Below are 236,494 nucleotides of genomic sequence, written 5' to 3' on the forward strand. Positions count from 1 at the left end.
GATCGATCTACCCAGTCCCTGCTGAAGAAAACCAACCCCAGAGAATGATGCTACCACCACCATGTTTTGCAGTAGGATTGGCGTTTTCAGTGTTAATCTTAGCCAAATGTAATGCTTTGAATATAGCCCAAATAGTCCAATTTTGGTCTCATCTGACCAGAGAACCTTGTTCCACTTGTTTTTTTGTGTCTATAGTGTGGCTTCTTGCAAACACCCAACAGGCCTTTTTATGGTATTCTTTCAGAAAGGGTTATCTTCTTGCCACACTCACATAAATGGCATATTTATGCAGAATACAAGTAACAGTCCCACCTCAGCTGTTTATGCCTGCAGGTCAATGTGATCAAGCGCCTCTTGGTTGCTTATCTGATTGATTTTATCCTAGTTTTGGTCAAAAATTCAGAGACGGCCAGGTCATGGTACGATTGCAGTGGTTTTATTCACTGTATACTTTTATATTATTGCTCGCACAGGGCTCTGGGAGATGTGTAAATGTTGCCAAATTCCCATTCCTTTTCGACAGCTTTATCCCGGACCTACCTGGTGTGTTCTTCGGTCTTAATTATGCTTCATAATGCTGTATGTTCAAATGCTTTTAAACTGACACTTAATGACACACAGGTGCACTCTGTTTTGTCATTGTTAGTCAATTAGTTTGACATTCAGAACTCATTACGGAACATCTTCAGTCACTTGGTTAAGCGGAAAGAATAGGGGGACAATATTTTTGCAAGACCTCCTTTTAACTTTTTTTTTGTAACTATACTGTAAAATTTGGATCATAAAGCGCAAATATTCATAGGCCGTGTCTAGTAGATTTTTAACAAAAAAAACCTTTTGTACATACATAAGCCGCACCTGACTATAGGCCGCATGTGTCCTATAGTCCCTCCCCTTTTGACTGACACGCGCGACGTTACATAAAACTTGCGTCTTCCTGGACACATATATTCCACGTATGTCACTCTAACTTTCACTTCTCTGGCGCCCCCTGGCAGCCATAAAAAAAATGCATGAATTAGCCGCATCGTTGCATAAGCCGCAGGGTTGAAAGCTTGGGGAAAAAGTCGCGGTGTATAGTCCGAATTTTACAGTAATATAAATTGTGTCTCACATGTTGTTAATTCTTAGAAAATATTTTTCATGTTTTTACCTGTGTGCCTTGCAACTGGCTGGGAACCAGTTCAGGGTGTCCCCTGTCCACTGCCTGAGGATAGCTGGGATGGGCTCCAGCACCCCCGTGACCCTACTGAGGATAAGCGGTGCAGATAATTGATGGATAGCAGCCTGAAAAGTGGCAACATGACTTAAAGTTGCTAGGCACTGTATATATCCGGGGGTTGGGTGGAGATCCAAACAGCATGCTTTGTTTTGTTATTCTTTGCCAATTCGAAGTCTGGTTGTGGAGATGCGAATCGACTGCAGAGGGTTGATGTGCGCTTAAAGGTTGCTATGGCGACCACTCATTCCCCAGCAAATAAAATGAGGGTGCACTTAATGAACTGTTGCCATTTGATTGCGTGGCGCAAAGGTCTCTTCGAGCTCGGGGTGGAGACACAAATTTTCATGTCTGGTGGTCAAAGTGCAAGATGGATTATTAAGGAACAATACAAATCGCTGTTGACTTGTTAACAGCTAGCATCCACTGTTATGCATACGGAAAAATCTTTATGTCAAGAAAAATGGCGGTGTTAAACATGTGGGTGCAATTTTTACAAATGATCCACTGATGGAACAATGTCTAATATTTACCACTTGATGGCGCTGTAATGTGAAGCGAATCCAAAAATAAGTGTGTCAAATCGCAAGGAAGAATAAAACCTACGAGTGGTCTTTTGTCTCAACATACCAGGATCTTTCCATGTCTTGTGATCTCAATAAAACACAGAGGCAGACGGGGGATGATTGAGATCGAGATTGAGTAAGAGAGTATGGAAAGATCTAATCTCCCCCGTTGCAACTCGTTTAAAAACTTAGGTCTTTGCCTGGTGCATTTTCTTCTACGGTTAGCGAATATTTTTTTTAGTTCTCCCACACTTCAGTGGTCGTTTTAGACCCAACAGTATGCTGTATTATTACATTGTAACAATGCATTCCCAATTTTATCCACTGAATTTTCCAATGTATAAGGCAAACCTGATTGTAAAACACACGTTCAGATTTCTGTCGAACATAAGGTTTTTTTAGGTGCACTCTGTAGCCCAGAAAATACAGTATTAGTTTTAAGTCGAGATGATTTTCTGTTGTAGTCCAAGTCAACACATAAAACTGTAGTTTTGCTGACTATGCAAGAGTCACCCTCACCACTTTTAGGTTACAATCTTCTCTGTGTTGGAATGCATTCACAGATCCCCCCCACAATGGAGGTTCCCCCACAATTTAGCGCTAACTGATGCTGCATTCATGCTGACTGGAGAGAAGGGCGAGAAAGAGAGGGCGGGGAAAATGATGATCCTGCTCTCTCTCACTCTCTCTCACACATCCAAGACTAGAGGAAAACAAACAGCCACCAATTTCCCCCCTCCCCAGACATGAAGAGTGGGATGCAGCAGCGCTGCAGCCTCTTACTCAATATTTATATGAGAAATACACAAGCTTGCCTGATCCTATAGAGACACCGCTGGATTGTCCCCTCCCTTTCTCCTTCACTCTCGTGGTGTATTTCTATAAGAACTCACTCTGGCTCCAGCACATATTGGATCGACCCCCTGCAGTCCGTCATGTACGACATTTAGAACAGGATTGCACAGGCTTGCTTGACAGCTCGCCGGATCAATAAAAAGCTCCATTGGATCCGTCACTGGATCTTCTCTCATTTTTGTCGATAAAAAAAGCAAAAAGACGTCTGCTCCCACAGGTCACGGAGATGTTGATACATTCGATCCATCCCACTCAGGTCAGGTCAAGTCATGTTTATTTGTATAGCCCTTAATCACAAAGAGTCTCAAAGGGCTGCACAGATCAAAGACTATTGCACAGACTACAGACTATTATGACACCATCCCCTGATCTAAAACCTACATGAGGGCAAATAATACACAGATATTGTCACCATGTGAGACAGTTTCATGCACACTCTTCTTTAGAGAGCGTTCTCCATTCGGGCCCCGGTGCTGTGGAATGCTCTGCCCTCTGAGATTCGATCTGCAACCTCAGTGGAACTGTTTAAATCTAGGCTTCAAACACACTTCTATTCTATAGCTTATGAATGACCTATATTTCTTGTTGACAATGTCAGTGTATTGCAATATCCATTGCAGCCTGGTCATCCTGGAGGCAGGATTACGTCATGTGAATAGAATAGAATAGAATATACCTTTATTGTCATTGTTACAACATGGGATATATTGTGACAACGAAATTGGAAATGGCACTCCAGTTCCACATTTTACAGTGAGGATAAGGAAAACACACGGATAAAGGAACAAAGAAGATGTTTGTACTGTCCTTGTTGCATAGGCTTTGTTTTCCTTTGGAGGGGGGGTGTATGAGGGGGTGAGGGACAGACAGAGATGGGCGGATCCAACTAGATGTTTGATCTTACTGTACACACAATGCAGTCCCTTCTCAAGGTTTCTTCATTTCCTCATGCTGAGGTTTTGAGATTGAGGTTTTGAGATTTTCCATGCCCTCATGTATGTTTTAGATCAGGGGATGGTCTAACAATAGTTTGTAGTTTGCAATAGTCTGTGCAGCCTTTTGAGACTCTTAATGATTAAGGGCGTCACAAATAAACATGACTTGACTCTTGACCAAGTACTTATTGGATCATTTAAATGGTCTCCATTTATATAGGGCTTTTCAAGTCAATGAAGACCTCCCAAAGCGCTTTACAATGTCCTTCACACTTACCCATTCACACACACACTCACACACCAATAGCCGCCATGCAGCCATGCAAGGCGCCTACCTGCTTATTGGGGGCATTAGGGATTCAGTGCCTGCCCAAGGACACTTCGACATATAACACAGAGGAGCCCCCATTTGACCATTGGATTGACGTTGGATCATTCACCAGATCCACAACTTGTTTTTTTTAACATGACAATTAATTCAGGAAAACTCACCCTCATCTCAACCTTTGGATTATTCACTGGATCCTTAAATTGATCTCTTACCCCTTTTACTAATAATTATTATAAAAAAGAAAAAAGAAACCATACCTGTAGCATAGTGTTGGTGTCAACGTGGGGCTGCTGCTAGGACACGTTTACTTCCGGGTTGTTTAATTTTTGTACACAGTTTTTTTTATTCCAAACAGTCAGGTTTATTTATTTTACTTATTTATTTTTGGGTGTGAGTATTTTGGATATCGTACATTTTATGTTGATTTAGTGAGGTGCTTTAATTTTATTTACTTGAGTTGTATTAAAGTACCGGTACATAAAAAAACATCTACTTCCTGGTTGTGTTGCCTTCAAGATGAATCAGGTAGCATAGACAGAATCTCACTTGAGCTAATTCAGAAATACACACACACACACAGTGGATTAATCACCATCTGTCGGACCGTTTACAAGATCCACACACCTTTCTTACAAGTGACATCTAATTGAGAATTATTAATTCTCGTCTTGGAACATTTACTCAGTGAACCATCCACTGGAATCGAGCACTTCCTCATTTTGTAGCTCCTTTGCCAGATATGCACAATCCACTTGTCACCTGAAAGCTAGTTCTGAAATAATATCTCTCTCTTCTTTGCTCCTACTTGATCATTCACAGAATCAACCTTTGCATGATTCACTGAATTACTGAAGAGCTAATTCAAAAAAACATAAGCTTTTCTGAGTTCACAGTGGGTTATTCACAAGATCTACCATTGAATCATCTGTTTGATGCTTCCCTTAAACTTCTTTTTCAAACGATATCTAATTAAAAAAAGATTCCCTCTTGTCCTGGGATCGACTATAGACTGTTAACTCGGTGGATGATCCACAGGAACGACTAACCACTCATCTCATCACAACTTTTATTCATCACTACGAGCTCTTTTCTCTCTGCACTTATTTGATCATTCACAAGATAAGCTATTGGTTCATTCACTGGATTTGTCACAATATCCCTTTCTTCTTTTTTTTTTAATCATGAGCTAATTTGGGAATACACACTCAGTGGATTATAAAACCAGACACTCCTCACAAAATGGACAATCCACTGGATTCATAGTTGGATTACAACTGAAACAGTCCAAATTGAAATGCTCTTCAAACCCAGCAGTGACCACTGGATCACAGTCAAGTATTTTCTTTGTTCAATACCTATATACAAATTACCCACTCTGGTCTTAAAATAGAATTAATCCCCAACTGGATCACCCACTAGATCTGAGCTTGACATTGATCCTTACAGACAGAACCCCTTGTTTCAGCAGCATGGGGCCACTGATTGAGTCTAATGGAGCATGATTCAGTTGGATCCCCAGCTAGACCACCCACGGGATCTGAGCTTGACATTGGTTACAACATACAGACCCTCTTGTCCCAGACTCATAGGACCACAGATTGAATAATGCGGAGAACCATTAAACTGGAACCCCAACTGGTTCACCCTCTGGGTTTGTACAATACATTGATCATAACATACAGACCTTCTTGTCCCAGCTCATGGGACCACTGATTGAATCTAGTGGGGCACCATTTGACTGGATCCCCAACTAGATCACCTACTGGATCTGAGTTTGACAGGAATCATAAGACAGTATTCAGACTCTCATGTCACCGCCCCATGGGACCACTGATTGAATCTTGTGGAGCACTATTCGACGTCATTTGAGCTGGACTGTGACAATAACATACAAATTCTCTTGTTCCAGCCCTATGAGGCAACTGATTGAATCTAGTGGAGCACATTCAACTAGATAACCCGCTCGATCTGAGCTTGACATTTATAACAGCATACAAAACCTCATGTCCCAGCCCCACAGGACCACTGATTTAATATAGTAGAACACGATTTGACTGGATCCCGGACTGGATCATCCATTGGTCTGAGCTTGACATTAATCATGACATATCCACGGAACTACCGAATGAATCTAATGTATAGCCATTAAATAAAAAAAAACTGATTTTATCTTCACATTTTACTTCCACATCCTCTCACATTTAGTAACACATAGTTTGCGAGACCTTTCAGTCTCCCGCCCCCTTTTTTTGCCTTGCTGTCTCTTAGGGAGTAGAGATAGAGAGGAGAGGATCCCCAGTCCTCTCGCTCCCTCCACTATAGTTGCCTCTTACGACACGCAGCGGACCACGGTGGGAGAATTCTCTTACCTCTCACGAGGAGAGGCCCCCCACCCCATCACAAGGAAGTTTTGTGATGAGCAACAAGAGTATGAGTATGGATGTTAAGAGGGGCCTGTATGAGAGTGTGATTGTGCCGACTGTGTTGTATGTTGCAGAGACTTGGAGCCTGAACGCAGATTTAAGAAGGAAATTAAATGTTTTTGAGATGAAGTATTTAAGGAGTATATTAGGAGTGACAAGATTGGATAGATTTAGAAATGAAATTGTGAGAGCCAGAACTGGAGTAGTCGTGGAACTGAGCAAGCTTGTTGATAAGAGAGTACTCGGTTGGTTTGGACACATGGAGAGGATGGATGAGGAGCGAATGTTGAAGAGGAGGTCTGTATCTTATGATGAATGTATTGTACAGACCCAGTGGGTGAAGGAGGGCGGCAGATCGAAGTTCGAATCCCGGCTCCTCCCTGTTACATGTCGAAGCAGGTTAGCGCCTTACATGGCTGCACGACCGCTATTGGGAAATGTGAAGCACATTGTAAAGCGCTTTGGGAAGTCATTGACTTGAAAAGCGCTATTTAAATGCAGATAATTTCATTTTCATTTCATTTCATTTCATTTCAGCAGAAGGCCGCGATTGACGTGGATGGATTGTGTTATAAGTGCACTGCAGGAAAGAGGTCTAAATATAGTGGAAGGTAGAGCTCTTGTTGGTGATAGGAATGAGTGGAGAGGTGTTGTGAAAGGATAGTGGGATGTTTAGACGTGTTCTAAGGGATGGCCAGGGCACCTGTATGATGCGGCGGGGGTAAACCAGTGAAAGCTGTCGGGCCCTGCTGTTGAACAGAAGTGTGTTGTGTCGCCCTGAACCGAGTGACATGGCCGCTTTCTTGTCTCCCGGTTCATCTGGAGAGTCGAAAACATGACCAAATTGGGTGCCGAGCTGATTAATTTGTTTGGGTGTTTGGGCATTTGAGTTGGTCATGGTCAATTTTTTTGTGTTTTCTGCTACTTTTTCCTTTTTTAAATTTTCTTTGTTTTGTGTATGTGTTTGTCTTGCTGTCGGTCACCCCTCTTGAGAGATATGACCAAGGTAGATAGATAGATTGAAGATTCTATCTCATTTTTAGATAAAATGCTCAAATTATGTCCACATGACTCTCATCTTCACCCGGATCTCCTTCTTATATCAAGTGTATACTCTACTGGATCACTAACACCTATCGTCTATCTCATTAAAAGACAATACCCAGTACCCAACATAGCATTACTGATTTTTCCAATTGAAAAAAAACACACCTTTCTCAGCAATCCTCGACCTTATCAGCACCGCCTCTTCTTCCACGCACTCAATACAAACACTCCTGCCTTAGCGCACCCACCGGATCCCCCAGTGGATCACCGCCGCCTCCTCCTCTCCACACTCTCAATGACAAGTCACTCATCCTCGTCCGCTCGCTGGAGGTTCCGACGGATCTCCTGAAGGTGGGCTCGTTTTGGAACGGGATCAACATCTCGGACTTTGAGCAGGTGAGCAATGGTATGCTGACCTCCTCCCCTCATTTTGTTGAAGCATGTGCGTCGCAGTGCGTGTATGTGTGCGAAGGCGCTCTGCATCTCCTGACGGACGCAGTGCACTAAAGCACAAGTACAAGCGTGAGGATGCGGTTTACGAGCATCGGAATTACAAGATATGTCGATAAGAAGCAGTGAGTATGCACTGTGAGCGACACTTTGATAAATGACGCCGTTTGCATGCATGCGTCGGGAACACTTGCTGACGTTGAACTGCACACGAGCAGCCGAGGCGCCGACGTAACGATGTACGAGCTCAGTGGCTCACTTGTATGTCGTTTGACCTCACAAGAGCTGCAGCAAGTGATGAATCTGTCCGGCGTAGATGCTGATCTCATTAGTAAACCGGCGGGCTGCCTGCGCCCTCATCATAGCAACAGCTCCGTCTCATGATGCCAGCGGACATGGCCCTGAATACACAAACAAAACAAAACAAAACAGATTCTTTTCCATGGACCTGTTGCGTGAAGAGCGAGATACCCCACCCGGAGACCCACCTGTACTTGCTGGTACCTTAATTCGACACAATTTAATTTATATTAGACCAAATCACCAAGAGGTTGTTTTGTTATACAAAGAAAACCTGCCTTGCATGGCATGACTCTGCTATTGGTGTGTGTGTGAGTGAATGGGTAAAGTGTGAAGTGCATTGTAAAGTGCTTTGGAGGTCAGGTCCTCTTTGACTGGTTAAAGCGCTATATAATTGTACAGTGTTCTCGTTTACCTAGACGCATTATTTTTGCTGGGGACGCATCGTGTCAAATCAACGTGCGTCCCTGGGACGCAACTTTTTTGACACGAAATTGTCATTATCATTTTTTAACAAAGATTTACCGCACTCCAAACTTTTCATGAGGCAGATCCGCCATTGTTGTTTTGGTCTCGCGGTTCGAGTTTTTGTCTGAACGCCGATCTCCGGTTCGAGTTGTGTAGTGAAAGTCCGTTTCTTTTTAGAGAACCGGCTTTTCCGGCTCAACTCATTAAAGAGAGCCGGCTCTCAAACGGCTCACTTGCTTAGATTATTATATTACGAATTATTATGTTGTATAAAGAAGTTAAGAAAAAAAGGAAGTATAAAAGGAGAAAATGAAAAAAGACAGGTTTGTGGTGATCCCTTTTAATCAGTATATTACCAACAATAATTTAATGCAGAAAATGAATTAATAATTTGAATAAGAATACTTAATTATATTTGCATGTATTTTTTCCTTCTACAGTGAACGTCCAAGCGACTTCATTTTTGAACTTTTTTTTATAATAAACCTCATTCATGTAGAGCAACTCAGTGTCTCACAACAAAATGTTCATTAACAATATATATGATATAAGGAAACACATGTACAATATAACTTGTTAAACTACATAAATAAACATGTTTTTTTGGTATTTTGTAAGGGAAAATACGACAGTTTGTAAGGGCATGGAGCACACTACATTTTGGCGACCCATAGATCTCTGTTGGGACCCATAGATTTTTGAGCATGCGAGTCCCCAGGACCCATCACTTTTCAGAGGTAAAATGAACACTGATTGTAGTCCATTTACTATTTCCATTTACCATTCAAGTCAGTCATTTTAAAGCAAAAGAGCCGAATAAGCAGATGCTACACTTGGGATCCCAACACTGTTTTTTAGTACTTACGTCTTGATGAAAAATGATAGATATTAGTAGAACTGAAGCAAATGATCTGTTAATTGATGACTAATCAACTCAAATGAATGGATTCAAGTGCAAAAACAAAGGGTGCACGTCATGAACTGAAAGTCAGTCATGTTCACCACACAATGATTCCAAAATATGGTGGATGTTAACAATCATGAAAACTTCTACTTTTTAATAATACTATTAAAATCTGGGGGGAGTAACTAGGAAGCTAGAGTGGTCGTCTTGGAACCAAATAGGTCATTGGTTCGATTTCTGGGTCCTTTGAGTTGAATGACTTTCTTGTCTTAGTTAAAAGCCTCGCTGCAGCATTTTGTACCAGCTGAAGGCTCTTGATTTTGGACTTCGGGATACCGGAGAGTAGTGCATTACAATAGATAGATAGATAGATAGATAGATAGATACTTTATTCATCCCCGTAGGGAAATTCACACTTCCAGCAGTCTACCCCGTTGTTTATTAACAGATGAACATGATGCCCTAGGGGTGCTTGTAGCGGAGTGGATGACGTCACGCCGGTCCAAAAGTTCGACATCCCTGCGGCAGATGGAAAACTTTTCTTTGTGAAAATCCAGGGATACACCACCTCGTGTTAGCAAGTCCGCCTCCTCTCCGATTCCCCCCGGCTTTCGTGTCTCTGTTTAGCGGCGTTGAAGCCGGATTGCTCCGGGTAGTTCCGGGTGGCTACACGTTAGCGTCCGGAATGCTAAACGTGAGCCACGTTTCCGCAAAACACAGCAACTGCGCTCCCTGTGGGCTTCGATGTTTTCCACCAGCACTCGATGATCTTATTTGGTCGTGAGTTCGCATTTACCATGATTACGGATGGTACCGAAGACTTATAACGCCGCTAGCCGCTTCGCTAGCTCCGGTTCTTCTTCCACGATAGGCCCCTTCATCACGCCGGCACGAGAATTCTTCAGGGCAAGGAGTTGAAATTCCTTGAATACATGCATTTTTTGTGCGCTAAAACCCATGTCCATAGGATAGAAGTAATCCATAGTGTAGTTGTCAAAACGGGAAGAAAAAACACCGAAGATAGGAGCAGACAATAAAACAATAGGGCAGCTGCTGGAAAAGGCAGCCGCTCGTGGCAGCGCCGCTTTGATGAAAGCAATAATCGAGACAGGAGGTAAAAAACGTGTGAATTATTCGCATCCGACTGCATAGGGCGAATTTTAGCAATGTTGCGAAGATGGAAAAAACTGTTTTAGTAATATTCTTCACGTGTGTTTGACAGGACAGATCAAGGTCAAATATGACACCTAAATTTTTCACTGAGTCACTCTGGGTGATATTACATTTGTCAATGTTCAGAGCAGTTTTTGAGAACAAGTCACATAATTTAGATGGACCAATAACTAGCATTTCGTTTTTTTTCAGAGTCAAGGCGCAAGAAGTTGAGTGACATCCATTCTTTTATCTCAATGAGGCAGGCCTCCAAATTTCCACAGTTTACTGTGGCAGATTCCTCCATCGGAAGATATAGTTAAGTGTCATCTGCGTCGCAATGAAAACTGATATTATACTGCGAATAATATCACCTATTGGAAGCATGTAAATGCTGAAAAGAAGGGGGGCAAGCACTGAACCCTGCGGAACACCACAGGTAACACTAAAGGGCTCAGATGTCATTTCACCATATTTAACACAGTGCGTCCTTTGTGAGAGGTAGGATCTGAACCATAAGACGACGGTTCCCGAGAGACCAATCCATTTTTCCAACCGTTCTAGTAAGATTTTATGGTCCACACTGTCAAAGGCAGCCCTAAAGTCCAGCAGCAGCAAGAGTGATGAAGCGCCAGACTCCATTGCCAGTAGAAGATCATTGGTTACCTTCATCAGGGCTGTCTCAGTAGAGTGGTTAGCCCTGAATCCTGATTGCATAGATTCAAAAAGATTGTTCTCGGATAGAAAATCATTCAGCTGCTATTATAGATGAATTTCATATCCATTTATAAGCCACTGATATCGATTTTATCCAACAAAGTTAAATCTCGAGGATCTTTCTAGTATAAAAATAAGAAAAGAAAGATCTCAAGGAACCTTGCCTTAAACCTAAAATAAATCTCCTATTATTTACACTTTTCAATATGTTAAGTCAATTTTTGCTGCACAACAACAAGTAAAACATCAATTATATGGAGATTCTTCTTCTTCTTCTAATTTTCCTTTTCCTGTCCCAACAGCCTTGTGTTTTTTTGGATTAATCGTAACGAAAATGCTGCCGGGTAAGGCCTGAGCACCATGACAAGTGGCCAGGACCCTTGGGTCACGTTGACCCCCGCAGAATTTGCCCTCTTGCAAGAATATACGCAGTGTAAGTATTTGATATGTTTTTTTTTTTTGTGCATATTATTTTGAAATTGTTTGATTTAGTCGTATTTTCTACTAAAACAGTACGATCGTATTCAGATAAATCATTCAACTTTCCTGTAGCGTAATACACTGTTGTCTACCCTGCTTTTAAACATGCTGTGCCTTTAAAAAAAATGTAATGATGTCACTGTGTTTCCTTTTGTTGGAATTTAAAGTATAAAAATGTACCGTTTACCAAATTGTTCGAATTAGTTATCTGACCCCATTAACCAAACACGATCTAAATTCATCCAACAATTATGCACGCTCGTTTTGAGAGAGAAAATGACCAGCCAATTCCATATGGGGGCGGGTTGTTAATTATTCCTAACAGCAGATCTAAGTGTATCCCACAGGAGACGACCCCCATCTGAGTTGTCCCGGATCATTTATACATTTCAACAAACAAATCAAAGACATCCTACTATTCCCCTATTGGCCATGTGTCATCTTCAGCTAACTTTCGCTTTCTCTTATTGGTTCTCTTCTCCCTGCATGATGCCGTGTCGACTCCTCCCATGGGCGTGCCAATGCAGTTGTTTTGTACCCAAATATCTCTAATCGTCCTGCGTCAGCACACCCAGGCATCCTGTTATCAGAAGTGTCCTAGACAAAACATCTGCCATTTATGCATTCCACACAGCCTGCCCTGAACTTTTATTGTACATTGAATTAAAGCACAGTCAGTAAATATCTTTATTACATTAAACTAAATACATGTAACTTGTAGTCAATCGTATAAAATCCTCTATAGTCAAATGTATGAAATCCTTTACTTTTCACTGTTCTTGTCATGTTCAATTTTGCGTAAGTTGTGACAAGAGTGCTACAGGATGTCAAGGACTCTGCTTCAACTCTTTTGTCGTACAGAATGAAATGTATAAGTACGCTATCTCATCTATGTGATTTATTTTCTAGGAAAAAAGAAGTTCTGCCTCGGCGACATTTAAGATATGTTAGTATTGTCATGAACTAGAACAGGATCAGGACCCAAACGAGTGACGTTCCCACACAAGCCTTTTCTTTTATGGGAAATGGGGAGTCATGCCTGTTAGGCAGCAGTCTGGCGTGAAATGATAGGAAGCCAGAGGCCGACGAGATCGATACCAATTGCCCGAGTAGATATCGGACAAATGGGGTTGATACCGGACAGGACGGACAGACAGGAGTGATAATGAAACAGGATATCGAAAATAAACAGGACAAAAATAGAAGGGAACGAAAACTGAGGAGAGAATAATAAACAGGACAAAAATAAACGGGAACAACACCGGACTGAAAATACCAACAGGAAAACAGGACCGAGTCAGAACCCACGTCTTGCGGGGCAAAGGTTCGTTTACGGACTGACAAAGGAAAAATAAGAGCACTGAGCTTAAATAGACGGAAAGCCAATCCGTCAATGAGCTGCAGCTGGCGCCACTCGGGCCGGGCCTATTGGGCGCCATGGCAACCGTGACAAGTATTCAGTGTACCCTTTTGGATTTTCTGTCTAAAATGTCCTTGGAGATATCATGTGGCCTATTTAAGGGGCCGGCAACTCAGAATTTAAAGCGCAAAACCCCCCACAAAAAACAAAATCAAATAGGTCTGGAGCTACAAAGAAATAAAATTTTAATTTGGAAAAAATTCATAAAAGAAATGGTGATTCGTATGTAAAAGTTAGTCATTTAATATTAAATACATGCACATTTCCCTTCCCCATAATTTCCCATTTTTAAACATATCTAAAAAATATTTAAGAAATACTAGGGTAGCACTAAAGAGCTCCAGGGGCCGCAGATTGCCGACTCCCGGCCTAGTTGATTTAAAGGTATGACCTACATTTCCACATACCGGTATATTTAAAGGGCCATTGTGTATCATTTATTGCTTTCTATAGGTGAAAAAAATGTAATTGATTAAAAAAACTATTCATTTGAATTACAGTACGTAAAAATGTTCAAAACTACCATACAAATAGGAGAGCAAAAACGTGGTCGGGGTCAGAAACGGGTCGTAAGCCGGAACGGGAGAGCAACACGGTCGGAATCAAAAACGGGTCGTGAGTCGGGACGGGAGAGCAGACGTGGTCGGGATTAAGACAGGTCGTAGCCGGAGACAAACGGGAGCAAAAACGGGACAGGCGAGAGTCAGGGTCAAAAAAGGCTTGCCTTGTATCAACAGAGGTTTGCAGACGGACTGACAACAGGAAAGTGACAGGTCTGGGTTTAAATAGTGACAGGGAGCCAATCAGATAGCCCGCACTGGTGGGCACAGGTGATTCCCATCGGTAATCATGACACAGTGTCCCTTCAAATTAAAAAAAAAATACATATCTATATTATATATTCACATATCCATATGTTAAGTTCTAGGGGTAGATAGTGGATTTATTTATTTTGCAAGGTTTAGTTACTCATTGTTGACAGTTATGTATTTGAATAGCTTACGGAGGAGCAAAGGTGCATGACCAGAATATACAAAGTTCTAGTTCAAAAAAGTTTTCATTACTTGCTTTAAGAGTCTTCAGAATGTATTTTTCTCTCATAAAACTCTTTTGTTTTTGTTTCAATTATAATCGATAGAAAAGCACAACAAACAGAGCTCAATTGAATTTCAGGGCTCCCCTGTCACGTTTTCTGTGTTTTCTAATTTCCTCCTGTAATAACGTGCACCGCGATGCTGATGATTTTGGCACTGAGTTGGAAACGGTGAAGCATTTAAAGGGACAGTGTGTAATATTTTGTGGCTCCGAGTGGTACCAAAAACTTTCATTCAGGTAAATAAAAATACATTGATTTGAATTCTCGGGAAAAATACATAAACTATCATACTACTGTTTTACATCCATCCATTATCTGCACCACTTATCCTCAGTAGGGTCGCGGGGGTCCTGGAGCCCATCCCAGCTATCTTTGGGAAGTGGGCAGGGGACACCCTGAACTGGTTGCCAGCCAATCACAGGGCACACAGACACTGACAACCAATCACTCGCTCATTCACACCTAGGGACAATTTGGACCGGCCAATTAACCTGACGTGCATGTTTTTGGAATGTGGGAAGAAACTGGACTGCCTGAAGGGAACCCACGTAGGCACAGGGAGAACATGCAAACTCCACACAGGAAGGTTCAATCTCATGACTGTGTCACACACGCGCTAACCACTGCGCCATACTACTGTTATTTTTTATGTATATATATATATATATATATATATATATATATATATATATATATATATTAAAAAAAAACACAGGTAAAGAATTTTAGGATTCTTTTGCAAAGTGGAATCCCTACCTAGAATTTGCTGCCATGTTTGTTTAGCATCTTGCTGCTACGCTGTGCTCCGCGGCACTGTTTTTTTTGTACGCCTTAGACGAGCTATGTCCAATGTCCGGCCCTGGGGCAAGTTACGGCCTAGGATAAAAATTGGACTGGCACGCGGCCTCTGTCAAAAAATTTATAATATGTGGCCCGCCAGTAATGTTAATTTCAGTATAGAATAATTAAAAAGAAATACAATTTTTTTTTTTGGTTTAAATCACCATTTCACCAAATGATGGCAGTAGCCCTTTGGACACCTTGCTCTTGGCTTTCTGTGTTAAACTTTCCCCTATCCCATTTCCGACATGGCAACTGTAAATAAAAAAGGAAAGCCGACTGTGAGGGCCTCCGCTTCCAGGACAAGTGGAATCCCAAACAACTGCGTCTGCCTAATTTGCCAAGAAACTGTGACTGTTTTCAAAGAATATAACATCAAGAGGCACTACCAGACAGAACATGGCTTACAACTCGCTTCTGACCCTGACCACAATTTTGCTCTCCTGTCCCGGCTACTGACCCGTTTTTCCGTTGCCGACACCGCCATCGCTCGACACGGAAAATCCACTTCCGCGTTCAGAGCTACCTGCTTCCCGCGTCCAGCAATCACCGGATCGTGGGCGCAACCCTTTCTCTTTCTTCCAATAAAACTTGTGAGAAACGCAACGCAAGTGGGTCCTGTCTCCAGTCTGGTCCTGACAAAAAAGGAACATTTTATTTTGAAAAATTATCATTTTTTGTACTTTACTATATATATATATATATATATATATATATATATATATATTTCTCAATTTGGTAACTGGAATTTTTAAGCTGAAGGCATTTAGTAAAGAGAAGAATTATACTATTGAAATAGGCAAACATTTTTGCTTCCAGAAAAAAAAAAGTAATATGTCTGTTTCTACTGTATTTTTATCAATTTTCGAAAAATAATTTTTGTGGTAAAAATATTTCCCACGGGATTGCGTACAACTCCCGATGTAGTGCTCAGGTGCATGCGGTATTCAAATATTTATCATTTCAAAGACCTCACGGCAAGATTAAAAGCAAGACCTAACAACACAAATGTCTGTCTTGTGCTCCAACAGCTGCAGTAGTTTCTAGAATATTCTTCACTTCCTGAGTGTGCGCGTTCACAACACACCATCATTCCTCCCAACAATGACTTAATGTGGCTTAAGTGCTGCTTTACTGCAACACAATCGGATCTGCAGAATGCGACATAAGCACGCTCCTCCATTACGGACTGTGTTGCCATGGCGCCCAGGAATGATGACAAGCTCTCCGGTGTGCTGCAATGAACATCTTGCATGGGATGTTGCCAGGGTTGGGTAGGGTTACTTTAACTTGATTACTTTCAATTACTTTTGGATTACTCCAATACCAAATATGCTAATAAAAGACAAAAGAAACTAAATATGAATAAAATTATGACTCACAATGTATGGTAAGCTTTCTCTCCTGGCTTTGATCTCTTTGATCTCTGGCAAAACAAACATAAAATGCGACAGAAACAAAATGAAAATGCCGTTCCATGTATTCCGTTACTCCCCAAGCCTGCACAAAATTTAGAAATGTTATTCATATTTAGTTTCTTTTGTCTTTTATTAGCATATTTGGTATTGGAGTCATCTAAAAGTAATTGAAAGTAATCAAGTTAAAGTAACCCTACCCAACCCTGGATGTTGCATTCAAGCGTCGGGCGCACTAATGCAGGGATCGGGAATCTATGGCTTGCGTCAAGTCACATTTATTTCTAAAGCCCTTGATCAGAAAATGTCTCAAAGGACTGCACAGGCCACAATGACCCCATCCCCTGATCTAAAACCAACATGCGGGCAAGGAAAACCTCAACATGAGGAAAATACACCTTGATGAGGTACTTCACAAGTAGTAATCCCCCTTCCAGGCTGCAATAGATGTTGCAACTGGGTAACCAGTACACACACATAGTGAACACCAATAACAAAAACAGGTAATATGTAAAACTGTCCAAAAAGTCCATGACATCAACAATCAGTTTCCTACCTACGTATCTATTTACCTACCTACCTACCCTGGTCATATCCCTCAAGTGGGGTGACCGCCAGCAAGACAAACACATACAAAAACAAAGAAAATAAACAGGATGGATAAATGGATGCAGACGTTAACATGCTACAGGTCCAGGCGCTGGTCCGCTAACTTATCTCGATACGTCTTTCTCCCTTATTTCACCACCAACCAGGCAGCCAAAAATGAATAGTATGAGGTGGGCATCAATCAAGCTGTAGAATAGAAGTCTTTCTTAAGTATACAATAAAAAACTTCCTTTGAGGTTGCAGATCTTATCTACGGAGGCAGAGCCTTCCACAGCACCAGGGCCTGAATGTAGAACGCTCTTGAGCCTAATTTCTTCTTGGCTCTTGGAGTCACCAGAAAACCAGCATTTTATGAGCAGGGGTTCCGTGCAGGGACGTAGGGGAAAATGAAATCAGAGAGATAGGAGTGGGCAAGTCCATGCAAACATTTGTATGTTAGTAAGAGAATCTTAAGGGAACCACGTTTATGGTTCAGAAACAAAACGGAACATGAGATGCTTCTGAAGCGTTCCAATTCCGATTCGCTCAAAGCCGAGCTTGCTGCGTGCATAGACAAAGCAGCGTACGTAATATAAGATGTTCAGTCCAGTCAGAGTGTCAAACCAACAGGCCCTGCTAAAGAATCTTTTATATATAATCTCATTAAATAATGTTTGTTTACTCTTGAGACACTTTATGATAAAAACTCACGGAACAAACTGCAAGCATCCAAAAACGCTAGTCAAGAACACAGAATAGTATGATTGGGTAAGCGGTGGAGGTGGGCCGAGCTATGCACACACAGCACGCTCCCCTCTCTCTCACGCACGCTTACTGTGCTAAAGGGAAATACATCCATAAATGTTTTGTTTGCAGTTTTTTGTGACAAAAAAACTCTGCTAGCACCTTGTTTTAAAACCATTATTTACAACAACCAAATCAAGGTCGAAATCAGCTTCAGGCAACTGTAGGAGGGAGACAAGTCTTAAGTGTTTTTTTATGTTTTATATGGCTCCTTAGGTCAAAAAGGTTTATGCTTTATCATGTACCGGTGTGTCTTTGATTTGCCGATAGACTCCAGCAAGAAGCTCAAAGACGTGTTGCAGGAGTTCCATGGCGATGGCGTGCTGGCCAAATACAATCCAGAGGAGGTGGGTGCTGTAAAAACATTAAAATGTGTCACTGCATACAGTGCCGTGAAAAGGTTTATGCCCCATTTTTTAAGCATAAATTCCAACCTGTCAGTAAAAGAGAATCACAGCAAGGCCCGAACCCCAATGTAATGATTGACATTTTAGGATTTTAGAATTCCCGGCTGGGTTTGGGCTCTACCCTAGGATATTACCTGTAGGCAAAATAACCAACAATATTACATCCTAAACAGAATAACATTCTTTATTGTAAGCATGCAGAATTAAAACAAATCCAGACAAACATTAAATAATTCGTTCTCACTTTTCCTAATCCTTCAAATTGTACATTTGACACAATGAGTAAGCTATAACCACTATGTCTCCTTTCCCCCCCACAGAAACAGGAAATCCTTACCCAGGTAAGGCTACAAAAATATGGATTGACTACGTTAAAATTGTTTGTTTTTTATCCATTGCATGTTTTGTTTGTGTTCAATCAGGAGATTGACTTTGAGGGCTTCAAGGTGTTCATGCAGACCTTCCTGGAGAGCGAGCTGCCACAAGAGTTCTGCCAGCATCTCTTCATGTCCTTCAGCAACAAGGACCATGCCAGCACGTCATTTGACAATAACCGGGTCTCTGGTAGCGTTGAAAATAGAGGTGGGCGGATTGACCCCAATATCGACATTATTGATAATGAGCGAGTTCTTGGATTGGATCGATACTATTGTCTTGGGATCGATACTTCATTCCTCCACCAATAATTTAAGTGTCTTGTTGACATTGCTATACAGCAGGGTCAGGAAAATCTGGTCCTCGTAGGCCACATGTCCTGCATGTTTTTCCAAGTTTTCCAATCACCAGGATTATTATTGTACAACTTGTTTTTGAGCTGATGAATTGAATAAGCTGAGTTGGAGAAGAGAAACCACCAAAATCATGCTGGACATGCGGCCCTCAAAGACCGGGTTACCAACCTCTGATTACACTTATTTGTATATTCCTTGCATTGCTGCTTTTGTCTCTGATGTTCTCTTGAATTTTGTTGTGAAACAGTTGCAATAGGAGTATTTCTATTTAGACTAGGACCAAGCTGAGGAAAGAGAGTGTTTGAGTTGTGAGGAGGGAGAGGTGTATTTGGAGGGTAATCAGGACAAGTGACACCAGGTGGGGCCTGGAAAATGGAACCAGGATTTGAGTGGCCTGGTAGCAGGGGTGGCCAACCTGGTCCTTAAGAGCTGCATGTCCTGCACATTTTTGGAGTTTCTCTGCTCCAATACGGGAAATTCCAATTACCTGGTTCATTATTAAGATCCTACACAGCTTGAAGAGAAACCTCCAAAACATGCAGGACATGCGGCTTTCGAGGACCGGGTTGGCCACCCCTTTACAAAGGCAAAGACAAGTGAGAGGTAGAGAGAAACCAAACCTGAGTGCAGGACTGTGACATTCACTATCAAAATATTATCCACATTCGAATCTATAGTCAGATGCTATAGTCACTTCACCAATGTCAAGCCTCCCCACCGACATGAAAGGCGTCCCAGTCGCAGGTTTGACTTTATGTACCCCGTGGTGGTCTCTGCAGGGCTCAAGCTGATCAAAAGCAACTCCACGCCCCTGAGGACGAGCGCCCCGAGCGCCCCGCCTGTCCCACCAGGCCCGCCCAGCACAGTACGGCTCAAAGACATCGTGTGCTACCTGTCGCTGCTGGAAGGGGGACGGCCCGAGGACAAGCTGGAGTGTGAGTGGGGACATTTTAGCATTCAGATACAAGGTTTTCATTTGCTTTGACCTAAAATACTATGAGGTTTATGTGGGCATATGTTCAGAAAATTAAAACCCAAATATAACCGTAGTCAAGCTAAATCATGGGTCACCAAACTGGTGCCTGCGGTCACCAGGTAGCCCCTAAAAAGCTCCCGGTTTGGTTCTGAGAATAGCTCAATACTGATGGGTCATGGCAATTCTGGAACTAGAACTTTGTATATTCTGGTCATGCACCTTTGCTCCTCCGTAACCTATTACGTCAGAAGTATTACAACAGAAATACTTCAAAAATACAACAGCAAGTTTTAAAATTCTACTATTGAAATGCAACAAAAGTACTAAAAAGGAAATCTACAGTAATACTGTTCTAAAAAATACAACAAAAATACCACAGAAATACCATAAAATATTTCTAAAGTAATACTACATAAATACGAAAATCATAAATGCACTGTAAGAACATACTAGCATGGAATTACTAAAAAAACTGCAGAAAAACTACCAAAATACAAGGAAAATAACCCTACTGTAATACTAACCAAAAACTATAGAACTTCAACAAAAATCCGACCCAAGAAATACTAAAAAAATACAACTAAAACAATATTGTACTTCAAAATTAAATATCAAATGAAGTGCTTAGAACATTGCTTTTATTGTATTGTAATGATCTATTTCAAACAAAATACAACATGTAAATATCTGTATGTATATATATTCATAAAGTTGCTTAAAGCCCCATAAAGACTTAAATTGACCCTGACTGCAACACATTATAAGGATTATTGAAGCTGTTGTGGACGTTTGCAGATTGTATAAGTATATGGCGCCCTCTTCTGGTCAAATAATGAGGAACTACAATTAGTTTATTCTGTTGCCTGCTATCAAGCAGTTAAATCATGTTTTTAAATTTATATTCTAACACATGTTTATATTTTTACACTAACAAGTCATAGTGTTATTTCCACAGTCTGCTTATTTCTATTTTATCGTGATTATTTAAAATACGGCTTTATCAGAACTGTCGTAAAAGCTGATGACGTTTGCAAATTTCTAGTTAACATTATTAACGTATTTCTAAAACTTTGAGGTGAGTAAATTATTTCTTCGAATATATATATTTTTTCGTTTGAATCGATGTTCGTGCGAAATATGAAACAAATTGATTAATGTACATGTATTTGAGGCTCCCTTGTGATGTGAACGATTAGGTGCCTTCATGGTGGATATTTTCAACCACTTCTAGTTTTATTTCGGATTTTCTTGGGATATGTGTTTTTTAAAATAAATAATGTATTTCAAGTTATATTACTTCACTAAAGGAAGGTTTAAAAACACATTTTCTTTATATTCTTTATAAAGAGACATCGAGTATTATTTAGCGCCTACTACTAGTAGTAAAAACACAACATCCATTTAATGAATATTGATTTTCAATAATAAGCACCAAATCATGAACTATCATATAAATACTCATTTAAAAAAATATTTGTCCAATAAATTAGTATTTTTTTGACATAACACGGGGCTCACCTAAAGGATGAATATCCACCATCTTGCTGCCAAGAGTACCCCCAAAACCTTGTGTTTTAAATATCGTTAATTTTAAAGGGACAGTGTGTATTATTTGACCAAGAGTTCAGCAATTACATTTAGTGTAGTGCAACTGAAACCATTGCTAAACATCACAAGGAAAGAATACAAACTATATAGACTCAAAGTGGCCAACCTGCGCAATTTTATTATTTCATAGAAGCAAGATGGCGGACAGTTATGTTAGCTCCCTCTGAGTGAGTCTTATTATTATGTAAAATGTAATAAATTAAACACATTCAAAGATAGTTCATTTATTTTGTTTATTATTTAAATCAATGTTGTTTATCTTTAATGGATTACCTTTATGAATTCTGGAAGGCGCTTAATAATATATACTGTCCCTTTAAGTTATGTATTCAGTGTTTTCCATGCGTTGTGATTCATACAATGACATATTAGCATTTTCCTAGAGGATAAAACTATCCATCCATCCATTATCTGCACCGCTTATCCTCTGTAGGGTCACGGGGGTGCTGGAGCCCATCCCAGCTATCTTCTGGCAGTGGGCAGGGGACACCCTGTACTGGTTGCCAGCCAAACGCAGGGCACACAGGGACAGACAACTCGCTCGCTCATTCACACTTAGGGACAATTTGGATCGGAGTATAAAACTAAGCGCCTCATAAACTTTTAAATTATAATATTGAATAGAAATGGTCCAGTTGGAATTCCTGACCATGAAGTGTCACTTAAACCAGGGGTCAGCAATACGAGGCTGTGGAGCCAAATGTGGCTCTTCGGTGCTCTGAAATGGCTATATGACACTTTTTCCCAAAAATGCTTGATAATGGGAAAATATATAGTTCCTGTAGGAGGACAAACCCTCTTAAAATATACTTAATATATATATGCAGTATGTGTGGCATTCCTTATAAATTTCATATAAAGCTTTTAATTTTTTGCTTTTTCAACTTTTTGGGTTGCCAACTCCTGTTTTAAACCGTAAAAATGCTGTGTTTTAGCGCCCAGTTCCCATATCAGGTATTAAGTAATGAGAGTAAATTTCAATATTGTCCTGATTACTGATGTGACTCAGCTGTGCCCGCTCATTTGGCGCCAACTGCCGCGGGTTCTGTCAGTATTTGAACTCAGTCCTGTCAATCGCCTGTTGTCAGTCCGTCTGCAAACATCAGTGTATACTAGGCAAACCTTTTTCCGACCCTGACTCCCACTTGTCCCGTTTTTGCTCCCGTCTGTCTCCGGCTACGACCCTTTTTGATCCCGACCACGTCTGCTCTCCCGTCCCGACTTACGACCCGTTTTTGATCCCGACCACGTCTGCTCTCCCGTCCCGGCTTACGACCCGTGCCTGACCCCGACCACATTTTTGCTCTCCTGTCCTGGCTGTCGACCTGTTTTTCGGTCCTTGACACCGCTATAGCTCGCTACGGAAGATCCACTTCCGTGTTGGGATCACAATCTGAGTGACTTGCTTACCACGCCTAGCGAACACCGGATCGTGGGCGCAGCCCTTCCTCTTTCCTTTAATAAAACTTGTGGTAAACGTCACGCAAGTGGGTCCTGTTTCTGTTCTGGTCCTGACAAATATAATTCAATTTTTTTCCCTCAGAAAATACACAACTTAAAAACCTAACATTTTTAATTTATTCAAAAGCTTTAATTGTTTTTTTAATGCGAGCTGTCACGAGGTGTCAGACAGACCAAAATGCAGGACGCAAGCAGAGGTAAAACAGGGATGTGATCAACTCCAACAGGGAAGGCGTTTATATAACTAACAAAAAGTGTGAGTGTAGGACTGGAACTGGTGAAGAGGGAGTCTTGAGAGGGAGACTTAATTGGTCTTGGGATGGCGAAAATCTTGAAAGGGAAATTTGGGAGTTGCTTTTAAAAGAATGCTGGAGTGGTAGATCTTGGGACGAGGAGGGAACAGAAGAAAATGGTCTTGGAGGGGAGGCTTAAAAGTTTGGAATGTTAGATTTGGGAGTAGCTTTTAAAAGATGGCTGGAGTGGTAGATCTTAGGACGAGAAGGGAACTGAAGAAGATGGTCTGGGAGGGGAAGATATACATGTTAAAAGGTAGATTTAGGAGTAGTTTTTGAAAGATGGCTGGAGTGGTAGATCTTGGGACGAGAAGGGAACTGAACAAGATGGTATGGGAGGGGAAGCTTGTAATTTTGAAAAAGAGATTTGGGAGTAGCTTTTAAAAGATGGCTGGAGTGGTAGTTCTTGAGATGAGGAGGGAACTGAAGAAAGTGTTCTAGGAGGGGAAGCTAGACATTTTGAAAGGGAGATTTGGGAGTAGCTTTTAAAAGATGGCTGGAGTTGTAGATCTTGGGACAAGGAGAGAACCGAAGAATATGGTCTGGGAGGGGAAGTTTATAATTTTGAAAAGGGAGATTCAGGAGTAGCTTTTAAAAAATGGCTGGAGTGGTAGATCTTGGGACTAGGAGGGAACTGAAGAAAGTGGTCTAGGAGGGGAAGCTAGAAAATTTGAAAGGGAGATTTGGGAGTAGCTTTAAAAAGACTGCTTGGGGTGGAAGATCCTGGGACAAGGAGGAAACTGAAGAATAAGAAGGTTTAGCTGAAGATCTTGTTGTCTTGGGGAGTGAATGTCTTCAGGTATCAAACGATTCAACAACGTGTTGTGGGAGGCTAGAGTATTTATGGTAGAGATGGCCAATTTTCTGATTGGAACCACCTTGGGATCACATTGGGGGACTTGAAATGGGTTAATACTGCCATCTATGGACAAGGAGAGCGACTGCAAGCGCCAAACAATGACCCTGCTACTTTTAAGGCCAAATGTGTATGCCTACAATGACTTTCTTGTATGAGACGTCAGTTCGTATTTCCTCGGAGGTCGGACTAAGAAAGCGACTATTATATGTGGATGTTATGGGGCCTCCCACGATGACGCATACCAAATCCGCCATGAGGCTCATGTTGTTATTTCTGTCGCCTTCCTCTAAGGTGACGACCGCATTAATAATTGCAAGTATCTTGTGTAACGTTTATGGCGCTACAATTTCATTTTTCCTCTTCTCCACACAGTTATGTTTCGCCTGTACGACACCGATGGAAACGGCTCTTTGGACAGCTCGGTAAAATATTTTTATATCATTTTTGTTTTTGTTATCTGTTGTTACGAATGTAACATGCTTTTGCATTTGCAGCTAGCAAATCAAGCTAGCTTGCGGTTGTCTGAATGAGTAGAGTATTTATGCATCGGCGTCCTGTGATTTGTATTTCTCCTAAAATGGAATTTGATTTATAGTACCGTAGACTCTTTCTATTTGTATTCATTATCTGCTCGATTGCATTATTATTCATTTTGCATATTTTTATTTTTCAGTAACACAGGAAAAATTATGAAAAATAATGAATAAAATTATGTATATAATATATATATGTAAATCTCATTATTTTATTCTTTTTTTAATTGAAATGGGCAAATTCTTACTTTGTATGTAATATGGAAGAAAATAAGAATCATCAATATGAGAAAAAAAAGACTTGCACCCCCCCCCCAAAAAAAAAATGCAGTATTTGTTTACTATTTATGTATTTTATTAATCGTTAATTGCATTTTTCTTATTCCGGTTGTCTTTAGTATTGGGTTTGAAAAAGGATTTTTCTTAAAAAAAAAACATACATTTGGCATCAAATTGTTATTTTTTATTAATTATCTGCCCAACTGCATTACTTTTAATTTTAAATATTTGTATTGGTCACTAACACAGAAAAAATAATGAATCAAATTTTATAAAAATATGTATACATACATACTGATCATTATTTTATTCTTTAATCAAATGGGAAAAGTCTTATTTTGTATGTAATATGGCAGATTATAGGAATCCTCAATATGAGATAAAAAGACTTGCCCCCCAAAATAAGTGCTGTATTTATTTACTATGTATTTTATTAATTGTTCATCGTATTTCTCTAAATCTGGTTGTCTTTAATATTGCATTTAAAGAAGTATTTTCATTTAATAACTCGCAATTGTGGCATCACATTGTTAATTTTCATTATCTTTCCAATTGCATTAATAATGATGATTATTTTGTTTTATTTTCAGTGCTGTTGAAAATAATGGATTAAATTTCATTATCATTATTCAATTTTTTATTCAAATAGGGAAAAATATATTTTAGTGCGCGATGTGGCAGATTATTATACTTAAAGAATTTGCTATTCTTATTTTACTGAAAAATAATAAAATACAAATAAGGAGTAAATAATCTTTAAATTGAGAAAAAATTGCATCAAGTGCAGTATTTACTGTATTTGTCTTTGTTTTCAAGATTATTTGTATTTGTGTGTCTCTGAGTTATGTTTTCTTTAATATTGGATTTAAATGTGACAAAAAACAAAACAATTGCGGCATCATATTGCTATTTTTTTAAAGTAATTGCTCTATTTGTGAATTATGCTCATATACTTTATACACAGTTTATTTTAATTATAAAAAAATGTACATAAAGTCATTCTAAATTCCAACAACAATTATGCAAATTATGTACAGAGTTTTTGAAGGGAGGTTTTTTTTTACCCACTGTTAAAAGCTTTCACGGATAGATTTTGTCATTTCAAGATGAAGGCTCTTTGTTTATGTCCATAGTTTGAATGAATGAATGAAAACTTTTATATATTATAAAATAAAAACAGGACAAAAACAATGACTCAACAACGAAAATAATGTTAACATGTTTTCGAAAAGGGGTAGTAAGAAGCAGACGCTTATTATCCCTACCCCTTCATCTTCCCTATTAATTACATTTTACAGATAGCTCCTCTTTTGTCTAATGTTTCAGAATATTATAATATTACATAGGTCGGATATCAATAATTATAGTGATAACAAAAGTCACATATTTTATACACTAATCATCGTAGTACCCATCTATTAACGTTATAATGCTACGTGTCACTAATTATCATTGTGACACCAATAGTAACAATAACAACAAAGTTAACTATAGTTGTAAACACAGTATTTCCAGTCTCTCGTAATACTCATACCCCATTTTCTTCGTCTCTGTATTCTGCCAGTAATGTTTTTTTGTATTTATATTGGAACACGTTAATAGTTGGACATTGTTTGATCTCGTCTTGTAAATTGTTCCGAAGTTTGACTCCACACACAGACACACACATACCGTAAATTCCGGACTATAAGCCGCTACTTTTTCCCCAAATTTTCAACCCTGCGGCCTATTCAGAGATGCAGCTAATTTATGTAATTTTTTCAACGGTCGCCAGCGGCGCTCGAGTATAAAAGGTAAGATTTAGACCGGTGGAATATACAGTGCATCCGGAAAGTATTCACAGCGCTTCAATTTTTCCACATTTTGTTATGTTACAGCCTCATTCCAAATTGTATTAATTTAATCTCTTATCTCAAAATTCTACACAAAATACTCCATTATGACAATGTGAAAACGTTTTTTTTTTTTTACTTTTTTTGAATTTATTAAAAATAGAAAACTAAGAAATCACATTGACATAAGTATTCACAGCCTTTGCCATGAAGCTCAAAATTGAGCTCAGGTGCATCTTTTTTCCACTGATCATCCTTGAGAGCTTTCTACAGCTTAATTGGAGTCCACCTGCAGTAAATTCAGTTGATTGGACATGATTTGGAAAGGCACACACCTGTCTATATAAGGTCCCACAGTTGAGTGTGCATGTCAGAGCACAAACACCAAGCATGAAGTCAAAAGAACGGTCTGTAGACCTGCGAGACAGGATTGTCTTGAGGCACAAATCTGGGGAAGGATACAGAAAAATTTCTGCTGCTTTGAAGGTCCCAATGACACAGTGGCCTCCATTATTCGTAAATGGAAGACATTTGGAACCACCAGGACTCTTCCTATAGCTGGCCGGCCTTCTAAACTGAGCGATCGGGCAAGAAGGGCCTTATCAGGGAGGTGACCAAGAACCCGATGGTCACTCTGTCAGACCTCCAGCGTTCCTCTGTGGAGAGAGGAGAGCCTTCCAGAAGGACAACCATATCTGCAGCAATCCACCAATCAGGCCTGTATGGTAGAGTGGCCAGACGAAAGCCACTTCTTAGTAAAAGGAACATGGAAGCCCGTCTGGAATTTGCCAAAAAGCACCTGAATGACTCTCAGACTATGAGAAACAAAATTCTCTGGTCTGATGAGACTAAGATTGAACTCTTTGGTGTGAATGCCAGGCGCCATGTTTGGAGGAAACCAGGCACCGCTCATCACCAGGCCAATACCATCGCTACAGTGAAGCATGGTGGTGGCAGCATCATGCTGTGGGGATGTTTTTCAGCAGCAGGAACTGGCAGACTAGTCAGGATAGAAGGAAAAATGAATGCAGCAATATATAGAGATATCGTGGATGAAAACCTGCTCCAGAGCGCTCTTGACCTCAGGCTGAGGCGAAGGTCCATTTTTCAGCAGGACAACGACCCAAAGCACTCAGCCAAGATCTCAAAAGATTGGCTTCAGAACCACTCCGTGAATGTCCTGGAGTGGCCCAGCCAGAGTCCAGACTTGAATCCGATCGAACATTTCTGGAGAGATCTGAAAATGGCTGTGCACAAACGTCTCCCATCCAACCTGATTGAGCTTGAGACTTATTGCAAAGAAGAATGGGCAAAACTGCTTAAAGATAGGTGTGCTAAACTTGTGGGATCATATTCAAAAAGACTTGAGGCTGTATTTGCTGCCAAAGGTGGATCAACAAAGTATTAAGCAAAGGCTGTGAATACTTATGTAAATGTGATTTCTTAATTTTCTATTTTTTAATAAATTAAAAAAAAAAGTAAAAAAAAAAATTTTTCACATTGTCATAATGGAGTATTTTGTGTAGAATTTTGAGATAAGAGATTAAATTAATACAATTTGGAATGAGGCTGTAACATAACAAAATGTGGAAAAAGTGAAGCGCTGTGAATACTTTCCGGATGCACTGTATGCGCCGAGGAAGATCACAACTTCTGAGCATAAACCTACCTTCATCGTGCAAATTGCGCAAAAAAAGGCTCATAACGCAGCTTCCAGCTAAAGAACAAACGGGCATGTTGCTGGGATGTATTAAGTAAGGGAGCGTGGGACGACGTCATCATGATTAAGTTTCTTTCCGATATTGAGAGAACCAACTTAGATGTTATTAATAGGGAGGAAGGAGCGGATGGTCTGCCGTAATTCTAACGAATACGGCATTTATTTCCTTATCAGACTAATTTGATGGCGTGCGAGCGTGTTCTTAGTAGCGTGAGGCTACCTCCCAAAGGCACGGTTTAGGATGAAAGTTATACTATTATTATTAAAGCTTTGAAAACTCTCTCGATGTACCGTCTTTCTTTGTAAATATGTGTAATATGTATTTGCAACTGTATATTTTTGTAATGTATTTATTTGTATTTGTTTGAGACACTTATTCTGCACAAGCAAATTAAAAAAAGAGGGGCGGAGCAAACGCGGGCTGATGGGAAAGTGGGGACCGGCAAAGGTGAGTTTTTGTGGACACGGCGGACAATAATGGATATATATTTTTCCCACCCTTACCTTTGGAAATATACACTTTTTTTCCTTGGATACCTATCAACGGGCACCTAGAATCTTCAGGTCTGCAACAAATTTTAAGTACCCACATCATTTTGCGTTCATTTTGGCGGCTGTGATATTTGGACTGTGTGCTTCAATGAAGGACATTTAGTTTCAATCGTGGTACTTGAAATTTGGTTTGGATTGATTTGGTGTTTTTTTGATGTGTGTGCATGCGGCTTATATACAGATGCGGCTTGTGTATGGACAAAATCGATTATCCCCTTAAAATGTGCGGCTTATAATCAGGTGCGCTCTATAATCCGGAATTTACGGTACTTTTGCTGGTAGTTCTCACCTTTGGGATTTTGAATTTACTACAGCCACTTAAGTTATAACCCCCCCTCTTTCCGAGTGAATCATTTTTGGATGTTTTCTGGCAGTGTGTTTTTGTTGACCTTAAATAACAGTTGTGAAGTGAAAAGTTTTATTAAATCATCTAATTTTGGACTGCATGAACAAAATATTAGTATGATCCCGATATCCTATCCTGTGTATGGTTCTAATTGCACGTTTTTGGAGGATAAAAAGGGTCCGAGTAAACTTTTGTAATTATTGCCCCAGACTTCTGCACAATATGTTAAGTATGGCAGAACTAGAGAACAATATAATAAATACAATGCATTATAGTGTAAGTAATGAATTTGGCTTTATTAATTATTGAAATGCTTTTAGATACCTTAGTTTGTATCTGTCTGATGTGTGTTTTCCAGCTTAATTTATTGTCTATTATGACCCCTGAAAATAGACATTCACTAAAAGGAGAGCGGATAACAATTAATTTTGAACTTGCAAGGAGAACAGAAGCGGACAAAAAAAATATAGGACAGAAAATATTTTTGGAGGTCTTATAACCCGGTGCGCAGGGTTGGGTAGTTACTTTAACTGGATTACTTTCAATTATTTTTGGATTACTCCAATACCAAATATGCTAATAAAAGAGAAAAAAAACTAAATAGGGGCAGCACGGCGGCTCAGTGGTTAGCGCATGTGCGAAACAGTTCATGTCTTGGGAACCTCCTGCGTGGGTTCAAATCCAGCTCCTGACTTCCTGTGCGGAGTTTGTATGTTCTCCCCGTGCTTGCGTGGGTTTCCTTCAGGCACTCCGGTTTCCTCCCACATTCCAAAAACATGCATGTCAGGTTAATTGGCTGGTCCAAATTGTCCCTAGGTGTGAATGAGCGAGCGAGTGAGTTGTCTGTCCCCGTGTGCCCTGCGATTGGCTGGCAACCAGTTCAGGGTGTCCCCTGCCCACTGCCCGATGATTGCTGGGATGGGCTCCAGCACCCCCGTGACCCTACTGAGGATAAGCGGTGTAGCTAATGAGATGAGATGAGAAACTAAAAATGAATAAAATGACTAAATTTTGAGCAGGCTTGGGGAGTAGCGGAACACATGGAACGGCAAAAATGATGTTGGCAAGCTGTTTGGATTTATTTTCATTTTGTTTCTGTCGCATTTGATGTTCGTTTTGCCGGAGATCAAAGAGATCAAAGCCAGGAGAAAGAGCTTACCACGTGTTGTGAGTCATCATTTTATTCATATTTAGTTTCTTTTGTCTTTTATTAGCATATTTGGTATTGGAGTAATCCAAAAGTCATTGAAAGTAACCCAGTTAAAGTAACCCTACCCAACCCTGCCGGTGCGCCTTATAGTGCAGGAAATCCGGTACTTATCAGATGTTATGAAGCACTTCAGCATGATCCCAGAGGAACCTGGATTGAACTTTGTAACAATGCCAGTTCTCCAAAGGAAATCAATGCAAAACAAACACTGTAATTAAACCACTGAGCTCCTCAGACCGCTTCCACTGACATTTCTAACCTGTTATTATGCACGCCCTGTCAGCCCGTTTACAACAGCAGCTTACAAGGCTGGATAAATACTGTCTTTAAGTACAACGTATATAAGTATTTATATGTGTGTGCAGGAACTGGAGCACATCATCTCGCAGATGATGCACGTGGCCGAGTACCTGGAATGGGACGTGACAGAGCTCAAACCTGTAAGACACAATTCAGGCACAGCGTCTATCCAGAAATGTTTAAACGTTAATTTGTAGCACCGGTTTCATATTTTTTTAAGGGACAGTGTGTATATTTGGTGGATGACGCAGTATTGTGTAGTGCAACCAAAAAAAAAAACGAATAGACCCGTGCACCTGTTCTGAAAATGCCCACGTCATTGTGATTAGGACAATTATTATTATAGTGGTTTAACCCCTACTTCTTACTTATCACTCTTCTTTTCCTCCTTTCTTTTTTTTCTTTCTATCTTTCCATCTTTCTATCTTTCTTTCGGTCTTTCTGTCTTTTGGTCTTTCCGTCTTTCTTTCATTCTGTCTTTCTTTCTTTATATCTTTCCTTGTGATTAAGAGCTATACAAATAAACATGACTTGACTTGACTTCCTTCCATCTTTCCTTCTTTGTTTCCTTCTTTGTTTCCTTCTATCATTCCTTCTACCTTTCTTTCTTTTCACTTGTTTTCTTTTTTTCTTTTCTTTTCTTTTTTATCTATTAGGGTGGTCCTTATTTTTCGACTTTTAAAATTTCATGCTCTGACCCCTTGAATATGTTCCAATATATACAAAACGTAATTAGGCAAAGTTTCATCAAAATCAAAGGATATTTAGAGGTCGCTCAAGGCCTCTGAAATTTTGGTATGAAAAATAAGGATTTTTCGCACATTATATCAGACCTAGTGTACAAAGTTACTTGTAACTTTTCTTGTGTTACAATTATAAGCAATGGACTGAAATTGGATGTTCTAAAACGCCATACACATAGGGTTAAGATTTCCGTTTTTTCTCGAAAATTGCCAACATTTTACCATTTTTGGGAAATTTCAAAGTCGTTGAGCTACCTCTAAATATTATCCAAATTGTTCAAAATTGCACACAGGTGTTTTTATCGATATAAGAACATATGCGGGGGGTCAGAGCCCAATATTTCAAAAAAAAAAATTTCGACCCCCATTAAGGACCACCCTATTATCTATCTTTCTCTCTATCTTTCTATCTTTTATTTCTTTTCTCTCTCTCTCAATTTTTTCTTTCTCTTTCTCCCTTTGTTTCTCTCTAATTTTCTGTCTTTGTTTCTTTCTTTCTATTGTTCTATCTTTCTGTCTGTCTGTCTTTCTTTCTTTCTATCTTTCTTTATATCTTTCCTTGTGATTAAGGGCTATACAAATAAACATGACTTGACTTGACTTCCTTCTATCTTTCCTTCTCTCTTTCCTACTTTCTTTCCTTTTATCATTCCTTCTATCTTTCTTTTTTTTCTTTTCTTTTTTTCTATCTTTCTCTCTATATTTCTGTCTTTTTATCTTTTATCTCTTTTCTCTTTCTTTCTCTCTACTTTTTCTTTCTCTTTCTCCCTTTGTTTCTCTCTATTTTCCCTCTTTCTTTTACCTCTTTTATTTCTTTCGCTTTCTTTTTTCTTTTATTTCTTTTGTTCTCTGTCTTTCTCTTTTTTCTTTCTCTTTCTTACTCTGTCTCTCTTTCTGTGCCCTTTGCTCTCATAAGTAGCAAAAAGTAGCTTGACGCTTAAAAAGGTTGCATACCCCTGGTATAGACCCTTTCATTTTACATATCCGGTGGGCAGGGCTTCGCCTGGAGGCTAAAAAATACTGAAGTCAGATAAAAAGACAGCTGGATTCCTTCATGTTGTGTGTGTATATGTGCCACTAGGAGGTGCTCAATAATACACAAACTCTCTTTAAATATTTAATTTTCACAATGTCCAAACTGACTATATGAAGTTTATCTTTTATTATTTTGTAGTCTCTGGAAGAAAAGGTATTACAGGTTCGAAGTAGAATTGTCTTAAAGGGACAGTGTCTATTTTTTATGTCCCTTAATGGTAAAAAAATCTAAATCATGTAATTTGTGTTCTTCTTTACGCTTTGTAGCACTTGTTTTCGGTCGCACGATACATCAGGCAGTCAAATTATAGGCACTGACTCTTCAAATGATTATTTTTACGTCGCCTAAATTGACAGTATAAGGTTTTTCTTATTATTTGTGGTCACCGTGGCTCAGGAAGTAATACAGACTTATTCATACTCCTTTAATTTTTAATTTTACTCTTTGTCACTGTTTTTTTCAAGTTTTCTTTAGTTTTAGCTTATTTTCTTTCTTACAAAAATAACACATATAATACATCAAATTATCTGCCAGTGAAACCATTCTTTTTTAAACTTCAATTTTACTACTTTTTTTCAGGATTTTTTACTTAAAACAAGAAAATCTTGATTAAAAATCAGCAAAATAATATGCAAGATTTAACTCCCTTTGATGTATTCTATTTTTTGCAGCACAGTCTTCAACAGCTTCATCAAACAAAATAAGCAATTACACAGTTCTGAAGCCATGAGATCGAACCTCCTGTGTGGAGTTTGCATGTTTTCCCCATGCTTGCGTGGGTTTCCTGCAGGCACTCTGGTTTCTTCCCACATTCCAAAAACATGTATGTCAGGTTAATTGGCCAGTTCAAATTGTCTGTACCTGTGTGCCCTGCGACTGGCTGGCAACCAGTTCACGGTGTCCCCTGCCCACTGCCCGAGGATGGCTGGGATGGGCTCCAGCAGTCCCGTGACCATACTGAGGATAAGTGGTGCGAATAATGGATGGCTGGATGGATATGTATTTCCTAGTACTACCTCTTCAGTAGATACATAGCATAGAAAAAGAAGTAAAAGATTAAAATGCTAGCACTTATTGATATGAATGAATACTAAAGTTACTTGACTGATCCATAGAATTAAGTAAAAATACTCATCAATCGGCATACTTTTTTTTGCAAAGATAGAAATCTGGTTAATTTCCTGTGGCACTCGAAAAAATTCTCATAGCACACTCGTTGAAAAAAAGCTGTCATATAACAAACACCAACATGAAGTAATAAAAAGATAAAAATCAATAAACAATAGTAGAATGATTTCCTGTCTATAGATCCTTCAGGAGATGATGCAGGAGATCGATTACGACCGAGACGGTACCGTGTCTCTAGAAGAGTGGATCCAAGGAGGGATGACCACCATCCCGCTCCTGGTTCTGTTGGGTCTGGAGACCGTGAGTACATAAACTCAAATTGCACTGTTCCAGAACTATTAAAAAATGTACTTTTTATAGAACTATGAAGCAGAATTGGGATGTTTGGACGCGTTCTAAGGGATGGGCAGGGCACTTGTATGATGCGGCAGGGGTAAACCAGTGAAAGCTGTTGGGCTCTGCTGTTGAATAGAAGAGTGTGTTGTGTCACCCTGACCCGAGTGACATGGCCGCTTTCTTGTGTCCCGTTTCATCTGGAGGGACAAAAGCATGACCAACTTAGGTGCCGAGGTGCCGAACTTGTTTGGGTTTTTGGCCATTTGGGTCGGCCATGGTGCAAAAATGTTTGTGTGTGTTTTGTTATTTTTTTTCCCTTTTTTATTTTCTTTGTTATTGTATGTGTTTGTCTTGCTGTCTGTCACCCCTCTTGAGGGATATGACCAAGGCAGATAGATGACTAGAAGAAGCAGAAATACTGTGACGCATTTAGCCAATGCCTGCAGTTCTATCAATGTCCACTAAGCGGCAGCATTGACAAAATGATGTCCTACTGTTTATGATACTGCATTGGTACTTTCCTAGCAATTACATGATTTTTTTATTTAATTACAAATTTCTGAAGCACACATTTTTAGCGTTTCCCAAAGTGCAGTGGCATTGTTTATTCTCTGCTGTGAATTTTCAGCACCGATGAACTTAATTGCATCGTAAACCTCAAATAAACTCAAACATGATTCTGCAGCCACTTGAGTAAACTCCGCTAATGGCGTGTTTGTGTTTGTTTTTTGCGTAGAACGTGAAAGATGACGGTCAACACGTGTGGCGTCTGAAACATTTCAACAAGCCGGCTTACTGTAACCTTTGCCTCAACATGCTCATCGGCCTCGGCAAGCAGGGTCTCTGCTGCTCATGTGAGTTTTTTTTTTTTTTTTTCAAGATTGTCTTTCTTGTCATTAAGATACAAATTCCCATTATATTTTCCTGGCAACCCCAATTTCGAATGTTGATGGAAGACGTTTAAAAGGAGGATACAAGAAAAAAAGAAGTCAAATATGTATATACGAAATGGAAAAGATTATGTACCGTATTTTCCGCACTATAAGGGGCACCGGGTTATAGGGTGCAACCCCCCAAAAACAGTTTTTGGTCCTATATTTTCCATACATAAGGCGTACCGGATTATAAGGCGCTACAATGGGAACGTCGACAAAACAGTCAGATAGTTCAGTCAAACTTATTACCCCCTTAACATTCCGAAAGCTTGCAAAGAAGTAAATACGTGTCTCAGACATGTACGGAAACAGTGTCCGTACGATGTCACCAATCACTCAAATGCATCGTTCCAAATATCATTCGGAAGGTTAAAGTTTCGGGATTCAAGAAATGCCAAACATTTCTTAGTTTCCATTTTATTTTTTGCTGGCAACTGTGTGGACAGCAAAGTAAGATTTTTTTTGTGCAGCGAAACGTGGTTCTTTACTGTGCATATGACAATAAACACTTTGAATTGAATTTAGTTTAAAAATAGACTCATCACAGAAACATCAAGATCGTTCTAAAACAAGATACCGGGAAAATATAAAGCCGCATAGCTCACCTAAGTTCTCTTGCAGCCATCATGTACAATAATGATACGTAACCATGGTCTTCTTACAACCGTGAGTGTAGTAAATCCAGGAGAGTAAAATATTTACAAATACAGAATACTAAAACATGTTTTCTCTATGCCGTAGTGCAACCCAAAGTGTGATTCCCATTCATCTTTTTCGGCCAATTGCAGGCTTTGTTTCGCCCCTTTAGCCTATGCGAGCCTGTAAATGATAAAAAGGATCCGCCCCCTTTACCTCCGAATAACTTTAGCCAATAGTGACTGATTCAAATGATGATTGACACATTGGTTAGGAAATGAAATGCCGGTATATAAATCCCAGCATACACCGCGGACTACAAGGCGTTCGGGGGAAAATCTAGTCGGCGGCTTCTTGCCTTAGTTGCAAGACTTTGCGACTTAATATTGATCCATATATAAGGCGCACTGTATTATAAGGCACATGGTCAACTTTTGAAAAAAATAAACGCTTTTAGGTGCGCCTTATAGTGCAGAAAATACGGTACATATTGTGTGTGTTGTACATGTACAACAAGGTGCGGCACTGTAGTGTCTGTATGAAGGACCATGACTGCAGAGGACGTGATATTGAAGCTTTAAAATACTTCTTCGGATGGTGAAAACTGCAAAATACAATACAATGCAATGAGATCGCAGGCCAATATGTTTGTGAAATTAAAGAGCATAAAATTGACATCTGTCCGATCTTGTCACGAACAGCACACAGGTTAGACCCGATCGCGTAACGTTTTCTCACAATTTTATCGAAGGAAAGAGGAAGGGATCCGATGCTCACTGGACGCAGGAATCGAGTCGCTCTCGTACTCGGATTGTGATCCGAATACGGAAGTGGATCTTCCGTAGCGAGCGACGACGATGTCAGGGACAGAAAAACTGGTCGGTAGCCGGGACTGGGAGAGCAAGGCGTGGTCGGGGTCGGAAACGAGCCGTAAGCCAGAACGGGAGAGTAGACGTAGTCGGGGACAAAAAAGGTCGTAATCCAGGATGTGAGAGCAGACTTGGTCAGGATCAAAACAGGTCGTAGCCAGAGACAGACGGGAGCAAAAACGGACAGGTGGGAGTCAGTGTCGAAAAAGGCTTTCCGACTATACACTGAGGTTTGCAGACAGACTGACCACAGGGGACAGACAGGACTGGGTTCAAATAGTGACAGGGAGCCAATCAGAACCCGCGGCGGTTGGCGCCAAATGAACGGGCACAGGTGATTCAAATCTGTAATCATGACAAATCCATTACAAGATATAGTTTTTTGAACATCGCATAAACATTTTTAGAAACTTATGTCATTGCCTTGTTAATCCTTCAACATGAACGGAGATGGATTGGGCATGCAACCGTCATGTAGGCCATTGTGTGAGTCTTTGCTTACTTCGTGGAATGTAGTAGTAGTAGTAGTAGTAGTAGTAGTATTTTGTTATATGAATCTATAATTGTTGAAAATGTGTGAGGGCCTATTTAGCTTTGCATTCTTTGAACATTTTCAAATAAATTCCCCCTCCATGAAAGGTTTGCAGTGCTTGGCGATCAGCATCACGACTTCGTACTTCGCCTTTGTAGCATTTTCATTTAACTCGCAGGATCTTGTGAAAAAGCGCTGCGGTGCCATCAAAACAGCTTCCGGTTGCTTTACTTTTTTTTTTTACAGTTTTCGTTTCCAGTTACTTAGTCAGTATGTTTTGTCTGAGAGTGCCTTTAGATATTCTGTTTTTTGAAAACGGCCACATTCTCTCTGCAGATCAGGCGCAGTTGTTTCAGATTTCGGTGAAAAAATAATCAAATATCCACTTGTCCTGGAAGCGGTGGCCCTCACAGTCAACTTTCCTTCTTTGATTTACATTCGCCTTGGCGGAAATGGGGTGGGCTACGTGGCCAAAAGGCTGCTGCCATCATCTGGTGAAATTGTGGATTTTTTTTTTCGTACACATCGTGTCAGAAAACGGACCGGGAAGCAGGAAGTCGGAACTCATATGCGTAGACGATCTGTCACTTCAATTAGGAAATAAATGTTGTCCAACACACAAACGGACCAAAAACAAAACAGGTTTAAAGGCAATCAAAATTACAAACTAGGCATTACTCAGATCAAACAGGCATGAACAGGTCTTCAACAAGGTAACGCAATGGTCTGGCAACGGGCAGTCCCGAAAGGAGCGTTTAAGTACTCCAAAAGCAATCAGTCCAATGCGTCTCAGCCGGTGTCGAGGGGCGGGGCCAGCTGGGCGCCATGACAACCGTGCAGGACATGACACATTGATTTTATTACTGGCGGGCCACATAGTATTTATTTTATGATGGAAGCCGCGGGCTGGTAAAAATTTGATCATGGCCGTTACTGGCTGGACTTTGGAAATGCCTACATTAGAAAATACAGTGCCATCTAGTGGTCAAATATTACACACACGGGCTTTAAGGGTAGGGTGCGTCATTTGCGCTGCTTTTAGAAAGTTAAAAGTAGTTTCTCTATTAAGTAGTTACAACGAGTTACAATGTTGAACTGAGTTCAAAGAGCCTTGATATATTTTTCTCCCACTGTACCTATCTTTTTTTTTTCACAACACATTAGGAAGCGGTAAAGGGGGGCTGGTAGGTTGGTTAAAGTAAGAAAAGGATTGTTTTAAATACAGTCCAAACTTACACCCAACCTTTAAAAACATGAGAAAAGAAACGTTTATTTGATGAATGAGCCGCGAGCATGACTTCAAGCCAGGAGATGGCGGCAGAGAGTGTTAAATTGCGTACAGCACCTTAAAGGGCAACACACTCCCGGCTGGCCTCCTCGTAGGCCACTGTAACTAAACTCTGCAAGAAGTTGTTGGCAGAAAAAGTAATCGGGTGAGTGGTCTCATACAAGTCTCTAGACCACCTTTAAATGACAGTTGCAGGTTTTTGAATGACCTGCTTTATCTATTTTACTTACTGGTGTCGGCATGCACTGTACCGTAACAACCGCCACTTTTCCATAACTAAATAATGAGCCTATGGAAAACAAGAGCTTTTGTATACACACCTGCTTTGCGGCAAGGCGACCGCAGACAAACAAAGGAATAGGATGACTATTTTGTTTTTTTCAGAAGTTCAACATGAATGCATTTAGAGTTTGATGGAGAAGCTAGAAAATTGTGTGCAGATATTAATTTGACCTCTTATTATGATTATTTTTCCTTTTTTCCTCTTTCTTTTGTACTTTTTTTTCCTTTTTCAAAGTAAGCTACCACAGTGAAGGATATATGGGATAAAACAGAAACAATAAATAAATGATTAATTGCTTTAAAAGTATGACTTCAATAGCGCTCACTCAACTAAATTAATGGAATAATTTTGTAAAGATTTAACCTAAATAAAATCTAAATAATGCAAGTCATTTACCTACAAAATCATTACAATTAACAGTTGGAACTTAATTTATCTAGGGCACATAATGCATGTGTCTCATCTCATCTCATTAGCTGCACCGCTTATCCTACGTAGGGTCGCAGGGGTGCTGGAGCCCATCCCAGCAATCATCGGGCAGTGGGCAGGGGACACCCTGAACTGGTTGCCAGCCAATCGCTGGGCACACGGGGACAGACAACTCACTCGCTCATTCTCACCTAGGGACAATTTGGACCGGCCAATTCACCTGAAATGCATGTTTTTGGAATGTGGGAGGAAACCGGAGTGCCCGGAGGAAACCCACGCACGGGGAGAACATACAAACTCCGCACAGGAAGTCTGGAGCTGGATTTGAACCCACGCAGGTGGTTCCCATGACTTGAACTGTGCCGCACATGCGCTAACCACTGCGCCGCCGTGCTATAATGCATGTGTAAAAATAGTAAATGCCTAAATAAATTGCTTAATTGATAGGTAGGTAAATAGGTTAGGCTAGTTTAGATTAAGTAAGTAAATAAGTAGGTTAGGTAAGGTAAAGTACTGTATGTCGGTAGGTTCGGCTCCGTAAGTTTAAGTAGGCAAGGTTAGGTAGTTAAGTAATTGGGTTAGGGTAGGTAGTTATATAAGTAAGTAGGTAGGTAATTATAATTTAGTAGGTCAGTAGAGAGGTTTGGTTAAGTAGGTAGTTAGGTTAGGGTAGTTTAGGTTCAGTAAGGCTAGGTAGATTAGATTTGGTAAGGGTAGGTAGGTAATTAGGTTGGATCCGTTAGGTAGGTTAGGGTAGGTGAGTAGGTGAGAACGGAATGCAGGTAGGTAGGTATACGCGTAGGTATGGTTAAGTACGTCGGTAGGTAGGTTGTGTTAAGTGGGTAGTTAGGTTATTGTTGGTGGGGAGATTAGGTTATGTAAGGGTAGGGAGGTAGGTTAGGTCTGATAAGGGTAGGTAGGTAAAGAGGTTATGTAGGTAGATAGGTAAGTGGGAACATAGGGAGGTAGGTATAAGTATGGGTTGAGGTAAGTAGGTCGGTAGTTTGTTTAGGGTTGGTTGGAAGTTAGGTTATGGTAAGTAGGTATGTTTGGTTCGGTAAGAGTAGGTAGGGGCTAGGTAGGTATATAAGTAGAGGTTAGGTTAATTTAGGTTAGGTTCGGTAAGTAGGTAGGTACAAGTTTAGGTATAGGTAATAACGTCAGTAGGTAGGTTGGGTTAATAGGGAGTTAGGTTAGAGTTGGCAGGTAACTTTGGTAAGACTAGGTAGGTGAAGTTAGGTAAGTAGGTAGGTTTGTAGATGGGTAGTTTGTACAGTCAGTAGGCAAGGCACAGGTATAGGTAAGCATATCACTAGGTAGGTTTTGTTAAGTAGGTAGTTAGTATTAAGGAGGTCTTGCACTCTTCAGGTTGATGCCGATCCTTTTGCATCCCGCTGGCCGGCCCCAATAGAGTTGACGGTGTTTTGGTTTTCTCTCCCCAGTCTGCAAGTACACGGTCCACGAACGCTGCGTGGCCCGAGCCCCGCCCTCCTGCATCAAAACCTACGTCAAGTCCAAGAAAAACACCGAGGTGCGTCCAATTGGAGTGCGGCGCACTCTTGCGCACGCACCTTCTTCGCTGCACACTTATTGCCTACTTAGCATTGCAAATTGGAAGCAGTAAGCAGGTCATCCACAAACCTGTTTGTTGTGTTTGCTTCTTTCTTAATTGTTCTCACACTTGTTGTACTTTTTTCCCAGCAGAAGAGGTAACAACACATACTTATTTTGTTCACCTAAATTTCTTTGTCCCCCCCGTTCATTTGTATCCATTTTTTAAATACAATAGGCACAAGTGTTTTCATCCTTATTCTTTCTAAATGTTCTGATCTTAGTCTAAATCTAATATTGCAAGGTTTTCTGTCAAGGGACCACCAATAAATACCAACAAAATCAAATGCCCCATGGCAGACCCACTCCAAGCAGTCAAATCCAATCTTCTATTTGGCCATTTTGCTTGTCTTACTCTAAATACAAGCGAATGAATTGTTGATGAATATGGAGTTATTTTTTTATCTGCTTCAATTGAAACGATTAATTTATCAAACATTATGACTTGCAATCTTTCAAGCTTCATAACATTTGACATGGGCTGGGTTTAAAACATATTTTGATCCTCTATTGATTCACAAAACCATGGATTCCTTTTTAATGTTTTTTTTATCAATGCATTTTTAAAATATTTCATTTAAAAGACCTTTTTTTCTATTATTTTTTTATTTGTTACATTATTAAAAGATTCTATTGTCACGGTTGCCATGGCGCCCAATTGGCCCCGCCCATTTGTCGCCAGCTGCAGCTCATTAACAGATTGGCTTTCCGTCTTTTTAAGCTCAGTTCGCTCTCTCTTACTTTGTCAGTCTGTCAACGAACCTCTGCCCCGCAAGACGTGCGTTCTGACTCAGTCCTGTTTTCCTGTTGGTATTTCCTGTCCGGTATTGTTCCCGTTTATTTTTATCCTGTTTAATATCTGTTTCCAGTTTTGTTCCCATCTATTTTTGTCCTGTTTTTTTTCGATATCCTGTTTCATTATCTATCCTTTCTGTCTGTCCCGTCCTGTCCGGTATCGACCCCATCCGTCCGATATCAACTCGGGCAATTGGAATCGATCTCGTCGGTCTCTGGCTTCCTGTCTTTCCACGCCAGACCGCTGTCTAACGTGCATGACTCCCCATTTATCGTAAAATAAAAGGCTTGTGTGAGAACGTCACGCGTTTGGGTCCTGATCCTGTTCTGGTTCCTGACATCTATATCTTTTTTTTAATTTGTGTCTTACCAATTTTAAGTACCATTTAAAAAGGCTAAACTAAATAATTTCACTCCCTCCGCTTTAATTTACTATGATATTTGATAACTGTTTTTCAAGTCCTACATATTAGAAAGAAATGTTTTTTTTTTATAATTATATTAATAAGAATTCGGAATGGAGAAGTAGTGATACCAGGTATCAGTGCCAATAGCAGCTTTACAGTATCGGCTTATGTCTAACGGCTGTTTTACCCTCAGGAACTACAATTTACAAAAATGATATTTTCAGAATTAATTTGTTGTGATAACAATATTTTTTTGAACACTTTTTTTGTGAAGGGAATTGTATTCACTAGCTGTATCAATATCTAGCGTTCGTATCGATGACCACTCAAGAGATGTTTATCTGTATCAGCCTTAAAACAAATGATCAAAAAACTATAGTATTGTTATTTTAATAAAATTGACTACTCGTAAAATCAAAATGGAGTTAGGGCTGCTACACAACACTATAGGAAAAGTGTCCGTTTTATGCAGAAGTACCGTAAATTCCGGACTATAGAGCGCACCTGATTATAAGCCTCACCCACCACATTTTAAGAGGAAAACCGATTTTGTACACACACAAGCCGCACCTGTATATAAGCCGCATGTGCCCACATTTAAACATGTAACACAAAATTAACCCAAACCCGACTTCAAGTCCCGCGATTGAAACTTAATGTCCTTCATTAAAGTCCACAGTCCAATAATCACAGCCGGCAAAATAAACGGAAAATGATACCGGTACTTAAAGTTTGATGCAGACCTGCAGAGTCCGGGTCCCGTTGAAGGTAATCCAAGGAAAAAAGTGTATATTTCCAAAGGTAAGGGTGGGAAAAATATATCAGATGAACACATTTACTCACGCAACTCCTTTTTCTTTAACCAACTTTTTACCCCCTCTTCTTTCCTTGTCTGTCCCTCACTTTTAGCGGTCCCCACTTAAACTCGGCACCCCGCGTTTGTTCCGCCCCTCATTTTTCGTTCACCCGTGCAAAACATATCAGAATAAGTGTCTAAAATAAATACATTACAAAAATATACGGTTGCAAATACATATTATGAGTTTTCAAAGCTTTAATAATGATAATATAGCTTTCATCCCAAACAGTGACTGTGACAGGGCAGTTAATGGTAGCAACACTAAAAAAATTACATAAATTGGCCGCTTCACTGAATAAGCCGCAGGGTTGAAAAATAGGGAAAAAGGTAGCGGCTTATAGTCCGGAATTTACGGTATCTGCTTTTTGACGTGATTTTAACTCTAGGAGAACCCAAGACATGTGGAAAAACATGTTTCATGGCTTCTACAGGGTTAACGTGGGAGTTCTGTACCTTTACCACCTGTTTAAGACCCAACCCACCATTGTGTCACACCTCTGCAGGTCATGCACCACTTCTGGGTGGAAGGAAACTGCCCCAGCAAGTGCGACAAGTGCCACAAAACCATTAAGTGTTACCAAGGCCTGACCGGGCTCCATTGCGTGTGGTGTCAAATCACGGTGAGGACATGGCTGGGGGTCAAGAATTCTTTTCATTTTCATTTATTTATTTATTTACAAATCCTTCGCCGATTTACATCCACACAAGCATTTGAGGGTGACACTATGCAAACAAGAAGTGAAATGTGGGACTTGCATTCAAGCATTCATCCCAATGCAGCAGTTTGAATGTGAAATCTGAACCCCAAATGCAAATTGGATCCTTAATTTTTTTTAGGACTTCCCTGGGTGGGCAAGCAAATATTATTTTTCTTCATCAATGTTATATCAAAGTAATATTTGTGTTTCGGCTATGTGTTTTATTTTTCTGTCCCGACATGGTGTCCTGCAGCTCCATAACAAGTGTGCCTCCCATGTGAAGCCTGAATGTGACTGCGGACCTCTGAAGGATCATATCCTGCCACCTAGCTCCATCTTTCCTGTCGTCTTGGTGAGCACCCCTGTTTACTTAGTTACTTTACTTAACTAACTCGGTTGCTGCTGGAGCTCGGGTCTCGGTGAGGTTGGGCCGAATTGTGTTTTCCACAAGAAAAGCTGTGTTAAAAAACATTCTAATATTCACAAATATGTATTTGTTTTTGGAATCTGTACACAAAATAAGATTTAAAAATTAAAAAATATTGTTGGATTTTGTTTCTTTTTTTCTTTTCAATCATGGTGCAACAAAGATATAGCACGGCGGCGCAGTGGTTAGTGCGTGTGCGGCACAGTTCTGAGGTCATGCGATCGAACCTCCTGTGTGGAGTTTGCATGTTTTCCCCGTCCTTGCGTGGGTTTCCTTTGGGTACTCCGGTTTCCTCCCACATTCCAAAAACATACATGTTAGGTTAATTGTCCGGTCCAAATTATCCCTAGGTGTGAATGAGCGAGCAAATTGTCTGTCCCTGTGTGCCCTGCGACTGGCTGGCAACCAGTTCAGGGTGTCCCCTGCCCAATGCCCGATGATTGCTGGGATGGACTCCAGCACCCCCGCGACCCTACTGAGGATAAGCGGTGCAGATAATGGATGGATGGATGCAACAAACATCACATCACAGAATGAACAAATCACCTGGAAAGAAAAGAGGAATGACAGGTTAAAGCCAAATTATAATATATATATATATATATATATATATAATTATAAGAGATGCTTTTTCAAACGATCATTTAATTTCTAACATCATTATATAATTCGTTAATCCATTAAGAAATACCCACATTATTAACTCACGATATACACAGTATTTTACCTGTTTTTGAGAAATTATTCTTACATTCTCCTCAAGTCAAGTCAAATTTATTTATATAGCCCTTATTCACAAAAATGTTTCAAAGTACTGCACAGGATTACAATTACACAATTACCTGATCTTAAACCAACATGCGGGCAAGGAACAACTCAAAACCTCAGCGTGAGGAAAAAGAGAAACCTTGAGAAGGGACCTCACAAGTGGTATCCCCCTTTCAGGATGACCAGGGTGAATTACATTTAGCATTACAGTTCACAAACATAATATACACTAGGTAACTTGTTAAAAAAAATTCCGGAAAGTGCATGACAGCACTACACGTTTGGGACTAATTTCTGGATTTTGTCGTTGTTCATTTGTAGGAGAGGCAGTCGACACTGAGAAAGGATTCCCGGTGCAGCCAGTCGAGCCGAGGGAAGGTTCAGAGAGCCAACTCGGTCACGGTGGACGGTCAAGGCCTGCAGGTAATGTACATATGTGTACACAAAGACCCAAACAAAAAATCCACATTCAAGTCATAATTATTTCTTAATATAAACCATTCTACTTTTTTAGAATGTGCAACACACAAAAACTCTGTTCTTTCATTTTTTATATTCCATTATTTTGACAATTTAATATTGAACCAGATACAAAAACAGTCTTTTTATTTCAGCATCGGAAAACACAAAATTATTTCATAATAACATTGTAGAAAAGTAAAATTTATCCTAATTTAGTTACTGGGTTTTAGAGATGCTTCAAGTTCTGTTGATCACATGTTAGGATCATGTGACCATTCTTCATCAATTATGTAGCCTATTTTGCCAATCTTACAGCTTTAAAAGGCAACTGGTTAGTTTATCTCAAATGCTTACTAGAAATAAGAACCAGAAGACCCCATGTTCTTGTTATACTATTTACTGGATGCTCAAAAGATTGAATACACAGCTGTGGAGCATTTTTCCGTCCTATCTAAGATAGTGCCTAGTCTTGGATATGATAGTAAATTCATAATCCCAAAGGAGAGAACCACCAGGAAAAGTATGTGTGTGTCTGTGTGTGGAGTCATACTTTGGAACAATTTACAAGACGAGATCAAATGATGTCCAAATATTCACTTGTTCAAATTTAAATACAAAAAAACATTACTGGCGGAATACAGAGATGAAGAAAATTGGGTATGAGTGATTCGAGAGATTGGGAATAGTGTCTCTAGAACTATGGTTAACTTTGTTGTTATTGTTGCTATTGTTATATCATAACTGTTATTATTAATATTATTACTATTGTTGTTATTATCATTGGGGTATTTAATAGGGAAGATGAAGGGGTAGGGAATATAAGCATCTTCTTACTACCCTTTTTCGAACATATTATGTAACATTATTTTGTTGTTGAGTTATTGTTTTTGTTCCGTTTTTATTTTAATGTTTAATTTTTTCATTCATTTATTCATTCATACTGTGTTCCCAGCTCACCCTCCTAGGGGTGTGACTCAGAGTCTCATCTTTGTACCAATGTGAGACTCAATGGTCTTAACTAGTTCAGACTAGATATTGTGTGCAAGAGTGCTTTTAGATAGGAAGGCGCCTAACAACAAAGGTCAAAAAACCTAGCAAGTTAGCTCTAACTTCATAGGCAGCCTTTCCAGCAGCTCTGTGTTATTTCACTCTTTTTGTGATTTATTGTTTTTATTGTCTGCCTCCATCTTCGGTGTTTTTCGTCCCGTTTAACAACTACACTTTGGATTACTTTCTATCCTATCGTTATGGGTTCTAATGCACAAAAATAAATTTATTCGAGGAAACAACTCCTTGCTCTGAAGAATTCTCGTGCCGGCGTGATGAGGGTGCCCTATCGTGGCTGCAGAGCCGGAGCTAAGATGAAGGCTAAGTGACTAGCGTCGATATAAGCCTTCGGTACCGTCCGTAATCATGGGAAACGTGAACTCTCTACCAAATAAGACAGACGAACTGGTTGTGCTGGTGAAAAACATCAAAGCGTACAAGGAGTGCAGTTTGCTGTGTTTTACGGAAACGTGGCTCACGTCTAGCATCCCGGATGCTAACGTGGAGCTACCCGGCTTCAGCGCTGTTAGGGCAGACAGGGACACAAAAACCTGCGGGAAGCGGATGGGAGGCGGCCTCGCTATCTACGTGAACACGAGGTGGTGTAACACTGGGCACAAAGATTTCCATCTGCTGCAGGGACGTCGAACTTTTGGACTAGCGTCCGACGTCATCCACTCCGCTGTTGCTAAACTACAACAGAGCACCCAAGGCCATCCTGTTAATCTGTTAATAATAGACACAAGGATACTCCTCGAAGTGTGAATTTCCCTATGGGGATGAACAAAGTATCTATCTATCTAGCTATCTCTATCTATCAGTTTTAACATGTTAAAAACTGCAAGCTTCTCTTTTATCCCGGCGCGTCCCGTCCACTTAGCTCCCTTGCGATATCTGTCAGCCATTACAGCGTCCTTGGCGACTACCCGTCTAGCAACAGCGATGATGAACGGCATCGGGGGCCACATCCGTCTCTGCCCCTTGCCGGCTAACCAGCGTAATAATCAGGATTATTATTTATAATTACAGGAAGTAATGGATCACTCCGGGGCTGGACGGGGAACTCGTTAATTCCCCCCTCGGCCTACTGGGATTGCAGACGAGGGAGAGTTAAGCGCTTCGTCTGTGTCAAGAGAGTGGAGAGGGAGAAATGAAGGGGGAGGGGGAGAGGAGAGGAGAGGGATCCGGCGGTGGCGAGGGCCCCGTTCAAACAGGGGCCGGCGGATTAGAGCTTGTTTGGGTTGGCGCTTTGCGAGCTTCGGCCCGCGGCGCTCGAACAGACTTGGAAGTGATTCTCTAACGTCACAGCGCACCAAGCGGCTGCCAATTAATGCGGGCTGGCTAACGAGGTTTGCGATTTTGGGCGGAATCAGCCCGGATATTGAGGACATCCGTACCTACCGACCAGGGTTGGGTAGGGTTACTTTAACTGGATTACTTTCAAATTACTCCAATACCAAATATGCTAATAAAAGACAAAAGAAACTAAAAATGAATAAAATGATGAATCACAACACGTGGTAAGCTTTCTCTCCTGGCTTTGATCTCTTTGATCTCCGGCAAAACGAACATAAAATGCGACAGAAACAAAATGAAAATAAATCCAAACAGCTTGCCAACATCATTTTTGCCGTTTCATGTATTCCGTTACTCCCCAAGCCTGCACAAAATGTAGTCATTCTATTTATATTTAGTTTATTTTGTCTTTTAGTAGCATATTTGGTATTGGAGTAATCCAAAAGTAATTGAAAGTAATCCAGTTAAAGTAACCCTACCCAACCCTGCTACCGACACTACCTTTTTATGCTTTATTCCGGGGCTGTCCTAAATTTTTAGAAAGCAGGCAAAGGTGTGAGCGTCGACTATTCACCCTGGCATTCTTTGGCACGGTTGGGTGAAAAAGCGTTGCTGTGCCGTTAAAACAGCTTCCAGTTGCTGCACCTTTTCACAGCGGTCGTTTCCAGATAGCTTTTTTGTAGTCGGCAGTGCCTCTTGATATTATATTCTTTGAAAACAGCCACAGTCTCTGTAAGGCAGACACAGTGTTTCTGATTACAGTGAAAAAATACTTGTCTTGGAAGCCATGACCCTCACAGTCACCTTTCTTTTTCTATTTACTGTTTCCGTGACCTAATCGGGGTGGGCTAAAATTCTCACCCAAAAAAAAACAAGTGCACTACCATCATCTGTTCAAATGTTGATTTATTTATTTTATTTTGCGATCAGTATTAAAGGCAGGCCACATATTTTTAATTTTATGACAGAGTGAATAGAATGAGAATCTATTAGTGTATTAAAAACAGTTATTTATTCATCTATTTATTGATTTTATTTTACAGGAAATACAACAAACTAAATTCAAATTTATGTTTTTATTTTAAAGCAAATGAGCAAAAAATGTGCAGTTTGTCAGCTAGCTAGCTATCTAGCTAGCTTTTTAGCCTTGTAGCTAACTATCATTTTAGCTAGCTTTTTACATTTTTTTGCATGCTATCTAGCGAACATTTTAACTGTTTTGCCAGTTATCAAGCTACATTTTGTCCTCCTTTCTAGCTATATATCAAGCTTTTTTTGCTTTATATCCAGCTATTTAGTCAGCGTTTTACTCTTTTAGCTATTTATCTAGCTTTCTTCAATGTTTTTACCTTTCCAGCTAACTATGCAGCTACTTTTTTGCTATTTAGAAAGTCGTCTACAAACGCTAGCTTCTGCGACGTTATCTGCTAAAACGATGGGCCACGTTTTCAAAGCCAGATTGGGGAAAATACTGGCATGTGCCGTAATAGAGGCCTTTGAAACGTTGAACAAACATGCTACACCTAGAATGTCAGAGACCAGTAATGGAGACAGGTCCCACTTGCGTTCGTTTTACTCAGCTTTATTCAAAAGGAGGAAAAGGCTTGCAATGTTCCCTGTAATTTTCCATGGGTCTGAGCGTTCACACAAAGTCGGTGAGCAGCGCTTGAAACAACAGTGAGCAACCATAATCCCAAGTGTGGCAAGATAATTCATTATCAAACATGTCCAAAACTTGACATCAAGTTACATTTTGCTGAGTTTCCGGCAATGCAAAATTATTTTCCTCTTTTGAATGAATTGACTCATGTACTACTGCAAAGGTTGTACGGCCTACAAACGTTGTTTGTTCTTACAATTCTTTCACAAGATATCCATTTCTTTTTATTTCCTGATATATTTTGTCGCATAATATTAACATTTTTGGGGGCTTATTTAGTCGGTTGTAAGATACAAAACTGTACTTAACCACATTTTTTAGTGGAAGTACAATGTTGGCAACAAGATTCACTTGATATAATTGGAAATTATTTGAAACTTTTTTTTCTTTTTTTCGTGTTTTTTTCTACTTTTTTTAAATTCCTTTAAAAAAAATCTCATTGTGTTTACTTTTTCCGAGCTGTTACGTTTTTCTTTTTGTTCTCTATTTACTTTTTTCCTACATTTATTTCTTTTCTTTTTTTCTGGCTTTTCTCTAAATTTTTCTTCCTTTTGTTTCTTTTTTTTCTCAGCTTTTCACTACTTTTTCATTTTGGTATTTTTTTCTTTTTTGTTCGATTCCCTCCTTCCTTTAAGTCATTTTGTGCGTAATTTTACATAATATTTGGTCATGTTGGGATTAAAGTAGCAAAAACAACCCGAAGAGCCGTTTAGGACCCGAAAGAGCCGGTTCCCATTTAGTGAGCCGAGCCGAAAAAGCCGGTTCGCCGACAAACTCTAACTTTACTCAACTTCGCTCTCCTTCGACTCGACTTCAAAATACCGCATTTAGGACACAACGTCAGGGGAACCCGTGTATTTTTACCTTCATGCACTGTAACTTTGACGTGAGTCGCTTCTTAATTAGTAATTTTGAGCCCTCATTTTTGTCGCGCGCAGCTTAGAGGGAACACTAGGTATGAGTGATACTAGAGATTGGAAATACTGAGTTTACAACTATGGTTAACTTTGTTTTGTTACTATTATTATAACATAACTGTTATTATTGCTATTGTTGTTATTATCATTGGTGTCACAATGATATTCAGTGACTAGTAGCCTTATAACGTTAATAGATGGCTACTACGATGATTAGTGTATAAAATATGTGACTATTGTTATTATTATAATTATTGATATCCTACCTATGTAATATGTATATCTGTGAGATTGTGTTATATTTAGACACAAAATAGGAGCTATCTGTAAAACGTAATTAATAGGTGGGGAAAATAAGCGTCTGCTTCTTACTCCCACAGACAGATCTACCGGTTATGTGACATTATTTTGTTGTTGACTCATTGTTTTTGTCCTGTTTTTATTTTAATGTTCGAAATAAAGTTTTCATTCATACATTCATTCATTCAAAATGTAAAGGAATTGAAGCACTATACCAACCTAGACGAGTTTTCCGGCGAGCCTCGCCGCACGCTAGCTCCCTCAAAGGTTTAGAGGGGATGCGTCTTGAAAGCGAGTTCCCGGGGCCGCATCCTGCAGTCTCCAAACACCGACGCTTTGTTTTGACATCTCCCGTTCAGATCACGACAATAGAGGGCACTCATCCGCTGCTGGTCTTTGTCAATCCGAAGAGCGGTGGCAAACAGGGAGAGAGGTGAGTGCGCCGTTTGTTGCTACAGAAAAAAAAAAAACACAAACACACACAAAAAAAAAACTGTTCCGGAAGAGCATTGGAAGACCTCAGTTGAGATATCAAAGATTTTGTCTGTCAATCTGAATTAATTTCGTCTAAACACCTCCACAAATAGTCTCATTTGTTGGTAGCGTATTTTCCGGATTATAATAAAACCCAAATTGGCTTGTCAAGAACCAGAACAGGATCAGGACCCAAACGCGTGAGGTTCTCACACAAGCCTTTTATTTTACGGGAAATGGGGAGTCATGCACGTTAGGCAGCGGTCTGGCGTGGAAAGACAGGAAGCCAGAGACCGACGAGATCGATTCCAATTGCCCGAGTTGATATCGGACAGATGGGGTCGATACCGGGGAGGACGGGACAGACAGGATAGATAATGAATCGGGATATCGAAAATAAACAGGAGAAACTAGACGGGAACGAAAACTGGAGAAAATAATAAGCAGGACAAAAATAGACGGAAACTAAACTGAAAACCGATACTAGACAGGACAAAAATAGACGGACACTAAACTGAAAACCGATACTAAACAGGACAAAATGAATGGGAACAATACCGTACTGGAAAATACCAACAGGGACAGGACCGAGTCGAAACCCACGTCTTGCGAGGCAGAAGTTCGTTGACGGGCTGACAAAGGAAGCGTGAGAGTGCTGAGCTTCAAACAGACAGCAAGCCAATCTGTCAATAAGCCGCAGCTGGCGCCACTCGGGCGGGGCCAATTGGGCGCCATGGCAACCGTGACAAATTTGAAAATATGCCTTATGCTCAAGTTGAGTATCAGGACAGGAGAGAGTCAGGGTCGAAAGGCTTGCCTAGCGTGAGCTGAGGTTCGCAGACGGACTGACAACGGGTGACAGGAAGACAGGGGTGAACCCGTCAGTTTAAAAAGAGACAAGCAGCCAGTCAGTGTTCGAGGCAGTTGGCGCCAAAGGAACAGGCACAGGTGCCTCGCATCAGTCATGACATCATGACATCAGGTCAGGTTGATTTTCGGGCCTGATCTTACCTCTAGGTGCTTGAATTGTAATGTTTTTAGTTCTTGAATTGTAATGTTGTATAACCAAGGATTGAAAAGTGCTTGATTTTTGAGTGAAGTGGTTGTACATGCTTGAAAGTGTTGCCATGTTAAAAAGTACACTGACACTGCTCTCTGGTTGCGTCGCTTTGCCATTGCATTTCTCCTTCCCTCGTGATTAACGGCAACTCACAGTAGTTTATATGATATTGTCGCCTCCAAGAGGACAGGTGCATGCTACACTTAATAGGGAACTCTGAAATATATATTAGTGCAAGGATTATGTATTATTTATGGACGCAAAAAATAGAGGTAGCGTTTCCCAGTGGTACTGTAAATTGTAACGGGAAGAACTTCCTGCAACTGAAATTGTAAGCTACATATTCATATCATTTACTCAATCACGTGTTAATAAATGCACACACAAGATTTAAAAATCACAAATGTAAATTGCAGTTATATTTGTGGCTCTGCTAAATATATAATACACACCGGATTTTTTATATTAATGATTTTGGAGAAATTCAAAAATTGGGTTTGAAAGTCTTTGAAAAGTGCTTGAATTTGGCCTTTTAAAGAGGGTTTGCAAGCCTTTGTAACTACTCTTTTTCACCTATCTCGGTGCAAGCTATCCCATCCTCGCCCTTGTCGTAACTCCGGGCTAATTGGGTTATTACTGAAACATCATCGCTCGCTCCTTATTACCCCCCTTTGCTCCCCATTTGTTTAAATTATGAGATCAAAATATGACTTGAGCCAGTTGACATAATGAAATTGGAATTAAAATGAATTAGTCTTTCTAATGGGACTCGGGGTATGTCCCGCCCCGCCGCCGGCAAGTCCGTTTCGCCGCGTCACGTTTACGGGATCCGCCCGCCTCCGGGGCCATTTTGACAAAAACGCTTAATTGCAGTGTGGCCTTTTTTGGTCATTTGATCCGTTTGTAGGATCTACAGGAAGTTCCAGTACCTCCTGAACCCGAGACAGGTGTATAACTTGGCGAAGAATGGACCCATGCCGGGGTGAGTAGCCAAATGTCAAATATGTAAACGACTTCTTGAAAAAAACTGACATATATAAACATATATAGAGAGAGAGAGAGATGCAGAGGCAGAGGCAGAGGCAGAGAGAGAGAGAGAGAGAGAGAGAGAGAGAGAGAGAGAGAGAGAGAGACAGAGAGAATTCAGTAAATAGATTGTTTTGTATAGCCCTTGATCACAAAGAGTCTCAAAGGGCTGCACAGACCACAGATTATTGCAAACCACAGACTATTATGACACCATACGATGATCTAAAACCTACATGAGGGTAAATAATACACATATATTGTCAACATAAAATATAGGTTATTCATATGCTATAAAGTAAAAGTGTGTTTTAAGCTTAGATTTAAACATTTCCACTGAGGTTGCAGATCGAATCTCAGGGGGAAGAGCATTCCACAGCTCCGAGGCCCAAATGGAGAACACTCTCAAATTTCCGGATTTCTTCTTGGCTCTTGGGATCACTAGTAGACCAGCATTTTCAGAGTGAAGGCTCCGGACCGGAACATAGGGGGAAATTAAATCTGAAAGATATGAGATAGCAAGTCCATGCATGATTTTGTATACTACCAACAGAACCTTAAAATCACATTTTAAGCTAACAGGGAGACAATGCAGGTTAGCGAAAATCGGGGTCATGTGATCAAACTTTCTTGTCTTAGTTAAAAGCCTCGCTGCAGCATTTTGTACCAGCCGAAGAATCTTGATTTTGGACTTCGGGAGACCGGAGAGTAGTGCATTACAGTCATCGAGACGGGAGTAGAGATTTTTATATTATTGTTTAAGTCATTCCAAGTGCATTGCTCTCGCTTTACTTGAGCTTGGAATTCATGATTCCCAAATTTGATTTTAATCACAACAGAATATTTTTAACACTGTAAAAAACAATTCTCACCTGGTTTTGCTTTCATTTTTGTATTTCTTTTTATGTCATCACTCGATATTTTGTTTTTCGGAGTGAATAAATTAACAAATTGATATTATCTCCCAAGTGGTAGGTCAAGGGTGTCAGACTCATTTTAGTTCTGTGTCAGGTACCAGAACAGGAATTAGAACCCACTCGCGTAACATTACACACAGTTTATTGGGGAGAAGAGAAAGGAGCGCAGACTCGATCCGGAGATCGTTGGTCGCGGGGAGTAGATTGCTCAGAACGCGGGAGTGGTGTGTCCGTGGCAAGCGTAGGCCGAGTCGAGAGCGGGGAAAAACCGATCGATGGCCAAGAGGAAAACAAGAACAAAAACACAGGACAGACGAAAACAGGGCTTGACGTGTCAAAACGGAGCTTCGCAGACGCTCCGACAAAAGGCGACTCACAGGACAGCGTATAAGTAGTGACAGCTTCAGCTGGTGTCCATGGGTGGGGCCAATTGGGCGCCCTGGCAACTGTGACCGAAGCTGGCGCCACATGGCGGGGGCCAATTCAGCGCCATGGCAACCGTGACATTCTGGGGCCACATGGTTGAAAAAACATTCTCCCGGGGGCCAGACTAGTAAATTACTGGCATAAAAAGTGTGCATCAGCTGTAGGGCTGAGGGTCTTTTAGGAGGCTCACAATTAAATAACAATTCAGGGGTGTTATATTTGATCGTGAAACGATTATTGGTGGGTTTTTTTGATTAACAAGATATTATCTCTTGTCGTGTTTATTAACTGTGTATTTGTAATAGAAGGCAGAACGGCAGTTGAATCAATTTTCACTACAATTTATTTATCTCAGGGAACCTCATGCAAACTGTAAAGTGACAAGCACAAATTTTAGGGCTAATGATTTCAAAGTCGGCAGCACGGCGGCGCAGTGGTTAGCGCTTGTGCGGCACAGTTCATGTCATGGGAACCTCCTGCGTGGGTTCAAATCCAGCTCCAGACTTCCTGTGCGGAGTTTGTATGTTCTCCCCGTGCTTGCGTGGGTTTCCTCCGGGCACTCCGGTTTCCTCCCACGTTCCAAAAACATGCATTTCAGGTGAATTGGCCAGTCCAAATTGTCCCTAGGTGTGAATGAGCGAATGAGTTGTCTGTCCCTGTGTGCCCTGCGATTGGCTGGCAACCAGTTCAGGGTGTCCCCTGCCCACTGCCCGGAGATGGCTGGGATGGGCTCCAGCCCCCCGCGACCCTAATGAGGACAAGCGGTACGGCTAATGAGATGAGATGAGAGATTTCAAAGTCTTTTTCTGCTTTTTATTTTTTTGAAAATGTTTACCTGGATATGGGATGTTCGCTGTTAAGTTTCTTGTCTCTTATAGAAAGGAGCTAAAGTTTTCCATACACTTCTGCAAAGACACCGAGTTGCAATATTTTGAAATTTGTATTATTTCCACTAAAATAACATCGGGATGGGGTTCCTCGATGTTCTCTGGTTGATTAACGGTTGTCAGCAAATACAGCTAAAGTTTTATGCGAGTGGCACCTGGCTTTGGTGACATCCAGTGGATATATTTAAAACGGCAAGTCATTGTTTGACTCATTGTTCTGTTTTGCTTTTCTCAGCTTTGTGTCACAGGCCACAAAAAATTATGTGGCGGCCCACATTTGGCTCGCAGGCCAAAAGTTTGAGACAGGTGTGGTAGATGATAGTGGTCATTTAACAAACATTTCTTTTTACCAACATTGGAAAAAAAAACTAATGTATATACCATTTTTTTCCTTTTTTAATTATACATGTACTCATCTAATTAAAAAGAAGGTAAGTGTCAGGACCAGAACGGAAACAGGACCCAATTGCGTAGCGTACCACAAGTTTTATCGAAGGAAAGAGGAAGGGCTGCACCCACGATCCGGTTTTGCTGGATGCGGGAAGCAAGTCACTTTCGTACTCGGATTGTGATCTGAACACGGAAGTGGATCTTCCGTAGCGAGCGATGGCGGTGTCAGGGACGGAAAATTTGGTTCGGTAGCCGGGACTTGGAGAGCAAGGCGTGGTCGGGGTCGGAAACGAGTCGTAAGCCGGGACGGGAGAGCAGACGTGCTCAGGATCAAAACAGCTCGTAGCCAGAGACAGACAGGAACAAAAACGGGACAGTCGGGAGTCAGGGTCGAAAAAAGGCTTGCCTAGTATACTCTGAAGTTCGCAGACGGACTGACAACAGGGGACTGACAGGACTGGGTTCAAATAGTGACAGGGAGCCAATCAGAACCCGCCGCAGTTGGCGCCAAATGAGCGGGCACAGGTGAGTCACATCAGTAATCATGACAGTAAGTATTCATAATAAACTATAATTTCATTGGCTTATCTTAAGTTGTTTTTTTCTTATTTTACCTGGTACAAAGGTTAAAAAAGAAAAGAAAAATTGCACTCTAAAGGTTAAAAAATAATTTAAAAAATGGTAAATTGTATTTTATGGATAATAATTAAAGGAAAATTGTGTATTACTTCACACTCGAAGGTCAAGATACTTTACATAACATGAGGATCACCTAGAGCACAGGTGTCAAACAGGCGGCCCGCTAAGGGATTGAATCCGGCCCGCAAGACAACACTCAGAGAAGCGCAAGAGAAAAACAAGCTGCAGGTTGAAATATGTCAACTTGATGTTGCCAAAGCCAGTTGCCTTGAACAAAGACACTGTACTTGTGTTTCTTTCTCTCTCTCTCTCTCTCTCTCTCTCTCTCTCTCTCTCTCTCTCTCTCTCTCTCTTTTCCACTCCTTTTCTCCCACTCTAAGTCTCTGTCTCTTTCACTCTCTGTGTCTCTCTTTTTCTCTTCCTTGTTGCTCTTTGTATCTTTCTCTCTCTGTGTCTTTTTAACTTCTTTTGCTCTAACTTCCTTTTTTCCTCTTCTCTCTTCTTTTTCTCTCTTCCTACCCTTTGCGCTTTCTTTTCTCTTTTCTCTCCTTCTGTCTTTCTATTTCTCTTGGGATTTCTTTCTTCCTCTCCCTTTCTTTTCCCCCTCTCTCATGACTTTTTATCTCTTTTTATCTTTTTTGTTCTCTCTTTTTCTTTCTTTGTCCCGCCCTCTTTCCTTTTCCCTCCCTCTTGCTCTTCTTTCTTTATCTCTCTTTTTCCTTCTCTTTAATCTACTAGTCCGGCCCCCGACAGAATGTATGTTCTATCGTGTGGCCCGCGAGTTAAAATGAGTTTGACACCCCTGACCTAGAGGGAGCTGAAATTATTTTCAGACATCTTGCTGCTTTGGGTACCACCAAAAACCCAAAACCTTATAGAAGGCTTGGCAAAAAACATAGATATAAATGGTGCAGCTTGGTCACTTTGAGTCTCTGTATTTGCTTTGTAGCACTCCTTTTTGGGTTGCATTACACCATGCAGTGACATGTTTTGGTCTATTATTACACAGTGTCCCTTTAAAAGAATAGGTGTTAATAATATTTTGCTTAATTTACCATGTAATAAACAAATGAAACAGTATACTCTGTTGAAGTTATAAAAGTAATAAAAAATGTCTGAAAATAAAACAGGTAAGTTCTTTTTACTCAGCTTTTTAACGTTAATAAAGGATTTTACCGCTATTTCACCACTAAAATTCGTAAAAATTCAGGAAGGACACACCTCAAACCTGGTCATCTTATTACTGCTTGTTTATACATGAAGTGGGTTTTTTGCATCATTCCCACGTAATCACCCGCATCGTATGCGAGAGAGGCCTTGCGGTTCTTTTGCGCGTCTCGACGGCGACATGTGATCCCGCATAAGTAAGTGTTGCCGCTATGACGTTTCCAGACAGCGACTGTCCGCTATTAAGATTGTGAATGTTTGATTTCCACGCATCGGATTTTCCCTTTTGGCCCCCGCGTCTGGTGTCGTGCCGCAGCGTTGTTTAGCTATGATTAGCCGAGTTTCGGCGTCTTTATGAGGAATAAAAGCAGAGCGGGATGCTGTGAGAGGCCGTTTGAGAAGTAAATCATACCTAAACTCACATGCAACATTATACTCTCACACATGCACAACTATAGTTTCTTACAGAAAGTCATACCCATGCATAAACTTCTACTCTACGCTGCCATACACATTACAATATTCTCTCACACATAATCAACTATACTCTCCTACAGGTACAGTCATACCCATGCACTACTATACTCTCTCATACACATTACTATACGCTTTCACACTGAACATTTTACTCTCATACCCTTTGATACCCTAGCTTTATCAGGAATAAGAGCAGAGCAGGATACTGTGAGAGGCCGTTTGAGAAGTGAATCATACTTCCTCTCACATGCAACATACTCTCACACATGCACAACTACACTTTTTTACAAACACAGACATAAGGATGCACAAACACTGCTACTCTACGCTCTAATACACACCACAATACTCACTCACACATACTATTATACTCTCATACCCGTTGTTTGGTTTTGATTAGCCGAGCGTCGGCGTCATTATCAGGAATAAAAGCAGAGCGGGATGTTATGATAGGCCGTTTGAGAAGTAAATTATACTTGCTCTCACATGCATGCTACTCTCACACATGCACAACTATACTTTCTTATATTCAGAGTCATAAGCATGGACACACACTACTACTCTACGCTGCCATACACACGACAATATTCTCTTACACATACTCAACTATACTTTCCTACAGATACAGTCATACCTATGCACTAACACTACTATACTCTCTCATACACACTACTATACTCTCTCGTACACACTACTATACTCTCATACCCGTTGTTTGGCTTTGATTAGCCGAGCTTCGTCGTCTTTATCAGGAATAAAAGCAGAGTGTGATGCTATGAGAGGCCGTTTGAGAAGTAAATTATACTTGCTCTTACATGCAATATACTCTTACAGATGCACAACTATATTTTCTTACATTCAGAGTCATAACCATGGACACTATTACTCTACGCTGCCATACATACGACAATATACTCTCACACATACTCAACTATACTCTCATACAGATACTGTCATACCCATGCACAAACACTACTATAGTCTCATACACACTACTATACGCTCTTACACATACAATTATACTCTCATACCCGTTGTTGGCTTTGATTAGCCGAGCTTCTGCGCCTTTATCAGGAATAAGAGCGGTGCAGGATGCTATGAGAGGCCGTTTGAGAAGTAAATTATACTTGCTCTCACATGCAACATACTCTCATACATACTCAACTATACTCTCATACAGAAACAGTCATACCCATGCGCAAACACTCCTATACTGTCATACACACTACTATAGGCTCTTACACATACTATTATACTCTCATACCCGTTGTTTGGCTTTGATTAGCCGAGCTTCGGCGTCTTATTCAGGAATAAAAGCAGAGCGGGATGCTATGAGAGGCTGTTTTAGAAGTAAATCATACCTAAGCTCACATGCAACATTATACTCTCACACATGCACAACTATATTTTCTTAGTCATATCCAAGCATAAGCACTACTACTCTACGCTGCCATACACTCTACAATATTCTCTCACACGTACACAACTATACTCTCCTACAGATACAGTCATACCCATGCACTAACACTACTATACTCTCTAATTCACACTACTATACTCTCTCGTAGACACTACTGTACGCTCTCACACATACTATTATACTCTCATACCTGTTGTTTGGCTTTGATTAGCTGAGGTTCTGCGCCTTTATCAGAAATAAAAGAGGGGAGCAGGATGCTATGAGAGGCCGTTTGAGAAGTAAATTATACTTGCTCTCACATGCAACATACTCTCATACATACTCAACTATACTCTCATACAGATACAGTCATACCCATGCACAAACACTCCTATACTGTCATACACACTACTATAGGCTCTTACACATACTATTATACTCTCATATGTATCCCTGCCGGTGGTGAGAGGACGCTGGCGTGTATGTCGCCGCTTCTCACTCCCAAAAACTTTTTCGAAGTCTACTTTTTCACTGGCCTCTCTCCCTCGTCATGGCGTGCCAAAACATCGCCGCTTTTGGACTATTCCCGATTCCTGAACGTCAGGAGTCGTTCTGCCACCATCCAGTGACAGGATTGCTCCAGTATTCCATCGCGGATCTTCTCCGGATCCGGTGGATTGCACTGGGGCCCCCGCCACCGGAGCTGCTCCACCATCCTGACATCGCTCGCCTGCCTCGACGCCGCTACATTCACCGCGGATCGCGCAGGCACGTCGAGTATAGAAACCCCGGCTCAATCACCTCAACCTGGTCCACTTCTCGACGCCCTCCCTTAAACTGCAGCCGTAGGGCTAACTGCCATGCATTAGCCCGCCTAGCTAGGTCGGCTAACAGCACTGCCGCCGTCAAACATGACACATCCGCCGTAAACTTTGGATTGCTGAACGTCCGCTCACTCACGAACAAGGGCCACCTAATCCAAGACGTCCTTGCCGAACGAAAACTCGACTTCCTCGTTTTAACAGAAACTTGGCAACAAACAAATGACTTCGCTGCTCTAAATGACTCCACCCCCCCCAGCTTTGTTTACATCTGCCGTCCCCGTGGCAACGGCCGTGGAGGAGGTCTCGCGGTAATTCACCGTGAGAAGTGGAAAGTCTTGCCTGTACCTGTCACTGCATTGACTTCCTTTGAGTGTCTGGTGATTAAGCTCCCAGGACCCACGCCAACCATCATTGCTTCAATTTATCGCCCCCCAAAGCCACATAGTGATTTTATCAATGAATTCTCCAGCTTAATTTCACATTTATCCACTCTCTCGCCTAATTTAATTTTATTGGGAGATTTCAATATTCACATGGACAATCCCAACCTGCCACTCACCAGAGACTTCACATCCTGCCTGGAGAGTCTCGGGATACACAGCCTTATTGATTTCCCCACCCACATTAAAGGCCACACATTGGACCTGGTCTGCTGCTCCGGCCTCTCTACTTCCAAGCCCACTTCCAACGTCTTTCCTGAATCTGATCATGTCCTCCTCACTTTTAACACCGTACTCTGTCTCTCTACTGTCAAAACCTCCCGTCTCATTTCTTTTCGTAATACCAAAAATATCAACATTGACACCCTCTGCTCCATTATTGACCGCTCCCCACCCCCAGAAGCTCTTTCAAGCCCGGATGAGCTCACCTCTCACTACAATACCTGCCTCACAAATATTCTAAATTCTATTGCCCCCCTGAAAACCAGGACTGCCTCATTCTCCACATCTGCCCCCTGGTTTACACCCGCTCTTCGGTCATTGAAATCAAAGAACCGCCAACTTGAGCGACTTTATAAGAAAACCGGCCTCACCATCCATAAGGACATGTACACTACCCATACTGCTAAATACAAGGACCAAATTACACAAACCAAATCCAGCTACTATTCCGGCCTCATCCTTTCCAACGAAGGAAATTCAAGAACTCTCTTCTCTGTCATGAACAAAATCCTCCAGCCACCAAATTCTCTCCCCCTCCACCTGTACTCCACAGCAACCTGCAACTCCATAATGGAGTACTTCAATCACAAAATCCTTAAGATTCACCACCAACTCCATCAAAACCTGTCTGCTCCCTCCCCATCTGAATTTCCTTCTGCTTGTCACTTCTTCTCCAGTTTTGCTCCACCCACGACTGCTGAATTATCCAACCTCATACTCAAATCCAAGCCCACCACTTGCCAGCTTGATCCCCTCCCTTCATCCCTTGTTAAATCCTGCCTCCCTTCTCTGCTTCCTCTCATATCTGCCATTATCCACTCCTCACTCTCTTCTGGTATCGTCCCATCACTTTTCAAAACCGCTGCTGTTACCCCTACGCTGAAAAAACATGGTGCCGACCCCAACAACTTTGACAACCTTCGCCCCATCTCCAACCTTCCATTTATTTCAAAAATCCTTGAAAAAACTGTTGCTGCTCAACTCCACTCGCACCTGTCCCTCCACTCTCTCTATGAGCCCTTTCAGTCTGGTTTCCGCCCCCGCCACAGCACAGAGACTGCCCTAATCCGTATTGTAAATGATCTCCTCATAGCATCTGACTCCGGTTTGGTCTCCATCCTCATCCTCCTAGACTTGAGCGCCGCCTTCGACACAATCTCTCACCCTATCCTCCTCAATAGACTCTCCTCCATTGGTCTCACTCATACGCCCCTCAGCTGGTTCCATTCCTATCTCACTGGCCGCACTCAGTTTGTCCAGCTGAAATCTTTCACCTCAAAGCCCTCCCTAGTCACCACAGGTGTACCCCAGGGATCTGTCTTAGGTCCTCTTCTCTTCATCATCTACCTCTTGCCTCTTGGTCATATCCTCCGCAAATTTAATATCCAATTTCACTGCTTTGCTGATGACACCCAACTCTACCTCTCCTGCAAACCAAACTCCATACTCCCACCTCCCTCCCTCACCTCTTGCCTTTCCGAACTCAAAACATGGTTCACAACAAACTTTCTTAAATTAAATGCCAATAAAACTGAATTCCTCCTTCTTGGCACCAAATCCACTTTATCCAAAGTAAACAACTTCTCTCTCAACATCGACAGCTCCTTAGTGTCCCCCTCCCCCCAGGTCAAGAGTCTGGGTGTCATCCTGGATAGCATGCTTACCTTCCACTCACATATCAACACCATCACCCGCACTGCTTACTTCCACCTCCGCAATATTACCAGACTCCGCCCTTCCCTCACCCCCCGCACCACTGCTATTCTCGTCCACAGTCTTGTCACATCCCGCCTTGACTACTGCAATGCTCTCCTCTTCGGCCTTCCTCAAAAGTCCCTCCATAAAATTCAGCTGGTTCAAAACGCCTCTGCTCGCATCATCACAAAAACATCTTCCCAGCAGCACATCACCCCCGTTCTCCAACAGCTACACTGGCTTCCTGTTCAGCATCGCATCAGCTACAAACTCATCCTATATACATATATGGCCATCCACAACCTGGCTCCTCCTTACCTGTCCGACCTTCTCCAGGTGCACGTCCCCACTCGCTCCCTCAGATCCTCGTCCTCCCTCCGACTGTCAGTGCCCCCTGCCCACCTGAGCACCATGGGAGCCAGAGCCTTCAGTTGCGCTGCTCCCAAGCTTTGGAATAATCTACCTCCGGACCTCCAATACTGCACATCTCTCTCCACTTTTAAGTCCCGTCTAAAAACACACCTGTTCAGGACTGCCTACAACACATAGCTTCTCCATTTCCTTTGTTTTTATGATTTTATGTCCTGTTTTTATTTATTATTTCGTTTACAACTTTTTAAATTGTATTTTTTCATTGTTTGTACAGTGTCCTTGGGTGGCCTGAAAGGCGCTTTTAAATAAAATGCATTATTATTATTATTATTATCATACCCATTGTTTGGCTTTGATTAGCCGAGCTTCGTCGTCTTTATCAGGAATAAAAGCAGAGTGTGATGCTATGAGAGGCCGTTTGAGAAGTAAATTATACTTGCTCTTACATACAATATACTCTTACAGATGCACAACTATATTTTCTTACATTCAGAGTCATAACCATGGACACTATTACTCTACGCTGCCATACATACGACAATATACTCTCACACATACTCAACTATACTCTCATACAGATACTGTCATACCCATGCACAAACACTACTATAGTCTCATACACACTACTATACGCTCTTACACATACAATTATACTCTCATACCCGTTGTTGGCTTTGATTAGCCGAGCTTCTGCGCCTTTATCAGGAATAAGAGCGGTGCAGGATGCTATGAGAGGCCGTTTGAGAAGTAAATTATACTTGCTCTTACATACAATATACTCTTACAAATGCACAACTATATTTTCTTACATTCAGAGTCATAACCATGGACACTATTACTCTACGCTGCCATACATACGACAATATACTCTCACACATACTCAACTATACTCTCATACAGATACTGTCATACCCATGCACAAACACTACTATAGTCTCATACACACTACTATACGCTCTTACACATACAATTATACTCTCATACCCGTTGTTGGCTTTGATTAGCCGAGCTTCTGCGCCTTTATCAGGAATAAGAGCGGTGCAGGATGCTATGAGAGGCCGTTTGAGAAGTAAATTATACTTGCTCTCACATGCAACATACTCTCATACATACTCAACTATACTCTCATACAGATACAGTCATACCCATGCACAAACACTCCTATACTGTCATACACACTACTATAGGCTCTTACACATACTATTATACTCTCATACCCATTGTTTGGCTTTGATTAGCCGAGCTTCTGCGTCTTTATCAGGAATAAAAGCAGAGTGGGATGCTATGAGAGGCCGTTTGAGAAGTAAATTATACTTGCTCTCACGTACATCATACTCTCACACATGCTCAACTATACTTTCTTACAGAAAGTCATAACCATGCACAAACACTACTCCTCTACGCTATAATACACACCACAATACTCAACACTAAAATGGCTTCACGACCAGTGTTCCCTCTAAGCTGCACGCGTGCGCGATTGCGCACTGCTCGCACATTCTCAGCGCACAAGAAAATCTAGCCAGCGGACAAAAATGAGGGCTCAAAATGACTAATTAAGAAGCGACTTAAGTCAAAGTTACAGTGCATGAAGGTAAAAATACACGGGTTCCCCTGACGTTGTGTCCTAAATGCGGTATTTTGAAGTCAATGTCGAATGAAGTTGAAAAGTAAAGTTAGTAGAGTTTTTCGAGAACCGGCTTCTTCGGCTCGGCTCACTAAAAGGAACCGGCTCTTTCGGGTCCTAAACGGCTCTTCAGGTTGTTTTTGCTTCTTTAATCCCAACATGACCAAATATTATGTAAAACTATGTACAAAATGACTTAAAAGAAGGGGGGAATAGAACAAAAAAGAAAAAAATACCAAAATGAAAAAGTAGTGAAAAGCTGCGAAAAAAAAGAAACAAAAGGAAGAGAAAAAAAGAAGGAAAAATTTAGAAAAAAAGCCAGAAAAATAGAAAAGAAAGAAACGTAGGAAAAAAGTAAATGGAGAACAAAAAGAAAAAAGTAACAGCTCGGAAAAAATAAACACAATGAGACTTTTTTTAAAGGAATTTAAAAAGAAGTAAAAAAAAAAACACGGAAAAAAGAAGAAAAAGTTTGAGTTGCATTGAAATAATTTCCAATTGTATCAAGTGAATCTTGTTGCCAACATTGTACTTCCACTAAAAAATGTGACTAAGTATAGTTCTGTATCTTGCAACCGACTAAATAAGCCCACAAAAATGTTAATATTATGCGACAAAATATATCAGGCCGTACAACCTTTGCAATAGTACATGAGTCAATTCCTTCAAAAGAGAAAAATCATTTTGCATTGCCGGAAACTAAGCAAAATGTAACTTGGTGTCAAGTTTTGGAAATGTTTGATCATTGATTATCTTGCCACACTTGGGATTATGGTTGCTCACTGTTGTTTCAAGCGTTACTCACCGACTTTGTGTGAACGCTCAGACCCGTGGAAAATTAGAGGGAACATTGTTCACGACTCAACGCTGGTGACGCTCTACTGCAGCAAAACCATTCTAGTTTACCTCTCATACAGCCTGTCATAGGATGCCGCTTTATCGCTTTCGTTTTTTTTTTGGCTTCACTTCCCGTTGACCATACGTGGCCACATCCTGTTTGAATATTTTCTCCGCCGCATTAGCAGAATGGACGCTGCACACCCCGCTGCTGTCAATTAGCTGTCCGGCTAACGCAATAAGCGCAAATGAAGTGTTTGCTTCTTGCTCTTTAACCGGGCCCAAAGTTGCCTTTCATGTGGACGGCCGTCTGTTTGCCTCCTTAATGCGGTTTGCCCGTCCCGACCCGGGTGTAATTGAGCGAGTCATTTAGCCGCCATGCGGACTTTCATTCAGTTAGCGCTTTGTTATTGTGAAGGAACGGAAGACGTCCGACTGAACATCGGCCGCCCTGATCCGATTAGGTCTGCACCAGGCTGCAGATGAGTGATTGGCAATTTTATTATTATTATTAGAAGGGGTGTGGTAAGGACTCTTAAGGGCTTCTGATACATGGACAAATTATGCCCATCACTCACTGTGAATCCCCTTTAATCTGCTTGTAAAATTTCGTAAATAGTAATGTTGTGACTTGATACAAAAATATACTAGGCTCGTTGAAGCAGGAATCTTCAACTGTCACGACAGGACCCACTTGCGTTGCGTCTTATTGGAAGAAAGAGAAAGGGTTGCGCCCAGTGTTCCCTCTAAGCTGCGCACGGGCGCAATTGCGCACTGCTCGCACATTCTCTGCGCACAAGAAAATCTAGCCGGCGCACAAAAATGAGGGCTCAAAATGACTATTTAAGAAGCGACTTAAGTCAAAGTTACAGTGCATGAAGGTAAAAATACACGGGTTCCCCTGACGTTGTGTCCTAAATGCGGTATTTTGAAGTCGAGTCAGAGTAGAACGAAGTTGAGTAAAGTTAGTAGAGATGGTTGAGAACCGGCTTCTTCAGCTCGGCTCGCTAAAAGGAACCGGCTCTTTCAGGTCCTAAAAGGCTCTTCAGGTTGTTTTTGCTTCTTTAATCCCGACATGACCAAATATAATGTAAAACTATGCACAAAATGACTTAAAAGAAGGGGGGAATAGAACAAAAAAGAAAAAAATACCTAAATGGAAAAGTAGTGAAAAGCTGAGAAAAAAGAAACAGAAGGAAGAGAAAAAAAGAAGGAAAAATTTAGAAAAAAGCTAGAGAAAAAAAAGGAAAGAAATGTAGAAAATGTAGGAAAAAAGTAAACAGAGAACAAAAAGAAAAAAAAAACACAATGAGATTTTTTTTAAAGGAATTTAAAAAAAAGTAGAAAAAAAACGGAAAAAAGAAGAAAAACTTTGTGTTGCATTCAAATAATTTCCAATGATATCAAGTGAATCTTGTTGCCAACATTGTACTTCCACTAAAATGTGATTAAGTACAGTTCTGTATCTTACAACCGACTAAATAAGCCCCCAAAAATGTTAATATAATGCGACAAAATATATCAGGAAATCAAAAGAAATGGATATCTTGTGAAAGAATTGTAAGAACAAACGACGTTTGTAGGCTCTACAACCTTTGCAATAGTACATGAGTCAATTCATTCAAAAGAGAAAAATAATTTTGCATTGCCGGAAACTAGCAAAATGTAACTTGATGTCAAGTTTTGGACATGTTTGATAGTTAATTATCTTGCCACACTTGGGATTATGGTTTCTCACTGTTGTTTCAAGCGTTGCTCACCGACTTTGTGTGAACGCTCAGACCCCTGGAAAATTAGAGGGAACATTGGTTGCGCCCACGATCCGGTGATTGAAGGACGCGGAAACCAGGTCGCTCTAATACTCGGATTTTGCTCCGAACGTGGAAGTGGATCTTCCGTGGCGAGCGATGGCGGTGTCAGGGACGGAAAAACGGGTCAGTAGCCGGGACAGGAGAGCAAAAACGTGGTCGGGGTCGTAAGCGAGTCGTAAGCCAGAATAGGAACAAAAACAGATTGAAAGCCGGGACGGGAGAGTAGACATGGTCGGGATCAAAAACGGGTCGGAGCCAGGGGACAGGCGGGAGCAAAAAGCCGGGTTAGAAATTTCAGGGTTTTCAGGGTCGAAAAATGCTTGCCTAGTGTTAACTGAGGTTCGCAGATGGACCGACAAAAGGGGACAGACAGGACTGAGTACAAATACTGATCGGGAGCCAATCAGAGCCTGCAGCAGTTGGTGCCAAAGGAGCGGGCACAGCTGAGTCATATCAGTAATCATGACATCAACCTTTTTCAAGCTAAGAGCTACTTTTTGTTACTTATTAGCGCAAAGGGCACCCATTTTAGTATGCATTTGTATAATAACAACTTATCACGTTAAAATTATATTGTTATTATCTTATTATCTGGTTATTCATTGGAAATAGACTCAGTCAACCACTAAAAAGAATAATTTTACCAAAATATCATAATGACCACGCACTGGTTACATATTTTCAGAACACCAGGTTGGAGATCTCTGCTTTAAAGGGACAGTGTGTATTATTTTACTAATTGTACCCTGCCCCTAAAAACATGTTAAAAAGCACAAGAAAGAATACAAACTATAGAGACTCAAATCTACCATACTGCACCATTCTTCTAATAATTATTTTACCCGGCCTTTTGAGAGGTGTTTTGTTTTTGAGTAATGGATATTTTGCCATTTTTTTGGGCAAGGTGGTCAGTGCTAAGTGATTTTTATGGGTTGGCATTTGGTCAGCCTAATTTTTTTTTTCTAATCAGGAACTTGTTGACTTGTTTGTGGGGAATCCAAACTGCGGCATATTTTTGCCTTCAAGAACCTGAAATTCCCCCTTTTTTCATGAACCGGAACAGGATTAGGACCCAAATGCGTGACGTTTCTCACACAAGCTTTTATTTTACGGGAAATGGGAAGTCATGCACGTTAGGCAGCCGGTCTGGCGTGGAAAGACAGGAAGCCAGAGACCGACAAGATCGATTCCAATTGCCCGATTAGATATCGGACGGATGGGGTTGATACCAGACACGACGGGACAGGCAGGATTGAAATTGAAACAGGATATTGAAATTAAACAGGACAAACTAGATGGGAACGAAAACTGGAGATAATAATTAACAGGACAAAAATAGACGGGAACGAAAACTGGAAACCGATATTAAACCGGACAAAATAAACGGAAACAATACCGGACAGGAAATACCAATAGAAAACAGGACCGAATCAGAACCCAGAGGTTCGTTGACGGACTGACAAAGGGAGAGTGAGAGCACTGAGCTTAAATAGACGGAAAGCCTATCTGTCAACGACCCGCAGCTGGCGCCACATGGGCGGGGCCAATTGGGCGCCATGGCAACCGTGACATCTTTGGCTCGAATGGAACAGATTTTTAAAAATATTTGATCAATCTTATGCTGATTTTAAAGGGGACACTGTGTAATATTTGACCACTAAATTTCGTTTTATACTGCAACCGAAAACGAGTACTACAAAGCACAGGGAAGAATACAAACTATGGAAACTCAAAAGTGACTAAACTGCATATATATTCCCTCTCGTAAAACATAAACTATACACTCCGCTCTTTCTCCACAGGTTAAATTTCTTCAGAGAAGTTCCAGATTTTCGAGTGCTAGCCTGCGGAGGGGACGGCACGGTGGGCTGGATCCTGGACTTTATCGGTACCGCACCCGTTCACCGCTCCCACTGATTTTATAGCCCGCCTTTTACACCGTGTTTGCACCTCTCTTCATAAAATACACAAGCCTAAACTGGCTTTTTATTTTTAGGAGACTAGAAGTAGAAACACAGCACGTAAACACTTTCATTACGTGAAGCGTACGTGTTCATGTATTTAAGAAAAACAAAGTGATGGAACAACATTCGTCATCATTGGAGAGAAAATATAGAAAGAAGGTCGAAAAATCGCCTGCTTGCCTTTATTTACACCCGACAACATCTTGACTTGTATTGCTAGGGTAAAAATGAAATTGCCTCCATTTTTCATCAATCAAAATAAGGTAATAGGAGGAGACGGCTGTTGGACAAAACGTGCCTCTGGAAATAGACCACCATGTTGTGCACGATAACTAGCGCCGAAGCGGTACTCAAAATTGATATTTTTTTTTCCTGGGTGCTTTTTCTCACTTTACTCTGATTGGTTGCTAAACGTATTTCTCTTTTTCTAGACAAGGCCAACTTTGACCGGAACCCGCCTGTGTGCGTTCTTCCGCTCGGCACTGGAAATGACCTGGCCAGATGTTTGCGTTGGGGAGGAGGTATTAAAGAAACATGCAAAGCTTATATCGGGGGTGTAAAAGTTGCAACCTGTGGGCCAATTGCTGCCCGGGGAATGATAGAAACATTTTTTCATGTCTTGGGAACCTCCTGCGTGGGTTCAAATCCAGCTCCAGACTTCCTGTGCGGAGTTTGTATGTTCTCCCCGTGCTTGCGATGGTTTCCTCCGGGCATTCCGGTTTCCTCCCACATTCCAAAAACATGCATTTCAGGTGAATTGGCCGGTCCAAATTGTCCCTAGGTGTGAATGAGCGGGTGAGTTGTCTGTCCCTGTGTGCCCTGCGGTTGGCTGGCAACCAGTTCAGGGTGTCCCCTGCCCACTGCCCGATGATTGCTGGGATGGGCTCCAGCACCCCCGCGACCTTACTGAGGATAAGCGGTGCAGCTAATGAGAGATGAAAGACTACCCATATGTCTTATACTTGTAAATTATTGGATAACATCCATTATCTGCTCCGCTTATCCTCAGTAGGGTCGCGGGGTTGCTGGACCCCATCCCAACTATCTTCGGGCAGTGGGCAGGGGACACCCTGAACTGGTTGCCAGCCAGTCGCAGGGCACACACGGACAGACAATTTGAACTGGTCGATTAACCTGACATGCATGTTTTTGGAATGTGGGAAGAAACCAGAGTGCCCGCAGGAAACCCACGCAAGCATGGGGAAAACATGCAAACTCCACACAGGAGGTTCGATCTCATGAGCTTAGAACTGTGTAATTGCTTATTTTGTTTGATGAAGCTGTTGAACATTGTGCTGCAAATAATAGAATATATCAAAGGGAGTTAAATCTTGCATATCATTTTGCTGATTTTTAATCAAGATTTTCTTGTTTTACGAGAAAAAAACCCTGAAAAAAGTAGTAAAATCGAAGTTTAAAAATGAATGTTTCACTGGCAGATAATTTGATGTATTATATGTGTTATTTTTGTAGAAAAGAAAATAAAACTAAAGGAAAACTTGAAAAAAACAGTAGTGTAAAATAAATAGTGTAAAATTCAAAATTAAATAAATATTATTAAGCCCAAATTACTTCCTGAGCCACGGTGACCACAAATAGTAAGAAAAACCTTGTATTGTCAATTTAGGCTTGTTCATTCACACCTTGGGACAATTTGGACTGGCAAAATAACCTGAAATTCATGTTTTGGGAATTTGGGAGGAAATATGGCAGATTTGAACCAATTTGGCAAAGAAGAGTGGGCCAAAATTCCTCCACAGCATTGTGAAAGACTCATGATCAATTATCGTAAACGTTTGATTCCTGCTATCACTGCCAAAGGTGGCCCAACTGGATATTAGGTTCAGGGGGCAATTACTTCTCTCATAGAGCCAGATCGATTTTTTTGTGCCCTAATAAACGGCGGTGCAGTGGTTAGCGCGTGTGCGGCACAGTTCTGAGGTCATGAGATCGAACCTCCTGTGTGGAGTTTGCATGTTCTCCCCGTGCTTGTGTGGGTTTCCTCCAGGCACTCCGGTTTCCTCCCACTTTCCAAAAACATGCTTGCCAGGTTAACTGGCTGCTCCAAATTGTCCCTAGGTGTGAATGAACGAGTGTCTCTGTGTGCAACCTGCATCTGGTTGGCAACCAGTTCAGGGTGTCCCCTTCCCACTGCACGAAGATAGCTGGGATGGGCTCCATCACCCCCGCGACCCTACTGAGGATAAGCGGTGCAGATAATGGATGGACGGGATTCTCCATTTCCTTAGGTTTTCTTCTGTGTGATATCAACATTTTTTTCGATGATCTGAAACCTTTTTGAGTGATAAACATGCAAAAGAAAACACAGACACTCGACTTTATATTAATTCTGACATTCGCTCCCTCCTTTCTAAAGGCTACGAGGGCGAAAGTCTTCTCAAGATTCTGCGTGATGTGGAAAACAGCAGCGAGGTGTTACTGGACCGCTGGAAGATCGACGTTACGCCCACCGACAAGGACGAGTGGGGAGACCCCGTTCCGTACAGCATCATAAACAACTACTTCTCTATCGGAGTGGTGAGTTTGTAGATCCCAAAGGATATTTGGGTTTCTTGTTGTGAAAGGAGGAAATCTCACACACTGCATAATTCACCATAACACAAATACTCTATGTACATAACGACTTTGATATCAGTCATTACGGATAAATGTCAGGGAGGAAATCTAGCCATTGACATTTGCAGAACGCAGCGTAATACGGATGTACGCGATAAGTAGCCACATAAAAAGTCTCAAGAAGCCATCGGCTAGTTATTGTCTGGACCAGAACGGAAACAGGACCCACTTGCGTGACGTTTTCCTCAAGTTTTATTGAAAGAGAGAGGAAGGGCTGTGCCCACGATCCAGTGTTCGCTGGGAGCTGGAAGCAAATCGCTCTCGTACTCGGGTTGTGATCCGCACACGGAATTGGATCTTCCGTAGCGAGCTATGGCGGTGTCAGGGATGGAAAACTGGTCGGTAGCCGGGACTGGGAGAGCAAAACGTGGTTGGGGTCGGAAACGAGTCTTAAGCCAGAATGGGAGAGTAGACGTAGTCGGGAACAAAAAGGGGTCGTAAGCCGAGACGGAAGAGCAGACGCGGTCAAGATCAAAACGGGTCGTAGTCGGAGACAGACGGGAGCAAAAACTGGACAGGTGGGAGTCCGGGTCGAAAAAGGCTTGCCTAGTATACACGGAGATTCGCAGACGGACTGACCACAGTGGATTGACAGTACTGGGTTCAGGGAGCCAATCAGAACCCGCGGCGGTTGGCACCAAATGAGCGGGCACAGGTGAATCACATCAGTAATCATGACAGTAATGTACTATTTTCAGGTCCCTTAGGGTCACAAACTTCCCAAAAGTCTTACCCATCGTTATAAAAATCAGTTAAAGTGGCTATATTAAATCTTAATGTTTTGAAACAACACAGAACCGTCTCCCCCTAAAAGTAAAGGGGTAGAAACAAACTGTAAAATGTATTTTGTGATAAATTAAATGTATTATAAGGATTACGGTAAAGTGCAGACAGTGCTGCATTCAAGTGAATCATGGAAAACTGTTTACCCTTCGACCCACGGACAGCTCCGGAACCAAAACCCGGCCCCATTTAATTTCATGTGAACTGATTCTCACTAATAACGGCCCAAGTTGGTCTAACTCCTAAAAGTACAGTTTGTGTTTTTTTTGTTGTTGTAGTTTTTTAATAGTTTCATAATTCACAGCATTTTATTCAAAGAAGGTTGTCCTAAAGATAGAGGCTGTGTTGGTACAGCTAGCATTAGTAACCGAAATGCTAATGCTAGGTACTGCCCTTTTTATGCTATTAGCAGTAGTGACTTGGGTACTAATAATAGCAGCTATGTTTGAAATGATACCCAATAGCATTAGCAACGGGCAGCACGGCGGCGCAGTGGTTAGCGCTTGTGCGGCACAGTTCATGTCATGGGAACCTGTCGTGGGTTCAAATCCAGCTCCAGACTTTCTGTGCGGAGTTTGTATGTTCTCCCCGTGCTTGCGTGGGTTTCCTCCGGGCACTCCGGTTTCCTCCCACATTCCAAAAACATGCATTTCAGGTGAATTGGCCGGTCCAAATTGCCCATAGGTGTGAATGAGCGAATGAGTCGTCTGTCCCCGTGTGCCCTGCGATTGGCTGGCAACCAGTTCAGGGTGTTCCCTGCCCACTGCCCGAAGATGGCTGGAATGGGCTCCAGCCCCCCCGCGACCCTAATGAGGATAAGCGGTACGGCTAATGAGATGAGATGAGCATTAGCAACTACTAGACCGCTATTAATTATGGCTATGTTAGCCGTTAGCAACCAGTATTGACATTAGCATTGATTGGCAACAGACGCTGTCTATGATAAAGTCTGCAGTCATTGCATTTTTAACAGTAGTAAGCACTTCTAGAAGAAATACTCTGTAATGCTACATCCATTGTAACCTAGTCATCCTTTTTCATCTCATCTCATCTCATCAGCTACACCGCTCATCCTCAGTAGGGTCGCGGGGGTGCTGGAGCCCATCCCAGCAATTATCGGGCAGTGGGCAGGGGACATCCTGAACTGGTTGCCAGCCAATCGCAGGGCACACACGGACAGACAACTCACTCGCTCATTCACGCCTAGGGACAATTTGGACCGGCCAATTCACCTGAAATGCATGTTTTTGGAATGTGGGAGGAAACCGGAGTGCCCGGAGGAAACCCACGCAAGCACGGGGAGAACATACAAACTCCGCACAGGAAGTCTGGAGCTGGATTTGAACACACGCAGGAGGTTCCCAAGACCTTAGAACTGTGACGCACACGCGTTAACCACTGCGCCGCCGTGCTGCCCGTCATCCTTTTTATTTTGTTTATTTTATATTACACTTTAATTACTTATATTTTATTTTTATTTTATTGTTTGTTAATGCAACCTTCATTGCAGCCTGGTCATCCTGGAAGGGGGATTACCTCCCTTCTCAAGATTTCTTTATTTTCTTCATGTTGAGGTTTTTGAGATTTCCTTACCGTCATGTAGGTTTTAGATCAGGGGATGGTGTCATGATAGTCTGTAGTCTGTGCAGCCATTTGAGATTCCTTGTGATTAAGGGCGTCACAAATAAACATGACTTGACTTGATTCTACTTACGACCATTTGACTTACGTGAAACGGTAGATAATTTTTTTTCGGGATGTCGAAAAATATCCGGACATTGCTGTATATTAGATTGTGTATTGTGTGCACCTTTTCAGAATATAGGACAGTACTCTAGTGCTTCTCTCCGCCGCGTAGGGCTGTGAGTGGTCACCCAGCATCCACCCCGAAGAAGAAATCCGGCTTCTACTTCCTAGTTCGTGTGCAAACATACTACGTGTACTGTATCTCTAGCGCGCTAAGAACTTTGACATTTTTATTGTTCAATATCTCGTGCATCCATTCAATATGGTTGGTGTAAAGTGTAAAGAAGAGGCAGGTTGTTTCTTTTGAAACAAAAGTGAAATAAGAAAGCTTGGTGCGGTTGAGAAAATGGTCAGAACGCTTTTTTTCGGCCACTTTTCACCACGGAGGAGCACCTCTTGAGGCGCAGCTTCCAAAAGTAAGTTAAACTCAACTTTATTTATCTTTATAGAGCATATTATTTATTTTTTAGTACAAAACAACACAGGTTATTTATACTAGCCTTAAACATACTTATACAAACCTTAAACATACAAAATATAGCACTGAAGTAACTTACGAACAAATTCAACCTTCGAATAATCGTCCGGAACCTCTCGAACCATCTTGTCATAAGTAAGGTGGCGTTTGTTCAACTAACAGCGTATGTTAGAGATATTTGGTTGGCAAAATAATATTTATTTTAATACATTTCCTTTTATAACATTCGATAAGTTGCATCTTGCACAAGATATCTTGTGCAAGGCAGGAGCAAGATGTCTTGTTTTAATATCTGGAGATCTCAGGCAGGATCATTTGTGCCCGTATATTGTAAATAATTTGTGCTTGTATAAGCTTTGACTCCAATAGTCATTATAAAATTGCGCAGCATCAGCTAGCAAGCGTGATGATGACAAATGAAGTTGTTTGAGGGGGGATTAGGAAGACTTTGAGCTCTCTATAGATTTGTGGATCACATATTTTCTGACACGTTTTACATAATTTTTTAGGGAGGCTCACGGTAAAGATTACCAAATGAAGTCAAGCTAATAATTACCACAGAGATTATGCTGATAGAAAGAAGATTGTTTCTGTAATGACACCGGCCAAATGAAAAGATCAGCACTTGCTAGTGCTAACCATCTAGCTTTGTTACTTTGTGGGAAGTAGGGCTACGGTTCAAGGACGTGCTTTCGATTACCATATTTTCCGCACTATAAGGCGCACCGGGTTATAGGGCGCACCCCCAAAAAACAGTTTTTGGTCCTATATTTTCCAAACATAAGGCGCACCGGATTATAAGGCGCTACAATGGGAATGTCGACAAAACAATCAGATAGTTCAGTCAAACTTATTACCCCCTTAACATTCCGAAAGCTTGCAAAGAAGCAAATACGTGTCTCAGACATGTACGGAAACAGTGTCTGTACGATGTCACCAATCACTCAAATGCATCGTTCCACATATCATTTCTTAATTTCCATTTTATTTTTTGCTGGCAACTGTGTGAACAGCAAATTAAGAATTTTATTGTGCAGCAAAACAGGGTTATTTACTGTGCGTATGACAATAAACACTTTGAATTGAATTTAGTTTAAAAATAGACTCATCACAGAAACATCAAGATCGTTCTAAAACAAGATACCAGGAAAATATAAAGCCGCATAGCTCACCTAAGTTCTCTTGCAGCCATCACGTTCAATAATGATACGTAACCATGGTCTTCTAACAACCGCGAGTGTAGTAAATCCAGGAGAGTAAAACATTTACAAATACAGAATAGTAAAAAATGTTTTCTCTATGCCGTAGTGCAACCCAACGTGTGATTCACGTTCATCTTTTTCGGCCAATTGCAGGCTTTGTTTCGCCCCTTTAGCTTATGCGAGCCTGTAAATGATAAAAAGGATCCGCCCCCTTTACCTCTGAATAACTTTAGCCAATAGTGACTGATTCAAATTATGATTGACACATTGGTTAGGAAATGAAACGCCGGTATATAAATCCCAGCAAACACCGCGGACTACTTCGCCTTCGGGGGAAAATCTAGTCGGCGGCTGCTTGCCTTAGTTGCAAGACTTTGCGACTTAATATTGATCCATATATAAGGCGCACTGTATTATAAGGCGCATGGTCAGCTTTTGAAAAAAAACAAGACTTTTAGGTGCGCCTTATAGTGCGGAAAATACGGTATATATTCTTTATTTACGGTGGCAGGCTGGTAACACAAACGTTTTGTACCCTTCCATTGGGGTCTTTTTGTAAGACCCTTTTTGGGACGTTTTGTGTCCAGGGTGAGCATATAATACAATAAAAAATGACATCCATTTGTCTTATAAACATTTTTTGTCAGAACCCGGACAAACGGAGGACCCAGACGCGTAACATTCTCACACAAGGTTTATTTTACGGGAATGGGGCAGTCATGCGTGGGAACACAAACACCAGGGATGCAGCGATCGCTAGGCAGAAGAAGTGAGACAGAGAAGTCAGAGGCAGACGGGATCGAGGCCGGACAGAACAGATGGGATCGATACAGGACACACGGGTGGATACCGGACGGGACAGACAGACGAACCTAATACTGGAGACTGGAGCAAGATACCGGGCAGGAGGAGACAGACGAGATCGTTATCAGATACTGTAGACTGGAGCAAGATACCGGACAGGAGGGTGTCCCCTCCCCACTGCCCAAAGATAGCTGGGATGGGCTCCAGCACGCCCGCGACCCTACTGAGGATAAGCGGAGATAATGGATGTTATCTAAACATTTTCAAGTATAAGATATATGAGTAGCATTTACTACAAAAAAAGATACCGGACAGGACGAGCCAGACGGGGTCGATACCGGAGCAAGATACCGGACATGACGAGACAAACAGGTTGGTTCCCTGATACTGGAGACTGGTGCAAGATACCGGACAGGGCAAGCAGACGGGGTCGATACCGGACACTGGAGCAAGATACCGGACTGGACAAGACAGGCGGGATCGATACCGGACACTGGATACACGAGCAGGAAACCGGACAGACTCAAAACACAAGTCTTGCAAGTGCAGAGGTTTGTTGACGGACTGACAAGGGGTGAATGAGAGCACTGAGTTTAAATAGGTGGGAAGCCAATCAGGCAACGAGCCGCAGCTGGCGCCAAGCGGGCGGGGTCAAGTGGGAGCAATGGGCAACCGTGACATTTTCTTAATGTACAAAATGTAAAGAATTAACAATCTAGCTCAGGGGTGGGCTAATCTTTTTAGTCTTCTCTACTCTCCTGGTTTTTGTCTTTTTTCCGTTATCGACACCGCCATCATTCGCCACATAAGTCCCACTTCCGCGTTTGAACAACCTACTCCCCGCGACCAGCGATCACCGGATGGTGTTTAATCCTTTCCCTTCTTCCCAATAAAACTTGCCAGAAACGTTACGCGAGTGGGTCCTGTCTCCGTTCTGGTCCTGACACTTTTAGCAATGACAGGTATCATATTCATCATATTCTCATATATCATTCTTTTTGCACTACTGGCAGTTCTTTATAGCTTGCCACTCCTTGCACATTTGCTCAGTGCACTATTGTACTTACAGCGTTATTGTCACAGTGTTAATGTTACTGTTTACCTGACTTGTTAACCTGACTGCCCATTTTGCACATCTGGTTAGCTACTCCTCTTGCACTATCAGCACTATGGTAAAACACGATACGTAGCCATAATACAATACAACTTTTACTTATATCTGTACATTCGAGGAAACTGTGCGGGTCAGATGTATCGACATTTCGTTCTGTATACACGTGTACTAGAATGACAATAAAGTAGATCTGAATCTGAATCTGAATGAGGAGAATAACACAAACGTTTACGTACCCTTTTTTTAAGTATTCTTTTTTGGACCCTTACAAATTATAAATGTAAATATAGAATATATTTCAAAATGACTTCCTCTGTTACACGGACAAAAATGACTTTTTTTAATGCATAGATGTAAAGAAATAACCATTTCCTCCCCAAATTCAACTTGACAAGCGATGATTTCAATCAGGGTAGAGGGACAGAGCTAATCCGCTAGCATAATGCAGTCAGTCGGCCTAATGAGCGCGCCACGTTCCTGACGGCGGCCATTAGTCTTCCCCACATGAAAGGCAGATGAAAGCGCTGGGCCCCGCTCCTAATTGGACTAAACTATGAGCTATGAGAGGACATTACGTACACATGTCCTGCTAATTCGCCTGCCACATTTTTACGCTCATCGCTCATTTTTTGAGGACGCTCTTGCAGGTGACTGTAAAGTGTCAGAAGGTTTCACGTCTTGGTGCATAAGTGAGTAGCTGTTAACAACACTTGATTCTTGCCTTTATGCTGCTGGACTTAACTATTCCGTGGCATGGACGGCAATTTATAAATCGATAGATAGATACTTTATTCATCCCCGTAGGGAAATTCACACTTCCAGCAGTATCCTTGGGTTGATTATTAACAGATTAACAGGATGGCCTCGGGGTGCTGTGTTTGTAGTTTAGCAACATCGGAGTGCATGACGTCACACGCTAGGCCAAGAGTTCGACGTCCCTGCAGCAGATATAAATCATTGTGCCCAGGGTTACACCACCTCATGTTCACGTAGATAGCGAGTCCACCTCCTCTCTGCTTCCCGCAGGTTTTTGTGTCCCTGTCTGCCCTAACAGCGCTGAAGTGGGTAGCTCCGGGTAGCTCCACGTTAGTGTCCTGGATGCTAGACGTGAGCCACGTTTCCTTAAAACGTAGCAACCCCTCCTATGCTTTGAGTTTGACAGTTCGTCTGTCTTATTTGGTAGAGAGTTCACATTTACCATGATTACAGACGCTAAAGAAGACTTATTACGCCGCTAGCCGCTTAGCCTTAGCTCTGGCTCTGCATCCACGATAGTGCCCCCTCATCACGCCGGCACGAGAATACTTCAGGTCAAGGAGTTGATTCCTCGAGTAAACACATTATTGTGCCTTAAAACCCATAACGATAGGATAGAAAGTAATCCAAAGTGTAGTTGTCAAGATAGAAGCACACACTTAAAACAATAAATCACAAAAAGTGCGAAATAACACGGAGCTGCTGAAAAGGCTGCCACTCGCGGCGGTGCCAATGATAAACCTCCATTTTCATTGTATGTAGGGAAGTCAGTGAATGACGGTACTGTAACACCGGGACAGTTTTGCTTGCTGCTTTGGGCCACAGCTCCTCCAGAAGCTCACACAAAGATTTGATACTCTCGGCCTTAAAATAACTGCACAAAATTTGAAACTTTGTCACTCTTTGCAGCCATTTCCTTCCTTAAACTCATGGTCACAGCCTCAGTAAGCTCATTCGTGATGTGCGTGCAAGTACGTGTATTTTTTAGATGCGCTTGAATGAACTCTCCCTTTTTCTGGGGTTTAGGCAGTGTCTGAAATAATGTATCTTTTATGTCGGGCCTACAACTTACACAACGTCTCTGCCCGAGTGGCCGACAACTTTTTCAAGAAAAAAAAAATCTTTCGTTTTTATTTCTAATTTTTAATTATTTTTTTTTTCATATCAAACCTTTGCTTTATTCCGATTTCGAAATCTTCGTTCGGTTTGGAAATTTTGGTTGCTTGGCAATTTGCATATTCTGCAGCCAACGAAAAGCCTGCATTTAATAACTTTGTACTTCCGGACTTTCCCCGAGCTCTATAAGGCTGTTTATTTGCATATGATTTTCCAAAGTAGACCCACAGAGATCACAAGAAAATGGATTAGTGGTTAGGAATCAAGCCAAAACCTCAGCCCTAGATGATTCACAAGAAGATAACAAAATTTATGACGCTACAAAAGGTAAATGTACATTAAAAGCAACGTGGAAGGAGGAGTGGCTTGTAGCAGACGACGCAACGCAAACCTTGCATGAATGAAGATGAGTAAATACAGGTACATACTGATGGCAGATGGAAACAGCGATGTCATATACATGCAATGAATGTTGTAAGTAGATTTATAATCAACTTAATTTTAAAGTGTTGTGTTATATATTTTGATTTTCAAACCTTAATACTTTGCAACAATGGTTTTTTTTTGTGATGAGTCGTCTTATTGTGTTTCAAGTTGTGAAAAATGGGGCAGGCAACTTTATGGCAACTCTGAAAAGTTGCCTGCCCTGGTGTCAGGTAACTTTTTGACATGAGTATCAGACACTGGTTTTGGGTTGGCGTTTGGACTCTACAACAAGCAGGCCTTTTCTTACTTTCACCATTTTCATGCTACGCTGACAAATAGAAGTACAATGAAAACCTGCGTGGACGAGCATGGCGTAAGATAAAAGCAGTTTGGCCCAGTGGAAAACAAAGCATGAGGGCTCTTTGAACTCAGTTGGGTATTGTTAACTCATACTTATGTCAGGACCGAAACGGAGACGGGACCCACTTGCGTTACGTTTCTCTCAGTTTTATAGGAAGAAAGGAGAGGGTTGCACCCACGATCTGGTGATCACTGGGCGCGGGAAGCAGGTCGCTCTGAACCTGGAAGTGGGACTTCCGTGGCAAGCTATGGCGGTGTCTTTTTACTGGCACTGAAGAAATTTTCACCTAATACTAACTGTTTTTTCGGATGCATACTTAACCTTCTCCTTCCCTCGACAACAACCACCACAACAATGACGTCATCTCGAAGCAACGAGATCTCGTTTGCCGTTCGTCGAAAACCCGAACCGCGAGACCAAAACAACAATGGCGGATCTGCCTGATGAAAAGTTTGGAGTGTGTTTAAAAAAAATGTGATCAGGTAATAATGACAATTTTGTGTCAAAAAGGTTGCGTCCCCTAGGACGCACGTTGATTTGAGACTATGCGTCCCCAGCAAAAATGATGCGTCCAGGACGCAGGGACGCGGGCAAACAAGAACACTGCATTCCCTTGGACAGATTATTTTACAACAATGTTCTTCATTTCACCTAACTGGAAGAACTGTAAAAGTTCTTCCCCGCAAAGTCCATCATCACCCACCTGAGTATGGGCTGGTGCTTGACCTCCTTAAGTCGCAGCAAAGCTTTTGGTGTTTCTTGTAAACGCTTCGGCCCAAAAGGGGGAGACAACTAACTAGCAAACCCTCCCGGCTCGCTGCTCTTGTCCTGTTTGTAAAACCATCAAGTTCCCTCAGATACGTCCATCATCTCACCTCTCCGTCTGCTGCGTCTGCAGGGAATCAGCCAAAACACGTCTTTTGGTCTTTTTGAGGAGACATCAAGAAGAGCCATTGATTTTTTTTCATTTTTTTTTTGGTCTTCCTCTTTTGGCTTCTGCTAAGTTTGTGCACTAGCAGGGGGTCCTCCTTGTGTTTCAATAGTGCCACTCAAAATGGGGGTGGATCAAAAACACATTGTTGGATAGGAGTATGGAGAGGAGGTGATGGAGGAATGGAGCAAGCGTCCCCCCTGAAAAAGTTTGCGGCAACTGGCTTTTCCTGCTCCTCGAAATTGTTATCGAGCCAGACAACTTTGCTGAGTTCAGCCTCTTTTTGTTCAAAGGCCTTTGCCAGCATTTTGTGGCCCACACTTAGAAGTGTGAATTAAAGGAAATGTCAGCGTCCTCACTTGATTACTCTAAGCTTCGTCGCTCCAAAATCCACTCTATCTTCCATTTTTTTTAACTATATACACCTTACGCCAGAGCGCACTTTGAATAGGAGATGCGATGTATTCACTTTATCATATTTGTGTTACATACCTGTCAACCTCTACGGTTTTGCCGTACAAAGTACGTTTATTATGCAATTTAAAAGACGTGTACGACGTACGAGGAAATCTGTACGGAAAAACGCAAATTTGTCAATTATGGGTACATCGACTATCACCAAACGGCAAATCAATCGAGTCAAACGAGTTCGCCGCGGTAGCCTCTGTCTCGGTATCGTTTTTTTCGTTGCAAACGAAGCGAACGGTTTGATGTAGTGAAAGGAAGTCCATCTCTTTTTAGAGAACCGGCTTTTTCGGCTCAACTCATTAAAGAGAGGCTCACTTGCTTTGATGCATTATATTACGAATGATTATGTTGTATAAAGAAGTCAAGAAAAAAAGGAAGTATAAAATGAGAAAATGAAAAAAGACAGGTTTGTGGTAATTCCTTTAATCAGTATATTACCAACAATAATTGAATGCAGAAAATGACTTCATAATTTGAATAAGAAAATGTATTATTCTACTTAATTATATTTGCATGTATTTTTTCCTTCTACAGGGAACGTCCAAGCGACTTCATTTTGGAACTTTTTTTATAATAAACCTCATTCATGTCGAGCAACTCAGGATCTCACAACAAAATGTTAATTAACAATACAGATGATATAACAAAACATATGTACAATATAACATGTTAAATTACAAAACTAAAAATGCGTTTGAAAAAAAAAATGGTGTAAGATTATTTTGTATTTTGTAAGGGAAAATATGACAGTTTGTAAGGGCATGGAGCCGTGAAGGTTGACAGGTATGGTGTTACTGCACTGCAAACGTATCATATTAAAAAATATATATTTATATATAGCGTTTTTTCTAAATGCAATAACAAACGTTTTTGGACCTGATCTGTCAAGAACCGGAACAGGAGCCGGACCCAAATGCGTGACATTTCTCACACAAGCCTTTTATTTTACGGGAAATGGGGAGTCATGCACGTTAGGCAGCAGTCTGGCGTGGAAAGACAGGAAGCCAGAGGCCGACGAGATCGATACCAGTTGCACGAGCAGATATCGGACAGATGGGGTCGATACCGGACAGGAAGGGACAGACTTGATTGATATCAAAACAGGATATCGAAATTAAACAGGACAAACTAGACTGGAACGAATACTGGAGATAATAATAAACAGGACAAAAATAGACGGGAACGATAACGTACAATCCAGACAGAGTCAAAACCCATGTATTGCAGGGCAGAGGTTCGTTGACAGACTGACCAAGGGTGAGTGAGAGCACTGAGCTTAAATAGTAGGAAAGCCAATCCGTCAACAAGCCGCAGCTGGTGCCACACGGGCGGGGCCAATTGGGCGCCATGGCTACCGTGACACTGATCTTTTTTTTTTGGTTCCTGGTTATCATGAAGTTTTATCTGCATTTCTAAACTAGCTACTTATGTTGTTACTATGTTGTTACAATTTTACTATTATGTTATTATCAGAATGCAATGATTAGAAGCTCAGATCAGATCAGTCCAAAGTAGTACATAAAATCATTGTATTTTTCATTTTTTACTAGAAAAACAATGTAGAATATATTCAACAAAGAGATAATAATAATAAAAGAAATAAAAAATATGACAAAATAAGGAAAAATTACACTTCATATTTCTTAATACTAACTACCTGCAGTGTATTTATCAAATATTAACATTTCATATTCACTAAATGTTTGTATAATTTGTATAGTTCTTTTTATTAATTTCACTATTTTGAACGTTTTTTTTCCCTATTGAAATGGTGTAAAATGGCAGATATATTTGCAATGTTTAAGTAGTAATTCCTTTTTTTAATTGAAAATACATGTGTAAATGTCTTTTTTACTTATTATTATTAATTATTTCATTTTCTCGTTTTATTAAAAACAAAACAATTCATAAAATGTTTGACCATTTGCCATGTAAGACAATTAAGCAATACATGTTCTTAATGATAATACAGTCATAATGCTTATTTTATTTTGTAATTTTCTCATTTTAGTACAAACTAAATGGTGCATAGTGACTAAAATTGTTGGCCACTTGTCATATTAAAAAAATAAAGAAACAATAGTAATGAAAAAGAAAAAATAATGTTTAACATTCATAGTAATCAAATAATAGAGAGCTCAGAGGCTAATGGAAGTATTGAAAATAATCTGACGAGTGTTTATTTTTAAAGGGGAGTAATGGAGCCAAATAGACTAATTTCAACAAAGATCGTCAAACAATGTAGTAATGCTTTTAGGCGGATTTTTTTTTCTAATCTTTCAGTATTATCGTGTGTTTTGGAGTATGTTTTACACTGTTTGATTCACTAGACTTTCGTGTATGTAACCACACCATATTTGCGGAGAATCGTGTCATCAGTAGAAGTTCCTAGCGCTTTTGGGTATCTTGTTTCAGTGATGTTTCGGTGAAATGGTCATCATGCTTTGAATCCCGAAATTTTAAGCTTTCCAATGATACGCGGTGTTTTAATGAACGGTAACATCGTAAAGACACAACTTTAGGGGTTAATGTCAAGTCAAGTCATTTTTGTTTGTGTTGCCCTTGTTGTGAATTAAATATCAAAATGTACCGTTTACCAAATTGTTCGAATTAGTTATCTGACTCTATTAACCAAACACAACCTACATTCACCCAACAATTTATGCGCGCTCGTTTCTTGACGGAAAAGATGAACAGGAAAGCCGGCATGGGGGCAGATTTAGTTTCATTAACAATTTAACTAAGTGTACTCCATCGAAAACGGCCGAATTAGCGTCGTTGGAGTCTCTAGGAAGCCCTCTTCTGAAGTCCTTTAGCTCTCTCCTATTGGCCATCTTCTCCCCGCACAAAGGTGTGCCGGCTCCTCCCATGGGCGTGTCAAGGAATCACAATCTCATAGACGAGTGTCCCGATGTCTGTGGTTCCTCAAAACAACGGCGAGCGATTCTCAAAACAACGCCTGCCGTCCTCCGTCAAAGGCCTGTTATCAGCAGAACTAGACAAAATATTCTGCATTTGGAACGGCCTGACATGTCATTGACCTAAAGCCTTCTCAGTGAAAATCTTTATTGCATTATGAGTCAATCATGTAAAATCCTTTATAGTCAAATGTATGAAATCCTTTATAGTCAAATGTCAAGTCAAGTCAATTTTATTTGTATAGCCCTCCATCACAGAGTCTCAAAGGGCTGCACAGGTTTTTGCACAGACTATTATTTCAGACTATTATTACACCATCCCCCGATCTGGAAACAACATGAGGGCAAGGAAAAACTCAAAAACCTCCACATGAGGAAAATGAAGAAACCTTGAGAAGGGACCGCACATGTGGTATCCCCTTTTCAGGATTACCAGGCAAAGGATGTTGCAATTACAAATATTACAGAGATATTGTCCACAAAAAGTATAGGTTATATGTATAAATCATAATGATAACAATAATAATAATAAATCATAAATATGTATAAATATATAAATATGTATAATCAAATGTATAAAATCCTTCACCCTAATGGTAAATGGTCTGCATTTATATAGCACTTTTCAAGTCAATGAAGACCCCCCAAAGCGCTTTACAATGTGCTTCACACTTACCCATTCACACCCACACCCACACACCAATAGCGGCCATTCAGCCATGCAAGGCGCCTATCACAATAAGTCTCGAAGGGCTGTATAGACTACAGATCTTTACGAACTACAGACTATGGTGGTACTAGAGAAATTGGAAAAATCAGCTTTCAAAGTCCTTAAAAAGTGCTTGAATTTCCATGAAAAAGTTGTACGAACTCTGAAAATAAGAACACGTTAATTTAAAAATGTATATCAAACTGGTGGGCATCACGGCGGCGCAGTGGTTAGCACGTGTGCGGCACAATTCTAAGGTCTTGGGAACCTCCTGTGTGGGTTCAAATCCAGCTCCAGACTTCCTGTGCGGAGTTTGTATGTTCTCCCCGTGCTTGCGTGGGTTTCCTCCGGGCACTCCGGTTTCCTCCCACATTCCAAAGACATGCATTTCAGGTGAATTGGCCGGTCCAAATTGTCCCTAGGTGTGAATGCGCGAGCGAGTTGTCTGTCCCCGTGTGCCCTGCGATTGGCTGGCAACCAGTTCAGGGTGTCCCCTGCCCACTGCTCGATGATTGCTGGGATGGGCAGCACCCCCGCGACCCTACGGAGGATAAGCGGTGTAGCTAATGAGATGAGATGAGAGATATCAAACTGTTAGCCCTTTATGCTAATCACTAAAATAATAATATATTTAAAGAGGTGGGCAAAGCCTGGTCTAGATCAAAGTTCAGTTTCTTAAATAGTCCGGTGTTAACACGCTTCCATAACATATGTTACGTTAAAACCAAGAGCCTCTCTGGCTAGCGTTCACACATTGTCTCCTCCAGTTTTCCTCCTGGGGGGCCGCGAAAGCGGGTGAGAGGGCGGTCAAGTGACAGAAGAAAAGAAGTGGAGGAAGGGAAAGGAGAACGATTTCCCCGTCGTCTGCAGCTTAGCCGAGCTGTGATTATCGGCGACGTGTGTTTGGTTAATTAGCTGCTAAGACGGCGGCGCCTCCGTGGTGGAGGCCTCTCCTGTCAATAGCGCTCCACCTTTCGAGGTGTAAGCGAACGCCACGTGTCGCTCTGTTAATGAGCAGGAAGTTGAGTCCTATATCGTAATGAGGAGACTCTAGATTGGCTACAGTAAGTTGTTGAAGTTATTGATACATTACAATGTACGTCGTACGGTAAACCCCCATACAGTGGAACCTCGGTTCTCGACCATAATCCGTTCCAGAACCCTGTCCGAAAACCGATTTGTTCGATCACAGAGATCATTTTTCCCATTAAAAATAATGTAAATCGTTTTAATCCGTTCCAACACCCTGAATGTTTACCTTGAATGTTTCACGTAAACATAAACCTAACCCAGGCTAATCGTACATCCACGTTATCGTAATCTTCGGTACGAAAGATTTTAAGTCTTGGTGCTTTTAAAATAATTTGGTGTTGATGTTGTAAAATGGGGTAAAATGCTATATCTATCTATCTATCTATCTATCTATCTATCTATCTAGACATCTATCTATCTATCTAGACATCTATCTATCTATCTATCTAGACATCTATCTATCTATCTATCTATCTATACACTTCTGATTAACAGCAGGGCCCGACAGCTTTCACTGGTTTACCCCTGCCGCATCATACGGGTGCCCATCCCTTAGAACGTGTCCAAACATCCCACTATCCTTTTACAACAACTGTCCACTTATTCCTATCACATTCTTGTTTCAATTGGTAACGTGAAAACATCGTAAGGTGGGGACGCCAAAACCCGGGCTGTACTTGATTCAAATGGTAAAGACTATTGAAACATGAGCCACAATTTGAGCAATAACTTCTGTGATGATTTCACCTAAACATAAAGATCATATTTTACCTTACATCCCTTTTTTCTCTATCCAGGACGCCTCCATCGCACATCGTTTCCACGTGATGCGGGAAAAGCACCCAGAGAAATTTAACAGCAGGTAGGCAACATGTTTCTCTATGTTCCAACTTTGTTTGTATTTGTTGCGATAGCGAGTGAAAACTCGAGTTTGATACAAAGAGAAAATGTTCTTGCTGATTTACGCCACCTCTTCATTTGTAAATCGGTAAGTTTTGTACTTAACCAGGTACTTTTGTTGTTGCATGTCTTGCAATAAGACTAAAACAAGACTGAGACAAGTATTTAATCCTCGTATTACCACCGACGCTCCCATTTTAAAAGCGCTATTTATATCTCAGTAACCCCGAGACCTTTGTAAAAAAAAAATCAATTGGAAATTCAAAGTAGTTTTCCAGTGGCAGTAACTTCCCACAATGGTATTTCACAGACATGCACGTGTGGCAACCGAACAATTACAGGCAATAAATGACACAAATGGGGCATCATAAGTAATGCGTATTGTAAAGCATTTTTTGTTATCCATCACCCCCCCAAAAAAAAGAAAAAAAGATGTATGCATGAATGTTACATGAACTCTGCAACTCTGAACGTCTCAGTGCCCGAGGTTTTTCGGTGGCATGATCACACTCAGTTGCTGGATAGAAGAAGAAAAGCAACACAAAGAAGTGGGGGGCCCTCGGCGTGTAGACTAAAATTGGATCACTAGCGTTCCTGCCATCTAACTCAAATGTATCATACTGAAATCATTCCCTGATGCTAGATACTTACTAGAGGTAAAATCTTTTGCCCGTATTCGAGCTAAAAGTGTCAATAATTAAGTCGGACCTGCTGGGCTTCTCTCTCGTGAATCCCCCCCCCCTAGAGGATCTGCACAGTATTCACTTACTTTTAGTCAAATAATTAGATGAAGAAAATGCTTACCTAACTATCAGTTTAACTCTAAATCACTAAATCCCAAAAACTGTTCTTCCTCGGTGTTGGGGTAAAAGAAGCGAGGCTTCCTCCTTCCACCTCCTTCATGGCAAACGTCATTTCTGCTTCTAGCCAATAGCTTACAAGTTTTATAAACTTTTTTTCTGCTTTTCGGCCAAATATTTCACTGTTTCCATCTTGTAATCTGCAGAATATGATTTTCTTTTGGGTGCCGTTCATTTTGGCGCTGCACTTACAGAGCACACTTGATTTGAGGGACTGGGCCCCTATTATACCCCAAGCTGCGTAGTTCACCCGAAATGTGCTGAAGTACCCAGGACCGAAGTAAAGGTTCGTGTTTACTTTCGTGGCAAATTAAAGCTTCGGGTTTATTTCGGGTTCTTTTATCAAATCAAGTTAATCTGTCAGGTTTGGGTGGGTTCGGGTTGATATACCCGCGCTTCGGGTCGAGTCGGGCTGAATTCTGAGGCCCGAACGTGCCTCTAATACTTACTGATCCGCAGTGCTATTGCCTTCAGAATAGTGTTGTGAAATTAAACAAAACATATATTTTTACGTTTTTACGTTATGGCACTGAATGAGTTAAGGGTTATAATAAATGTGACTATAAACACAGAAGCATAAATTTCTTAGGTCCTTGAGCAATGACGTGAGGTGATAATAGAAAAAGAAAAATTACACTCTGCGCGGTCTAGAGGGACATAGGTAAGAGCAGTGTTTAATTTGGAGCGTAATTAACCCAGTGGATCCTTCACGCGTGGTTCCTCCCTCCCGGACGACCTGCTGTTTAGCGTTTCCATCGGTGACGAATGGACGCTCGTCATATTTAGCCTTTGTGACGAGCTGCAGGAGACGTGTTCACCTTTCGCGCAACGGACAAATGTGGCATCTCCAGTATGTTTCCATCAATATTTAACGTCTGCCCATACGTCTCCACGAGCGCCGGGGAGTCATCCCAAGCCCTAATTGAATTGGCTTGGCTAGTTTGACATGGCGGATCAGTCAGAGCGATGACACGCCGCCTCCTAATAATCCCATTTGTGCTCGTTAGCATATGTTAGCCTGCTCCTGGTGAGCCGATTAGCCATGTGACGTCCTCCGGTTGCTCCTTCTCCAGAGATGAGAATTATGATGTGTGAGTGTTTTGTGTGTGTATGGTCTTTTCTTTTTTTATACAGATAGACAATAATCAGAACTTCTTTTTTTTACTTTGGGGCGGCAGTAGCTCAGGAGGTAGAGCGCTCGTCTTGGGATCAAGGGATCCCAGTTCTCCGGCTCGTCCGTGTTACATGTCGAAGTGTCCTTGGGTAAGACACTGAACCCCTAATACCCCCAATAAGCAGGTTAGCGTCTTACACGGCTGCAATACAAGGCCGCTATTGGGAAATGTGAAGCACATTGTAAAGCGCTTTGGGCAGTCATTGACTTGAAAAGCGCTATATAAATGCAGATCACTTCAGGAGATCAATTTCTCAAGCTATCAATGATAGACGTTAAAGATGGGCAGTATTGTTTGAGGTTTCCTTAAAAAGGTCAGATATTTTCTCTTAAGTGTCTGTAAACAATTCCCAAAAGAGCCTTTTAGTTGTTTTTCCACTGCACTTATCTGCTTTTAGCTTACCTTTAGCAAAACTGTTCGGGGCAGAACACATTAGGTTCCAGGAATTGGGTATGAGAGCAGTAATGGAGAGAGACGACATTGTGAAAGTTAAAAAAAGGCCTACTTCAAGTAGCGTCCAAAAGATAACCCATACCCCCATAAAGTTAAAATTATTCGAGTGTGTCTAAGAAATGCTCGTACAGGCCTGCGCATCATGAATGAGATGATTTTGGGTGCAATGATGACACAAGCCAGGAGATGGCTGTAGAGAGTAACAAAGTTTCATATTCTGTACAGCTCCTATAAAATATAGTTAAGGGGTTACCAATATTTTTTTTATAGCTGAGATCTACTTTGTTGACTGATTAAATACCTGTAAACTTATACGTTTTTTTGAGACAGACGCTCCCCTACCTACGACCATTTGACTCACGATAAACGGTAGATACGATCATTTTTTGGGGATGTCGAAAAATATCGGGACATTGCTGTGAGTTAGATCTTGTATTGTGTGCATCTTTTTCCGAGTACAGGACAGTACTGTAGTTCTTCTTTCTGCTGCTACCGGCTTGTGGCGCTGTGAGAGCTCACGCAGTATCCAATCCGAAGAAGAAATCCACTTCCTCTTCCTAGTTTGTGTGTAAACGTACTGTACTGTATCTCCAGCACTCTAAGAACTTTGACATTTTTATTGTTTAATATCTCATGCATCCATTCAATATGGTCTGTGTAAAGTGTAAAGGAGAGGTGAGCCGTTTCATTTGAAATGAAAGTGGAATAAGAAAGCTTGATGCGGTTGAGAAAATAATTGGATCACTTTATTTCGCCCACTTTCTATGTCAAAGGAGGAAGTAGCCTAACTCTTGAATCCCATCTTCCACAAGTAAGTTTAATTTCATTTGATTTATCTTTATAGAGCATATTATTTTATTAAATGTTTTATTTTTATTACAAAACAATACGGGTTACTTATACAAGCCCTAAACATACTATTATAAAATACTAAAAAATACAAAATATAGCACTGAAGCAACTTACGTACAAATTCAACTTAGTTCGTAAGTAGGGCAGCGTCTGTAATTTCAAATTGTGTATCCCATAAAGGCCAGCACGGCGGCGCAGTAGTTAGCGCTTGTGTGGCACAATTCTGAGGTCATGAGATTGATCCTCCTGTGTGGAGTTTGCATGTTCTCCCCATGCTTGCACGGGTTTCCTTCGGGCACTCCGGTTTCCTCCCACTTTCCAAAAACAAGCATGTCAGGTTAATTGGCTGGTCCAAATTGTCCCTCGGTGTGAATGAGCGAGTGACTTGTCTGTCTTAGTGTGCCCTGGACTGGCTGGCAACCAGTTCAGGGAATCCCCTGCCCACTGCCTGAAGATAGCTGGGATGGGCTCCAGCACCCCCGTGACCCTACTGAGGATAAACGGTGCAGATAATGGATGGATGGATATTTCCAGTTAATATTGACAAATAATTGCTTTTCCTCGGACACAGCAAAGAAAAACTCAACCTTGTCCCTGTTGCTATGTCAACATCTTTCAGCTTTTCTTTAGATTACTTTTTTTTCCTCCCCCTTTTCTTTTCTGAGAAGATGAGCTCCTCCCAAATGGTCACGAGCCCCGTGGACAAATCCAACAAAAATCTCTTCTACCTTGTGAAACTATCAGCATGCATTATTGAGGTGGCAAGGATAGTGTGTAATAGAGAGATCCTAAAGCCATTCGCCCCTGTGAATTATTAACGGGATTCAAATAACAGACAGAATCATTTTCTTAAAATACCTCAATCATTTTTCACCGAGGCCTCGATAAATGGGGCGGGAACAACAGGGATGTTTGAGGGACAAATAAGGTTTGCGCGCATTTAAAAACGGTTGGATAAACACCAAAAAGGAAAAAAATCTTGCCTTTCTTTTTGAAAATGATTCCGGGCCATGAAAAAAGGAATAAAATACAGACACTCTCCTGCTTACGAACGAGATTCGTTCAGAAGTTGAATTTGTTGGTAAGTTGCTTCAGTGCTATATTTTTTATGTTTAAGGTTTATATAAGTAACCTATATTGTTTTTTTCTACTGAAAAATAAACATTTAATAGAATAAAGAAAAATAAAGTTAAGTTTAACTTACTTTCAGAAGATAAGCTTCAAGAGGTTCTCCTCTGTGGTAAAAAATGGCCGAAAAAAAAAGCATTCCGACCATTTTCTCAACCGCATCAAGCTTTCTTATTCCACTTTAGTTTCAAAAACTAAAAAATAAACATTTCATAAAATTATATCCTTTAAAAAGATAAATAAAGTTAAGCTTAACTTACTTTCGGAAGATAAGCTTCAAGAGTTCCTCCTCCGTGGTAAAAAGTGGCCAAAAAAAAGCGTTCCGACCATTTTCTCAACCGCATCAAGCTTTCTTATTCCACTTGCTGTTGAACAGAAGAGTGTGAGTGACATGGCTGCTTTCTTGTGTTCCGTTTCAACTGGAGGGACTAAAGCATGACCAACTTGGGGGCCTAAGTGCTTAAATTTTTTGTTTTTTGCTACCTTTTCCTTTTTTCTTTTCTTTGTTTTTGTATATGTGTTGCTGTCGGTCACCCCTCTCGAGGGATATGACCAGGGATAGCTATAGCATATATACCCGCATATAAGCCAAATATGGAACTATGAAACACAATACAGTACTGAAACGAGGGGGCCAGCTTATATTCACATATTACAACATAAACTCAAAGGGGTTTACGAGGCCGTACTGTGTCCTCAGAATTTCTATTGTGTTTGACAAAGTGCCACCTCACATTTTATTGTGATTTAGTGTGTTTTATTGCCTAAAATAAAGGTTCCAAAAAATTGCGGTAAGGGGAAGGAACACTGGATAACAGTGACAACAAATAAAGAGTCGAAGATTGAAATGTTTGCAAAACACGATAATTGTTTTAGGTGTCTACCAGTGAAGCACTGATTAGAAGTACAGTGAATGGTTTAAATTGGTTTTATTTTTATCTTAATAACCAGTATATCCATTTTTATTGTCCAAACATTTGAATAATTATTGTTGCTTAGGTATTCATTGTATTCATCGTGTTTGGTTTTTTAAAGCAGTGTTTGGCTTATATTGTACTTTTTTCCCGTATAAGCAGTGCCAATCAGAAGCCTGCATCGAATTACTTCGTACTTCCGGACTTTCCCGAGCCTTATAAGGTCGTGCATTTGCATATCATTTTCCAAAGTAGGTGCACAGAGAACACAAGAAAAATGGAGAAATGGTTTGGAATCTCAAAATCTCAGCCCCTGAAGAAAGATTCAAAAGAAGCTAACAATATTTATGACGCTACAAAACGTAAACGTACATTAAGAGCATAGTGCAAAGAGGAGTTCACGTGGCTTGTAGCAGACGACGCAATGCAAACATTGCATGAAGGAAGATGAGTAAATACAGGTACATACTGATGGCAGATGAAAAACATGCAATGAATGTTCTAAGTAGATTTATGATAAACTTAATTTTAAAGTGTTGTTCTGTTATATATTCTGATTATCAATCCTTAACACTTTGCAACAATGTTTTTTTTGCGATGAGTCGTCTTATTGTGTTTCAATTTGTTTATAAATGGGGCAGGCAACTGAATGGCTTGGCATGCAACTTTTTGTCATTTGCCAGTTTCAGACACTGGTATGAGTATCAAATGTCCTGCTGCATTTGAATGTACCTTTCGAATGGCAGATATTTGTCCAATATGATCCAAGCAAATGTCGGATAAGCCTAGTTTGTTAAAATAGGATTAGCACAATGCTGCTAGGATTTGAGTCTAATGACACTAGTTGCTAATGATAGCGCCGCTAGTTGCTAACACGTCCTTTATAATGAACTATTGCCCATTATTTGTAGATTATTGTACAAAATGCATATAATTACAAGCCGGAATTCTAAAAACAGGTATACACTGGCTGATTAGTACATAATGCAGCATAGTATAGTTAAAAAGGCAGATGTTTTGTCATCAAAATGTTACGTATTCTTTCCATATTAGTGTCACATATGTACATTTTGTCAGCAGTTTGACCTTCGAGAAACTGAATCTTTAATCATCTTTAACTGCTCAACAACACGGGCGCACAATTGGCTTAATTACAAACGGAGATTTTCTCGATGGAATGTGAAGATCCTGCACCGTAACCCCCCTCCTAGCGTTTCCTCGAATCCTCGCGTCCGATCCATCTTGTGTATTTGCACCTCGGGGTGATTACCAGGGCCAAAGTGTGAAGATTTGACGCCGGCATGATGGATTCATTTACTGCCACTGCCGGACCTGGAGGTGATAATGAGGTCGAGGATTAAAAGCAGACAATCAAGCCGGCCCGCGATAGAGGCCGAGCGTCTTTCCTCCTCCTACTTACTTTTTATTTTCCACACCAGCAATATTCCACCGCCGTCTTTAAGCTATAACCTCCCTCTCATCGTCATCCGACATTTTTTTTTGCTGATCCTTGATGTAATTACCGCTAATCTGTGACTCGGAGGGGAAAAGGAAGGATGGCGGGAGAATAAAGACATAGGCAGGTTTGGGAAGTTTGGACCTTGGGGCTGTGCTACGTGTCACTGTGAATTATTCAAGCTTTGTTTCTGCATTGCTGTTGAACTGCCGCAGAGTGGTAAAAATGGCTTTATTGTTTTTTTCAACAGTAGAGCATTTTTTTGTTGATTTTTTTCAAATCGTATTTTGTTTTCGTTTCTGTCATTGGGATTATTTATTTTTCACTTTGGCCTGGGGGCAAAAATTATTATATTAAATCGAATCGTCTTTATTGTCATTGATGTCAGGACCAGAACGGAGACAGGATCCACTTGGATTACGTTTCTCACAAGTTTGATTGAAGAAAGAGAAAGGGTTGCGCCCACAATCCGGTGGTTTTTGGACGCGGGAAGCAGGTCGCTCTGAACGCGGAACTTGATCTTCCGTGTCGAGCGATGGCGGTGTCAGGAACGGAAAAACGTGTCAGTAGCCGGGACAGGAAAGCAAAAACGTGGTTGGGGTCCTAAGCGAGTCGTAAGCAAGGAAAGGAGAGTGGACGTGGTCGGAGACAAAAAGAGGTCGAAAGCCGGGACGGGAGAGTAGACGTGGTCAGTATCAAAAACGGGTCGAAGCCGGGGGACGAATAAGAGCAAAAACAGGTGGGAGTCAGGGTCGAAAAAGGCTTGCCTAGTGTTAACTGAGGTTTGCAGACGGACTGACAAAACGCGGCAGACAGGAGTGGGTTTAAATAGGGACAGGGAGCCAATCAGAGTCCGAGGGAGTTGGAGCGGGCACAGGGGATTCACATATATAATCATGACAATTGATATCTGCGTTGTGAAAAATTGTATGAAACAAGATTAGACATGGCACTCCAGGGTAAACCTGTTCATAAAGACTTTAAAGAAAAAAAGATAAACGACTACCAGGATACAAAAGAACTACAAAGATTGTGAATGGGAAAAAAATGGCATTGTAACAATCACGGTGTCAGGACCAGAACAAGAAACAGGACCCATTCGCGTAACGTTACTCACAGTTTTATTGGGGGAGAAGGGAAAGGAGCGCACACTCGATCTGGAGATCGTTAGTCGCGGGGAGTAGGTTGCTCAGCCGCGGAAGTGGGACTTCCGTGGCGAGCGATGGCGGTGTCGGGAACGGAAAAAAGTCGAAAACCAGGAGAGGAGAGTAGCCGTGGTGAGATCAAACAGATTGTAGTGGGAGAAGAACGAGAGCAAAAAGACACTGGACAGGCAAAAAACGGGGCTTGCAGTATAAAAACGGAGATTCGCAGACGGACCGACAAAACGGGGCTGACTGGACAGAGTTTAAATACTTACCGGGGGCCAATCTGACAACAAGCTCCAGCTGGCGCCCACGGGTGGGGCCCATTGGGCGCCATGGCAACCGTGTCACATGGTTCACGGTTCACAGATCCTTTAACCGCATGGGTGGTCGGGGCACCAACAAGGACGCCACTCTGGACAGCCTTCTCCACTGTTGGCCTGTTCTTGGGTGGTGGCAAACTTGGCACCAGTCCATTCCTTAATGATGTCGGCCCAGTTCTTTTTCGGTCTTCCTACCCTTCTGCCCCCTTGGACTGTGCCATGGTGGATTATCTTGGTTAGTCCTGATGATCTTGCGACCATACCACTGAATTTTTTGGTCTTCACAGTTGAGAACAGATCTTCATTGGGTCCAATGGGCCCTCTAGTGGTGCAGTAGCTGATGCCTAAATGTTTCCTGTAGCATCAGATCTCCAAGGCCTGGATTTTATTTTCCAGTTTTGCTGTGAGAGTCCATGTCTCACCAGGAAGATGGAAGAAACGAGTGCTTGCATGAGTCTGATCTTTGATTTCAGTGCAAGGCATCAACCCAATATGGGATGGAAATCAGCACAGAGAAAAACAAAAGTAATGACCAACAATTCCCAAGGTATCACCACAAGCTTCACCTTCAATCACAGAGGGCTGGAACCTGTCACCAAATTTAAATATATTGGAACTGTCATATCTATAGAGGGGTCCTACAAGAAATAATGGCCAGGATCATGCAATGAAAAACAATGCAATAACATTTAGCCTTGACAAAAAACCCAAATAAGTCATTTGTGCCCAGTTTTTATCTCCACCAGGGTCACTGGGGTGCTGGAGCTCATCCCAGGTATCTTCGGCCAATGAAAAGGGGACATCCCAAACTGTTTTCCCAAATAAGTCACAAGGTTTACATTTTTTAGTTTTTTCCAGTTTTGCGCAATAACTTTTAGCAGCAATTTTTTTTTATTTTTTTTTTTAAACCCAAATAAGTCACAAGTTATGTTTACAGTTTTGTGCACTCGTTTAGGGGGTAATGCCCCTGGGAAAGAACTGCACAGTGACGTTAAATTGAAAAAAAAAAAGCTGCAAATTTGCCTATATTTTGAAAGGCTGCCACACTGGAAAAGCACAAGTAAAATAAATTGAGGAGAATATCTCGAAATAGGAAAACTGTTTTTGTTTTTAGGTTTGTTAGTTTCCCCATTTTATCCGTTATGTTTCTTGTATTTTCTAAAACACGTTTTACTGTTTGTATTTGTCATGATTACTGATGCGACGCTCCTTTGGCGTTAAGTGCCTCGGACGCTGATTGGCTCCCTGTCACTTTTTAACCCCCCGTCTTTCTGTCACCGGTTGTCAGTCCGTCTACGGACCTCAGCTCACGTCAGGCAAGCGTTTCGACCCTGACTCTCTCCTGTCCTGATTCCTGTTTGATTCCCGGCTCCGATTCCTTTTCTGAACTTGACTACGTTCTTGCTCCCCCGTCCTGGCCATCAATCTGTTTTTCCCTGCTCTCGACACTGCCTTTGCTCGCCACAGAAATAGCACTTCCGCGTCTGAGTAACCTGCTTCCCATGATCAACGATCTACAGAACGTGTATACTACCCTTTCCCTTCTTCCTAATAAAACTAAGAGAAACACACGCAAGTGGGTCCTATCTTCGTTCTGGTCCTGACATTATTTATCTACATACAGTATGTATGTATGTATGTATTTGAAAAGCCTGCTATTTTGCTATTCCTCCCACTTAGAAATCATGGAGGGGTCTGAAACTTTCATCGTAGGTGCATGTCCACGATGAAAGAGATAGCATATGGCATCTCTAGCCGGCAATGTCCTCCAGACTGGGCAGAGAGCAGCCAATGATTTTCGTGGTTGTGTTGATTACTCTCAGTATTTTTTTCCTGTCTGCTGCCGTGCTCCCAGTCCAAATAGTCTACCACACGGAAATGCCGTATGCCCTAATGTTCCCCACTGTTTCTTTGTACAAGGACACCAGAAGCTTCTGTTTAGGGGTGATTCTTTCCTTTTTTGTGCCCTTTTATCAATAGAAATAGATAATTATAGTAGCATTTATTTGTTTAAATAATTTTTTCTCTTGGAGCAAACATAAATGCTCTTGTTAAACTTGAGAGTGTACTTTCTCTTAACGTCATCCACATGCTGCTTTTCCCCCCAGTTAGCATTCAGGTTCCAAACCGAGCAGTTTCCACTTCCCAATAAGCACTTCTCTGGCAGCGCCCAATTTTCGGTCTCCATCTCGGCAGCCCCTTGTTATTTGACCGTAGCTCAAATGGGTAATCTTTTTTGGCTCAACACCAGTCTGGCCACTCTAACAACATGCCAGGTGTTGACAGATTTTCCAAGGTGTTACATGGCTGCAACTCCGGTCCAAATTTCAAATCTCAAAATGACTAACTTTTCAATGTACATTTGGGGCAATCAGAAGAGAAGTTTATGATTTTTTATTACTTTTTAATAATTCAGCCATCCATCCATCCATTACCTGCGCCGCTTATCCTCAGTAGGATCGCGGGGGTGCTGGAGCCCATCCCAGCTATCTTCGGGCAGTGGGCAGGGGACACCCTGAACTGCTTGCCAGACAGTCACACTAGGACAGACAATTCACTCGCTTAGGAAATGAAATGAAATGATCTGCATTTATATAGCGCTTTTCAAGTCAATGACTTCCCAAAGCGCTTTACAATGTGCTCCACATTTCCCAATAGCGGCCTTGCAACCATGTTATGCGCTAACCTGCTTATTGGGGGTATTAGGGGTTCAGTGTCTTACCCAAGGACACTTCGACATGTAACACGGGCGAGCCGGGATTCGAACTGGGATTCCTTGATCCCAAGACGAGCGCTCTACCTCCTGAGCTACTGCCGCCCCAAGGGACAATTCAAACCGGTCAATTAACCTGACCTGCATGCACGGGGAGAACATGCAAACTCCACACAGGAGGTTCAGTCTCATGACCTCAGAACTGTGCCACACACGCGCTAAGCACTGCACCGCTGTGCTGCCCTTTAATAATATATAGTCAGAACAATTGCTCCTCTTGCACTCTTTGCACTACTGTATAATACTATACATAGCTATAATTATTTAGTATATTATTAGTACTTCAATACTCCAACTCAATACAACATTTTATTTATATCTGTACATTCAAGGAAACTGTGCGGGTCAGATGTCTCGACATTTCGTTCTGTATACACGTGTATAATATAGTATATACAAGTATATCTGAATCTGAATCTGACACTTTAATCGAGTGTTTGTCAACTAGTGTTCCGTAAGAGCTTGTTCAGTGTGCCATAGGAAATTGCCCAATTTTAAGTTACCGTATTTTCCGCACTATAAGGCGCACCTAAAAGTCTAAATTTTTTTCAAAAGCTGACCATGCGCCTTATAACACAGTGCGCCTTATATATGGCTCAATATTAAATTCGCAAGGTCTCGCAACTTACTCAACAGCCGCCGACTCGATTTTACCCCGAACGTGGAGTAGTCCGCGGTGTATGCTGGGATTTATATACTGGCGTTTCATTGGCTAACCAATGTGTCAATCATCATTTGAATCGATCACTATTGGCTGAAGTTATTCGGAGCCTCGGATTGGCTAGATGGCCAAAACAAACCCTGCAATCGGCCGAGTTTAGCAATGGCGTAGCAAGTCCGCGGTGTATTCTGGGATTTATATACCAGCGTTTCATTGGCTAACCAATGTGTCGATCATCATTTGAATCGATCACTATTGGCTGAAGTTATTCGGAGCCTCCGATTGGCTAGATGGCCAAAACAAACCCTGCAATCGGCCGAGTTTAGCAATGGCGTAGCGAGTCCGCGGTGTATGCTGGGATTTATATACCGGCGTTTCATTGGCTAACCAATGTGTCGATCATCATTTGAATCGATCACTATTGGCTGAAGTTATTCGGAGCCTCGGATTGGCTAGATGGCCAAAACAAACCCTGCAAATCGGCCGAGTTTAGCAATGGCGTAGCAAGTCCGCGGTGTATGCTGGGATTTATATACCGGCGTTTCATTGGCTAACCAATGTGTCAATCATCATTTGAATCGATCACTATTGGCTGAAGTTATTCGGAGCCTCGGATTGGCGAGATGCCCAAAACAAACCCTTCAATCGGCCGAGTTTAGCAATGGCGTAGCAAGCTTGCTACAATACGCCATAAAGAAACATGTTTCATTAGTCTGTATTTGTAAATATTCTACTCTCCTGGATTTACTTCACTCACGGTTGTAAGAAGACCATGATTGCGTATCATTATTGAACGTGAGAACTTAGGTGAGTTATGCGGCTTTATATTTTCCCGGTATCTTGTTTTAGAACGATCTTGATGTTGCTGTGATGAGTTGAGTGAATTCAACTCAATTCCAAGTGTTTATTGTCATATGCACAGTAAAGTTGTGAGCGAAAGAGAAAATAGAAACATAGAAATGTTTGGCATTTCTTGAATCCCAAGACTTCAACCTTCCGAATGATATTTGAAATGACGCATTTAAGTGACATCGTACGGACACCGCATCCGCACGTGTCTACGACACAAATTTGCTTCTTTGCAAGCTTTGGGAATGTTAAGGGGGTAATCAGTTTGACTGAATCATCTGACTGTTTTGTCGACGTTCCCATTGTAGCGCCTTATAATCCGGTGCGCCTTATCTATGGAAGATATAGGACCAAAAACAATTTTTTAGGGGTGCGCCCTATAACCCGGTGCGCCCTATAGTGCGGAAAATACGGTAGCCCAAAAAAGGCATGTCATTTGTCAGTATCTTTGATATTTTTTATCAGGCGAGTGACTTTAACATTCATCCATATAGGTAGGCTGCAGCAGATTACTATTATTTTTTTTAATCTACCTTAAAATTCGGACTATAAGGCGCACCTAAATATAAGCTGCACCTGACTATAAACCGCATGTCCCCTCATTGAAACAAAAGGTAAAAACACTGCTTTAACCACTCGTTCACCTTGCAAATATTATTTAAAAAAACTGATTATTTCTTCCTGCGGTGTTGTTTAAATGGGGATCTTTCCCGCCGCCTTGATGTCCCCTTGATATTTGGGTTTCTATTTAAGGTCCCCAGACATCTAAGGTTCCTAAGCGGGCCCCTCCTGGGACGCCCCGCCCTCTCGGGGGCCACCAGGCCCCGGCTGCGCTGTGTAACCATCCCGAGTTAACCTTTCCCGAAGGCGCGGGGAAGGTTGGCCATGCGGCGCTCTTTAGCATAATGAGCCGTCTTCATCAAAGCGCCGCCGTGTGCTGGATGGGGGCCACGCCGCGGTGGGCCCCTGTGTGTCTGCCTGTCCCCGTGTGTGTCTGCGCGTTTGTGTGCCGTCCTCGGACCTCATTTGAGGATGAGATGGTTTGTGCTACCCAAGTGTCATTTATAATGAATGACCACTCGTGTGTCATTTAGAGGTAACTCACCTGTGGCCTCTGTCCCACAGCTCAGTGGGAGCAGGGTTGGGTAGGGTTACTTTAACTGGATTACTTTCAATTACTTTTGGATTACTCCAATACCAAATATGCTAATAAAAGACAAAAGAAACTAAATATGAATAAAACGATGACTTACAACACGTGGTAAGCTTTCTCTCCTGGCTTTGATCTCTTTGATCACGGCAAAATTAACATAAAATGCGACAGAAACAAAATGAAAATAAATCCAAACAGCTTGCCAACATCATTTTTGCCGTTCCATGTGTTCTGTTTCTCCCCAAGCCTGCACAAAATTTACTCTTTTTATTCATTTTTAGTTTGTTTTGTCTTTTATTAGCATATTTGCTATTGGAGTAATCCAAAAGTAATTGAAAGTAATCCAGTTAAAGTAACCCTACCCAACCCTGAGTGGGAACAATCACAAAAACACTTGAGCAGGTACGCATACACACTTAAAAGTCACACCATTTTTGTTCAGAGATTTTTTTAAAAACTTAATTATAAACAGAAAAGAAAATAAGGTATTTTTGGTGGTGATAGATTAATTCTCATGTGAAAATATAGAAAAAAAAGAATCATTGGCAGTTCAATTTTTGAATTTTAAGTATTATTCTAATATTTTACCTTATTTAGCTTCTTTTTTAGTGTGTTTTTTGTATATTTATCTTTTATTTTGCCAGATATTTTTGTGTATTTCTATAAAATGATCTATTTCTTTATATTTTGTTATTTTAACATATTATGCATTTTTGCAGTGTTATTTCATTTTTTTTCCAGTATCCGCTATTCACCCCGTCTGTCCCGTCCTGTCCTGTAGTTTGCTCGTATATGCAGTATCCGGAATCGATCCCGTCTGTCCCGTCCTGTCCGGTTTCTGGCTCGTGCACCCTGTATCCGGTATCAACAGCGTCCTGTCCGGTACCTCGCACGTGTATCCAGAATCTGGTATTGATCCTGTTTGTCCTGTCCGGTATCCTGCTCGTTTATCCGGGATCTTGCTCGTGCATTCTGTATCCGGTACCGATCCCTTCAGTCCCGTCTGGTCTGGTATCCTGCTAGTGTATCCAGTATCCGGTATCAATCCCGTCTGTCCTGTCCGGTCTCTTGCTCGTGCACCCTGTATCCGGTATCGAGTCCGTCTGTCCCGTCCTGTCCGGTCTCTTGCTCGTGCACCCTGTATCCGGTATCGAGTCCGTCTGTCCCGTCCTGTCCGGTATCTTGCTCGTGCATCCTGTATCCGGTAACAAACCCGTCTCTCTGGTATCCTGCTCATGTATTCAGTATCAGGTATCAATATCAATCTGTTAATGAGCCGCAACTGGCGCCACACGGGCAGGGCCAATTGGGCGCCATGGCAACCGTGACAATAAGTCGTATGGTCGTAAGTAGGGGAGCGTCTGTACTCAAAACACCCCATGTTTATTCAACTAAACCACAAAAAAACATGATTTAAAATATAGTCATATATAGTGAGAGTAATCCTTCAGATGGTGGCTCGGTGGAGAGGGGTCAATACATCTGCAGCACAATCCTGATGTCATGGGTTCAAATCCAGCTTCCTGTGCCGAGTTTGCGTGGTCCCTCCGTGCCTGCATAGGTCTCCTCCTTCTTTGCCTCTGCTTATTTCAAGTGCCTCAAGTTTGGCCATTGCTTTTAAAACCGAAGCGCATGTTTCTTCTTCTACCCACACTCAGGTCGTTTCTCAAACTGACCTGTAAACGCCGCCAGCGTGCCGGCGCTCAAACGCTACTGCCGTGCGACCGTGCGGCACGCAAAGAGTTGCTTACGTCCACGCGATATTTATCACCTCTGATCAGGAAAAAATTAGCGCTCGAATAAGGTCGTAGATCACCGTGTGTTAGATGAAGTGTCAGTAGCGGAGAAAATCAATGGAGGCCGTGTTGCGTTAAGGGCGAGCAGTGTAAAGAGCACGGAAGGGTGATTCGCCCTGGGGGCTACCGTGCCACGCTCACCTTGATAGCTTTTGAAACCAAGGGCTTAGGTTTGGTTTTGACACACACAAAACTGACACAAATTACAGTATCTTGCAAAAAAATAGGCCCCTCCAAAACTTTTTGACATGTTGCCGTATTTTAGACTTCAAACTTCCATCCGAACATCCATTATTTGCACCGCTTATCCTCAGAAGGGTCGCGGGGGTGCTGGAGCCCATCCCAGCTATCTCGCCGCTAGTGGCAGAAAGAAGCACTGCAGTAATGTCCTGTACTTGGGAAAAGGTGCACACAATACAAAATTGAACTTACAGCAATGTCCGGATATTTTTCCACATCCCGAAAAAAATGTTCGTATCTACCGTTTTTCGTAAGTCGAATGTTCATGAGTCGGGGAGCGTCTGGATAAGATTATAGCTACAATGCCATATTTATGCACGTTATACAAAGCATAACTTCATGAGCTTAGATCACAGCTGTCAAACAGGCGGCCGTGGGCCAGATCAGGCCCGCTAAGGGGTTGAATCCGGCCCGCGAGACAACACTCAGAGAAGCGCAAGAGAAAAACAAGCTGCAGGTTGAAATATGTCAACTTGATGTTGCCAAAGAAAGGTGCCTCTCACAAAGACACTGTACTTATATTTATTTCTCTCTCTCTTTCCTTTCCACCCCTTTTCTCTGACTCTGTCTCTGTCTCTTTCACTCTCTGTGTCTCTTTTTCTCTTTGTTACTTTTTGTCTCTTTCTCTCTCTGTGTCTTTTAACCTCTTTTGCTCTAACTTCCTTTTTTCCCTTTTCTCTCTTTTCTCTTCTTACCCTTCTTGCTTTCTTTTCCCTTTTCTCTCCTTCTGTCTTTCTATTTCTCTTTGGATTTCTTTCTACATCTCCCTTCCTTTTCCCCCTCTCTCATGACTTTTTATCTTCTGTTTCTCACACTCTCTCCCTCTATCTTTTTCTTTCTTTGTCCCGCCCTTCTCTTATTTCTTTATCTCTCTTTTTCTTTCTCTCTCATCTTCTCGTCCGGCCCCCGAGAGAACATTTCTTCTATCGTGTGGCCCCCGAGTTAAAATGAGTTTGACACCCCTGCCTTTACTTGGTGTGACCAGGCAGCTATCAACATTAAAACACTGCAGGTCAAGTGGCATGCCGTCGGTTTGACGTTTGCCCGCTTTATTATTCGAGCAACATTGTTTTTGTCTACTCATCGCTCCCGCGGGAGACGTCATTAAGTTTGCATGACGTCCTGTTGAGATGCAGTAGCTTAAAAGTAACAGCAGTTTTTTTATTTGTATTTATTTTTTATCATGTTTTGTCTGTCAAGGGTGCTTAAAGGGACAGTGTGTATTATTTGACCACTAGAAGTCGGCGTAAGGGGTAGTGCACTTGACCATGAGTGTTACGAAGCACAAGGAAGTATACTAACTACGGAGCCTCAAAGTGACCAAAATGCACTGTTTTACTTTTCAGCCTTTTTGAGGTTTTTGGGTACCCGTAGGAGCAAAATTTTGTGAAAATCTTGTTATGAATTTTAAAAATGCATGTTTATATGATAGGTTATGTATTTTTGCTTTATTATTGAACTCAATATTGTTTTGTTAACAATTTCCTTTTGTTTTTACGACCAGGAACTGCTGAATGATACTCACTGTCGCTTTAAAACACAGCCCAGGGGCCATTTGCGGCACTCCAATCATTGTACAGAGTACAGTAATTCAATTGAACTCTGCAATTTTTTAAGGCAACATTTCTTTTTTTATAAAATCGTAAAATACTAAATCCAGCTTATAATCAACTATGGTTTATGTTAATAAATAAAAGCCCAGACGAACGTGGATTATTATTGTCAATGTTGTGCACAGTTAGACAGTAGGCGGTGCTAGAGCACCTGCCCCTCTGTCAAAATTGGCCCTTTAAAGCTTTTGTTCTTGTCATACTTAGGTCAGTAACAACATTTGTTGTTGTCAAGAACCGGAACAGGATCAGGACCCAAATGCATGACGTTTCTCACACAAGCCTTCTATTTTACGGGAAATGGGGAGTCATGCACGTTAGGCAGCAGTCTGGCGTGAAGTGGTAGGAAGCCAGAGGCCGACGAGATAGATACCAATTGCCCGAGTAGATATCGGACAGATGGGGTCGATACCGGACAGGATGGGACAGACAGGAGTGATAATGTAACAGGATATCGAAATAAAACAGGACAAGAGAAGATAGAGAATAATAAACAGGACAAAAGTAGATGGGAACGAAACTGGCGGTCTGGCGTAGACAGGAAGCCAGAGATCGACGAGATCGGTTCCAATTGCCCGAGTTGATACCAGACAGATGGGGTCGAAACCGGACAGGATGGGACAGACAGACAGGATAGATAATGAAACAGGATATCAAAAATAAACAGGACAAACAAGACGGGAACGAAAACTGGAGAGAATAATAAACAGGACAAAAAAAGAAGGGAACGAAACTGGAAACCGATATTAAACAGGACAGAAATAAACGGGAACTATACCGGACAGGAAATACCAACAGGAAACGGGACCGAGTCAAAACCCACGTCTTGCTGGGCAGAGGTTCATTGACGGACTGACCAAGGAAAAGTTAGAGCACTGAGCTTAAATAGAGGGAAAGCCAATCTGTCAATGAGCCGCAGCTGGCGCCACACAGGCGGGGCTAACTGGGCGCCATGGCAACCGTGACAGTTGTATGACAAAGCATGTTTAGATATTAAAACTATGTATTGATTAAATGTGGGATTATAGAGAAAAACGGCTTATTTTTCATCCTTCTGAGCACATCTCTCCTAATTTGTGAATTGTAAATACTAGAAATATTAGTTTCAATAAGCATTTTTAGTTTTGCAGGAGTTATTTTATAAAGCAAAACATGGATTTGATTGACATATTGATTAAGTGTTTTTGAGATTATTTGACATCAAATGAATTTCTATGATTCATAGCTGAGGTTATTGTTTCAAGCAACAAATATTTGTAAAGAAATGGTGAGACTTTGATGTAATCCAGTTTATACAATTGGGTAGGGTACCATTAAATGTTAAAATATGATTTCATTATTTTAAATACATTTTTAGAGAATCAAATTGTAAGAAAAAAGCACACATTCTTTGAAGTGGTTAGACATATATCTTATTTCTTTATCTCAGTTTTTCTTTCTCTTTAATCTACTTGTCCGGCCCCCGACAGAATGATTGTTCTATCGCGTGGCCCCCGAGTTAAAATGAGTTTGACACCCTTATACTATAGATCAACTCATTACTTAACCAAAAGTGGACTAACCTCAAATAGATGCTCACCAGTACCTCGATCCCGATAATGAGATGAACCGTTGTTAGCTTAGGAACAAATCCGGCACTCCGATCGGGATGCTAATTACAAAATGAACACGGTGCCGGGTGATTTGTTGCCATGCTGTTAGCTTGTTAGGTTAAGTGGCTCGAATTGTCAGGAGTGGTCCACCTGTCATACTCTGTCTTTCGCTGCTTGCTAGCAGATCCCTGTGACTAAATCGGGTTCAACGGGGACAGTTTTGGGATCTTCCAAATGTTAAGTATTATTATAAATTGTTTTCCCCTTAACTCATGTAATTTTTTGTTGTATTTATATTATTGAAGGAGGACAATGATTAAAACAATGCCTGGAGTTGACCTGTTGAAGTTTTTATCACAATTACAGTAATGTGAGGACAGAACAAGTCTCTATAGTTTCACAAATGTGCAGTCTGTATGGCTGACATAAGCTTTTATACCAGAAGGGCAGGCTTATGAAAACAAAGGAACATTAGTGATAAAAATCATATCCTTAGCCCTTTGTTCACACTGGGTCTAGTACAGGGGTGGGCAAACTAAAGCACGCGTGTCCCATGCGGCCCCGTAAGGCTTCCTTAACCAGCTTATCAAATGTTTAAAATATAACTATAATAAGAGTAAGGATAAAATGGTAAAAATGAAATAAACATGTGTTGATTTGGTGCTACTTCTGTTCCCAGTGTTCCCAACATTCAAATAGCTTCAAATATATACCTCAAGTCATGAGGCTCTCTTCATGCCATGAGGCTCTCTTCATGCCATGAGGCTCTCCTCATGCCATGAGGCTCTTTAACTCCACCCGGGGAGTAAAAGCCCGCATTAAACCCCACCCCCACATTTGCATATTACCCTACTTTTTATTACAGTGTGTATTTTCCGTAGCACTATTATATAGCAAAACGTTATATTGGGTATTTTGTATTCTATATCTTTATTTTATTATTTTATTTTTCAACAAAAGGATACTGCTGGAAGTTTGAATTTCCCTACAGGGATGAATAAAGTATCTATCTATCTATCTATCTATCTATCTATCTATCTATCTATCTATCTATCTATCTATCTATCTATCTATCTATCTATCTATCTATCTATCTATCTATCTGTCTGTCTGTCTGTCTGTCTGTCTGTCTGTCTGTCTGTCTGTCTGTCTGTCTGTCTGTCTGTCTGTCTGTCTGTCTGTCTGTCTGTCTGTCTGTCTGTCTGTCTGTCTGTCTGTCTGTCTGTCTGTCTGTCTGTCTGTCTATCTATCTATCTATCTATCTATCTATCTATCTATCTATCTATCTATCTATCTATCTATCTATCTATCTATCTATCTATCTATCTATCTATCTAGACATCTAGACATCTAGACATCTATCTATCTAGACATCTATCTATCTATCTATCTATCTAGACATCTATCTATCTATCTATCTATCTAGACATCTATCTATCTATCTATCTATCTATCTATCTATCTATCTATCTATCTATCTATCTATCTATCTATCTATCTAGACATCTATCTATCTAGACATCTAGACATCTATCTATCTATCTAGACATCTACCTATCTATCTAGACATCTAGACATCTATCTATCTATCTAGACATCTAGACATCTACCTATCTATCTATCTAAATACATTGAGTGACATCCATCTTTCAATCTCAGTGAGGCAGGCCTCCAAATTTCCACAGTTTAGTGTGTCAGATTCCTCCAACGGAAGATATATTTGAGTGTCATCTGAGTAGCAATGGAAACTGATATTATACTTGCGAATAATATCACCTATTGGAAGCATGTAAATGCTGAAAAGAAGGGGGGCAAGTATTGAACCCTGCGGAACACTACAGGTAACACTAGGCTCAGATGTCATTTCACCAAATTTAACACAGTGCGTCCTATCAGAGAGGTAGGATCTAAACCAGGTGTGTCACACTCAATTTTGCAGGGGGCCATGTGTTGGAAAAAAAATCTCACTGGGGGCCAGACTTGTAGGTTAGAGGGAAAGAGAGAAAAAAAGAATGAGAAAGACTGAGTAAAAGAGAAAGAGAGAAAAAGGGAGACTGAGAAATAGAGAGAAAGGGAGAGAAGATGAGAAAGAAATTAAGAAAAGAGGGAAAAAGAGAAAAAAATGGGGGAAAGACTGAGAAAACAAAATATAGAGACAAATAGAAAAAGAGAGAAATGAAAAACAGAGCGTGAGAAAAATAAAGGGAATAATAAAAAGAAAGTGGAAGCCAATAGAAACCAACAAAGAAAGAAAGAGATAAAGGGAGAGAGAAAACTCTTTTGGGCTAAAAAGCTGTATTAAAAAACAAAAACCTACATGGAAAAGTGTTTTATGCGTTGTCTCGCGGGCCAGATTAAATCCCTTGGTGGGCTTGATCTGGCCTGGGGGCCACATGTCTGACACCTTTGATCTAAACCATAAGAGGACAGTTCCTGAGAGACCAGTTCATTTTTCCAACCGTTCTAGTAAGATATTATGGTCCACAGTGTCAAAGGCAGCACTAAGGTCCAGCAGCAGCATATAGTAATAATCATATGCTGCGTCAATTACGACTACAGAAGTGAAAGAGATATAAATGACTGCAATAATAAAAACGTTATAGCTGAAAACCTTTAGACTCATGATTACATATCCAGTGTGACATCTTTCAACAATACAACAAATTTACCTTGTGGCTTATTTACCCCACAAATCACAGACTACAATGAATGAATGAATAAATACACTGTCCTGATTTGTTTGCATCCAAACACGTCGAGTCTCTCTCTCTTCCCTTCCCATATTGACCTACGATAAATCAGCCGTGAGTGGCCGTACCTTGCCAGGAGACTTAATGAAAGGCCATCTATAAAGCGGCTAAATGGTCCTGACAAAAGTCCTAATGAGGGGATCAATGATTTAGTGATTGTTCCTCTGCTTATACTAATACGTTGCCGTTCATCTGAGTCATTCTTTACTGTATTTACTATCTGGGTGTCAGCATTGTTGTTGTTGTGTTTAACACTGTAAGATAAATCTATTTCTGCTATATCCTCCAGAAAGATTACCTAACCTCATTTAAGGGTATTTTAATTGTTTTTTACCCTTGGCCATGTTCAGATTCATAGATTCAGATTCAGATCTACTTTATTGTCATTCTAGTACACGTGTATACAGAACGAAATGTCGATACATCTGACCCACACAGTTTCCTTGAATGTACAGATATAAATAAAATGTTGTATTGAGTTGGAGTATTGAGTACTAATAATATACTAAATAATTATGGCTATGTATAGTATTTTACAGTAGTGCAAATAGTGCAAGAGGAGCAGCTAACCAGATGTGCAAAATGGGCAGTTGGACATATGTAAAGTAGTTAAAAGGAGTGAAATGAAATAATAAAATTATTCTTTGTATATGTAATTATAATATTTGCAAAATTAATTATTTGTTAGCATATTTGAATTGTATTATTATTATTAGTTTATTTTATTTTTCCTTTGAGAAACACTAATTATTAGACCAATGTCAGGACCAGAACGGAGACAGGACCCACTTGCGTATGTTTCTCTCAGTTTTATTGGGAAGAAAGGAAAAGATTGCACACACGATCCAGTGATCGCTGGAAACAGGTTGCTCTGAACGTGGATGTGGCGCTGTCGTGTGCGGAAAAAACACGTCAGTAGAATAGAATAGAATAGAATAGAATATGCCTTTATTGCCATTGTTACAACATGGGATATGCTGTGACAACGAAATTGGACGACTCCAGTTCCACATTTACAGCGAGGATAAGGAAACAAAGAGACAAAGGAACAAAGAACTAACTGACTTTGTTGTAAGTAGTCCTTGTTTTCCTCCGGTGGGGGGGGTCGGTGGACGGTTGATGGTCAAACAGAGTTGCCGGATACAACCGAATGTTTGATCTTACATTACACATAGTCCAGTGTTTTTCCGAATTGCTCAGTCCACAATTGAATGGATTTGGGAGTACAGTCCATAAACATGCCCGATTAAAGTCGCCGTCGACGATAGAGCTCCGTTGGGGTGTGCAAGCTGCTGTTTATTGATAGCAGCGGGCGGGAGAATTACCGCTATGCTAACGTTAGCATCCGGCGAAACGGTTAGCGGTGGAAAGTAAACAGCAAACACAAAGACCACAGTTAACTCTCTCCCTGTACATAGAAGGGTCTGCACGATACTGCTAGAAACTCCATATCGAGTGAGCAGTGTGTGTCAATGGTTCGGCTATTATTGTAGCGCGTAGTCTCCAACCCCTGTTTTTACCGGAGTCTTCGTCTCGTTCGAGCCGGTGATGTAATGCGGCGTCGGTAGCCGGGACAGGAGAGCAAAAACGTGGTCGGGATCAGCAACGAGTCAAAAGCCAGGAGAGGAGAGTAGACGTGATCAAGATCAAAAAACGAGTCGAAGCCGGGAAACAGACGGGAGTCAAAACAGGAGTGAGTCAGGGCTGAAAAGCTTGCCGAGAGTACACTGAGGTTCGCAGACGGACTGACAACTAGTGACAGAAAGGAGTGGGTTTAAATAGGGACAGGGGGCCAATCAGAGTCCAAGGCAGTTGGCGCCAAAGGAGCGGGCACAAGTGCATCACATTGGTAATCATGACAACCAATTTTTATCTGACAGATAATGGAAAAAAAAAACAATGATTGAAAACTCACAATTATTGTTTCTATATGAATAAAACTAACGTCAACTATAATATTTTAAGAAAATAAAAAATTTGGGAACATTTAAAAGTTGTTGTAAATCTCTACAAAAAAAGTAGACACACACACATCACAAGAAATTAGGCATGAGAGGAGTTAGGCGAGGTCATGGAGGGGAACTTCCGGACAGCTTTGAGGAAATTCTGCTCCACCGGCGTCCATCCGGTGTCTTAAGGTGCTGCTGATAGGGTGTTGCTGACCTCGACCTAGGATGTTGTGAAACGGTGGGAAGACTATTTCGAAGACATCAATTCAACCAACATGTCTTCCTGTGATGAAGCAGAGCCCGGGAACTCTGAAGCCAGCTCTCATATCTCTGGGGTTGAAGTCACTGGGGAGGTTGAAAAGCTCCTTGGTGACAAGGGCTCTGGGGTAGATTAGAATGGCTCTGGTTGTTGTGGTCGTTGGAGGTGCATGGTTTGACCATCCAGTTTGCATGTGTTTTCTAGATTTAGAGAAGGCATTTCATCGTGTTCCTCGGGACGCCCTGTGGGGGTGTTTAGGAAGTTTGGGGTACCAGACTGTTGTATCCAGGCTGTTGGATCCCTGTATGACCGGTGCCAGAGTTTTGTCCGCATTGGGCGGCAGTAGTGCAGTAGGTAGAGCGCTCGTCTTGGGATCAAGGGATCCCAGTTCGAATCCCGGCTTGTACGTATTACATGTCGAAGTGTCCTTGGGTAAGACACTGAACCCCTAATACCCTCAATAAGCAGGTTAGCGCAAGTTAGCGCAATAGGCTGCAAGGCCGCTATTGGGAAATGTGGAGCACATTGTAAAGTGCTTTGGGAAGTCATTGACTTGAAAAGCGCTATATAAATGCAGATCATTTCATTTCATTGCCGACAATAAGTCTGATCAATTTCCAGTTGGGGTTGGACTGATTCTGCTCATATGGACATAATTTCTAGGCACAGCTATGGTGTGGAAAGGGTCCAGTCTGGGGGTCTTAGCATCATAACTTTGCTTTTTGCAGATAATGTGATGATCTTGGCTTCCTTAAACCGTGATCTTCAGCTCTGCCTGAAGCAGTCCGCAGCCGAGTGCGAAGCGCCCGAGATGAAGTAAAGCATTAACAAGTCGGAGATCATGGTTCTCAGGCGGAAAAGAATGGCATGCCATCTCGGGGTCGGAGATACGATCGTGCCTGATGGGAAGGACTTCAAATAGTTTGGGGCCTAGTTCAGAATTGAGGGTAGGATGAAACAGGAGATAGACAGACCCTATAACGGTCCGTTGTGATGAAGAGGGAGCTGAGCTGAAAGGCAAAGCTCTCGATTTACCAGTCAATCTATGTTCCTACCTGATACAAGATCCCCGATGCAAACGGCTGAAATTAATTTCCCCCACAGGGTGGCTGGGCTCTCCCTTGAGAGATAGGTTGAGAAGCTCGGCCATCCGGTTAGGACTCAGTGTAGAGCCTCTGCTGCTCTGCGTTGAGAAAAGCCAGTTTAGGTGATTCGGGTATCTGATAAGGATACCTTCTGGACGCCTCCCTCAGGAGGTGTTCTGGGGATGCAGAAGGGCCTGGATATAACCTAGGACATGCTGGAGAAACTATATCTCCAGGTTAACCTGGGAACTCCTCGGGATCCCCTTGGATGAGCTGGGGATAGGAAGGCTTGGCTTCCCGGCTGGGGCCGCTGCCCTGGTAACCCAACCCCGTATAAGCCGGACATATTGAATCGATGTATGTACAGTAAATAGCGGGTCATATTGGGGATTTAAAGCCTAGATTCATTATTTATGTACCGTAAATTCCGGACTATAGAGCGCACCTGATTATAAGCCGCACCCACCACATTTCGGGAGGAAAACAGATTTTGTACATACACAAGCCGCACCTGTATATTAGACGCATGCGCCCACATTGAAAAAATGCAACACAAGCATAAAATTAACCCATAGCCGACAAAGTCCAAAAACACAGCCGGCAAAATGAACGGAAAATGATACCGGTACTTAAGGTTTGATGCAGATCTGCAGAGTCCGGGTGCCCGTTGAAAGTAATCCAAGGAAAAAAGTGTTTATTTCCAAAGGTAAGGGTGGGAAAAATATATATCCACTATTGTTGGCCGCGTCCACAAACACGTCTCACCTTTCCTCCACTTCCCGTCAACCGGCGTTTGCCCCACCCCTTCTTTCTCATTTGCTCGTGCAAAACATATCAGAATAAGTTTCTAAAATAAATACATTACAAAAATATACAGTTGCAAATACATATTATACATGGTTACACATATTTACAAAGAAAGACGGTACACCGAGAGAGTTTTTAAAGCTTTAATAATAATATTATAACTTTCATCCCAAACTGTGCCTGTGAAGTGTAGCAAAACGCTATTAGCAACACGCTCGCAACACAGTAAACGGGTCCGTTAAGAAAACACAACATACTTGTAGAAATCACGGTACACCGTCCTCATCTTCCTCCTTAAAACGACGTCTTCAAAGTCGTCTTCCCCACTAGGGGAAAGAGACTCTGTCATATAGACGTCGTCCCACGCTCCCTTATTCATTAACACGCTCGCAAAATAAAATGTACGTACAGTAGCTCTGTTTCCTTCTTTATCGGACTGCGCGATTGCATTTAGCTTGAAAGCTGCGTCATGTGCCTTTCTTTTTGCAATTTGCACGATGAGGGTATGTTGTTGCAGTCTTCCTCGGCGCATATATATTTCACCGGTCTCAATCTTACCTTTTGTACTCAAGCGCCGCTGGCGGCCGTTAGAAAAATTACATAAATTGGCCGCATCACTGAATAAGCCGCTGGGTTGAACGTTTGGGAGAAAAGTAGCGGCTTATAGTCCGGAATTTACGGTATTTATACTGTACATGAAACCCGGCCTTAGTGCATATCTGTGATGTGATATACAGTAAGAGAGTACAGACAGATGGTTAGGTCATTGATCGTCGCGATGGGGTGCATCCCCCCTTCAGTCTTCTGTTAATTGCGAGGTGCACACGGACGACCCTCTGTCGCCTGCTGAGCGGTCCTCGATGGCGGGCACGGAAAATCCACCTTCTCCACATTCATCATCACCCTCAATAAGTGACGAATGGAGCGCATCATGTATTCCGTGGAGATTAATAATGCGCGCATCACCGAATTGTATTTCCTTCCTAGCGTTAAGGAAATCCCTTTTTGCAACACAAACGCCTTTAACAGATGCGTGGCTAGGTGGCAAGATTGATGTCTGGTCTGTTCTTTGGCCTGATCTTCACTTTCTCTTTTGCTCTCCCAGGACAAAGAACAAACTGTGGTACTTTGAGTTCGGCACCTCGGAAACCTTCTCGGCAACGTGCAAAAAGTTACACGACTTCTTGGAGGTCGAGGTGAGTATGGCCCTTTGCTGAGAATTTCTGTTAGTTCTCAAGGAGATGTTTAGGTTGAGATTTGTAATCTAGTCAAGTCAAGTCAAGTTTATTTGTATAGCCCTTAATCACAGAGTCTTAAAGGGCTGCACAGACCAGAGATTATTGCAAACCACAGACTCTTATGACACCATCCCCTGATCTAAAACCTACATGAGGGCAAGGAAAAACTCAAAAACCTCAACATGAGGAAAATGAAGAAACCTTGAAAAGGGACCGCACATGAAGTAATCCCCCTTCCAAAGAAGATCAGACTGCAACGGATGTTGCAATGACAAATAATACACAGATATTGTCAACATGAAATATAGGTAATTCATAAGATATAGAATAGAAGTGTGTTTTAAGCCTAGATTTAAACAGTTCCACTGAGGTTGCAGATCGAATGATGATGGCGGCGCGCATGGACGCAGCGGCTCACAGCTCTTCAGCTAATTTTCTATTAATTACCGTCCTCTTCTAATCTAGTAAACCATCTCATCTCATCTCATTAGCAGTACCGCTTATCCTCATTAGGGTTGCGGGGGGGCTGGAGCCCATCCCAGCCATCTCCGGGCAGTGGGCAGGGTACACCCTGAACTGGTTGCCAGCCAATCGCAGGGCACACGGGGACAGACAACTCACTCGCTCATTCACACCTAGGGACAATTTGGACCAGCCAATTCACCTGAAATGCATGTTTTTGGAATGTGGGAGGAAACCGGAGTGCCCGGAGGAAACCCACGCAAGCACGGGGAGAACATACAAACTCCGCACAGGAAGTCTGGAGCTGGATTTGAACCCACGCAGGAGGTTCCCATGACATGAACTGTGCCGCACAAGCGCTAACCACTGCGCCGCCGTGCTGCCCCTAGTAAACCATATAAAACCTAAAAACAGCTTTTCAATTGTTGTATCCCCTCTTACATCTTTGGTTTTTAAATCTGATCTCACATTCTAAAAACTTTTGGGTAAAAACAACAGTTCTTGGGTGAAAAGGAAGTACTTGAGGTAAATTTCTTTGAAAGATCTCAATGTACACTAGTTAAACAGAACGAAATTAAAGGATAATATTATAATGATATATATATCGCGTCATTCACAGTACACAGTTACAACCCTGATTGGTCAGGAATCAGGTGAGGAAAAAGATTAAATAATTGACAATACAAATAATAGCTTTTTTTGTTATTGTTGTTGTTGTTGTTGTCATTTATTTTTAATATGCATTAAAAGTGATGCAAAGTTTCCTGATCATTGTCAAACAATTTCTCAGAACAAAAACATGTAAAATAGAAAAACAAACGAGTCAGCTACTTAAAACAGAAAACAGAAGAAGAGAAAACTAAAAATACATATTCAGAAAGGAGTGAGCAGAATTAGCTCTCCCCCCATTGCAAAAGAAAAACAAATATATGTGTATATACATAGACATATACATGCATACACATATTATATTTGAATTTATTATTATTTTTTATTTGATTGTTATGTCAGACCAATAAAATTGGTTTGTTTTGTTAAAACACAAAAACTGGGCCGTTTGATTAAAAACAACTGAAATAACACATAAACATAAAGAATAATATTTTAGAACAACCCTGCCCACTGCCCAATGATTGCTGGGATGGGCTCCAGCACCCCCGCGACCCTACTGAGGATAAGCGGTGCAGCTAATGAGATGAGAGATGAGATATAGATTTTTATCATACAAATTAACTAAAATACCTAAATACACATACTTTATAAACGTAAAAAAAATAATAAAAAATGAGGAATAATACAAAAATACATAAATACAAAGACTCTACAAACTTTAAAAAAATATTATAAAATGAGAAATAATAAAAACTGAAATAATGAAATAACAATGATAATAATAACAATAGCAACGACGATAATGATAATAATAAAACCGTGATTAAAAATAATATTTCTGGTTAAAATACTCTCCCCAAAAATTTAAAAGTGAACTGAACAATCAGATAAACTGGTAATTTTGGATTAGTCCACGTTTTTGATTTTGTTTGTATGTGTTTATAAAAAAAAATGTTATTTTCTAAGTAAGCTTATTGAATTCAAATAAATGATGTAAGTAATTCTGTGATGTTACTCCGTAAAATTGGATTGCATTGTTTCGAATTATTTTATTTAAAGAAATAATAATTTAAATTTCAAAAAGAAACAACATAACTGAAATAAAATATGTTTAAAATAAAAAAACAGAATAAAATATGAAATAGATAAACAAAAATAATAAAATGCTTGACAAAATAATAATAAACAATAAAAATAATACAATTTGGGTTATGCTTTTCTCCATCTCATCTCAGCCCGGCGGCGCAGTGCTTAGCGCATGTGCAGCACAGTTCATGTCATGGGAACCTCCTGCGTGGGTTCAAATCCAGCTCCAGACTTCCTGTGCGGAGTTTGTATGTTCTCCCCGAGCTTGCGTCGGTTTCCTCCGGGCACTACGGTTTCCTCCCACATTCCAAAAACATGCATGTCAGGTTAATTGGTCGGTCCAAATTGTCCCTAGGTGTGAATGAGCGAGTGAGTTGTCTGTCCCCTTGTGCCCTGCGATTGGTTGGCAACCAATTCAGGGTGTCCCCTGCCCACTGCCCGATGATTGCTGGGATGGGCTCCAGCCCCCCCGCGACCCTAATGAGGATAAGCGGTACAGCTGATGAGATGAGAGATGGGTTATGCTTTTCTCTTTCTATAATAGCACCTCCAAGAATCTAACTGAAGTTGAACTAAACAATCAGAGGTCATTAGAATTTCATTTTGATTAAAACAGCTCAATTTATTGTTTCTTTGTACCAAACAATTCATCAAGTTGTTTTCAATAAATATAATTAGTGCTTCGGTCCATGTTTCACCCAATTTGGGTTAAGTTTGTGTTTTTAGTACTCAATAAAGTCCAGATGCATATTTGTTTTGTAATTAGTTTTATTTTTCTGAGAAAAAAAGTTTGAAAACAAAAGAAAAGAAAATATTTCAGTTTTTACTGTAAAACGCAGTCAAACAGACATAAAATTCGGATTAAAAAGCGGGCCCACTAATGAACCGCAAGACAACATGTGAAGTGACCAGCTCGTTCTCCATAAATAGATTGGAATAGTGCTAATTTCTCTTCTCTGGAAATGTGCAAGTGTTCAACCTGGGAACTAGCTTCCCATTAGACTTGGCGCACAAAGGTAATTAGCCCAATGCAACCCCACAGAGTGTGATACCGAATGATAATGAAGATACAGTTCTTCTTTTTCCATTCCTTTCCAAATGAATTAGCACCAGAAAATACTTCTAAAGATGTACTTGCTTTTTTGCATCTGAAAGAATACAACACATTTTTATTCTAAGGCCGGACCCAGTGTCTGAAATAACGGCTGCACAGACGCCCGGGGCGTGCTTCTTTTACATCGGGCGTATAACTTACAAAACCTCTCCGCCCGGGTGGCCGAGATCTTCGTTCGGTTTGGAAATTTCGGAATTTCGGTTCATTTTAAAATTTGCATACTCGGCAGCCAATCAGAACCCTGCATCGAATGGCTATGTGTTTCCGGACTTTCCCGAGCGTTACAAGGTCGTGCATATCATTTTCCAAAGTAGACGCACATAGAACACAAAAAAATGGATGTATTACTCTAAAGGTTTTCAGAAAGCTAAACAAGTTTTATGTAAATTTGCAACAAATATTCTTTGTTTCTTTATTAAAATGTTCTTGCACCAATTTTTAAGCTTTTACAGCAAATGAATACCGGCTCCAAATATTGGTATCGGCCTCCTCTCAATTTCAATAGTCGTTATCTGCCCTGAAATCCCTAGTGAAGACGTCATATGTCAAAGATTTGGAGGGATGGTGGTTGTTAGGTGATTTTTTTCCGGTTTAAGTGATTTGTCCAGGGCAGCACGGCGACGCAGTGGTTAGCGCGTGTGAGGTCATGAGATCGAACCTCCTGTGTGGAGTTTGCATGTTCTTACCGTGCTTGCGCACTCCGGTTGCCTCCGGGCACTCCGGTTTCCTCCCACATTCCAAAGACATGCATTTCAAGTGAATTGGTCGGTCAAAATTGTCCCTAGGTGTGAATGAGCCCTGTCCCTGTGTGCCCTGCGACTGGCTGGCAACTGGTTCAGAGTGTCCGCTGCCCACTGCCCGAAGATAGCGGGGATGGGCTCCAGCACCCCCGCGACCCTACTGAGGTTAAGCGGTGCAGATAATGGATGGATGGATGGATGGATGATTTGTCCCTTGATAATTTGAATCAGCTGCTAGGTACTTGCCTGCTTGAACCACATCCAGATCATTTCAGACTTCTGTGATCTAAGGGCTATACCAACAAACATGACTTGTTTTGTCGTCCTTTCTTTGCTCTCATATATCCTTTTCCCCAAAGTGTGACGGCGTGACTCTGGACCTGAGCTCCGTCTCCCTAGAGGGGATCGCCATCCTGAACATTCCCAGCATGCACGGCGGCTCCAACCTGTGGGGCGAGAGCAGGAAGAGGAGAGGTCACCGCAAAAAGGGCCTGGATCGAAGGACGCCACTGACCGATCCCAAGGAGCTCATGTTCGCGGTTCAAGGTGAGAGCAGAAACCGAGAACGCTCTGCGCCAAACTTGGGAACCCCAAACTTTTCGCCAGCGCGTGAATATTTCATGGGTGACAAAGCGAATCACAGCCAGTGGCTTTTTGTTTGCGGCACGGAGGTAAAACGGTGTCACTATTTGGAACTGTCACTTGTGTATTAATGGCTTGCGAGGACAGGGGAAGACAAGCTGGGTTAATAGAAGCAGACTCCCCACGGCTCCTTTTACATTAAAAGGACGGCCGTCACTAGGATGGTGTGAATAGATGAAACAAGAAGGCTACTCGACCGGGTGACTTCGGATTTCAATTATTTTATTTTGGAAACATTTTTTTGTTTAAGACTTGTATAAATAACCTGTATTGTTATGTACTAAAAAATAAACATTTCATAAAATATTATGCTCTATAAAGATAAACACAGTTAAGTTTAACTTACTTTTGGAAGATAAGTTTCAAGAGGTCCTCCTTGTTAGAGAGTGTCCGAAAAAAAGCGATCCAACCTTTTGCTCAACCGCATCAAGCTTTCTTATTCCAATTTCATTTCAAAAGAAACGGCTTATCTCTTCTTTACACTTTACACCAACTATATAGATTGGATGCACGAGAAATTAAACAATAAAAATGTCAAAGTTCTTAGCGTGCTGGAGATATATTATAGTGTCACGACCAGCACGAAAGGTAGACCGAATCGCGTAACATTTTCTCACAATTTTATTGATAGAAAGAGGAATGGCAGCGGGAAGCAAGTCGCTCTCGCAATCGTATTGTGATCCGAATACGGAAGTGGATCTACCGTTGCGGGCAATGGCGGTGTCAGGAACGGAAAAACAGGTCGAGCAAAAACGTGGTCGGGGTCAGAAACGGGGTCGTAAGCCGGGACGGGAGGGCAGAAGTGGTCGGGATCAAAATAGGGATGAAAGAGCTGAGCTGGAAGGCGCAAAGTTCTCAATTTACCTGTCGATCTACATTCCTACTCTCACCTATGTCCATGAACTGTGGGTCATGACCAAAAGAACAAGATCTGGGATACAAGTGGCTGAAATGAGTTTCCCCCACAGGCTGGCTAGGCTGTCCGGGTGAGAAACTCGGTCATCCAGGAAGAATTCAGTGTAGAGCAGCTGCTCCTCCGGGTTGGAAAGATATAGCTCTGACGGCTCGGGCATCTCATAAGGATGCCTTCTGGACTTTCGGGAGATGTTTCGGGCGTCTCACCAGCAGGTTGCACTAAGGACAAGCCAGGACACGTTTGCGAGACGAGGCCCTCTAGGCTGGTCTGGGAACGCCTTGAGAACCTATAAGACGATCTGGTCGAAGTGGCTGGGGATAGGGAGATCTGGGCTTCCCTCCTAAGGCTGCTGCCTCTGCGACCTGACCTCGGTTGAACTGTAGATAATGGATAGATGGATGGGTTTTAGAAACTGATGATCACTTTCCAAAACTACAGGTAAAAACAAATTAAAGTAAGCTAAATTGCAAAATGAATTCATCTACAATTCCTTTTCTTACTCTTGCATAAACTTTCAAAAATAAATCAGGCAAATAAAACCCTGATGTTTGTGACGTAAATTCCGGACTATAGAGCGCACCTGATTTTAAGCCGCACCCACCACATTTCAGGAGGAAAACCGATTTTGTACATACACAAGACGCACCTGTATATTAGCCGCATGCGCCCACATTGAAAAAACGCAATACAAACACGAAATTAACCCATACCCGATACAGTCCAAAAAACACAGCCGGCAAAATGAACGCAAAATGATACCGGTAATTAAGATTGAATGCAGACCTGCAGAGTTCTGATGCCCGTTGAAAGTAATCCAAGGAAAAAAGTGCATATTTCCAAAGGTAAGGGTGGGAAAAATATATATCCACTATTGTCGGCCGCGTCCACAAACACGTCTCACCTTTACTCCACTTCCCGTCAGCCCGCGTTTGCCCCGCCCCTTCTTTCTCATTTGCTCGGACAAAACATATCAGAATAAGTTTCTAAAATAAATACATTACAAAAATATACAGTTGCAAATACATATTATACATGGTTACACATATTTACACCGAGAGAGTTTTCAAAGCTTTAATAATAATATTATAACTTTCATCCCAAACCGTGCCTGTGAAGGGTAGCAAAACGCTACTACCAACACGCTCGCAACACAGTAAACAGCTCTGTTAAAAAAAACATACCGTACTTGTAGTAAACACGGTAAACCGCCCTCATCTTCCTCCTTATAAGTGACGTTATCAAAGTCGTCTTCCTTCAATATGGGAAAGAGACTTTGTCACACAGACGTCGTCCAAAGTTCCCTTAATCAAAAACACGCTAGCATCGCGCTCGCAAAGTAAAATTTACGTGCGGTTGCTCTGTTTCCTTCTATATCAGATGCAGTCTAAATCTTACCTTTTGTACTCGAGCGCCCCTGGCGGCCGTTAGAAAAATTACATAAATTGGCCGCATCACTGAATAAGCCGCAGGGTTGAAAGTTTGGGAAAAAAGTAGGGGCCTCCTAGTCCGGAATTCACGGTACATGGACGTGAGCAGAAACTAGTAACTTGACTTAGGCCTGACGAGCGTCCACGCTGCCGCCACACAAAACGGCATTTAGTTGAAAACACGCAAAAGTGTATTACCCAGAGGGGGCGCAGTGGAGCTCATGGATCAAACTGTCGGCAGGTTTTAGCGTGGGTATGTGCGCTCGAACACGGGTGTGAAGCTGACCTTTCTGGAGCTGTTAAATCATCCTGCTGGTGACGCCAGGAGACAAGCCCCTCAGGTGGAAGGGAATGGCTGCGGAGTGAATTATTTACAATGGGAGTCGTTTTTTTCCCCCACTGTGGGTGCGGTGTGGTTTGTTTAGGGACTGATGCCCCATGACAAGCCCCTCGTGAAGCGTTCATTGGAGGACAGGTCGCCGAAAAAATCCTCTTCCCCTGGTTTTTCCCGTAGTCTGACTTGACGGGCCTGCCGTTGCCTCGACAGAGGAGAAAGTTTCGAGAGCTTCTTCTGTCTGACATCCAGTTAAGGACATTGTTATTTGTTTTACTGGTATTCCCTTTACCCCAGATAGATTTTACTACAGCGAACTTTTTAGCTAGCAGCGACTAATTTGGTCTGAATGACCTTCATTTTCTTTCATATTTTTTCAAAAATCCGTTTAGGCAACAACTAAATTTCTAGGTGCATCGATCACAATATTTGTTAGGCAACCCAGCTAATAGTTTGCTCTGGGTGTGCCCAGGGTTGGGTAGGGTTAACTTGATTACTTTCAATTACTTTTGGATTACTCCAATACCAAATATGCTAATAAAAGACAAAAGAAACTAAATATGAATAAAATGATGACTCACAACACGCGGTAAGCTTTCTCTCCTGGCTTTGATCTCTTTGATCTCCGGCAAAACGAACATAAAATGCGACAGAAACAAAATGAAAATAAATCCAAACAGCTTGCCGACATCATTTTTGCCGTTCCATGTATTCCGTTACTCCCCAAGCCAGCACAAAATTGAGTCATTTTATTTATATTTAGTTTCTTTTGTCTTTTATTAGCATATTTGGTATCGGAGTAATCCAAAAGTAATTGAAAGTAATCCAGTTAAAGTAACCCTACCCAATCCTGGGTGTGCCTAAACCTGCTTGTTGCTGCCATGTTCACACATTCATTCCAGTCTACTTTGGAAAATGATATGCAAATGCACGACCTTATAACGCTCGGGAATATCCGGAAGCACGAAGTTATTCGATGCAGACTTCTGATTGGCTGCCCAGTATGCAAACGAACCGAAATTTCCAAACCGAACGAAGATTTCGAAATCGGAATAAAGCAAACAACAAAATATTTTTTTTTCTTGAAAAAGTTGTCGGCCACCCGGGCGAAGACGTTTTGTATGTTGTACGCCCGACTCCAGCCCCCCGCGACCCTACTGAGGATAAGCGGTACGGCTAATGAGATGAGATGAGATGTTTCTTATTCGTACACAATATCCATCTTCCTTTCTTTCCTCAAGAAAATTTCAATTGATCCATCGTGGAGATAATCCGTGCGTTTCAGTTCTATCAAGAAGGTCTTTTTATATCGCCATTGAGGCTAATGCTGAAAGTTGAGCCTGTCCTTTTGTATAACTGGCAGTTTATTAAAATTCTATTAAATTTAAGGCTGAAATGTTGGGCCAAAGAAGTGGACAAGTTGATTTTCACAAACTATGATCGAGTGACTATAACTAGCCAATCACAGTTCGTGAAAACGCCCATTTTTTTTCCTACACCTACAAAAAAAGCCTTCGTTTCACCAACTCAAACTCTGATTGGTTAAAGCAACAGTTTTATCGATGTTTGCTTCCGGGCCCGCAGAACGGATTGTGATGGCCTTCTGGTAGATTTCTTACCTTGGCAACAAATAATGGCTGAAATGTTATTGCTTCAATGCTTGAATAGGAAATTACACATCTGGAATCAGTGCAACTAGGTAAAAAGCAATTAAAGAAAGCTGACAGTTTAGAATATTTTTAACAAGTATTCGTGGACGAAATGTAATTGACGTTAGTCTGTGATTCAGATATTCCTCAGGCCAGCATAGAAGGCCTTGCTGGTCCTGATGGTCCACCATTGATTTTTATGCATAATAACCCCATAATTAATACCAGGTTCTCCTCAAAATATTGAAATCCCCATTCCGGCCCGTTTAGCATCAGGATTTCCAGAGTTTCTCCCGCACTTTATCTTTTATCCCTGCTCTCGGTGACACGGCACACGTCACCCGCATGAAAGGGTTTGCACTCGGGTGAGAAAACGGGGGAGGGCATGTCACCCGTGTATGTACACACGGCGTGACCCTGAAAAGCAGCTCACTCACAGCCCCAGATAGAGAGCGACGCCTGTCCATCACCATGGTGACGCCCCCGACAACAACAACAGCCGCAGGAAAAACAGACGCGACAGGTCGGTAGCAGCCGGTCCACACCCTCGCACGCATGTGGCGAGAAGTTTTCGAAAAAAACATAAAAAAACCCGGCTTTCAATTAATGCAAACGCGCTCCCGACGGCGAAGGCAGCGGCTCCTTAATTTGAGGAGGGAAGCGTCGGAGGTTGAAGCAGATGGGGCCCCGCGTGACACCCAATCTCCAACAGGGCCAAAATCAATACACATCAGTGCAAATTAATAATGATATGATCACAAGATTGCTTGGCATTGCCGGTGCAATCTAATTAATTGACACGCTGCTGTTCTTAACGCCAGGTTTTACGTGTCTTAGATGCAGATATCGGATGGGAAAAAGACTGACTTTCTTCTATTGACTTGTAATCACAATGAGTTCAGTGGTGAATACAGCCGACTACTTGCCTTTCTGACCTGCTTCCGGGTTCACTGACTAAAGGTCTTTTTGGGGTCCTTGGACCTTCAGTTCTAAATATTATAAACATATCACTCTCATCAGGTGTAGTTCCAGCAGCTTTTAAGTCCGCTGTTATTAAACCCACACTCAAACGACCCAACCTTGATCCAGAAAGCTTATGTAATTATAGACCTGTGTCAAACCTACTGTTTCGTTCTAAAGTACTTGAAAAAGTTGTGCCACAGCAGCTGAATGATATTATATCAGAGAATAATCTTTTTGAATTAATGCAATCAGGATTCAGGGCTAACCACTCTAATGAGACAGCCCTGATGAAGCTAACCAATGATCTTCTACTGGCAATGGACTCCGGCACTTCATCACTCTTGCTGCTGACCTGAGTGCTGCCTTTGACACTCAGGACAATAACATCCTACTTGAACGGTTGGAAAAATGGATTGGTCTGTCAGGAACCGTCCTCTTATGGTTCAGATCCTACTTCTCAGATCGGACACACTGTGTTAAATATGGTAAAATGACATCTGAGTCGTTTAGTGTTACCTGTGGTGTGCCGCACGGTTCAATACTTGGCCCCTTTCTTTTCAGCATTTACATGCATCCATTAGGTGATATTATTCACAAGTATAAGATCAGTTTCCATTGCTATGCAGATGAGACTCAACTATATTTTCTGATGGGGGAATCTGCCACACTAAACTGTAGAAATTTGGAGGCCTGCCTCACAGAAATAAAAGAATGGATGTCACTCAACTTCTTGTGCATTAACTCTGAAAATACCGAAATGTTAGTTATTGGTCCATCTAAATGCCGTGACTTGTTTTCAAAAACCGATCTGAACATTGCCAATTAGCATATGAATAACTTATATTTTATGTTGACAATATCTGTGTATTGTTTGTTATTGCAACATCCATCCTGGAAGAGGGATTACCTCATGTGCAGTCCCTTCTCAAGGATTACTCATTTTCCTCATGCTGAGGTTTTTGAGTTTTTCCATGCCCTCATGTAGGTTTCAGATCAGGGGATGGTGTCATAATAGTCTGTTGTTTGCAATAATCTGTGGTCTGTGCATCCCTTTGAGACTCTTTGTGATTAAGGGCGTCACAAATAAAGGAAGAGCCGGGAATCTAAAGTGCGACCTCTTGGTCCCTAGGAGAGCACCCTACCTCCTGAGTAATTGAAGCGGTGGAGATAATGGATAAATGAATGTACATGATGACAGATGAGGCAACGCCTCAACTGTCTCCCCTGACTGCACGTCACTGACTGAAGTGTTATTGTGAAACGAAATTCATATTCCGGTTGCTCCTAATGTTTCCCTCAAGAGATTTCACTTTGATTTTGTATTTATTTGACAGAAAATGAGTTTGCTCACCTTCAAACTGGTTTATCCTTTTGGTATCCCAGTTTCTTTTTTGAAAATATATCTGTATGGCAGCCTGAGCAGACAGAGTGTGTTTTTTTCTATTCATCTATTTATTTTTTGCTTTTTCAGACCTATCCGATCAGCTGCTAGAGGTGGTAGGGTTGGAAGGAGCCATGGAGATGGGTCAGATCTACACGGGTCTGAAGAGCGCCGGAAAACGCCTGGCACAGTGCTCCTCCGTCACCATCAGGTTTGTGGTCATTATGTAGGCGTTGACATTTGATTTTTATTTTTTTCCATTTCAATTCAAAGTCAAATTAAGACTGAACCAATTGATGGGATTAAAATTGAAAATAGAACATGAAAAGGGTTGATGAGGAAATGCTGAAGCTTCTTCTTGAATGTAAATATTTGAGGTTGCTTATGGTTCATTTCTAATGAAATACTGTTTATATATGAGGCATAATAATACTTCTAAAATAATCTACCAGTGTCTGAAACTCATGACAAAAAGTTAGCGGACACCAGGGCAACTCTGAAAAGTTGCCTGCCCACCCATAAAGTCGCCTACCCCATTTTTCACAACTTGAAACACAATAAGACGACTAAGCGCAAAAAAACATTGTTGCAAAGTATTAAGGATTGATAATCAGCTTATATAACAGAACAACACTTACATTAAGTTTATTAAAAAAATACTTATAACATTCAGTACATGTATATGACATCGCAGTTTTCCATCTGCCATCAGTATGTACCTGTATTTATTCATCTTCATTCATGCAATGTTTGCGTTGCGTCGTCTGCTACAAGCCACGTGAACTCCTCTTTCCACGATGCTTTTAATGTACGTTTAAGTTTTGTAGCGTCATCAGTTTTGTTCGCTTCTTTTGAATGGTTCTTCTGGGGCTGAGGTTTTGGCTTGATTACCAACCACTTCTTCATTTTTCTTGTGTTCTCTGTGCATCTACTTTGGATGATATGCAAATGCACGACCTTATAAAGCTCGGGGAAGTCCGGAAGCACGAAGTTATTCGATGCAGGCTTCTGATTGGCCGCCTAGTATGCAAATTGCCAAACGAACCGAAAGTCCGAAATTTCCAAACCGAACGAAGATTTAGAAATTGGAATAAAGCAAACGTTTGTTTTTTGTTTTTGTTTTTTTCCTTGAAAAAGTTGTCAGCCACCCAGGTGGAGACGTTTTGTAAGTTATACGCCCGAAGTAAAAGATGCACGCCCCGGGCGTCCGGGCAGACGTTATTTTAGACACTGATGATACATAATAATACTTCTAAAATAATCTACATATATGTTCATGCTGTTTAGATAGTAAGTCCAAATATAAGTATTCACCGTGAAATCATATTGAAATAACTGTCAACCTGTGAGTGACCAAAATCTGTATATCCCAAGTTAAACATGTTTACTTTCCTGTAAAAACCATGTCAGTTTTGTTTAGTTTGAGGATTTAATTAAATAAGATAGATAGATAGAAGGATACTTTATTTATCCCCATAGGGAAATTCACACTTCTAGCAGTATCCTTGTGTTGAAAATAAAATACTAATGAAATAAAAGAAATAGAATGCAGAAATACCCAATATAACGTGTTGATATAGAGTATTTAAATAGTACATACATAAAATACACACTAATAAAAATAGGGTAATATGCAAATGTGGGGGAGGGGTTTATTGTGGGCTTTTACTCTCCCGGGTGGAGTTAAAGAGCCTCATGGTATGAGGAAGAAATAATCTCCTCAGTCTGTAAATAATGTGTAAAAAATAAATTCTAACAAAAAGATACAACCCAGTAGGCAAACTTGTTAACCCCTGGTGACTAAAATGTGTCCGGGTCAAGCTAAAAACATTCTTTTATCAATAAATCTCATGATTTTTATTAAACAAGTCTTAAAAAAATCAATGTAATACAGCCCTATGTACTTGACCTTTTTGAACTCATTTCTTAAAAATAATTTTCGGATTTGCAAGATGTCGATTTACTACGTTCCTTTTTCCTTCCACTCGTAACTTTATACTAAGATGTCCAAACCCAGCGCCAGAATTAATTGCAGGAACAAACAATGCAAAATCTTGCTTTTGTCAAGACCAGAACGGAGACAGAACCCACTTGCATTGCGTTTCTCACAAGTTTTATTGGAAGAAAGAGAAAGGGTTGCGCCCACGATCCGGTGATTGCTGGACGAGGGAAGCAGGTCGCTCTGAATGCAGAAGTGGATCTTCCGTGGCGAGCGGTGTCGGAAACAGAAAAAACGGGTCAGTAGCCGGGACAGGGGGGCAGAAACGTGGTCGGGGTTGGAAGCGAGTCATAAGCCAGGAAAGTAGAGTAGACGTGGTCGGGGACAAAAAAAGGTCGAAGGCCAGGATGGGAGAGTAGACGGGTCGAAGCCGGGGGACAAACGGGAGCAAAAAACAGGTTGGATTCAGGGTCGAAAAAGGCTTGCCTAGTGTTACTTGAGATTCGCAGACTAACTGACAAAAGGGGACAGACAGGACCGAGTTCAAATAGTGACAGGGAGCCAATCAGAGTCCGAGGCAATTGGCGCCAAAGTAGCGGACACAGGTAATCATGACAGCTTTACTCAATTTGTAAACTAAATCCCCAAAATATGACATTCAAGTAAATTATTTTCCGACAAAGAAGGCAAAGAATTGTCAGCTAAATTTAAATTGTATTCATTTCATCTCATCTCATCAGCTGCACCGCTTATCCTCAGTAGGGTCGCGGGGGTGCTGGAGCCCATCCCAACAATCATCGGGCAGGGGACACCCTGAACTGGTTGCCAGCCAATCGCAGGGCACACGGGGACAGACAATTCACTCGCTCAGTCACACCTAGGGACAATTTGGACCGGCCAATTCACCTGAAATGCATGTCTTTGGAATATGGGAGGAAACCAGAGTGCCCGGAGTAAACCCACGCAAGCACGGGGAGAACATACAAACTCCGCACAGTAAGGCCGGGAGCTGGATTTGAACCCACGCAGGAGGTTCCCACGACCTCAGAACTGTGCCGCACACGCGCTAACCACTGTGTCACCGTGCTGCCCAATTGTATTCATAAGTACTGAAATAATTTTTACAACAATTTGCACGATACATGTAAAAATCGGTTGGTGGGTTTGCATTGAATTACAAACACTTTTTTTTTATGAATGAATGAATGAATGAAAACTTTATTTGAAACATTAAAATAAAAGCAGGACAAAAACAATGACTCAAAAACAAAATAATGTTACATAACATGTTTGAAAAGGGGTAGTAAGAAGCAGATGCTTATTTTCCCTACCTTGTCATCTTCCCCATTAAATACATTTTACAGATAGCTCATTTTGTGTCTGATATAACGAAGTCTCATGGATATAGATATTACATATATCAGATATCAATAATTATAATAATAACAATAGTCACATATTTTATAAGATAATCATCGTGGTACCCATCCCTCAACGTTCATCCCTGTATTCCGCCAGTAATGTTTTTTTTATTTAAATTTGAACACGTGAATAGTTGGACATTGTTCCAAAGTTTGACTCCACACACAGACACGCACATACTTTTCCTGGTTGTTCTCACCTTTGGGATTATGAATTTACTACAGCCCCTTAAGTTATAATTTCCCTCTTTCCGAATGAATAATTTTTCGATGTTTTCTGGCACTGCGTATTTGTTGACCTTAAATAGCACTTGTGAAGTGAACAATTTTACTAAATCGTCCAATTTTATTAGTTTGGACTGCAGTAATACAATATTAGTATGATCTCGATATCTTACCCTGTGTATGGGTCTAATTGCACTTTTTGGAGGATAAAAAGGGGCTGTAGTTTATATATTTTTTTATTTATTTAAAAGCAAAGTATAGTCATGGAGCAATTTTGCTTATATTTTGGAAAATAACATTTTTCGTGGGGATAAATGCATTTCTTTTAGTGGCTATCTTCAACATCATATCTTTAAACATTATTGAGAATTTGCAGTATTGGCATTAAACTATCATTTTTGGTTTGAAATACCGTAAATTCCGGACTATAGAGCGCACCTGATTATAAGCCGCACCCACCACTATTTGGGTGATTTGCTTCTTTTGTACTTACACAAGCCGCTCCCATGTATTAGCCGCTTAACCCAGACCAGTTGTAAGGTACACGATTGTAACAACCTAGATAGTGCACAATTCCAGGACCACAGTTGACATCATAAGTAGAAGATGATACCCGTAATTAAGGTATGATGCAGACTTGTAAAGTCCGGGTCCCGTTGAAAGTAATCCAAGGAAACAAAATGTATATATCCAAAGTTAAGGGTGGGAAAAATATATATCAACTATTGCCCGCTGCGACAACAGACAGATCTACCAGTAACTCAGCTTTAGCCCATTTCCCATCAGCCCGCTTTTGCTCCGCCCCTTCTTTTTGATTCGTCCGTAGAACACATAACAATAAATCTCTAAAATAAATACATTACAAAAATATACAGTTGCAAATCCATATTATACATGGTTACACATATTTATGAAGAAAGACAGTACACCGAGAGAGTTTTCAAAGCTTTAATAATAATAATATAACTTTCATCCCAAACCGTGCCTTTGAAAGGTACCAACACGCTAGTAGGATCACGCTCGCAATGTATCAGACGTGCCTGTTAAAAAAAAGGCATTCCGAAATTGTGAAAGTCACGGTAGATTGTCCTCAACTTTCTCCTCATAACTATCGGCATCAAGGGCGTCTTCGTCATTATCGGAACGTACCTCAACTTTACAGACAATGTATGCTTAAACTTAGAGGTTGCAGTCTTTCTTGGCGCACATATTCTACTGGTCTTAATCTTACCTTTTATACTCCAGCACCGCTGGTGGCCGTTAGAAAAATTACATATATTGGCCGCTTCTCTGAATAAGCCGCAGGGCTGAACATTTGGGAAAAAAGTAGCGGCTTATAGTCCGGAATTTACGGTAATTTACCTTATGGTTTATTCTAATGATCTCATTAAAACTATTCTTCCTTAGTTCACTTTTTCATGATAACATGTTTAAAGAGTAACTTTTGTCTATAATGAATCAGATTTTTTTTTTAATTATCCATTAAAGTCATCCCTAAGTGATTGTTGATTTCCACCATTTCAGTCTGGAATTGATGCCTTTGAATCCTCTCGTGCAGAACCAGTAAATCACTTCCCATGCAGATTGATGGAGAACCTTGGATGCAGACTCCGTGCACTGTAAGTTTCTGCATGTTATTTTGTCTATGCGGATGCTATAAAAATTTAATTTTGTTTTTTTGGTAGCTAACGGCTTGCAGTCACAATTTAAAAACGTACGGTATTTATTGTGCCATATTTAAATGATTTTCAAATGTTAAAAATCACAAAATTTATAGATATATTATATATTACCGGGGACCCCTCTCACCCCCATCATGGACTGTTCACTCTGCTAGCCTCTGGGAAGAGGTACTGCAGTGTGCGGTGCAGGACCACCAGGCTCCGCAATAGTCTAGTCCCCCTGGCCATTAGACTGTTAAATGGTCAATCTAACATATAGTTAACTTAAATCTAAACGGCTGCTAATCTGACTTTTTGCACTACTGGCAGTTTTTTTTATAGCTTGCCACTCCTTGCACATTGCTCTCTGCACTATTGTAATTACAGCGTTATTGTTACAGTGTTAATGTTACTGTGTACCTGACTTGTTAACCTGACTGCCCATTTTGCACATCTGGTTAGCTACTCTTCTTGCACTATCGGCACTATGGTAAAATACTATACGTAGCCAAAATACAATACAACATTATTTATATCTGTACATTCAAGGAAACTGTGGGGGCCAGATGCATCGACATTTCGTTCTGTATACACGTGTACTAGAATGACAATAAAGTAGATCTGAATCTGAATCTGAATCTGAATTGCAATTAATATATTGAAACAAAAGGGGAGCGCGATGGATGAGTGGTTTGCGCGTCTGAGGTTATGGGATCAAACTTTCATGTATGGAGTTTGCATGTTCTCCCCGTGCTTGCGTGGGGTTTGCTCTGGGCACTCCGGTTCCCTCCCACATGACAAAAACATGCATGTCAGGTTAATTGGCTAGTTCAAATTGTCCTAGGTGTGAATGAGCAAGTGAGTTGTTTGTGTGCCCTGCAACTGGCTGGCAACGTAGCAGTAAGAGGACAGTTTCTTTTTGTCTTGAACCAGAACAGGATCAGGACCCAAACGTGTCACGTTCTCACACAAACCTTTTATTTACGGGAAATGGGGAGTCATGCACGTTAGACAGCGGTCTGGCGTAGAAAGGAAGCCAGAGACCGACGAGATCGGTTCCAATTGCCTGAGTTGATACCAGACAGATGGGGTTGAAACTGGACAGGATGGGACAGACAGACAGGATAGATAATGAAACAGGATATCGAAAATAAACAGGACAAACAAGACAGGAACGAAAACTGGAGGGAATAATAAACAGGACAAAAACAGACGGGAACGAAACTGGAAACCGATATTAAACAGGACAAAAATAAAAGGGAACAATACCGGACTGGAGATACCAACAGGAAAACAGGACCGAGTCAGAACCCACGACTTGCGTGGCAGAGGTTCGTTGACGGACTGACCAGGGAAGCGTGACAGCGCTTAGCTTAAAATAGACAGAAAGCCAATCTGTTAATGAGCCGCAGCTGGTGCCACACGAGCGGGCCCAATTGGGCGCCGTGGCAACCGTGACACTTCTTCACAAAACGACTCAATTAAAAGTAAAGTAAGATGATTTAAAATACTTCAGAATGTATCAAATGTCCTTACTCAAGTAAATCCAACGGAGTAAATGTAACAGGTTATTACCCACCTCTGGCTACTACTGACTGTACAGTAAGTTGAGTTATGATTCGCCAACAGTCATTAGCGTTTTGCACTGTGTGTGTAGTATCAAGCTAGCTTAATAATCTTTCTGGCTTCAAAAAACAATATCTTACTCAATTTTGTCTCTTTTGAAAGTAAGCTTTGCCTTGGAGTGGCAATCAACACTTTCAAGTAAGCACTTCTAATCCTCGATTTGCCGAATTCTTTGTCGTGAAGATGGCCGCCGCCATCTGCTGCCGGGATCCTCGAATTTCCGTCACGAGCATTCTTGTAGTAATCGGAACTTTTGCTTTAACGTCAACTTGTCGGAACTTTTTGAAAACCGCCTGGGAGGTGATGCGGCTCCTTAAAAAGGGGCGGGGCTTGGGCGGCAGGACTCGGTTTTTCGTGAGAGCCTCTCACTCGGGGGACACGGTAAGGAAGAAAACAAGCAAAGGAGAACGCGTGTACTTACGTGGAGTGGATTTAAGTAACGGGTTCAATGTAGCCAAACGTAGCAGAGTAAGAGTACAGTTTCTTCTTCACAAATCTACTCGATTAAAAGTAAAGTAAGATGATTTAAAAATACTTCAAAATGTATGAAATGTACTAAAACATACTCAAGTAAATCTAATGGAGTAAATGTAACCAGGGTTGGGTAGGGTTACTTTAACTTGATTACTTTCAATTACTTTTGGATTACTCCAATACCAAATATGCTAATAAAAGACAAAATAAACTAAATATTAATAAAATTGTGACTCACAAAATGTGGTAAGATTTCTCTCCTGGCTTTGATGTCTTTGATCTCCGGCAAAACTAACATAAAATGCGACAGAAAACAAATGAAAATAAATTCAAACAGCTTGCCAACATCCTTTTTCCCGTTCCATGTATTCCGTTACTCCCCAAGCCTGCACAAAATTTATTAATTTCATTCATATTTAATTTATTTTGTCTTTTATTAGCATTTTTGGTATTGGAGTAATCCAAAAGTAATTGAAAGTAATCCAGTTAAAGTAACCCTACCCAACCCTGAATGCAACAGGTTATTACCCACCTCTTGCTACCACCGACTGTACAGTAAGTTGAGTTATGATTAGCCAACAGTCATTAGTGTTTTGCACTGTGTGTGTAGTATCAAGCTATCTTAATAATCTTTCTGGCTTCAAAAACAAAATCTAACTCAATTTTGTCTTTTTTGAAAGTAAGCTTTACCCGGGAGTGGCAATCAACACTTTCAAGTACGCACTTCTAATCCTCGATTTTGCCGAATTCTTTGTCGTAAAGATGGCCGCCGCCATCTGCTGCCGGGATCCTCGAATTTCGGTCGCGAGCGTTCTTGTCGTAACCGGCGGCGCACGTCCCTCAACTTTCGCTTTCACGTCAACTCGTCGGAACTTTCTGAAACAAACGTTCGAGCAAACGATATTTAAATCATGAGTCATGCGAAAGAATAATTAGCAGCCATTAGCGCAATCACACGCGAAAAGCACGTAACATCTCGCAACCTGTTCATCAAAGCGAAACATGTCAGACGTCGCTCAGAAATGCAAATGCTCTGACAGACGCCCGTCAATATGTTTATTCATGCGGCGCCATTTGCATACGTGTTGTTAATAATTAGCGCGGTTAACGTCCCATTTGGACCACCGTGTTCCCTGCCGGAGTCGAAACAACGCATACGCAGGGTTGGGTAGGGTTACTTTAACTGGATTACTTTCAATTACTTTTGGATTACTCCGATACCAAATATGCTAACAAAAGACAAAAGAAACTAAATATGAGTAAAATTATGGCTCACAACACGTGGTAAGCTTTCTCTCCTGGCTTTGATCTCTTTGATCTCCGGCAAAACTAACGACAGAAACAAAATGAAAATAAATCCAAACAGCTTGCCAACATCATTTTTGCCGTTCCGTGTATTCCGTTACTCCCCAAGCCTGCACAAAATTTAGTCATTTTATTCATATTTAGTTTCTTTTGTCTTTTATCAGCATATTTGGTATTGGAGTAATCCAAAAGTAATTGAAAGCAGTGTTCCCTCTAAGCTGCGCGCGTGCGCAATTGCGCAATGCTGGCACATTCTTAGCGCACAAGAAAATCTAGCCAGCGCACAAAAATGAGGGCTTAAAATTACTAATTAAGAAGCGTCTCAAGTCAAAGTTACAGTGCATGAAGGTAAAAATACACAGGTTCCCCTGATGTTGTGTCCTAAATGCGGTATTTGGAAGTCGAGTCGAAGGAGAACGAAGTTGAGTAAAGTTACTAGAGTTTGTCGGGGAACTGGCTCCTTTGGCTCGGCTCGCTAAAAGGAACCGGCTCTTTCGGGTCCTAAACGGCTCTTCGGGTTGTTTTTGCTTCTTTAGTCCCAACATGACCAAATTTCATCTCATTAGCCGTATCGCTTATCCTCATTAGGGTTGCGGGGGGCTGGAGCCCATCCCAGCCATCTCCGGGCAGTGGGCAGGGGACACCCTCAACTGGTTGCCAGCCAATCGCAGGGCACACAGGGACAGACAACTCATTCGCTCATTCACACCTAGGGCCAATTCACCTGAAATGCATGTTTTTGGAATGTGGGAGGAAACCGGAGTGCCCGGAGGAAACCCACGCAAGCACGGGGAGAACATACAAACTCTGCACAGGAAGTATGGAGCTGGATTTCAACCCACGCAGAAGGTTCCCATGACATGAACTGTGCCGCACAAGCGCTAACCACTGCGCCGCCGTGCTGCCCACATGACCAAATATTATGTAAAATTATGCACAAAATGACTTCAAGGAAGGCGGGAATAGAACAAAAAAGAAAAAAATACCAAAATGAAAAAGTAGTAAAAAGCTTAGAAAAAAAGAAACAAAAGGAAGAGAAAAAAGAAGGAACATTTTAGAAAAAAAGCCATAAAAAAAGAAAAGAAAAAAATGTAGGAAAAAAGTAAATAGAGAACAAAAAGAAAAAAGTAACAGCTCAGAAAAAAAAAACTCAATGAGATTTTTTTAAAGGAATTTTTAAAAAAAAGTAGAAAAAAAACACAGAAAAAAGAAGAAAAAGTTTGTGTTGCATTCAAATAATTTCCAATGATATCAAGTGAATCTTGTTGCCAACATTGGATTTCCACTAAAAAATGTGATTAAGTACAGTTCTGTATCTTGCAACCGACTAAATAAGCCCCCAAAAATGTTAATATTATGCGACAAAATATGTCAGGAAATAAAAAGAAATGGATATCTTGTGAAAGAATTGTAAGAACAAACGACGTTTGTAGGCCGTACAACCTTTGCAATAGTACATGAGTCAATTCATTCAAAAGAGAAAAATAATTTTGCATTGCCGGAAACTCAGAAAAACGTAACGTGATGTCAAGTTTTGGAAGTTTGATAATTAATTATCTTGCCACACTTGGGATTATGGTTGCTCACTGTTGTTTCAAGCGCTGCTCACCGACTTTGTGTGAACGCTCAGACCCCTGGAAAATGACAGGGATCATTGATTGAAAGTAATCCAGCTAAAGTAACCCTACCCAACCCTGCGCATACGGCGCACCGGGTGATAAAGAAGACTGTGGAAATCGAGGCGCTGCGATAAAGGGCCCTTTTTCGGTCACGGATCAGCGCCGCATATGGAGATTTGGTATGAGGGGACCCGTCATAATTAAAGACAAAAGGAGCTCTTTCTAACAAAGTGCAGGAGGGGGGAGAGGCACTTGTGTTGTGACAGATGCCAACAAATTGCTCTTCACCATGTACAGTGTGATTGTGCGAACCCATCAGAACTGATTGAAAAAATGAACGCGATGATATTCGGCTTAGTCGCAAAAACAGACGGACGCAGTCTACCGTATTTTTCCGAGCTACAGGCGCTGCTCTACTTAAAGTGTTCTCGTTTGCCCGCGTCCCTGCGTCCTAGACGCATCATTTTTGCCGGGGACGCATAGTCTTGAATCAACGTGCGTCCCCGGGACGCAACTTTTTCTGCCCCAAAATTGTCATTATTAGCCAATTACCGTAATTTCCGCACTATAAGGCGCACCGGGTTATAGGGCGCACCCCCAAAAAATAGTTTTTGGTCCTATATTTTCCATACATAAGGCGCACCGGATTATAAGGCGCTACAATGGGAACGTCGACAAAACATTTAAATAGTTCAGTCCAACTTATTACCCCCTTAACATTCCGAAAGCTTGCAAAGAAGCAAATATGTGTCTAAGACATGTACGGAAACAGTGTCTGTATGATGTCACCAATCACTCAAATGCATCGTTCCACATATCATTCGGAAGGTTAAAGTCTTGGGATTCAAGAAATGCCAATCACTTCTTAGTTTCCATTTTATTTTTTGCTGGCAACTGTGTGGACAGCAAAGTAAGAATTTTATTGTGCAGGGAAACGGGGTTCTTTACTGTGCATATGACAATAAACACTTGAATTGAATTGAGTTTAAAAATAGACTCATCACAGAAACATCAAGATCGTTCTAAAACAAGATACAGGGAAAATATAAATCCGCATAGCTCACCTAAGTTCTCTTGCAGCCATCACGTTCAATAATGATACGTAACCATGGTCTTCTTACAACCGTGAGTGTAGTAAATCCAGGATAGTAAAACATGTTTTCTCTATGCCGTAGTGCAACCCAGTGTGTGATTCACATTCATCTTTTTCGGCCAATTGCAGGCTTTGTTTCGCCCCTTTAGCCCATGCGAGCCTGTAAATGATAAAAAGGATCCGCCCCCTTTACCTCCGAATAACTTTAGCCAACAGTGACTGATTCAAATGATGATTGACACATTGGTTAGGAAATGCAACGGCGGTATATAAATCCCAGCATACACCGCGGACGACTTCGCCTTCGGGGGAAAATCTAGTCGGCGGCTGCTTGCCTTAGTTGCAAGACTTTGCGACTTAATATTGATCCATATATAAGGCGCACTGTATTATAAGGCGCATGGTCGGCTTTTGAAAAAAATAAAGGCTTTTAGGTGCGCCTTATAGTGCGGAAAATACGGTACTTTTTTTAAACAAAGATTTTCCGCACTCCAAACTTTTCGTCAGGCAGATCCGCCATTGTTGTTTTGGTCTCGCGGTTCGAGTTTTCGTCTGCATGCCGATCTCGGCCAACGAGATCTCGTTGCATCGAGATTACGTCATTGTTGTGGTGCTTGTAGTCGAGCAAAGGTTAAGTAAGTATGCCTCTGAAAAAACAGTATTAGGTGAAAATCAACACAAAATTGGTCATTTCTTCAGTGTCAGTAATAAGTCGAAACATAATGCAGAAAGTGATAACAACGGCAATAATTCCGGCACAAAAAAACGGCGGAGAAATTCATACCTGTCAACCTGTACGTTTTTGCCGTACAAAGTATGTTTATTATGCATTTTAAGACGTGTACGACGTACAAGAAAATCTGTACGGAAAAACGAAAATTTGTCAATTATGGGTACCATCTGTCACGAAACTGCAAATCAATCAAGTCAAACGCGTTCGAGTTGTGTAGTGAAAGGAAGTCCGTCTTTTTTTAGAGAACCGGCTTTTTTGGCTCAACTCATTAAAGAGAGCCGGCTCTCAAACGGCTCACTTGCTTTGAGGATTGATATTACAAATTATCTTGTATAAAGAAGTTAAGAAAAATGCGAGTCACCGGGACCCATCACTTTTTACAGGTAAAATGAACACTGTACCTATAAACGGGATAGATTCCGGACAATTGTTCGTAAGTTGAATTTGTTCGCAGTTGTTTCAGTGAACATGTAACACCAAAACATACATGTTTTGAGACTCCTGGGCTTCAACACCCCCCTGCAGAACTGGCTGCTGGACTTCCTCACTGACAGACCCCAGTCAGTGCGGATTGGTCAGAACATCTCCGATGTCATCACCCTCAGCACGGGCTCCCCCCAAGGCTGTGTTCTGAGCCCCCTGCTGTTCACCCTGATGACACACGACTGCGTCCCTAGGTCGGCCACAAACCACATCGTGAAGTTTACTGACGACACAACAGTGGTGGGCCTCATCAGGGACGACAACGACCTGGCCTACAGAGAGGAGGTGGAGCATTTGGTGGGCTGGTGCAGAGACAACAGCCTGGTCCTGAATGTTGACAAAACTAAACAGATCATTATCGACTTCAGGAAAAACCAGCCCAACCATGCCCCACTTCTCATCAACAACAAGGCTGTGGAGGTTGTCAGCAGCACCAAGTTCCTAGGGGTGCACATTACAAACAAACTCACATGGTCCGTGAACACTGCATCACTGATGAAGAGGGCACAGCAGCGCCTGTACTTCCTGCGGAGGATGAGGAGAGCCCACCTGCCCCCACCCACCCTCATCACATTCTACAGGGGCACCATAGAGAGCATCCTGACCAGCTGTATCTCTGTGTGGTGTGGAGGCTGCAGTGCCTCCGATTGGGGTAGTGTGAGGAGGGTGATGAGGACAGCAGAGAAAATCTTCGGGACTTCTCTCCCCTCCATTCAGGACATTGGTCAGAAGCGCTGCCTATCCCGAGCCAAGAACATCATTAGGGACCCCTCTCACCCCCATCATGGACTGTTCACTCTGCTAGCCTCTGGGAAGAGGTACTGCAGTGTGCGGTGCAGGACCACCAGGTTCTGCAATAGATTTGTCCCCCTGGCCATTAGACTGTTAAATGGTCAATCACGCACATAGTAAGTCTACACTGCTGCTAATCTGTACATCTGTTTGTTTGTTTGGGTTTTTTTGCACTACTGGCAGTTCTCTATACCTAGCCACTCCTTCTCCTCTGCACTATCGTACTACAGTGTTATTGTTACTGTATAGTGACTTGTTTACCTGACTGCCCATTTTGCACATCTGGTTAGCTGCACCTCTTGCACTCTTGCACTCTTTGTACTACTGTATAATACTATACATAGCCATAATTATTTCGTATATTATTAGTACTTCCAACTCAACACAACATTTTATTTATATCAGTACATTCAAGGAAACTTGTGCGGGTCAGATGTATCGACATTTTGTTCTGTATACACGTGTACTAGAATGACAATAAAGTATATCTGAATCTGAATGTCATCTTGAAAGACAATTTAAACTTTAAATAAAATGGAAAACACGGTCTACTAACACTAGCATAAAGAGCATGCTTACCAAATATCAGCTTCGCTCTATCAGTATTCATTTTATCTCTGAAAAGTGATGAGTCCCGGGGACTCGCATGCTCAAAAATCTATGGGTCCCAACAGAGATCTATGGGTCCCCAAAATTTAGTTGTTATCGAGGTTGAAATTGTAAATCGGTGACAAATATATAATAAAAATCTATATATTCATTCAGTTTTAATCATCAAATTATTAATTTATTTATTTATCATCAATTATTTGTAGGTAATATACTTATTAAAGGGATAACCACAAACCTGTCTTTTTTTCATTTTCTCCTTTTATACTTCCTTTTTTTCTTAACTTCTTTATACAACACCGTCATTCGTAACATAATGCATCAAAGCAAGTGAGCCGTTGAAGAGCCGGCTCTCTTGAATGAGTTGAGCCGAAAAAGCCGGTTCTCTAAAAAGAGACAGACTTTTCACTACACAACTCGAGATCGGCATGAGACAAAAACTCGAACCGCGAGACCAAAACAACAATGGCGGATCTGCCTGACGAAAAGTTTGGAGTGCGGTAAATCTTTGTTTAGAAAAAATGTAATAGGGTAATAATGACAATTTCGTGTCAAAAAAGTTGCATCCCGGGGACGCACGTTGATTTGAGACTATGCGTCCCCAGCAAAAATGATGCCTCTAGGACGCAGGGACTGAATCCAATGAAACATGTTTCTTCTCAATCCCAAATCTTCTCAAATCTATCCTGTCCAGATCGAGATCGTTCACAAGAACCAAGCCCCCATGCTGATGGGACCTCAGCAGAGCCGAAGTTTCTTCTCTTCGCTGGTGAGGCGTCGGCGGGCCGAGAGCAACGACTGACCCGGCAAAATGAAGCCTCTAGGGGGCGAACCCTCCTCCACTCTATTTGACCCGCTAGCAACTAAGTAATGCGCGGGGGCTAATGTGCTTGCCTGCCTGGTAACACAGGAAAGTGTATGTTCTGCCGGGTGGGTCTCGGACCCCGTTCGGATCCACAATTTTTCGTTATCGCTGTTTACATGAATGTGTTTTGTCTTCAGGCCTCTGCAAAGTACAGTGGTACCTTCGCTTCGGTGACGTGCGGTGACATTCGTGTCTGGTGAGCAGGGTTGGGTAGGGTTACTTTAACTGGATTACTTTCAATTACTTTTGGATTACTCCAATACCAAATATGCTAATAAAAGACAAAAAAACTAAATATGAATAAAACGACAAAATTTTGTGCAGGCTTGGGGAGTAACGGAATACATGGAACGGCAAAAATGATGTTGGCAAGCTGTTTGGATTTATTTTCATTTTGTTTCTGTCGCATTTGAGTTAGTTTTGCCAGAGATCAAAGAGATCAAAGCCAGGAGAGAAAGTTTACCACCTGTTGTGAGTCATCATTTTATTCATATTTAGTTTATTTTGTCTTTTATTAGCATATTTGGTCTTGGAGTAATCCAAAAGTAATTGAAAGTAATCCAGTTAAAGTAACCCTACCCAACCCTGCTGGTGAGGCACAGTCCGATTTACAACTACATAAACCTTTATCTGTCATTTGATTGGAAAAGCAAGAAAACCATCTATAAACTGCAGTATAGAATCAAGTATGGTATCGTCTATCCGCTGATCCCTTTGAATTCAAGTTCAATAAATGGGTACCGTATTTTCCAGACTATAAGTCGCGGTGTTATTTTTTCATAGTTTGGTGTACGACTTACATGTGAAATTATTCACTCATTATTTTATCATTGAGTTTTTCCTTTTTATTACAGGTACTGTATATAACTTCACATGTTATTTTCACATGAAACCACATGAGGGCGCTCTAGACCTGTGTTAATAAATTCAACCTTGCCCTGCTGTGTGGGGGACATTTTTCGAAGTGTAAATAGAAAGCGAAATGGCTTATCTTCCTCCAGAGTCGGAGGAGTTGTTCACCGGTAAAAGTGGCACGAATATTTTATTGGATTTCTTGATTCGGAATGAAACTGATAGTTGGGTAAGCTTGTTCTTTATGCTTGTTATCGGAATAACTCGTAATCTGTTACTTTGTTACTGGGGTATTCAAGCTTGTCTAAGATAATGTTGGTATACCGCGTTCTCTATTGTACCGTATTTTCCGCACTATAAGGCGCACCTAAAAGCCTTTATTTTTTTCAAAAGCTGACCATGCGCCTTATAATGCAGTGCGCCTTATTTATGGATCAACATTAAGTTTTCCAACTAACTTGCAGCCGCCGACTAGATTTTCCCCCGAACGCCAAGTAGTACGCGGTGTATGCTGGGATTTATTTACCGGCGTTTCATTGGCTAACCAATGTGTCAATCATCATTTGAATCGATCACTATTGGCTAAAGTTATTCGGAGGTCAAGGGGCGGATCCTTTTTATCATTTACAGGCTGGCATTGGCTTAGACTGTAAAACAAAGCCTGCAATTGGCCGAAAAAGATGTGTCAATCATCAGTTGAATCGCTCACTATTGGCTAAAGTTATTCGGAGGTCAAGGGGCGGATCCTTTTTATCATTTACTGGCTGGCATTGGCTGAAGCGGCAAAACAAAGCCTGCAATTGGCCGAAAAAGATGAATGTGTATAGCATTTGGCTGACGGCATAGAGAAAGCATTTTTTTCTATTCTGTATTTGTAAATATTTTATTCTCCTGGATTTACTACCCTCACGGATATAAGAGGACATTGGCTGCACATTATTATGAACACAACGACTTCGGTGAGCTACTTCGGGTTTTATATTGTCCCTGTATCTTGTTTCAGACTGAACTCGATGTTTCTGTGATAAGTGGTGCAGATAATGGATGGAATGGAGTGTCTATTTTTAAATTAAACTCAATTCCAAGTGTTTATTGTCATATGCACAGTAAAGTTGCGAGCGAAAAAGAAAATAGAAACTAAGGAATGGTTGGCATTTCTTGAATCCCAAGACTTTAACCTTCCGAAAGATGGAACGATGCATTTGAGTGACATCATACGGACACCGCATCCGCACGTGTTCTCGACACGTATTTGCGTCTTTGCAAGCTTTCGGAATGTTAAGGGGGTAATAAGTTTGACTGAACTATCTGACTGTTTTGTCGACGTTCCTATTGTAGCGCCTTATAATCCGGTGCGTCTTATGTATGTCAAAAATAGGACCAAAAAATATTTTTTCGGGGTGCGCCCTTTAAACCGGTGCGCCTTATAGTGCGGAAAATACGGTACTTTTATTTTAAATTGCCTTTTAAGATGATATTTATGTTTTTTTGTTTTTTTAATTCCCCTAAAAATGAGACTTATACTCCAAGTATGACTCATACATGTTTTTTCCTTCTTAATCGTGTATTTTTTGGCTGCTGAGACTTATACTCCGGAAAGACTTATAGTCTGGGAAATGCGGTAATCCTCCTCTTATTATAAAAAAGTCCATGTAACAGAAAAAAAACATAGTATTGGATGGCTGGCCTTGCTGTTAGCTTGCTAATACTATCTCTCATTTTAGTATTTGGGGCTAAGGGTCTCACTATTACGCCACCGTCCACCAGAGGGCGCCAACCAGGTGTGGAACTGAGCACAGGTGTGTCCAATCACCACACACCTGGTCATTTTTATTTCCACTGTCCTATCTACCTCTGATTTGTTTTTATTGCCTTTTTCTGGTTTGGACATTTGTTTGGTTGTTTTTGTGTCCACTTTTTTTGTTTGTCCTTGCATTTCCACTGCCATGCCATGTTAGCTTTATTTTGTTCTGGTTCCTTGTTTGGACACTTTGTTAGTAGTTTAGTGCCCACTTTTTAGTTTGTTACTTTGTTCTTTGCATTTTTAATTTTGGGTTTTGGTCTTGGTTTCTGGTTTGGACTTTGTCAGGTTTTGTTTTGTTTGGACATGACGTATTTTTTGTGGCGACTTGTTTGTTTGTTACTTTGTTCCTTGCATTTTTAATTTTGGGTTTTTTGTCTTATTTTCTGGTTTGGGCTTTTCGGGTTTTGTTTTGTTTGGACATGTCGTGGGCAGGCGTGTGCGGCAAAGTTCTGAGGTCATGAGATCGAACTTCCTGTGTGGAATTTGCATTTGCTCCCCGTGCTTGCATGGGTTTCCTCTGGGCACTCCGGTTTCCTCCCACTTTCCAAAAACATGCATCTCAGGTTAATTGGCCGGTCCAAATTGTCCCTGGGTGTGAATGAGCGAGTGAGTTATCTGTCTCTGTGTGCCCTGCAACTGGCTGGGATGGGCTCCAGCACCCCCGCGACCCTACTGAGGATAAGCAGTGCAGATAATGGATGGATGGATGGATGGATGGATAGACGTGTCGTATTTTTGTTCCCAGTTTTTTGTTTGTTCCTTGCATTTTAATTTTGAGTTTTGGTCTTGGGTTGGACTTTGTCAGGTTTCGTTTTGTTTGGACATGTATTTTTTGTGCCCGCTTGTTTGTTACTTTGTTCCTTGCATTTTAATTTTAAATATTTTTTTTGTCTTAGATTCTGGTTTGGGCTTTTTCAGGTTTTGTTTTGTTTGGACATGCCATATTTTTGTGTCCACTTGTTTGTTATTTTGTGTCCACTTGTTTGTTATTTTGTTCCTTGCATTTTTACTTTTGAGTTTTGATCTTGGTTTCTGGTTTAGACTTTGTCAGGTTTTGTTTTGTTTGGATATGTTGTAGTTTTTGTGCACACTTGTTTGTTTGTTACTTTGTTTGTGGTTTTGTTAAAAAAATGCCATCCTTATTTTGAGCCCCCCTGGTTCAGTTCCTGCTGCCCTTGCACCTGGGTCCACCTGCAAAACGCGATCAGAACAGTAATATGTTTTATGATGTAAAAATTCAGCGATTTTGAAAACGAAAACCCGCAAAAATTGTGAAGTTAAATGAGAAAAACTTTAACGCCGAATAGATACAACCATTTAATATTCTTTATAATTTCACATTTTCATGACGACAGGTGAGGCACAATCTTAGCCGCCTCCCCTGCTCCCCTGACCGCATGTCACTGCTTCACTTTTTGACTTTGGTGTTGTCTTTATGCATTGTCCTATCAGCCCGAATGAGGTGGGGTTCAAGGGTTGGGGTCCCGACTGAGTGAGGAGGTTGAAAAGTTTTCACTGCCAGCTAGTTTCCCTTTTTGCCATCTGTTTTTAGTACATTTTGTCATGAAAAAGCACCTTAGCTACCACACCGAGAAAAGAACAGTATTTTTTTTTACATGCCAATTTTTATTGTGAAAAAAAACTATAAAAAACCACACCGAGAAAAGAACAGTATTTTTTTTTACATGCCAATTTTTATTGTGAAAAAAAACTATAAAAAATCATTGTGCAGTTCAACAGTTCCATCACTGTTCATTATCAATCATTTTTTGAACTCTAAATGTTTATTTTTGTGCCTCACGCGTGAATGTCCTCCACATTTGATGCTGCTTGTTAATTTTCTTTGTGCGCGACTCCCACCGGTCGCCATTATTAAGAAAAAGGAACAAAGAAAAAAACACGCATGCCACTTCATTTACAGAGATGGTCGGTTGAGTTTTAAGTAGGTTGCCGTGTTTTATTTGAGCGGGAAAAGAGGACTGTCAGGCTTTCTTGTGCAGATTTTTCCCAAAAAGTTTTTGTTGTATTTTTGTTTTTGTTCCCTTTTTTACAGTAGCACTCGTTGAAAATTGAACGGTAATTGTACGCTATTACGTATAACTTTGTGGTGATACTTATTAAGAAGCGACTGTGAACCTGCTTATTGTTTTTGTATGAGTAGAAAGACATTAAAAAAAATAAAAAAATAAAAAATATACATATATATATATATATATATATATATATATATATATATATATATATATATATATATATATATATATATATATATATATATATATATATACAAGCGATTAATGTGCCAAGGAATAATTGTTAAACTGAATAATCAGTTACAATTTAAAAACAAAAAAATGAATATGATAATAATGATAGAATAATAGTTTTATAAAGTCAGTTTACAGAAATGTCGTTTTTTTATGCACTGTAAAATAATGTCTAAAAAACAATCTATTTATTAATTTATCATATTATTAAATATATTTTTTGGGGTAAAATGCAAAATTCTTCATTTGCCTTTTGACAATGTGGAATAAAATGAGATATTATGTCAGGACCAGAACAGGAAACAGAACCCACTCGCGTAACGTTACTCACAGTTTTATTGGGGAAAAGAGAAAGGAGTGCACACTCGATCCGGAGATCGTTGCTCGCGGGGAGTAGGTTGCTCAGCCGCGGAAGTGGGACTTCCGTGGCGAGCGATGGCGGTGTCGGGAATGGGAAAATTCGAAATCAAACAGATCGTAGCGGGAGCAAAACAAGAGCAAAAGCACAGAACAGGCAAAAAAAAAAGGGCTTGCTGTGTAAAAACGGAGATTTGCAGATGGACCGACAAAAGGGGACTAACAGGACACAGTTTGAATACTGACAGGGAGCCAATCTGTCAACAAGCTCCAGCTGGCGTCCACGGGCGGGGCCAATTGGGCGCCATGGCAACCGTGACAGAAGCTGGCGCCACACGGCGGGGGCCAATTGGGCGCCATGGCAACCGTGACAATTGATTCATATAAATATTTTCAAAATCATTTGATCAGCTTGCTACATTAATTATCTTTCTAAATGAAATGTTATATTTCTTAAAGTTTACATTTACCAGAAATACGGTAAAAGGTAATGTATCAAACAAGTATTTATACATAATTAACAAAAAAATCCTCCATTTTTTCCCCCAATCAAGTGCTAAAGTGATTCATTTGATCTCTTTTCACCGGAACTACTATTTCATTTTTTTTCTTATGACGGTAATTCATCAAATAGATGTGCAGAAAAATATTATGTACCATGAGGTGATTTGAAAATCTACCAGATTTCTCCACATATTCTGTCACGCACAGTTGTCATCTAGGTGGTGCTACAGGTCCTGCCTTACTCAAAAGGTGCCCTTTATAGATAACAAATACAAATAATCTTTAAATGTGATTATATACACATTTTTTTTTTAATAAACGTACACTTTATGTAAGTGCACGTTTTTTCTTAAAGGGACAGTATGTATTACTTGAGCGCTACATATTGCTGTATTGTTTAATGCAATTCCAATGCAACTAAAAATTGTTCTTCTCATTTATTTCCGTTTTCTTATTAGAATAGAATATACCTTTATTGTCATTGTAACAAAACGAGTTGAACATATTGTGACAACGAAATTGGACGTGGCACTCCAATTTCACGTTTTACAGTGAGGATAAAATAAACAAAGAAGATAAGGAAAAAGATAATTATTTCGGGTACTCATAGCAGCAAGATGCCAGACAATTATGTCAGCTCCCTGTAGGTCACAGGTGTCAAACAGGCGGCCTGCGGGCCAGATCAGGCCCGCTAAGGGATTGAATCCGGCCCGCGAGACAACACTCAGAGAAGCGCAAGAGAAAAACGAGCTGCAGGTTGAAATAGCCAGGTGCCTCTCACAAACACTGCACTTGTATTCCTCTCTTTCCCTCCTCTTTTCAGTCCTCTCTTTCAGTCTCTCTTTTACTCCATCTCTGTTCCTCTTTTTCTATTTCTCTCTGTATTTTTACCTTATTTTGCTTTCTTCCTTTGTCTCTTTCTCTCTCTTGCTCTCCCTCTTTCCACCCTTCTCTCTTTCTTTCTATTTGTCTTTGGATTTTACTTTCTCTCCCTTTTTCCCCCCTCTCTCACTATTCCTCTTTTTACCTCTTTTGTTTTTCATATTCTCTCTCTCTCTCTCTCTCTCTCTCTCTCTCTCTCTCCCTTTGTTTGTCCCACCCTCTCTCTTTTTCTCTCCCTCTTTCAATCTTATTTCTTTCTCACTAATCTACTAGCCCGGCCCCCCGAGAGAATGTTTGTTCTATCATGCGGCCCCCGAGTTAAAATGAGTTTGACACCCCTGCTTTAGGTGAACCTCATGTTATATAAAATAAATGCAAATTTCTTGACCCATAAATTTTTTCTTAAAAAGCATGTGTATATTGTTATTTTGATAGTTCGTGTACAATATATTTTCTCATATGAATAAACAAGGTACTGAATACACACTGGCATGTTCATACGTCAGTTAAATTCAAGTTTTCTTATGTTTGTGTTCTGCGAAAGAGCTTGCACTTGTTTACCTTTTTGTAAAAGATTGCGCTCCACAATAGCACACTTAAAAAAAATCAAGCAGGATATATACAGTGTAGAAAATTTTCATCCTAGGTGCATGTCCACTGTGAGAGAGATAAACTAAAAAGAAAAATCCAGAAATCACAACGCATGACTTTTTAACTATTTATTTGTGTGATATAGCTGCAAATGAGTATTTGAACACCTGAGAAAATGAATTTTAATATTTGGGACAGTAGCCTTTGTTTGCTATTATCCCAACAGATCTTATCTAGATCAGTCAGACTGTCGCTTAGAAACACGGAGGGATGGTGTTCTTCGGATTGTATTCTTCAAGATTTTCGATTGGGTTCTGTTCTGAAGACTGCCTGGGCTATACTAGAATCTCGATATGCCTCTTATGGAACCGATCCTTGGTTTTCCTGGCTATGTGTTTCAGGTCGTTGTCGTGTTGGAAGAACCAGCCACGACCCATCTTCAATGCTCTGTCTAAGGGAAGGAGGTTGTCCCAGTCATCCTCTCTTTAATGCAGTGCACTCGCCCTGTCCCATGTGCAAAAAAACACCCCCATAGTATGATGCTTCCACCACCATGAATCACAGTAGGGATGGTGTTGTTCGGATTGTACTTTTTATTGTTTTTCCTCCATACACGCTTAGTGGAATTATGTCCAAAAAGTTCTATTTTGGTCTCATCTGACCACAAAACTTTCTCCCATGACACCTCTGTATCATCTAAATGGTCATATGCAAACTTAAGACGGGCCTTGACATGTTCTGGTTTAGGCAGGGGAACCTCTCGTGCCATGCATGATTTCAAATCATGATGTCTTAGTGTATTAACTACATTAACCTTGGAAACGGTGGTCTCAGCTCTTTTCAGATCATTGACCAACTCCTGTTGTATTGTTCTGGGCTGATTCCTCACCTTTCTCAGAATCATTCAGACCCCACAAGGTGATATACAGTATTGCACGGGACTCCACTCAGATTGAGATTGACCGTCATGTTTAGCTTCTTCCATTTTCTTATGATTCCTCCAACAGTGGACCTTTTTTCACCAAGCTGCTTGACAATTGCTCCGTAGCCCTTTCCATCCCTGTGGAGGTGTACAATTTTGTTCTCTAATGTCTTTGGACAGGTCTTTGGTCTTCGCCATGTTATATGTTCAAGTCTTATTGATTGTATGGGATGGACAGGTGTCTTGATGCAGCCAAGGACCTCGAACAGGTTCATCTGATTTAGGATGATACATGGAGGACTTCGAATGGGCGGACGAACAGGTCTTTCAGAGTCAGAATTCTAGATGATACACAGGTGATCAAATACTTATTTACAGCTGTATCACAAAAATAAAATGTTAAAAAAATCATGGATTGTAATTTCTGGATTTTTCTTTTTAGTTTATCTCTCTCAGAGACATGCACCTATGATGAAAATGTCAGCCCCCTCCATGATTTCTAAGTGGGAGAAATAGCAAAACAGCAGGGTATTCAAATACACATTTTCTTCACTGTATATAACTTTTGAAATATAGTACAGTGTTTCCACATCTGCATTTAAAAAACGATGGTCACGGCGCAAAAAGCATGTCACCTGCCCGCTAATTGTCGCCATTGCATCCCTGCATGTTTTAGACGCTCTTTAAAACGTGAGAAACTTTGTTTTTTTCCGAACATGTTCTTTGTTTTTGTTTTCTTCTTCACTCTGGAAAATGTACTGCCACGTCTTTGTTGATCCCAAAGCGGAAAACAAATGCCTGTTGATGTCAAAGAAGATGAAGACGATGACACTGTAATGAAATTGTACGAATAAAAATAAGAAAGAAAAAAACACGAGTTCTGGTTTTTATGTCAATTAAGGGGTTGTTACGGTCTACGCAAGAGCTAATTCCTGCTAACTGTTGGGTTTGAATGACATTAAATGCTCTTGATTTGTTCAAAATCGCTTACTTGAACTGAATTTGCTCCGTTGCTCTTAAGCAAAAGTTGAAGCCGAAATGCTTATTATGATTGTGAAATCAGTTATGTGTTTATTTCATATCTTTCTTTTTAAATCTATTGCATAATACTAATTCGAGTCGGTATTACAATTTATTCCATTTAGTTGTGATTGCTTCAGCAAGGCACGACTACATTGCCAAGTGCTGTAAGCACACAGCTATGTGCGCCGCTAGCAAAGTGTTGGGCTGGCTATGCCAGCCCAAATATAGCACAAGCTAGCTGTAAACCAGGGGTGTCAAACTCATTTGAACTCGAGGGCCACACGATAGAACAAACATTCTGTCGGGGGCCGGACTAGTAGATTAAAGAGAAAAAAAAAGAGAGATACAGAAATAAAAGAAAGAGGGAGGGATAAGGCCCTGGGTGTGAATGAGGGCAGGACAAAGAAAGAAAAGAGAGAGAGGGAGACAGCGTGAAAAACAAAAGATAAAAAGTCGTGAGAGAGGGGGAAAAGAAAGGGAGAGGAAGAAAGAAATCCAAAGAGAAATAGAAAGACTGACAGAAAAGAGAAAAGAGAGAAAATGAGAGAAGGAAGTTAGAGCAAAATAAGTTAAAAAGACACAGAGAGAGAAAGAAACAAAGAGCAACAAAAGAAGGGAAAAAAAAGAGACACAGAGAGTGAAAGAGACAGAGATTGGGAGAAAAGGCGTGGACAAAAGAGAGGGAGAGGGGGAGGAAGAGAGGAAGAAAGGGAGAGAGAGAGAGAGAGAGAAATACAAGTACAGTGTCTTTGTTTGAGGCACCTGGCTTTGGCAACATCAAGTGGACCTATTTCAAACTGCAGCTCGTTTTTCTCTTGCGCTTCTCTGAGTGTTGTCTCGCGGGCCGGTTTCAATACTTTAGCGGGCCTGATCTGGCCCGCGGGCCGCCTCTTTGACACCTGTGCTGTAAACACTGTTGGTGATTAGTTGGGCTGGTACAGCCAGCCCAAGTATTAGCGCAAACTAGCTGTAGATACTGTCGACAATGCTAACTTCTTCATAGTAAAAATTTTTGGTAATGGCTATATTTTAACGACTTCATATTTACAAATAATGCTAATGGACTCATGTTTATGAGTTATGCTAATGGAAACATGCTAAAAAGTGATGCTAACAGCTAAATGCTAACTTTTTCATGTTAAAAAAATTTGGTAATGGCAATATTTTAAAGACTTCATATTTACAAATTATGGTAATGTCCTCATGTTGATGAGTTATGCTAATGGTAACATGCTAAAAAGTGATGCTAACAGCTAAATGCTAACTTTTTCATGTTAAAAAAATTTGGTAATGGCAATATTTTAACGACTTCATATTTACAAATAATGCTAATGGACTCATGTTTATTAGTTATAATAATTTCCTTTGTATTGTCATTCTTTGTAACAATGTGTACATTTTGGATACATGATAAAAAGTGATGCTAACGGCAAAATGCTAACTTCTTCATGTTAAAAAAATTTGGTAATGGCAATATTTTAAAGACTTCATATTTACAAATTATGGTAATGTCCTCATGTTGATGAGTTATGCTAATGGAAACATGCTAAAAAGTGATGCTAACAGCTAAATGCTAACTTTTTCATGTTAAAAAAATTTGGTAATGGCAATATTTTAAAGACTTCATATTTACAAATTATGGTAATGTCCTCATGTTGATGAGTTATGCTAATGGAAACATGCTAAAAAGTGATGCTAACAGCTAAATGCTAACTTTTTCATGTTAAAAAAATTTGGTAATGGCAATATTTTAAAGACTTCATATTTACAAATTATGGTAATGTCCTCATGTTGATGAGTTATGCTAATGGTAACATGCTAAAAAGTGATGCTAACAGCTAAATGCTAACTTTTTCATGTTAAAAAAATTTGGTAATGGCAATATTTTAAAGACTTCATATTTACAAATTATGGTAATGTCCTCATGTTGATGAGTTATGCTAATGGAAACATGCTAAAAAGTGATGCTAACAGCTAAATGCTAACTTTTTCATGTTAAAAAAAATTGGTAATGGCAATATTTTAAAGACTTCATATTTACAAATTATGGTAATGTCCTCATGTTGATGAGTTATGCTAATGGAAACATGCTAAAAAGTGATGCTAACGGCTAAATGCTAACTTCTTCATGTTAAAAACATTTGGTAATGGCAATATTTTAAAGACTTCATATTTACAAATTATGGTAATGGCCTCATGTTTATGAGTTATGCTAATGGATACATGCTAAAAAGTGATGCTAACAGCTAAATGCTAACTTTTTCATGCTAAAAAATTTTGGTAATGGAAATATTTTAACGACATCATATTTACAAATTATGCTAATGGCCTCATGTCGATGAGTTATGCTAATGGTGATGCTAACAGCTAAATGCTAACTTCTTCATGCTAAAAATTTTTGGTAATGGCAATATTGTAACGACTTCATATTCCCCCCCAACAGAACCAAGTAAAAAATGACAGAAACATCTCTCTGTGTTAAAAACTTTATGCAAATCATAATGCTAAAAACCGGGGTTATATATACATGCCGGGATCATCTTCCAGATCAATCACAACTCTTACAATTGCAGCGGGAATTATCTATTTTGTATTATTTTTCTCATTGTCCTTATTGTTTATCATTATTCTTGTCTTCCTCTTGTTTTGGTTCTTCTTGGTCTCCTCATGTCATGACCAGAACGGAAACAGGACCCACCCGCGTAACGTTTCTCACAGTTTTATTGGGAAGAAGGGAAAGGATTGCACACATGATCCGGTGATCGCTGGTCGCGGGGAGCAGGTCGCTCTGAACGCAAAAGTGGGACTTTTGGCGGTGTTGGGAAGGAAAAAAACGTGTCAGTAGCCGCGAGAGAAGAGCAAAAATGTGATCGGGATTGGAAACAAGTCAAAAGCCAGGAGAGGAGAGTAAACGTGGTCGAGAACAAAAACGGAACGTTATTCGGAACGGGAGAGCAGACGTGGTCGAGATCAAAACGGGTCGTAATTCGGGATGGGAGGGCAGACGTGGTCTAGATCAAAACAGATCGGAACGGGAGACAAACAGGAGCAAAAAACAGGCGAAAAAGGGCTTGCCGTGTAAAAACAGAGATTTGCAGACAGACAGACAAAAGGGGACTGACAGGACCGAGTTTAAATACTCACAGGGAGCGAATCTGTCAACAAGCTGCAGCTGGCGTCACACGGGCGGGGCCAATTGGGCGCCATGGCAACTGTGACACCTTGTTTTTCCTTTTCTTTTTTCATTCTTATTTTCCCAATCACCCACTTCCTACTCCTTGGCCTCCTCATTCCTTCTGGTTTTTATTTATTTTCTCCAACTCCTTCTTTTCCTTGTTCCCCTTTCACCCCTTCTACTCCTTCTTCTCTTTGTTTTCTCATTCAATTTCATTACTTCTTCTTTTTGTTTGTCCTCCTGTTCTTTTTCTACTCCCCCCTCGTCTTCTTCTCCTTCCCCTGTGTCTTCTTCTTCTCCTTCTCACCCACTTCCTTTAGTCTCCTTGTTCTGTTCACTTCTTGTTCTTCCTCTTGTTCTTATTCTCCTTTGTCTCCTTCCTCTTTTTATTTTAATTTTCCTTGTTTTTGTGACCTTATTCTTCTCTATATTCTTCCTCTTGTGCTTCTTCACATCCACTTTCTACTTCTTGGCTTCCCCATTCTTTATTCTTCTAGTTCTTCTTCTTTTTATCCTTCTTCTCCTCTGCCTCTTCACCATTCTTGATCTCATTGTTCTCTTTTTGTTGTTACTGTTCTTCTTTTACATCTTCATCTCCTTCTCCTACTCATTTTCTTCCTCTTTATTCCTAATAGTTTGGTTCTTCTTCTACTTATTGTTTTCCAGAATCCTCCTCCTCTACCTCCTCCTTCTCATTACTTCCTATCTTTTCTCCCCCTTAGTCTTTTTCCTCCCCTTCTTGTCCCTCTTCTCCTTCTACTTCTCCTCAACCTTCTCATCCTGTGCCTCCTTCTCTTTGTTTTTCCCATCCTTCCTCTTCCTGTTCATATTCTTGTTCCACTTATTTTTCTTCTTCCTCCACATAATTATTATTATTATTATTATTATTGTGTTTTTTTATTAGAGCTGTTGGTATATGATTTAGATATTAAAAAATATTATAGGAGTATTTCGGGCAGCACGGCGGCGCAGTGGTTAGCGTGTGTGCGGCACAGTTCTGAGGTCATGAGATTGAACCTCCTGTGTGGAGTTTGCATGTTCTCCCCGTGCTTGCGTGGGTTTTCTCCAGGCACTCCGGTTTCCTCCCAAATTCCAAAAACATGCATGTCAGGTTAATTGGCTGGTTCAAATTGTCCCTAGTTGGAAATGAGTGTGTCTCCTTGTGCCCTGCAACTGGCTGGCAACCAGTTCAGGGTGTCCCCTGCCCACTGCCCGAGGATAGCTGTGATGGGCTCCAGCACCCCCGCGACCCTACTGAGGATAAGTGGTGCAGATAATGGATGGATGGATATAGAAGTATTCCAACATAAGGAATTTGTTCATAATGAACAGGGTTGGGTAGGGTTACTTTAACTTGATTACTTTCAATTACTTTTGGATTACTCCAATACCAAATATGCTAATAAAAGACAAAAGAAACTAAATATGAATAAAATGACAAAATTTTGTGCAGGCTTGGGGAGTAACGGAACACATGGAACAGCAAAAATGATGTTGGCAAGCTGTTTGGATTTTTTTTACTTTTGTTTCTCTCGCATTTGATGTTAGTTTTGCCGGAGATCAAAGAGATCAAAGCCAGGAGAGAAAGCTTACCACATGTTTTGAGTCATCATTGTATTCATATTTAGTTTCTTTTGTCCTTATTAGCATATTTGGTACAGGAGTAATCCAAAAGTAATTGAAAGTAATCCAGTTAAAGTAACCCTACCCAACCATGGTAATGAACAATAAAATCTATATTTTCTGCCAACTGCAAGACAAAGAAACTACAATATCCCAATACATTTTGATTGTAAGCCTCAAAAATATAACAAGCGCCCTTCATTTAAATGCAACAATGCATTGGCTTTCCTCGCAAGTTTTTGTTGGACGCACCGCTCCGTCTGTTGACCGCAACCTTGTCAGGTGTCGCTATGGCGGCCTGAGCCGACTTTTCACCTTGCATCTGCATCAGTTGCCCCCCGCTAACGTAAACCCACCCGGATCCGAGACGGCAGCATCGGACCTCTTCCGATGGATCCGCCTCTCGGGTGGAGTGTTAGATGGAACGATGGGATCCGGCCTTCAGTCATGTCAACCAGAGACGCTTGGAAAGTTGAAAAACTGCCAAGTCAGCACCTACTGTCCTGATAGAATAGAATAGAATGGAATGGAATAGAATAGACCTATAATCCTGATAGAATAGTATAAACATTCAATTTAATAGAGTAGACCTACCATCCTGATTGAATAGAATAGAATAGAGTAGACCTACATCCTGATTGAATAGAATAGAATAGAATAGAATAGAATAGAATAGAATAGACCCACAATACTGATCGAATAAAATAAAATATAATAGAGTAGAACTACCATCCTGATTGAATAGAATAGAATGGAGTAGACCTACAATCATGATCGAATATAATAAAAATAGAATATAATAGAGTAGACCTACCATCCTGATTGAATAGAATAGAATAAAATAGAAAAAAACTACCATCCTGATTGAATAGAATGTACCTACCATCCTGATAGAATATAATAGACCTACAATCCTGATAGAATAGAATAAAACAGAATATAATAGAGTAGACCTACCATCCTGAATGAATAGAATAGAGTAGACCTACCATCCTAATAGAACAGAACAGAACAAAGTAAAATAGAGTAGACCTGCCATCCTGATTGAATAGAATAGAATAGAATAGAATAGAATGGAGTAGACCTACCATCCTGAATGAATAGAATAGAGTAGACCTACCATCCTGAAAGAACAGAACAAAGTAAAATAGAGTAGACCTACCATCCTAATAGAACAGAACAGAACAAAGTAAAATAGAGTAGACCTGCCATCCTGATTGAATAGAATAGAATAGAATAGAATAGAATGGAGTAGACCTACCATCCTGAATGAATAGAATAGAGTAGACCTACCATCCTGAAAGAACAGAACAAAGTAAAATAGAGTAGACCTACCATCCTGATTGAATAGAATAGAATACAGTAGACCTACCACCTTAATAGAATCGAATAGAACAGGATAAAATAGAGTAGACCTACCATATTGATTGAATAGAATAGAATAGAATAGAATAGTATGGAGTAGACCTACCATCCTGAATGAATAGAATAGAATAGAATAGACCTACCATCCTAATAGAATAAAATAGTAAAGGATAGAATAGACTAGAATACAATAAATAGAGTATACCTACCATTCTAATAGAATAGAATAGAACACAATAAAATAGAGTAGACCAACCATCCTGAATGAATAGAATAGAGTAGACCTACCATCCTGAAAGAACAGAACAAAGTAAAATAGAGTAGACCTACCATCCTGATTGAATAGAATAGAATACAGTAGACCTACCACCTTAATAGAATCGAATAGAACAGGATAAAATAGAGTAGACCTACCATATTGATTGAATAGAATAGAATAGAATAGAATAGAATAGAATAGAATAGAATAGTATGGAGTAGACCTACCATCCTGAATGAATAGAATAGAATAGACCTACCATCCTAATAGAATAAAATAGTAAAGGATAGAATAGACTAGAATACAATAAATAGAGTATACCTACCATTCTAATAGAATAGAATAGAACACAATAAAATAGAGTAGACCAACCATCCTGATTGAATAGAATAGAACATGTCAAAATGTCACAAATTAATGTCACAATTTGGGGGGAATTTAAAATACGTACTGTATTTTCCGCACTATAAGGCGCACCGGGTTATAGGGCGCACCCAGAAAAGATAGTTTTTGGTCCTATATTTGACATACATAAGACGCACCGGATTATAAGGTGCTACAATGGGAACGTGGACAAAACAGTCGGATAGTTCAGTCAAACTTATTACCCCCTTAACATTCCCAAAGCTTGCATAGAAGCAAATACGTGTCTCAGACATGTACGGAAACAGTGTCTGTACGATGTCACCAATCACTCAAATGCATTGTTCCAAATATAATTCGGAAGGTTAAAGTCTTGGGATTCAAGAAATGCCAACCATTCCTTAGTTTCTATTTTCTTTTTCGCTCGCAACTTTACAGTGCATATGACAATAAACACTTGAAATTGAGTTTAATTTTAAAATAGACACTCCATTCCATCCATTATCTGCACCGCTTATCACAGAAACATCAAGTTTAGTCTGAAACAAGATGCAGGGAAAATATATAGCCAGAGTAGCTCACCGAAGTCGTTGTGTTCAATAATAATGTGCAGCCATGGTCCTCTTATATCCGTGAGTTTAGTAAATCCAGGAAAATAAAATATTTACAAATACAGAAAAGTAAAAAATGCTTTCTGTATGCCGTCAACCACGTGCTATACACATTCATCTTTTTCGGCCAATTGCAGGCTTTGTTTTGCCGCTTCAGCCTATGCCAGCCAGTAAATGATAAAAAGGATCCGCCCCTTGACCTCCGAATAACTTTAGCCAATAGTGATCGATTCAACTGATGATTGACACCTCTTTTTCGGCCAATTGCAGGCTTTGTTTTGCAGCTTAAGCCTATGCCAGCCTGTAAATGATAAAAAGGATCCGCCCCTTGACCTCCGAATAACTTAAGCCAATAGTGATCGATTTAAATGATGATTAACACATTGGTTAGCCAATGAAACGCCGGTAAATAAATACCAGCATACACCGCGTACTACTTGGCGTTCGGGGGAAAATCTAGTCGGCGGCTGCAAGTTAGTTGGAAAACTTAATGTTGATCCATAAATAAGGCGCACTGTATTATAAGGCGCATGGTCAGCTTTTGAAAAAAATAAAGGCTTTTAGGTGCGCCTTATAGTGCGGAAAATACGGTACATTGAAACAAGAGACACTTTTTTGTTTAGACTTAGGGTGGAGTTTTCATGTAACCAGCTTAGTTTTTGTTTGGTCTAATAATCCAATAAGTAGCTTTGTCCAATCTTCATCCTCATAGTGCTTTTCTTTAAACTGTTATTGGAGAGTTAAAAAAACGTTTTGGTAGTGCTTGGACAGCAACTTGAAAACAATTATAAAAATAAAATAAAAAATACTCATTGACTCAATTGGCTGGGGGAAAGAGGAAGACGGGTTCCCCCTGGTGGCGGGAGGCCGCGGGGAAACGACGCCAGGCGGCCAAGAGAGCAACGGGATCCATGCGCTTGCAGAGTGCTCTGCGTGCACGCAGCCTGGAGCCACTTTCCGACACGTCGCCCCCCGGGGTGCAGTGTAAGTACTTTTTAGCACCTTTCGACTTGAAGTGTAATATGTTTTGTTGATTAGACTGCATGAAGAGCATCGGGAATGGAGGCTAATGTGTCTTTTATTTTGCACAGGAAGCATGTAGCCTACTCACTTGGTGTACTTAGGAACAGACAGGGTTGGGTAGGGTTACTTTAACTGGATTACTTTCAATGACTTTTGGATTACTCCAATACCAAATATGCTAATAAAAGACAAAAGAAACTAAATATGAATACAATGATGACTCACAACACGTGGTAAGCTTTCTCTCCTGGCTTTGATCTCTGGCAAAACTAACATAAAATGCGACAGAAACAAAATGAAAATAATTCCAAACAGCTTGCCAACATCATTTTTGCCGTTCCGTGTATTCCGTTACTCCCCAAGCCTGCACAAAATGTAGTCATTTTATTCATATTTAGTTTCTTTTGTCTTTTACTAGCATATTTGGTATTGGAGTAATCCAAAAGTAATTGAAAGTAATCAAGTTAAAGTAACCCTACCCAACCCTGGAACGGATAGTAAAAATGAAAACTGCTGAAAGTATTCACTCAATTTTTGTACAAAGGGTAAGTTACAAATAAAAATGTAGAAAAAAAATAGAAAATTGTAACCCGTCATAATTTGAAAGTGCTGACTTGTTTACTTTGCTAAGAGGTGCTTTACAAACGTTTAGAAATATTCGATTGTCAGGACCAGAACAGAGACAGGACCCAAAAGCGTTTCTCACCAGTTTTATTAGAAGAAAGGGAGGGGGTTGTGCCCATGATCGGGGATTGCTGGACGCGGGAAGTAGGTCGCTCTGAACGCGGAAGTGGGATTTCCGTGGCGAGCGATGGAGGTGACGGTGTCGGGAACGGAAAAAACAGGTCAGTAGAAGAGCAAAAACGTGGTCGGGATCGGAAACAAGTCGAAAACCAGGAGAGGAGAGTAGATGTGGTCGAGATCAAAAACTGATTGTTATTCGGGACGGGAGAGCAGACGCGGTCGAGATCAAAACAGATCGTAGCGGGAAACAAACAGGAGCTAAAAAAGAAAAACGGGACAGGCAAAAAAGGGCTTGCCTTGTAAAAACAGAGATTTGCAGATGGACCGACAAAAGGGGACTGACAGGACAGAGTGAGCACAATCCGTCCACAAGCTGCAGCTGGCGCCACACGGGCGGGGCCAATCGGGCGCAATGGCAACCGTGACACACGGGCGGGGGCAATTGGGCGCCATGGCAACCGTGACATCGATACCGCTTATTTAGACTGATACTAAACCGTTTTGCATGTCATCAATACCATTTGAAGGTCAATCTTCCCCCCCAAAATTAGACGGATTAAAAGATATATCTAAGAATCCCAAATTCATTTTTCTTTAAGTTACATGAAACTGATTTTAATTTGTTGTTTTTGTCATTTTTAATTATAATTTCCAGATTTTAACACAGTCGTGATGTGCAAAAATCCATGAAGTATTTTCCGGAGGATTATCAGGACCAGAACAGAGACAGGACCCATTTGCGTGCGTTTCTCTTAGTTTTATTGGGAAGAAGTGAAAGGATAGTACACATGATCCGTAGATCGCTGGTTGCGGGGAGCAGGTCGCTCAGAGGCGGAAGTGGTATTTCCGTGGCGAGCGATGGCGTTGTCGAGAGCGGGAAAAAACAGATCAGTAGCGGGGACGGGGGAGCAAAATCGTAGTCGAGATCAGAAAAGGGGTCGGAGCCGGGGAACAGGCGGGAATCGCAACAGGAGAGAGTCAGGGTCGAAGAGCTTGCCTAGCGTAAGCTGAGGTTCGCAGACGGACTGACAACGGGTGACAGGAAGACGGGGTATTAAAAATATCGTTTTTTTCATACTTATAAGGGAAATTATTAACACATTATTATATCGTTGGATTTTACATTTAATCACAGGTACTGTATAATTTCATTTTTTTTCACACGAAACCACAAGAGGGCACTCTAGGCCTGTGTTGATCATTTCAACCTTGCCCTGCGATGGGCGGACATTTTTCGAACCGGAAGAAGGAAGAGGCTTATTATCCAGAGTTGGAGGAGTTGTTTACTGGTAAAAGTGAACCAGAGGGTGGAGATTTGATTGGATTTAGAGATTTGGAGTGAAGATGATAGTTTGGTAAGCATGTTCATTATGCTAGAGTTATCTGAATTACTTTTACTATATTACATTGTTACTCAGGACCTGACCTAGCCTTCATGGGGCCCTAGGCAAAATGAGATTTGGGGACCCCTATTACTTGATCATTTGCATCCCTACTAGATCATTTGCATACTTACTGGAACTTATCCTATGTTCTACTCTCGGGGTGGGCAACCAGGGGTGGGTAGGGTTACTTTAACTGGATTACTTTCAATTACTTTTAGATTACTCCAATACCAAAAAATTTTGTGCTGGCTCGGGGAGTAACGGAATACATGGAACAGCAAAAATGATGTTGGCAAGCTGTTTGGATTTATTTTCATTTTGTTTCTGTCGCATTTGATGTTCGTTTTGCCGGAGATCAAAGAGATCAAAGCCAGGAGAGAAAGCTTACCACGTGTTGTGAGTCATGAAATGAAATGATCTGCATTTCTATAGCGCTTTTCAAGTCAATGACTTCCCAAAGCGCTTTACAATGTGCTCCACATTTCACAATAGCGGCCTTGCAGCCATGTAAGGCGCTAACCTGCTTATTGGGGGTGTTAGGGGTTCAGTGTCTTACCCAAGGACACTTCGACATGTAACACGGACGAGCCGGGATTCGAACTGGGATCCCGTGATCCCAAGACGAGCGCTCTACCTCCTGAGCTACTGCCGCCCCGTCATAATTTTATTCATATTTAGTTTCTTTTGTCTTTTATTAGCATATTTGGTATTGGAGTAATCCAAAAGTAATTGAAAGTAATCAAGGTAAAGTAACCCTACCCAACCCTGTGGGCAACTATTTGGAGTTTGGGGCCGCATGTGACAATTAGAGAAAAATATTATATTGGGTCCCTGTTTTAAGCACTTATTTAGTTTTGTATTACCGTAGGGTTTTTTTAAGGATTTTTCATATCTGAAGTCGGATTTCTGTAGTTTTTTGCAGTGTTACTGTAGTTTCATTTTTTTTAGTATTTCTGAAGTAATTCTTATGTCGTATTCCTATAGTAGTTTTTTTCTTAATATTTCTGTAGTACTTTTGTTGTATTCCAAAAGTAAATTTTTTGTTGTATAGTCACTTGTATTTTTCATAGTATGTTTGTATTATGACTGTAGTTTTATAATAATAGTATTTTTGTAGTATTATTGTAGTTGTCAGGACCAGAACGGAAACAGGACCCACTTGCGTACCACAAGTTTTATTGAAGGAACGAGGAAGGGGTGCGCCCACGATCCGGTGTTCGCTCTCGTACTCGGTTTGTGATCCAAACAAGGAAGTGGATCTTCCGTAGCGTGCGATGGCGGTATCAGGGGCGGAAAACTGGTCGGTAGCTGGGACTGGGAGAGCAAGACGTGGTCGAGGTCAGAAACAAGTCGTATGCCAGGAAAGGAGAGTAGACGTGGTCAGGGACATAAAGAGATCGAAAGCCGTCGACAAACGGAAGCAAAAACGGGACAGGCGGGAGTCAGGATCGAAAAAAAGGCTTGCCGTGTAAAAACAGAGGTTTGCAGACGGCTCAGTAATCATGACAGTAGTATTATTTTTTAAGTATTTCCGTACTTTCTCTGTTGTATTTGTAGTATTTCCATTTCCAATCACAAGCTGGGGGTGGGTAGGTTGTGAGTCAGAAGGTGGGAGAGAGGGAAGGAGAGGCTTGGCTGCATCTGAGCCTAAATAACCCAGTTTTGATTTAGTTGGCCCGAGGGTTACATAAGAATGCTGATGCTGATATCTGTCAAATTTCCAAATATTGGTGCCAATTATCGCCCCTAGCGCAAATCGGTCGACCTCTAATTTTTACCACGACTACCACTAGCTAAAAGATTGTTTACATGTAAGCCTGCAGTCTCACTCTGTCCTTCATTCACTGAGACAATTGATTTGTGTGCAGAAGAAGCAGAAGAGAAGAATTTGTGAGAGGTCATCAGGAGAACGTTGATTAAGTCCGAGCTCGCCGTGGACACTGAAGGTAATTTCACGGCCGCCAAACATTTTAGCCGCAATCCAATTTGGGTCGTTTCGTGCATCTCCATTACAGACACCTTTGTGACCCTCCAGGATTATCTTAAATTCAAACGTCCCTGTTTTTTTTAGCTTTGTGTACTATAGAAGCCCTGGCATGTGGAAAAGAAAAGCCACGGTCACCGTTGAGTTTACGGTAGTTTATCGTGCAAAATACATCATTTTAAATTTCAATAATATTGCTGATTACAATCACTGGAATCCAACTCAAAGGGGTGAATAAAAACATTTAATATACAATAAAAAATGAAAAGAATTGGTACAAAGTGGCCGAAAAAATTCTCAACCGCATCAAGCTTTCTTATTACACTTTCATTTCAAAAGAAACAGCTCGCCTCTTCTTTACACTTCACACCAACCATATTGAATGGATGCACGAGATATTAAGGTCATGATTACCTGTGCCTGCTCCTTTGGCTCCCTGTCATTATTTAAACTCACTCCTTTCTGTCACCTGTTGTCAGTCCATCTGCAAACCTCAGTTTTCTCTAGGCAAGCTTTTCGACCCTGACTCACTCCTGTTTTGGCTCCCGTCAGTTTCCCGGCTCCGACACGTTTTTTTTTTATCTTGACCGCGTCTACTCTTCTCTCCTGGCTTTCAACTCGTTGCTGATCTCGACCACGTTTTTTTTTTTTGCTCTCCTGCCCTGGCTACAGACCTGTTTTTCCACTCCCGACACCGCCATCGCTCGCCACGGAATTGCCATTTCCGCGTTGAGAGCGACCTGCTCCCCGCGACCAGCGATCACCGGATCGTGTGTGCAATCCTTTCCCTTCTTCCCAATAAAACTGAGAGAAACGTACGCAAGTGGGTCCTGTCTCTATTCTGGTCTTGACATTGAAACAATAAAAACGTCAAAGTACTTAGCGCACTGGAGATACAGCATAGAATGTTTACACACGGATTAAGAAGTAGAAGCCGGATTTCTTCTTCTGGGTGGATGCTGGGTGAGCTCTCACAGCGCCACACGCTGGTAGCGACGGGAAGAAGCACTACAGTACTGAAAAAGATGCACAATACAAAATTTGACTTCTTTTGGAGCAGCGCTTCTTAATTGTTTTTTAGTTTTATTAAGGAAAGAGCAATGGGTGGGGCCCACAATCCGGTGTTCGCAAGGCGCAGGAAGCAAGTCGCCCTTGTACTCGGATTGTGATCCGAACACGGAAGTGGATCTTCTGTAGCGAGCGATGGCGGTGTCAAGGATGGAAAAACAGGTCGATAGCCGGGACCGGAGAGAAAAAACGTGGTCGGGGTCAGAAACGGGTCGTAAGTCGGGACGGGATAGCAGATAATAATAATAATAATAATTTCCTTTGTATTGTCATTTTTCGTAACAATGTACACAGAACGAAATGTCGATACACCTGACCCGTTGTAGCGAGCCGATGCAGCCGCAGCCAACAGAGGGCGCCGCCATTTTACCAATTAGGTATGACTCGGCCGAGGCGCGAACCAGCGACCTCCCAGTCTCAAAGCGGGCACACTACCATCTAGGCTACTGAGCTGGTTATCATATAACGTTCCATTTTTATTGATAAGATATGGATTAAAGCAAGTGAAAAACCCGAAGAGCCGTTTTCAGTGACCTGAGCTGAAAAAAGGGCAAGAATGTTAAACTTTATATGAAAACAGGCGCTGACACAAACATTTTGCAGCCACTCCAACAAAGCCCGACGCTAAAGAAAAAAAACGGAAGCGGAGACAGACGGGATCAAAAACGGGACATGTGGTCGAAAAAGGCTTGCCTAGTATACACCGAGGTTCGCAGACGAACTGACAACAGGGGATTGACAGGACTGAGTTCAAATAGTGCCAATAAGAACCCGCCAAATGAGCGGGCACGGCTGATCAGTAATCATGACAGGGAGGGCTTTTACTGCAATTTGGAATTTCTTATCTGAGGTTTTTTGTTCTCTCCTGTTCTCCTCGCAAGTTCAAAATCCATTGATGTCTTCTCTCCACTTTTGAGTAGCTGACTATGAACGCATCGCATACATTGTAAAAACACGCTGAGCAACATTCAACCTGTACGGCGGGGTGCTTTTTGCGGTTCCTCACTCCTCCAATTAGGAAGAGGCACCTGCATATATTAGGGAGTGGGAGGGTTGACGGAGGGGTCTTGTGATAGAGTGAGGAGGGTTCTAGCTGTGGGAGTGTCATCACAAATTAGCTGCGCCACGCTTACTGTCTGCTTTTTTGGCGGGAGCAACTGTACCGCCTACCTCTCTCTCTCACTCTCTCTCTCTTCTTCTCTTCTCCATCATCTCCAGCTGCATCATCACCTTGCCCGCTTCAATTCTTCCTCCCGATCCTCCTCGCCTGCACAGAATAGAGACAAGAATGGATCTACCCGCTTTTTCCTGACACTCTCTCCAGAAAGTTTTCGTTTTTTTTTTTTAACTTGTGAGTTCTTTAAGTTTCCTTTCTCAGTTATTGTTTTTTTTTCCTGAAGTTGAGATGTTTCTCCTCCCATGGCAAGACTGGCTCACTGTAAACTAAGTGAGACGGGATGCTTCAGGATTTAAGCGCCAGCGTCCTTTTCCCGCCGTGTCTGCAGCACGCAACTTTCGGTTAGTGCATCTCGGTTGACTTGAGTTTGTTGAGCTTTTGTTTTTATTTGTTTTTATTTTTTTTGAACTTGCTAAAACCGAGTAAGCTTGATTGAGTACTTTGTAAGAATAGGAAATCGGGTGCAAGGCACTTTAGAGTGGACGTTTTTTTGCAGATTTTTTAAGGATTTTGCTACAAATGTGTTGAAACAGTGTTGAACTTTAAAGAACTAAATTTATATTATTTTAATATTTTACTTCAAATAAGCTCTGATAATGATTTTTACTGGAAAATAAACAGATTTTTTTTTAAATAGAATGTACATTTTTAGGTGTAAATCAAAGTTATTGTACATTTTTGTTAAAAAATGAATTGACTATCGAAATAAAAACAATGATTTAAAAAACTGTTTCTTATTATCATTTAATTTTAAGATTATGATAGTTATTGCAATTGTCTGCTATTTTCTGGACATAATATATAAAAAATATAATAATATCACCTAAAGTGTGCGTTTGGGGGTGTTTTGGGGTGAAAACTCAATCATCATCTTCAACCAAAATTAGTTAACCACTTAAGAGTATAATTTAGCTCATTTTATGGACCATTTTTTAAAATTTTACAATAGATTTAATAGTTTTTTTTTAATTTAAATCACAAACAAAAGTAATGGTTCAAACGATACATTAGATATGAGTTGTAAAAGCTAGAATTTGTGTGTAATAAGTTACTGTTTCCTTTGTATATTTTTCTAAAGAATATCTACCGTTTTATCAAATTTTCTAACTATCTGATTTATTTTGATTTTTATTTGAATACAATTAAATGAACTGATAGAGATTTAAGGGAAATGAGCGAGGATATATTTTCAGAATTAGGAAGAAATCTCGATATAATTTCTGTTCTTATCAAAAAAATGACAATTTTGAAAAGATTAAGATTTGGTTTTAAAATAAAAAGTATATTCTGGGCTATCATTTCTATTGTGTTAATACAGTGATCCTAAAATTATTAACTTCTAATTCAATAGATTTGCATTTCTAGAAATCTATTAAAAACGAAATGAAGGATACAAAGTAAAACAAGTGAATTCTGACTTTATTGTTCTTAGAATACATAAATATTTTTTAAAGTTGTTCCTGATTATGCATGTTTGTCTTGGCCGCGTATATTCGCATACTTTTTGTAGTTTTACACATTTATTTCAAATGCTTGTCAAGTTTAAAAAAAAAAACCCGATAAATAATAGAAAAATATATATAATAACTTAGCAACTGTTGTTTGAATGATAATTTCGTTTTTTCAAAAGGAAATTTTGACGATGCACGTTTGTGAATGACATACATTCGCATATTTTTTTGTAGTTCTACACATTGTTTTGAATGCTGGTAAATCTATTAAAAAAAAAAAAACATTTTTATTATGTATTGTTATTATAATTATTATTGGGTTCCAGTGATTGAAATTTTTTAAATTATCATTATTATTTATTATTTATTTTTTGACCCGTTTTCAATGGCACATATATTAAAAATGTTATTATTTTTTTAATTTCACACGTTCTTTAAATGCTTGTGAAAGACATAAACCTGTCAAAGTTTTTACATAATTCTGCAACTTCCATAAAATAAAAAGAATAATTTTTCTTTTAAGGACGAATTAATGCATTAAAAATGTCTCAGGTTCCTTCCTACGATGTTTTTAGATTGAGTGTACGGTCTTAAAACTTATCCTTTTGAATGCTTTGGAGCCTTTTCAAAATAAAATAAAAGAAGTGATAGAAAATAGAGGTTGATTAAATCAAGTTTTCTTTTAAATAAATAATAATAGTTTTTGACTATGCACCTTTTTAATGGCAATTACATTTGCATATTTTTGTAGTTTTACACATTTCTTTAAATGCTTGCAAATTTCCTAAATCATCGCAGTTTTTGCATAATTCTGCAACTTCATTAATAATTTAAAAAAAAAGGGTTGTTTTTTTTTTTAGGGTGAGTATTTGGTCCTAAGGTCTCAGGTTCCTTCTTAATATTTTTTTAGGATGAGTGTATTGGCTTGAAAAAAATGTCTCCGGTTCCTCTTGAATATTTTATTTATTCTAGTAAAAATTAGATAAATAAAATAAGTTGCAGAAAAAAATATGAAAAATCGGAACACTTTGTGATTTTTAACTCTGCAAGAAATAAATTAGCATATTTTTGTAGTTTTAAACATGTTCTCAAATGCTTTTAAAACACTTCTGTCACACATTTGCATTATTCTGCAATTTGCCTTATAAAAATGTATATTTTTCTTGTTTTATGTACAGTATAAGTATAAAAAAATGTATTAAAAATATCACAGGTTCCTTCTAAATAGTTTTTTAGGATGAGTGTATTGACTTGGAAAACAACGTCTGAATTTCTTCTCTAATACTTTATTTATGTTAGTAAAAATAAAATAAATGGCAGAAAAAAATTGTAAAATCTGAACCATGGTTGATTTATGACTTTGCAGAACTAAATTTGCATATTTTTGTAGTTTTTACACGTGTTTTCGAATGCTCTTGAAACACGTCTGTCACACTTTTGCATAATTCTGCAATTTGCCTTATAAAAAATGTATATTTTTCTTGTTTTATGTACAGTATAGGTATAAAAAAATGTATTAAAAATATCACAGGTTATTTCTAAATAGTTTTTTTAGGATGAATGTATTGACTTGAAAAAAAACCCGGCTGAATTTCCTCTTTAATACTTTATTTATGTTAATAAAAATAAAATAAATGACAGAAAAAATGTTTAAAATCTGAACCATTGTGGATTTATGACTTTGCAGAAATAAATTAGCATATTTTTGTAGTTTTAAACATGTTCTCGAATGCTTGTGAAACACATCTGTCACACTTTTGCATAATTCTGCAATTTGCTTTATAAATATATAGAAAATATTTATCCTTTTTTAGGGTATTATAGTATAGGTATTAAAATAGTCACAGGTTCCCTCAAAATATTTGTGTCCCGACTTACGACCCGTTTTTGATCCTGACCCCGTCTGCTCTCCCGTCCCGGCTTAGGACCCGTTTGTAACCTGGGAGATTTGACAAAGAGTGTATCAATTAAAAAATGTCTCTGGTTCCTCCTCAATACTCAATTTATTCTAGTAAAAATTAAAAAATAAGTGGCAGAAAAAATATGTGAAATCTAAACCATTGGTGATTTTTGATTTTGTAGAAATAAATTAGCATATTTATGTAGTTTTAAACATGTTCTCGAATGCTTGTGCCACACTTTTGCATAATTCTGCAATTTACCTTATAAAAAGAATATATTTTTCATTTTTTAGGGTATTGTAGTATAGGTATTAAAAATGTCACGGGTTACTTCTTAATACTTTATCAATTCTAGTAAAAATAAAAAATAAAAATAAGTGGCAGAAAAAATATGTAAAATCTAAACCATTGGTGATTTTTGACTTTGCAGAAATAAATTAGAATATTTTTGTAGTTTTTCACATGTTCTCGAATGCTTGTGTCACACTTTTGTATAATTCTGCAATTTACCTTATAAAAAGAATATATTTTTCATTTTTTAGGGTATTATATTATAGGTATTAAAAATGTCACAGGTTCCTTCTTAATATTTTATCAATGCTAGTAAAAATAGAAAATAAAAATAAGTGGCAGAAAAATATGTCAAATCTGAACCATTGTTGACTTTTGACTGCATGTTTCTGCAATTTGCCTTAAAAATATATATGTTTGTTTTTTTAGAGTATGTATTTATATACATGTATATATTTTTATCTTCTGCCTCTACATGCCTACACTTTCTTGTGTAAATACTGTGTAAATGATCTTTTTATCTTTTTAAAATTTTAATCCTTTACAGTTAAATGTGTAACTGGAGTGCCACGTCCAATTTCGTTGTCACTATATGTTCACCCATTTTGTAACAATAATAATTAAGGTATATTCTATTCTATTCTATATTCTATTCTATAGTATAGGTATTAAAAATGTCACAGGTTCCTTCTAAATATTTTTTTAGGATGATTCTATAGTCAAAAAATGGTTTCGGATTCCTTCTTTCATACTTTATCCTTTTACCTTTTTATAAAAAAAAAAAAAAAGACGAGATTTGACAGCGGACAAAAATGTTGAATACGGAATGAATATTTGATCCCGGTTCGGATGACACTTCCGACGGCTCTTAACTTCCTGTCGCCTCCGAGAGAGATTTATTAGACCAGGTAATTGGAAGGGAAGGAGTCAAGAAACCAAAGAAATTTCACACTTTAAAGAACTTTTTATCCTACGTAGACAATGGATGTCATTTTTATGAATGGTAAAAAGGTTTTTTTTGTATCCTGTGTCATTGACATTTTATGCACCTTCTTTCCGGTGTCCGTTTCTCACCTTTGGAGTGTGCGTGGGGAGCCAACAGACGGTTATTAGTCCAAAATAAATCCAAATTTCAAGCTTTAAAATGTCTTTTTTCCCCCCCTAGTATTTATGATTGGTTAGTCTGTCATAAAGAGATACTAGGGTTACATTTTGAATACAAAAATGTAATTATTCCAAATAAAATAAATTATTTCCACCACTATTTTGATTCTAATAAATTGGGGAAAATATTTTTGAAAAAAATTAAATTGATTATTTTCTGGGCTGTTAAAAAAAACCTGATTTATATGATTTTAAATATATATATATTCAGAATATTAGGATTAATTATTATGCACTTTGAAAAGTGGGGAAAATGCTTCAAAAAATCAATATGATATTTTTTTCAGCTATACTCTTAAAAGTAAAAAAATAAAAGTACCCATTTACATACGTTTATTTGAAATTATTTAAATTGTTAAAATTGATGATTTTGACTACTATTTTGAATAGATTTATAATCAAAATGCACTTTGAAAACCAGGCTATATATACATATATATATATATATATATATATATATATATATATATATATATATATATATATATATATATATATATATATATATATATATATATATATATATATATATATATATATCAAGTACTTTTAAAAGTACAAACAATCTAAAAAAATACTTTTATTTAACATTATTTAGATTGGAATAAAACTATTTCAGCATTTTTTTCGCCTCTACTGTTAAAAGTTAAAAATACCCTATTTAAATCATTTTATAAACTACATACATATATGTATATATGCATATATATATATATATATATATATATTTGCCTGTACTGTTAAAGGTAACAAATTAATAAACCCATCTCATCTCATTAGCTGTACCGCTTATCCTTATTAGGGTCACGGGGGGGCTGGGGCCCATCCCAGCAATCATCGGGCAGTGGGCAGGGGACACCCTGAACTGGTTGCCAACCAGTCGCAGGGGACACAGGGACAGACAACTGGCTCGCTAGGGCCAATCCACCTGAAATGCATGTCTTTGGAATGTGGGAGGAAACCGGAGTGCCCGGAAGAAACCCACGCAAGCATGGGGAGAACATACAAACTCCGCACAGTAAGGCCGGTACCAGGATTTGAACCCACGCAGGAGGTTCCCACGACCTCAGAACTGTGCCGCACACGTGCTAACCACTGCGCCGCCGTGCTGCCCATTAAATACCCTATTTACATAATTTTATTAGACATTATTAATAACGTTTATATATATTTTTGACTGTTTTCGGATTTATTTTAATTTAAATTTCCTTTGAAAATTAGGCAAAATATTTAAATTTATTATTAGCTTTTACTGGTAAAAGTAAAACCATAGTTACAATCTTGTATTCAATATCATTTTTAGCGTTGAAAGACATTATTTTGACTAGTTTTTGAGATGTATTCTAATTTAAATGCACTTTGTGAATATATCTGTAAATGTATATTTTCTCCTAGACTGTTTAATGAAAATAAAAAATAAAATAAAAATATATTTACACCATTTTATTTAACATTATTCACAATGTTAGAATAAAAAAATCTTACTTCTATTTTGGGATTTATTTTATTAATTAAATTAAAATGTACTTTGAACAATATACAGTGTGTATATTTGTGTGTGTGTGTCTGTCTCTAAATTTATTTTTTGCCTGTATCTTTTAAATTCAAAGTGTTTTATAAAATATTTATTCTTATTATAATAGCATTGTAGTCCCTTTTATGAATTCCAAATAAATCATGTTGAATCTATTTAACATAGATATGCAAAAAAGGGCAAAAAAAAGCAAATAAAATAGCATAAATACGATGTACCTAAAGTAAAAATGTTTCCTTTTTTCTCATATAATTATTATAAACAGCAAATGAAATCGTCTAGCGTGGCGGTGAAAGACCGGCCCACCCCTTTTTTATCCTTTAAATAAATAAACATGTGGATGATGAACAATTAAATGGTGTCATCATCATCATCAACTCGTTCAGGGGTGAGAATAAGGGGAAAAAAATGGAACGAAAAGCGTGTCGAGACGTGCTACGCTAATTCCGGCTAACGTGTATATATAGAGGTGATAATGGCGGCAACGATTGGAGGTTCTCGGGTCGGGGAATAGGATTTTTTTGGGGGTTCGCACTGTGTTTTGGGGGACCCGAGTGTGCAGGTAGCAGGTAACAAAGGGGAGGAAACGGGGGAGGTTAGCGAGAAGGGGGGAGCCTAATTAGAAGATGCTAACCATGGGATGCCGCATGACAGCAAAAATTGGAAAGTCGCCTATGACATATATAAGGGGCGTAATGTATGTTTTTTGTTTTTTTTTATTGGATTGGGATACAAACACAAAACTATTTCTGTTTTTACAAAATTATTGCAGCACTCAATGTCACAATATAACCTAAAAACAACCCAACCGGATGTATGCACAACAATAAAATACGAAATAACAACAAAAACAAAATGACTCCCAGGAAAAACATACAGAGAGTAATCAACACAGCCCAAAAGATCATCGGTTGCTCTCTGCTCAGTACGGAAGACATTGTCGATGATCAAAGACAATTCCCACCCTGGCCACCACCTCTTTGACCTGTTTCCCTCTAGTAGGCGCTACAAGTCCCTCAAAATTAGGCACAGAGACAGCTTCTTCCCCAGGGCCATCACCACCCTAAACGAGAAAAAAATTGTGAAAACATATCTTGCGATTTTCATCTCATCTCATCTCATTAGCTGCACCGCTTATCCTCAGTAGGGTCGCGGGGGTGCTGGAGCCCATCCCAGCAGTCATCGGGCAGAGGACACCCTGAACTGGTTGCCAGCCAATCGCTGGGCACACAGGGACAGACAACTCGCTCGCTCATTCACACCTAGGGACAATTTGGACCGGCCAATCCACCTGAAATGCATGTCTTTGGAATGTGTGAGGAAACCGGAGTGCCCGAAAAGAAACCCACGCAAGCACGGGGAGAACATACAAACTCCGCACAGTAAGTCGGTAGCTGGATTTGAACCCACACAGGAGGTTCCCAAGACCTTAGAACTGTGCCGCGCACGCGCTAACCACTGCGCCGCCGTGCTGCCTATCTTGCGATTTTACAACAATAGAATACAAAGTAACAACAAAAACAAAATGACTCCCAGGAAAAAACATACAAAGAGTAATCAACACAGCCCAAAAGATCATCGGCTGCTCTCTGCTCAGTACAGGGGACATTGTCGGCTTCCGATACTGTGCAGAGCCGTTAAGATTATTAAAGACAATTCCCACCCTTGCCACCACCTCTTTGACCATGTGGTAGGTTTTTCTCTGGTCGGCGGGACAAGTTCCTCAAAATTAGGCTCAGGGACAGCTTTTTCCCCAGGGCCATCACCACCCTAAACAAGCCCACAAAATTGTGAAAACACATCTTGCGATTTTACAACAATAAAATACGAAATAACAACAAAAACAAAATGACTCCCAGGAAAAACATACAAAGAGTAATCAACACAGCCCAAAAGATCATCGGCTGCTCTCTGCTCAGTACAGGGGACATTGTCGGCTTCCGATACTGTGCATAGCTGTTAAGATTATTAAAGACAATTCCCACTCTTGCCACCACCTCTTTGACCCTCTGGTAGGTGCTGCAAGTTCCTCAAAATTAGGCTCAGGGACAGCTTTTTCCCCAGGGCCATCACCACCCTAAACAAGCCCACAAAATTGTGAAAACACATCTTGCGATTTTACAACAATAAAATACGAAATAACAACAAAAACAAAGTGTCTCCCAGGAAAAACATACAAAGAGTAATCAACACAGCCCAAAAGATCATCGGCTGCTCTCTGCTCAGTACAGGGGACATTGTCGGCTTCCGATACTGTGCATAGCTGTTAAGATTATTAAAGACAATTCCCACACAGTCACCACCTCTTTGACCTGTTTTTCTCTGGTCGGCGGGACAAGTCCCTCAAAATTAGGCTCAGGGACAGCTTTTTCCCCAGGGCCATCACCACCCTAAACGAGCGCACAAAATTGTCAAAACATGTTTTGCGATTTTTTTGTTGCTGCTGAAAAACTTTGAAAATAGATACCATGTATACCATGTGAATTTATTACTATATTTTTTTCTTTCACTTTAAATTGCAATCGTGTTATAATACTCTATTCTATTTTATTGCATAATTGTTATAACTTGGGCCGGTTTCTTCGCAGTATGTCGTGCTTATGCTTGTTAATCCCGATGGTCCTTGTCGTTTTTTTTTCTCCTTAAAGTCTTTATTACATGTTTACACTGGAGTGCCATGTCTAATCTCATTGCATACAATGTTTCACAAAGTAGAAATCAATGACAACAAAGACAATTCAATTGAAAGGAGAACAGATAAAAAGTATCTCAAGATACCCAAAGAGGGCAGATGATCTCTCACCTTTATTCACAATTTTAAAGAGAAATATTTGACCTATTTGAATTGTGTAGATCCCAGGAGAAAATATTTTGAGGTGGGGAGGGAGGTATGTAGGTGTTTGAGGTGGTGGGTTTGAATTAAAATTAATATAGCTCACGCAGGTAGGAGTACTGTATTCATTCATGTGTAACATGCATTCGATTTTATCTGATCACACAAATGATACTCATGGTACCAGAGACGAATGTTAGAAAACGGAGAAAACTGAAAGTCGACATGAACTCCGGTTTCCTCCCACATTCCAAAAACATGCATTTCAGGTGAATTGGTCGGTCCAAATTGTCCCTAGGTGTGAATGAGCGAGTGAGTTGTCTGTCCCTGTGTGCCCTGCGATTGGCTGGCAAGCAGTTCAGGGTGTCCCCTGCCCACTGCCCGATGATTGCTGGGATGGGCCCCAGCACCCCCGCGACCCTACTGAGGATAAGCGGTGTAGCTAATGAGATGAGATGAGATATATATATATATATATATATATATATATATATATATATATATATATATATATACATATACTGTATATTATATACATATTGTGTGTGTGTGTGTGTGTGTATACATATAGTTTTATATTGGCATTGCGTTCATAGTAGTGAATAAAACATGTTGTTGTCACTTTCAATTCTTAGTTCGAACCGAGAAAAATTTTATGCCGATTTTTAATTGAAAAAAAAAAGGGGTGCGCATTATACACAAATATAAATACACTATCTCTCACGTTTTTAAGACTTGACCTGCTTTCATGCCTGAAATAAAGTAAATCGACCCGCGTCAGTGGAATGTATTATAAAAAGTAATAGGAAGGTGAGTGGAACAGTACAGTAATTACATAGGACAATCTGGGATATCAGGGAAATTCATATTCCTAACATAGTTAAGAAAAATTGACCATCTTTTGTAAAATATATTAAAAGAGTCCTTAAGTAAGTATGTAATTGTTTCATCGACATGGCGTGACCATTTCCGTTTTTAGGATTTTTAAATGATTTTTAAATTCTAAATTAAAGTATTGCATAATAAAAAGATATGTTGTATTGTGGGATATCATTTTAATAAAATACTGGAAATAACCGAATTAAGTAGAAGAGTATTTGGTAATAATAATGTAATATTAAATACAAATATTTGAATAACTAAATTGTCAAAATTCACATATGATAAAATCAAATAATTTTATTTTTTATAATGCATATTTCAGGTAATAAAATGCAACTCAAAGTGTTGGATAAACCCTTTCAGTGTGCAATAAGAAAACTGAATCCCCATCGTTTTTCTCACCCAACAACCCGGAACTGTCAGGGTAGACCCAATCGCGTAACGTTTTATCACAATTTTATTGAGATATAGGAAGAAGAAGGGTAGGTGGAAAAACGAGTGCAAAAACGGGACAGGCGGGAGTGAGGGTCAAAAAGTCTTGCCTTGTAACAACAGAGGTTTGTAGACGGACTGACAAAAGGAGAGTGACAGGACAGGGTTCAAATACTGACAGGGAGCCAAAAGGTTAAGGTACAATAAAAAAACAAAAAAATAATAATACGTATTAAATAAGTAAATAAAAAAGCAGGTAAAATGATGACATTAAATCATTTTGGAAGTATTTTTATATAGACTATATGTTTAAAAAATTGTGTAAATTGGAACGTTTGATGCAATCCTGTTCAACTGTATTTTTTTAATGCACAATATTTGAAAAAAAACAAAATCAAATCCTATAAAATAAACGGATAAAACACATTTTTGTATGGTAAATTAATTTACACTGGCTATATGTACATCTTAATAATGTGTCTAAATTAGAATGTTTGAATTGTATATGAAAAAAAATACAGATTTCTTATCAAACACAAGATATTTGAAATGACCAAAACTCAAATGTTATTAAAAATGAATAAAATATATAAGAAGGATTATTTATACAAGCAGTATTCATCTATGAATAATGCTTGTATAAATCCAATAAATATATTTTTTACATATTAAGGTCATGATTTTTTTCATACAAGCTATAAGCGTATATAAATATTGTGTGTGAATTGAAACTGTTGATGCTAAATTGTATTTGGAGAACTAGCGTGTACTACTCAAATACAGGATATTTCACACACCAGAAAATAAAAATCTTGAAGATATCATGTCAATTTTATATATATCTATATATATATATATATATAATATATGTATGTCATGATTACCGATGTAACGCACCTGTTCCCACTCCTTTTGCGGCAACGGCCTTGGACTTTGATTGGCTCCCGGTCACTATTCAAACCCACGTCTATCAGTCACCTGTTGTCGGTCCGTCTGTGAACCTCAGTTTACTCTAGGCAAGCTTTTTTTCAACCCTGACTCCCACCTGTTTTTGCTCCCGTCTGTTTTCTGGCTTCGACCCGTTTTTTTCCCGTTCCCGACACCGCCATCGCTCCCACTTCCGCGTTCAGAGCGACCTGCTTCCCGCGACCAGCGATCACCGGATCGTGGGCGCAACCTTTTCCCTTTCTTCTAATAAAACTTGTGAGAAAAGTCACGCAATTGGGTCCTGTGTCCATTCTGGTCCTGACTATATATATATATATATATATATATATATATATATATATATATATATGAGTTGCAATTTGTATTATAAGTAATATATCATTGTTTTCAATGTAAAAAAATAGGTTATTTTTTTCATTTTCTTCTGACTTTTTTTTTACATTGTATGTTTTTTAAATAAGTGGAGTATTGTATTATATTGTATTTATTTATTCAGCCAGTATAAACCATAAACATGATATATACAAGAAATAATTTGACACGCGAACTCTCAATAATGATAACATAATAGATGTAAAAGAATAGAGTAAAAAAGATATTATAGTGTATAATTCAAGGTAATTAAATAGAATAGTTTAAAAAGAAAATGTGTAAATAACAAGACGAGAGTAGAATAGGTCGGAGGAACGTCGTTGGCATAATAAAAAAGGTAAGCCTTTTTCTCAGCTAAGATAAATAAGTATTTTAATATACATATTTCAAAAGCCTTTTTTTAACTACTATGAAAATTGTTAAACATTTTCAAAAAAAAATAATTATATTTAATTGTGATAAAAAGGTTTGACTGCAGAACTTATCCTTAAAAATGACCATATATTTTTTTTAAATTATATAAAAATATCAATATTATATTGAGAGCAGAATCTAAGCACTGCAAAAAATCCAATTGAGCTACATTATTCATAATAAGGCCTTATTTTGAGAATAAAGACAAAGAGGAGGAAAAAGAAGCAAGCAGCGAGCTCCATCTTGATGTTCACTCGGGGGTCCCGGGAAAAAAATGATTGTTTTTGCGCACATATCGAGGATCAAGATGACAAATGTCTGAAGTTGTCTCGTCTTTTTGGTCTTCTTTGTGCAGCTCAAGTTCCCGACAATGACGAGCAGTTTGTCCCAGACTTCCAGACTGAAAACTGTGAGTGCCACCCCTGCTCCGCGTTTGTGTGTGCTTATTTGCATAGGGATGATTATTGTTTTTAGAGGATATTTTTAACATTGGGAGGGCCAGGTTCAGTGTCACTGGATTTTTTGGGGGGGGAGGGGCGTAAAAAAATCCAGAATAGAAATGTTCTCATCTCACGAGATGGCCCCTCGGCCTTTTTATTCTTCCCTTAAGTCAGTTTCTCCCTTGCATCCTCCTCCATGTTATTTTTCTTCTTTCTACTCTTCTTTTTTTAAGCCCTCTTACTATTTGTTTTTTGCACCGAAAGCCATTTTGCTCGCCTTATTTCCAAGCATTCATGGGGAGGAATGAATGAATGAATGAAAACTTTATTCGAACATCTCATCTCATCTCATTAGCTGAACCGCTTATCCTCAGTAGGGTCGCGAGGGTGCTGGAGCCCATCCCAGCAGTCATCGGGCAGTGGGCAGGGGACACCCTGAACTGGTTGCCAGCCAATCGCTGGGCACACAGGGACAGATAACTCACTCGCTCACTCACAACAATAAAATACGAAATAACAACAAAAACAAAATGACTCTCAGGTAAAACATACAGAGAGTAATCAACACAGCCCAAAAGATCATCGGTTGCTCTCTGCTCAGTACAGAAGACATTGTCGATGATCAAAGACAATTCCCACTCTGGCCACCACCTCTTTGACCTGTTTCCTTCTAGTAGGCGCTACAAGTCCCTCAAAATTAGGCTCAGAGACAGCTTCTTCCCCAGGGCCATCACCACCCTAAATGAGCCCACAAAATTGTGAAAACATATCTTGCGATTTTCATCTCATATCATCTCATTAGCTGCACCACTTATCCTCAGTAGGGTCGCGGGGGTGCTGGAGCCCATCCCAGCAATCATCGGTGGGCAGGGGACACCCTGAACTGGTTGCCAGCCAGTCGCAGGGCACACGGGGACAGACAACTCACTCGCTCATTCACACCTAGGGACAATTTGGACCGGCCAATCCACCTGAAATGCATGTTTTTAGAATGTGGGAGGAAACCGGAGTGCAAGCACAGGGAGAACATACAAACTCCACACAGGAAGTCCGGAGCTGGATTTGAACCCACGCAGGAGGTTCCCAAGACATGAACTGTGCCGCACATGCGCTAACCACTGCGCCGCCGTGCTGCCCTTATTCGAACATTAAAATAAAAAACAGAACAAAAACAATAACTCAACAACAAAATAATATGTTCGAAAAGGGGTAGTAAGAAGCAAATGCTTATATCCCCTACCCCTTCATCTTCCCTATTAAATACACCAATAATAATAACAACAATATTAATAATATTAATAATAACAGTTATGATATAACAGTAGCAACAATAACACAAAGTTAACCATAGTTCTAGACCAGGGGTGTCAAACTCATTTTAACTCGGGGGCCACACGATAGAACAAACATTCTGTCGGGGGCCGGACAGGTAGATTAAAGAGAAAGAAAAAGAGTTAAAGAAATAAGAGAAAGAGGGAGAGGAAAAGGAGAGAGGGCGGGACAAAGAAAGAGAGAAAGGGAGAGAGCGTGAGAAACAAAAAGATAAGTTGTGAGAGAGGGGGAAAGAAAGGGAGCGGAAGAAAGAAATCCAAAGAGAAATAGAAAGACAGAAGGAGAGAAAATAGAAAATAAAGCGCGAAGGGTAGGAAGAGAGAAAGAGAAAAGAGAGCAAAAACCGTGGTTGGGATCAGAAAATGGGTCGAAGCCGGGAAACACACGGGAGCCAAAACAGGAGTGAGTCAGGGTCGAAAAGCTTGCCTAGCGTAAACTGAGGTTCGCAGACGGACCGACAACAGGTGACGGAAAGGAATGAGTTTAAATAGTGACAGGGAGCCAAAGGAGCGGGCACAGGTGATCATGACATTAATATCTCGTGCATACATTCAATATGGTTGGTGTATAGTGTAAAGAAGAGGCGAGCCGTTTCTATTCAAATTAAAGTGTAATAAGAAATCTTGATGCGGTTGAGAATTTTTTTGGCCACTTTTTACAGGTGATCGAAAGGAGTGGGTATAAATCGGGACAGGGAGCCAATCAGAGTCCGAGGCATTTGGCGCCAAAGAAGCGGGCACAGGTGCCTTGCATCAGTAATCATGACATTCATTTGATGCTCTTAAATGAAAGTGGCCTTAAACGTTCCTAAATCGTCTAAAATCGCACTTGAAGCCCCCCACTTGAAGCTTGTTCCTGTTGACGTTTCAGACTCATGAAACGATAGGTGGTCTTCTTATCCTTTTTCGGCTTCTCTTATTTTTTCTCTCACTCGAAATGACACCCAGACGTTCAAACTGATTATACTGCAAAACAAAGAAAGGGTGTCGATCTGTTTTGAAACTACTTTTAGCATTTATGACCCGCACTTTGGAAGGTCTCTCTCTTCATTTGACTTTACTCGAGTTTGATTGATTGACAAAGAGGGGGTACATAAAAGCCATCGGGTTTTATTTGGATCCAGGTTTTCTTGCACATTTTTTAGGCTCGGGGTTGTAAGGAATATCAAAATCGTTCTCATCGGATCCACATTTATCATTTAATCATTGGAATAGAAATGATTAATTTAATGATAAAAATAATATAAGATAATTGTCATGAATCACCGGTGCCCGCTCATTTGGCGCTGCGGGCTCTGATTGGCTCCCTGTTCCCATTTGAACCCAGTCCTGTCAATCCCCTGTTGTCAGTCCGTCTGCGAACCTCTCTTTATACAAGACAAGCCTTTTTTGACTCTGACTCCCGCCTGTCCCGTTTGTCTTCGGCTACGACCTGTTTTGATCCCGACCACGTCTGCTCTCCCGTCCTGGCTTACGACACGTTTCCGACTGACTCCGACCATGCTTTCCTCTCCCTGTCCCGTCTACCGACCCGCTTTTCTGACCCCGACCACGTTTTTTGCTCTCCCTGTCCCGGCTACCGACCCGTTTTTCTATCCCTGACACCGCCATCGCTCGCTACGGAAGATCTATTTCCGTGTTCGGGTCACAATCCGAGTGCAAGAGCGACTTGCTTCCAGCGCCCAGCGAACACTTGATGGTGGGTGCAGCCCTTCCTCTTTCTTTCAATAAAACTTGTGGTGAACATTACGCAATTGGGTCCTGTTTCCGTTCTGGTCCAGACAGTAATATTTTCCTTTTTTTCATAATTAAGTAATTTAATAATTGTGTGCCCAAAATTATATTGTCATATTTATTGCATTAATTTGTTTTAATGTATTTATTGCCAAGAAAAAAAATAATTTATTTAAATACATTTTGATTCTTTATTTCGATGGTACATTAATTTTTCAAAATATGGTCAAGAACCGGAACAGAATCAGGACCCTAATGCGTGACGTCTGGCGTGGAAAGACAGGAAGCCAGAGACCAACTAGGTCGAATTGACCGAGCAGATATCGGACGGATGGGGTCGATACCGGACAGGACGGGACTGACAGGATTGATATTGAAACAGGATATTAAAATTAAACTGGACAAACTAGACGGGAACGAAAACTGGAGAGAATAATAAACAGGACAAACATAGACGGGAACAATACCAAACAGGAATTACCAACAGGAAACAGGACCGAGTCAGAACCCACGTCTTGCTGGGCTGAGGTTTGTTGACGGACTGACAAAGGAAGAGTGAGAGCACTGAGCTTAAATAGAAGGGAAGCCAATCTGTCAACGCGTCGCAGCTGGCGCCACACGGGCGGGGCCAATTGGGCGCCATGGCAACCGTGAAAAAAACAAAGAGTCTCAAAGGGCTGCACAGACCACAAATTAACACATTATTATATCATTGAGCGGGCAGCACGGCGGCGCAGTGGTTAGCGCTTGTGCGGCACAGCTCATGTCATGGGAACCTGTCGTGGGTTCAAATCCAGCTCCAGACTTTCTGTGCGGAGTTTGTATGTTCTCCCCGTGCTTGCGTGGGTTTCCTCCGGGCACTCCGGTTTCCTCCCGCATTCCAAAAACATGCATTTCAGGTGAATTGGCCGGTCCAAATTGTCCCTAGGTGTGAATGAGCGAATGAGTTGTCTGTCCCTGTGTGCCCTGCGATTGGCTGGCAACCAGTTCAGGGTGTCCCCTGCCCACTGCCCGAAGATGGCTGGGATGGGCTCCAGCCCCCCCGCGACCCTAATGAGGATAAGCGGTACGGCTAATGAGATGAGAGATGAGATATCATTGAGCATTGAAAGTTTATTACCGGTACTGTATATCACTTCACATGTGATTTTCACACTATACCACAAGAGGGTGCTCTAGGCTTGTGTTGCCCTGTTGTGTAAGGGACATTTTTCGAAGAGGAGAAACGAAACGAAGCGGCTTCCTCATGATTTGTAGGAGTTGTTTACCGGTAAAAGTGACACCAAATATTTAATTGGATTTAGTGATTTGGAGTGAAGCTAATAGTTTGGTAAGCATAGTATTCATGCTGTCGTTATCTGAATAACTTCTTATATGTTATATGTCTATTTTAATAACGAATAATTCAGATCGTTGTTCTCTTTTATTTAAATTGCCTCCAAGATGACCTATATGTTTCTGGTGTTGGATTTGGATCAAGTAAAGTTCCCCCTCTAATGTGACTTATACTCTGAATGCGACTTTTTCCTTCTTGATTGTGCATTTTTTTGGCTGGAACGACTTATACTCCAGATAGACTTATAGTACGCAAAATACGGGGGGCTAAATCTACTGCAGGTGGGAAATAACTAAGGAAATGTTGAAAAAATCGTTTGTGTCATGTACTTGGTAAATACACATAAATACAAGTAACTCTCACTCCGGTCTGCAGTCTGTGACTGCCGACAGTGCGAAACGGACTTCCTGCTTCTATAGCTCCGCCCACGATTCCTTATCCAATCAGATGTCGCGAGATGGGTAGCATCCGAGACAAAAGGCAGGAAAAATTCAGCCTGGCGGTTGCTTGGTTTAGGGCCTAATAATCTAAAGTGGTCAGGATCCAAACAGGTCGTAGCCGGAGACAAACGGGAGCAAAAACGGGACAGGCTGAAATCCTTCAAATTCCCAAATATCGGTGACGATAATCGGTCGACCTTGAATAAACTGTAGTTGAAACTTTGCCCTATACAGTAATTCAGATTCAGATTCAGATCAGATCTACTTTATTGTCATTCTAGTACACGTGTATACAGAATCCCTCGGGACGTGAAAATCCGCAAAATAGAAATTATTATCTATTTATATAACTAATTAATTATTTGATGTATTATTACTCATGAACTAATTTAATTTACAGGCTGAAGTATTTGTTTAACAAATACATGTTATGTACTTTATAAACTTTATTTTCTGTACGATCAAATTATAATTGAAAAAAAATTTTTTGCTGTTTTATTACACAACTATGAACTAAGGGTCTGAACTACTTAACTTTACATGATACTTTGACCCCGTCATGCGGCCATTTTGGAAAACTGAATTACCTTCCAGTTCAGTCCTAAAATAAATGAAACTTTAATCCAAGTGCCATGGATCCACAAAGGAGAACCATGTGGCTCCTGAGCAGGTTTAGCGGGTGGAGAGGTCCAGGTTTTTTGGCGAAAGAAGGCATCTTTCTTCTAATCGGAATGCAGAACACAACGCACAATGAAAAACATTGCAACAGCTCCGTGTTATTTCGCTCTTTTTGTGATTTATTGTTTTAATTGTCTGCTTCTATCTTCGGTGTTTTCGTCCCGTTTGACAATTACACTTTGGATTACTTTCTATCCTATTGTTATGGGTTCTAATGCACAAAAATACGTTTATTCGAGGAATCAACTCCTTGCCCTGAAGAATTCTCGTGCCGGCGTGATTAGGGGGCCCTATCGTGGCTGCAAAGCCGGAGCTACGGTGAAGGCTAAGCGGCTAGCGGCGTTATAAGTCTTCGGTACTGTCTGTAATCATGGGAAATGTGAATTCTCTACCAAATTAGACCGACGAACTGGCTGTACTGGTGAAAAACATCAAAGTGTACAGGGAGTGCAGTTTTCTGTGTTTTACGGAAACGTGGCTCACGTCTAGCTAACGCTAACAGAGCTACCCGGCTTCAGCGCTGTTAGGGCAGACAGAGACACAAAAGCCTGCGGGAAGCGGAGAGGAGGTTGACTCGCTATCTACGTGAACACGAGGTGGTGTAACCCTGGGCACAATGAGTTCCATCTGCTGCAGGGACGTCGAACTTTTGGACTAGCGTGGGACATCATCCACTCTGCTGTTGCTAAACTACAACACAGCACCCCGAGGCCATCCTGTTAATCTGTTAATAAACAACAAAAGGATACTGCTGATTGGATAAACAACCAGGGGCGGAGCCAATGAAAAAGAATAGAGCGGCAGCTTGGGAAGCACAGCTCAGCTAACGTGTCCCGACATGCCTGTGTCCGGGATAGAAAAGCGTGTGTGTAATTAAGAAATACAGTAAAAAGTGTAGTACGCTTAGCTGGAGACTGGTAAATTAGCTCTTATCATAACATTAGTTTATTAACCTAGCTACAAAACAGGTGTTCCCACACTTATCAATTTGCAAGCTCTGTTGAAATTCCGTTGCACTTTTTTTTTTAAGTTCATCTTTTTTCATTTTCATTTTTTTTACCCTATTTTTATTACAGTGTGTATTTTATGTAGCACTATTTAAATACTCTATATCAACACGTTACATTGGGTATTTATGTATTATATTCCTTTTACTTTATCACTGTTTTATTTTCAACACAAAGATACTGCTGGAAGTTTGAATTTCCCTACGGGGGTTGAATGTAAATGCGCTAATCTGTTCCAAACCTAGCAAAAGTATAATTTTTTTTCTTTAAATAAATCATAAAAAAGCATCAAAACATGACACAAGTACATATTAAAATGAGATTACCGACACAAAATAAGAGGCACATAATGTAAAAAAAACAAAGAATAAACTCCGCTGTTGCTAAACTACCACACAGCACCCCAGGGCCATCCTGTTAATCTGTTAATGAACAACAAAAGGATACTGCTGGAAGTGTGAATTTCCCTATGGGGATGAAAATCTATCTATCTATCTATCTATCTATCTATCTATCTATCTATCTATCTATCTATCTATCTATCTATCTATCTATCTATCTATCTATCTATCTATCTATCTATCTATCTATCTATCTATCTATCTATCTATCTATCTATCTATCTATCTATCTATCTATCTATCTATCTATCTATCTATCTATCTATCTATCTCTCTAGACATCTATCTATCTACCTATGTATCTATCTATCTATGTATCTATCTATCTATCTCTCTGTCTCTCTATCTCTTTAGACATCTAGACATCTATCTATCTATCTCTCTGTCTCTCTCTCTAGACATCTATCTATCTACCTATGTATCTATCTATGTATCTATCTATCTATCTATCTATCTATCTATCTATCTATCTATCTATCTATCTATCTATCTATCTATCTATCTATCTATCTATCTATCTATCTATCTATCTATCTATCTCTATCTCTTTAGACATCTAGACATCTATCTATCTATCTATCTATCTATCTATCTATCTATCTATCTATCTATCTATCTATCTATCTATCTATCTATCTATCTATCTATCTATCTATCTATCTATCTATCTATCTATCTATCTATCTATCTCTCTAGACATCTATCTATCTACCTATGTATCTATCTATCTATGTATCTATCTATCTATCTCTCTGTCTCTCTATCTCTTTAGACATCTAGACATCTATCTATCTATCTCTCTGTCTCTCTCTCTAGACATCTATCTATCTACCTATGTATCTATCTATGTATCTATCTATCTATCTATCTATCTATCTATCTATCTATCTATCTATCTATCTATCTATCTATCTATCTATCTATCTATCTATCTATCTCTATCTCTTTAGACATCTAGACATCTATCTATCTATCTATCTATCTATCTATCTATCTATCTATCTATCTATCTATCTATCTATCTATCTACCTATGTATCTATCTATCTATGTATCTATCTATCTATCTCTCTGTCTCTCTATCTCTTTAGACATCTAGACATCTATCTATCTATCTCTCTGTCTCTCTCTCTAGACATCTATCTATCTACCTATGTATTTATCTATGTATCTATCTATCTATCTATATCTCTCTATCTCTTTAGACATCTAGACATCTATCTATCTATCTATCTATCTATCTATCTATCTCTCTCTCTCTGTCTCTCTCTCTCTCTGTCTATCTATCTATCTGTCTCTCTCTCTCTAGACATCTATCTATCTTTTTATCCATCTATCTATCTATCTATCTCTCTGTCTCTCTCTCTCTAGACATTATCTATCTACCTATGTATCTATCTATGTATCTATCTATCTATCTCTCTGTCTCTCTATCTCTTTAGACATCTAGACATCTATTTATCTATCCCTCTGTCTCTCTCTCTCTAGACATCTATCTACCTATGTATCTATCTATGTATCTATCTATCTATCTCTCTGTCTCTCTCTCTCTCTAGACATCTATCCATCTACCTATGTATCTATCGATGTATCTATCTATCTATCTCTCTCTCTCTCTCTATCTCTTTAGACATCTAGACATCTATCTATCTATCTATCTATCTATCTATCTATCTATCTATCTATCTATCTATCTATCTATCTCTCTCTCTAGACATCTATCTATCTATCTATCTATCTATCTATCTATCTATCTATCTATCTATCTATCTATCTATCTCTGTCTCTCTCTCTGTCTATCTATCTATCTCTCTCTCTAGACATCTATCTATCTATCTATCTATCTATCTCTCTCTCTCTGTCTCTCTCTCTCTAGACATCCATCTATGTATCTATGTATCTATGTATCTATCTATCTATCTATCTATCTATCTATCTATCTATCTATCTATCTATCTATCTCTCTGTCTCTCTCTCTCTAGACATCTATCTATCTACCTATGTATCTATCTATCTATGTATCTATCTATCTATCTCTCTGTCTCTCTATCTCTTTAGACATCTAGACATCTATCTATCTATCTCTCTGTCTCTCTCTCTAGACATCTATCTATCTACCTATGTATTTATCTATGTATCTATCTATCTATCTATATCTCTCTATCTCTTTAGACATCTATCTATCTATCTATCTATCTATCTATCTATCTATCTATCTATCTATCTATCTCTCTCTCTCTGTCTCTCTCTCTAGACATCTATCTATCTTTTTATCCATCTATCTATCTATCTATCTCTCTGTCTCTCTCTCTCTAGACATTATCTATCTACCTATGTATCTATCTATCTATCTCTCTGTCTCTCTATCTCTTTAGACATCTAGACATCTATTTATCTATCCCTCTGTCTCTCTCTCTCTAGACATCTATCTACCTATGTATCTATCTATGTATCTATCTATCTATCTCTCTGTCTCTCTCTCTCTCTAGACATCTATCCATCTACCTATGTATCTATCTATCTATCTATCTATCTATCTATCTCTCTCTCTCTCTCTCTCTCTCTATCTCTTTAGACATCTAGACATCTATCTATCTATCTATCTATCTATCTATCTATCTATCTATCTCTCTCTCTAGACATCTATCTATCTATCTATCTATCTATCTATCTATCTATCTATCTATCTATCTATCTATCTATCTATCTATCTATCTCTGTCTCTCTCTCTGTCTATCTATCTATCTCTCTCTCTAGACATCTATCTATCTATCTATCTATCTCTCTCTCTCTGTCTCTCTCTCTCTAGACATCTATCTATGTATCTATGTATCTATGTATCTATGTATCTATGTATCTATCTATCTATCTATCTATCTATCTATCTATCTATCTATCTATCTATCTATCTATCTATCTATCTATCTATCTATCTATCTATCTATCTATCTCTGTTTCTCTCTCTCTCTCTGTCTCTAGACATCTAGACATCTATCTATCTAGACATCTATCTATCTAACCAGAGATAACTGGAGTGTGACGTAGCAAAGTGTCTCTAAAGTCTGTTGTCTTCGCTTCACATACACTAAAATTTCGCGGAGAACATTACTACGGCCTTTAATTTAGCTCCAAGCCATACGTTTCCGACCCCTGGATTAGGCCAACATGGTTACACTGTGTATGATAAACCGAACCCACACCGATTTTTGAATTCCCAATCCTCGGAACTAAGCCAGAACTTCTCGGGAAATACTCGGTCGTGGAAACGTGAAGCCCTTCCGCCAGGTCAGGGCGTGGGTCCGGTCGTCCTTCAGGATGGCTGCTTACCATCCGAGCGGCAAAGTTGGCAAGCTAGCAGGTTGCAGACAGATGGCGCCGTGGTTGGGCGTCCCAGACGCCAACTCTTCCCATATGGGTTCCTATACCACCAGCGCCGCCCTCTAATGATGGATGACGCTCGATAGGGCGTCAACATACACAAAAATATTACAAAAACAAACCTCGGATTGAAAGGAGCTACTAGCTTCTATTATTTAGTGCGGTTTATTATTTTTCTTCTCAGTCGGTACCTCCAAAACCCACCCAGGTACTGTAAATAGTCCCTCAAACCGCAGCTTGAAAATAAACAAGTGCACAATGTAGACACTGTCCCTTCAAAATAAAGCACATCTTCATGAAAGGAAGGCTTATTCAGAGCAATATTCCCTCTGCAAATATTCTGGAAAATAGAGAAAATAATATTACTAATAATAATTATATATATATATTTAAATATGATTTAAAGACTAGTATTTTCATGCCTTTATTTAAAAACAGGACACTATTTTACATTGAGTATTTTAAAAAATGATTTAAAAATTAGTATTTTCATGCCTTTATTTAAAAACCGGACACTATTTTACATTAAGTATTTCAAAAAATGATTTAAAAACTAGTATTTTCAAGCCTTTATTTAAAAACAGGACACTATTTTACATTGAGTATTTAAAAAAATGATTTAAAAATTAGTATTTTCATGCCTTTATTTAAAAACAGAACACTATTTTACATTGAGTATTTTAAAAAATGATTTAAAAATTAGTATTTTCATGCCTTTATTTAAAAACCGGACACTATTTTACATTAAGTATTTCAAAAAATGATTTAAAAACTAGTATTTTCAAGCCTTTATTTAAAAACAGGACACTATTTTACATTGAGTATTTAAAAAATGATTTAAAAATTAGTATTTTCATGCCTTTATTTAAAAACAGGACACTATTTTACATTGAGTATTTTAAAAAATGATTTAAAAACTAGTATTTTCATGCCTTTATTTAAAAACAGGACACTTGTTTACATTAAGTATTTCAAAAAATGATTTAAAAACTAATATTTTTATGCCTTTATTTAAAAACAGGACACTATTTTACATTGAGTATTTAAAAAAATGATATAAAAATTAGTATTTTCAAGCCTTTATTTAAAAACAGGACACTATTTTACATTGTGTATTTTTTAAAAATTATTTAAAAACTAATATTTTTATGCCTTTATTTATAAACAGGACACTATTTTACATTGAGTATTTAAAAAAAATATTTAAAAACTAGTATTTTCATGCCTTTATTTAAAAACAGAACACTATTTTACATTGAGTATTTTAAAAAAATGATTTAAAAACTAGTATTTTCATGCCTTTATTTAAAAACAGGACACTATTTTACATTGACTATTTAACAACATGATTTAAAAACTAATATTTTTATGCCTTTATTTAAAAACAGGACACTATTTTACGTTGAGTATTTAAAAAAATCTGTTTTAGGTTCGGAACAAGCCAAAACGGGGGAAATATTGGACTTTCTTTTCACAATAAAAGCTGGTATTTGAAAATGACCTAATTTGAAGAAGACAAAAAGTCATTTTATTTTTTTAGACATACAAAAAAATACAAATTAATTGTTATTGTTTTTATTGATCATTATTTATGTCAAGAACAGGATCAGGACCCAAATGCGTGACGTTTCTCACACAAGCCTTTTATTTTACGGGAAGTGGGGAGTCATGCCCAATAGGCAGCAGTCTGGCGTGGAATGATAGGAAGCCAGAGGCTGACGAGATCGATACCAATTGCCTGAGCAGATATCGGACAGATGGGGTCGATACCGGACAGGGACAGACAGGATTGATATCAAAACAGGATATAGAAGTTAAACAGGACAAACTAGATGGGAACGAAACTGGAACCTGATATTAAACAACGGGACAGACAGGAAAGATATCAAAACAGGACAAACTAGACTGGAACAAAACTGGAAACCGATATAAAACAGAACAAAATAAACGGGAACCGTACCGGACAGGAAATACCAACAAGAAATAGGACCGAGTCAAAATCCACATCTTGCGGGGCAGAGGTTCGTTGACGGACTAACAAAGGAAGAGTGCGAGCACTGAGCTTAAATAGACAGAAAGCCAATCTGTCAACGAGCCGCAACTGGCGCCACACGGGCGCGGCCAAATTGGGCGCCATGGCAACCATGACAATTTAGTTTTTAAGGATTTTTTTTTATTCCTGCCATTTTATTTTTTTAAACTTTTTTATTAAACATTGCATCACAATGAACAACATTGTCATAAAACAGTCCAACAACGATAAAAAGTAAACCATTTTCTCTGGAAAACAGTACTGCACAAATATATAGAAAACAATTAAAAATAAACTCAAAAATACAAAAATGATGACATGTTCAACTCAACACAAATGGGAATTCATAAAGGGACAGTGTGTAATAATTAGAATTAACATTGATTTGAATACTAGTCAAAAATACATGAACTATTATACCAATGTTTTTTTAATAAGAAATCATAGGTCATGAATTTTGTTTTTCTTTTACATAGTGCAATCCCTACCTAGAAGTCGCCGCCATGTTTTTCCGACAACCTGCTGCTACGCTCTGCTCTTGGCACTGGTTTTCATTCGCATCAGTCAATACAATGCCCTCTAGTGTTCAAATATTACTGACTGGGGCTTTAAGTACAGTATATATTACTTGCACATTGGGAATGTCTATAATTTTTTTTTTAAATTTAACCGAAAAAGCAAATTTGATCACAAATTTTAATTAGGGTTAGGGTTTGGGTTTAGGGTTAGGGTTGAGGGTTTAGGGTTAGGGTTAGGGTTTAGGGTTAGGGTTAGGGTTAGGGTTATTAACTGGTTAAAATTCTTCAAACATTCACATGTTTTATCACACAGTTTCCTTACCAATTAGTTGGCGATTATTTGTAGCAAGTGTGTTTTAGCTGACTATAAAACTCAAACGGAATTTTTGCCCAAGTCTGCTAGCTTGATGCTATCATGCAATTGGAAACACCATGGATGGGCTAAACACTTCTACCCATTTGACTTGACTGAATTCAAAGATTTGATCTGTTTTTTGTAATTCACCCTATCCTTTCATCTTTGTTTCACTCAAGGCTAACACATCAACCTTAGTCACCATCCTTCCGATCTCCTCTTTCTTCCACTCAGTCGCTTTACTTCCACATCCTCTCATATTTAGTGACCCTATAATTAGGGTTTTGGTCCGAAAAAGCACGACCAACTTGGGTGCCGCGGTGCTTAACTTGTTTGGGTGTTTGGGCATTTGGGTTGGCCATAGTCCAAACATTTTTGTGTGTGTTTTTTGCTACTTGTTCCCTTTTTTTCATTTTCTTTTTTTTTGTATGTGTTTGTCTTGCTGTCGGTCACCCTCTTGAGGGATATGACCCGGGTAGATTGATAGATAGAAATAATTTATTTTTTAACACCAACTTGGTTATTCCAATTTTTAGAAAATAGAAATTGCCCTTGGAACCTTTATTTTTTGTATTACAGCCTTTAGGTCTGAGTTTCTCAACAGTGGGTTGTGGGCCTTTGCCTTTGGAAAAAATATGCTTGGAAGAAGAAAAAACAGAGGTTCAATTACACTCTTAAACAGGAGATGACAGTATTCTCAATCTCTTTTCCTGATCACTCAATCACCACCGTCTCAATTGTGTTTATGAGGGACCACATCTCGTTTGATTGTGATTTTGTTGGTTTTATTTCCCTTTTTTGTCCCGAGAAAGTTTAAGAGGAAGGAAAAGTGGAAGAAAGTGACACAACAATCGAGTCAGAGAAGGAAGAGAGTGCAAACATTGTGTTGGGGTGCCATTGATGTGCTTGCTAGGAGGTACAGTAAATGGTTTAAAAATGTGTCATGATTACTGTTGCGAGGCACCTGAGTCTGTTCCTTTGGCGCCAACTGCCTCGGACGCTGACTGGCTGCTTGTCTCTTTTTAAACCCGTCTTCCTGTCACCCGTTGTCAGTCCGTCTGCTAACCTCTGCTCACGCTAGGCAAGCCTTCCGACCCTGACTCTTTCCTGTCCTGATTCCTATTTGAGAACCTTGAGGAGTTCCTGCTCAGTTCTTCCTGTCCATGTCATTTTTTGACAGATGATTGAACATAGAGACCTACTGCCTCCATTTCGTCCCACACAATCTGTAGAAATAGCATAATGAAACAATTTTTTGGGGAAAATATGAGCAACTTCCGCTTTTAAACCTTGTGACTAGAACTTAGCGGTCGTCTTGAAAGTCACATCTCGGTGGAACCAGCATGGCGGAATCGGCAGAAGGAAGAAGCGTCTCCTTTGTTTCGTCTCCACAGATGCTTACCATTAGCATAACTTAGCGGGAAACGGCGGAGGTGTAAAATGGGGCCACACGTTCCGTCTCCGCCATTTAACGACAAAGGCCAGCACCTACAGTAGGTGAAAATGGAATCCGAGGCTTTTTTTTCCCGCAACCTTTGCCAAAAAATCTTTGTTTTTTTTCCCTCCCCGTCTGACTTTTTCGTTTCGGGAACGAGTTTGCCAAATAGAGGCGGCAAAAACACACCATTCGTACCTGAGAATGTCCAACATGTCACAGCCAAGGACTCATTAATTGGCCAGGATTTTTGGATTGGTCCTTTATGGCAGGGTGGCTTGTGTATGAATTTATTTATATAAGCGACTGTCGATAACACAAATTTTTAGACCGATACCAAACCTCAAAAACAATACTAAATGCTGATATCAATGGAGGTGAAATTTCATTTCGTCTGCAAAATTTTAAAGAAATAATTTCAATGTCCCTGGCGATTGGCTGGCAATCAACCTATGGTTGGCTCCAGTACCAGTAAACGGTAACAGTAAATAGTTAGACCAGGGGTGTCAAATAGGCGTCCCGAGGGCCGGTTCAGGCCTACTAAGGGATTGAATCCAGCCCGCCAGACAACGCCTGAGGCAAGCACAAGAAAACGAGCTTGAAATATGTTAACTTGATCTTGCCAAAGCAAGGTGTCTCTCACAAAGACGCTGTATTGTATTTCTTTCTCTCTCTCTCTCTCTCTCTCTCTCTCTCGCTCTCTCTTCCTCTCTTTTTCTCTCTTTTCTCGTTCTTTGTTCCTCTTTGTTTCTTTCTCTCTCTGTGTCTTTTTACCTTCTTTTGCTCTCCCTTGCTCTTTTCCTTGTCTCTGTCTTTTCTCTTTCTCTCTCTCTTTTGCTTTCCCCCTCTTTCTTTCTCCGCTTTTCTCTTTCTCTTCCTCTCTTTTATCTCCTTCACTCTTTCCCTCTCTCTATTTCTCTTTGGATTTCTTTCTTTCTGTCACTTACTATTTCTCTTTTTATCTCTTTTGTTTTTCACATTCTCTCTCTCTCTCACTCTCTCTGTCTCTCTTTCTCTTTTCTCTCTCTTTTCTCTCTCTTTTCTTTCTCTTTCTCCCTTTCTCTCGTTGTCCCCTGTTAGGTTAATTGGCTAGTCCAAATTGTTCCTGGGTGTGAATGAGCGAGCGAATTGTCTGTCCCTGTTTGCTGGCAACCAGTTCAGGGTGTCCCCTGCCCACTGCCCGAAGATAGCTAGGGTGGGCCCCAGCACCCCTGCAAGCCTACTGAGGATAAGCGGTGCAGATAATGGATGGATGGATAGATGGATGGATGGTAGTTCATGTATTTTTGCCTAAAACTGTGGTTAGCATATTCACCAAACACGTGAAGGGTCCGCGATTTGAGACTGGGTGGAGAGGGATGGGCACCACCAGGCTGTACTTGCCCAAGGTACACCACAGGAAATGGTGCCCTACGACCCGTGTGGTTAAGGGATCCAACCAACCATTCAAATCATTGTTTTTTCCACCACTATGAGGCACTAAACATTACATACTGAGCCTTTTAGGGTAAGACCAGTTTCTGAAACTCATGACAAAAGGTTACCGGACACCATAAAGTTGCCTGCCCCATTTTTCACAACTTGAAACACAATAAGATGACTCATCGCAAAAAAACCCCATTGTTGCAAAGTATTAAGGATTGATAATCGGAATTTATAACAGAACAACACTTTAAAATTAAGTTTATTAGAAATCTACTTATAACATTCTTTGCATGTATATATTTTTTTATTTTTTTATTTATTATTCAGCCAGTATCAACCATCAACATGATATCTACCGGAAATCATTTTGTCACGCGAAGCTATCGATGTGACTCGTCGCCGTCGATCGGCGCCGGGTTTTTAGACCCAACTGCTGTGTTGGGAGTCATTAGGTGACCAAACCCCCCCAATTCCAACCCTTAATGCCGAGCGCTAAGCAGGGAGGCAATGGGCACCAATGTTGTAAGTCTTAGGTATGACTCGGCCGAGGCTTGAACCAGCGACCTCCCAGTCCCGGAGCGGGCGCCCCACCATCTAGGCCACCGGGCTGGTCGCTGGTCGCTATGCCATCGCTGTTTTCCATCTGCCATCAGTATGTACCTGTATTTACTCATCTTCATTCATGCAATGTTTGCGTTGCGTCGTCTGCTACAAGCCACGTGAACTCCTCTTGCTCCTCTTGCTTTTAATGTACGTTTACGTTTTGTCGCGTCATACATTTTGTGAGCTTCTTTTGAATGGTTCTTCTGGGGCTGAGGTTTTGGCTTGATTTCTAACCACGTATTCATTTTTTTTGTGTTCTCTGTGCGTCTAAATGATATGCAAATGAGGAACCCTATAATGCTCGGGAAAGTCCGGAAGCACGAAGTTATTCGATGCAGGCTTCTGATTGGCTGCCGAGTATGCAAATTGCCGAACGAACCGAAATTTCGAAATTTCCAAACCGAACGAAGATTTCGAAATCGGAATAAAACAAACGTTTGATTTGAAGATAAATGCTTAAATTTACGTATATCTTTCTTTCTCTCGAGGTTCATTTATTTATAAATCTTACCGTGCCTCACCCCACGTCACTAGGACATCAGATGACCAGAATACACAAAAACTTAACAAGGTGGAGCAACCCAGGCCCCGAGCGAAGCTACACGAGATTTGTCGGACAAGCAATTACCTCACGGACGCAGCTCCACAACAAAAGTTGATTTCTAGTAAATATTAGCGAAACGGCTAAATCGTCCCGGACGTCTTAGTCCTCAATCGATGCGTAGATAATGAGAGCAATCACGCCGTGATGGCCGTGACATTCTACGCCAGAAAAGGAAGCGTCTGGCGTGGCGCCCGCGATCGATTAGCGTACCTTGGCACCCCGCCGTTGAAAATCTATTGTGACATTTCTGTTTGTGACGTGGACGTGGTCGCCATGCTATCGCTCTTCCGTCAAATGCTTGCGATAAATTCTACGCGCTAGAAAAGACAGAAGTGTTCAATGATGGCCACTCCAAAAGTCCAATATGAAAAAAAATGGCGGAATTTTGGGGGGTAAAAGTACTTTCCATCCATCCTTCCATTATCTGCACTGCTTATCCTCAGTAGGGTCGCGGGGGTGCTGGAGCCCATCCCAGCTATCTCCGGGCAGTGGGCAGGGGACACCCTGAACTGGTTGCCAGCCAATCACAGGGCACACAGAGACAGACAACCATTCACTCACTCATACATAGGGACAATTTGAACCCGCCAATTAACCTGAAATGTATGTTTTTGGAATGTGGGAGGAAACCCACAAAAGCACGGGAAGAACATGCAAACTCCACACAGAAGGTTCGATCTCAAGACCTCAGAACTGAGCCACACACGCGCTAACCACTGCGCCACCGAGCTGCAAAAGTACTTCCTTTCATCTTTAATACCGTTCTTCTCATCTCATCTCATCAGCTACACCGCTTATCCTCCGTAGGGTCGTGGGGGTGCTGGAGCCCATCCCAGCAATCATCGGGCAGTGGGCAGGGGACACCCTGAACTGGTTGCCAGCCCATCGCAGGGCACACTGGGACAGACAACTCACTCGCCCATTCAAACCTAGGGACAATTTGGACTGGCCAATTCACCTGAAATGCATGTTTTTGGAATGTGGGAGTAAACCCGAGTGCCCGGAGGAAACCCACGCAAGCACGGGGAGAACATACAAACTCCGCACAGGAAGTCTGGAGCTGGATTTGAACCCACGCAGGAGGTTCCCAAGACATGAACTGTGCCGCACATGCGCTAACCACTGCCCCGCCGTGCTGCCCTAATACCGTTCTTATTCTAGTAAATATTTACAAAGTGTATTATTTAGCACCTCCTAGTGGTATAAAAACTAATCATTTAAAAAAAACAATAATGATTGGAATAACAAGCAAAAATGCACAAAGTATCAAATACATTTAAGAGAAATATGTATTCATTTTTAAATAACACCAGCCTCACCTAGAGGAAGTCAACAAGATGGTCCGCCATCTTGCTGCTAACGTTACCCCCAAAAACCTTGTGAAGGTCTGGTAATAGAAATGAGAAGAAAAAGTAGGCGTTTTGGTCACTCTGAGTCTCCATAGTTTGCATTCTTCCTTGTGATTTGCAGCACTCGTTTTTGGTCGCACTACACAATACAGCAACGTTAGTTGTCAAATATTACACAGTGTCCCTTTAACGTAACTTAACCATCTGCTATACTCTTGTCAGAGAACTTTGCTACCTCTAAGTATTATATTTCTTATTTTGATAAGAATAAATGAGGAAATAACAAAATAAAAGTCGGACGGAGCAGATTTCATGTCAAATTATTTTGCTAATTTTAAAATATTTCACAAAATAAATCATTTTATTCTAAAAAAAATTGTAATGAGCAAAATAATCTGCCATTTCATGTTGGAAAAATTCACTAATTTTAGGTTTATATTTTTCTTTTTTCCAAAATATTTCATAAATTAATTCATTTTATTCAAACAGAACTTTAAATGAGCAAAATAATTTGCCAGATTCCATATCAAATTCTCATCTCATCTCATCTCATTAGCCGTACCGCTTATCCTCATTAGGGTCGCGGGGGGCTGGAGCCCATCCCAGCCATCTCCAGGCATTGGGCAGGGGACACCCTGAACTGGTTGCCAGCCAATCGCAGGGCACACAGGGACAGACAACTCATTCGCTCATTCACACCTAGGGACAATTTGGACCGGCCAATTCACCTGAAATGCATGTTTTTGGAACGTGGGAGGAAACCGGAGTGCCCGGAGGAAACCCACGCAAGCACGGGGAGAACATACAAACTCCGCACAGGAAATCTGGAGCTGGATTTGAACCCACGACAGGTTCCCATGACATGAACTGTGCCGCACAAGCGCTAACCACTGCGCTGCCGTGCTGCCCCCCATATCAAATTATTTTGCTAATTTTAAAATTTTTCGTAAAATAAATCATTTTATTAAAAAAAAATTAAATGTTCGAAATAATCTGCCATATTTCATATTGGAATAATTCGCTAATTTTAGATTTATATTTTTCTTACTTTTCCCAAAATATTTCATGAATTAAATCATTATATTAAAAAAAACAATTTTAAATGAGCTAAATAATCTGCCAGATTATATATAGAATTAGTTCGCTGATTTTAAAATATTTCATAAAATAAATAATTTATTCTAAAAAAATTGAAATGAGCCAAATAATGTGGCAGATTTCATATTGGAATAATTTGCAAATTTGAGGTTTATATTTCTCTTACTTTTCTCTAAATATTTCATAGATTGATTCATTTTACTCAAAAAAAATTTTAAATGAGCAAAATAATCTGCCAGATTACATATCAAATTATTTGGCTAATTTTAAAATATTTCATGAAATAAATAATTTTATTCTAAAAAAAAAATTAAACGAGCAAAATAATCTGCCACATTTCATATTGGAATAATTCGCTAATTTTAGGTTTATATTTTTCTTACTTTCCTCAAAATATTTCATAAATTGAATCTTTTTATTAAAAAAGAACTTTGAATTAGCAAAATAATCAGTCAGATTTCATATTGGTATAATTCGCTAATTTTAGGTTTACATTTTTCTTACTCTTCTCGAAATATTTCATAAATTAATTCATTTTATTAAAGTAAAATATTTTTTTAAATAAGCAAATAATCCGTCAAATTCCATATTGGATTATTGTACAGGTTTTATATTATATAAATATATTTAATATAGCATAAATTGACAACTTTTGAGCAAAATGTCCAATTAAAAAAAATAAAAAAATACTTTTCTTCATCTCATCTCATGGCAGCACGGCGACGCAGTGGTTAGCGCTTGTGCGGCACAGTTCATGTCATGGGAACCTGTCGTGGGTTCAAATCCAGCTCCAGACTTCCTGTGCGGAGTTTGTATGTTCTCCCCGTGCTTGCGTGGGTTTCCTCCGGGCACTCTGGTTTCCTCCCACGTTCCAAAAACATGCATTTCAGGTGAATTGGCCGGTCCAAATTGTCCCGAGGTGTGAATGAGCGAATGAGTTGTCTGTCCCTGTGTGCCCTGCGATTGGCTGGCAACCAGTTCAGGGTGTCCCCTGCCCACTGCCCGGAGATGGCTGGGATGGGCTCCAGCCCCCCCGCGACCCTACTGAGGATAAGCGGTGTAGCTGATGAGATGAGATTTTTCTTGATTTAATTGGGAAAAACAAAGGTAATACCTGACCTGTTTTTATCTTTAAAATATGTTCTCTCATTTTGCACCTGATACACTTGTTTGTATTTGATACATTTTTATTTCATTTTCAGACGTATAGTTCCCGTTTTCTCATTTTTGTGAAAAAATATAAGCGTTTCTGATATATTTTTATACATATAGAGAGAAAAATAGAAATGGAAACGAAAAATATGACTAGTAATTAAAACCTTGTTTCGGGAGCCAATTTTTACATTTGCTTACTTCGATCAGATACTTTCATTTTTTTAAGTTTTCTTCATCAAAATTCAATATGTGAACAAAATCCAGCTCGTTTTATGCTAGCCTATAACGTGAAATCCCAAAGAGATGCTAACGGAAATAGCACAGGATACGCAGTTTGGAAAATGAATTAATTTTACACAAAATAAAAGCTGTATAATGCAAATACTCAAATGGATTGAAGACACTGTCTCAGGAGTACCTGGGACTATCCCCCCCATGCTCATGTCCTCAAAGGTCTCCCCACAGGAAGAATCTTTTTGACCCGGGATCGATGACCTGGAAAGGTTATTCCCCCCACGCGTTTTGCCATACAACCCCACCATCCCCACCCCCCTGAATCCCCCCCCCCTCGGCAGATCCACTCATGCTGTCAATCAAAACACGAGAAAATCATTTATTCTCCCCGAACTTCTTCTTCCAGTGGCTTTTCACGGCCTGCAGCTGAAGATCAAGAGGGAGCTCCACAGTCCGTGTTCCGAGCTGAGCTCCACCTGCAGCCAAGAGAGGCCCTTCAAACTCCAGTATGGGGAGAAATGCCTGTACAACATCAGGTACCGGCTCCTTTCTCACCCCTCGCCCCCCAAAACACGGCACACAACAACTAAAGTATTTGTTTCTTGACGTTTTTGCCGCAGTGCTTACGAGCAAAAGCAGCACGCAGGCATGAAGCCCTCCAGCCCGGTGACGCCCCCTTGTAGCACGCCCGTGTCCCCGCTTCATCATGCCGCCCCGACGCCCAAACCCGAACGGACATACGCCCACCTTCCGCCATCCCTACCTGATGCTGCCTACACCATGGACCACAGGTACACCTTGGAAGTTAGCGATAAGGATGTTAGCTACTACTTACTCGTGAGGGAACAAAAAGTATGTTTTATCTTGGATAGCAGTTACCAGATCATCTTTGCAGGTCAGAGCCTTGCTGTGGGCAATGTTTTTCCATTTTCACCACACGTTTTTTTAGTTAGGTTGATATCTTCTATTCTATTCTATTCTATTCTATTCTATTCTATTCTATATCTGGGCTATTTGCAGGACATTACATTGACTCGATGCGTCTCTCTCCAAGGAACGCTTTCACAACCTTCCCAATCTTTTTTTTTTACATGGCCTAAATCTTTGATACTGCTGACTGTGAACACCCCACATCTTTGGCAACCACACGCGTAGAGTTACCTTCTTCAAGAAGTTTGACGATCCTGTAATTGGTCTCAAGAAACATCTCTCTTGTTAGAACCATTATTCTTGACAATCCATTTGGTCCAGGAGCCCTCCAAGGTTTGATAACTGCACTGGTTTAGATTAAATCTGACTAACAAACAGACTTAATCTAAGCCAGGTGCCCGAATTAGGAAAGAAAATTGAGTGGGTGTGTCCTTATTTTCTACTCAAAATGCACTCATTCCCAATGTTTTTCCTCGGAATATAGTGATTTGATATTTTTTCCCTGTGCCTGGTCTATAAAAGTAGCATTTACTGATCACCACAAAGATTTGTATTCATTTATTTTAGTGTTTCTGAATGCCAAAACATTATCATTTTTTCATGATTTTTATCTGCCTTTGTTCTACAGAATAAAATGTCGGAGTAAGTGATTGTCCGAGACTGGTGATTCCATACTTTTTGCTAAGGGTTGTTTATGATGTCAAACGCAATGTCGCAATCAACTATTAACAGAAATTAAATATTCCGTTTTTTGATTGCTTTTTCCTCAGATTCCGCCGTCAGCTTTCCGAGCCTTGCCACTCGTTCCCGTCGCCGCCGACCATGTCCCGGGACGTTCGGCCCCTGTACCAGCGTCAGATGTCGGAGCCAAGCATCCCTTTCCCTCCTCAAGGCTTCAAGCAGGAATACGCCGACCCGCTGTTCGAATCCCACCCTGCCATGATGGGCGCCCCGCTGCCCCACATGTACCCCGGCGCCATGATGATCAAGCAGGAGCCCCGAGACTTCAACTACGATTCAGGTGAGGAACGAGGCCTACGTGCGAGAAAAATGTATGCAAACTGTGTAACGTGAAGGTAAAAGTACAGATCCGGATTAAGTACCGTATTTTTCGCACTATAAGGCGCACCGGGTTATAGGGCGCACCCCGAAAAAATCGTTTTTGGTCCTATTTTTGACATACATAAGACGCACCGGATTATAAGGCGCTACAATGGGAACGTGGACAAAACATTCAGATAGTTTAGTCAGACTTATTACCCCCTTAACATTCCCAAAGCTTGCAAAGACGCAAATACGTGTCGAGAACACGTGCGGATGCAGTGTCCGTACGATATCACTCAAATGCATCGTTCCATCATTCGGAAGGTTAAAGTCTTGGGATTCAAGAAATGCCAACCTTTCCTTAGTTTCTATTTTCTTTTTCGCTCGCTACTTTACTGTGCATATGACAATAAACACTTGGAATTGAGTTTAATTTAAAAATAGACACTTAATTCCATCCATTATCTGCACCGCTTATCACAGAAACATCGAGTTCAGTCTGAAACAAGATACAGGGATAATATAAAACCCGGAGTAGCTCACAGAAGTCGTTGTGTTCATAATAATGTGCAGCCAATGTCCTCTTATATCCGTGAGTGTAGTAAATCCAGGAGAATAAAATGCTCTCTATGTCGTCAACCCAACGTGCTATACACATTCATCTTTTTCGGCCAATTGCAGGCTTTGTTTTGCCGTTTAAGCCAATGCCAGCCTGTAAATGATAAAAAGGATCCGCCTCTTGACCTCTGAATAACTTTAGCCAATAGTGATCGATTCAACTGATGATTGACACATCTTTTTCGGCCAATTTCAGGCTTTGTTTTGCCGTTCAAGCCAATGCCAGCCTGTAAATGATAAAAAGGATCCGCCCCTTGACCTCCGAATATTTTTAGCCAATAGTGATCGATTCAAATGATGATTGACACATTGGTTAGCCAATGAAACGCCGGTAAATAAATCCCAGCATACACCGCGTACTACTTGGCGTTCGGGGGAACATCTAGTCGGCGGCTGCAAGTTAGTTGGAAGACTTTGCAAATTAATGTTGATCCATAAATAAGGCGCACTGTATTATAAGGCGCATGGTCAGCTTTTGAAAAAAAATAAAGGCTTTTAGGTGCGCATTATAGTGCGGAAAATACGGTACTGTAAATTCCAGAGTTCAAGCTGCTGAATTTCTGCTTCAAATACGGTGCAGCTTGTACTTTTTTGTTTTGTTCTTAGAAAAAAAAGTCCTTACCTGTAATATATTTCTGTATGAATAGCTGAGCAATACTTAAGAAAACAGTGATTATACAAATACGCATACAAAACACTGGACACCGTCAAGAGAAAGTATCGTAAATTCCGGACCATAAGCCGCTACTTTTTTCCCAAATGTTCAACCCTGCGGCTTATTCAGTGATGCGGCCAATTTATGTATATTTTGCGGCGCTCGAGTACAAAAGGTAAGATTTAGACCGGTGGAATATATGCGAGTGTGTTGCTAGCGTGTTTTTGAATAAAAGAGCTTAAGTCGACATCTATATGACAAAGTCTCTTTCCCATACTGGGGAAGGCTACTTTAATGACGTCAGTTATAAGGAGGAAGATGAGCACGGTTTACCATGATTTTTACAAGTGCCGTATTTTTTTTTTTAACAGACCCGTTTCCTTGTGTTGCGAGCGTGTTCCTAGTAGCGTTTTGCTACCCTTCACAGGCACGGTTTGGGATGAAAGTTATAATATTATTATTAAAGCTTTGAAAACTCTCTCTCGGTGTACCGTCTTTCTTTGTAAATATGTGTAACCATGTATAATATGTATTTGCAACTGTATATTTTTGTAATGTATTTATTTTAGAGACTTATTCTGATATGTTTTCCACGGGCGAATCAAAAAGAAGGGGCGAATACAACGGGGGCTGATGGGAAGTGGAGTAAAAGTGAGACGTGTTTGTGGTCGCAGAGGACAATAGTGGATATATATTTTTTCCCACCCTTACCTTTGGAAATATACATTTTTTTTCCTTGGATTATTTTCAACGGGACCCGGACTCTGCAGGTCTGCGTCATATCTTAAGTACCGGTATCATTCTATGTTCAATATACCGGCTGTTGTTTTTGGACTGTGCACTACATGTTCAGTTACAATTGCGGTACGCAATGTCGGGTTTGAGTTAATTTCGTGATTGTGTTACATGTCTTAATGTGGGCGCATGCGGCTTATATACAGGTTCGGCTTGTGTAAGTACAAAAGCGGTTATCCTATTAAAATGTGGTGGGTGCGGCTTATAATCAGGTGCGCTCTATAGTCCGGAATTTACGGTAGTTCATGTTTTTGCCACCATTTTTCATACAATACATAAAAGGAGCAAAACAGGCAATTTGACGGTAGGTACTTTATTCAACACTTACAAAGCACTCACAATATTTCTACTTTTGCGCCCATAAATCAACCCCTCAATTCATACATTCAAAATTGAACAGCAGTGGACGTTATCTATCGAAACGGTATACTTCTCTCAGCGTCAATGCCAGGTCACTAGAGTTTCCTTTCATCCACAAGGAACGATGACAAGCAAATGCAATTTGGTCCATGTGGCTTTTCATTAGATGCCCTCTGAAGTCCAGAAATTACCGTGTCTAGTGCTATCCTGTAGATTAAGGGAGAGAAGCTGGGGTTGATTGAGTTTGCCCATTATTAGGCAATGGGGGTCTGGTTGGGTGAGGGTGTGTGGTGGGAGCCATTTCCTGTGTGGCCTGCTAATGAGGGAGTGGGCAGAGGTTATGACTGGTCATCATAATCACTCCTTTGCTCAGAATTGGAAAAAAGCTTCTGATCTTTGCTACCTTCATTCATGAAATGTATTTGCACACAACTACACTTGAAATTCCCAAAATTAGCTCATACACTCCCCCGTGATACATGGAGATTTGACGTCTATAGGTGTCAGTGGCACAAAATTGAATTGAATGATCTGCATTTAAATAGCGCTTTTCAAGTCAATGACTTCCCAAAGCGCTTTACAATGTGCTCCACATTTCCCAATAGCGGTCTTGCAGCCATGTAAGGCGCTAACCTGCTTATTGGGGGTATTAGGGGTTCAGTGTCTTACCCAAGGACACTTCGACATGTAACACGGACGAGCCGGGATTCGAACTGGGATCCCTTGATCCCAATACGAGCGCTCTACCTATATTTTGTAAATAAACACAAATAAAAGTGTATAATCAACATGAGTCTTACATTGACTTGCTGATCAACCAATAAGAAAATTGTTAAACTCACTTAGGACCGCCCCTCATTTGAATAGCATTTTATTCATATTCTCATGAAACATGCATGACCGAAAGGCGTAAGTTATTTTATTTTTTGGGTATTTTTTATTTTTATTTTGTATTTATGACTTGTATATTAATTGTATTTAATGGTATTTTGAGTTATTTTTAATGATAATTCATGTTTTGCCTATTCATTTTTCACACTCATATTGATTTTACACATTATTAAATATGTTAATTTAGTTGCATTGAATTTTTAATTTTGGGGTTTATTCGTTTTTGTTTTTTACTAATCACTTGGATATTAGTTGTATTTATTGTTATTATTGTTTTGTTTTGTTTATGAGGATTAATTTGCAAAATTTTTGGTTTAAAAATAAATCACACTTATATTGATCCAACGCAATAGTAAATACATGTGTTATTTTATTTTATTTTTTTTGTATTTATGTAATTTACGTGTATTTGCTTTTTTAAAATTTTATTTATTATTAATTTGGGGAGTTTATTTGTTTATGATAATACATTTATTAATTTTTGGGATGAATCATTATCACACTTTTATTGTTTCAGATTAATTTTTTCAATATTTTGTCTTTTATATTTATTTGGGTTGTAAATATTTACACTGTTCATTAAAGAATCACATTTACATTGAATGTGTCAGAGCCAACAATTCGTTTTACATGTATTCATTTATTTCATTTTTGTATTTTTATAAATTAATCATGCGTGTATTGAATAATAGCATTTAAAGTTATTATGTATTGGATTTTTTCCATCTTTTTTCAATCTTCGCTTCACTTTAGTGCAGAAACGTACAGTATATAGTAAAGCTAATTTTAGCGTGCTAGCAAGATGCAAATCTTTGCTAAGTTCTTGAGAGGATCAAATGTAACATTTGTAGTTAGACTTTGAAAACATTTTCGGCATAAATGATAACGCTATAACAAATTTTGAGCTGACTACTAAGTGACATGTTGACAGGAGGACAAGATGATATGGAGGGGTGAGGCTAACGGCTAATGCGATTAGCGACATTTCCGCCACGGGCCCATTAGCGAGATGAAGTTTGATGAAGATCGAATGCTCAATTTGTTTTGCACTATCTTGGTATTATGACACAACGACACAATTAGCTTAACGCACCCTAGAGAGCTAGCATGCTATCAACGTTGTCGTTTGCTACTGACATGCTAACATTTTCCAATATCGTAGTGGGTAAATTTCAGTTGCTTTTTTTGGTTCTTACCGATCCATTTTCAAATTTTTTTTTTCTTTGTTAGTTTGTCCGCAAGCGTGTATGGAAGGGGTCGGGAACCTTTATGACCCAAAGCTATATATTTCGATTTTTTTTCGAGTTTTCGTCTGCCACACCATATATTTTAGGATGAAAATTCAGAAAACCCGACAAAAGCTTATTCTTCAGCCCATTCCATTTTACTGTGTGACATTTATCCTAATAGATAATATCAATATAAATTTGTCTTCCTCCCTCAGTTACTTAAAAGTGTTGAGGTCATTTTTGTGTTAAAATTAGGTACGGGTAAAGTTATTTTGTAAAAATGTCTCAAGATACTGGAAACAAGCAAAAAATTTATCAAGAACCGGGACAGGATCTGGACCCAAATGCGTGACGTTTCTCACACAAGCCGTTTATTTTACGGGAAATGGGGAGTCATGCATGTTAGGCAGCAGTCTGGCGTGGAATGATAGGAAGCCAGACGCCGACGAGATCGATACCAATTGTCCGAGCAGATGTCGGACAGATGGGGGCGATACCGGACAGGACGGGACAGACAGGACTGATATTGAAACAGGATATCGAAATTAAACAGAAGAAACTAGACGGGAACAGAAATTTGAGAAAATAACAGGACGAAAACAGACGGAAACAAAACTGGAACCCGAAATTAAACAGGACAAAAATAAACGGGAACAGTGTCGGGCTGGAAATACCAACAGGAAAACAGGACCGAGTCAGATCCCATGTCCTGTGGGGCAGAAGTTCGTTTGGCGGGCTGACAAAGGAAGCAAGAGAGCAGAAATATAGACAGAAAGCCAATCTCTCAACGAGCCGCAGCTGGCGCCACACGGGCGGGGCCAATTGGGCACCATGGCAACCGTGACACACAAGGAGCGTGGCCAATTCGCCGCCATGGCAACCATGACAATTCACTAGTATATTAATCTTTTTATCTACATATTTTAATAATTTGTGTTGTCTCGATGCATGTTTTATTAATATTTGGAACTCTTTTTGTATGCGGCTATTTTTAAGCAGTTTTATTGGGGGTTGCTTACATACGATGTAGGCTTATGTGCGAGTAAATATCACATTTGAGGTCGTTTTGGTTTGTTTGGTCAGGAATATATATTATTATAACTAGACGGGAACAAAAACTGGAGGAGAATAATAAGCAGGACAAAAATAGACGGAATCAATACCGATCAATGCCCGAGCAGATATCGGACAGATGGAGCAATACCGGACAGGACACGACAGACAGGATATCGAAATTAAACAGGACAAACTAGACGGAAACGACACTGGAAACCGATATTAAACAGGACAAAATAAACGGGAACAATACCGGACAGGAAATACCAACAGGAGACAGGACCGAGTCAAAACCCACGTCTTGCGGGGCAGAAGTTCGTTGACGGACTGACAAAGGAAGAGTGAGAGCACTGGGCTTAAATAGACGGAAAGCTAATCTGCCAACGAGCGGCAGCTGGCGCCACACGGGTGGGGCTAATTGGGCACCATGGCAACTGTGACAAAATTGACCTTGAGCACAGAGAAGAGAGAAGGGAGTGGTTGCAGTGTGGTCGTTTTTGGGTGTTTACAGTTTTTTCTGTGGGTTTTCATCATAACAGTGAACATAATGAGATTCTTGGTGTATGTTATCAGAAATGTGTTATTTTTTTTTTTGTTATTTGTACTAACTGTCATAACTGGCTTGCAGCCGAGGTGCCAAGTTGCCATTCGGTCTACCTGCGCCAAGATGGCTACCTGGCCCACGCCAACCGAACTGAAGGTAGCAACGTTTGTGTGCATCAAACAAACAGCTAAAAAAAACATGACTAACGGTCCCTTCATTCTGGTTTTCCAGGTTGCATGTTCGACAAAGTGGCCCGACACTTTTACGACGATACTTGTGTGGTGCCTGAGAAAGTAGAAGGTGGGCACCAAATTCCTCAAAATCAGCCGCCATTGCGAGTACCGACACTTTCAAAATGGCTGGTGTCAGCAATGATATGCGCCAGAACTGGAAATTGGACTTTGAAGGATATTAAATGTAAAGTTTATGCATTGTGTTCATATTTTACGTTGGGAATAAAATATTTTATATTATTTTAATCCTTTCCTGCACATATTCAATAATGTCACTTACAATACAAATTAATACAAATACAAATATTTTTATAGAAAAGAAAATCAGAGGTGCGCTTAACGCACACATATATATATATATATATATATATATATATATATATATATATATATATATATATTAAACCAAATTAAATTTTATTATTATCCATTTTTACTGGTTTAAATTTCACTAATGTTCTATCTAATATTTCTGTAAAATTTTACAAAAGAATAAGGATTACATTTTCATTATGTTTTTGTATTCATTTTTAAATTATCGCCACCGTTATGTACTTAATAATAATAATATAATAATTTCCTTGTATTGTCATTCTGTGTAACAATGTACACAGAACGAAATGTCGATTGCACCTGACCCGTTGTAGCGAGCCGATGCAGCCGCAGCCAACAGAGGGCGCCGCCGACCACTTTTTAAGTCTTAGGAATGACTCGGCCGGGGCGCGAATCACCGACCTCCCAGTCTCAAAGCGGGCGCCTTACCATCTAGGCTACTGAGCTGGTTCTTGTATCACAACTCGGAATTTTGTCACATATACATGCTGCAAAAGGAACAAAAATACTTAAATTTCCACCGAAAACCCTATACCAAAATATTTTTTTAGTTATTAAATTTTTCCTTATTTTTTCTTCCTTTACATTTTAGTAGTGGTTTATAAAATATTTATATGGAATATTAGGAAAAAAATAGAATTTACTTTTTTTTCCTATTTAATACTAATATTAAATAATGTTAAAAGTGGTATCGCCAATGCTACATGCCTATATTTGAATCTATTGAATACATCTAAATATATTTTGAACTTGAATCTTTTGAATCTAAAACGCTGCCCTACTTACGAATGACATAGATTCCGGACGATCGTTGTTGAATTTGTTTGTAAGTTGCTTCAGTGCTATATTTTGTATGTTTAATGTTTATATTAGGCTTGTATAAGTAACCTGTATTGTTTTGTACTGAAAAATAAACATTTCGAAAAATAATTTGCTCTATAAAGATAAATGAAATGGAGTTTAACTTACTTTTGGAAGATGCGCTTCGAGAGGCCCTCTTCTGTGCAAAAAAGTGGCCGAAAAAAGCGTTCCGACCATTTTCTCAACCGTATCAAGCTTTCTTATTCCACTTTAATTTCAAAAGAAATGGCTCGCCCCTTCTTCACACTTTACACCAACGATATTGAATGGATGCACGAGATATTAAACAATAAAAATGTTCTTAGCTCACTGGAGATACAGTATCGAATTTTTCCACACAAACTAGGAAGAAGAAGCGGATTTTTTTACTTCCGGGTGGATGCTAGGTGACCTCTCACAGCGCCAAACGTATTTTCATTTTTTGACATCCCGAAAAAAATGATCCTATCTACCGCTTTTTGTAAGTCGAATGGTCGTACGTAGGGGAGCGTCTGTGTATATCTATCTATCTATCTATATATATATATATATATATATATATATATATATATACTACCATTCTCAAACCCAGTGTTGGATAGCTTGTTTGCAGATTAGCATAGTGGTCAAAAACCCTTTTGCCCTCCTAGGTCAAGTACCTGCCTGACAATACTCGCATTGCTAGATGTATACACCACCAAATTAACGTGCGCCACCCTATGGACAAAACCAGAACAACATTAAATGACACATATTCATTTTGGCTCCTACAGGCGCTATACTCGAATGTACAGTGATGACAAATGAACAGCAAAGTAGACTCGCTACAGCTGGTAGTTTTTTTCAATTTGTTTAAAGTGACGCAGAGCTTTTGACCGTCAGTAACGTAACGGCGTCGTAACGGTGGAAAAATAATGACTACGATTACCCCGTTACTGAAAAAATAACGCACGATTAGCACACCGGGTAGACCCAATCGCGTAACAATTTTATAGAAACAAAGAAGAAGGGCTGGGCCCACGATCCGGTGTTCGCTGGACACGGGAGATAAGTCGCTCTCGTACTCGGATTATAAGCCGAACACGGAAGTGGATCTCCCGTAGCGAGAGATGGCGGTATCAGACGGAAAAATGGGTCGGTAGCCGGGACTGGGAGAGCAAGACGTGGTCGGGGTCGGAAACGAGTCGTAACCCAGAACGGGAGAGTAGACGTAGTCGGGGACAAAAAGGGTTGTAAGCCGGGACGGGAGAGCAGAAAAGGTCGTAGCCGGAGACAGACGGGCGCAAAACGGGACAGGTGGGAGTCAGGGTCGAAAAAGGCTTGCCTAGTATTCACTTAGGTTCGCAGACGGACTGACAACAGGGGATAGACAGGACTGGGTTTAAATAGGGACAGGGAGCCAATCAGAGCGGGCACAGGTAATTCCAATCTGTAATCATGACATAACCGCGTTATTTATTACGGCGTTATACCCAACACTGGTCATGAAACCACTCAAAACGGAGCAAATCTAGAATTTTCGCATTCTGCCGACTCAACACTTTCCTTCCTTTCAGGTGACATCAAACAGGAGGCCGGGCTTTACCGCGAGGGTCCGTCCTATCAGCGACGAGGATCCCTCCAGTTGTGGCAGTTCCTGGTGGCGCTGCTGGACGACCCGGCAAACTCGCACTTCATCGCCTGGACGGGCCGAGGGATGGAGTTCAAGCTCATCGAACCCGAAGAGGTCAGAATGATGATCGGAATTCCGTCGTTTTTGGAGAACTTTTGTTGTTGTTTTAATCAATTTATTACGAAATTATGTAACATTATGCACAAAAAGGACTTAATTATATTAAAGAATCTAATATACTACGAAAATACAATAGCATTTGATTTTTACACTCTACTGTGAACAATTAACTCATTTAAACTTTGAACTAAAACCATTTACTTTTCAGTGCAACAAGAAATAAACTATGAAATACCAGAATATACTGTATTTTCCCCAAAAAGTAGTATTGTGTGATATATTTTAATATACAAGGCACACTGCACTATAAGGGCCAGTGTTCATTTTACCTCTGAAAATTGTCCCGGGGACTCGCATGCTCAAAAATCTATGGGTCCTAACAGAGATCTATGGGTCCCCAAAATTTTGTGTTATCGAGGTTGAAAACTGTAAATCGATAACAAATATATAATAAAAATCTATATATTCATTCAGTTTTAATCATCAAATTATTAATTCATTTTCTGCATCAAATTATTGTTGGTAATATACTGATTAAAGGGATAACCACAAACCTTTTTTTCATTTTCTCCTTTTTTACTTCCTTTTTTCTTAACTTCTTTATACAACATAATAATTCGTAATATAATGCATCAAAGCAAGTGAGCCGTTTGAGAGCCGGCTCTCTTAAATAAGTTGAGCCGAAAAAGCCGGTTCTCTAAAAAGAGACGGACTTTTCACTACACAACTCGAGATCGGCGTGTAGACGAAAACTCGAACCGCGAGCCCAAAACAACATCTGCCGGTTCTGCCTGACAAAAAGTTTGGAGTGCGGTAAATCTTTGTTTCAAAAAAATGTAATCGGGTAATAATGACAATTTTGTGTGAAAAAAGTTGCGTCCCGGGGACGCACGTTGATTTCAGACTACGCGTCCCCAGCAAAAATGATGCGTCTAGGACGCAGGGACGCGGGCAAACGAGAACACTGTAAGGGGCATGAAAAACAATTTCAGTAACAGCTACAATTGCATTATACTGAAATAAATACGTTTATATTAAAAAATATTCAGAGCGCCTACATTAAAAAACAATATGATATCGGGTTTCAACACTAAAATGAATTAGTTCATTCACAAATCAATGCAGTGTCATTTAATTATTACGATGCATTTCTATTTTAAATCCACTGTAGTTTCCACTCTTCAAGTCGCATTTTCAGGGTTTTTAGGTGCGCCTTTGTTAAGAACCAGAACAGGATCAGGACCCAAACGCGTGACGTTCTAACGCAAGCCTTTTATTTTACGGGGAATGGGGAATCATGCACGTTAGGCAGCGGTCTGACGTGGAAAGACAGGAAGACCGACAAGATCGATTCCAATTGCCCGATTTAATATTGGACAGATGGGGTCGATACCGCATAGGACAGAACGGACAGGCTTGAATCTAGATAATGAACCAGGATATCGAAAATAAACAGGAGAATCTAGACGGGAACGAAAACTGGAGAAAATAATAAACAGGACTAAAACAGACGGAAACAAAACTGGAACCCTGTGATTAAAAATCCAATAAAGCAGCATGTGGCTTGTCGTCCAACACCATTTCTTCTGGAACAGACAACTTGTGTTTCTTCCAGTGTTCTCGTTTGCCTGCAACCCTGCGTCCTAGACGCATTATTTTTGCTGGGGACGCATCGTGTCAAATAAACGTGCGCAATTTTTTTGACACGAAAATGTCTTTATCATTTTTTAACAAAGATTTACCGCACTCCAAACTTTTCGTGAGGCAGATCCGCCATTGTTGTTTTGGTCTTGCGGTTCGAGTTTTCGTCTGCACGCCGATCTCCAGTTCGAGTTGTGAAGTGAAAGTCCGTCTCTCTTTAGAGAACCGGCTTTTTCGGCTCAACTCATTAAAGAGCCGGCTCTCAAACGGCTCACTTGCTTTGATGCATTATATTACGAATGGTGATGTTGTATAAAGAAGTTAAGAAAAAAAGGAAGTATAAAAGGAGAAAATGAAAAAAGGACAGGTTTGGGGTGATCCCTTTTAATCAGTATATTACCAACAATAATTTAATGCAGAAAATGAATTCATAATTTAAATAAGAAAATGTATTATTCTACTTAATTATATCTGCATGTATTTTTTCCTTCTACAGTGAACGTCCAAGCGACTTCATTTTTGAACTTTTTTTTATAATAAACCTCATTCATGTCGAGCAACTCAGTGTCTCACAACAAAATATTCATTAACAATATATATGATATAAGAAAACACATGTACAATATAACATGTTAAACTACATAAATAAACATGTTTGAAAAAAAAGAGATTTTTTTGTATTTTATAAGGGAAAATACGACAGTTTGTAAGGGCATGGAGCACACTACATTTTGGGGACCCATAGATTTTTAAGCATGCGAGTCCCCGGGACCCATCACTTTTCAGAGGTAAAATGAACACTCTTTTTCACATGTTTATATATCAGGATATTCCGTAAAAATACCCCCACCCCCTTCATGAAAATGCAGAAAATCCCCCAGATGTTTTTACAAGTCGGGGTGATCCGGGGGCGAGCAGGTGGGTGCCAGTCTCCGTCAGACAGGTGCAATAACATCTGTTTCCTCCCCGGCACGCGGTAATAAACGGCAAGCACGGCAGTCACGGCACTACAGCGTGCCCTAATCAACGTCATTAGCGCCACGTGGACTCTTTTCTCTATGGCATCTGCCGAGCGTCAGCCATTGTTGTGTTTGCAGGTGGCGCGGCGGTGGGGCATCCAGAAGAACCGACCGGCCATGAATTACGACAAGCTGAGCCGATCGCTACGCTACTATTACGAGAAAGGAATCATGCAGAAGGTGAGGCTAGTGCATGGAAAATCCAGTCGGGATCAGCGGTAAAATTAATCTTCACTAACGATGGGTAGCGTATTTTCCGGACTATATGACACCAGCCATAACAAATCATGTTTATTTGTGACGCCCTTGATCACAAAGAGTCTCAAAGGGCTGCACAGATCAAAGACTATTGTAAACTACAGACTATTATGACACCATCCCCTGATATTGTCAACATAAAATATCTATTTATCTATGTATCTACCTTGGTCATATCCCTAGATAGGAGTGACCGACAGCAAGACAACACATACAATAACAAAGAAAATAAAAGGGGAAAAAAAAGCAAAAAAAACGCACACAAAATTTTTTGGACCATGGCCAACCCAATTGCCCAAACACCCAAAAAGTTAAGCACCGCATCACCCAAGTTGGTCATGTCTTCGTCCCTCCAGATGAAACGGGACACCAGAAAGCGGCCATGTCACTCGGGTCAGGGTGACACAACACACTCTTTTGTTCAACAGCAGGGCCCGACAGCTCTCTATCTCTACTCCCTAGGAGACAGCGAGACAAAGAAAGGGGGTGGGAGACCGAAAGGTCTTGCAAACCCTAGTTATGGGGTCACTAAATGTGAGAGGATGTGGAAGTAAAGCGACTGAGTGGAAGAAAGAGGAGATCGGAAGGATGATGACTAAAAGGAAGGTTGATGTGTTAGCCTTGAGTGAAACATAAAATATAGGTTATCCATATGCTATAGAATACAAGTGTGTTTTAAGCTTAGATTTAAACATTTCCACTGAGGTTGCAGATCGAATCTCAGGGGGAAGAGCATTCCACAGCACCGGGGCCCGGATGGAGAACGCTCTCGAACCTGCGGATTTCTTCTTGGCTCTTGGGATCATGAGCATCCCAGTTTTTTCAGAGCAAAGACTCCGGACCGGAACATGCAGGAGAATTAAATCTGAAAGATATGAGGGAGCAAGTCCATGCATGATTTGGTATACTCCCAACAGAACCTTAAAATCACATCTTAAGCTAACAGGGAGCCAATGCAGGTTAGCTAAAATCGGGGTAATGTGGTCAAACTTTCTTGTCTTAGTTAAAAGCCTTGCTGGAGTATTTTGTACTAGCTGAAGGCTCTTGATTTTGGACTTCGGGAGACCAGAGAATAGTGCATTGCAGTCATCGAGACGGGAGGTAACAAACGCATGAATTATAATCTCCGCATCCGACTGAGACAGCATGGGGCGAATTTTAGCAATGTTGCAAAGAAGGAAAAAAGCTGGTCTAGTAATGTATCTAACGTGTGTTTGAAAGGACAGATCGGGGTCAAATATGACTGAGTCACTCTGGGTGATATTGCATTTGTCAATGCTCAGAGCAGTTTTTGAGAACAAGTTACGGCATTTAGATGGACCAATAACTACCATTTCGGTCTTTTCAGAGTCAAGGCGGAAGAAGTTAAGTGACATCCATTCTTTTATCTCCAAATTTCCACAGTTTAGTGTAACAGATTCCTCCATCAGAAGATATAGTTGAGTGTCATCTGCGTAGCAATGGGAACTGATATTATACTACTATACAAATGGAAGCATGTAAATGCTGAAAAGAAGGGGGCCAAGTACTGAACCCTGCGGAACACTAAAGGGCTCAGATGTCATTTTATCATATTTAACACAGTGCGAAGAAATAAACATATGAAATTAACATGTAGAAGTCGTATGCGGAGTATAGGTTGCATTTTCTGGGAAATTTATTTAATAAAATCCAACACCAAAAACATATATGTCATCTTGAAAGGCAACCTAAAATAAAAATATAATAGAAACCACTAACGTTACACGTACGACTCTCATATTTATGTAACTCAAGCACAACGGACATGCTTACAAAACTATCATCTTCATTCCAAATCACTAAACCCAATCAAACCTTCATTCTCTGTGTCAATTTTACCGGTTAACAACTCCAGGTAGGTCCCGGGGGTTAGATGATTCTGTTACTTCCTCATTCTGCTTTTACGTCGAAATCAAGGTTGAAATGATCAACACTGGCCTAGAGCGCCCCCTTGTGGTTTAGTGTAAAAATAACATGTGATATTATAAATTACAGGAATAAAAAATGTAAAATATAATAATATAAAAATATCTCATCTCATCTCATCACATTAGCTGCACCGCTTATCCTCAGTAGGGTCACGGGGGTGTTGGAGCCCACCCCAACAAATATCGGGCAGTGGGCAGGGGACACCCTGAACTGGTTGCCAGCCAATCGCAGGGCACACAGGGACAGACAACTCGCTCGCTCATTCACACCTAGGGACAATTTGGACTAGTCAATCCACCTGAAATGCATGTCTTTGGAATGTGGGAGGAAACCGGAGTGCCCGGAGGAAACCCACGCAAGCACGGGGAGAACATACAAACTCCGCACAGTAAGTCCGGTAGCTGGATTTGAACCCACACAAGAGGTTCCCAAGACCTTAGAACTGTGCCGCACACGCGCTAACCACTGTGCCGCCGTGCTGCCCAATATAAAAATATAATGTTAATAATTTCACATATAAGTTTCCCGGGCGGAATACATCGCACACCCGTCTAATTATGAAAAAAACTGAGACTTCAAGTCCACTTCACATTAGCTCAAGTGGTTGAGCGCTCGTCTCAAAATCAAGTTGTCGCAGGATCGATCCTGGCTTCTCAGTGTTTTATGTTGAAGTGTCCTTGGGCAAGACACTGAATCCCTAATGCCTTCCATAGCAGGTAGTTTACCTTTTTCGAACCGGAATGAGGAAGCAGGTTATAGTCCCAAATTGGAGTTGTTTACAGGTAAAGTGACGCAGAGAATGAAGATTTACCGTAAATTCTGGACTATAGAGCGCACCTGATTATAAGCCGCGCCCACCACATTTTAAGAGGAAAACTGCTTTTATACTTACACAAGCCGCACCTGTATATAAGCCGCATGCGTCCACATCAAAACATGTAACACAATTACAAATTAAACCCAAATCCGACTTTGAGTCCCGCGATTGTAACTGAATATAAAGTACACAGTCCAAAGACCACAGCCGGCAAAAAGAACGGAAAATGATACCGGTAGTTAACGTTTAATGCAGACCTCCAGAGTCCGGGTCCCGTTTAAAATAATCCAAGGAAAAAAAATGTATATTTCCAAAGGTAAGGGTGGGAAAAATATATATCCACTATTGTCCGCTGCGTCCACAAACACGTCTCACCTTTACTCCACTTCCCGTCAGCCCCCGTTGTTTTCGCCCCTTCTTTTTGATTCGCCCGTGGAAAACATATCAGATTAAGTCTCTAAAATAAATACATTACAAAAATATACAGTTGCAAATACATATTATGCATGGTTACACATATTTACAAAGAAAGACGGTACACCGAGAGAGTTTTCAAAGCTTTAATAATAATATTATAACTTTCATCCCAAACCGTGCCTGTGAAGGGTAGCAAAACGCTACTAGCAACACGCTCGCAACACAGTATACGGCCCTGTTAAAAAAACATACCGTACTTGTAGTAATCACGTCCTTATCTTCCTCCTTATAACTGACGTAATCAAAGTCGTCTTCCCCAGTATGGGAAAGACACAATGTCATGTAGACGTCGTCCCACGCTCCCTTATTCAAAAACACGCTAGCAACACGCTCGCAAAGTAAAGTTTACGTGCAGTAGCTCTGAATCCTTCTTTATCGGACTGCTCGATTGCATTTAGCTTGAAATCTTGCGTCATGTGCCTTTCTTTTTGCATGGATATTTCTACGCTAATTTAATTTGTGCACAAGCTAAGAAGTTGCAGTCTTCCTCAGCGCATATATTCCACCAGTCTAAATCTTACCTTTTGTGCTCGAGCGCCGCTGGCGGCCGTTAGAAAAATTACATAAATTGGCCGCATCACTGAATAAGCCGCAGGGTTGAACGTTTGGGAAAAAAGTAGCGGCTTATAGTCCGGAATTTACGGTAATTGAATTTAGTGATTTGGAGTGAAGATGATTGTTTGGTAAGCATGTTAAATATGCTAGAGTTGTCTGAATAACTTTAAATGTTGTGTACCTCCGTTTAATTTTTAATTCTTCCACTTGTCTCCCCCTTCAGGTGGCGGGCGAAAGATACGTGTACAAGTTTGTGTGCGACCCGGAGGCCCTGTTCTCCATGGCCTTCCCCGACAACCAGCGTCCGGTCCTGAAAAGCGACGTGGAGCGCCACATCAACGAAGAAGACACGGTTCCCCTGTCGCATTTTGACGAGAGCGCCCCCTACAGTCAGGAGGCCCCCTACTGCCAGCCTCACCCCTACAACGAAGCCTATGTCTATTGAACCAGGCCTACAAAGACTGGCCGAGAGTGAAACACATTTGCCGTTGTATTATTATTATTATTTGACACTGATGTTTTAGGGATGCCCTCAATGTGTAGATGATTCAAAATGTGATTTTTTTTAGTCCAATCCGCTTTATTACCTAAACAATTTACCCCCTTTAATACTTTTATTCAAAAGCATGACATTTTGGTATCGACAGCAAAAAAAGGAATTCAGGAATTTGGCTTTGAAGCGACCATTTTAGGTTCAATTTATGACCTTTTATTATGATTTCTTCTGCTCACTTCTTTTAAATTCAAAAGACAGTGAGTGATACCTTGGTATTCAAACATACTTTTATCCATTTTTGGGTTTGGTGTTTAAACATTAAACAACCATTTAGTGGTATTTATTTTTCATACATTTCTACATGTTCAAAAATAACCAGAATATTAAGAAAACGTCAACTCAACTTCAAATGTATTGTCATATAGGCTATATGCATTACATACAGCACGGGTGAAATTACTTACTGTGTGAACATGTCAAGAACTAGAACAGGATCAGGACCCAAGCGCGTAACGTTCTCACATAAGCCTTTTATTTTACGTCATGCACGTTAGGCAGCAGTCTGACGTGGAAAGACAGGAAGCCAGAGACCGACAAGATCGATTCCAATTGCTGATTTGATATCGGACAAATGGGGTCGATACCGCATAGGACAGGACGGACAGGATAGATACTGAATCAGGATATCAAAAATAAACAGGAGAAACTAGACAGGAACGAAAACTGGAGAAAATAATAAACAGGACAAAAATAGATGGAATCAAAACTGGAAACCGGAATTAAACAGGACAAAATAAACGTGATCAATACCAGACGGGAAATACCAACAGGAACAGAACCGAGTCGAAACCCACGTCTTGCGGGACAGAAGTTCGTTGAAGGGCTGACAAATGAAGCGTGACAGCGCTCAGCTTAAAATAGACGGAAAGCCAATCTGTTAGCAAGCCGCAGCTGGCGCCACACGGGCGGGGCCAATTGGGCGCCATGGCAACCGTGACAGAACATGCAATAAATAGGGCACAATATAAATAACAAGAAATAGGAAATAGAATACATATGAAAAGATAAAAGTATGCATATAAAAATATATAGGTTTCGAATAAAAAATGGTCAAGACCAGAACGGAAACAGAACCCACTTGCGTGACGTTTACCACAAGTAAAGAAAGAGGAAGGGCTGCGCCCACGATCTAGTGTTCGCTGGAGGCGAGAACAAAAACGCTCTCGTACTCGGATTATGATCCGAACACGGATAAGGATCTTCCATAGCGAGCGATGGCGGTGTCAGGGACGGAAAACCGGTCGATTGCCTAGATAGAAGAGCAAAAAAGTGGGCAGGATAAAAAAAAACGGTCGTAAGTCGGAACAGGAGAGCAGATGTGGTCAGGATCAAAAATGGATCGAAGCTGGGGACAGACGGGAGCAAAAATGGGACAGGCGGGAGTCGGGGTCGAAAAAGGCTTGCCTTAAAAAACAGAGGTTCGCAGGCGGACTGACTACAAGGAATTGACAGGACTGAATTTAAATAGAGACAGGGAGCCAATCAGGCCAATCTGGCGCCAAATGAGCAGGCACAGGTTATTCAAATCGGTGATCATGACAAAAATGTGCAAAAAATAGCCGAAATCTAAAGTTAGCAGTTGTGCATTTATTTGGCAGAAGGTAGAGGGGGCGGGCAAGGTAACAGTTGAGTGTCCTGACAGCCCAATAGAAAAAGCTGTCCTTTAGCCTGCTGGTTCTGGCTCTGAGACTCCAGAGTCTTTTCCCTGTTGGCAGCAGGTTAAATAAGCTCTAGGAGACTTGTAGATGTCCAGAAAGGGACGTGAGGGGGGACACCAATGACACGTGTACCTAAACAACCATTTTTATTTAAACGTGTAGATAATAACGGTTAGAATAATGATAGAAATATACAACAATTTTAAATCTTTTAATGTACCCTGTGTGCTAATCGTGTCGCGGTTCAATGGCAGACACTCGTAGACCATTTTCCCATTTCGCAATCATTTCCTTCTTCAACTTTTCAACTCATCAACCATTGTTCTCATTCTTTTTTTTCACCTTATCACTAACTTTCTTGCGAGCAATTATAAATAACAAATCACAATGAATTCTGATGAGCACTCTCGAAATAATGCTACCGAACTTGGCAAGAGTAGCCAAGATGGCCGCTCATCCCACTTCTCCATGCATTTTGCTCTGTTTTGCTACATTCTGGTGTGTTCCCATTTTTAGTACGAAGATTGAGGAAAAATTCCTCCTGTGTACCCTATTTTTCAGGTCTATCACCAATTTGTTCGAATACAGAGTCGTTTGAATATCAAAGTATCACTATACTTTCCCCTTTTGTGGACATGGTCAGTACTTATTTAGTAAGAAGAAGTGTCCCCTCCATTTCTTGGGTAAAACTGTTTTTTTTTACAGATAAAACTTTCATTTGGAGTGGCCATTTTAGGGAATATATAATGCTGCATTTGAGGATCATGGGAAATTGGATTTATCCCTCTTGTTTAGTCCAAGTAAGAGGCGACTAACTCCAGAAATTTGTTTTCCTGATTAAATCTAAGTTCAATAGTTAACTAGCATTAAAATGTTAGCTTAAAATCTTGTAAATTAAGCGTCATTATTCTGCTAAAAGAAGGTAGTGGAAAAAACGACATTCCTTGAATGCAGCGTTCATCTTAATACTCAATTATAAATAATTAACCCAGATGAGCCCCAATCGAAGCAGTTTCTCAGATGAGAATGGTGAAAAAAAGAGTGGCAGAGCATGATGTCAAACTTTGGAAAACTTGGGGAGGATTCCCCATGAACAATAGGGTGAGATGGCCCCTTTGTTATTATTATTGTTATTCTTGTCATCAACATTATTTTGTCAACGTGCACTTTATGGACCCTGACAACTCTTTGGCGTTGTTACCGTTTGTACATTAAGTGTTTTGTTTTTAACTTATATTACGATTACCGAATTTTCCAGACTATAAGTCGCTGTATTTATTTTCGCTGTTTTTATTTTTTTTATAGTTTGGCCTGGGGTACGACTTATACTCCGGTGAGACTTATATGTGAAATTATGAACACGTTGTTCCTGGTTATATTATTTCACATGTTTTTTTCACTCTAAACCTTAAGAGGGCGCTCTAGGCCTGTGTTGTTAATTTCAACCTAGACCTGGACGTAAAAGTACAATGAGGAAGCAGGAGAATCATCTAACCCCCGGGACCTAACTGGAGTTGTTTACCGGTAAAATTGATAGCCCTCTGCATGAAATTCCACCCCCCCTTCTAGCATGTGTAACTCTAAAATAACTATCTCATTTTCGGAAAAGAATAGAACAATAAAACACAGAGCATTTGCACCATGTGTAGCAATTACTTTTAAGCAAGTTGAAAATATCTCAATAAGACCATGTCAGGACCAGGACAGAAACAGGACACAGTTGCGTGACGTTTCTCACAAGTTTTAGTAAAGGAAAGAGGAAGGGCTGCGCCCACGATCCGGCGTTCGCTAGGAGCGGGAAGCAAGTCGCTCTCGTACTCAGTCTGTGAACCGAACACAGAAGTGGATCTTCCGTAGGGAGCAAGGAAAAATAAGTCGATAGCCGGGACAGGAGAGCAAAAACGTCGTCGGGGTCAGAAAAAAGGGCGTAAGCCAGGACGGTAGAGCGGGTGTGGTCGGGATCAAAAACGGGTCGTAGCCGGAGACAGACGGGAGTGAAAACGGGACAGGAGGGAGTCAGGGTCGAAAAAGGCTTGCCTAGTATACGCTAAAGTTCGCAGATGGACTAACAAAAGGGGGCTGATAGGAGTGGGTTTAAATAGGGACAGGGAGCCAATCAGAATCCGAGGCAGTTGGATCTCATCGGTTCATCATAACACACCATCTTTTCTTCCCAATTGGGAAACTAACGTTCAGGAAATAAGGCATTTTGCCAGAGTAAATATTTTCAACTTGCTTTAAAAGGATTTCTATACATAGTGCTAATGCACTGTGCTTTATTGTTCCATTAAATTTTCCAAGAAAATGACCAACAAAGTCATTATAGTGACGTTAGCGCTCCGGCTAGGGGGATGTTTTACGCGGCGGGACACTCTTCGGCACGACAGCGGTAATTTATGAAAACAACTGAAACACAATCGCACCGAAAAGAAAATCGTATGAGGCAGATTACAAGCCGCAAATAGTGAAATATGCAGCCGAAAAGCAGAAGGCGGAAGTGACGATGAGTCTGACGTAAGCGAAGTAGAAAGCGACGATTGTTTAATAATTGTGGAATAAGAAAGCTTGATGCGGTTGAGATTAACGGTGACACAGAGGATGGAAATTTCTTTGGATTTAATGAGTTGGAGTGCTAGAGTTATCTGAATAACCCTAAATGTATGACGTCGTTACTGAGATTAACAAACATGTCAATCATGTCAGAACAGGATCAGGACCCAAATGCGTTACGTTCTCACGCAAGCCTTTATTTTACGGGAAATGGGGAGTCACGCACGTTTGGCAGCCGGTCTGGCGTAGAAAGACAGGAAGCCAGAGACCGACGAGATCGATTCCAATTGCCCGAGTTGATACCGAACAGATGGGGTCGATACCGGACAGGACAAGACAGAAAGGATAGATAATGAATCAGGATATCGAAAATAAACAGGAGAAATTAGACGGAAACAAAAACTGGAGAAAATAACAAACAGGACAAAAACAGACGGAAACAAAACTGGAACCCGAAATTAAACAGGACAAAAATAAACGGGAACAATACCGGACTTGAAATCCCAACAGGAAAACAGGACAGAGTCAGAACCCACGTCTTGTGGGGTAGAAGTTCGTTTGACGGGCTGACAAATGAAGCAAGAGAGTGCTGAGATTAATATAGACAGAAAGCCAATCCCTCAATGAGCCGCAGCTGGCGCCACACGGGCGGGGCCAATTGGGCACCATGGCAACCATGACAAATCACGTAATCTTCTTATACCGTACGAAATTATTCAACCCGTTGTTCTCTTTTGTTTAAAACTGCCTTTCAAGGTGACATATATGTTTTTCGTGTCGGATTTTATCAAAAACATTTCCTTCAAAAATGTGACTTACACACCCTGTTCCGACTTATGGTTTTCCCTTCCTAATTCTGCATTCTTTGACTGGTGCGACTTATACTCCAGAGCGACATATAGTCTGGAAAATACGGTTCTACTTCCCAGCATGCGGCGCTAGGATGCGACTGGACGAACGTTTTGATTGAGTAACGAGACCCCGTCCCTCTTGTGTTCATTTGAAGAAAACTGAGGAAGGGGAACTTTCGAATTTTGGGGGAACGTTCGAAAGGATGAAAAAGACGTCAGGAAGAACTCGGCAATGAAATGACCGGCGATTCATGAGGGACCCCACCTTCGCGGCCATTTTTTCCCTTCTCCAGAACACGCGTCCTGCTGTTCCTAATGTTTTGACCCTCTCGTGTAGCTTATAAATATCTGTCAATCACAATAATAAAAATATTGTTCAATGAATACTTCTACGAGTATTATTTGGGACGTTGGAAAGAGTGATGGATACCGCATTTTGTTTTCCATGAAACAGGGAAACTCGCCTTTTCTGTTTATTGTATGAGGCAAAGTATAATGTATTGGGCAGCTCTTAAAAAAATGAAATTATTTTCAGCTTTATATACTTTTTTCATATCATTTTTTTTTCAGTTCTAAGGTCTTGGGAACCTCCTGTGTGGGTTCAAATCCAGCTACCGGACTTCCTGTGCGGAGTTTGTATGTCCTCCCCGTGCTTGCGTGGGTTTCCTCCGGGCACTCCGGTTTCCTCCCATATTCCAAAGACATGCATTTCAGGTGGATTGGCCGGTCCAAATTGTCCCTAGGTGTGAATGTGCGAGCGAGTTGTCTGTCCCTGTGTGCCCTGCGATTGGCTGGCAACCAGTTCAGGGTGTCCCCTGCCCACTGCCTGATGATTGCTGGGATGGGCTCCAGCACCCCCGCGACCCTACTGAGGATAAGCGGTTCAGCTAATGAGATGAGATAATGATATATATATATATATATATATATATATATATATATATATATATATATATATATTATTTTTTTAAATATTTTTCCTGATTTAAACTTAAACTTTATTTTATTTTATTTTTTTCGGCAAGGAGCTGTAGGAATCAAGAAAAAGATACAGTAAATTAAAAAATGAATCTGGGAATTTAGCTAATATACTTATTTTCTTATTTATTTTTCTAGTTTTACTATTTTATTTTATTCTTTCCACACTTTTTTACAATGTGAATTGAAGAGAAACTGTATACATGTCTTTTTCTATTATTTCCAGATATTTAAAATATATTTTTAGAGTTATAAGTGCTAAGGATCAAGAAAAGAATTGTCAAAGCCTGAACAGACGGAGGACCCAGACGCGTAACGTTAATGCCCTATTTTTTTCTTATTTGACATATTTTCCCCTTTACAATGTGGACCTGCCAAAGACATTTGTCTCTTAATTATACAGTATATTTTGATTTCTTGACTATTACAGCTCCTTGCTGTGAAGGAATAAAGTCTAAGAAAGACTATAGTAAAATCGTACTAAAATTGCACTGATTGTACTTATCTTTTTATCCTATACTTATTCCTATAACGCGATTAGTGGGATTTTTTTCTTATATTTTTTTCTCTTTTTAACCTTAGCATTTACAATTTGGATCTTGCAAATCAAAGATAAACGAAGATAATATATGGTAAAATAAGTCAAATACGTAAAATATTATATAAACAATATAATGTTATTGGAGGGTTTTTATTATTTTTTGATTTTTTTTTACCACTTTTTTACTTGAGTTTTTGTAAAATCTGGGAAAACATTTGACTATTTGATATCCCGCCTAGATCAATAGTTCTAAATCTGAACTTTTCCCAACATCTTTGTAAAAGATATATATATTACTTCAATCACTGCGTAACTGCGTACTACTTTGAGGTAAAATGTATTATTATTATTATTATTGTGTGTGTCGTGATTACTGATGCGAGGCACTTGATTGGCTGCTCTTCTCTTTTTAAACCCCCATTTTCCTGTCAACGATGGTCAGTCCGTCTGCGAACCTCAGCCCCACGCTAGGCAAGCTTTTTTTGACCCCTGACTCAATCCTGTCCTGATTCCTGTTTGATTCCCGGCGCCGACTCCTTTTCTGAACTCGATTATTTTTCTGCTCCTGCGTCCCGGCCATCGACCTGTTTTTCCCCGCTCTCGACCCTGCTTTCGCTCGTCACGAAAGTGCCAATTCGGCGTTCCAAGCGATCTCCTACCCCTGACCGACGATCACCGGATCGTGGGAGCAAGCCCTTTCCTCCTTCTAAATCAGGGGTGTCAAACTCATTTTAACTCGGGGCCCACACGTTAGAACAAACATTCTGTCGGGGGCCGAACTAGTAGATTAAAGAGAAAGAAAAAGAGAGATAAAGAAATAAGAGAAAGGGGGAGGGAAAAGGAGAGAGGGCGGGACAAAGAAAGAAAAAAGAGAGAGAGGGAGAGAGCGTGAGAAACAAAAGATAAAAAGTTGTGAGAGAGGGGGAAAAGAAAGGGAGAGGAAGAAAGAAATCCAAAGAGAAATAGAAAGACAGAAGGAGAGAAAAGAAGGTGCAAAGGGTATGAAGAGAGAAAGAGAAAAGAGAGAAAAGGAAAAAAGGAAGTTAGAGCAAAAGAGGTTAAGAGACCGAGAGAGAAAGAGACAAAGAGCAACAAAGGAAGAGAAAAAGAGAGACGCACAGAGTGAAAGAGACAAAGAGCAACAAAGGAAGAGAAAAAGAGAGACACAAAAAGTGAAAGAGACAGAGACGGAGAAAAGGGGTGGAAAAGAAAGAGAGAGAGAGGGAGAGAGAGATACAAGTACAGTGTCTTTGTGAGAGGCACCTGGCTTTGGCAACATCAAATTGACATATTTCAACCTGCAGCTTGTTTTTCTCTTGCGCTTCTCTGAGTGTTGTCTCGCGGGCCGGATTCAATCCCTTTGCGGGCCTGATCCGGCCCGCGGGCTGCCTGTCTGACACCTGTGTTCCAAATAAAGCTGAGTAAAACGAACGCAAGTGGGTCCCGTCTCCGTTTCTGGTCTCTGACAGTGTGTGTGTAGTTTGTGTGTAGTAGACAAATAGATCCTAGCTTCTTGTCAATTTCCAGCTGTGGCACACAGAGTATTTAACTAAAGTGACACCTGAGGAAAAAAATCAATGGCTAATTTAAGACTGAGCTTTTTTTTTTTCTAGAATTGTTTTTTTTTTACCTCACAAGCTTGGCACTAATAGAAAACGTCCACAAGGAGATACTCGTTGAAAGTTCTTATTGCCTCGTGTAAAGTGTCACGATAGCTAAAAAAAAAATAAATCAATGACTAATTGAAGGAAGCGCCGTTTAATTGCTTTCCGCCCATGGAAAAATGAAAGCGGAAGTGTAAGTAATGAAAAAGCAACACTTGCCTTAATTTGTCAGTGCCGTTGTTGTTTTATTTATCGATTGTGTGCAGGAAATGGCTATGGTTGGGAGCAGCTGATTGGCTGCTTCATGTCACATGATGAGACTCATAATTAGGGCCCTAATACTCAGTGTTGATGATTTTTGGTCGGAATGGCTGACACTTCTGCTGAAGTTCAGCCGGATTGTACATCTCAAGAAACCATCCATCCATCCATCCATTATCTGCACTGCTTATCCTCAGTAGGGTCGCGGGGGTGCTGGAGCCCATCCCAGCTATCTTTGGGCAGTGGGCAGGGGACACCCTGAACTGCTTGCCAGCCAGTCGCAGGGCGCTCAAGAAACCAGTATGATTCAATTTAAAGTAGAGTGGTACCCCTACTTACAAAGTGAACTCGTTCTGAGAGTAGCTTTGCAACCTGATATATTTATAAGTAGAGTTGCTTTTTGAATGTAAATGCGCTACTCGGTTCCAAAACTAGCAAAAGTATAATTTTTTTTCTTTAAATAAATCATAAAAGAGCATCAAAACATGAAACAAGTACATATTAAAATGAGCTTACCGACACAAAACAAAGAATAAACTCCGCTGTTGCTAAACTACCACACAGCACCCCGGGGCCATCCTGTTAATCTGTTAATAAACAACAAAAGGATACTGCTGGAAGTGTGAATTTCCCTACGGGGATGAAAAAAAGTATCTATCTATCCATCTATCTATCTATCTATCTATCTATCTATCTATCTATCTATCTATCTATCTATCTATCTATCTATCTATCTATCTATCTATCTATCTATCTATCTATCTATCTATCTATCTATCTATCTATCTATCTATCTATCTATCTATCTATCTATCTATCTATCTATCTATCTATCTATCTCTAAAGGAAATAATAAATATGAATTTACTTCTTAACCGGGCTCCTTGTTAACTGGGCCTCAGCAATGATTTTTGCCTCGTGTTTCCTGAAAAAAGAAAAACGATCCAATGACGTCTGCTTTGCTGAATTTGACAATTAGTGGGAGATGAGCTAGGCAGACACCATAATGAGTGCTACTTTTCCCCGGTGATTCCTTTCCACAAATTTTGCCAAAATGTCTTTATTTGGCGGAGGGAATGATTGCTGCGTCCTTCTCCTTGTTGGAAGATACGAAGAGCATGCCTGGAAGGAGACACAAAGAGAATGCCGGGATTCATGTATAAGCACCAGTTTGGCAGGTGGAGCTCTGGGACCACATGCTGTACTGTATTTTTGACTTTGTATCCTGAAACGCTTTTGTAACAAGAGGCAATATTTTCCCGTTCAAGTACTTTGTAATCCTAAACCTTTGTATGTTGAGAACTTTGAAATTTGTATTGTTTAATCTCTCGTGCATCCATTCAATATGGTCGGTGTAAAGCAGGGGTGTCAAACATTCGGATCAGGCCCGCTAGGGGATTGAATCCGGCCCGAGAGACAACGCTGAGGGAAGCGCAAGAGAAAAACGAGCTGCTGGTTGAAATATGTCCACTTGAAGTTACCAAAGCCACGTGCCTCTCACAAACACTGTACTTGTATTTCTTTTTTTCTCTCTCTTTCTCTCACTCTCTCTCTGCCTCCCTTTTTCTGTCACTCTTTCTTTCACTCTCTCTGTCTCTCTTTTTCTTTTTCTTTGTTCCTCTTTGTCTCTTTCTCTATCTGTCTTTTTTTTACCTTCTTTTGCTCTCTTTTCCTTTTTTCATTTTCTCTTTTTTTTCTCTCTTGCTTTCCCCTTCTCTTTCTCTCCTTCTCTCTTTCTATTTGTCTTTGGATCTATTACTTTCTCTTTCTTTACCCCCTCTTTTACTATTTCACTTTTGTTTCTCACACTCTCTCTCTCTTTACTCTCTCTTTCTGTCTTTCTTTGGTTAGGGTTAGGGTTAGCTTTAGGGTTAGGGTTAGGGTTAAGGTTAGGGTTAGGGTTAGGGTTAGGTTTTTGAAGCAATCTTACTTTCCCAAGGTCCCTCAAAAAAAGTTTTTTGGGGTTAGGGTTAGGGTTAGGGTTAGGGTTAGGGTGTTAGGGTTAGGGTTTTGGTTCTTGTTCTCTCTCTTTCTTTCTCTTATTTCTTTATCCCTCTATTTCTTTCCCTCTAATTTACTAGTCCGGCCCCCGAGAGAATGTTTATTCTATCGTGTGGCCCCGCGTTAAAATAAGTTTGACCCCCTTGGTGTAAAGTGTAAAGAAGAGGCGAGTCGTTTTATTTGAATTGAAGTGGAATATGGAAGCTTAATGCGGTTGAGAAGATGGTGGGATCGTTTTTTTTTCGGCCACTTTTTACCACGGAGTGGGACCTCTTGAAGCACATCTTCCAAAAGTGAGTTAAACTTAACTTGGTTTGTCTTTATGGAGCATATTATGTTATGAAATGTTTCTTTTTTAGTACGAAACAATATAGATTACTTATACAAACCATGAACATCAATTCCATACAAAATATAGCACTGAAGCAACTTACGAAGGAATTCAACTTACAAACAATTGTCTCGTTTGTTGTGGCCATGGGGTTAGGTTGTCTCTTGTACTCTTTACCAGCAATGCGCAGGGTTGGGTAAGGTTACTTTAACTGGATTACTTTCAATTACTTTTGGATTACTCCAATACCAAATATGCTAATAAAAGACAAAAGAAACTAAATATGAATAAAATTATCACTCACAACATGTGGTAAGCTTTCTCTCCTGGCTTTGATCTCCGGCAAAACGAACATAAAATGCGACAGAAACAAAATGAAAATAAATCCAAACAGCTTGCCAGCATCATTTTTTCCGTTACTCCCCAAGCCGGCTCAAAATTTAGTAATTTTATTTATATTTAGTTTCTTTTGTCTTTTATTAGCCAAATTAATCCAAAAGTAATTGAAAGTAATTCAGTTAAAGTAACCCTACCCAACCCTGGAATGCGTTCCTTTAGTTGGTAAGCATACGAGATCAGAGTCAATACGGTATGCAATGTACGTAAATACGCGACATGGAGGCCCTTCTTAGCATGCGACGAAGCAACTATCTGTCAATTGACGTGTTTGCCATTTGCGTAGACATATGGCCGACTTCCTGCGTCTCTAATATTTGGTGGCCGCCTCCCCCTTATCACACGAAGGGTTGCAGTTTCGGGGGGCAAACAGATGGCTGCCGGGTCTTGAGTCATCACAAATCCATTAGCCCAGACGTCGGCCCTCGGCCCCTGTCGCCGTTCCAAGGGGCCGGGGGTCGGCCTTGTTTGCTCGAGCTCTCGAAGCGGCCGAGGGCCGCTTTCTCTGTTTGCTCGCGTTAAATGGCTCCGCGGAGGCCTCGCCTCGGTTCACCATCGGCCACGGGAGCACACGCGGAGGCGACGAGTGATAGCGATAGCGAGTATTTGTTGACACAGCATAAAGCGAGTGTGCGGCGAGAGCGCGCAAGTTGGGGTGTGTTTGCTGCTATATGTGTTGCCAGGGCCCATCGCACCGCATCAATCATTCAACACTAATTCCGTGCAACAACACAGGAAGGAACAATCAAAGTCCTGCAAATACAATAGAATAGAATAGACATACCTGTCAACCTGTACGTTTTTGCCGTACAAAGTACGTTTATCATGCATTTTAAGACGTGTACGACGTACAAGAAAATCTGTACGGAATAACGCAAATTTGTCAATTATGACCGACTATCACGAAACGGCAAATCAATCAAGTCAAACGAGTTTGCCGCGGTAGCCTCTATCTCGGTATCGTTTTTTTCCATTGCAAACGAAGCGAGCGGTTTGATGCTACTGTGCGCATGCATCTGCCGCCTCGGATTTCATGTGGGAGTTGTGTAGTGAAAGGAAGTCCGTCTCTTTTTAGAGAACCGGCTTTTTCGGCTCAACTCATTAAAGAGAGCCGACTCTCATACGGCTCACTTGCTTTGATGCATTATATTACGAATTATAACGTTGTATAAAGAAGTTAAGAAAAAAAGGAAGTATAAAAGGAGAAAATTTAAAAAGACAGGTTTGTGGTTATCCCTTTAATCAGTATATTCTCAAAAATAATTTAATGCAGAAAATGAATTCATTATTTGAATAAGAAAATTCTATTTAATCATATTTGCATGTATTTTTTCCTTCTACAGTGAACGTCCAAGCGACTTCATTTTTGAACTTTTTTTTATAATAATCCTCATTCATGTCGAGCAACTCAGTATCCCACAACAAAATGTTAATGAACAATATATATGATATAACGAAACACATGTACAATATAACATGTTAAACTACATAAATAAACACGTTTGAAAAAAAATATGCTGTAAGATTTTTTTGTATTTTGAAAGGGAAAATACGACAGTTTGTAAGGGCATGGAGCCCTGGAGCTTGACAGGTATGAATAGAATAGAATTTACCTTTATTGTCATTGTTACAAAATAGGTTGAACATATTGTGACAACGAAATTGGACGTGGCACTCCAGTTTCACAATTTACAGAGAGGATAGAAGAGAACAAAGAAGATAAAGGAACAAAGAAGATTTGTATTGTCCTTGTTGCAAGCTTTGTTTTCTCCAGAGGGGGGGTGAATGAGGGGGTGAGGGACAGACAGAGATGGTCGGATCCAGCTAAGTGGAGGGAGGGGGAGGCTCTACGCATATTTGATGTTACTGTACACACGGTTAGTTTTTTTCCCCATGGTTGCACAGTCCACATATTGAATGAATTTGGGAAGTACAGTCCTTAAGCATGCTTGATTAAAGTCGCCGTCGACAATAAAAAGCTCCGTCGGGGTGTGCAAGCTGCTGTTTATTAATAGCAGCGAGCAGGAGATTTAGCGCTATGCTAACGTTAGCATCCGGTGGAACGTAAACAGCAATCACAATGACCGCAGTTAGCTCTCTCGGTAGATAGAAGGGTCTACCCGATACTGCTAGACACTTTATATCGGGTGAGCAGTGTGTCTCAATGATTCTGCGCATAGTCCCCCACCCCTGTTTTAACCGGAGTCTCCGTTTCAGTTGTGCTGGTGTAGCGTGCGTCCTGGAAGCTGTTGTTGGCGATCCGCAGCTTAAATTCACTCATTTTGTGAACGATGGATCCGGCATTGGTCAGGAACATGCTCGGAAGCGCTGGTCTGTGTGGTAGCCTTTTTTAGCCTAGCGGTTAGGCCCGACCGGCAGCCTCACTTTTACTTTCGCTCCCTCCGCCGTCTCCGTCGTTTGTCGACCGACATATCACCCAGAGAGATCCCAGTGGTCTCTGTATATCCCTCGGGATGTTTTACATGTTACTGTTGTCGTGAAAGGAGTCAAAGGGAAAATATGAGGGATGAAAGAACACTAAAACCAAAAAGACGAACTGGAGAGCCTGAAGCCGCTGCACTCGCGCACGCCACCATCTTGGATCGAGGCAGGCGTGTGTGGAGAGAGACCAATTGACTGTTATCCTTTAATTTTGCACACATTTGCAAAGTTGTACCTATCAACTCACTTTTTTCCGTATTCTATCTATTATTCTTGATCATTGTTTGTTCAAAAATGCTCATTATATTAGAAGTTAGAACCAGGAGACTGCATATTCTTGTTAAACTATTTACTGGATGCCAGAAAGAATTGAAGCTGTGAAGTCTTTCTTATCTAAGATAGTGCCTTGTCTTATACTGTCTAAGCCGCCCATCCACGCAGGGTGGGACGACTCAACCTCACCCTTGTGTTAATGTGACCTAAGGGCGCTGCCCTTCCTCTTTCTATCAATAAACTTGTGGTTAACGCTACGCATTTGGGTCCTGATTCCGTTCTGGTCGTGACATATAATAAAGAAATATAATGCAAGTTGTAATCAGGATACAAAAATCATTTACAACATTATATAAAAACAAAAACAAATCAAAACTAAATATATACCATTCAAATTATAACGATATTAGATTTTAAGAATATTCATTAAAAGTAATTAAAGAATAAAAAATGTGAATGGTCATACTATAACTCTTGTTATTACTGATTGGATAAGTAAATGGCCTCCAAGCTGCAACTGGCTATCCAATTTCTGTCTAGACTGTGGGAACATTCTAATTCGATGAGCGGAAATTTAAAACCGGTTAAAAAAGAAAAGAAAAACTCCCTTCTGGAAAAATGAACCGCCCGACATGTCTGTATTTGTATTCAAGCCCTGGAAATTTTTATTTGCAGACTCCAGTCAGTCATGTTTTGTTCTTACTTTAATGTCGTGTTCTGTAGAATTTGTATTCTATGGTTTCTTAGTCATGACACTCCCAATACAGCTTTATGAGTATATGTCCTGTGTTGTCCTTTTTCATGTTTTGTTCAGTTAGAGCAGCGCTTCTTTATTATTTTCTGTCACCCCCGGAAGAAGAAATCCTCTAGTGAATTTAAATGACAGCTTAATCAATTTTTCTCCTTGCTGTCTACTGCCAAGATTTTTAACCTAGCAAGCACACCGGTCTTTGCTCATCTCCCTTCAAGGTTGCAGTGAAGTGCTACGGGAAGAGACTTTTGTTTATTTCTTTACCCAGTGTCGCTTCACCTGTCTCTGCGTCCGTGTCTACACATCCTCAATGCTTAGGGGCCTGTCACACAGACATTTGCGGCTGAATCACGGCCAGAATTTTCTGCCTTTGGGGCGGACGCTATTGGACGCATTGAGATCGCCATTCAGACGAGATACAGCGGTGCTTAACACGAGGTCGGAAATTCGCGCGCGGGTGGCAGCGCGAATTAAGTTTGCGCTGGTCAATTCTTCAGAGCGCGGGTACACAGCCTCTCACGAGCGTATCAAGGCTGAACCACGGCCAGAATTTTCTGGCCGTGAAGCAGATGCTGTTGGGCGCAGTGGGACGTTTTGAGACCGCTATATAGACGAGATACAGCAGTGCTTTACTCGCGGTCGGAAATTCACACGTGGTTGGCCGCACTCAAAACTTTTGAGCTGCTCAAAAGTTTGAGCACGTGTTAAACCGCGTGCCGCACACGTGGTCAACACGAGGTAATGACGCGGAAATGACGTGCTATGGTCGCGGCCAGGGCGCGGTTACACATGGGTAGGACGGGAAATTTCAGCGGGTAATAGTGGGTGGAGCATGGTAATAGCATGTTCTGCGCCTGTATCGTGGTGTTATTACGTGAAATTAGCGTGTTACACGTGTGACAGTCTTTCGCCTTTCTCTGCGTATATACAGCGCGATTTGCCGAGCACAAGCACACGTCAGTTGTGCTGGAGACGTCAAGGGGGTGAACATGGATCCCCGTCAGCGTAGTGACCTCGTCTTAATCCATTTTTATTTCTTGACATTTCTTTTCAAGATAATAAAATAAAAATGATGCCATAGCTTGAAATCTTGATCTTCACGGCACTGTGTCTTGAGCGGTAATGATTTCTACAGCCCGGTGCATCCCTGCCGAGATTTGCATACCCTCGCTACTAAAACCACTTTTACCTCGTTTTATCTGACTTTTAGGGAATGTAATGGCGAACATATAACCAAAACCACTTCGTCTTGCATTCATTGGGAATTTAATACAACTTAAACCATTCCGTCTTTGTTTTTGTTGTGAACGTAATCGAACGCACAGGCCCCTTACGCTCTGTTTTTAATGCAATGCGTGGAGGATAAATTTAAACAAAACACTCTGCCAATGAGAACACTACTGCGCCCTAGTGTAGTGGAGGTGCAATTACACTTTATTCTAGGAATGTTTAAAAAAAAAAGTCACACCCTTCCAATTTGAGAACAAGTGGGTTAGAGCTGGGTAATGTCCCAACATATTCTGCATTTCCTTACTTTTGTGTTTTGTTGAGTTAGAGTTACTTAGTCCTGTGTCACCTTTCTCACAGGTTTTGGGCAGTTAGAGCGACTTAATGCATACTCTGCGTTGTCCTTCTTTCGTTTTTTGTTCAGTTAAAGTAAGTCAGTGTTCCAATTTATGTCCTTTTGTTGTCTTTCTTTCACACTATGTTCACTTAGAGCTAGGTAGTGTCCCCATGTATCCGGAGTTGTCTTTTCTTTCATATATTTGTTCAGTTAGAGTTAGTTAGTGATCCAATTAATGTCCTGTGTCATCGTCTTTTACTTTTTGTTCAATTAGTGTCAGTAAGTGTCCAGCAGGGTTGGGTAGGGTTACTTTAACTTGATGACTTTCAATTACTTTTGGATTACTCCAATACCAAATATGCTAATAAAAGACAAAAGAAACTAAATATGAATATAATGACTAAATTTTGTGCAGGCTTGGGGAGTAAAGGAATACATGGAATGGCAAAAATGATGTTGGCAAGCTGTTTGGATTTATTTTCATTTTGTTTCCGTCGCATTTTATGTTAATTTTGCCAGAGATCAAAGCCAGGAGAGAAAGCTTACCACGTGTTGTGAGTCATCATTTTATTCATATTTAGGTTTTTTTTGTCTTTTATTTGCATTTTTGGTATTGGAGTAATCCAAAAGTAATTGAAAGTAATCCAGTTAAAGTAAACCTACCCAAGCCCTGGTGTCCTTGTTCAATTTGATTACACAAATAAATGACTTGACTAAATGTACCTACTTATCCTATGTTTTCTACTTTTACTTGTTGTTCTGTAAGAGATGGTCGGTATGCTAACATTTCCTGTGTCTTCTTCCTTTCATGTTTTTTTCATTTAAATTTAGTTGGTGTTGAAGATTAATTGCTCAATGTCTTTGAATTATAAAGATCCAAAAAAAAGGTTGTTTTTTTGTATGTTATCTGAAATTGATTCCTTTTCTTTAAATAAATCTGGATCTAGACCATCATTTCCCCATCAAGAGAAGGCCAACCTGGGGGAGAGGCTGGAGAGCACACACCTGTGCTTAATTTGTCTCCATTTTTAAACGGAAATTGTAGGGTAATAGTTGCATAGAGGTCTTTGTTTCGGTGGTTTGTTTATTGTTTCGTGTGTGGATACTTTATGGGTTGTTGTTTTTTCTTCTTTAATTTTTTTGGGGTGCGGCAGGAGCTTGGGAAGAAGAGCGCTCGTCTTGGGACAGGTTGCAGGATCGATTCCCCGGCTTCTCGAGCTAAATGTCAAAGTGTCCTTAGGCAAGACACTGAACCCCTACTGCCCACGATAAGCAGGTAGGCACCTTGAATGGCTGTCACTGCTATCGGTGTGTAAGTGTGTGCGTGTAAATGGGTAAGTGTGAAGCAGATTTTAAAGCGCTTTGGGAGGTTTCAACAACTTGAAAAGGGTTATATAAATGAACATCTGTCACAGACCAGAACGGACACAGGGCTCAATTGCATGCGTTTCTCAGATTTGATTGAAACAGAGTGAGAGTAAGGCTTGCTTGCTTGATCCGAAGACTGGCGGAGAGCGGGAACGAGCAAGGCGGGAGTGACACTAGTGGTCATAGGCAGGCGGCAGGCAAAACAGGCATGGTCAGGTTCGGAAACGGGTCGAAAAACGGGAATCAGGCAGCAAACAGGTTTTAGCCGGGACGAAGTCGGACGAGAACGCTCACTGAGTGAAACACAACAGCTCGCAACGATCTGACAAAGTTTGACCTGAAGTCGGGGGCTTAAGAAGGGTGTGGCCACCAATCAGCTTGTCCGAGCTGTTGGCGCCAATCAAGCTGCCACTGGTGTTCCAAATAGGGTAATTATGACAACATCATTTTGTCAATTCGCCAGTCTCTTCTTTTTCCATTATTCCTCATTATTTGTATCTTTTTACCTTGTTCGAGACAGTTTGTTACTTTGTACCTGGATTTTGCTATTTAAACTCCATCCTTTTTCGAGCACACCTGCATCAGTTCCTGCTTCCCCACAATTTTATTTTCAGACCTTTATGGTGACTAAATCTTAAACTGTGTCGCCAGTTTCCCCCCGAAAGTTCTAAAATCCCAGTTTCTCCGAACGTGTCGTAACATCACCTGTTTTGCCCGGGTTTGTTTGCGCGGAGAGTAAAAGGGTCGACATTGCGCTGACGTTTCATCAGGCACTTCATCAAAGCTAATATGCTAATAAAGCGACTCTGAAATGGGAACACAGCATGCTCCCACTCCCGACCACCACGTGGGTAATAGCTACATATTCACTTGACGTATAGTTTATCAACATTTTCTTTTTTAGTTTGGCACAAATTTATGAAATGGGAAAGCGTGGTAACCAACATTTGCAGGCAGAATGGCAAATAAATGTTCGGCATGGGGGAAGATATTCCTTCCCAGTTTCGCTTGACAGAAAAATAAGTGGACGTGTTGTTCCGATTCCAATTTTTTCATCAGTAGAGAGAAAAAACATATATTTCAGTTACCTCGTCTATTTTAGAACAAAAGTATATCAAGATTAAATCAAAAGTTTGGTTGGGTGCGTTAAACTGGCTTGTAATAGGGTTGTCATGGCAACCTTTCATCACACTAATATCAAATGAATATAAAAAATGCAAGATGATTGATTTTTCACGTAATGTTACAATTGGAAGTTGAATTGAATCAAATTGTCTTTATTGTCATTGATATCAACATTGTGAAATATTGCATGCAACCAGACTAGACATGGCACTCTAGGGTAGGCGAAACAACCGGATAAAAGGCAGAAAAAATGTTAAAACCGTAGAGTAATCGTTTTAAATTATATTTACAGTGGAACCTCGGTTCTCGACCATAATCCGTTCCAGAACCCTGTTCGAAAACCGATTTATTCGATCACCGAAATCATTTTTCCCATTAAAAATAATGTAAATCGTTTTAATCCGTTCCAACACCCTGAATGTTTACCTTGAATGTTTAACGTAAACATGAAGCTAACCCAGGCTAATCGTACGTTCGCGTTATCGTAATCTTCCGTACGAAAGGTTACGCTAACATGAACGTGTAGAAATAAAAAAATCAGGTCGTTTACAAGTCATTTAGCACCCGGGTCTCCACAACAAGTGGTGAGTGGTTCATTGGAAAGAGGGCTCCGTTCCAACACCCTGAATGTTGGGCTACGTTCCAACACCCTGAATGTTTA

General features: G+C 40.4%; 2 protein-coding genes across 5 annotated transcripts; both read left to right on the plus strand.

Annotated features, from left to right (window-relative positions):
- Positions 1-7,645: 7,645 nt before the first annotated feature.
- Positions 7,646-164,999, plus strand: dgkb (diacylglycerol kinase, beta). 4 transcript variants are annotated; one of them, XM_088327480.1, is made up of 26 exons: positions 7,685-7,772; positions 10,864-10,968; positions 11,670-11,800; positions 18,281-18,357; positions 18,738-18,758; positions 18,840-18,999; positions 19,928-20,083; positions 24,718-24,767; positions 31,183-31,257; positions 34,205-34,324; positions 35,097-35,214; positions 40,775-40,863; positions 43,508-43,624; positions 43,956-44,054; positions 45,219-45,320; positions 50,939-51,012; positions 53,021-53,095; positions 69,072-69,157; positions 69,665-69,754; positions 71,611-71,771; positions 87,512-87,576; positions 114,550-114,640; positions 119,056-119,242; positions 126,099-126,219; positions 131,152-131,212; positions 140,683-141,073. In XM_088327480.1, the coding sequence occupies exons 3-26, from the start codon at positions 11,728-11,730 to the stop codon at positions 140,788-140,790; spliced, it is 2,376 nt and encodes a 791-aa protein (XP_088183606.1). In that variant the 5' UTR covers positions 7,685-7,772; positions 10,864-10,968; positions 11,670-11,727; the 3' UTR covers positions 140,791-141,073. The 4 variants fall into 4 exon arrangements, with proteins under 4 accessions (XP_088183605.1, XP_088183606.1, XP_088183607.1 ...); XM_088327481.1 differs by lacking the exons at positions 10,864-10,968; positions 140,683-141,073 and adding exons at positions 162,472-162,549; positions 164,874-164,999 and having other exon boundaries at positions 7,700-7,782; XM_088327479.1 differs by lacking the exon at positions 10,864-10,968 and having other exon boundaries at positions 7,646-7,772.
- A 26-nt stretch (positions 165,000-165,025) lies between these two features.
- etv1 (ETS variant transcription factor 1) lies at positions 165,026-222,571 on the plus strand. The gene is made up of 10 exons (XM_088327482.1): positions 165,026-165,173; positions 177,410-177,463; positions 199,013-199,142; positions 199,227-199,397; positions 200,307-200,557; positions 206,813-206,884; positions 206,960-207,028; positions 209,691-209,860; positions 212,605-212,706; positions 216,807-222,571. Exons 1-10 carry the CDS (start codon positions 165,113-165,115, stop codon positions 217,026-217,028), a joined length of 1,302 nt encoding a protein of 433 aa, XP_088183608.1. The 5' UTR covers positions 165,026-165,112; the 3' UTR covers positions 217,029-222,571.
- Positions 222,572-236,494: the final 13,923 nt, after the last annotated feature.

Source organism: Urocampus carinirostris, chromosome 2 (genome assembly GCF_059441175.1).
Source record: "Urocampus carinirostris isolate Australia breed hairy pipefish chromosome 2, RoL_Ucar_1.0, whole genome shotgun sequence".
NCBI lineage: Eukaryota > Metazoa > Chordata > Actinopteri > Syngnathiformes > Syngnathidae > Urocampus > Urocampus carinirostris.

Bases quoted from the DNA above. Each gene is read 5' to 3' on its own strand.
- etv1 (XM_088327482.1), top strand. From the start codon at position 165,113: ATGCTTCAGGATTTAAGCGCCAGCGTCCTTTTCCCGCCGTGTCTGCAG. The intron at 177,464-199,012 runs GTGAGTGCCACC...TTCTTCTTCCAG, and splicing joins AGACTTCCAGACTGAAAACT to TGGCTTTTCACGGCCTGCAG. The intron at 200,558-206,812 runs GTGAGGAACGAG...ACTGGCTTGCAG, and splicing joins AGACTTCAACTACGATTCAG to CCGAGGTGCCAAGTTGCCAT.
- dgkb (XM_088327479.1), top strand. From the start codon at position 11,728: ATGACAAGTGGCCAGGACCCTTGGGTCACGTTGACCCCCGCAGAATTT. The intron at 24,768-31,182 runs GTAAAATATTTT...ATGTGTGTGCAG, and splicing joins ACGGCTCTTTGGACAGCTCG to GAACTGGAGCACATCATCTC. The intron at 43,625-43,955 runs GTGAGGACATGG...GGTGTCCTGCAG, and splicing joins GCGTGTGGTGTCAAATCACG to CTCCATAACAAGTGTGCCTC.